Source organism: Prionailurus bengalensis, chromosome A3 (genome assembly GCF_016509475.1).
Source record: "Prionailurus bengalensis isolate Pbe53 chromosome A3, Fcat_Pben_1.1_paternal_pri, whole genome shotgun sequence".
Classification (NCBI taxonomy): domain Eukaryota; kingdom Metazoa; phylum Chordata; class Mammalia; order Carnivora; family Felidae; genus Prionailurus; species Prionailurus bengalensis.
In genome coordinates, this window is record NC_057354.1 from 61,584,759 (window position 1) to 61,858,153 (window position 273,395).

The window sequence follows — 273,395 nt, forward strand, 5'->3', positions numbered from 1 at the left end:
CAGCTCTAGAATTTTCCTTTTGCATTTTTAATACCTTCATTTTTCTATTGAGATTTTCTATTAATTTCTTCATATTTACTATATTTTCCTTTAATTCTTTAAATGTGTTTATAATAGCTGCTTTAAAGTCAGCTAAATACAACATCTGGACTCAATAAAAATTTCTAATGATGGTCTTTGATCCATCAAAATGGAACACATTTTCCTGTTTCTTTGTATGTCTACTCAGTTTTTTTTGGTTCAAAACTGGATACTTTAGGGAATATATTCTTGTTATATACTGGATTCTATTGCATTCTTCAAGGCTTTAAAATTAAAAAAAAATTTTTGGCTTGCTTGCTTTTTTTTTCTATTCTAATAAATTATCATGCCTGTACTCAAACTGCAAACTGTTCTTTCCTGTAGTATGAAACAGTTCAAATCTCGATTCTGTTCTATGGATTCTCACTGCTGCCTTTTACCCTGCTACCTTCAGTGTTTCCCCTATGGCCAATAATTTAGTGGTCAGCCAAAGATTTGGGCAGATTTTGGAGCACACTCTTTCAGCAATTTAGTTGCTTAAATTTTCAACTGCTCTGCCAGCCTGAGGCTCTTTCCCCTGACACTTTAATCCCTTAAGAGTAGATTACTGCTGCCTAAACTGTATGTGGTTTGGAAATGTATTTCAGTTCAAAAGTAACAAATACACAGACTTTGCTCCACATAGCTCTATCTCGCAAAAGTATATTCCTCTCTACTTTCCATTAAAAAAAAAAAGCAAAACAAAACAGGGTTTCCTGGGTCTGTTAGTGATCAGCCAGGAATTAGAACAGAGTTTTTGCTCAAGATTTCATGGCTCATTCTTACTGTGCTTTCTTGATGCCAGGATTTCTTCTTTAAAATTTCCACTTCAGCTTTGAACTCATCTCTGGCACCTTGAGCCAGTCAGGCTACATTTTTCTGTTGTCTTGGCCATGAAAGTTGGGGAGTGTCCTTAGGCTAGAGTGTCACAACCTCACAGTTCTTAACTTTTCCATTCATAGTTTTTGGAGAATAAACTCCTCATATTCTGCCTGCTTTTGAACATTTTATTGTACCTTTAAATACTTGATTTTTAAAAAATTTTATCCAGTTCTTAAAATTGTTATTTGTGAAATGATTTGCATTACCACTTCACATTGTCATATTACCAGAAGTTCTCTAAATGTAGTTTTAATCTCCGTTTTTCTTATCATTAGTGAAGTTATACATCTTTTCACATTTTAAGGTCTATTCTTTTTTTTTTTTTTTAATTTTTTTTTCAACGTTTATTTATTTTTTTTGGGACAGAGAGAGACAGAGCATGAACGGGGGAGGGGCAGAGAGAGAGGGAGACACAGAATCGGAAACAGGCTCCAGGCTCTGAGCCATCAGCCCACAGCCCGACGCGGGGCTCGAACTCACAGACCGCGAGATCGTGACCTGGCTGAAGTCAGACGCTCAACCGACTGCGCCACCCAGGCGCCCCTAAGGTCTATTCTTTAATCTTTGTGAATAGTTCATATCTTTTGCCTATTTTTTTATGCCAGGTTTTTTGGTCATTTCTTTTACCCGAATTTTTAAAAGTTCTCTGTATTTTAGTACATCAGCTCTTTGTGTGGTATACTGTACAAATAATGTCTCCCAGTGTATCATTTGTCTTTTGACTTTGCTTACGATCCTCTTTGGTAATGCATGTTTGAAAATCAACTTTTATGTAGCTGAGCAATCTTTTATTGCATCTGGATTTTGAATCATAGTCAAAAAACCTTTCTCTGCACCCATGTTATAGAGGAATTCAATCATGTTTTCTTCTAATACTTGAATGTTTTCATTTTTTACATTTAGGACTTGGATCTATTTGGAGTTTATTATTATATGTAGTATGAAACATGGATCTATTTTATTATTTTCCAATGGCCATTAGCCATCTCAGCATCAGTTACTAAAAAGTTCCAGTGATTTGAGATGCTATCGTCAGAATACACTAAATTTCCACATATATTTGTCTGTTTTTGGATTCTACTCTATTCCATTAGTCTGCTTTTCTTGTGCTAGCACCACACAGGCATAACGATGTTACAGTGTTTTATGTATTAGCATGAGTCCTTCTCCTTGTGGTTTTTCTTCTTTAGTATTTTCTAGCCTCTCTCATATGTTTATTTTTCCATATGAAGTTTACTGTCAACTTTTTAAACCCCATGAAATATTTGCAGTTATTTTTATTGGGATTGTGTTACTTTAATAAATGAACTCACAGAAAACTAACATCTTGATGACATTAAGCCATCCATTCTAAAACCAAAAGAGGTTTACATCTACTTTTGTGTCTTTCAGGAATGTTTTAAAGTTTTTTTCATTGTTTTTGCACATTTATTGTTAAGTTTATTTTAGGTATGGCTGATCCTCATTATTTATGGATTCTATTTGTGAATTTACCTACTCACTAAAATTTACTTGTAATTCTAAAATCAATAGTCAATACATTTTGTAGAAATACATATACTCAGAGTGGCAAAAAATGAGTCACCTGACTGCCTTGTTTCAGCTCTCCTGCTCTAAAAAGTGTCCTCTCAATAGTAAATTTAGTGTCACATTTTCCACATTTTTGTGTTGTTAGTGATCTCGCTGTTTAAAACTGTCCCCAAGTGTAATGTTGAAGTACTATCTAGTATTCCTAAGTGCAAGAAGAAAATATGTATTATACAATCTTCATTCAGGCATGAGTAATAGTGCTGTTGGCTGTGAGTTCTATGTTTATAGATATATATTAAGTAAGGATCTTTAAACAGAGAGACAAAAGAAGGTTATATATTTATAAGTGAAAATGATGTGATCAGAGGCTTGCAGGAACTTAACCTTGTATTTCTCTATGGGCAACGATTCAGTATTTGCTAAATTCAGTGTTACAGATGACTTTACAGAACATAAACACCACATATAATGAGAATCAGCTATATTTTTATAAATTTTTTTTACATTTATTTATTTTTGAGAGAGTAAGAGCAAGGAGGGGCAGAGAGAGAAGGAGACATGGAATCTGAAGCAGGCTCCAGGCTCCAAGCAAGCATTCAGCACAGAGCCCGATGTGGGGCTCAAACCCACGAATCATGAGATCATGACCTGAGCTGAAGTCGGGACACTTAACTGACTGAGCCACCCAGGCGCCCCAAGAATCAGCTATATTTTATTTTATTTCTTGCAACTGTATATGAGATTTTTCTCTATCAATATATCCTCTAACTGATCATTGTGCATACAAAGGCTACTGATTTCTGTATGTCAAATTTCTATTCTGCACCTCACTAAACTCTTACATTATTTAAATCATTGTTATCATTGATTCTCTCTGGTTTTTCAGGTATGCTCTTTTATCATGTGCAAATATAATTTTACTTCTTTTTCAATTCTATTCCCTTAATTAATTTCTCTTGTCTAAATGTGTTGGCTACAACATTTCCCCCCTTTTATGACTGTTTCTCATCTATGTGGAACTACTCTGAATTGGTAGTAGGCTAACTCATTGATCCATAGACTCCTGGAGTTGAAAAGGAACTCAGAGGTAATGTCTGTCACTTGATGCATGGATCTGTTTTACATCACTTAAGTGGTCATCCAGTCTCTTGAACATCCGTTCCATTTCTTCTAGTAAGAGCAGATCTCTTTCAGAGAGTCAAACTGTACCCATTCCATATAGTTCTTGTATTGCTGTCAATCACTCCATCCTGGCCCCACCCCTACTTATGATCCAAGCCAATTATATGGGGTGGCCATAAAATCTGGATACATAACTGTTATTATTTTTTGACAGACTGAACCCCATTTATTACTTCTGGCTGGCATATGCAAAAAGCATAGATTTATTCAGTGAAAATCAAACACACAATCACCTGAGGCAATGAATACAGATGTATGCGCATTGTATGGGGATGAAATGCATTAGTGTACTATTGAAATTACTACATACAGCCAACTATCTTTAAAAGAGATTTAAATAATAAAATATAAAATCTTTTATATATACCAACATAGTAACCGTTTCTGGTAGTCTTCAACATCTGTGCAATTTCTGAGTTAGTTTCAACTTATTATGGGTCTTATTTCCTTGTTTCTTTGTATGCCTGGTAATTTTTGATTGAATGCCAGACACTGTAAATTTTACTTTATTGGGTGGTCTTTTTTTAATCCCTACAAATATTCTTGAGCTTTGTGTTGAGACATAGGTTATTTGGAAACAATTTTATTCCTCTAGGGTTTGCTTTTAAGCCCTATTATATGGGACCAGAGAAGTGTTTAGTCTAAGGCCAATTTTGTTCCACTATTGAAGCAAACATTTTCTGAGTATTCTATCTGATGCTCCTTGAATAAAGATATCTGTTTTCTACACTGACTGGATGAAACAGGAGGTATTCCCAGCCTTATGTGAGCTGTAAGGATTGTTCCCTCTGACCTTTATGGAAAGTTCTTTCTCCAACCTTGAGTAGTTTCCTCACAGCCATGCACTAGTAAGTACAGAGTTGAAGACTCAAAGGAGCTTATGTACATATATCCAGAGTTGTTTCTGTGAGTAGCTGTCTCTTCTCCAGCCCTCTATCCTGTAGACTCCAGCTGCCTTGGTCTTTTCAGAATCCTAGTTTCATTCAAAGAAGGTACCGGGCTCTGCCTGGGTTCCTGATCCTTTTGTTGTAGCCTGGAAACTGACTCCAGGAAATAAGCAGCACACTCATGGGGCTTACCTCACTTGTTTCTCAGAGATCCTATACTTCATTGCCTATGTCCAATGTTTTGGAAACTGTGGTTACATAAATTTTATCTGGTGTTTTAATTGTTTCAGGCAGGGGCTAGGGAATGAAATCAGGTTCCTGTTATTCCACACTGGCTGGAAGTAGAAATACACTGTCTTTATTACAATTTCCCCCAGCACACTGGACATTATCTATAAAGTACAACACACTGTATATATCACTTAATGTCATTGAGAATATCATGCATTGTAATGTAATATCAACAAAGTTTTCTTATGTATATTTGTCTTGTAGTTCATTCCTTGTACGTGCCTTTAAACCAGACAACAGCGATTGGTCCAAAAATAGAGTAGAGATGCAGAAAGGTAAGATAGAGAAGGTAAGTACCTTCCAAATGCTGATAGTATCTCTCTGGAGCCTGGCATACTGTCAGCACTCAATTGCTTGTTGAATAATTGAATGAATGCATACAGCCTAAGATGAATGCTTGCATGTATGAAGGCATGAATGAATATGACTTGATGAATGGTTTCTTTTCTACCCCACTAGTTCTCCACTGGTCAAACCAAAACTGGATGATTATTCCAGAGCCTATGAGAAACCTCTGAGTTCTGTGGGGAGTCATACTGCTTCTCCACACACTGTCTCCTGTCTTGTTCTGGATCATTTCCTCATTTCTCAATTCCTTCCTCACTACATTACTACTTTACCCTGATGCTGAGCTGATGTTCCTTTTTCTTTCATATTTTTGGAAGGAGATTCCTTCTTTAATTTCTTTGCCATGACCGTGGTGACACCCTAGCTTTCAGGAATATGAACACAATTTTTAATTAGGTTGCAAATTAAAAAAAAAATTTTTTTTTAACATTCATTTTTGAAAGACAGAGAGAGACAGAGTGCGAATGGGGAAGGGGCAGAGAGAGAGGGAGACACAGAATTCGCAGCAGGCTCCAGGCTCCAAGCTGTCAGCATGGAGCCTGATGCGGGGCTCAAACTCACAGACTGCAAGATCATGACCCGAGCCGAAGTCAGCCACCCAACCGACTGAGCCACCCAGGCGCCCTGATTGCAAATTTTTAGAGTATTAGTGGTGATACTCTAAAATCCATCTTTTCCTAGCATCCAATATTTGTTTTATTAATAATCTGTACCCTGGGGTGCCTGGGTGACTCAGCTGGTTGAGCGACTGACTTAGGCTAAGGTCATGGTCTCGCAGATCATGAGTTCGAGCCCCACATCGGGCTCTGTGCTGATATCTCAGAGCTTGGAGCCCGCTTCAGATTCTGTGTCTCCCTCTCTCTTTGCCCCTCCCCTGCTCACACTCTCTCTTTCAAAAATAAATAAACATTAAAAAAATAATCATCTGTACCCTATTATTATGGGACTATTACTGACTAGAAAAAGAATTTGGGAGAGGTATTTCATTTTTGAAATTAGTGAAGCTAATTTCACTAAGGAATTAATGAAAAGAAGTGAATACTTTCATGTCATTGCTAAAATGTGTTCAAAGAAAACAGTAATAAACAAACAATACAATAGTTTTGAAATGTTTCCAATGTAAGAGTTTTTATTGTGGTTCCGCACTCAACTAGAGGTACCTACAACAGACTACAGACAAAAACAATTAGAGAGGGCTCAATAAAAATTGCCAGAAATTAATAATTTTGTTTTGCAGATCTCAGACACATTACTAGATCTTAATTTCAGTGTTAACATTAAGTGATAAAATCCCTAATTTAAATGAGATAATTAATTTAAAACAAGACTGCAGGCTTGGATTATAAGTACATTGCCTTCCAAAAAAAATAGCTGAAAATCCTATGATAGTAATCTGTCAGGTTAAACTTCTGGGCATGATGAATTTACCAAAAGACTGAGTATAATGTGGTGAGGACACAGAAAATAATACGATAAAGAATGGTTAGGAAAAGTCAGAAAACAGCACAAACAGATGGGAGATCTAGGTGGGAGATAACAGGGAAGTGTACCTGTTTTACAAACAGGGTAGGAATGGGTAGGATGAAAGGCAGTCTTACCTCAGCAGAGAGGCTAGTTCCACAGTGTTGACTGGTTGAGGTCTAGGCAGCCCTGGAGGAATGCTGGCTCTCTTAAACATAGTTGCCACTAGACTGCTTTAAGGTTTCTCAGCAGTGGTCCTCAGCCCTTTGCTGCTGTGGGTGGCTCTAGGAGGAAAGGCAGGGCTGCTTGAGGTGGAGGTATGGCAGCGATGGTGTGGCTGGCTGACTCCCAGATCCTGGGCCGAGGATCTTCTCTGGGGAAGTGGATGTCAGCTTTATTTAAGGGTGTTAGAGTTTTTGCCACTCTGGGACCTCAACTGGCCTGGAAACTGGGGAGTGACCTCACGTGCACTATTCTTGAGAGAGGTTTCAGGGTGTTCCGGAGATAGGCGATGTCGTCCCCCGCCTACCTTGGGCTTGGGGTGTTTCTTGGGGTAGGACTCTTGGGACCTGATGCCATAAGAGTCATCAGATTCTGAGGACACCGTTTCCTGGAGAGGCAACCTCTTGGAAGGTTTCTTTTTCTTCTTTCTAGGGTTCTCCGGTCTTAGCTCTTGTAAATCCCCAGTGTCAGTTTCTTTGAGTGGCCATATTAAGAAAGTAGAATTCTTTGTCTTCACATCCTCCCTAGAGAGAGAGAGAGAGAGAGAGAGAGAGAGAGAGAGAGAGAGAATATGCAGGATTACCCTGGTCTTGTTGGCTGCTGTGTCTACAGAGATGTCCAAGCCAGCCCTGCAGTGTTTCTCAGCTCTTGGTCCCTTGGCCTTCTTCCCATGGAATGGAGTTGCAGAGGTCCTGTGGCCCTGATAGTTTGGGCTGCATTTTATTCCATGCAGTTCATTTCCACAGGTCTTTGTGGGAGCCTCACGTGGCATGAAGAATCTAATGTCATTTGGACCTTGTCCTGACCAAGTCAGTGAATGAAGCAACAATTCCTGCCCAAGAAGTCCCTTGGCATGCCTCAGAATTGACCTCTGTCCACCCCAGGATTATAAGCTTGGCCACATCATAGTTCAGTTTATTCCTGACATACTGAACTGGAGCTTGTACAGTAGAAACATTCTTCTACACCCTTAGTTTTCCCTAATTACTGTATGGTGTACCATTAGAAAAATGTCTCCCAAATTCAAAAACAATATGCTTTTTAATTTAACTGACATTGGATTTGACTATGAAGTCATAAAGCTAGTCTTACCATTTAGAAAATATAGTGCACGTGATCAACTAATATTTGACAAGGGAACAAAGAATACTCAATAGGGAAAGACAGTATTTTCAATAAATGGTGTTGAGAAAACTGGAAATCCACATGATCCTATCCTATAACACTCACAAAAATGAACCTGAAATGGAAATAATAAGAACTCAAACCATAAAACTCCTAGAAGATAACATAGGGGAAAAACTCTTTTACACTGGATCTGGCAGTGATTTTTTTTAGATATAACACCAAAAATACAAGCAACAAAAGCAAAAATAAGTGGCACTACATCAAACTGAAAAACGTCTGCACAGCAAAAGAACCAAACAAACAAAGAGGCAACCTAAGAAATTTGCAAACCATACACCAGATAATGGATTAATATCCAAAATATATAAGGAACTCATACAACCTAATATTGAAAAGACTAATAATCCTGCACAATAAATTCTTACTAATTACTAAAAAAAAAAAAAAAAACCCAAACAAATAATCCAATCAAATAATGGGCAGAAGACTTGAACAGTTTTTCCACAAAAGACATACAAATAGCCAAAAGGTACATTAAAATGTGCTCAGTATCACTAATCACAAGAGAAATCAAAATCAAAACTACAATGAGATATTACCTCACACCTGTTAGGATGGCTATTATCAAAAAGACAAGAGATAACAAATGTTGCTGAGGCTGTAGAGAAAAGTGAGCCCTTCTATGCTGTTAATGGGAGTGTAAACTAGTACAGTCACTATGGAAAACAGTATGGAAGCTCCTCAAAAAATTAAAAATGGAACTACAATATGATCTATCAATCCCACTTCTGGGTATATATCCAAAGGCAACTAAATCACTGCCTCAAAGAAATATCTGTAGTCCCATGTTCCACTGCAGCATTATATACAATAGCCAAAATATGGAAACAACATAAGTGTCCATTGGTGGATGAATGGATCAAGAAAATGTTATATGTATTATATATATATATATATATGTATATATATTTTATATACAATGGAATATCATTTAGCTATTAAAAAAACGAAGGAAACCCTGCCATTTGTGACAAGGATAGACTTTGAGGGTGTTATATTAAGTGAAATAAGTCAGAGAAAGACAAATACTGTGTGATCTCACTTATATGTGACATAGAAACAGAGTAAAATGGTGGCTGGCTGCCAGGGACTGGGGGTGGTGAGGGTAGAGGAAATGGGAAGAACATGAAAAATATTTTTTTATCTTATAAAAAAATAAAAGAAAATATATTGGTCAGTTTATTTATCCAGCAATGTTGTATTTCAAAGAAGGTATCTTGGGAACATCATGACTTCATTCTAGCCATGCCCTCATGGCACACCATCTGGGGAACTTGCCTTTTTCAGGGCCTTCAGGGTAAGTTAAAAAACACCAGTTCCCTGGTGTTAAACCTTATTTTGTTCCCATAAGCAGTATCTACCACCTTGCAGCTTTTACTCTGAATAACTTTTGATCACTGCTACTTCAGATCCTCTTGGAAATTACCAAGGAAAAATTAAAAGTGGGAAAATATTTTTAGTTATTTCTAAAAAGAAAATTACATCAATCAAGTTCCTCTTCAAAAGATCAAGATTCACTACATGTGATACTTTTCAAGGATTGGCTCAAAGACTCAGGAGGTAATTCCCAAGAGAGATTTAAAAATGGCCTTTATACCTATTAGGATAGCTGTTGCCAAGAAAAGAAAAAGCAAAGCCAAAAAATAACAGATGTTGGCAAGGATATGGAGAATCTGGAACCTTGTACATTGTTGGTGGGAATATAAAAATGGTAAAGCTGCCATATAAATTGTATGTCAATTTCTCAAAATATTAAAAATAGAATTACCATACGATCCAGCAACTCCACTTCTGTGTATGTATGGACAAGAAGGAAAGCAGGGACTCAAACACCCATGTTCACTGCAGCGTTACTCACAATAGCCAAAAGGTGGAGACAACCCAAGTGTCCACCAACAGATGAATGGATAAACAAACTGTGGTATATAATACAATAAAATCTTATTTAGTCTTAAAAAGGGAGGAGATTCTGACACAGACTATAACATGGATGAACCTTGAATACATTATGCTAAATGAAATGTCAGTCACAAAGGAATGGGGAATTAGTGGTCAATGGGTACAGAGTTGTGGTTTGGGATGATGGAAAAATTTGGGGACTGGCTGACCGTGATGGCTGCACAGCAATGTGAATGTACTTAATGTCACTGAACTGTATGCTTAAAAATGGTTAAAATGATACATTTTATGATATGTGTATTTACCACAAAAAAAAAAATGGCCCAAGCAACAGCAGTAAAATGGGAGAAAGCCTTCTCAGGAGGCCACAAACAAAATTATCTTGAAATATGAGGCCAGCACCTATGCAGATGTGTAAGTTCTGTGAGCTGGGTTTTCAGATTCATCTTGAAATCACATGACAAGGCTGTGACACCACCCCTCCTCTGTGAAATCTAAAATCTTACCTACATTACCATCAACTATTCCTCACATTGCTGCTTCCCTCTGGAATGGACAAAATTGATACGTTCTATTTACTCTTTAGAAATGGTCTCTAAAATTTTCCCATGTACATCTCCCAAGTATCAGGATCGGTTGCAGTCCAGTCCACCTCCTAAAACCTCTCAGAAAGAAGAGCAACGAGGAAGGAGAGAGAGAAAGTAGGGAATAAGGCACCCAAAGAGAAAGGTGGAAGAGAGGCTGACCTACCTACCGGAAGGATACCAGGAAGATGATCATGCAAAGAAACCAGTAAGAAGGGCAGGAAAGACTGAGAAGCAACACATGTCTAGTCTTCAGTGGGAGACTGGTCATATAAGTCACAAACCACCCAGATAATTAAATTCCAGGGAGGCAATAACAAAACAAAACATGTCCCCATCATGCCAAAAGCAAGTAATATATTGTTAAGTGGGGGAAAAAGTCACAAACAACGTATGTGACTAGAAACCTTTCCATCAAATGGTTAACTGTTGCCTCAGGGAAAAGAATTCCAGTAAGATTGTCACTTCTTCCACATTAAAAATTTTTTTATAACTGTCATAAATGGTGAGGGGAAACATAAATTTTTATTTTAAGGAAAAATAATCAACACAGCAGAGAGAATACTCTAGAAGGATACGTGCCAAAATACAAATGGTGATTACTTTTGAAATGTGAAACTATTTTTATATTCTTTTTGCTTTTTTTCATATTCTTTTTGCTTTTAATTTCTAAATTAAAATTATATTAACAATGCATACTTTGGAATAAGAATAAAAATATGCAAGCTGTCATGATCAGAATAAAAAGCAGACCAGAATTTTGATCAAGGAAAGCCTTCATGTCATGTAAGCAGCTACCCCATTTTACTGATGTCAACTAAATTCAAAATATTCCACAGGAAATGTCCCTTTGCAGGAGAGGGGGGGCAGGGTATGTGTGAATCTGATATGAGAGTTCTTATCTGCGCCCCCCTCCCCAGCCCTCCCCATGCCCCTCCACTCTGATTGGCTCAAACCCACTCTGAGGAAGGGGGAAGGTGGCCATGCTCCAGACTGCTAGCCAGTGGACATTATGCATCAGCATGCCTGGAAAGGCGCTGCTAAATGGCTTTCTTTTGCCTCATCTCCTACCAAAACCAAGAAAAATTCAGTGTCCTATTAATTACTTTAGGCTCTAGGTTTGATTAAATAATGTGACAAACAGGTAAAAATTACGTATGTGTGTGTCAGGGGGTGGGGGTAAGGTGAGGGAAGCCAGGCATGGTGACTTCCACTGGCTCTTCAGAAGCAGTGGTTCCACTTTGGGGAGGAAAGTGCTGAGCACGCACTCCACACCTCTTTGGGTCAAAACCCACCTCATTCGCCTGACTAATGCCAGCTTGCCAGTTTGCCCTATCTCACTGGTTTCCTGAGGCCTTGTTTCTATTCTGCTCTAAGTGTCTGTCAGAAAGCCAATCTTAGAATGGGAGGACCTATGGGGTAGGCACCGAATAGATGTCTGGTGAGGACCATGAGATCCCTGAATTTTAACAATGGAAGGAGCAGAAAATGGAGAGACTGATAAGGCTGCTGCCATCCCAATTGTTACCACTGGCCCTCAGGGTTAGAAATCGCTATGATTCTCTATGCTTTCTTATATTAGGGCACTGCAGAATGCTTTCTGAAAATAGGCAATGGCATTTGTCCCTCCAGATAATATGGGACACTCACAGGCAGGGTTTGTTCTTGAACTGCTTTTTTATTAAGGGCTTTGCTCCAGCCTAGGAAATGGGGGTCCTAATCTGACCAGAAGAGACGAGGGAGCTAATGACATACTGAGGCTTAACGATTTTAGATGCACAGCTCCTTCTAAGGGAAAAATAGTCAGGAGTGATGAGGCAAGATTATAGGAAGTGATTCATCTCATGTAATGTCAGAGCCAGCACTGAATCTTGAGGCTTCAATCAAAGACTTAGTATCACTGCTGTCAGGAAGACAATGTGAGGCCACACTACATAGAGGAAAGGGAGGAATGTTAACCAGCACAGAATTATTATTTCCTTTGGGACACATTCTTAAATGGTTTGATGGAAAATGATTAAACTGTTCAAAGAAAGACAATGAGCACTAATACTCAGGAATCAGGAGCTGACCACAAACCTGGACAGCACACATCTGAACTCTAAGAGAGTGGTCTCCCCTCCCATAGACTTGTACACAGCCATGTACCCAAGACCACACAACTACAATCACACATCAAGAAAAGAACAGTCCTTGCCTTCAGGATCTCGCTGCCCAGCAATTTCCTTCAGATGTCCAGTGATTTTTTCGAAATAGAGAAAATGATTAGTTCTCTCTGGTTTTCCTGATCACATTAAAATTTTTTTTGTTTATTTTTGAGAGAGAGAGAGAGACAGAAAGACAGAGTGTGAGCAGGGGAGGGGCAGAGAGAGAGGGACACAGAAGCCTAAGCAGGGTCCAGGCCGGGGCTCGAACTCACAAACCATGAGATCATGACCCAAGCTGAAGTCAGACACTTAACCAACTGAGCCACCCAGGTGCCCTTTCCTGTTCACATTTAGAATGTTGCTAATTTTTTCAAGAAATCCAATTCCCTTAAAGTGAATCTCCTTAAGGAGGAACCTCAGAGGTAATGTGCCCAAACTCTGCTCTGTCAAGAATGGAGAGTGGATCCCAGCTATGCCTGGGAGGCATATTCAGCCAGTTACATGACACCAGGTATGCGATCCAGCTCAAGCCTGCTGGGGCACCTTGCCTGGAGGAACACACAGTCCCCAGCCTGTACTCAACCACCTCACAGCGGGAAGTTGAATAAGGCTTGGTAGAGTCACTTCCTTTCACTGGAGAAAACCAGAAGCCAGAGCACCAAACCCACCAGGCATGCTTCCCCTGTAGCACCCGAGACTGCGGCCTTCTGACAGGAACAGGATCCCAGGAGAGAAGTCCTGCCTGGCAAGGAGGGAGGACACCAAGAAAGGGGAAATTCCTCCTGGTCTGCTTGCATCTTGGAATTAGGAGAAATTACATGTGTATTCTCTAAATGGAGAAAGTTATAGCCAGGTTACGGACGATTTTAACCCAGAACAGACATCTCTATGCCATGAAATGTAGAAAAAACCTCAGGGACATTACTGAAGGTGGGTAAAGCAAGAGCAATCATGTCCCTCCAACAGACACACTCTCAGAAGGCACAGCTCTCTCTCAGCTGTGCTGTCAGAAAATGCATTCAACCATACAGCAAAGAAAAGAGAAAAACCAAACCAGTGCGAGCCACCCGTGATTTCACATTGCAAATATGGAGATACTAAACACTCTCTTCTTTAAGAACTAGTTGTTTGGAATTTAGCAATATGGGGAACATATTGGATGATGGAGGACAAAAGTCCTCAAGAGTCATTTTGGTGTCAAATTTTGAGCTGAAACTTAAACTCTGCATCAGTTTTGGCCATATTCAATCAGGTTTGAACCCTTCACCCTCCAAATACTTCCTTCTTTCACTGTCTGTCACCCTCAGTTAGGAACCAGAAGAGGGGCCTGGGGGAAATACTCTGTCACCCACAACTGGAGGTCTCAAAAAAGAAGAAAAAGAGGAGGTACAGAAGATGGAGAGCTGAATGTCTGGCATCCTGGTCCACCCAGCTGCCTGGGGCCATGTACCCCTTGTCTGACCAACCCCAAATGGACGGTTAGGGTGGATTCAATATTTTAAAGTTAAATTTAGTCAAGTGCTGTTCTGCTGGAGTTGCAAGCTATAGCACATTTCTTTAATCAGCCCATGAAGAAAGCACTGGGATTTTTTTTTTTTTAATGGTCTCATTTCGTATAATGATGTGAAGGCTTACTAAAGATAAATTGAAGGGAGGCGGTACGCTATAGAGTAAGTGAGGATGGGCTCCTGATGAGAAAGGACCTGCCAGAAGGAAATCCCAGAGGAGACAAAATAAGACCTGCACCTTCAGTCTGTGTGCTCACACCTGCTGGCCCTGATTGTACAAACAGAGAGAGATTAAACTCTGAACCTAGTCTGTTGGACATGACCTCTGCTTAAGAAAGTTAAATGTAGTCTCTTGCTAGTGGGGAGGCAGAGAAAAAAAAAACAGTGGAAGTTACCATGGGGAGACTAGAGAGTCAATGAATGCTTCTGCTGTGTAAAGAAAGCCCTAGAAATCTGGGTAGGTAATTAGCAGCTAAGAGCTTTAAATAAGGCCTGGAGCAGGACTAAGATAGAGAACAATTAAAGGCTTTTCTCAACATAGAAAGAATTGAATTTTAATTCTAAAATAGGATTGATAATGTTGAATTTAGTGAAAATGGTCAATACCTAGACATCTTTTCATATTCCTTTAAAATGTACTGTAATTTGGATATGATTTTGAGATTAATAAAACATGTGTTATAATTATAAATGAAACATTATACTCACCTGGAGGAGAATGAAAGATTGTAGTGTATATTTTCAATAATAATACCTAGGGAAAGATGCTCTATGAAACCATGCACCTCTCAAGGAACAATGCTGGGCATCCACTAATATTTGTTCACTGGGTCATTCTTCATTGGGCGTATCCTATGAGCTGGACCTTGGCAACTATGATCTAGAAGTGGATAGAACCTGACATCTGCTTTCAAGGACTCATGCATAATGGGAGTGAGAAATTAAGAAAGTACATGGCCAACACAAGGGAAAATTTCTGTAATGAAACCGCTACATGATGCAGTGAGATCACCTCACTGCATAGAAGGGCTAGAGTCTCAGATCATGACATAGTGATGGTGATGCTTGAGTTCAATGTTAGAGTGCCCTAGTGGCCAAGGACAAAGAATAACATTCCAGGGGGAGGGAATGCTTAGCTTATGCAAAGCACAAATCCCTGAAAAAGCATGGTGTGGGGGGGAAAGTTTTGCATGGTTAGTGTGCAGGGGGCTTGTGAGAAGTTGGTTGTGGGGTGGCTAGGGAGAAGTGAGGCTAGGGAGGCAGGCCTGAATCAGATCCACAAGAGGCTAAGCTACAATAATAAGATGGGCTAGATGGGTGATGGGTAGTAAGGAGGGCACTTGTGATGAGCACTGGCTGTCGTATGTAAGCGATAAATCACTGAATTCTACTCCTGAAACCAATATTGCACTGTAAGTTAACTAACTAAAATTAAAACAAAAGAAAACAAAAAGCAGAAGGGGCCTAGGAGGGGGACTCTGAAGGGTTTTTTAAGTAGGGGAGGGGCAGGAGCAGATTTCCACACAAGGAAGATTCCTCTGCTCAGCCTTTCTAGAAGCGGGCTGGGACTGTAGCAGGAGGAGGCCAAAGGCAGGGGCCTCAGGAAATGAGACACCTGACCTAAGGCAGTCCAGATCCAGTAGAGCTGAGCAGTATTTGCAAGTTAGATCAATACAACTTGGAGACCAATGGGGAGTAGTGGGTGAAGGGCAAGAAGAAGCCAAGGATGACTACCAGATGCTGCTTGGACAACTCCATGAACTGGTGGGTGGAAGAGAGAACTAAGTCAGGGAAGGCAGAGATGAGAGCGGGTCTGTGGAGAGTTTTAGATGTGCTGAATTTGAGATTCTGTACCCTCAGGTGAATGGCTGGAAGTAATAGGATTCCCGCCAGGGCCTGACCACCTACTTTACCCCAAGCATGCAACAGACCATCTCCAATCTTCACCTGTGAGCAAACAAGTTCCTAGATGATAAGCAACCTGCCCAAGGACACAAAATAAGTGAGGATGGGGCTGGGACAGGCACTCAGGTTTTAGTTTCCAAGGCCCTTCCCACTATAGTTATCAGCCATGTCTGCACATTACAACCAGCAGGGGAGCTTTTAGAAAAGCCCATCCTGGGTTCCACTCTCAGACACTACCATCCTGATGTCAGAGGATAGGAATGTTGTGGGGTGGAGAGGGAGATACGAGGTCCTTAGTGTAAATGGAGTCGTGGAAGCAAGGGATGTGGGTGAAATGAGTGAGGCAGGGAAGAAATCCAGAGGGAGGAGCCATGACAGGCCTCAAGAGATGGAGGGGTGGTTGACAGTGGTAAATAGACTGAAACAGCCCACACACTCAGTGTGAGCATGTGAGAGGTCTTGAGTGGCCGCTGTGGGAATAGCTTCACACAGGGGTAAGGGAGGGAGCCAATACCCAAGGCTAAGGAGGGGGAAGAGGAGGCAAGAGAGAGGAGACATCAGCCCATGAGACTGCCACATAGAGAGCAGCTGTGAAGGGAGGGAGCATGCCAGGTCACATGGCAGAACTAAGGGAGCTCTATGGATTTAGGACCGGGTGTGTGCATGCATGCATGTTAGGGGAGGCAAAGTTGGGTTTTTGCTGAGGTGAAGGAATCAGGAGAGGAGCTAGGGAGATAGGAGAGAATCCATGATAACTGATGGAGCAAGGACTGGGTAGTGGGGAAGGCCTTTGGAGTCTGGTGGGCAGGTCAGCCTTGGACAAGAGAAGGGATTTTGACATCAGGGAGAAAGAAGTTTCCACAAGCCTAGAGGTGGAGGAAAAGGAGTGGAGGAGAGACACCTGATGGTTTCTGCTTATGAAGTACAAGGTGATGCCATCAGGAGAATGAAGGTTGGCACCCATGACAACCCACAAACTCCAAGTGAAGTTGGAGGGTGTTTTCATGATCCCTTTCCCTAACCCTTGCTCCTTCCCTCACCCTTCATCTCCAAAGTCATGGCTCCGACTCCAACTGTGATGCCCCTCATCGGCCCCAAGGACTTGGGTTTTTGCCTGCTTTCAAGGCTTGCATTTCTTCTTACTGACTTTAACCTATCTTTCCAGCTTTTAACAATACTATTTCCTCAGACAAAAATGGATTCACCCCACTGTAGCCCCTGGAAACTGCCACTTACCCACTCACCCATGCTCACCTGGGCACAGGGCACCAGGGCCAACACCTTACTCTCACCCTCCAGCAAGGGGAGAGGCAGATGGTCCTAACTGAAACTTAATCTAACCTTTGCTTTAGAGTGAGACTTCGTTAGAAGGCTTTGAACCCTTACAAATAAAAGGGGAATAATTTCTTCATGCCCATGACAGGATTGAATACTTTTCTGAGGAGTCAGTAAAATAATGTTGCATTTGAGATTAGAAGCAGACAGACAAATAATCAGCAAGTAAGAGGTATGATGTTGAAGGAATAATAATCATAAAACCACATTTTAGGGGCACCTAGGTGCCTCAGTTGGTTAAGTGTCCGACTTTGGCTCAGGTCATGATCATGCGGTCTGTGAGTTCGAGCCCTGTGTGGGCTCTACGCTGGCAGCTCGGAGCCTGAAGCCTGTTTTGGATTCTGTGTCTCCCTCTCTCTGCCCCTCCCCTGCTCGCGCTCTGTCTCTCTCTCTCAAAAGTAAACAAACATTAAAACAAAAACAAAATAACCACATTTTAAGCAGGAGGTCCTCCACTTCTGCTTTTCTCCCCAAGTATTTATAGAGATCATGAATCCCAACCCAGAAACAGATTAAAGGTGCAAAGATAGAAATAAAATTCAGGGAGTATAAAAAGTTGGGTCTACTTACACTTTTGGATCCTCCTGAATTGGGGGTGATTTTATATGAGAGCAAGAGAGAGCATACTTGTTCTGGCTGATCTTAATAAGTGCACTCCGAGGGCAAAATTCCTGTAATAATACCAAAAGGGTTCACACAACTTAAGTCAGAAATGTCCACAATTTAGATGTAATTTTGTTTAGCTCAACCCATTATAAGAGCTGCTAGCCACTCTCCTATTCAGAGTGACATTTAAGAGGGCAGTCAAATTGCAAAACCTAGCTTGATAATCACATGCTGAATGAAAGTCATCGCTGAGTGCTCTCATTTCTCATTTCTCGTGTCTCCATATCCTGGATCACATGCCAAGGCCATCCACACAAGATGCACATGACTGCCCACGCACATGCCCATGCATGCCCACACATCCCTCAACAGAACCACCTTCCTTTCTACCTTTACTTCAGCCTTGGCCACCTCTTTCCTGGACTCAGAAACTATGACCACCACCCCGGGCTTAATGTGCCGCCATCAGCCCCATGAATCTCTATCAGAATGGTCTTCAATGTCTATCCCCCTGACCATGCTGCTTTAGTCTCTAGGGCCTTGCTGTCATGTGGGTAAATTCCAAGGTCCCTCCTGGACTTTGAAGCTCTTTCTCAGGGATCAACTCTCCCCACACCCTAGGGCATGCTCAGGGACATCTCTTCAAATGTCCCTTGATTTGCTTTCCCCTCTCTTGCCTAGGAGACATCCCCAGAGCTGGTGCTGCATATCAGAAAAGCTTCCTGCGATAGGGTGTCTGGGTGGCTCAATTGGCTAAGTGTCCAACTTTGGCTAAGGTCATGATCTAACGGTCTGTGAGTTCAAGCCCCACATCGGGTTCTGTGCTGACAGCTCGGAGCCTGGAGCCTACTTCGTATTCTGTCTCTCTCTCTCTCTGCCCCTCCCCTGCTCATGTTCTGTCTCTCTGTTGCTCTTTCTCTCAAAAAATAAATATTAAACATTAAAAAGAAAAAAGCTTCCAGCCTGCTGCCCTGCCAGATGTCTGTTTATTATCATCTAAATAGCTCTCAGAAAGTCTATTTTCTCAAAGTTTTTTTTTTTTTTTCTCCTCGGTTGATGAGAAGGTGCCCCTTTCTCTTTCTTGTTCTGTCAGATTGGATATAGTGCTTCTAGGGCCTCTGGCTCTCCTGGTCTTCACTTCTTGCCCTTAATTTTAAAATTTATTTACCACGACTCCTCCTCTGATGAATACACCTCATATTATAGTCAAGAATTGACTGGTTATTTATATTCTGTATACTAGACAGTTGGGCAAAGAGATTTATTCAGAATGTAGGCTGTGGAGCCAGATTGCCTGGGTTCAAATGCTCATTGTCCCACTTACCCTGTGTGTGACTTAATCTCTCTGCTTCAGTTTCTTTATCTCAAAACGGGGATAGTAAATGTACCTGCTCACAGTGTTTTGAGCATTCAATTGTTCATTACATATAAAGTACCTGGATTAGTATCTGTGGCACATAGTAGGTGCTTAATAAAGTTAGCCACTAGTATTTTGCTTCTTCCTTTTTGCTTGCTGGTCTAATTTCCAGGCATATTAAATGGTCCATCAAGACAATGTTATTTCCATTAGCAACGTTATTCATTTAAGAATTTAAAAAAGCAATTTTGAGAACCTTCATCAGGTGCTGTGCTGGGGCTACAAAGATGAATAGGTCACTGTCCCTGCCTTCCTGCCTTTAAGGAACTGGGAGGTTGGTGAGGAAGCCAGTGTGGGAAGAGGGACCCCTGAGGGCCTCAGCAGGAAGTTTGGCAGAGTCTTTCTGGTGACAGGAGTTTCTGTGGAAAGAAGATAGGGAGGGTGGTCCAGGAAGAGGGAAAGACTAGGGGCTTAGAGAAGCCAACAGTGTTCAGGAAGCAGTGAGTCTTCCACGGGGCTGGGGCCATGATGGGATCAGGCTGGGCTTTTTCTTGAGGTTGATGAGAAGCATGTGTGCGTTGCGGGAAGGGGGGGGGGACATCAGGCAGACAAGTGACATCATCAGATCTGTAAACTAATGAAGGGCTTTCTAAAGCATTTAGGGAAATTCATAAGGAGGACAGGGAGGGGAATGTAAGGTCAGAACAGGCTAGTAGCAGCAGGCAAGGAAGAGAGAGAGAAAGGTGCTGTAGGAACCTGGGGAGGACAGTAAAGAACCGGCATGAGCCTCCCCAGCTGTCAAATGCGGAATGACAGCCAAAAAGGCCATTTGATGAAGGAGACAGGAGCCATGGTGACCTTACTAAGGGTAGATTTTGTGTTGAAGACTGGATGTGCAAAGGGAACATGTACAGCCAAGGAAATCATTCCTTCAGTATGTCTGGCAGAGCCAGGAAAGAGAGGCATTGCCCTGGAGAGTGGGGGTAAAAGAAGCTACCTTCTGCCTAGTGAGAAAGCCCTTTCCTCCCTGAAAGCCTACTTACTCTCCGGTTGTTACACTTCAAAACTGTGTAGAATTTATCTTCGGCCATATCCTGATTCGGAAGTGCTATGACAATGGCAGGGACATAGAAGTCAAATCCGTTGGGTATCACAATTTTGGCAAAGACATAATCTCCAACCTGTAGATGAGAACATTATGCCATAGCAAATATTTTAAAACACCCCAAGATGATGAGCAAGTACTGATGCTACAATTCAAACACATATTTTTTTCTCTACTAAGAAAGAATCAATGGTTTCAAACTTCTCCAGGCTCACTGGGCCACACCCAGAATTCTGTGATCAGTTTGGGGGAGCCCCATTTTAGCAGGACTTCTTCACCTGACAAGGATCCTGGGGATGGCCAGCAAGATGCAAGATGGCCAGAGGTCTGGAAACCATATCCTACAAAGACTGGTTAAAGTAACCTATTTCACATAAAGACAAGGAGGGATACAAACAGTGTCCTCATTGATCTGAAGGGCCGTCACCAAAAGGAAAGGAGGTTTGTTTAATGTTGCCCCCAAGCACACGCCTGGAATCCATGGGCAAAAGTTACAAAGAGACAGCTTCTGGAAGAAGGGAAGTCTTGTGAAGGGGCATGCAGAGGCTGCTGGGCACTTGTCAGATGGACAGGACCATCTGTCAGGGACAGAGTGCACCGACAGGCGCTCTGGGTCAGCTCAGGGAGGTGGCAGCAGACAACCAACATGGAATCCTGGGAGTGCTCACGGCGCTTTTCCTCCCAGCTCCCCATCCAAGGAATGGCAGTGGTGGAAGTCTGGGAGGCTGTCGGTCTACTCTCTGGCCTGGGCACTGAGATGCAGGTAGTGGCAGGAGGATGGGACAGAGGCTGCACAGCTTTTATGAATTCATATGCAGAGGAGAGCACATCAGCCCAGCTCACCTGTGGAATGCATGTTCAGGTGTAACTGCATTATGGTATCAAGGTCTGGCATTAACTGACTACAATGTCAAGGAAAGTGCTACTTCTGCCCTTGTTATTAAATCTGTTTTAATATAATCTTTTGCAGTTAAAAGTTTCAAGGGCAGTTGTTGGGGCACCTGGGTGGCTCAGTCAGTTAAGCGTCTGACTCTTGATTTCGGCTCAGGTTGTGATCTTGCAGTTCATGAGTTTGAGCCCCGCATCGGGCTCTGCGCTGAGGCAGAGCCTGCTTGGGATTCTCTCCATCTCTCTCTGCCCCTTCACCACTTGCACGTGCACTTTCTCTCTCAAAATAAATAAACTAAAAAATAATAAAGTTTTAAGGGAGTTAGCAGTTATAGCAACTCCCTTCCACGACCATCTTCTGTAAAGTGACAAGGGCCACAGGTGCTAATGCAAGCCAGTCTGTGCAGTCATGAGACTACCCAATAGAGGGTTAGCAGATGAAAGTGGAGCAAGAAAGTCACCAGGCAAGAGGCCAGAGGAACAGGGGCCACTGCTTCTCCTGCTCAAACACAAGCTCCCAAGAGGAGCCCAACCAGATGTTTAGCAAAGGCCCAACAGTGGCCTCACCATCCCATTATCCACAACTGTGGGGATGGTGGAAAGTGCCCCTGGAGAAGATCGCTGTAGCAGGTACCTGGAGCAGCGGGCAAGGCATGGCACCCCCGACAGGCGTGATGAATGAGGTGGGCACAACCTTGGTGTCTCCATACCTGAAGCCCACCAGTGCATGGGTGGGGCTCACACACTTCTTCACAACCCCTGAAAGGAATCAGATTAAAATATAAAGACAAATCATGCCTATTTCCTTAGGCTCGCCCCATCTTGGCAATCCCAGTCATCTTCCTTGGATACAAGCCGCACCCGCACCCCCACCTCAGCCAGAGGGCTCTCCTGTACTTAGGCTGGAGAAAAGGGAACGTGCCCCTGTTGAGGCCCTCAGCAAAAATGTGGCCCATTCTCAGTGGTCAGGAGACTGCAGAAATACCCCAAGTAGGTAGGTCAGTTCATGGGGTGAAAGACACAGGAGTAGTTCTCAATCTTTACTCCAAACAGGAATTGCTCTAGCTGGAGACTGGATCTTTTTACCTTTGGCTGTAAGAACTTTCTCATATTCACAGCCCAGCTTAAATTCCATCTCCTGAAAAAAGGCTTTAGCTTTGCTTCACCAAAAGCAGCCCCTCTACCTGCCCCACTCCCCTGAAAGTCATCTTGCACACCTATTCATCATATTCTCTCCTTCCTTCAGCCTCAGGTTTCTTTCTTGTCCCCTGTGCTAATTCTTGCCCTTATGAATTTCTGCTAAGGTTTCTAAATGGCTGTTAAAGTTTTAAAATTGCAAGCAGCTCCCTTGATGCCCAGGAGAAGACAGGAGTTGTTTCTATCTCCTAAGAGAAGCTTTCACATGGGATGACACAAAAACTCCTTACATGCACTTGACACTTCCCAATTCAGAAAATACTGTACATCACCATATGTAAAAAAATTTTTAAATGTTTATTTATTTTTGAGAGAGAGGGGGAGGGAGAGAGAGAGTGGGGGAGGAGCAGAGAGAGAGGGAGACACAGAACCCGAAGTAGGCTCCAGGCTCTGAGCCGTCAGCACAGAGCCCGATGTGGGGCTCAAACTCATGAACCATGAGATCATGAGCTGAAGTCAGACGCTTAATCAACTGAGCCACCCAGGAACCCCTGTACATGACCATATTTAATCTATATAACAACCTTATAGGGATTCTAATTGTTTTAAATCTCATTCAGAAAGATAAAGATAAACTGAGGCTCAGAGAATTTCAGTGATTCCAGTCACATGGCTACTAGAGGAGAAAGGCAGACTTCAAATAAATAAAAACTTGGAATTTTCTGACCCTAAATCATTATACCCGAGAAGGTATTCAGGTCCCCCCTCCCACCTCTGCCACCTGCTTTTTTCTTCCATTATAACTTGTTTCTCTGGCACAGTGCAGAAGATTTTTGCAATTCAAGACTTTTCATCATCGTGAATTTCCTCAAGTAAATGCTTCTTGAAGGACAGGAAGGATGACCCAGTTCCTGCAAATAGGGACTTAAAATAAGGTATTGAAATGTGTCTTCCTCCTTGCCTTTCATCATGCTGATGAGCCAGGCTATCAGCTTGTCACTTCCATTCTGAACAATGCAGTCATTCCTTAACTAGATAATCCACGCTGACCCTGGGAGAGAGTCAGCCACACAGAAATCCCTGCCCTGATTGCCAAGGACGGCAGCTACAACCAGGCCAGCTTTCCTCCAGGCCAGCTCTGCTCCAGCTCCTGGTCTGAAGCAACAGATATTCTGATCCAGTCACTCCAAAGCCACCTACTACTGAGGTACATTTTAAAGCCAGATATTTTCCACTAGAAATGTTTAGCAGGCTTTGAATAGAAGTTCTCAGAAAAGGAGTCACTGATGAATATCATGCTTGTGCTCCACAAACCTCTATTTGGCCTTTTTTTCCAAGGGAGAAATAGTAATGCACGGTGACCAGGTGATCTCAATTAGTGTCATTAATGAGGGCAGACAGATCATGTGCCTCTGGATGGGATGCCCTAGCAATCCGTCCAGAAATACACACTCTGAGTCTAAGCTATGTGCGGAACATTCTATAAAGTAATTGACCTTACTCAACATCAGTATCATGAAAAATGATAGGAAAGACTGGAAAATAATTCCAGATTAAAGAAGACTAAGGAGACACATTAATTAAATGGAATACATGATTCTGTACTGGGCCATTCTAGAGACAAAAAATATAAAGCCAGAATTGGGACAGTTAACAAAATTGAAATATACAGATAAAAAGTACTATAATAATGTTAAATTTCCTGAATCTTGTAACTTTATTATGATTATGTTAAGAGAGTACCCTTGTTCTTGAGAAATACAGACTGATGCATTAAGGGATAATGGGGCACAACGATGTTGCCTAATCTCAAATAGTTCAGAAAAATAATGTGTATGTGTTGAGATAAGTAGAGAGAAAGAAAGGGAATAAAATAAAATAATAAATGTGGTAAAATAAACATGACAAAATTAAAAATTGGCAAATCTGGGTAAAGAGTATACAAAAGTTCTCTATTCTTGCAACTTTTCTTTAAGTCTGAAATTATTTTTTTAAGTCTATGATGGTAGGGATTAAGTCTATGATGGTAGGGTTGAAATTCCTGATTAAAGATTCATTGAGGGGAGAGGGAACAAAAGCTAAGTACATCCAGTAACACATGCATTAGCATTTAATTGTCTGAGTCAGTGTTTACTAACAAGCCACTAATAGAAATGACTGATTATACGAGTAATGTATTTCCTCCAAACTGTCTTACTTGAGTTTAAACACAGCTGCAAATGAAAAATTCTGGGATAGCCAGATCCCATGCAACTGTTAGGGGGTCTGTGCTCTCTGCCTCTAATTGCACATTTAAAACAAAACAAAACAAAACAAAACAAAACAAAACAAAACAAAACAAAACAAGGCAACAATCATTGCTGACATGATCTCAGGTATTGCATGTGGCCCTGGTTATACCTGTTTCCTCTACTTCCCCACCTTGGCAGCAGTAGGTCTCTGGCATTTCTTGTCACACAGGGATGGTGCCAAGTGAAAGTTTGAGCCATTCTACTTTTCTCCAGAACCCTGGCCAGCAAATTGATACCAAGCCCTAATGCAGCCATTTGGAATTTAGTCCTTTCCTGCATTTCCATTCAACTGCCAAATTAGTCTCTGACCCCTCTCCAGGGCTCCAATTCAGAAAACCAAGTAAGGGTAGCTCTGCGTAATCCTCACCTCGCAAATCTGGGTCCCAAGGAAACAGAAGGTTTTCAGACCTGCTCTTGCAAACAAGAGTTTCACGCCTTGGCTTATATGCTCATCTCAAATGCTCAGATCTGTATTTAATTACTCTCATCCAGTCAACTCCAAAGCACATTCAGCAAATTTCAAATAAAATGTCCTAGCTGTCAGTTCTCCACACATGCCTACCAAAAACTAAAACTCCTGCTAAAGTATTCTTCCCATTAAAAAGATTTAATTAAATTTCATTAATAAAGGATGATTCTTTTCACTGGTGATTGACAGATAATGCCTATGCAAGACTGGCTACGTTTCTGTGGTATCATCTTCTTGCCCCATGGATCTTCCTAGGGCTCTTTCCCTAAGCTCTCTTTTCCCTTATAGGCCCTTACATGATATCAATGACACTTATGTGTTGATGTCTCAAAAATCTCTATCTCCAGACAGATTTCCTCTTGAGACTCTAGGCCCTTATCTCTAATTGCTTTTCTGACAACTTCAGCATTGGAAGCATTTGGAGATAGGGGCCTAGAGTCTCAAGAAGGAAATCTGTCTGGAGACAGATATTTTTGAGACATCAACACATAAGTAGTGTACCTACAATTCATCATGTTCCAGGCACATCATTGTCTTCCAGTCCTTACCAACATCTCATGTAGGTACCACTATCTACCACATGGCCCAAACCAACCCACTCCATATCCACTCTTTACACAACAATGGGAGAGAGCTTTTGTGAACTTCAAGCGTGACTATGTTTTTCCTTGCTTTAAATGTGGCTCTCCAGTAAAATCCAAACTTCTTAACATAACCTTTTATGAATGGCCTCATACTTACTTCTCTGAAGACCTTTATTATTTCCTATCTTTCTTTGCATTCTAGGTTCCAGCCATACTCTGCTTTATTTCACCAGATATAAAATGTTTTTCTCCACCTCTAGATACATATTATTTTCACTGTCTACAAAGCTCTCACTTGAACGTCACCTGGCTGATTCCTTCAGGATCACATGTCCCAGGAAATTCTTGGGAAAAGCTCTCAGGTTCAGCCACACTGGCCTCTTCCACCAATATGCACTCCAGCCTCAGGACTTTGCAGTGCTATACCTTCTGCTCAGAACTCCCTCCCCCGAGATAATTTAATGACTTGCCTCTCCTTCTTTAAGTGTTACTCATACATCACTTTCCCCAGAAGCTCTTCATTGACCACCATATTTGAAATTGCAGCCTTTACCTTGACACTCTCAATTCCCTTTGTAGCTTGATTTTTCTCTACAGCACTATATCTGACACACTACACATTGCATTTATTTGCTTGCTTGTCTGTGTCTCTCAGTAGAATGTAAACTCCATGAAGACAAGAATTTTCGTCTGCTTGCTCACTATGCGAGACCAACACTTTAGGAATATTACATACATAGAACATAATAGATGTATAGTAAAATTTTTTACTAAACAAATGAAAGATGAAATATATTTTCTGGCTATTTCCCCCCCTACAAATATAAGTAGAAACCCATCATCATTTCATTTTAGAAATAGAATATCTTAGTACAGCTTATGAAATGTAGTATTCTAGGGAAAGCACAGTTTAAGAACCTCAGGTCCCTGATATCATATTAGTTAACAAAAAAATCTTACAAAATAGATTATCTACCTGGAAAATAAAAGCCATTTTCATCACATCTTGCAATAACTTTCTGGCCTTTGAGAGGATCCAATTTTTTTGATTTGATTTTATTTGTTGGATTTCCTGGAGATTTCTGTTGCTAAAAAATATAAAACATTAATAATTGATTTAAAAAGTCAACACAGACAGTGAAAATCATAGATACAGGGTAGTCTGGGATTCTCTACTGAGAATTGCACTATTAAAAATTAGAGAATATACATATACTTTGTATAATCATTCTGGAGTACTTCCTGTTCTATGTTATTGGGAATAAGCTTTTAAAATTGAACTGATGGGGTGCCTGGGTGGCTTAGTTAAGTGTCTGACTTCAGCTCAGGTTATGATCTCATGGCTTGTGAGTTTGAGCCCCATGTCGGGCTCTGTGCTGACAGCTGGGAGCCTGGAGCCTGCTTAGGATTCTGTATCTCCCTCTCTCTGTACCTCCCTTGCTCACACTCTGTCTCTCTCTCTCAAAAATAAATAAACATTAAAAAATTTTTTAAATAATAAAATAAAATTGAACTGATATATGGGAACCAGTGTCTATAAGAAGTGAGACAGAATTTGCAGCCTAAGACTAATCAAAATGTTAACACATAAAAAAGTCAACCTTTTCCAGAGAATTTAAACAGGATCCACGGTCTTAAAACATAATATTCAGTATATACAGATACAATCCAGAATACAACATTTATTTATTTATTTATTTATTTATTTATTTATTTATACTTATTTTAACATTTATTCATTTTTGAGAGATAGAGACAGAGCACAAGTGGGGAAGGGGCAGAGAGAGAGAGAGAGACAGAGAGACAGAGACAGAGAGACAGAATCTGAAGCAGGCTCCAGGCTCTGAGCTGTTGGCACAGAGCCTGATGTGGGGCTAAAACCCACAAACCGTGAGATCATGATCTGAGCTGAAGCTGGATGCTCAACTGACTAAAAGACCCAGGCGCCTCTGCAACATACTTTTAAAAAGCAAGCAGGGGCACCTGGGTGTCTCAGTCGGTTAAGAAGCCGATTTCGGCTCAGGTCATGATCTCATGGTCTGTGAGTTCGAGCCCACGTCAGGCTCTGTGCCGACAGCTCAGAGCTTGGAGCCTGCTTCAGATTCTGTGTCTCCCTCTCTTCCTGCCCCTCCCCCACTTGCTTGCTCACTTTCTCTCTCTCTCTCTCTCTCTCAAAACTAAGATAAAAGCATAAAAAAAGGTTTTAAAAAGCAAATATGACTGATTTTCAAGTTAAAAGGTGATCAATAGATCACAATCCTGAGATGACCCAGGTGTTAGAGTAATCAGATAAAGACTTTTTTTTTTTTTAATTTTTTTTCAACGTTTATTTATTTTTGGGACAGAGAGAGACAGAGCATGAACGGGGGAGGGGCAGAGAGAGAGGGAATCGGAAACAGGCTCCAGGCTCTGAGCCATCAGCCCAGAGCCTGACGCGGGGCTCGAACTCACGGACCGCGAGACCGCGACCTGGCTGAAGTCAGACGCTTAACCGACTGCGCCACCCAGGTGCCCCATCAGATAAAGACTTTAAATCTGCAGTTATAACCATGGTCCATGAGGTTGAATTCTTGAAATGAACGGGAAGGTAGTTGTTTTCAGCAGAGAAATAGAAACTATTTTTAAAAAATTAAAAATTTTAGGAGTAAAAAACCACAATATTTGGAAGGGCTCAATAGCAGAATTGATATGACAGAAAAAAGAAACTTGAAGATGAATCAACAGAAATGATCTAATCTGAAGAATACAGAAGAAAAAGACTTTTATTTTTTATTTATTAATTTTTTGAGAAAAAATATTTTTAAAAAATGAGCAATATCCTTCCTGTTCAGATAACTCATTCAAAGCCCAGCTCAATTATAATCTCTCTGGGAAAATTTTACCACAGGCAATTTCAGAAAAAGTAAAGGAAAGGACCGCTTTGTAATGTTCAAATGGTACCGTATGACTCAAGACTTGAAGTGAATGTCATGCTGTGTCCACTACACGAAGAAACTGGTAGCATCATTTTGATTTGTAGAGTCTAACTTTAAAATCCTGTTTTCTATATGCTTGTTGACTGATCACTAGTAGAAAGACCCAGTCCCTACTGTATCCTCCACTCCCCCAAACCCCAAAGCCCTCATTACATCAACCAGAACAGTCATTATGCTTTACTTCCAATGAATTTTAGAACCAGTGCTCCTGTAAAATAAATTTAAAATGAATTATTAGAAAACAAGATTTAAAAAACAGACATGCAGCATTTGAGTTTCTAGGTAAGATCTATTTTATCATTCTGGAAGGCAAATAACAAATGGCTTGGGAAAGAAGACTTAAATTCAAAGTACTAACAGACTGGTGAGAAGTTTACCATTTTCTTCCTCTGGTATTTCATGGCCTGATCACAAGGCCGCCCAAAACACAACAGTGGCACCAGGGTGCAGACAGAGGGCTCTAGGAGAAGCCCTGTAGTTCTGGCTTAATGGGAAAAGGAACTCCTAACACTCACAAAAATTATAGAAATCCCCTTCTCTTCTTCTCAGACCCCAGTCCACAAGCAGTCCTGTGGTAGGGGCATCAGTGTTGGCAGTGTGAGTCCAAAGGAGCTAAATCTCTGAAGGAGGGGAATCTTCTTGTCTGGTTAATGGTGCTAGGTTCCAAGAGGGTGAGTGAACCCCCAGTGTTCTCTCTCTCTTTCTCTTTCCCTGGCCCCTGTTTAGCTCCAGATGCAAGTAAGTGGAGGCATGCAGCTGAGCTGAGAACATAAAACCTTAGGTTCTGGCTGGAGGACTGGAAAGAGGAACCCCAGGAAATCAGAAATTACTGGGAAGATCATTTATATTACAAGAGGGAAGGCCAAGTATTACCCCAATCCCAAACCAAAGCTACCATAGAAAAGGAAACTATGAACCTACATACTCCTCTTGAATATAGATGTAAAAAATCTGTAAGAAACTATTCGCAAATAAATCCAGCAACATACAAAAAGGACTGTACATGATTACCAAGCATCCTAGGAATGTAAACCTGTTTTAACATCCACAAATCAATTAATGTGATACACCATACTAATAGAATAAAGGATAAAGCCATATTGTTAAATGTATGGAGAAAGAGTAGTTGACAAAACCCAACACCTTTCATGATGAAGACTCCCAACAAACTAGGAACAGAAGGGAACTTTCTCAACTCAGTGAAAATCATCTATGAAAAGCCTACAGCAAACATTATCCTTAATGATGAAAACCCTTAAGATCAGAAACAAGGCAAGGCACTCTGCCCCTCCTACACATTGTACTTGAGCTTCTGGTGAGTACAATCAGGGCAAGGAAAGAATAAAGGCATCCAGGTTGGAAAGGAATAAATAAAACTGTCTTTATTCATGAATGCTATGATCTTCTACATGGCAAACTCTAAGGAATCCACCCAGCTACTACCAGAATTAATTAACAAGCTCAGCAGGATGTCATGATACAAGATAAATCTACAAAAACAAACCAACTGTATTTCCATGTACCAGCTCTGAATATCTTAAAATAAAGCTAAGAAAAGAATTCCAAGGGGCCCTTGGGTGGCTCAGTTGGCTAAGTGTGTGACTTCTGCGCAGGTCATGATCATGTGATCTGTGAGTTGGAGCCCTGCATTGCGCTGTTATGCTGACAGCTCAGAGCCCGGAGCCTGCTTCTGATTCTGTGTCTCCCTCTCTCTCTGTCCCTCCCCCACTTGTGCCCTGTCTCTCTCAAGAAAAGAAAAGAAAAGAAAAGAAAAGAAAAGAAAAGAAAAGAAAAGAAAAGAAAAGAAAAGAAAAGAAAAGAAAAGAAAAGAAAAGAAAAGAAAACCAAGGGGCACCTGAGTGCCTCAGTTGGTCAAAGGTCCAAATTCAGCTCAGGTCATGATCTTGCAGTTCATGAATTTGAGCCCTTGTGACAGGCTCTTGTGCTGCCAGCTCAGAGCCTGGAGTCTGCTTTAGATTCTGTGTCTCCCTCTCTCTCTGCCCCTCCCCTACTCACACTGTCTCTCTCCAAAAATAAATAAACATTAAAAAATTTTTTTTAAAAAAGAGTTTCATTTATAACAGGTATCAAAAAGAACAGATATTTAGGAATAAACATCAAAATAAGTGAAAGAACTATACAATGAAAACTAGAAAAGGTTGCTGAGAGAAATGAAAGATCTAACAATTGGAGTGACATATCATGTTTATGGATTGGAAAATTTGATATAGTTAAGACAGCTATTTTTCTCAAACTTATCTCTAGATCCAATATAACTCACATCAAAATCTCAGTAAGTTTTTTGTTTTCTGGGTTTTCATGCAGAAATTGAGATACTGTAACTAAAAGTGCCAAAATGATTTGGAAAAAAGAACAAACCTGTAGGACGTACACTTCTTGATTTCCAAACTTATTATCAGAAAGCGTAATCAAGAAAGTGCAGTACTGACATGAAGATAGTCCTATGGCCAAGGGAACAGTATTGAGAGTCCAGAAACAAATCATTACATTCGTGGTCAATTGATTTTTAACACTTTGGGGAAAATTTTTGCAACTTCTTTAAAAATTAAACATAAATTTACTATATGCCCCAGATATACCACTATTAGATATCTAGCCGAGAGAAATGAAAACTTTTATCACACAAAGACTTTTATGTATTTGTATCAGCATTATGCACAATGAAAAAGTGTAAATAATGCAAATCTTGATTAACAGGGGAAATGGATAAACAAAATGTCACATATCCATACAATGAAATATTATTGAGCCACTTATATATAAAAAGTACAGAAAAGGCAAATATATAGAGACAGAAATTGATGCGTGGTTACCTGGGGCTGGGGGTGCAAACAGAGACTGAGTGCAAATGGGCATGAGGTATCTTTCTGGGGTGATGGATGTGTTCTGAAACTGGATTTTGGTGGTGGTAGTTGACAGCTGTCAGTTTTACTAAAAATCACTTAATTGAAATAGGTAAACTTTACAGTGTGAAAATCATATTTCCATAAACCTGTGGGTTTTTTTTTAAAGGTAAAAATAGATAGCTGTTTACTTTTGGTTTGCTCTATGTAACTATTCACGGTATTTTGCATGCAGTGGGGGTGAATGAGTGAATGAGCACAGAACCTTCTGAATCTACTCTTAAATCAAAACATAGACCAAATAGGTCTTTTTCTTCAAATCACCACATTGTGGAAACTGGGGACTTTTTTCCTTAGATTTTTTTTTTCATTTTTAAATTTCCTGACCATTAACTTATTAATTCTTGGGTCCTCCATCCTAATCAGAGTGCCCGTGACATCACTCTCCAGCTTCTCTTTGCAGGCCATCAAAATGCCCCTTTCCTTCATGATACAAAGCCAATATAAGGTGCTTCCACATGCTTTTTGGTGTCACTTTTTTACAATGCTATAGCTATATTATACATAAAGTATTCAACATTCATATACAGGTCTTCTGTTAAGGAAGACTCTAATTTATGAAACATTGACTGTAACAATTGAAATACACCTAGTGAACATAATTTGTCTTGGGTTGCAATTCATGTTCAGTATAATTTGGGCTCATTTCCCTGGTGCCCTATGTAACTGGGTTCTGCTGCAGCCGTCTATCATTTGGATCTGTTTGGAGATGCTTTTTGGGTTCATCAAAAGAAGTGGGAGTATGGTTTATTTCTGGGGAGATGAAAATGTAGGGCAGGGGCCTCAGAAGAGAAGAAATAATGAACTAAATAAAGGCTTAAGGTCTCTTGAAAGAACTGTGGGATGGATATATAAATATAAATATATGTATATGTAATTTTTAAATGTTTATTAATTAAATGTTTATTAAATTAATTAACTAATTAATGTTTATTTAATTTAAATATTTATTTATTTTTGAGAGAGAGAGAGAGAGAGAGAGAGAGAGAGCACAAGCGGGGATGGGGTAGAGAGAGAGAGGGAGACAGAATCTGAAGCAGGCTCCAGGCTCTGAGCTATCAGTACAGAGCCTGATGCAGGGCTCAAACCCACAAACATAAGATCCTGACCTGAGCCAAAGAAGGACACTTAACTGACTGAGCCACCCAGGTGCCCCAGAATTGTGGGATACGTAACAAGCCTTCACACCTGTGTTGCTTGTGGCCTTTGCAGCCATGGACAGAAATATAAGCTGAATACTACCCTTCTGTTTATGATGCTCCATTTTCACCAGATTTTGCTGGAGTCCCTTCATTCTCATGGAATTTCTATTTTTACAGATGCAGTTATTATTTCAAAGAGGTGAATGTTACCTGTTTGTTCCTGGGCTTTCACCCAGAGGAGAAACCTAAGCTGTCCTTCAGAATGACCTACTACAATCTGAAATGGCCTCAAAGGGCGGAGACTGGACCAGGAGACAGGAGAAATATGACCAATTGCTGCCCAGCTGGCTGTGTGACTTTGGGCAATCTTTTAATCTTTCTCGGCTTCAATTTCTGCATAAGCAAAGAGATGGTACAAACTAAATGATCTCTAACATCTTCTAATTCCATATTTCTTCCCAGAAGAACCTAGGTATTTTCTATACTAATAGAGAAACTGTCGGACTGTGTGTATACAAAGACAGGATACTAGCATGATATCTTTGTTTGCAGTTTTCACAATGTAAGGGAAACGCCACAACCAGAGCTGTGAACATGAGTAACTCAGTGTTCCATCATAACACTCCAAAGAGACACAAACACTACAGTTTCCTACAATCAGTTCCTCGACGGAATACTCCATGTAGAAGTATTCTCACCCCGAATAGAATTTAGAATCTCGGGAATCTTGAACATACCAAGTAAAATCACCTGTTGCTTAAAAACCTCACCCCCCATATAAAGTTTAACTTCCAAAGCCACCTTCCTTCATGCTGCCAGTGTCCACATCACAAACCAGGCAACTATGGAGGTCACCAGATAGCCTTTTCACCTCCAGATGGATATTACCTTGATTTCCAAAAAGATGTCATTGATCCCAGAAAGGCAATTCCCCCCTTCAGATTTCAACAATATAACAGATAAGCCACTTACTAGAATCTATGCCTAAATACATTTAAAGTTCCTTTAAAAAATTCTAAATGAGTATAATCGCATTTATTTAACTAGCCCCCTTCATCTCTAGATTCCAAATATCGATTCTCTCAACATCCTAGCCAGAAGCTAACCTATGAAAATGCTTTCTATATTTTCACAGGTACAAATCCGCGAAGTCAATGGCCTGAAATCATCAGAGAGATCTTTTTTCTCTATAGCTGTCACTCACTTCCCAATTCATCTGATATAGAACCACCGTTCACTCTGTGAAGACCTTCCCTGCACGAGCAACACTGAACAGTAGCAACACAGAGCACTATGATGTTCATTTTTTTACGAACAGAAAATGCCACCTAAGAAAATGCCTTTCTAAAGGACTGAAAAGTATTGCCTACCTTCAAATCACTCATACACATGTGGGTTCACCTGAAAGGACCATTCCAGTACCAAATAACTTTGTACACGCACGATGTTTACTCTTCTTTTGTTTCCAACTGTTCCTACTATTGGCAACAATTCATTTCTGGTTGTTTCCACAACATGGAGCTTTATGGAAGCTCACTCTACACTCAATGATTCACCCACACCACTGCACAATCAATTCAGCTACATCACAGATTAAGTAGAGTAGCCACAGGAAACAAATCTACAGGGCCAGCTTTAGTACAATGGTTCATTCCACAGAAATAGAGCATTGGTTTGCTGGGATGGAAGGGTAGCAGTAAGGACAGCTACACACAGCATTCCTTCAGCCACGATGTTGACAGCACCTTTCCAGAAAGGCCATGTGCCACAATTTTTGAATCTTGTCAAAGACTTTAGAAACACTGTACAGCCTATACCAAAGAACATGCCCAGTGCTGTTCTTTTTCTGGCATGCCTTCAGCTATCCACACACAAAATACAAACATGTCTGAGTTTTAAAAAGAAATCTATGGAGGATGAAAGTCAGAGGGGGTGGAGAATAGGAACAAAAATGGTAGCACTAAATAGATAAGGCAACATAGCTCTAGGCTTAGGTGCATGAGAATAGCTGCGTGTCAATCTCAGTGGGGAAGTCAGACAGGCAATGATCCTGGCAGTAAGGATGCTCTCCACTGGGTAATTTGATTTTGCCTTGTTTCCAAAATTCAGAGAATCCAATTCATTTTCCTACCAGATTTGATTACCAGGTGATGTAGAGCAGGATCCAAAATGGTGCCACCCTCCTTTCATTTATGACTTAATTTCAAGGTCATATGCTCAGGTTTTCATTGGTGGGGACAGTGAAGTTAGTAAATGTTTGATGCTTTAAAATTTCCCATTTAGCAATGTGCTTCCACACTACATATAGGATGCATTTCTACAACTTAACTAGAACTAATCTTTGGCTCCAAATCTTGTTATGAAACGACTACTAAATATTTTTTTCTGCCCTCAATCATTGAACTGCTGCCACCCAGCAGCTCCAACATGCTTCTCTGTCCATGTTTTGTCTTAAAAACCAACTAAAGTCTGTGACTGCTATAATCAAGACAATACTTGTAGTATAATGTATGTTTTGACCTTTCCTCTCACCAGGATACCCAAATCTAAGACCAGAACATTTGCAAACTGGTCTCTAAATCATTCAACTCTCTTTAAAACCTTGGTGAGAAGGATGGGGCCAGCCTGGAGCATCTGCTGACCTTCACTATCTCTCTCCTCATTTAGATTTAGAGGGGTTTCCTCCACCCTGAGAATATCTAGGGTCTGCCTCTCTTTTAAAAATGGGTTATGCAAAAAGAACGAAAAGACCTTATAGGAAAATGTAAATCAGGAGTGGGCCCACTCCTGCCCAGCCCCTCTCCGTCACCAAGTGACCACCCAAGTAAATGAGTCAGAAGTCTTTGTATGCTTCCCTTCCCAAGGCATTTGCATTTTTTTATTAAAATTTTTTTTAACCTTTATTTATTTTTGAGACAGAGAGAGACAGAGCATGAATGGGGGAGGGTCAGAGACAGGGAGACACAGAATCTGAAACAGGCTCTAGGCTCTGAGCTGTCAGCACAGAGCCCGACTTGGGGCTCGAACTCATGGACTTGGGGCTCGAACTCATGGACCACGAGATCACGACCTGAGCTGAAGTCGGATGCTTAACCGACTGAGCCACCCAGGCACCCCATGGCATTTGCATTTTAACAGGAGGCAAACTTATCTTGCCAAAGAGTAAAGCTCTAAGGGGAAAGTCTTGCCTCAGCCCTGGGCAAAGTCCTCTTGCAAGACCTCTCAGGAGCACAACAGGTCAGCACTGGGGCCCACAGGGACACTAAGGATATCACACCTGAATTCAAGGCTTAAGGGGAATGCTGTGGCCAGGTGGACATGAAGAGAGAATCATTATCTCCTGTGAGGAGTCTTGGACACCTAGCCTTGCTTTAAAATCCAAAGGAGGGGGCGGAGAGTGCTTTTCTGGAGGTGGTATTCCATTCTTCCTCAGGGAATGGTGTAACTTTAGAAAACACAGCATGTGAAACACACATCCCCAGAACTTCCCTGCAGTTTTCACTTCCCCCTCCTGGGGGCTGCTTCCTGAGCAGATGGCTGCTGAGTGGCTGAGCTGTCTGGCCTTACTCTCCTCCCAGTTTGTGGTTCTGGTGCAATGTGAGTGGCTCCTTAGGAAACACAGGAAACCAACCACAGGATGAAGCCCTGAACCACAAAACAGTCCTCTGCTCCCCAATACCGTGTGTGCAACGCTGGGCCATGGAGTCAACCACTCTGAAAGTAAAATCTCCAATTAACGTTAATCAATAGCAACTCAAAGGGCTTTTGTGGGGAAAAAAAAACAATTTTCTTTTTTTCTTCTCTTTCTCCTCCTCCTCTTCCCCCTCCCCCTTCTTTTTTTGGTAGTGGCAAAGGAACTGATATATATGCATTAGATGCTGCATAAAATTATTTTCCTAGCTTGAAGACCAAACTTGTAACATCTTCTCAGGGAATATTTCTTCACTACGCCTTTAGGAAAAAATCAAAGAGAAAAATTTGAAGTGTTTTATATAGTTAAATCTGAAAATCACCACAGCCTTCTAATCTGTAACTCAGATGTTACTGATTCAGTTATCCATATGTTGCTACCCCATGAACAAATGCCACACACTGGAGCTACTTTTGTGTCACTGCCTGGAGTGTGGACCACAACCAGCTATCTGCTGTATACAAATATATATCTCACACATGGCTACAGTATAAAAATAAATGCTGGGTCTTTAAGAAAACTTTTCAAGACCTCTGTTGTGGTTACTCCACCTACCTGCCCCCAAATCCATTCTGCCCTGCCCTGCTCCATACCTCAAGAGGGTGACCCCATGGATGACACCACCTTATGTATTTACCTTGCTGGCCAGCTTCTGGACAGGGGGAGCCAATGGCAGGCCAGAGGTCAGAGGGCAGCAGGAGGAGAAAAGACTGGGGTGTTGGTTCCATACTCCTTCCCTGCCCTGTCTCTCTAGAACTATCTCCCACTCCTGCTAGTGGATTTAGCTCTTACAGGGCTCCAGGAGTACCATTTCCTTCCACCCCTTCAGGTCTAGGGGTAACGACAACTTCCTGCTATTGCTGGTTGTTGGGGGCCCTGAATCCCTTTGGCCACCCTAGACCTACGTCCACCTCTACAAACGGTCCCTCCATTTCTTCACTTGAACTGACTGAATGGGATTCTGTTTCCTGCTTGGCCCCTATTGATAAGCCCTCCACACTCAGTTCTACTCCAGACAGGGAGGTCAATGACCATACTTAAACCTCCTGAGGGTAGGATTTGTGCTTATGAAAAAAACCTAGTACAGGACAATGCTGAGGTCTGCCCAGCTAAAAGCTCCAGCAAAGAGGGTTTTATTCAGCTTTAGGATGAAGAGACATTCTGGCTATGATTTTTGTCACCTCAGGGATCCCCAGATCCCTTCCCACTCCAAAACATCAGGATACTAGACAGGAAACTTTTTAGATAATATTTAGAGTTGGTGGGAGTTTTTCTTCCCTTCTTTCAATTCCTTCCAGTGACTGGTATTCCCGATCAGGATTCTCTCCTTAAGACCTCAGCTGACTGTGGGACGATCACGAGGCTGGCAGCACTCTCCCTTCGGCACCCCCACCTGTCCCATTGGAGTGCCTCTCTCTCTGAGACTTCAGCCCCACCTGGCCACATCTACCATCATCCCTCAAGGGCCCATATGGGGTCCCTTTCCCAGAAGTTAACTATCTCCAAGGTGCTGGCTTGAATGTGCAGGGGTCATTTTTCCTGTGATGACAACATCACTGATGCACAGCCCAGATTTGTTAATACTCCGCCCAGACACCAGGGAATCTTATGTGCTGCTGAAAAGCAATTAACAATCGCTAGAAAGTCTTCCTACCATACTCGAGTATCAGCAGAACAGACTCAAGTTTTTCTAGTGGAATGAGGAAGGTTGACTAGTTGTAAAGGGTTCTGGTGGGAGGTCTCCTTCCTCCCTTTATTTTTTATTTTATTTCTTTTAAAATTTATTTATTTTGAGAAAGAGAGAGAGAGAGCATGGGAGGGGCAGAGAGAGGAGAGAGAGAGAAAATCTGAAGTAGGCTCCACGCTGTCAGCACAGAGCCCGATATGGGCAAGAACTCACAAAATGTGAGATAATGACCTGAGTGGAAACCAAGAGTCAGATGCTTAACTGACTGAGCCACCCAGGGACCCTTTATTTTATTTTTTAAAAATGCTTATTTATTTATTTTGAGAGACAGAGCACGAGTAGAAGAGGGGCAGAGAGAGAGAGAGCGAGAGCGAGAGAGAGAGAGAGAGCGCTCTGACAGCTCATAGCCCGATTCAGGGCTAGATCTCACCATCCTTGAGATCATGATCTGAGCCAAAATCAGAGTCAGATGCACCTGACTGAGGCATCCAGGTGCCCCTATTCTGACTCCATTTTATACAACTCAAAGAAATGTCTAAGTCTTTCCAACCAACTTTCTCCTATACAGTGCCAAACTCACTGTTTTCCTGACAGTGTTTTCCAATCCAAATGGTCTCTCTCCTCTCACTTTCCAAGTTCCACCTCACCCAGTCTCACCTGTATCCTCCCTACACTCTTTCTCTTGGATGATTTCTCATGGAGTGGAGCACTCATTGCAACATTCCTAAAGGCCACAGACTCCAGATTCCTTTCTAGTCACAACTTGGAGAAATAAACATGGGTAGCTGGCTGTGTAGCTATGTTTCCATGACCTCTTTTAGGGTTGCTTACAGGTGCTTACAGCTTCACAAGATTTTCTGCCTCCAGATTTTCCAAGGCTTGGGTCAATGTTATGAGTATGGAGAGCCTGTTGGGTCTTTCTGGACCTGGGTTCTGCAGGATTTGCTCTGGAGAACAACCCTTAGGTAGTAAGGAAATGTAGGATACCATGGCTGGGCTGCCTAGACCAGGCTCCCAGGGAGAACTATGGAAGGTTAATTATAATTCAGATGCCCAGTGGTGATTTCTACCATAGCATAGCTCTGATTAGCCAATGATGGTGAAATCTGCAATCATGGCAATAAAAGAAGAGTGAGCAGAGGTAGTTTTCAAGGGGAATTTAAATTTTCAGCCTTCAGATTTCTTTTCATTATGTAGTCAGTGAGCCAAGCACCTGTCTCTAGGGACACCACAGAACTAGCAGATTATGGAAATAGGGGAAGCAATTCTTTAGTTATGTGCAGAATGTGACCATGGTGGGCAGAGCAGGTGGGATGATGGTTCTCCCCTCAGGTCTGATCCTGAGGCCAGCAAAAGACTACCAGGTAAAGCTTGAGTAGAAAAAGCAAGGTATAGGCTAGCCTAACACTAACATGTACAGCCACTTCTTCCCACATTTGATCTTGATCAACAAGAAAAGTCACGAAGCTGCCCCAAACTCAGGAACCAGTGGGGTGACTACAGATCAGAGAGTCACAGACATCCAGACTCCATAGCATGCTGTGGCATGGACCAAATCCACTGGCCACCCCGTTCTGACTGTGTGTGGGCTTTCCGATTAGATGCCCATTCCTAACAAACTTTAGTCACCTTTTGCTACATGTTATCAATAAACTCTAGGGGACCTTAATAAAAAAATAGATGCTTTCTTGCTCCCCAATTTACAATCATTCATCAAAATCTTTGGCCTTTGCTGAAGGAATTTATGATCAGACTATATTTATATATGAGTCAGTGAAAATGACTTTCATCTGTGGTGAATTTTCCCCCTAGGGGTCTCACAAGCCCTTGCCATCTTGAGCTTTGGTCCCAACCAATGTTTGTCACAAGAGGAGATTGAGACCTGTTAGTGGATTATGAAGTCAAACCAGTGGAGCATGGCAGACATGGAATAAAAACATCTCATAATACATCACACATCGTGAGGAGAAATATCATTATAAGAAAACACTACACAAACTATCCCATTGCCGAGGGCCATGCTAAGAGTGCAAAGAACTCTGAAGAGAAGATGCCAAGTATGATACCCCTTCCTCCCATTCATTACCAGTGGAAAACTGTCCTGAGCACATGGACCTCATTGGAACAGACAGTGGGGACTTTACACACCCTATGTGGGGGCAGGGTGGTGAAGGGAGAGCCTTAGCCCCTGACCAAGAAGGGGGCAGCAGTGGACCCACTGATACCATTACATGCACTGTCTTCTCTCACTCTAGCTCATGCCTCAAGTTCCTACCATCTCTTCTTCCTTTCCTTCTTTATGAAGATCTTGAAACAAAATCTTTACTTCCTGTACTTACTTTTCTTCACTTCGACCCACTACACACACTGCAAACTGGTTTCTGTTCCCACAATTCCACTGAAATTATTCTAAGATCACTAATAATCAAATGGCTTGGAGACATCATTCTGTATGACTTTTCAAAACTTCTCAGTAGGAACTTTAACAATGGATGTAGCAAGAGCAGGTTTTCAGGGACAGTTAATTATTTACTTTGTCTTCTTGACCCTTGGGTACCCACAGGGCATCCAGTGAGGAGGGCCAACAGACAGCCACATGTTTGAAGGCCTCATATGGTGCCTCCCAAGGGAATACTAAATAATTCTTTGGGGAAGTCACTTTGTTTGAATAACATTAATAGGCATAAGATGTTTTGTGATAAAATTTTTGCTTTTGCACAAAGACACTTTTCTACAATGGAGGGGGAAAGTGTGATTTGTAGGGGAAAAATAAAGTTAAAGAAAAACAAACAAAACCAAAAGAGAATCCAAGAATCCAGAGCAGCAAATGCAGAATTTAAAATCAAGGAAAGCCAGGGGAGCCTGTGTGGCTCAGTCGGTTGAGCATCTAACTTCTGAATTTGGCTCAGGTCATGATCCCAGGGTCACGGGATCAAGTCCTGCATTGATTATCTCTCTCCTTCTGCCCCTGCTTAAGATTCTCTCTCTCTCTCCTTCTGCCCCTCTCCCACACTCATGGTCTCTCTCTAATTAAAAAAAATTTTTTTTTTAAATTTTAAATCAAGCAAAGCCAATATCACTTAGCAAAGACTAAATCCAAAAAAGATGAATCTCAAGGGTTAGTTCTTTGAGGGTATATCTATTAGTGAATATATAGTGAATATAAAAAAAGTATATAGAATTCAGTAAGATTTAAGATGATCTATTCCAGGTCCACACACACCCATGCACAGTCAGAAAGGGGGTGTTATATTGGTAACAAGTATTTAGAGCCCCAAAATATTCATGTCCTTTGAACAAAAGATTCCACTCCTAAGAATCTGTCCTAACAAAAAAATACACCATGGAAGCCATTAAGATGTGTGAAAGAGAAAACTGAAAAATATCCCAAATGTCTGACATTCAGTGAAGAATTAAATAAATCATGGTATAATACACACCATGAAATATTATGTAATCACAAAAAATCAATCTGAGATTCACAAAACACAGAGAAAGTATATGAGAAAATGCTAACTTAAAAAGCAGAAAATGACATTTTTTCAAAGAAGACACACAGATGGCCAACAGACACATAAAAAGATTCTCAATATCACTCATCATCAGGGAAATGTAAACCAAAACCACAAGGAGATATCATCTCACACCAGTGAGAATTGCTAGTATCAAAAAGACAAGAAATAACAAGTGTTGGTGAGGAGGTGGAGAGAAAGGAACTCTTGTGCACTGTTGGTGGGAATGTAAATTGATGCAGCTACTGTGGAAAATAGTTTGGAGGCTCCTCAAAAATTAAAAAATAGAATTGCCATATGATCCAGTAATTCCATCACTGGGTGTTTACCCAAAGAAAATGAAAATCCTCATTCAAAAAGATACCTTACCCCTATGTTTATTGCAACATTATTTACAGTAGCAGAGATGTGGAAGCAACCCAAGGGTCCATTGATAGATGAATGGATAAAGAAGATGTGGCATACACACACATACACAATGGAATATTACTCAGCCATAAAAAGGATGAAATCTTGCCATCTGTGACAACATGGACGGACCTAGAGGGTATCATGCTAAGTGAAATAAGTCAGACAGAGAAAGGCAAATACCATATGATTTCATTTATATGCGGAATCTAAAAAACAAAACAAATGAACAAACAAAAAGAAGAAGAAACAGAGCCATAAATACAGAGAACAAACTGATGGTTGCCAGAGAGAAAGGGGTTGGGGATGGGCAAAAGGGGTAAAGGGGAGGAAGTGGTACAGGCCTGAATGAATAAGTCCTGGGGATGAAATGTACAGCATAGGGAATATAGTCAATGGTACCGTACTAGTGTTGTATGGTGACAGAGGGTATCTACGCTGTGATGAGCATAGCATAACATACTAAATTGTCAAAGCACTATATTGTACACTTGAAACTAATATAACGCTGTGTGTCACCTATAATTAAAGAGGAGAATACGAAATAATTATGGAGATTATGACTGCTTCTATATAAAAAATGTATTCAAGGAGGAAAAGAAAGTTAAAAGTAAGTGATCCAAAGTGGTAATAATAAGGTAGTTGGATTAGAAATCATTTTTTTCTTTTTGAAAAGTTTGTTTTATTAGTAATAATTACTAACACTTGGGGGGGGCTTTCAACATGAAGTACTTTAAGAAGTCATTTTACTCCCATAATAACCCTGTGAGACAAATACTAGTAATATTCCTATTTTACAGATTAAAAGACCTAAGATTCAGATGGAGTACCTGGCCAAGATAACATAGGGATTAGGTAGCATATCTGAGGCTGGACCCTGCTGTGGCTCAAATCAAAGTTCAGGCCTTTGATCACTACATTATACTTCTGTTTAGTTTCGTTTAAAAAAAAAAAGGGCCACAGTAAAATCGAATGGCATTTCCTTTCTGTTGAAAGGAAATCCTGTCACTTTAATGGGTTGGCTCTAACTCGTTTAGAAATCAGTGTGGAGGGGGGTGCGGGAGGGGGTAGGAAGGCCAATGCAGGGATGGCAATGACTTGGGACAGGAGGGAGGAAGGACATATCAACACCTCCATGGCACCTACCTCTCCTCTCTTGTTCACATAATTCTCCTTCTTGGCAGCCTCCTGGAGTTCCATGGCCTGTTGGATATACATTTTCCCAGCTAGGATTTCATTTTCCAGCATTGACAGCTCCTTCAGTGAAATGGGCCAATTCAACCGTTCTAATGCCCCATTTAAAGCTGCCTTGTTTTCCAAGTACCGCATTGGCTTGTATGCATCTAACCTAAAAAGAAAAAAAAAAAAAAAGAAAGTGATCATAATGGAAACAACATGGAAAGATACTTTTCAGTAAAACCTCTCCTGAGAACCATCTCTCAGACAGATGTTAGCTATCAGTTGACACAATGATGGGCACACCCTCTGGTCCATCAGAGGACCACTGTGGTGGCTTGTATGAGTTAAAAATGACCATCTCTGTGAATTACAATAGGCACTCTTCCCTACTACCTAATTTGATTATCTGACTTTAAAGAAGTTTTACACACATAGCTTTATTTTCAATTTTTTCGGCATATTTGGAACTCATTCCTTTCTCCCTAGGCCCAACATTTGGCAGGACCAAAAATGAGCTTCAAAGAGATTTCACATGCTATGCCCAGCAGTAACCCTGGGAACACAGCAAAGCAAAGGGAAGGGAAGCAAAACATAAGCCAAATATTTGCCTCAGTGCAGTAATTCTTGTACCAGCTCACTCTAGCTATTTTGATCTCCTCTCCTTTTATAAGCCTAAACAGGCCTAAACTTTCTGGCTTCATTGTTTTGGGACACAAAGAACAGAAGGCAAACATTCTATGAGCTGATGAATACAGGCTGTGGGACTCCAGGGGAAGCCAGTGTGGTGTGATGGAGTCTACTTCCAGTCCAGCTTCTGCTGCATCAGACACGCCTGGAGGGGGAGAGAAAGAAAGAGGAGGAGGGGGAGAGAGGCAGGGGAGCATGAGGAAGAAAGAGAGGGAGCAACAGAGAGAGTGGAAGGCATTTCATAATTATCATTTTCTTACTGCTGAAAGCATCACTTCCTTTAGATTTAGGGTATTGAAAGAGTACAGTTTAAACCCAGCACAGCCACAGGACTCAATCCACAAACAAACCTATCTCCAGATAACAGAAAAAATTCTTATTAAAAAATCTGAATGGAGTGATGTCATTAAGATGGTGGAATAAGAACCCCCAGGCTCCCATTCATACCCCCAGCCCCCAACCAGGAAATACTGACTAATCAATATATGGACCAAATTCCCTTTGTAAGGATTCCAGAAACCAGTTAAGAACTTACAGCACTCAAGATGAACTCGAAGCTAAAAAAGAATAGTGGATTTAAGTGGATAAAAAAGGTTGTTGCATTTTGCCTTCCTAGTCCCCCTGCTTCCCTGATATAGGGCAGCACAAGTGGGAGACAACTCGTAAATTGTGGCTTCCCTCTTGGGAGGGAAGGAGGATTGGAACGTGCATCCAATACTCTGGAGTTTTGGGAGGCTTCCCAAGGGACTGGTTTCCATCTTATCTGACTCAGAACACTGATGGGAATGGTGATATATTCTGGATACATGTTAGGGGTAGCTTGAGAAAAAAGAGGACTATCCATGGCTTATTGCACCAGAGACACTGCAATACCAAAAACAGACACCAGGGGGAGAAAGAGATTATGGGCTTCTGAGAAGGCAGGGGCAAACCTATTTGACAGAAATTTCATATACAAGGCTGGAGAAGACATATCCCAGAAAAGGTTTGAAAGATCCCCAGAATCTCTAACCCAGATGACTGGTGATGGTCATTTCCTATAAGAAGCTAGTCTAAAAAAAAAAAGAAGAAGAAGAAGAAGCTAGTCTATAAAGACCAGGAGAAGTGTCCTTTTTCAAATATTCAAATCTCCACTAAAGATTCTAAGGCATACAAAGAAACAGGGAAAGGTGGCCCAATCAAAGGAATAAAGTACGTCTTCAGAAATCTTCCCTAAAGAAATGGAGACCTGTGGAACATAAGGGAAGGGAAACAACAATAATATAAAAACAGGGAGGGGACAAAACATAAGAGACTCTTAAATATGGAGAACAAACAGAAGGTTACTGGAGGGGTTGTGGGAGGGTGAATGGGCTAAATGGGTAAGGGGCATTAAGGAATCTACTCCTGAAATTATTGTTGCACTATATGCTGACTAATTTGGATGTAAATTTAAAAAAATTAAATAAAAAAAAAAGAAATGGAGATCTATGAACAATGTGACAAAAAAATTCAAAATAACTGTCCTAAAGATTTCAATGAGCTCGAAGAGAACACAGACAACTACATAGGATCAGGAAAATGATGCATGAACAAAGTAAGAATATCAACAAAAATATAGAAACTATAAAAAAGAGAACTATAAAAAAGAGAAATTCTGGATCTGAAGAATATAATAACTGAAATGAAAAAATCTCTAGAGAAGTTTAAAAGCAGACTTGATCAAGCAGAAAAAAAATCAGCAAAGTATTACTACTTTAAGCCATAAATTGTTACAAGAGACAAAGAAGGATATTATATAATGATACAAGGGTCAATCCACCAGGAAGATATGACAATTATAGATATATATGCACCAGTGTCGGAGCTCTCAAATACATGAAGCAAATATTGACAGAATTGAAGAGAGAAATAGATAGCAACATAATAAAAGTAAGAGATTTCAATCCCCATTTTCCACTATTGATAGAACAACCAGACAGATGGTCAATAAGGAAACAGAGTACTTGAACAATACCATATACTGACTGAATCTAATAGGTGTGTACAGAATATACCACTAGCCAACAGTAGGATACATATTCTTCATATGTGCTCATGAAACATTCTCTGGGACAGACTACAGGTTAGGCCATGAAACAAGTGTTACAAGTTTTCAAAATCGATGGGGCACCTGGGTGGCTCAGTCAGTTAAGTGTCTGACTTCAGATCAGGTCATGATCTCGTGGTTCACGACTTTGAGCCCTGCATCAGGCTCAGAGCCTGGAGCCTGCTTCAGAGTCTGTGTATCCCCCTCTCTGTGCCCCTCCCCCACTTGCACCCTGTCTCTCTCTCTCAAAAATAGATAAACAGAAAAAAAAGTTTTCAAATGGAAATCATAAAAGACTATCTTCTCTAATCACAATGGCACAAAATTAGAAAATTAAAAGCAGATGCAAATTAAACACCACACTCTTAAACAGCCAGTGGGTCAAAGAAGAAATCACAAGGGAGATTAGAAAATATCTTGAGATACATGAAAATGAAAACACAAAATAACAAAATATACGAAATACCATAAAACCAGTACCGGGAGAAAAAATTTATTGTGCTAAATACTTACATTAAAAAAGAAGAAAGATCTCAAACCAATAGCCTAGAAAAAGAACAAACTAAATCCAAAGTTAGTAGAAGGAAGGAAAAAATATAGATTAGAGCAGAAATAGGTAAAATAGATTACAAAAAAAATAGAAAAAAACAATGAAAGTGTTGATTTTTAGAAAGAATAACATAACTGAAAAATGTTCAGCTAGATTAACTAAGAAAAAAAAGATGGAAGACTCAAATAACCATAATCAGAAAGGAGAAAGGAGACATTACAAGTAAAGCTACAGAAATAAAAGGGGTTATGAGAAACTGCTATAATCATTTATACACACAAACTGGATAACCTAGAAGAAAAGGATAGAATCCTAGAAACACACTATCAGCTAGACTGAATCATGAAGAAATAAAAAAATCTGAGGAGACCTATAACTAGAAAGGAGATTGATTCAGTAAACATATACCTTCCAACAAATATAAGCTCAGTACCAAATAGCTTTAGTGGAGAATTCTACCAAACATTTAAAGAATTAACACCAATCTTCTTTAAATACTTCCAAAACTGCAGAGGAAGGAGTATTTCCAGACTCATTCTATGAAGCCAGCATTTCCCCACACCAAAGCCAGACAAAAATACTACAAGGAAGCTACAGGCCAATAACCCTTATGAACACTGATGCAAAAATCTTCAACAAAACATCAGCAAACAAATGTAACAGCCTATTAAAAGGATTATATACCATTAAATGTGAGATTTGTTCCTGTAATGCAAGGATGATTCCATATAAAAATTGATGTGACACATCATATTAACAATGAAGGAAAAAAACCACTTGATCATCTCAAGTGATGCAGAAGAATCATTTGACAAAATTCACACCCTTTCATGGAAAAAAAAGAAAAGATACCCAATAAGCCAGAATAGAAGGAAGCTACCTCAACATAGTAAAGGCCTCATATGAAAAGCCCACAATTAACATCATCCTCAACAGTCAATAACTGGAAACTTTTCCTCTCAGAACAGAACAAAGCAAGAATGTCCACTCTTACTATTTTTATTAAGCAAAGTACTGAAAGTCCTATCCAGAGAAATTGGATAAGAAAAAGAAACTAAAAAAACATCCAAACTGGAAAGAAATAAAATCATATCTGTTCACAGATGACACGATTTTATATGTAGAAACCCCTAAAGATCCCATAAAAATATTATTAGAACTAATAAATAAATTCAACAAAGTAGCAGGATAAAATATCAACACAGAAAAATCAGTTTTGTTTCTATACCCTACGAATGCACAATCCAAAAAGGTAATTAAGACAATAATCCCACTTAAAATAGCACCAAAAAGAGTAAGATACTTAGGAATAAAATTAACCAAGGATGTAAAAGATTTGCACACTGTAAACTATAAAACATCATGGGAAAAAACATTAAAAAGATGCAAATAAACGGGAAAGACATGCTGTATTCATGAATTAGAAGATTTAATATTGTTAAAATATCCATACTACCCAAATTAATCTACAGATTCAATGCAGTCCCTATCAAAATCTCAATGGCATGTTTTGCAGAAGTAGAAAAAATCATCCTAATTCATGAAACCTCAAGGGGCTCCAAATAGCCAAACAATCTCGAGAAAGAACAAAGTTGAAGGCGTCACATTTCCTGATTTCAGGACATATTATACAAAGCTACCATAATCAAAATGCTGTGGTACTGACATAAAGACAAACATGATCAGTGGAACAGAATAAAGAGTCTAGAAATAAACTCCTATGTGTATGCATATATAGATGGTCAAATGATCATCAAAGGTGCCAAGACCTCACCATGGAGGAAAGGACCATCTCTGACAAATGGTTCTGGTAAAACTGGATATCCACATGCAAAAGAATGAAGCTGGAACCCTTAATATATACCATATATAAAAATTAACTCAAAACAAAATGGATTAAAGACCTGAACAGAAGGCCAAAAACTATAAAACTCCTAGAAAAAATATATAGGGGGAAAGCTTCATGATATTGGATTTGGCAATGATTTCTTGGATAGAACACCCGAAGCCCAGACACAAATGCAAACATAGACAAATGGGACTACATCAAACATAAAAACTACGCATCAGAGGAAAATATCAAGAGAGTATAAAGACAACCTTTGGAATGAAAGAAAGTATCTGAAAATCATCTACTGGAGGGGCGCCTGGATGGCTCAGTCAGTTGGGCATCCAACTCTTGGTTTCAGCTCAGGTCATGTTCTCACGATGGTGAGATAAATCCCGTGTCGGGCCCTGGGCTGGCAGTGCACAGCCTGCTTGGGAATCCCCTCTCTTCCTCTCTCTCTGCCCCTTCTCTTCTCTCTCTCTCTCTTTCAAAATAAATAAACTTAAAAAAAAAAGAAAAAGGAAAATCATCTATCTGATAAGTGGTTAAAATCCAGAATATATAAAGAACTCCTACACCTCAACAACAATGACAAGATAATCCAATTAAAAATGAGCAAAGACCTTGAATAACATTTCTCCAAAGAAGATATATTCATGGCCAACAAGCATGTGAAAGAATAGTTAACATTACTGATCATTAGGGGTGTCTGGGTGGCTTAGTCAGTTGAGCGTCTGACCTCGGCTCGGGTCATGATCTCACGGCTTGTGGGTTTGAGCCCTGCATTGGGATCTGTGCTGACAGTTCAGAGCCTGGAGCCTGCTTCGAATTCTGTGTCTCCCTCTCTCTCTCTCCCCCTCCCCCATTCATGCTCTGTCTCTCAAAAATAAATATTAAAAAAAATTTTTTTAATTACTGAGCGTTAAGAAAATGCAAATAAAAACCACAATGAGTTATCGCTTTACACCCACGAGGCCACCGGGATGGCTTTAGTTACACACACACACACACATACACATGTATGTAAAATATAAAAGTAAATATATAAAGGTAAAATAACAAATGTTGGCAAGGATGTGGAGAAACAGGAACCCTCATACATTGCTGGTAAGAATGTAAAATAGTGCAGTTGCCCTGAAGAAGTTTGGTGGCTCCTCAAAAAGTTAAACATAGATTACCCTGTGACCCAGAAAATCCACCCCTAGATATGTTCCCAAGAGAAATGCAAGCATATGTCCACAAAGCAACTTCTACATGAATGTATATGGTAGCCTTGTCCTTAGTAGCCCCAAAGTGGAAACAACCCGAATAGCCACCAATGGATAAATAGCTGATATATACATAATGGATCAATGCAGAAGCATAAAAAGAAATGAAATACTATGCATGATGCAACTGGGAAACATCGTTTTTGCAAAACTAAGTGAAAGAAGCCAGACATGAAATGTCACATGTTGTATGATCCCTTTCTTATGAACTACCCAGAACAGGCAAATGCACAGAGACAGAAAGCAGACTAGTGGTTACCAGAGGGGGAGAGAGGTTTGGGGAAGGATTACATAATAGGTAGAAGGTGTTTCTTCTGAGGTGATAAGGGAGGGGGGTGGTTGTACATTTTGAATAAATACCACTGACTGTACACTTTAAAACAGTTAATTGTAGGTTATATGACTTTCACCAAAATAAAAAAAGAAAGTAAAGAGGAACTGGCTTACTTTTCTTTTTCCTCTTGAGATAATGCTTGCCAAACAATTTTATTCAAGCGCCTGTTTAAAAAAATCAATGATTAGTTAGTAGCAGTACTTTCATTTCATGGCACAAGGTTGACCCCAGGCTCTGAAGGGCACAGCAGGAAGCTCCCAAGCCAAGTGACGCACCCATTGGACCATGCCACTGCCATTTGCTTAAAGATATTGGATGGGAGTATCTCCCTTCCTTGGCATCACTGCAGAAGCCTCACGGCTTTGTAGCAGTTGTGTTAAATACTAAAGGAGGGCATAGGTCTCCACTGAATCAGGTGAAACCCAGGCTAAGAAACGGCGGTAAACAAAAGAGCTGTGATTTTCTTGGCATGAAGGGGTCTCTAAACACTTGTTTTTCTTCCTATGGAAGAGTATAACTGTGCCCTTAGTTTACCTTCTATAGATATTCTTCTACCTGGATTTTCAGAGCAAAGGGGGCTAAAGGGGTCAGAAATAATAGGATCAGGACACATTTTAGAGATCAACCAGCCTGACCAACTTGTTTTCCAAACGAGGCCACTGGGAGGGGCAAGCAGATGAGGTATCCTGCTCATTCATCATGGCTGGTGGGCAGTGGCAGTGCTGAAACTTTCTGAAGCTCATCCCTGAATATGTTTGTGGAGAGGCAATGTCAACCCAACAGGAAAGGAGGAGGCTGACACCAGTGGTTTCTATGGGGTTGTCACAGCTTCTGTTCTTGTTATGAATCAGGGCTGCTTCTTTCAGAGGTTCTAGCCCCATCCTGTACACCTAATTCTGTACCACTACATCATCACTCAAGGTAAGCCTCCTGAAGTGCAGGGCAAAAAACACTGGCTCCACGGGCAGTGAGCTAGGGTTCCATGAAAAACAAAGCTTCAATAAAATGAGGTGGGAAAATCCTGCTCCTCTCTGGGAGGCATTCTCCAACCAATGGACCCAGTGTCAGAGACACAGGACTCTGAGACCACTCTGGGTGGTGTTACCCTGCCTGATTTCCCTCCATGAGCCTGGTGAGACCATGGGAAAGCGGGTCTGGCGTGTGGTGAATAGCACAGGCTCTGGAGCCAGACTGCCTGGTCCCAAAGCTCAGTTAGCTTTCTCCTCTTATTGGCTGTGAGACCTTGGGCCAGCAGCCAACTTCTCTGTAGAATGTGGATAATAATAGTACCTTGTTCCTAGAGTTGCTGTGAGGGCTCAATGAGCCAGCATGTGCACAGCACATAGAACCTGTCTGATGCGGCTAAATGCTCTGTTAAGTGATACAAACAGTCAGGAAACGGGAAATAAGCCAGCTCAGTGCTTCTGTCTCGCTTGGATGTTGTTGGTTCTTTGGGGCCTATTTGGAAATTAGGTTTCTTTAATTACATGGTCCGTATATTGGTAAGCGGGGCTTCTAAGATTTGTTCAAAGGACTCATAGGATGCCTTTTTGGTTTCTGTGTGTATGCTTCTCTGAAAACAAAAACAAAAACACAACTTCATTTAAAAATCTCCTTAAATCTAGACCTTGAAAGTAGAGGCGGTGTATTAAGGAGGCTGGGAGTGAAGACAAGGGCTTTGTAGCTACATGGGTCTAGGTTCAAATCTCGGTGCCTCTACTTTGCTGCTGTGTGATCCTGTGTTACATAACTTTTTGAAATTCTGTTTTCTTATTGCTGAAACAAGGATAACACCACCTACTTTGGTGCTGGGAGGATTGAGATGTACATATAAAGTGACCAGGAATAACTCTGTGATTATTCCCTCCAGGTTCTGAAGATGGGCAAGGCTTGGAAACTGAGAAACCCTTAGTGAATGGGGCCCAATTAGCTAGCACATCCCGCTAATTTTAAATCAATCCTTTAGAAAATACTTTTCTAAGAGCACACTTACATAACTTCTATTATTTCCCTATTTTCCATCTATACTGAAATACTTCAAAGCACACAGGGCAGAAAAAGTGTGTGGGCATGAACTGAGTGCAACTGAGAGTGTGTCAATCGAGGCTCCACTGACTGGCCAGGTGACAGTGGAAAAGCCACTGAGGGTGTGGGATGAGGGCTGTCCCTGCAAGATGCTGAGAGGGCACGGACATGAGGACCTCTCTGATGCTGGCCCAGCCCCTTCATTCAGGGATTTTACTAACCACAGTTTTCCTCTTGTTTTAGGAGGGTGAAACTTGGTCGACGGCTTGCATTCACTAGCTCTCTATATCTCTAGTTGACAAATCACCTTGTGCCAAGAATTGACTCATTTGCAAAGCAACTTGTAACTAACGACACTTCAGCAGTCTAACCAGCAGGCCGAGCATCTTGGAGGTCTTAGAAAGAGGTTACTAAGCATGTTCCCACAGCCAGGTTAGAACTGATGCTTCTTCTGTGGGTCTGAGGGCCACAACCTTGACCTTATACTCAAAATTGAAAAGCTGCAGAAAAATCACCCCAGAAGCCAGCCAATTCTGGCAATCTTCATTCCAAGTTTATATTCAGACACACAAAAATTGCTATCTCAATTCTTTAAAAAAAATTTTTTTTAATGTTTATTTATTTTTGAGAGAGACACAGAGTATGAGTGGAGGAGAGGCAGAGAGAAAGGGAGACACAGAATCTGAAGCAGGCTCCAGGCTCTGAGCTGTCAGCACAGAGCCTGATGCCGAGCTTGAACTCACAAACCGTGAGATCATGACCTTAGCTGAAGTTGGATGCTTAACCAATTGAGCCACCCAGGTGCCCCTCAATTTTTAAAATATTGAAACAGAAGGACTCCCACACATAGCCACTAAGTGTGACCAAAATAGCTAGTTTATGTCCCTATTTTGGCCAAAGGGCTGTGAGCTTCTCAATTGGTCATCGCTAATCAAACAAATTTAGGGTTATATTTGGCTTACTTGTGAAGGGAAATTCCTTAGAAATGTTATATTGGGATGGGGTGGGAGTAAACCAAGTTTCCTTAATTATGTGTCTCTTTAGAAAGGTCACACAAGATGGAAAAGGGAATTGACACTTATGCCAGTAAAATCCTTAAATACTATTGAATGTGAAAGATCAGGAAGTTTTGTTCTGTATCTGTGTAATATTAATGTTAGTATTAATTGATTATTAAATAATAATAAAAAATTCATTTAATGTAAATATTACATTAATGTCACGTTAATTCAATGATATTGAATTTTAAATAAAATTAACCATATTAAAATTAATGTTATTATTAATAATAACAATATAGTGTAACATTTCTCTGCGGGTTACTAAAAGGCTTTTCCAGATTCACTCATTGGAAGTAAGAGTGGGACAAATCACTATGTCTGCATTTTGGTTTTGCTATTAGGGAAGGAGGGATCCTTGTCTCCCAGAAAGGGAAAATGTCAGTGCACAGGGAGGAGCTATGTGACTATTACACTCAGTATATAAAAGGATTAACAGATTCAGGGAATTAAAGGAGGAAGTATTAACATCAATTGTTCTTTATATATAATTTACATAACCCTCACAGCCACCCTGTGAGGTAGATTTTATAAAGAAGGAACCTAAAGCCAGCAACTGTTACTTGACCTGCCAAGTAGATGTCTGAACCAAGAATGAAACCCAGAATTGGGACGTCAAAGCCCTAGCTTATGGCCCTGCACCAGGCTTTCACAGACCAGGGGATTCTAGAACTCAAATATTTGACTGAGTCAAGCAAATTCAATTATAATATGAATGACATTATTGTATTATATTTTTAATAACTGAATTTGATGAATTTTAATAACTAAATGTGAATTAGATAAAATTCAAATTAAATTCCAGCAGCCAAATACATTACCAAATACAATACATAGCAACACCTGCTAGGGAGATGGGACAAGGGGGGAGAGTAAGGCTGCTAAGCCCTTGCCCTTGGAAGCTGATGTCCTTGCAGCGGGGACACAGGCCTGTGGAGAAGCTGTGAGCCCTCTGAGGGCCACATGCAGGGTGGGTGGTGGAGTCATCTTGGAAAGGGCTCTCAGAGGAGGGCCACTAGAGCTTAGGCAAGACAGGAAGGAAAGAGACCAGCCGGGGGATGAGAAGAGGGGCAGCATTGCTGGGAGGCAAGGGAAGGACTGCCTGGCACAGGGGGAGAGGAGGAGAAGAAGGGCAGCCCCCCATGTACAACAGAGGTGGGGGGGATCTACAGAGCAGAGCCTCAGGCCCATGGAGAAGAATGAGCCTTGGCATAGTCCATGCTGTCTGCAAGAGACACGAAGGGTGGAAAAGAGAAGTCCTGAGGAGGCTGAAGGCAACTGAAGAACTCATGTAAGCCATCCTCCATTCTTAGGTGAGGGCAGAAGAAGTCTCCAGTGAAAGGAGATTCGCAGAGGCCTGTGATGGGCACAGTAGGGAAAGGCCAGCTTCTGGACTGGATTGTGTACCCCACATGGCAGGAGTTAGACTTTATGCTTCTTTTGAACACACACTTAGCACAGTGCAAAATGATAACAGACCAGCATATGCTGGCTAGGACATGTCATTAACTTTCATGTACTTTATTTCATTTCTCCCACTCACATGGCAGTAAGTGAAAACCCAGCTGCACAGCTTCTAGAACCATGAAAAGGCCTGCCTAGAGAAGCTGGGCATGCTCAAAGTTTATGTGCTATGCACAAAGGATCAATAAAGTGCTGGGAGTGGGATGGAAGGTGACCATGGAGTTAGGTAAGGGGTGAGACCAGGCTTCGGCCCTTGTGAAATAAGGCCCCATGTCAGCACTAACACAGGGACTATTTAAGAGTATAACTTTCACTCGAGCCAACTTGATCATCTTCCTGAGCTTGGTAAGAAATGGTTTATATAGTAGGAGACACACATTATCTCCATTATCTCATTATTGTGAAGTTTTATTATTCACTTTACAAAACATTAGGTGCAGAAAATGATCAAATGCACTTTGCTAACAGGAAAGCTTTAAAGATCTCATGGAAACATGAGATTTCTATAGCTTTTGGAGAGAGAGGATGGTTTCTTTAAAACTCTGTTGGATTTATTCAGGTAATGTACTTAATGCAGTGCTTGGCAAATAGGAAGCACCTATGTTTGTGGATGCTACTATTCATCTTCCTTATGGGCAATTATTAAATAGCTGCTCCAGATTTTTAAAAATCTAAGCTAGGAGCACCTGGGTGGCTCAGTCGGTTAAGCATCCGACTTAGGCTCAGGTCATGATCTCGTGTTTTCCTGAGTTCAAGCCTCGCATCAGGCTCTATGCTGACAGCTTGGAGCCTGGAGCCTGCTTCGGATTCCATGTCACCTTTTCTCTCTGCCCCTCCCCCTCTTGTGCTCTGTCTCTCTCTCAAAAATAAACAAACATTAAAAAAATAAATAAATAAAAAATTAAAAATTAAAAATCTAAGCTAAAACAAGAGAAAACAAGCCAAAACAAACAAATCCCACAGTCATTAAAGAGCAGCCAGGAATGATACTCACTTTTCATAGCTCTTAATTGCCTGTTCCACTTTTTGCTTGTAGATATTGAGCTTGACTCCTTGGGGGTTAATTAACATCATCTTATTTGTGTCATTGCACACATGTGCCAGAGGGAACACCTACACACCAAATACCAAAGGAAAGTGTCATTTGATAGGTTAACACCTTCAAAAATGATCTACACAGCCATAAAGTATGTTTTTCTGACTATAAAATCAATATAATTATAGAAAAATTAGAGAATACAGAAAATCATAAAGAAAAGAATCAGAGATATCATTGCTAACATTTTTATAATTTTAAAACTATAGATATACAGATACGGATTTTTTTTAAGTTTTTTTTTTAATTTTTTTTTTCAACGTTTATTTATTTTTGGGACAGAGAGAGACAGAGCATGAACGGGGGAGGGGCAGACAGAGAGGGAGACACAGAATCGGAAACAGGCTCCAGGCTCTGAGCCATCAGCCCAGAGCCCGATGCGGGGCTCGAACTCACAGACCGCGAGATCGTGACCTGGCTGAAGTCGGACGCTTAACCGACTGCGCCACCCAGGCGTCCCTAAAGTTTGTTTTTGAGAGACAGCGTGAGAGTGGGAGAAGGGAGAAAGAGAATCCCAAGCAGGCTCTACACTGTCACAGTGCAGAGTGTGACACAGGGCTGTAACTCAGAAACCATGAGATCATGATCTGAGCTGAAATCAAAAGTCAGATATTTAACTGGCTGAGCCACTAGGTGCCCCCAAACTATATATTTTTATTATTTATTTATTAAAAAAATTTTTTTCTTTAATCTGTATTTTTGAGAGAAAGAGAGACAGAATGTGAGTCAGGGAGGGGCACAGAGAGAGGGAGACACAGAATCCGAAGCAGGCTCCAGGCTCTGAGCTGTCAGCACAGAGCCTAAAGCGGGGTTCGAACTCACGAACCGTGAGCTCATGACCTGAGCTGAAGTCGGATGCCCAACCAACTGAGACACCCAGGCACCCCAAACCATGTATTTTTAAAATCACCACCACACACACAAAACAAATGTTTCATGAAACTCTAGCCAGAATCAAGCATTATCTTCATAAGCCCCTGTCAAATTGATGAGAGTGAGCAATTTTTAAGAAAAAGGTTCCCCTTGTTGCTACTTTGTAAATTACTACTTGGGCTAAACATCTTTTTCATATATTTATTTTACATTTGATTTTCTCTTGAAAACATATGATTATAGTTAGCATCTGTTGACCATATTCCTTGTCAATTTATAAGATATTCTTATAAATGTCAAATAGAGAAGCCTTAGTGATCATATTCTAGAAGAACAGCGGAATACCAAAAAGAGAAGTCTCCTTTCTAGTCTTTCTGTCTGCACTTGGTGCTTGCTTCTGAGTTTGCGGATGCCTATGATTCAATGCCATCTTAATAGTACCTATAATGGTATATATTTATCTATTTACCTGTTTGCATATTACTTATATCTCCTTAGTAGAATGTAAACTCCATCAGAGCAGAAATTTTGTTTTATTCACTACTGCATTCCTATTGCCCTAGAACATTGCCTGGCACATAGTGTGCCTTCAACAAATATTTGTTGATAAATGAATAAATATACGTTCATAAAAAGGTATATTTCATATCTTAATATTTAAACAAAAATAAAAGTCTAAATAACAGAATACCAAGCTATAATATTATTTCAGAATTATATATTATTCCAACCATATGCAGCATGTAGGCATTTTGAAAATGTGGGGAATTGCTTTTGAAAAGTAAATCTTTACTTTCAATCAAGATGGTATAGTTCATGCTTTTATGTTCCCTCTTGCATCCAAAATCACACAAAAATAGTATTGTTGTTATTAAGAAAAAATGCATACAACAGAAGGAAAGAAAAAAAAGGTCAGATGCATGGTTGATAAATTTCTAGATAGAAAAGTTGACCAGAACTGTGAACAAGTGAGCAGGGCTAAAGTTGTGGACTTGTTGACTCTGTGTCCAAAGATGGCATGGGAACACGGTTCCTGGAGAGCAAGCAGGACTATGTGTGTTCTGTAGGATGAGGGCCCAAGGCAGGCTCAGTGCCTGAAGCCAGTGCTGGCATGAGGGTCTCTGACCCCTGGAAGAAGGCTCTGCCAAGTGAGAGAGGGCAGTGATGTAGCCTCACCACCCAGAACCAAACCAAGCCACCCTCTGAATCTATCACATGCCAGTATCACTGTGGAACAAGAGCTCTAAATGCCAATTAAGGGAGTCAGGGGATGGATTTTAGGCAACTGCAAAACAGAAGGAGAGAGGAAAAAAAAGATAAAAAAAAAATCTTGTTAAAATGAGCCACTGTACTAAAATTTTAAAATATACAATGAAAATATGCAAAAATGATAGCTGAGAAAATCAATAATCAGAAAGTCAATTTAGAGAAGAAATTAATTCCATGAGCCATCTAGACTTTATATTAATTATAATTAAAATTAATACTTGTTAGGTTATTCAAAGAAGTAACAGTACAAAAACATATAAGAAGTGGATGGGAAAAAGAATATTTTAAGGAATAAAATTAATCTTGGAAAAAATGGACATTGAAACAGAAGACTATTAATTTTGTAATTTAAACATCAAGACCAAAACAAACAAGATAAAAGGCAAAGATGCAGAAAACGAAGGAGAAAGAAATGAAGTTAAGAGCTGCAAAGTCAAACCTCACTACTTGTCAGACACAGGAATTCAGCACAACCTTTGTCAAAGGAAAGGGGTCAGAACAGTGGGTTAAAAGGTGAGTCGACTAGACTTTGAACACTGACTGAAGCTTGCGGAAATGAAAAACACACACACACACACACACACACACACACACACACGCACACAAAAAAAAAAAAAACAAAACAAAAACAACCTCCCCCCACCCCCCAACCAAAACCACAACTCTCTAAACAGAGCTACATATCACAAGAATTTTCAGAGGAAAAAGAAATCGATCTCAACAAAATGAAAGACCTTTACATTTTTATCATCCCTGGAAAAAATACCCCTTTAGAAGTCTATAAATAGCTCTCCAAGAGTGCCAACATATGGCTCAACTGCAGACCAACACCACAAAATATTTAGCAACATGATAACTTATATTAATGTTCTACTTCCCTCTTTTGTGGTTTTGGATCTCATGCCTTGCATGGCCATCATGTACTTCAGTGTGGCGGTAGTTCAAATTTGGCTCGTGTGCACCCACTCTCATTCCTTTCTGCATGCAGATTTAGGGAAAGACAAAGTCATACTACACACCTTAAATCTGTGGTCTTAGTTTTTACAACATGGTGGTCACGTGGAGGTCCTATGGGATATTCTCTTTATGATGTCAAACTGCAGTGTGACAATGAGGTCATAAGGGGCATTCTCACAGGATTTGAGGGATCAGAACCATGCCCGCCCAGCTTCTGCAAGGAAGCATGTGGGGAGGACAGAGAAATTGACAGATCTGTTTGAAAGAGAATGAAACCTGACCACACCACCTTTGAAAATGGTTTACTTATTACCTCTCATAATGCAAGTCAAGAGAACCTCTTGGATAATATTTGATAACAAAAGAGAGCCTCATGGTATTACTTCAATTCTCCTGAGAGTAACCTAAAACAAGTCTTACCAAATTGGTATTAAAATAATCACACACTGTGAGAAAATTTTAACCATGAGAAAGGGAGGGAAAGGAAGAGAGAGAGAGAGAGAAGGACTGGGGGGCGGGCAGGGAGGGAGGCAGAGAGAGAGAGAGAAAGAGAGTGGGTCAATACATGGACAGTCAATTCTGGCCAATTCTGTTAGAATTTTTCCCACTGTTAGACCAGAGAAAACCCATAAGCAACCTAATTTTGTCAATGGCTCAGTTGGGTAAGTGCCTGACTTTTAGTTCAGCATGATCTCACAATCTGTGGGTTCGAGCCCCACGTCAGGCTCTGTGCTGACAGCCCAGAGCCTGGAGCCTGCATTGGATTCTGTGCCTCCCTCTCTCTCTGACTCCCCCCCACCCCACTCGCTCTTGCTCTCTCTCTCTCTCAAAAATAAATAAACATTAAAAAAAGAATAATGTTGTCAATAATGGTGATAGTGTTTATCCTTTACTCTCTGCCAAGCACTAAGTACTCTCTACATATTTTCTCATCCAATCCCTGTATAGATATATACATTGAACTGCAGGTTTTCCTATATGGCTTTCCTCTCCACTAAACTCTTCAGTTCTTTATTTCTTAAAAAAAACCCTAGTTTTCTCCATAATACATGTACAAAGTAACCATTTATTGAATATCTGAAAGACTAAAACTATAAATAATGGCCAAGGCTCAAAAAAAATTTTAAGTTTATCTATATTGTAAAACATAATGAAGTCTGGATTCCACCAAATTTGAATTCTTAGTAATTAAGGCACAGGATAAGTGTAACTTGCTATTTTTAAAGAGATATTTGCTAGAAACATGAATAATGTGAAGAAGATTTTAAGAGATTTAGCTTACATAAGAAAACTATTCTGAAACAAGAAAATAGAAAATTAAAATGAAATACTATTTTCAAAGAACAATTGGCAATTTTTTTAAGTGTATTGCTTTTAAGTGATAACAAAAATATAGGTAAATAGGCACTCTTAAAATTCCAAGTAGGGGTGCCTGGGTGGCTCAGTCGGTTGAATGTCCGACTTTAGCTCAGATCATGATCTCACTGTTTGTGAGTTTGAGCCCCACGTCAGGCTCTGTACTGACAGCTCAGAGGCTGGAGCCTGCTTCAGATTCTGTGTCTTCCTCTCTCTCTGCCCACCCCCACTGCTTGTGCTCTGTCTCTCTCTCAACAATAAATAAACATTAAAAAAAATTCCTCTTAAAAACTGAGAACAAACTGAGGGTTGATGGGGTGTGGGAGGGAGGGGAGGGTAGGTGATGGGCATTGAAGAGGGTATCTTTTGTGATGAGCACTGGGTGTTGTATGGAAACTAATTTGACAATAAATTTTATATATTAAAAAAAATTCCAAGTAAACTGTGCAATGTGGGGAATAATTAAACAAGTTGTAGTAATTCATATTATTGAATATTGGTACAACCATTAAAAATTAATCCAAATATGGTCATTACAAGAGAATATGTTCATAACATATGCTAAATGAGGAAAGCAGAATACAGAACTGTACGAACAGCTATTAGTTGTTAAAGTCATACTACAGGTAGAATTCCTCCTGACAACATTCTGTGTTTATCAGTAATCCCACATTTTGAAAATGAGAAAACAGTATGAAATTGTGTGTTTATATATTTATTGTTCAACCCTGACTGAATTCACTAATTTCATTTTTTTTCCAACTAAATCAGTTCTTCCAACAAATATCCCAGAGCTTGCTGCCAGATTGGCCAAGGAGAGGTCTGATGGGACATGTGTAATGAAAACCCAAAAGCCATGCAAATCCTGCATGGGTAACTCTGAACGCAGACGCAGTGGGTTTTTAGACAGTGCAGTTGCACAAAATGCTGAGTGTAGAAGCTTAAACGTCTGCTTTCAAACTGGAACATCTCCAGTCTCCAAAGAACAAAGGAAAGCAGGACCACAGAATTAACTGGCAAAGAAGCAGTGTGTCAACAAGATCACTCATAAACCCATGACAATATGTTACTTACTACAGGGTAGATTATGTCTCACATTTTTCATCTAAACTTTTAGAAAATAAAAGGTATTTTTTTTCAATGTAGTGAGCATTTTAATTGGCATAGATTAAAACTTGTTGACTTGGAATAATGTTCACTGTAGACTGCTGAGTAAAAATGAAGGCACAAATCTGTACATTGAGTTTGACTTCATTTTGGTAAAACAAACAGAGAATAAAGGATAAAGAGAATAAAGGATAAAGAGAATAAAGGTAGATAAAAAGGTCTGGTCTGACAACCACCAAGTGATTCATCAGTGGTAGAAATATGACTCTACTGTTTCCTTCTTTTTCACTTATCTGTATTTTCTAATTTTTAGACACAGTGAATATATTTAGCTTTTGCAATGACTGTCCTTTTACATTTTTAATTAAGATAAGCCTTTCTATCAATATATAATTGCATTATGTTCAATGTTACCACATTTGAAAGCAACAAAATGCCTGTCCTTCACAGCATCCCTAACCTCTTTGCACTTAGCTTCATCAGCTAAATGATGAGATGAACAGTAACTTCACTAAGTTGCTCTAATTTTTAGATAGATACTTTGTTGATATCAAATGCTTCACTCACTACCTAGTGTGAGGGCTCTTCATGTACTATATTAATGGGATTGTGCCATGACCTGTCAGGAGTAAATGACAGAGCTAGTGTGCAAGTCCAGGGTATCTGACCACAGAACTATGCACTTAATGAACCCAGATTAGGGCAAAGCAGGAAAGCCTTAATGGGAAGCTGTTAAAGACATCATGATGTTGATGATGATAATGTAAACTTTCCAATGATAGATTAATGTTCCCAAATTATTTGGTTTTTTTTTCCGAAGCAATTGGCAATAAAGAGCTTTCAATTCCAGATTTGTCAAATAACTAAAACAGTTTTATTTGGTATATGACTTGGTGAAGAACTAATCTTTTTGAAAGAGCTAAGGTAAAATTATCTGGTCCGTTGGAAACCATAAGTGCCAGTTAGTATCTTGTAATGAAGAGTTGCTAGGGCAACCTCTCTGCTCAATACTTCATTTCCAAGGTGACAGATTTGATGCTGGTCCAGGAAACATTGAAAACCAAAGCAGCATTGTGTTCCAGAAGAAGAAAGAGTCCATATATAAGTCATGAATGAAACAAAGAGCTGGGGACAAAGCCAAACTCTGCTTTACAATTCGGCCCAGACAGATGTGGCCATACACACAACGTAGGAGTAGGAGTCAATTAAAATTCTTAATGAAGTGGGTTAAGATTCATGTTTCCTTTTCAGCTCCATTCTACTTTTTTGTCTACTTTTTTTGTCCCACTAAGGGAGATATATTTTTAGATTATTGTTTTCCTATTCTTCCTATTTATAAGTGAGGGTCTCTTCCGGTCAGAGAAAATATTAAGGAATAAAAGTGTGCTTTGAGAGTGAAATTGCAATTTACTGCAGTATATTTCTATCATCATCATAATTCTTGCTCTTACCATTAAAAATGGAAGAAGGTGGGGCGCCTGGGTGGCTCAGTTGGTTGGGCGTCCGACTTCGGCTCAGGTCATGACCTCGCGGTCCGTGAGTTCGAGCCCCGCATCGGGCTCTGGGCTGACAGCTCAGAGCCTAGAGCCTGTTTCGGATTCTGTGTCTCCCTCTCTCTCTGACCCTCCCCTGCTCATGCTCTGTCTCTCTCTGTCTCAAAAATAAATAAATGTTAAAAAAAATAAATAAATAAAAAATGGAAGAAGGTAAGCATGCTGGGTAGTGTGCTACTTACTCACAGGTCTGTGATGAGAATTTACGTTGCTGCAAAAGGCACCAAGCACAAATGTCTACATTGCCACAAAAGGCACCAAGCACAAGTGTCCATGGTGGAAGGCAACTGAAAAATGTTGATCCTCATCCCTTGACTTTGCTTTCTAGAGTCAGAAGACTAGAATGCTCTCCTAAAGAACAGGGTCCTCACTACTCTTCCAGTTTTTCCTTCTTGGAAATCACTCCATATTTTTCTCTTTCTCAGCCCTACATGGTTTAATCCTACTTAGCTGACTTCAAAAATAGCCTTGGGAGTGCCGGGATGGTTCAGTATGTTGAGCATCCAACTGTTGACTTCGGCACCTGGGTAGCTCAGTCAGTTAAGCAACTGTTGATTTCAGCTCAGGTCATGATCCCAGGGTCATGGGATGCAGCCCTGTGTCAGGCTCTGCACTGGTCATGGAGCCTGCTTGAGATTCTCTCTCTCTCCTCTCCCCTGCTCACACTCTCTTTATCTCTCTATAAAAATTTTAAAAGTTTTTTTAAAAAAAATTTTAAAAAGAGAAAAAATAGCCTTGGATTCACTGCCATTGTTGCCACCTGGGTCACAATCACCCAGGCCTTGCCTCCTGACCAACCCTTACCTTCCCAGCCTCAAACCTCTCCAACTTTTCTGCATATTGCAGCTAAAGCCCAAACTTTATCTTCTCTCTCTTCTGCTAGAAACCCTTTGGTTGTCCTCAGGTTGATATTCCAAACTCTTAATCAAGGCCCTTCCTTTACGAGTGTTAACACCAAACTTTCTTTGGAATGACAAACTTTCTCTGACCCTGAGACTTTGCCACCTGCTCTCTGACTACTTAGGATATCCCTCCCCACTTCATCACCTCATAACTCCTTTTTGCTCCAGGCTCTGAACTCTCACAGCCAAGTGTGAAGCCTCTTTGACAATGGAAACTGGGTTAGGGACCCCTCTTGCATCTTGACTTCAGTACTTCCCACTTGTCACATTTAACTAGAACTTATTTTAACTACTATTTCCTCCATGAGATGGTAAGCTGTATTTGGGTAAGAATATTGGTTGTCTTGTTTAGCTATATTCTAGAGACCAGCTCAGGGTCTGCATATAGTAGGCATGTAATATTTGTGAAATATTTTTGTAATAAAAGCCAATGTTTATTGAGAGCCTGCTAAGTGGAGTCTATTATGTGCATTACTTCTAATCCCATGACAGTCTCAGAGTAGGTATATTATTTTTACATGAATTGCTATGTTTATTTCTTCAGAATATGAGCCAGTGAGAAGAGGATAGGTTGAATAAGATTTTATGTCTGTATACTATTTTCAGGGTTTTCAAAGCATTTCTATACTTGTAGAGCAAATGTTTATCAAGAGATATTATATAGAGTTCCTCTCAGAAAAAAGGCTGTCACTGTAACTACTAGAAATGTAACATTTATTTCAAGGGTGATTTGGTTTCATCTGTCAAAAATTTAAATGTATGCACCCTTTGGGTCCAGCAATACCACTTTACAGAAGCTATCCCAAAGAGAGATTTGTACATGTGCCCCAAAATCTATGTGCAAGGAAATCTGTCACAGGATTGTTTGTGATATGGAAAAGAAGGATACAGTGTAAATGCCCATTAATAATGGGAAAGAACTGGGGATGAAATATACAGCATAGGGAATATAGTCAATGGTACTATAATAGCATTGGATGGTGACAGATGGTGTTACACTTGGGCTGAGCACAGCATCACTTACAGAGCTGTCAAATCACTATGTTGTGCACATGAAATAAAAGTAACATTGGAGAATAACCTTGAAACTAGTAAGAATGAGACCCATATCTACACATGTGTAAAGGTCTCTAAGATCTTAATTTTTAGAAGATAATTTTTATAAAAGATAATTTATAAAAGATAAAAATGGCAAATCCATATGATATCACCTCATTTATGTTTACAAAAATTGTTATGCATATGTATATGTTAGGTATACATATGTACATATATGAGTTTGTGTGTAGAAAAAGAATTGGAAAGACATTCACCAAACTACTCAGAGGGTTTCCTTCCTAGATGAGAGGAGTTGAGAAAGAAGTTTCCATGTTTTCCTTTAAAGACTTCTATATGCTCATTCCCTACTGAGAATGTATTATGTTACTTAGCAAATAAAAATAAAAAAATAAGTTAGTAAAAAATTAAGTTCCCTTTATATTTCACCATTTTATCATTTGTTATAGGTCTGTTTTTCTTAACTTTTTTTTCAGTGTATCATTAATACATATTCAGAGTTAAAAGCACTACAACAATAATTAGAAAGTACATAAACAAGACCCCCAAGCCTCCAATAATCTCATGACTCAGATAAACACTATTAACATTTTGGTAAAAGAGAAAAGGAGGGAGAAAGAGTGCCACGTCTTACATCATACTTACATGTAACCAAATTTACATGCTATATGTGAAGATTTGTACCTGATTTTATCATTTAGCATTAACTATGTTGAGAGATTTTCCCCACGTCATTTCTTATTCTGGAGAAATATGATATTTAATGAAAGTATGACATTCCATGATATAGATGTTTAGATATTTAGGTTGCTTTTAGGGTCCTCAATGTTAGATATAAGGCAGTGCTAACTATTCTTTGAATATGTGTATTAGTATTTCTGATTATGAAATATCTAAATATGGATTTGCTGGAGGGAAGACTATATGCTTTTAACACCTCTGAGTGTACTGCCAAGGCTGAAACAATTTATACTCCTGTATAAATCTAGTATATCCAGTAGGATATAAAAGTTCCAATTTCGGGGCGCCTGGGTGGCGCAGTCGGTTAAGCGTCCGACTTCAGCCAGGTCACGATCTCGCGGTCCGTGAGTTCGAGCCCCGCGTAGGGCTCTGGGCTGATGGCTCGGAGCCTGGAGCCTGTTTCTGATTCTGTGTCTCCCTCTCTCTCTGCCCCTCGCCCGTTCATGCTCTGTATCTCTCTGTCCCAAAAATAAATAAACGTTGAAAAAAAAATTAAAAAAAAAAAGTTCCAATTTCATCCTATCTTTTCCATCACTGTTCATTAGTATTTTTGTTTATTAGTACTTTTTTAATCTTACAAATTTGATGGTGGTGGTAGGGGAGTTGTCTAATTGGTTTATCAATTTGTATTTTTTCTAAACACATATATTTGGTTCCAGTAAGAAATATTTTTCAACATGGTTTTGACTCCCTGCCCTCTCCAGACTCTCCACTGAGGTATTTACCATTTTTTTTATTCCTTTATGGTATGAATACATGTGCATGTGTATGTGTACACAGAGCAACAAAACACTGATTTATATGCACTCATGTGCTCACACATACACACACACACAGATTTATATGGATGCACACACAAAAATATATTTAAGACATTACTCCTATAACTTTTTGTTGTATATGTTACAAATATTATTCTGAGCTCTTTCATTTTATTTACATGTTTTTATGTAATACAACATTTTTCTGTATTCAATCTATAAATCTTTCCCTCATGGTTTCTTCCTTTGATTTTATGCTTATACTTCACTACTGTTATCATATTTGTTTTTTGAGAAATGTACTTTTCCAAGTTTCAGGTTATTGGGAGGCTTAGAAAGAGACATGATAAGCACAAGAAAATTCTACTTCTCAGGGCAGTTCACTAAATACATCTTATTCCAAATAAAACTCAAGAATATTAATAAAAAGGGGTGCCTGGGTGGCTCAGTTGGTTAAGCGTCTGACTTCAGCTCAGGTCACAATTTCACGATTTGTGGGTTTGAGCCCTGCATCTGGCTCTGAGCCCTGCATCTGTCAGCCCTGCGTGCTGACAGCTCAGAGCCTGGAGCCTGCTTCAGATTCTGTGTCTCCCTCTTTCTCTGCCCCTCCCTTGCTTGCTCTCTCTCTCTCTCTCTCTCTCCCTCTCTCAAAAAATAAACACTAAAAAAGAATATTAAGAAAATAAATGCACAAAATAGGGGAAGCTGCCACCAAACTTCCTAGAAGAAATAAATCAGTTTCGGTTTCTCTCTGTTGCTTCTGGAAGAAGTCAAGTTCAAGGGATATGTTGTTATCTAATCCGTTTAGAGTTCACTGGAGGTACAAATAGAACCTGCCAGTCACAAGGTCTCAGCCAGGGACAGAACCACTCACCGTGAGGTACAGTCATCAGGAATGTAGGATAAATCACACACAACCTCCAGAGCAAAAACCACTGGTTGTGTCAAACCAGGATGCATGTTGAACTCCATGGGCATAATGTCTTAAATGTGACTAATAGAAAAAATTCACCAATTTCTCTGCTTCTTCCAAATATATCAAGACCAGTTAGATAAAGCCTTTTTAAAAAAGTTTTCCTGCCTTTGCTTTTTTCAAATTTTTATGATGGAAAATTGAAACTATGTAAAAAAAAAAAAAGCAAGCAGACAGAATAGAATGAGCTTCCCCTAACTCAATATTCTTCTTATGAAAATTTAACAATTATCAACTCACAGACAATATTGTTTTATCTATTTTCTCTTCCCCCAACTATTCCCACTATCCCAATGATTTGGAAACAAATCCCAAACACCTTACATTTATTCTATAAATATTTCAACATGAGATAAGATCTTTTAAGGATACTATTCCCACTTAGTGCCCATAAAGCCTGATATTTTCCTGTTTAAGTCATTAGCTAACAGTGTATTTGTCCAGAAGCACTGGGGTTTGATCTTCATATCCTCGCTTTTTGTGTGTTCCTCATCCTTGAACAGTCTAGCTGTTCAGCTAGATCTGTTCTTGCCAAGGGCAAGAGCTTTCTGGTTGCCCAATTCAAGGGGAACTTTTCAGTATTTATTTGGCTGTCCTCCGCGTTTAACCCTTCCATGCCCTCCTACTGCTTTTTCCCCTTCCAAGACACGGCTGTCACTCTCTTATGGTTCTTTGCTCTGGCTCAGTCTCAGGCTCTCTCAGTCTCTCTCTCTCTCCCTCCTTCCCTCTTTCTCTCTCTTTTCTTTTGGACACTTTTATGATGGAAAAGATGCACTATATTTAGGAACAGAAGGTAAGCAAAGGACATAATCTCTCACAAATTCTCCCAGTCCTTTGATACTAGATGATGTTCACTCTTGACTCATGACTCTGAGATGCTTTTCAAACATTTCTGCAGCTCCACACTGCCACCCACCAGCAGCCAGTCATGAAAAAGGCCAATTTCTTCTCAGCTTAAAAACAAAAATGCTTAAGAGCTTTCCTCTCTCCTTTTTACTATCTTTACAAACACTTTTCTTTTCAATGGCTGAAATACATTTCTCTTACAACTGTACAAGACCGAAGTGGGCTACTTTTTATTTGAACTGGAAATGAAAAATACATCAGGCAGGGACATAGAGATAAACAGTCTTACCTCATCAAAGACCTTGGAAACAACATACTTGTCCAGAATGGGAACGTAGGTGGGGGTGTGAGGGACCGCTGTCAGTGACAAGGCATCCATGATGGTGAGTTTCTTGGCAACCAAGCCATGAGTTTTGAGCCAGTTTTCGGGAGACATACTTGAAGAAATAAGACCACAAAACTATGATGCCTAAAGCTTGTAATAAACAAAAACATAACACAACTGTCCTGGAAAATTAAAGTACTCACTCTTGGCCATGAACCTGGCTTTCTTCTTGACTCAGTCTTTCTAATGATATGCCATCTGGATACTCATTTATCAACAGGACACTCATTTCTGTGGAAACAGAAATGACAGTTGTATATTTTTTTTTTACCAAAATGCAAAAGGATTGCTCTTATCTCAGAGTTCAGTTGTGACTGAAGGCTAATAAATGAATCATATTTCAGAGAATACTGACCTGTCATAGTGGGTTCTCAGGCAAGATTCATTTACAATAACACAAAAGACCAATGCATAGATACAAATGGCCCTATTGTTTTGCTTACCTACTTCATCCCATACCCATTCAGATCTCTCTCCAGGAAGAATGAGACATTCATTTTCTCATTCCCCAGAAAATACATTTTTAAAATGTTGAATGAGAATGCCAGTAACCATTGATTGTTCAGTGTTGCCCTCATTAGACTCCCCCCAAATTATACAAAAGAAGGTTCATCAACATTTTAGTTTCTAATAGTTTGCTTTGTGGTTCCTCAACTCTGTATGGAAAACCAAAACTCCTATTAGATCCTGTTTAGTTGTAGGTACAAATTTTCAATTAATATTTGGGGTTGTTAATATATATCCTTATATAAACTTGGATTTATAAATGAAAACAAATATTAGCTAGTTGAGTCAGCAACATCTAGAAGAAGGAGTGTTTGGGAGTGTTAGTATAAGAAAGAAAGAAAGAAAAGAAAGAAAAGAAAGAAAAGAAAGAAAAGAAAGAAAGAAAGAAAGAAAGAAAGAAAGAAAGAAAGAAAGAAAGAAAATCAGGTCTCCAGCAGGTAGACCTGATTTACAAGGAGTCCCTGAATAGGAATCAATCCTAATCCACTTAAAAATGATTTGTCCCCACTGTCATCAAAATGTATCTACACCCAGCTCTTTAGGAACAGACACAATGGGCAAAGGAAGGCCACCCTGGGCTTCCTGACATAGAGACCCTCTCTGGCTTGCCTCTGTCACCTGGAGTGTTCCAGCTGCTGAAACTAGAAAGGTCATCCGTCCTCTCACTGCAAGCTGAGCTCTTGTGGGTGGACATCTGGCTTCTGAGCAGGCTGGTTTTGGTTGATTCTGTTGGTATCAAAGGGAAAGGGATTAAAGGAATTTGGGACAAAAGAAGATATTTTATTAGATGCAACCATTTCCTTGGATCCTCAAAAAATGAATGCAAGTTCAGTCTCCCAAACCTCAGAGAACAGTTCTGCCACCAACTCAATGCTGAGTGAGGTAAAGGCTTTTTCCACTTATCTGAGCTGAAGCTCTATCCCTCTTTGAGAGAGATCTGCATCCAAGCTCATTCAAGCTGTTGGCAGAGTTTATTTCTTTGCAGTTGTGGGACTGAGGTCCTTGTTTCCTTGCTGGCTGTTGGGGGGCCTCTCAGCTCCCTAAGCACCTGCATTACTATTCACGTGGCACCTCTGTTTTCAAGCCAGCAATGGCACATTGAATTCCCCTCATGCTTCAAGTCTCTCTTTCTTTTCTGTCACCAGCTGGAAAAAAGCTCATGCTTTTAAGAGCACCTGTGAGTATTACCGGGCTCTCCTAGACACCTTGGCTTAATTAAGGTCAACATAACATAATCTTGGGAGTGATACCTCACCCTATTCACATTTGCAGCCCTTTAACTAGCAAATAGATACTTATCAAATATAGACATTTAGTCAGTGTGTTATGTACAAGGTAATGAGCCTGTACTAAGACATCTTGATTATTTTTCATATGTGATTATAGAAACTGCATTAATTGTAAGTGTGGTCTGTATTTCACAATTTGGAGGTACAAGTACCAAGCCTTTATGAAGTATTCATGAGTGAAACATGCCCTTGTTTTTTTTTTTTAATTTTTTAATGTTTATTTATTTATTTTTGAGAGACAGAGACAGAGCGTGAGTGGGAGAGGGGCGGAGAGAGAAGGAGACAGAATCACTCATTTTGCCCAGCTCCTACCCTCCTCCTCTCTGGCAACCATCAGTTTGTTCTCTGTGTTTACAGGTCTGCTGCTGCTTTTTGTTATTGTTTTGATTTTTTAAAAAAGATTCCACATATGAGTGAAATCATGGTATTTGTCTTTCTCAGTCTGACTTACTTCATTTAGCATAATACCCTCTAGCTTCATCCATGTTGCCACAAATGACATGATCTCATCCTTTTTTATGTCTGTGCAATATTCCTCTGTGTGTGTGTGTGTGTGACATCTTCTTTATCCTTTTTCTATTGATGGACATTTAGGTTGCTTCCATATCTTGGCTGTTGTAAATAATGCTGACATAAACACAGAGTGCATTTATCTATGTTTTTGGATCAGTGTTTTCATTTTCTTTGAGTAAGTCCCCAGTGTAATTATTGGGTCATATGGTATTTCTATTTTTAATTTTTTTTGGGAAACCACTATACTGTTTTCTATAGTAGTTGTACAAATTTACATTCCTACCAACAGTGTATGAGGGCTCCCTTTTATCCACATTCTCACCAACACTGTTATTTCTTGTCATTTTGATTTTAGCTATTTTGACAAGTGTAAGGTGATATCTTACTGTGGTTTTGATTTACATATCCCTGATAATTAGTGATGCAGAGCATCTTTTCATGTGTCTGTTGTCTTTTCATGTGTATGTTTTCTTTTGGAAGTATGTTCAGGTCCTTTGCCCATTTTAAGATCAGATTGTGGATATAATTAGGGGAAGATGGTGGCGTAGGAGGATACTGGGCTCACCTTGTCCTGCTGATCAAATTAATTTGATCAAAACATATTGAATGAAATGAAACAAATTGATCAAAAATGATTTAAGCAATGTAATGGAACAAGAATTTAGAATAGTAGTCATAAAATTAATTGCTGGGCTTGAAAAAAGTATAGAGGACAGCAGAGAACCTATTGCTACAGAGATCAAGGGACTAAGAAACAGGAGGAGCTAAAAAATGCTACAAATGAGGTGCAAAATAAAATGGAGGCGACCACAGCTCAGATTAAAGAGGCAGAAGAGAGGATAGGTGAGTTAGAAGATAAAATTATGGAAAAAGAGGAAGCTGAGAAAAAGAGAGATAAAAATCCAGGAGTATGAGGGGAGAATTAGAGAACTAAGTGATGCAATGAAATGGAATAATACCCGTATAATATGAATTCCAGAAGAGGAAGAGAGAGAGAAAGGGGCTGAAGGTGTACTTGAACAAATCATAGCTGAGAACTTCCCTGATCTGGGGAAGTAAAAAGGGATTCAAATCTAAGAGGCACAGAGAACTCCCTTTAGCTGTAACTTGAATCGATCTTCTGCACGATATATCATAGTGAAACTGGTAAAATACAAGGATAAAGAGAAAATTCTGAAAGCAGCTAGGGATAAACACGCTTTAACATATAAAGGGAGCCCTATAAGACTAGTGGCAGATCTATCTACTAAAACTTGGCAGGCCAGAAAGGAATGGCAGGAAATCTTCAATGTGATGAACAGAAAAAAATATGCAGCCGAGAATCCTTTATCCAGCAAGTCTGTCATTCAGAATAGAAGGAGAGACAAAGGTCTTCCCAAACAAACAAAAACTGAAGGAATTCATCACCACTAAACCAGCTCTACAAGAGATCCTAAGGGGGATTCTGTGAGTGAAATGTTGCAAGGACCACAAAGCACCAGAGACATCACTATAAGCATGAAACCTACAGACATCACAAGGACTCTAAACCCATATCTTCCTATAATAACACTGAATGTAAATGGACTAAATACTCCAACCAAAAGACATAGGATATAAGAATGGATAAAAGAAACAAGACCTATCTATTTGCTGTCTACAAGAGACTCATTTTAGACCTGAGGACACCTTCAGATTGTAAGTGAGGGGATGGAGAACTATCCAGCATGCTACTGGAAGTCAAAAGAAAGCTGGAGCAGCCATACTTATATCAGACAAACTAGACTTTAAATTAAAGGCTGTAACAAGAGACGAAGAAGAGCATTATATAATAATTACAGGGTCTATCCATCAGGAAGAGCTAACAATTAATTATAAATGTCTATGCACAGAATACAGGAGCCCCCAAATATATAAAACAATTAATCACAAACATAAGCAACCTTATTGATAAGAATGTGGTAATTGCAGGAGACTTTAATACTCCACTTACAACAATGGATAGATCATCTAGACACAGGACCAATAAAGAAACAAGGGCCCTGAATGACACATTGGATCAGATGGACTTGACAGATATATTTAGAACTCTGCATCCCAAAGCAACAGAATATACTTTCTTCTAGAGTGCACATGGAACCTTCTCCAAGATAGATCACATACTGGGTCACAAAACAGCCCTTCATAAGTATAAAAGAATTGAGATCATACCATGCATAGTTTCAGACCACAATGCTATGAAGCTTGAAATCAACCATAGGAAAAAGTCTGGAAAATCTCCAAAAGAATGGAGGTTAATGACACCCTACTAAAGAATGAGTGGGTCAACCAGGCAATTAGAGAAGAAATTAAAAAATATATGGAAACAAGTGAAAATGAAAATACAACAGTCCAAATGCTTTGGGATGCAGCAAAGGCAGTCCTGAGAGGAAAATACATTGCAATCCAGGCCTATCTCAAGAAATAAGAAAAATCCCAAATACAAAATCTAACAGCACACCTAAAGGAAATAGAAGCAGAACAGCAAAGACACTCCAAACCCAGCAGAAGAGAAATAATAAAGATCAGAGCAGAAATAAACAATATAGAATCTAAAAAAACTGTAAAGCAGATCAATGAAACCAAGAGTTGGTTTTTTGAAAAAATAAACAAAATTGATAAACCTCTAGCCAGGTTTCTCAAAAAGAAAAGGGAGATGACCTAAATAGATAAAATCATGAATGAAAATGGAATTATTACAACCAATCCCTCAGAAATACAAGCAATTATCAGGGAATACTATGAAAAATTATATGGCAAAAAATTGGACAGCCTGGAAGAAATGGACAAATTCCTAAGCACCACCCACTTCCAAAACTCAAACAGGAAGAAATAGAAAGCTTGAACAGACCATAACCAGCGAAGAAATTGAATCGGTTATCAAAAATCTCCCAACAAATAAGAGTCCAGGACCAGATGGCTTCCCAGGGGAATTCTACCAGACATTTAAAGCAGAGATAATACCTATCCTTCTCAAGCTGTTCCATAAAATAGAAAGGGAAGGAAAACTTCCAGACTCATTCTATGAAGCCAGCATTACTTTGATTCCTAAACCAGACAGAGACCCAGCAAAAAAAGGGAACTACAGGCCAATATCCCTGATGAATATGGATGCAAAAATTCTCAATAAGATACTAGCAAATCAAATTCAACAGCATATAAAAACAATTCTTCACCATGATCAAGTGGGATTCATTCCTGGGCTGCAGGGCTGGTTCAATATTTGCAAATCAATCATTGTGATACATCACATTAATAAAAAAAAAAAAGATGAAAACCATATGATCCTGTCAATCGATGCAGAAAAAGCATTTGACAAAATTCAGCATCCTTTCTTAATAAAAACCCTCAAGAAAGTCGGGATAGAAGGAACATACTTAAACATCATAAAAGCCATTTATGAAAAGCCCACAGCTAATATCATCAATGGGGAAAAACTGAGAGCTTTCTCCTTGAAATCAGGAACATGACAGGGATGTCCACTCTCACCGCTGTTGTTTAACATAGTGTTGGAAGTGCTAGCATCAGCAATCAGACAACAAAAGGAAATCAAAGGCATCAAAATTGGCAATGATGAAGTCAAGCTTTCACTTTTTGCAGATGACATGATATTATACATGGAAAATCCAGTAGACTCCACCAAAAGTCTGCTAGAACTGATACATGAATTCAGCAAAGTTGCAGGATACAAAATCAATGTACAGAAATCAGTTGCATTCTTATACACTAATAATGAAGCAACAGAAAGGCAAATAAAGAAACTGATCCCATTCACAATTGCACCAAGAAGCATAAAATACCTAGGAATAAACCTAACCAAAGATGTAAAAGATCTGTATGCTGAAAACTATAGATAGCTTATGAAGGAAATTGAAGAAGATATAAAGAAATGGAAAAACATTCCATGCTCATGGATTGGAAGAATAAATATTGCTAAAATGTCAATACTATCCCAAAGCTATCTACACATTCAATGCAATCCCAATCAAAATTGCACCAGCATTCTTCTCAAAGATAGAACAAGCAATCCTAAAATTTGTATGGAACCACAACAGGCCCTGAATAGCCAAAGTAATTTTGAAGAAGAAGACCAAAGCAGGAGGCATCACAATCCCAGACTTTAGCCTCTACTACAAAGCTGTAATCATCAAGACAGCATGGTATTGGCAAAAAAACAGACACATAGACCAATGGAATAGAATAGAAACCCAGAATGAGACCCACAAAAGTATGGTCAACTAATCTTTGACAAAGCAGGAAAGAATATCCAATGGAAAAAAGACAGCCTCTTTAACAAATGGTGCTGGGAGAACTGGAAAGCAACATGCAGAAGGATGAAACTAGACCACTTTCTTACATCATTCACAAAAATAAACTCAAAATGGATGAAGGACCTGAATGTGAGACAGGAAACCATCAAAACCCTAGAGGAGAAAGCAGGCAAAAACCTCTCTGACCTCAGCCGTAGCAATTTCTTACTTGACACATCCCCAAAGGCAAGGGAATTAAAAGCAAAAATGAACTATTGGGACCTCATGAAGATAAAAAGCTTCTGCACTGTAAAGGAAACAATCAACAAAACTAAAAGGCAACCAACGGAATGGGAAAAGATATTTGCAAATGACATATTGGACAAAGGGCTAGTATCCAAAATCTATAAAGAGCTCACCAAACTCCACACCTGAAAAACAAATAATCCAGTGAAGAAATGGGCAGAAAACATGAATGGACACTTCTCTAAAGAAGACATCCAGATGGCCAACAGGCACATGAAAAGATGCTCAATGTCACTCCTCATCAGGGAAATACAAATCAAAACCACACTCAGATACCACCTCACGGCAGTCAGAGTGGCCAAAATGAACAAATCAGGAAACCATAGATGCTGGTGAGGATGTGGAGAAACACGAACCCTCTTGCACTGTTGGTGGGAATGCAAACTGGTGCAGCTGCTCTGGAAAACAGTGTGGAGGTTCCTCAAAAAATTAAAAATAGATCTACCCTATGACCCAGCAGTAGCACTGCTAGGAATTTACCCAAGGGATACAGGAGTACTGATGCATAGGGGCACTTGTACCCCAATGTTTATAGCAGCACTTTCAACAATAGCCAAATTATGGAAAGAGCCTAAATGTCCATCAACTGATGAATGGATAAAGAAATTGTGGTTTATATACACAATGGAATACTACGTGGCAATGAGAAAAAATGAAATACGGCGTTTTGTAGCAACATGGATGGAACTGGAGAGTGTTATGCTAAGGGAAATAAGTCATATAGAGAAAGACAGATAGCATATGCTTTCATTCTTATGTGGATCCTGAGAAACTTAACAGAAGACCATGGGGGAGGGGAAGGAAAAAAAAAAGGCTAGAGAGGGAGGGAGCCAAAACACAAGAGACTCTTAAAAACTGAGAACAGGGGTGCCTGGGTGGCGTAGTCGGTCAAGCGTCCGACTTCAGCCAGGTCACGATCTCGCGGTCCGGGAGTTCGAGCCCGGCGTCGGGCTCTGGGCTGATGGCTCGGAGCCTGGAGCCTGTTTCCGATTCTGTCTCTCCCTCTCTCTCTGCCCCTCCCCCGTTCATGCTCTGTCTCTCTCTGTCCCAAAAATAAATAAAAAGTTGAAAAAAAATTAAAAAAAAAAAAAAACCAAAAAACTGAGAACAAACTGAGGGTTGATGGGGGGTGGGTGATGGGTATTGAGGAGGGCACCTGTTGGGATGAGCACTGGGTGTTGTATGGAAACTAATTTGACAATAAATTTCATATTAAAAATAAATAAATAAATTTTTAAAAGTATACTTATCATGATGAGCACTGAAAAATGTATAGAATTGTTGAATTGTTATATTGTACACCCAAAACTAATATAACACTATGTTAATTATACTTGGATAATAAGAATAATAAAACCTCAAATGTATTATGGATTTAAATGTATAATATAAAGCTACATGTGTTTTAAAACTATGTAAATAAATGACAAAATTTCTAAGAAAAAACATAAAAGCAAATCTTCAGGAATTAGGGCTAAGGAAAAAGTTCCTAGATTTGACACCAGAAGCATGATCCATAAAAGGAAAGACTGGTAAACTGAATCTCAGCATTTTTAAAAGCTTTTGCTTGGTCAAAGACTCGAGAAGATGAAAAGACAAACTACATCCTGGGAGAAAATATATGCAAGCAACATATTTAAAACAAAATCCAAGAATCTAGAATGAAGAACTTTCAGTACCTGTCAATAAAAAACAAAACAAATGATCCATGTAGAAAATGGGTAAGGCACATGCACAGACATTTTTTCTAAGAGGATATACAGACTGCAAACAAGCACATGAACAGATATTCAAAATCATTAGCCATTACAGGGGCGTCTGGGTGTCTCGGTTGAGCGTTTGACTTCAGCTCAGGTCATGATTTCATGGTTCGTGAGTCTGAGTCCTGCATCAGGCTCTGTGCTGACAGCTCAGAGCCTGGAGCTTGCTTGGGATTCTGTGTCTCCCTCTATCTTTGCCCCTCCCCTACTGACGCTCTGTCTTTCTCTCAAAAATAAACAAACATTAACACAATTTAAAAAAATAAAACAAAAAACCCACAGGTTTACAATTCTAAAATTTGTATGCACCCACAAAAGACCCCAAAGAGCCAAAGCAATCTTGAGAAAGGAGAACAATGCCAGAGGTATCATGCTCCTTGATTTCAAACTGTTAATAAAGCCATAGTAATCAAAACAGTATTGTATTGGCATCAAAGCAGACACACAGATCAATAGGACAGCATAAGAGTCCAGAAATAAACCCATGTTTATATGGTTAGTTAATTTATGACAGAGGGATGCTGAGTGGTTCAGTTGGTTAAGTGTCTGACTTTGGCTCAGGTCATGATCTCACAGTTTGTAAGTTCAAGCCCTGTGCGGGCTCTGTGCTGAAAGCTCAGAGCCTGGAGCCTGCTTCAGATTCTGTGTGTGTGTCTCTCTCTGGCCTCCCCCGCTCACACTCTATCTCTCTCTCTCTCTCAAAAATAAACATTAAAAAAAGTTAAAAAAAAAAAAAAAGTAGACTGGTGGTTGCCAGAGGTGGGGGATGGGGAAGTCGGCAAAATGGGCGAAGGAGGTCTAAAGGTACAAACTTCCAGTTATAAAATAAAGTCATGGGAATGTAATGTACAGCATGGTGACTATAGTTAACACTTTATTGCATATTTGAAAATTGCTAAGAGTGTAGATCTTAATAGATCTTTTCTCTCATAAGAGAAAAATGTTTTTATAACTATATATGGTGATGGATGATAACTTACTGTGGTGATCAATCTTCAATATATACAACTATCAAATCATTATGTTGTACTCCTAAAACCAATATAATGTTATGTGTCAATTACATGTCACTAGAACAAAAACAAAACCAAAAACTCATAGGTTTAGGCTCCTTTTGAAATATTATGTGCATTGGGGCACCTGGGTGGCTCAGTCAGCTAAGCGTCTGACTCTTGATTTCTGCTCAGGTCATGATCCTACAGTTCCTGAGATTGGGCCACATAGGGCTCTATGCAGAGCCTGCCTGGGATTCTCTCTCTCCCCCACCTGCTTGTGCACTTTCTCTCTCTCTCCCCCCGGCTCTCTCTCTCACTAAGTAAATAAACATAAAAAAAAAAAAAAGAAGTGTTGGTGTCATTTAAAAAAAATAAATATTATGTGGATTTAGTTTTATTCTACCTTCTTGCATTGAAGGAAAACTAGTAATGAGATTCAAACCATTTTGTTCACTGATACCTGCGTGGAGGACTTTCCTTTTCGGAATCTTTTGATTTGAAAAGTCCTCTGGTAATTTCAACGTATCTAGGGATGACATTTGTGCTGATTCGACATCAGAGTGAGGTTTTGCACATTTTTCTGAAGTTGAAACCATAGAAGAGATTTCTTTTTGATGCCTGTTTTTATTTAGATAAAAAAAAAATAGATGAAAAAAAGGAGTGGAGAGAAACAGAATTTCCATCAAGAAGGCAGAATTAGATCAATACAATCATGTTGAATGCTACAAACTTAAAGAAATGGGCCTCGCCTCACTTGGTGAATATAAGAATTATCTTCCCTGATGCCAAAGAAAGGACAGGGGCCCAGATGTGGAGTCATTAGCTATGGCTCACACTGCAGCTCTGTTCTTTCCCTGCTGTGTGACTTGCCAAAGTCCCTGAATCCTCTCTGAACTTCCTAACTTTCCTCTTCTATAAACTGTGGGGTAATTCAGCTGTGCACTAACTCTGTGGGACTGATGTGAGAATGAACATGAGGAAAATATAGTTGTAAATGAGAAAGCCTTACACAAACCCATTTCTCTAACCATAGGGTTGACTAGATAGCTCTTATAAAAGCCAGAGAAGGGAAACCCTTGCCTTGGACCCCCTATGCCAGTACCAGATCACAGCAAACCATTCTGGTGAAGATCTGGAGCCAGGAGGGGCCCTAGAAATGCCAGAGAACTTTCCCAGACATACCTTTCCCGAGGCTCTAAACATAGCAGCCACAGAAAGGAAAGTTTCCAGAACAATCTCCTGCTCTAACACTGTAAAACATGCCCTCTCTCCTACACCCCCCCCCCCACCTGCATGCCTACTTCATCAACCACTCCACAGTGTTCCATAATCTTGTGTGTCTGTATCCCCCACCACACTGCATCTTGTGATGGAAGGGGCCAGGTTTATATTCATCTGTGCATCCCCTTCCATAAATGCTTTAAAAAAGAAGGAAGGGAGAGGAGATTTGGAGCTGAAACATTTTTTCACCTGGTAAAAAGCTAGAACAAGGTAATTTATTTTTGACTATAGTTATGTCAGCGAATTAACTTTTCCTAATGTTATGTTATAAGGAAGTATAGGAGGATGCTCTCTCTAGAATGAGGCTTTTATTACATGACAGACATATCCCCATTTAATCTCCCCAACAACCATATGACCACCATTATTCCCATGTTGTGGATAAGGAAACTGAGGCTCAGCAGGGTTAACTAACTTGCCCAAATTTACCCAACATGTAATGATGGGAAGCCTGGATTAAAATACTTTTCTGCATGACTCTAGAACATAGCCCCTAAAAAAGAACACAAAAACCAAAATTGCATCCACCACTCAATCAATAGCAGATACAGTCAACTGACTAAGCCAACTTCCAAGTAATAGCTAGTCATTTTGTCCCGAGATTTTTTAGTTTGATTAAATAAGGGAAAGAAGATAGTTAAGCTACAAAGGGTAATTTACATTGAGGTGCTGCCCATTTATTTGACTGTTAGTTTATTTGTTCCAATTATCTGAATTGAGAAGATGGACCTGAGCTTTTCCAAGTAAATACTTTAAAAATAATTCTGTAAAATTTCATTAGAAGATTTCCCAGTATAATATTTATCTCTTTTACTGATTCCATGCTCATGCCCTGCCTCCAGCCCATATGAATGCTTAATTTGCTAAGAGGAAGACAGTTAATATTGACGAAGATGAAATCCTGATTGATAAATGTATTTTCAACTTCTTTGTATTTGCTATCACTGTTTTTTAAAAAAAGACATCCCCCTGGGGCACCTGGGTGGCCCAGTTAAGCACCTGACTCTTGATTTGACTCAGGTCATGATCGCACAGTTCATGAGATCCAGCCCTGCAACAGGATCTGTGCTGACAGTGTGGAGCCTGCTTGGGATTCTCTCTCTCCCTCTGCCCCTCCCTCCCTCCCTCCCCCTCCCCCACCACCAGTCATGCGCACATGTGCACGCTTTCTCTCTCTCTCTCCAAATAAGTAAATAAACCTTAAAAAAAAAAGACATCTTCCTGATAGGGTATTTATATGAAGCTGAGATATTTGAATATCTGTATAATGTTAAATTATATTAATAAGATTTGACACCATTTCTGAATATTGGTGTGGTTTTGATTTTTGTTTAAAAAATTACTAATTACAGGCATATTAGATTATAGGCTAGAAAAAGACCTGAGAAATTATCTATCCCAAACCTACCACCACAGCTGCCATTTCCAAGATGAGGAAATGGAGACTCAGCAATGGACAGGTATGGAGAGAAGTTAGAGATTCGCCAAGATCACACAGAGACCCTTGGGGCTCCTGATCCCTGAGTCAAATCTGCTACAATACATAGCACTCCTGCTGTGCTCTGTCACTGCTGGGGGTGGGGGGGGGGCCTATCCACATGGGAGATGAGATGTTAACATTGCTCTCTTAAGTGCCACACAAGGATTTTAGAACTTACATATAAAGGTAAATATGTGGCCTCTTTAAGCCACATATTAGATTATAAAATTAGATTATGAATTCTCTTTCCTTAAAAAAAATTCCTACATAATCATGCTAAGTGATTCCTTTCACTAAAAGAAATCCCCAGAAGTACTACAGAAAAAAGAGGTAGCAAGGAGAGTGAGCAGAGCATCTGAGGGGAAAAACAGGGGCTCTGGCACACTCACCTACTGTCTCCTTCCTTTTCCCCATTGTACCACCAATCCATGATCAAGGACTCCGAATAAAGGTTTTGTACCTTCTCCAGGTCACTTCGTCCCTGCTCCATTTCCTTAATTAAAAGAGTCAGATCTTCATTCTGCCAAAATGAGAAGTAAACATATTGTGAAGAGTTCAAATTTCAAACATTTCTAACAGAAAACCAACTGTATCAAGAAAAGATCTAAAGAATTTCATGTAGTTCTCATATTATTCCATTCTAATAAACAGTTTTAGTGAAGTATAATTAATATAAAATTTATATGAATATAAAACTATATAAAATAGACCAAATGTATGTAAAGTGTACCATTTGAATAGTTTTGACATTCACACTTGTAAAATCTTCATAACAATCAAGATAATAGACATATCCATAACCCCCAAAAGTTTCCTCAGGTCCCCTTGTAAATTTGCCATCCTCCATACCCTAAAACCCTTCCCCCCCCCAATTCCTAGGCAACTATTCATCTTCTTTCTGTCACTATATAGAAACTATAGCTTCAATTTTGTAGAATTTTATATAAATGAAATCATGCAGTATGTATTCTTTGTCCAACTTCATTCATACACTTTGAGATTCACCAGGGTTGCAGCATGAATCAGGAATTCATTCACCGATGCTGAGTAGTATTATATTATGTATTGAATACCTAAATTTAGTCACTGGTTGAGGGACTTTATGAGCTTGGGTTATTATAAACAGGCTATGAACTTTTGTGTTCAAGTATTTTTTCAGACATCTGCTTTCATTTCTCTTGATAAAATATTTATTTTGGTGTGATTCACACTGCACATTTTATCTTGGTTGATTTCTGGTAGTTTTTGTTTCTTGTGGAAGTGGTCCTTTTTTTTTTTCTAAGTTGTCAAATTTATGACTGCAAAGTTGTCCACTCCAAATTTCTCTTTGGAGTTTACTCATTTTCTTGAATCTGTATGTTTGTATCTTTCACCAAATTTGGGCATCTTTCAGCTATTATTTTTCCATGTAGTCTTTCACCCTCCTTTCTTTCTCCTTTCTTTGGGAAACTCCGATTATACTAATGTCTCTCATTATTGTTCTATAGGTTCCCATGGTTCTGGCTTTCTCTCTATTGTTCAGATTGACAGAATTCTGTCATCTGACCTCAAGTTCACTGATAACATTAAGTCATCTGCATTCTCACCACTGAGCCTATCCAGTGAGTTTACTTTTTATTGCATCTTTCAGTTCTAGAATACCCACTTGGAAATTTTTATAACTTCTACATCTTCGCTGAGATTTTCTATTTGCTCATTTCTCTCTAGATAACTTGTAATTGATTGTTGAAGCATTTTTATAATAGGTTCTTTAAAATCCTTGTCATGTAATTCCAACATCTGATTCATCTATCTCAGTGTTGGGATCATATGATGGTCTTTTCTCATTCAAGTTGTGATTTTCTTGGTTCTTGGTATGATGAGTGACTTTTTACTGTATCCTGAACATTCTGGCTATATTGTGTTATGAAACTCTAGGTCCTATTTAAAAATTTTTATTTTCAGGGCACCTGGGTGGCTCAGTCAGTTAAGCATCTGACTCTTGACTTTGGCTCAGGTCACAATCTCACAGTTTGTGAATTCAAGCCCTACATGGAGCTCCATGTTGGCTGTGTGGAGCCTGCTGGGGATTCTCTCTTTCTCCCTCTCTCTGCCCCTCCCCCCACTTGCTCGCTCTCTCTCTCTCTCTCAAAATAAAGATAAACTTAAAAAAAATTCAAAATAAAACTTTTATTTTAGCTCACAGTAACTGTTTAAATTTAGCATGTGGGACTTTGTCCTACTTTTGTGGGCTGCTGCTCCAATGGCAGTTTAATTTTCAGAGCCTTTTTGATATTATTTTGGTCTCCTTTATTAATTTGGTGTCATTGGAGCTCCCGCTGGTCCCTGCTGGTGCTGTCTAAGCCGGCAGAAGGAGTTTCCTCTAGTCACATAGCCAGGTATTTTTTGGTGCCTCTACTCTCTCCCCAGGGTGTCCTGTGTCACTGGGTGGGGTAGGAGGGTCCCTGTCCCATAGGAAGAGTTTTCCTGGAATGGACCACTTGCTCTGGCTGGATCATTCTTGCCTGTTTTTCCCGCACACATTCTGGTGTCTCTGTGCAGAGAAGAATCTCAGGTCTCTGGGGAAAAAGGCTTCCCAAACCAGACCACTTGTGGCTGTGTCTCTTTGGCTAGTCCTACCCACTTATCCTAGGGAACCCGTTTTTCTAGTACACTTTTTATATGTTTGGGGCTCTCATGGCTAAATTTTACTTTCATTTGGGCACAACTGTGTATCTGGTAATTTTTTTTTCCCAGTTATTATCGTCAAAGCAAGCTGTCACAGTGTCAGGAGTTCAGCTCTCTTTGTGTGGGACGGCAATCTCTACTTTGTTCACAGAGAGAGCCCCTAAGAGTAGGGAGTCAGAGTACTGGGGAGCTCCACATAGCATTGCCTCCTTTGGTCTTGTTGATACTGGAATGGGTGGAGGATCAGTTCTCCACTCAGGGAGGACCACAGGAGGGCTACTCCTATTTCACATTTAATTTATGCTTATTCTTTTGAGTGTTATGGAGCCTCAGCCTCCTATCAACCCTCACTGGCACCAGGGATAGGGGGAAAGTGGAGTGCTGCCCATCTCCAAATCACAATTCCTTTTTCATTTTCACTGATGAGGAGTGTTTTTGGAGGCTCATCTCCTCACTGAGTCCCACTCAGATGAGGGCTGTGGTGAAGCACGGCAGTGACTAGAGTGTTCTCACACTACCTTGTTAAGTCTTAGAGCTGCATGGTGGGGTAGTCCAGCTTGCCACTGGACTCCATGATGGGAGAATCAGAGCACTGTTGACTGGACAATAAGCTTCTTCTCATTCCTCTGATACTACCCCAGCACAGGATTTAGAACACCACCTGCTTCTGTCTAGTAGGGTCTGGAGAATAAGCTTTCCATTCAGCCCTACTCACACTACCCTGGCAGAGAGATCAGAGCATTGCCACCTGCTTCCACCATGTGGGGGATGCAGGATTAGCTCTCTGGTCAGCTCTACAAATGCCACATGGCAGAGGGATCAGAGCACCATCACTTGCTTCCAGGGGTTTGCAGAAGATCAGCTCCCTGTTCAGCTCAAATCTCAGGGGAAGGGGTGAAGTTTTTCCATTGGTGTATGACTAGACTATGGCAGGTATTGCAAAAAAGGTTTTCTGTTTTAGGTCACCTTCTTCTCAGTCCTTTGGCTAGGAAGAATGAGGTTTTCTTGGGTCTTTTTTTTTTTTTTTTTTTTGACTGTGCCTGTTAGAGATTCCAGATTGGAGGGTTCAGTAGTGTCCTATCTGGGATATATGGAAGGCATTAACAAATCCCCCAAGACTTACTTCCATGTCATTCCTTAAGTTCTGAGGTCCCTAGGGATTTTATTTTCTTCTCTCCACCTTTCAGAATATTCCTATGCTTATTTGTTGTGTTATATCCAGGATTTTTTTTAGCTAGAAGATGTAGGATCTGGAAGGAATGGGGCAACACCGTTACTGCTGAAACTGGAAGTCCCTCTGGTAATTTATCTTATAATTAGATTTAAATAAGAAGTAAAAAAAAAAGTCTTAATTATCGACCCATGCAGTTATCCTTTGCCTTTCAGTCCTAAGTGTAGATCTGTATATCCATCTGGTATAGTTTTTCTTCTGCCTAAAGTACTGCCTATAATATTTCTTTTACTGCAGGTTTAATGGTGACAAATTCTTTCAGTTTTTGTATATCTTTGAAGTCTTTATTCTACTTTCCTTTTTGAGAGGTATTTTCAGTTTATAGATTCTACACTGAGCTTTTTTTTTCTTTCAGTACTTTAAAAATATCACTCCACTGTCTTTTCACATGCATTGTTTCTGATGAGAAATATGCTGTCATCCTTATCTGTGTTCCTCTGTAAATAATTCGGCTTCTTTTACCCTATTCTTTTAAGATTTTCTCTTTGTCACTGCTTCTAAGAAGTTTAAGTCTGATATGATTTGGTGTAGTTTCCTCCTGTTTCTTGTGCTTGGCATTCATTGTGTTTCATGGATCTGTGGGTTTATAGTTTTTAACCAATTTGGAAAACTTCTGGCACTATTGCTTCAACTACATATTTATTAGACTACTTGAATTTTCCCACAGCTCACTTATGCCCTATTTTCTAGGTTTTTGTTTATTGTTTTAATTCTCTTTCTTCTGTTACATTTTGGATAGTTTCTATTGCTGCCTTACAGTTTACTAATCTTTTGTTCTGCAATGTCTGACCTGCTGTTCTTCTCAGCCCATGTATTCTCCACCTCATACATTGTAGTTTACATCTCTAAAATTTTTAATTGTGTCTTAATTGTATCTTTCATCTCTCCCTTTTTGAATATATCAGATAGAGCTACAATAACTGTTTTTATGCTCTAACACTAATATCTGCATCAGTTATGCACATGTTTTAATTTTTGTGTTTGCTTTTTCTCCTCCTTATGGACTTGTATTTTCTTGCTTTTTTCACATACCTGGTACTATTTGAATTAATTTCAGAAACTGTTAATTTTACTTTCTTGGGTCATGGATATTTTTGCTTTCTTATAATTATTCTTGGGGTTTGTTCAGGGATGCAGTTAACTTCCTTGGAAATAGATCGATCCTTTCGGGTCTTGCATTTTGAAGATTTTCTAGGCAGACCTGGAGCAGCATTTGGTTTTTCACACTCCTGAGGCAAGATCCTTCTTTATACTCTACCCAATGTCCATTGGATTATGAAGTTTTCCAGTCTAGCTGATGGAGGGAGTCACTATTCCCTGCCCTGTGTGAGCTCAGAGAGCTCATTGTTCCCTCCGATCCTTCTCCTTTCAGATGATTCATTCCCCAGACTCTAGTAGTTTATTCAAATGTCAGCATTGCTCTGGCTTGTCCTGGATTTAAAGTGACTCTGCAGGAGAGACGATAAGATAAAAAACATTCTCTAGAAGGGCATTCTTGAAATGCATATCCTCAGGCCAAGACTGGAGTACTGGAGAATAGAATGTTATTTAGTTTCTCCCATCAGCCCATTAGAATGAATTGATTTATCAGATGGTCACATGCTTATACAGTCTGAGAAGTCAGGAGACTTCCTAGGATCTGAATTTTTCTTAAGTTTTCCACAAATGTCTATCAACAGCAGAGGTTAACAAAGTTCCAAGTAGGGACCCCTTGGGATGCTTGTTAAAAATACAGATTCCTGGGATGCCTGGGTGACTCAGTCGGTTAAGTGTCTGATTCTTGGTTTTGGCTCAGGTCATGATCTCATGGTTCACGGGTTCAAGCCCTGTGTCGGGCTCTGTACTGACAGTGCGGAGTGTCCTTGAGATTCTCAATCTCTCTCTCCCTCTCTCTCTCTCTTTCTCAAAAATAAACTTAAAAAAAGACAGATTCCTAACATTTGGCAAAATGTTGATAATTATTGAATCTGACTGATGGGTACATGAGGCAGGGGTCTATATACTTTTCTACTTTTCTGTATGTTTGAAACTTTCCATAATAAAAAGCCTAGAAGAAAAACAAAATTTATTAATTAAGATTTCTGGGCCTCTATGCCTAGAGTCTAATTTAGTAGCTCTGAAGTGTGACCCTGGAAATCTGCATTTTCACAAATGCCTTAGTTCAGATGGTCCTTGGACCACATCTTGGAGTACATGGTTAAGTGATTTCATTTGCTTGACTAAGTTGTCTTTGTGGTTGCAGTTTTCTCAACTAAGGTATTATCCATTGGCCTCCAGCCTGTACAGAGTGAACACTCTCTTCTCAGTTCATTAAGCTCTTACCTGAATAGGCTCTGGAGGATACAGATCTTTGCAGCCAAAATTATAAAGGTGGAACTCTCCTCCAGTCAAAGAAGCAAGCTCTTTCAAAAATCCATTTGCAATCTCATCATTGTAATTGAAGGAGATGGTGCAAATGGGAATTTTCTGAAAAACTTTGACTTGGTCTATAACCATTTCAGGTGGCTGAAATGATACATTTTGAGGGGAAAAAAGGGAGATGGAAAGAGAGGAAAAGAAAGAAAAAATTAGATGTGAAAGTCCTTAGTATTTGCTATAGACAGTGAGATTCTCAACTAGTAATTCCTTATACAGTGATGAGTGGCTTCTTGGAAAGGTGTCAATTCAATAAACAAAGCAAACAATGCCAGGTGGTGAGAGTATGAAGACCAATGACTCAGCCATTGCCTCTGAGGGCTCACAATTTGGTGGAGAAAAGAATCTGGAAGAAAGATGTGACTAACTAAATCACTCAATTTTAGGTGCACCTAAGCCTAAAACTCATGCTTTTAGAGTGTTGGGCAGGGGTGTCTGGGTGCTCAGTCGGTTGGGCGTCTGACTTCAGTTCAGGTCATGATCTCATAGTCCATGAGTTTGAGCCCCGTGTTGGGCTCTGTGCTGATAGCTCAGAGCCTGTAGCTGCTTCAAATTTGGTGTCTCCCTCTCTCTCTGTCCCTCCCCTGCTCATGCTCTCTCTCTCTCTCAAAAATAAATAATCATTAAAAAAATTTAAAAAAAGAAACAGCAAACTATAAATAAACTTAACATATTTAAAAATAATAATAATAAAGTGCTGGGTTATATTTTAGAGCACTGAAAGTATCAGGGCAAAACATCCTTGCTATTGGGATTCTAGAGAGTGAGGCCACTGGATCTCAAGGTGGCTTCCAAAGCACCTACTCCAAAAGAGCAATTTCCAGCCTCAGAAAGGCCATTGTCAATGAGTTTCCCACAGAGTGAAAGAAGAGACGGTTATTGAGGGTCCTTGTACGTGCTAGGCACGCTGCTGGGAGCATAACATGCCAGTTAGTCCTCACAATTATCCTGTGAGGCAGTGCTGGAAAGATGGATAGTTTTCTATTAATATCAGTTCCTCCCATCTTTTTTTTACTGGCAGAGCCCTGGTTTTCTTTTCATGACAGTAATGTGCCCAGTTAAAAAACAAACAAACAAACAACCATATACACATAAAAATTCATCTTCTGACATGTTTTTGCAGCTAGAATGGGCCATGTGACCCAGTTTTGTGCACTGAGATACAGGTGGAAGTCCCAGGGGAAAGATTCCTTTTCTCTGGTAAAAAGGCAAAGATTTAACAACAACAACAACAACAACAACAACAACATCAACAACAACAACAACATCAACAACAACAACAACAACAACAACAACAACAACAACATTAATGTCCTAATGTCCTTCCCCTTTCCATCTGCACCCCCTGGAAAATGGACACACCCTAGAGATGGAGCAGCCATCTTACAACCATGATGGTGGAAATCATAAACAAAGATGGTAGAGAATGAACATAAAAAGAAGTCTGTTTTCTTGGAGACATCCGTGAGTAGCTATAGAATCTAGACTACCTACCCCTGGGTTTCTTATCCATAGGAACATAAATCTCTCCATTGTTACAGTCATTTGTCTGCTCCTCTGCTTTTCTCCCCAGTAACATACAACCCTAAATGGCCCAATGGGTATGGGCTCCACAGACAAAGGAGAAACTGAGACTCAGAAAGATTGTTTCCTAGGGTCATCAAGCTCTTATGTGGTAGGACTGAAATTCAAAGCTAATTTTTGGTATTAGAAGCAATGCCAGACTGTTTGTTCCCCTCATTTGCAATAAAACTGTCTCTTAGTGGCTCGGTCAGTTAAGCGTCCGACTTTGGCTCAGGTCATGATCTCGCGGTTTGTGAGTTCAAGCCCCGTGTCGGGCTCTGTGCTGACAGCTCAGAACCTGGAGCCTGTTTCAGATTCTGTGTCTTCCTCTCTCTCTCTGACCCTCCCCTGTTCATGCTCTGTCTCTCTCTGTCTCAAAAATAAATAAAAAACGTTAAAAAGATATCTCTAAAAAAAAAACTGTCTCTTGGTAAGGATCGACTGTCAAGTAATGTTAACATTATCTGGCTTTCAGAAAAGATGAACTGATGGATTCCTCTGTCATCTCTCCACCACCACAACCACAGCCCAGCTAGGAACCCTCAGAAACTGCTTCTGATTGTCCTGTCCCCACTTCTTCTGAGTTTCCAAGTGCCAGGAGTCCCTCTTTGATTGACCCAACTTGCTGGCTCCTTCAGCCAGTTTCTATTCTCTGCTTCTAGTTCCTATCATTTGGTCTTTAACCCTTCCTATATTCATCTTATGAGCCCTGGAAAGGCAGAGTGATAAGGGAGAGAGGACTCGGGATGCACCAATGGCTGGCCTTGTGCAGCTCACACCCACCCAGGGAGGTGACTGGTTAAGTGGTCCCCCAGGGTCTGGCCTCATTCCAACCACCACTTACACACAGCCTCAGTCTCTGGATCTGGCTGCAGCAATTGAGCCTGCCCCTGGCCATGAGCCCACCTCCACCTCTCCTCCTTTTTTCTCTCCTCTCCCCTCTGGCCATCAGCTGGTTTCCTAACCAAACAGCAACCTAACTGAGCTGACCTCATCCCTCTTGTCAACTGCAAGCACAGAGCAAAGTCCTCTTTGCTGCCTCCCCTCCCTTCAGCCTACCTTCCATCTCTGAGTACATACTGTATACCAAGCACTAAGAGCTCTGCTTGTGCTCTCTGCCTGCATCCTCCCTACAACCCTCTGAGGTGGGGCTATCGTTATCCTTGTTTCTTACCAGGGACTCCTGGCCACTACCCCTGATACCAGACTGGATATGCTAGACCTAAATTCTGTTAATTTTGTAGAGTTTTAGCCAGGAACTATTCCTGTATTGACTTATAGCTGATATATTTGGGAAGGGAAAGCAATTAACATTGATTTAGTACTGATTGTGGGTGCCAGGTACTGTGGGTAGCATTTTCAGCTTTTCATATGCTACCTGACATTTTCATATATTTATTTGCTCATTGCCTATTTCCCTATAAAACATAAGTTTCACTGAAGACAGGTTCATCTTGCTTACCACTGTATTCTAGACTGATAGCAATGCCTGGCATATAAAAGGTACTCAGTAAATATCTGTGGAATGCATTCATGGGAACATCATCTCATTTACTCATGAATAGGGAGTATTAGTTCTAAGCCACAGATGAGGAAATTCACAGTAGAGGACTTGCCCAAGGTCATTCAGATGGGCAGTGCTGGGGATGAGCTTCGAACCCTGTTCTCTAGCTCCAAAGCTATTTCCGTCATTCCATACAGCTAAAGAGAGCGCAGGCATGAGAAAGTCTGTTAGTGTATTCTCGTGAACCCCCCACCTTCACCCAGCCTCAGGTAGTGTTTGCTGAACTGGACCCAATGTGGTGTTGGGAGAGCTAGGCAGAGGGTGCAGGCACACCTGGACTGCAGAAGGAGCTCCATCCCTGCAACGGAAACCGGCCATTCCTGACCTCCTGCCTGCACCCCACTCAAGGATTCCTTTCACTAGTTTATGTTCTCAGAGCTTTGAAGAGAAGACTCAGAACATGGAAGTAAACCTTTCACGCACACCAGCCTGACTGACCCTGACTCCTTCCACACACTTATTCTAGCAGCTCTGTATCTAAGAAAGTAGCAGGGCCTTTCCATGTGGAACCCCTGCATGACATTGAGGAAGCCTTTCACAGCCCAAGACTCCTTCATATGTTCCTCATGGAGGTCCCTTCAATCCCTAAATGAGGCCAAGCAGTGTGCCTGAGAGACTCTCCCCAGTTCTCTCTTCTCTGAGTCTACACAGTAGCCAGATGACCCTTTCACCACAAATGTCAACTGGGGTGGCAAGAAAGGCAAGGATCAGTTCTCCCAACTGCCTGAAGGAGGTTTGGCTGTGCAGGTGGCTCACTCTGTGCCTTCTCTATGTCCCCATCCCTGGTATACCTCATATTAGGCTTTACTCATTTCTCTTTGTTTGGAATGGTGCAAAAGCCTTCCTCACTCCCATTTTCTTGATTCCTACCAGGGTAAGTCCCTAACTTCAAAGAAGTCCCAAAATGACAATGGCCAAAGATGTGCTGGGCTGCTCCTGGCAGAGGCCCTGCAGTGTCCATTTGCACCTAGAGATGCCCATCAAAGGACACCTATAAATTCCATTTTAATGAAGATGAATATTACTAGAATTCTTTTCACTTGGTTAATTTAGGACTTGTCTTGCTGTATAATTCTTCCCCAGACATTTAACAAACAAGCAGTAAGTTGGTATCTATGGAATTAAATCCTGAATAGCATCTCTGTGTATGCTTTCAAGCAGAAAATTCTGCTGAGTATCGGGAATAATAGCATTGGCCTTACATATTCAGGTCCTACAAAGTCAGTGAAAATTCAGAAAGAAATGGAGATTGTGTGATACATCTTAATGTCCTCTACACAGAACATGAATATCAAATATTCGTTTGCTTTTTTGAGAGAATCTGAGGGGTAATGCAAGAGAAATAGACTGCATGTGAGGAAAATGCAGATATGAACATAAAATGCCTGACTAGGAGTTTATAAATTACTATTTGGGTCACCGGTATATTTCTAATTCCAATTATCATCCATATCCTTAGTCCTTCATCTTTAAGTGGTCCACAGACCCTCTGATGAAACCGAGAGATCTTCTCCCCAGAGAAATGTACAAGGACATTCTGCATATACTCTCGGAAGATTCCAGACTCTCAGAAGTAATGACAGACTGTAGGTCAAGAATCCTTCCCAACATGGTGGACCATAGGACAAGAATCCTTCCCAATATGCTGCTAGCAGGAGTGTTACTTGGTCCATCCTCTCTGGGGGATATTTGGAAGTATCTATCAAAACATATACCTTTGTGCTGAGTCTACTGTTCAGAATTTATGCTATAGCTATACATCTGCAAAACACATGTGAATAGTTACTTCTGCAGCATCGTGTATAACAGAAGCACTGAATAATATAATAATAAAATAGACTGAAAACAACTTCAATGTCCATCTCCAGGACACATGGCTAAATAACTTAGCCATGTGATGGAATACTAGGCACCTATAAAAAATGAGGAAGTTCTTTATGAAATGATAGTAAGCAATTTCCAAGGTATATTGTTTTACATAAAGGTGCAGAATACACTATCATTTATATATTTATGAAAGGGAGTATATATAAATACACTTCTGCTTGCATAACAATCTCTGAAAGAAGATACAAGAAATTGGTAACATACATTGCCTCTTAGCTACTGAACAGGAGGTAGGAAGGAGAATTTTCTCTGCATGCCCTTTATACCTTTGTAACTAGGTATATCTTTGTATACCTTTGTAATACCATGTGAATGGTATACTATTACACTACACTCATTACTATTCAAAATGAAATAAACAAAATTAATTTCCAAGGTAGAAGTTATATTAAATTTATTTATATAATGGAATATGATGGAGTCATTGTGAATGATGTTTTGGAAGAATTTCTCATGACTTGCCAAAAAATGCATATATTAGATGAAACAAAGCAAAACAAAATTGAATTATGACTGAGTTAAATTTTCTTTTTTATGCTTATATGCTTATCTATATTTTCTAAATTGCCTATAGTGCAAAGAGTAAAATCAGCAAGAGTTTATTAAAAAAGAAAAGACCCCTTGTCCAGATAACTTTCAAATCATAATCTCTAGCCCCCATATTCCTCAAACATCAGCCCCATATTTTTGGAGGCTTCTGGACATCCATGGACTACGGGTGCTCAAACTCAGCTTCCTCCATCAGCAACTCCCAAGCTTGCTTCTTCTTTAAATTTAAATTTAAATCTAAATCAGTTACTAACATAATCATTATAAACCAGATATCAGTAATCATGATGCCTTTCTCTCTTGGTCCTATCTTCTCACTCCATCCTCCTCTGCTCCCAAACTGGTCCCCACAACCTTTGATGCTACTTCTATTATCTCATCTCTGAGGAGAGTCCTCTCCTCCCCACTTCTGTTTCCTACCTGAGGTGGGCCCTCACCAGCTCCCATCTAGATTTAGTCTTTCCCTCCCACTGTTGAGGCACATTTCTGAAGTACAGGTGAATGGGACCACCTGCCCCACTACAGCCCCTACTGTGGTAAAACCCACTCACTCTTTCCAGGTGGTCGTCAAGGACCTTCATAATCTTCCTCAACCAAACTTTCCAGCCTCAGCCCTGACACTCTTCTGTCATTGCCCTTGCTCTCAGATTGTTTCTCTGGGTAGCCCACATACTTCCACACTTCTGTTCCTTCTGCCCAAGACACCAATAATCTCTGTTTAGAAAATTCCTTCTCCTGGGGTGTCTGGGTGGCTCAGTTGGTTAAGCATCTGACTTCTGCTTAGGTCATGATCTCGCAGTTTGTGAGTTTAAGTCCCACATCAGGCTCTATGCTGACGGCTCAGAACCTGGAGCCTGCTTCAGATTCTGTGTCTCCCTCTCTCTCTGTCCCTACCCAGCTCGCTCGCGCTCTCTCTCTCTCTCTCTCTCTCTCTCTCTCTCTCTCTCTCTCCCTCTTTCTCTCTCTCTCTCTCAAAAGTCAATAAACATAAAAAAATAATTTCAAAGGAAATTACTTCTCCTCTTTTCGGACAGAGCTCAAATGCCCCCTCCTCAGTGGACTCTCCCAGCCTTCTCTCCATCTTCATCACTCAGCTCCCAGACATCTCACAGCACAAACAACCCCACACCCTGTGTCATATCACAGTTAACCATACATGTCCAGCACATCCTCCAAAGTGTAAGTGCCCCTAAGGCAGGGGTAAGATGTTATTCATCTTTGTAGCCTCAAACCTTGGCACCACACATGGAGCATAAGCAAAGCACAATAAATTGCTTTTAAACAGAAAGCATAGTGAAGTTGATTGGAAAATCATTCAAAATAAAATTTCACTTTACATATAACTTCTCTGCCATAAATCTAATGCTGTGATAAAATCCAGTTGCTTTACTGTTTAAGCCCTGGACCATTTGACGTAGGATATTTTACAGTATTTGCCTAGCACTCTTCACATGCAAACACCTCACAATGAAGGATGCAAGTTGATACTAATTCACTTCAGCGGTTAATTTACATTGTACTGGCCTGCAAATCCGTATGTTTATTTAATGCCCAGAGCATTAGTCTTTCATTCACAAAGCTCAAAAGAAGATGAACAGACTCCACTAAAACTTTTCAAATATTTTCCAGTCAGGCTAAGCAAAACAAAGAACATTTCACTAGAAAGGCATGCTTTTGTTTAAGTGATTACTAAGTTAAAATTAGGGGTAAAACCAAGGACATTGTGCAGTGACATGTTTAGATTTGGAGTCCCCGAAGGAAAAAAAAATAAAAAAGAATCTCCTTACCTTAGTTTGTAATAAAACATAAACCAGTCCTCAGTGGAAGGTTGATATCTCCTTTCATGGGTTTGGTCTCCAGGCCTGTGGGTGTGTGGTGCATTAACCAGACAACATTTGCTGTCATATAAATTCTCCTCTGCATTTCAGCAGACAAAAGAATTCCTCAGTGTATTTTCTCACCTCAGTTCTGGGTCCCTAAGCCAAGGAACCATCTCTCAACAGCTTTTCACTGGCAGTTATAAAAGTCCCTCAAACTCATTCTCAGCATTGAAAGGGTACCGGTGAATCTGTCTGTGTCCCCAACTTTGGTAAGTACCTGATCAGGTCTCCCATCTGTCAAAAGGTAGATTACTTGTGTTTCTTCATCAGCGAAAGCAATTTGCAGAGCATTTAGGGTGTTTGTGGAACTTCCAATCTATAACAGAGAGAGAGAGAGAGAGAAAGATACCAAGCACATACTTGAGTCTCAAAACAGATCTCACAAACAAGTTATTTTCTGCTTCCAAAAAAAGATAAAAAAAGTATTTGCAAAATAAAAGATAAAATTATATCGAGATAATAATTCCAAGGAGCCAAATCCCTGGGTGTTCTATAAAAGCCTCTATCCAGACAATTCCAGGACAGCTAGAAGCCAGGACTATGGATTTCCTGTCCTGACGACAGAGTTCTTAATGCAACTTTATCTTTGTGTAACTAACTCAGTTACTGTTCATTCGGCTGTCAACACAGCTTAAACATACAGTCTGAATATAAGCCTGGCAGGGCAAACCAGGATTTATTCAAACATGAGCATGTTAACATCAGCAATCTGGGGTACAGCAAAGAAACTGTTAAGTTTTTGAAACCCCTGCAGTTTCTGCCCAAGGATGTAGAGCACTGGAAAGAATGCCACTGCCAGCCTTGTAACAAAAAGGAGCCAGACAAACAGCAAGTAAATGCCTTTTGTTAGGCTCATTAGAGTGCTTAGGTCACAGGGCAATCAACTTGCCCCAAACGTGAGGACAGACAGGCATGTGCAGAGACTGGCGAGATGCAAGCACTGGCTTCTGGGGTGAGATGCGGCAGACACTAGTAAGAAGAGGTTGGCTGGGGTGACTGGTGAACTGGTAGAGGTTAGCCAGGTATATACTGGTGAGAAGGTAAAGGTCCACAGGCCACAAATATAGGGGAATCTGCACTCTCTTGGAGGCTTTTTCACCACAAAGCCCACAGGGTGCTCAAGAAAGTCTCCCACATGGTGCAGAACTGGGGGAGAACAGTGACACAGGGACCCTTCTCCTCCATCTCACCCTCGGAACAAAAGCCCTAATGTGTGTGTGAATGTATCTGTGTGTGTGGTGGGGGGCGGGGAGGAAGGGCAACAAACAGAGTTACCCTTAGGGTACTGGTGAAAATCCAGGAGAGCTGGGGGAAGTTCTCCAAACCCTCCACTCCTGGAAAAGGAACAGGGCTAGGTTCTGGGCTCAGAACTACTGAGAAAAACACACTCTAGGGAGTGACTCTGGGGCACCAGCCTGCCTAAGAGTAAGGCTCATTCAGAGAACACCCACCCTACGTTCCCCTACCAACACTGACTGGCAAGGAACTGGTAAGAGAGTTACAGTGTGAGGCCCAGTATGAAGGGAAAATCAAAATCACAGGGTGGAGCAGACACTGACAAACAAGTCTCTAGCATATCATCCCCCACCCTAACCCCAAGTACTACAAAAATGTGAGGGGCCTGGTGCACATGGTAACGGTAACAAACCTCAAACCTAGACCAACTCCGGATTAATTTTACCCCTCTGCCCTCAAAAAGAAAGGTATGCTCATTTCCAGACATAAATAATATTTATCTCAGTCTCTATATACTACATGTGAAGTCCAGCTTTTAACAAAACAAAAAAAGCATACTAAAAAGAAATAAACAACATATTACCAAGAGACAAAAACACTCCTCAGAAACAAACTCAGATATGACACAGATGTTGAAACTATTTGAAAGAAAATTTAAAATAACTGGGATTAATACACTAAAACTTCTAATGGCAAAGGTGAACAACACTAAAGACCAGATGGGTAATTTCAGCACAGGAATGGAAACCTTAAGAAACAGCTGAATGGAAACACTAAAAATAAAAAATACAGTAATGCAGATGAATACAAAGAGTAAAATCAAAACAGAAATGAGCATCAAAGGGCTGTGGGATGGTATCAAACATTCTGACATGTGCATAATTGGAAACACAAGAAAGGAAACAGGATAGGAGAAATATTTGAAAAAAGGAATGGCTGAGGGTTTTCCTAAAACAATGACAGACATGAACCCATGGACCCAAGAAGGTCAAGTCAGATAAATGAATAAAGTTCCCCGATACTTCTACCAGGGTTGTGGCAGAGAAAGCCAAGTAGTGAGCCAAGACTCTCATCCTTACCAAGTGTAACAAGCCCTCCCCGCCCAACAGTGCTCACACCCACCCAGCAGTAATGAGATGCTGCACCCCTCCGAGTTCAAGTGGGGAAGCTGGACTCCAACCTCTACCTCCTCCCCATAGTATGTAGCCTCCTGGGGTGAGCCTCTTTCACTTCCCAAAATGTATTTAAGATTTACCCAAGTTATTTCATGAATCAAGAGTTTGTTCCTTTTTATTGATGACTAGTATATCAATGTATGGATGTAAAATTGTTTATCCATTGTTTTCCTATTGAAGGATATCTGCGTCATTTCCCATTTTGGGTGTTTATAAATAAAACTGTTACAAACGTTTGCTTACAGGTTTTTGAGTGAATATACATCAAGAACTGTGAAAGGTCTGCAATTTTCCCTTACTGGCAGACTTACATGGATGCTGGCAGAAGATTCAAGACTCTTGGGTCACTGACGAAGGACTTTACTACTCACAGCAATAGCAGTAGCCAGAATGTCAGTTTTTGGCACTAGTTTCCTGAGTTCCAATTCCCATAGAGTGATGTGAAGAAGGCTAAGTGACACTTGCACACACAGTAGATTGTGTTAAAGGAGAGGGACCCTGAACTTAGGAAACTGTATATTCTATAATGGACTGTAAGCATGCTTGTCCTTTGCTCTGGAGTTAGATATTATCTTTATACTGGATAATCAACACGTCACCTTCTGCCCTGAAAGGAGACACTATCTCTAATTTCTCAGGCAGTTTGCTATATAAACATCCTTGAAAAGACTGACCAGAGGTTCTTGATATAAGAAGATCATTGACTTGAAATCATTCCCTCTTTTGTAATGTAGGCTTTTAGTGCATTAACTTCCTTCCCAGCACTGTGTTAGCTTCATCCCCCCAAATTTTCACATTTTGCTTAATTTTCATTAAATTCTATGAGATTTTAAATTTTCTTTGTGGCATTCTTTCTGATCTGTGAATTATTTAAAGCCTGTTCTTTAATTCCCAAGTGCCCTGAGATTTTCATGTTGTCTTTCTGTTATTCATTTCTAGTTTGATACCACTATGGTCAGGAGACATCTGTGTGACTTCATACTCTGTGATATCAATTCTTTTAAATTTGCTAAGGGTTGTTTTATGACTCAAGATATGTCTCTTTACGTGAATGTCCGATGTTTGTTTGAAAAGAATATGTATTCTGTTGTTGGGTGGAGCATTCTATAAATGTTAATTAGATATGGTTAGTTGAAGGTATTGTTCAGTTCTTCCAAATCCTTGCTGACTCTTTAGTAGTACTATCAACTGCTAAGACTGGGGTACTGAAGGCCCCAGCTATAATTGCTGATTTGTCCATTATTCCTTTTGACTCCATCAGATTTTGTTCCATGTATTTTGAAGCTTTGTCGTTTGGTGCATACACATTTAGGATTCTTATCTTCTTTTTTTGTAAATTATAGGTGACGCACACTGTTACATTAGCTTCAGGTGTACAACATAATGATTGGACAAGTTTATATGTAATACTCACCACAAGTGTAGGCATAATTGTTATCTTCTCATTGGATTGATCTTTTTATTATCATGTTAAGCCTCTTGCAATTCTCTTTGCTTTAAAGTCTACTTTATGTGATATTAACATAGTTACTCCAGATTAAAAAAATTAGTGTTTATATATCTTTTCCATCCTTTTACTTTCAACCTATGTTGTTATTTTTGAAGTGAGTTTCTTACAGACCACATGGAGTTGGATCATGTTTTTGTCTACTCTCTAATATCTGTCATATAATTGGTATATTTAGACCATTTACATGTAATTGCTGATATTTAATTAAGCTTCCCATTTTTGTTTTTTTGTGTATTTCCTGTTTCTCATTTATCTTATTTTTCCTTGCCTTGCTGTGGATTATTTGAAAATTTTTAATGTTCTATTCTGATTATTTGTAATATTTTTGAGTGTATTGTCTTATGTAGTTTTCTTCATGGTTGCTCTAGGTATTTTCTAAGCATATGTGTAACTAATCACAGTCTAATGATACTGATAATTTACCACTTCAAATTAAGTGTAAAAATTATTCTTCCATTTAGGTCCCTTTACTGTAGCCATTTAAAAAATATAATTGTCTGAAGTATTTCCTCTATATTCATTATATATATAGATGGTGTTAAACTTTTGCTGGCACCATAAAACATGAGTAAAGAAACTCATGAGGTTACAGATTCTCTCCTATGTTTACTTCTATATTCACCCATTCCACTGTTCTTCCTTCATTTCTGAAGGTCCAAGCTTTCTTCCTATTTGGAGAGTTTCCAGTAGCCATTCTTTAAAGGTAGGTCTCCCAGCAATAAATTCTCTTCATTTTCCTTCTCCTTCAACCCTGGAGGATATTTTCACCAGATAGACGATTCATGGCTTACAGTTCTTTTCTTTCAGCACTTGAAAAATGTTGTGCCACCTCCCTCTGGTCCCATAGTTTCAGATGAGAAACTGCTGCCGTTTGAATTTGTATTCCTTTATAGCTTATGCATTATTTCTCTTAGGCTGTTTTTAGGATTTTTCTTTGTCTTTACTTTTCAGAAGATTAAATATAATGTATTGTGGTATGGATTTCTTTGGTTTTACTCTGTCTGGGGTTTGCTTAGATTCTTGAATTGTAGTTTTTATGTTTTTCACCAAATTTGGGGAGTTTTTAGCTATTGCTTTTTTTAAATACATTTTCAGTTCCACACTCACCTATCCTTTCTAGAATTATGATGGCATGAATAGTATATCTTTTTTACTGTCCCAGAGATCTCCGAGGCTCTGTTGGTATTGGCATCAGTGGTTTGCTCTTCTCACTGAAATGTGGATTTCTTGGATCATGGTATGACGAGTGGTTTTTATGTCCTGGACAATTTGGTCGCTATGTTAGGAGACTATTCCCATTTAAATGTTATTTAGCAGGCAGTCACCCTGTTCAGGTTTAGTATATTTATTTTAGTCTACTTTTTTGGGCTTTAGTTCCAATGACAATTTAATTTTCTACTCTATGCAACCCTACTCTGGTCTGCTTTGTTCCTCTTGTGCTGCTGGGTCTCCCACTCAGTTCCTATTTGGTGCTGTCTGTGGGAAGCCCAGAAAAGCCATGTTTTGGGGCTGCCTATTGGTGCTAGGTGACCTTCTAGGGTATAGGAGCAGAAGCTGCTGAACCTGGCTCTACTTATGCCACTGAGTTGAGAGCAGGAAGACACAAGGCTTTATTTACCTTTGCTGTTGTTGGAAGATTAGACATCTCATTGGTGCCCCAGTTGTGAAGCTGGGACAGTCAGGGACTCTGCTGTTGTTGGCTGGTCACACCATCTACAGGTGACCTGGTTTTAGAAATGCCCAGGACTTTGCTGCTGCCACTGCAGCAGTTGTAAGGGACCCCCTGCCAGTACCCCACATGTGGAGTGCACTCTAAGACAGTCTGGATATTGCCGCTGTCACTGCTGCCAAAGATCAGACTGCTCATACATGCCACAATGTTATGATATAGAAGCTGGGGTGGCTGAGGACTTTACTGCTGCCATTGTTTCTGGTGGATCAGACTGCCTACCAGACTTGGGTTGTGCAACTGGGCAGCTGGAGTTTTGCTGCTCTTGCTGCTGCTGGAAGACCAGACCACTTGACAGGATCTGAGTTGTAAGGCAGGGACTGAGACAGTCATGGCTTTACTCTTGCCACTGCTTCCAATGAACTAGACTATGTGTCAGGGTCTGGGTTGTGGAGTTTGGGGAGTCCCACTAGATCTTTGGTGGGCCTACCTTTCACCAGTCCTTCAGTCAGAGAGGTGTAAATACATGACTCTCTACATTTTTCAAAATCCATAGATCTATACACCAAAAAGAGTGCTTTTGCTGTGTGCAAATTAAAATATAATTCAATTAGGATGAGGGAGGAAGTCAACATATTAATAATGAATGATATAATCACACTGAGGTAGTTGAGTAAAAAAGTACCTGACTTTAAGAACTTTAGGAAACAGTTTTTTGACTGGATAGTAAGGCTAAAGAGAGAAAGAACTATGTGTAAACACTGTACCCCAGCTGATAAGTGTTTTTCTCAGAGTATGGGTTAGAAATTCTGAAACTATATGTATACCAGGGTTTAACAAATAACTAAATCATTACAGATAACGAAAACCAGGTTTTTCGTGGTCAAAGAAGTTAAAAATAAGCAAATACGTTCTTTACAAATAATTTCTGTGGCTCTGGATTGGAGTAAAGAGTTGTTAGTACGAACTCATGGTTTTATTTATCTTTTTACATTTATATATTTACTTTTGAGAGAAAGAGTACGTGTACAAGAATGTGTGTGAGCGGGGGAAGGACAGAGAAAAAGGGAGAGAGAGAATTCCAAGTAGGCTCCACACTCAGCACGGAGCCCAACACAGGGCTCAATCCCATGACCATTAGATCATGACCTTGGCTGATATCAAGAGTCAGATGCTTAACCAACTAAGCCACACAGGCATCCCTTATTTTCCTTTTTTAATGAAAATATAGATAAATAGATACAGGAATATAGATGTTTATGGATTGATGGGCTATTATACATATATTTTCCATCTCTGTCCACTGAGAGAGCCTAGAAGCAGTGAGTCCAGTAGCAGCAATAAGCATACCTAAGTGCCCAGATTTTGGTTTTCAAATACCACTTTCTAATAAAAGAAACAAGGGTTCCTTGGAGAAGTGGTAAACTCCAGGACTAAAGTGGGAAAATATAAGATGATCATGAAATATCTATAGTGCCAGAAAATAAACAAGTATTCAAGGAAAAAAAAAAGATAGATGCATGTGTGAAGAACACAGGGGGCAACCTGAAAGAGTTCCCAATGGCCAGAGTGGGAACAAGCTTGGTAACAAAATAAATAACAATAGTATTGAATTATTACTGAAACAGTAAATAAATATCCATGAGTCCATAATGAAATAAATATATGATTGAATGAATAAATAAGAGGGGGAAAGGGGAAGTTCTTCATTACAGAATTCCAACACATAAATGTAAAAGGAATAGCGGGAATAGAAAGTCACCATTAGAACAGCACATTAATAAGTGCTGTAGAGAAGATCCACCACTGAGTGCTAAAATTAGTGGGTAAAAGTTCAAGACACAAAGGATATGTGCATAGCCTCAAAGTTATCTCCTCCAAAACATGTATTATCTACAAAAAGAAAAAAAACGTAGTTTTACAGGGGAAAAACCTATCAGATGCCACCTTACCCAAGAGATCAAAGTTAACACCACTAGTAGTAAGGTGTATCACCACAATGTACTGCTCAACATGATGCACTGAGAAGGACACATCACCTCAGCAGTATTATAACCTCAATCTAACCATCAGAAAACATCAGATGAAACCAGATTGAAGGACATTCTGCAAAACACATGATCAAAAGGTCATGAAAGACAAGGCATCACTGAGGATGTGTTACAGACTGGAAGAGACTGAGAAGACACTGCAACTATAACCGTAATGTGGGGGCACAGGTAAAACAGGTGAACAGGATTAAGAAGTACAAACTACCAGGTATCAAATAATTAAGTCATGGGGATGAAAAACACAGCAGAGGGAATATAGTCAATAATACTGTAATGGTATTGTATGGTGACAGATGGTGACTATTCTTATTGTGTGGAGCACTGAGTAATGTAGAGAATTGTCAAATCACTATATTTTACACCTGAAACTAATATAAAACTGTATGTCAACTATATTTCAATAATAAATAAATAAATAAATAAATAAATAAATAAATAAATAAATAAATAAAACTTTTAAGAAATAAATGCAATATGGGACCCTGGATTGGATCTTGGAACAGAACAGGAATACCAGTAGAAAGACTAATGAACCCTGAATGAAGTCTGTAATATAGTTAATAATGGCATTGTCATTTTCTTAGTTTTTGGTTTTGTTTTGCTTTAAATAGATTTTCTTTCTTTCTTTCTTTCTTTCTTTCTTTCTTTCTTTCTTTCTTTCTTTCCTTTAAGTAGGCTCTAAGTCAGGACACCTGGGTGGTTCAGTTGGTTGAGGGTCTGACTTTGGCTCAGGTCATGATCTCGTGGTTCATGGGTTTGAGCCCCGTGTCAGGCTCTAAGTTGTCAGCATAGTTCACAACTTAGAGCCTGCAGCCTGCTTTGGATTCTGTGTCTACCTGTTTCTCTGCCCCTCCCTTGCTTGTGCGCTCGCTCTCTCTCTCTCTCTCTCTCTCTCTCTCTCAAAAATAAATAAATAAACATTAAAAAAATGGCTCTAAGCCTAACGGGGGCTCAAACTCAGGACCCCAAGGTCAAGAGTCACATACTCTACCAACTCAGCCAGCCAGGCACCCCTGCGATTTTCTTAGTTTTGACAATTAAACTATGTTTACGTCAGATGTTAACATTAGGGGAAACTAACTAAAGGGTATTACAGGCACCCTCTGTACTATCTGTGCAACTCTTTCATAAGTCCAAAATGATTTCAAATTAAAAAGTTAAAAAAAAACACCAAAAAACTGCTTCAACATTTGGGCAGCAGAAATATAGCTCAGATGGTAAACAGTACAACTCTTCTCTCTAGGCCCTATCTCAATAGTCTTGTTGACAATCCCACTGTTCAGGGATTGTTGCAAAGATGGTAGAAAAGCTAGGAGAAAGCCAGACTGGGAATCATGGGAAAGATGGTCAGAAGCTGGTGCCTCATCAGTTCTGGGGCCAATGCATGCAACACCCCTAATAAACACTGGAAATTAAAATAAAAATGCCAAAATAAAATAAAAATGCTCCCTCCTTGCTTCCCCCAGCCTTGGGCCAGACCCCCACCCCCAACTACTGGGCAGACTCAGCCCCAGCTTATGCTCCTCTGACCTCAGGACTGGTTAGGCCTGTTTGGGGAACTACTGCTCCAACACCAGCACAAGGCAGTTTCAGAAGCTCTAGTGGTATCCTGAATTTATTGGGTTGATTCCTGAGCCGACCAGTCAAAAGAATATAGAGAAATGTGGTTTTCCTGAAAATAAAATTTGCACATTCAGCAAGCAAGGGAGCCTCGATGAAGATTTTTGAAGATAACAGAATTATACTTTACAAATAATTATTTTAGTGATATTTTTAGCCATTCAGGTAGTTGGTTCTATTCATTAGTGATTTCTATAAAAAGCAGCACCTGTTAGTGTTTTAATCTAATGAGACTGCATATATGATATCTGTTATGACCAACTCTAAATAAATGGGCTCTGAGTTCACAATCACCTATAGTCCATAAAAGGAGGGAACATGTATCCCAAGTAACTTCACTGGCTAATCCTGGAAATTTATCAAGTTGGGTGTGAATTGAATATTCTTTCCCAGCATAAGATAGCCAGTTAGATCAAGATCTTAAGGCATCATAATTTCTTACAGAACATATTTCTTCCTTCTCCCATTTTTAAAGAATCAATCCTAACGGAACTCTGGTATATCCCAATGACAGCATATCTGGTATGTCCCGATATTCAGGGAGCTCTGCTAATGTCCATTTGTGGCTTCCTGTCAAATCTGGGACACTCAGGCACTGAACTATTTAAGGATGTTTATGATCTACATTTCACTTTTTGAGAAGAGCCCTTAGTTTCAATTTTAGTGTATCTCAACTATCTGGAATGCTTGTGGTTCTGGAAAAAGACCTTTTTTAAAAAGGAAGGTAAGTTCATGATAAGAGAAAATTCAAGGAAAGGAAATTCCTTCTCAGTAGTCTAAGTGCCAAGAGCAGTTCTCCAATGAAAGGCAGTCCTGAAGAAATGATTTCCCTTTCTCACTGTATCCTCCGCCACTCTCTCCCTCCTTGCTTTCAGTCTTAACCAGTCACACTGTACTGTGTGCTTCCACCTACCAGTTCATTACTTTTGAACAAAGTCAACTGTTAAAAATAGCTGCAATATATCATTTGAAACAATAATGAGGTTTCAGGAGGATCAAATTTGAATGTTTGAGTACAAAAAAAATTAAATTTTGACATTTGTCTTCATAAAGGGGTGAGATCAGAGCCAAGGGCATATCTGAAAATGGTGTGCTGTGAACAGAAGCTTATCTAAATGTTAAGACAGTGACTCATCAGCTTGGATTCATGTGACCATTGTACACAAAATGAGTGTCTGTGTGAAAACTCTGCTGTCTCAGGGCTCAGAACCCTTTTCTCAAGAATTTCCATGGCATGAATTAACTCAGCAGGTGATCAAGTCAGGCTTCTTCTCCCAGACACAGTCTCCATCTTTCTTACCTTGATGTTTCTAATCCAGGACTGAGCCCCTTTCAAACTATCTTCATTGATTTCAACAAGTTTTTCCCGCCAAGCAACTGCTTGAGCATCAAACTGTACAAAATTGAATTTCCTTTTATATTTCAGCTGCTCCTGTAAGAGAAAATTATTATTTAACCAAAACACCACTCAGATGTAAGCAAAGGTTAGGCTAGGTCACAGTTTGATAAATTTTAATCACTATGAAATCTCTTTTCAGATCTTGAAGCTAAAAATTACATTCAAAAGAGAAAATCTTTTCAGAAAATATTTAAACAAAATTTATACACAGTTTGGATATTATGCTTTTACAAATGTATATATGTCTGAATATATTATATATATATATATATATATATATACACACACACACACACACATATATATGTGTGTGTGTTTTTATATATAATATGACCTTAAATGTTGTCTTTAATACTGACATTAATGGTATACTGCATACACAAACTAAATGCAATCTGCTTAAAGAAAAGAAATCCCAAATGCCATCATCATTTTGGCCATCATCTTTTTGTTAAGGCTAGCATTTGGTTACATACCTTTTTATTTGCCTTCCACCAACCCACATTTCTCCAGTAGAGGTTTATCGAAATAAAACCTGTATTTTGTATTTGTGAACACTCCCCACAATTATTTTCTGTGGTAATACATCAATACTACTCATTTGTGACAGTACCGCTATATCCATTCTAGGAGTTAGGAAGTGGAAGCAGTCTACCTTGGGTCACACAACTCAGAGCAGTCTGCCTTGGTTCACAGCACAGGTAGAATAAGAATTGGAAGATCCTAACCATCAGCCTACACTCCTCCCATACATCAGTTCTGGGGCCAATGCATGCAACACCCCTAATAAACACTGGAAATTAAAATAAAAATGCCAAGCTGAAGAGCATCTGGAAAACGATGGAGATGTGGGCACACCACAGATTTCAGGATAGAGAAAACCTGGAGCGATAGACACTGAAACTCCCTTAGTATCCCACCTGTTACAGAAGACCCTGCCACGGGAAGGGTCTGCTTGCAAAGGAGAACTGATGAATCTCTAACTGGCAAAAGAGAGCTTTTATCTGAAGTGGCTTCCCTGTGGATGCCCGAGTGCAGACCTTACCTGTGCACCTTGCAGAACCAATGCAGATGAAGGCTGCTAAAGATGCATTCATGACACAAAGGCCCCCCAAATCCATGAACCTGACAGCTCCATCTAACCTGTATAAACTGGATGATCTTGTCCTTCACCAAGTCCAGTTTGCTCTTCATTGAGTGAGATGTATCAATGAGGACGTAGACAAAATCATTACGTACTTTTCCAAAGAGGATTTGACTTCCATCCTGCAGCCACTTAATCCTAGGCAGGAAATTGGTTGAAAGTGAATTTTTACAGCCTGTGGCAATGACAGGTCTTCCTAAGAACTTAATAATACATTTACAGAGGCCAAGCTGTACTATATTGTTTATGCACAATCTTCTGTGAGTGGATTACTCACTTGGAAGGTTTCCTGTGAAAAATCATACATTTGAGCCGGCTCCCTTGTTCACCCCCACCTCCACTATCCATCATCAATCCATGTAAAACCGAACTAGGAAAATCAATAGGACAGAAAAATAAATCCAATACTGGGTTCCAAAGCCAGAAGTAAATTACTTCCTGTCATCTGATAGTTTCAATCCCTCAGTGACTTCAGACCATTTGTTCTTTTAACCCTGCTGACTGCAGTCAAGCTAGTAATGCCAGCACATTCCTGAAGCTTCAGTGAAGCCTATAGACAATATCAAGCAACCCCAGATCCCTATAATAACTAAGCATCAGGCAGTTGGAGAAGGACTACTTCTGTGATGGGATCTCAGACTCCCATAACAGGATGTAAATTAAGTTCAAGGCGAGACCTGGGGTAAGGGGAAAGGCAGAGGGAAAAAATCCTTGAAACTGAGTTCAGAGTTCACCAAGGCCTAGGTAACTACAATTTGTAGGGCAAAATATTGATGAAGAGGTTGCTGCATAGAAGCAGAGGGGGTGGGGAGGGATGGACAGAGAGAGAAAACAGGAGAAAGAATGCATTCTGGCCATCTGCAGAGAGTGCCCTAAAGATTTTGGCTCAGTAGGGGCGCCTGGGTGGCTCAGTCAGTTAAGCATCCAGCTTTGGCTCAGGTCATGATCTCATGGTTTGTGAGATCAGCACAGACTCTGTGCTGACAGCTCGGAGCCTGGAGCCTGCTTTGGATTCTGGGTCTCCCTCTCTCTGTGCCCCTCCCTTGCTCTCTCTCTTTCCCTTTCTCTCTCTCAATAAAAGAAATATTAAAAAAAGATTTTGGCTAAGTAATAATCAGGGCATGCATGTGAAGAAACTACTAAAAACAAGGAATAAATCACCATAAAGGAGTAACTAGATCAGCACCTCAGAGCTTACCCAGGGCTAGTTCATCTTCCAAACAACCTGAGTGGGAAAGGCTCCATAATACATGGGACATCAAGTAGAGTCCTCATAAGGGTATTGCCTTAGTAGTAGGACCAAATTAGCCCCAGACTAAAGGCTGCCCTGGACCTGTTAACATAACTTACAAGCAAGCCCCAGAGGGATCCACGTGATTTCAAGGAACATAACTGCATCATGGAACGTGTATTTTAAAATACAGCAAAATCCAGCACCCAACAATGTAAAATTCAAAATGTCTGCATTTCAGTAAAAAATTATCAGGCATACAAAGAAGCAGGAAAATATGATCTACAACCAGAAGAAAAACAGATAAACAGAAACAGACCCTAAAATAATACAAATGATAGAATTAGCAGAAAAGGATGTTACATAGCCTATTATAAACATAATCCATATTTTCAACAAGGTAAAGTATAAGCAAAATGAGGACAGAAATAGAAAATATAAAAGGGAATTTATAGAGATGCACAATAACCAAAATGAAAAATATACTACATGGTATTAATAGACATCAGACACTAGCAGAAGAAAAGATCAGGGAACATTAAGAAAGACATTGCAATTTAAAATGAAAACAACTGGGGAGCCTGAGTGGCTCAGTCTATAAAGCATCCAACTTTGGCTCAGGTCATGATCTCATGGCTTGTAGATTTCAAGCCCTGCATCAGGCTCTGTGCTGACAACTCAGAGCCTGGAGCCTGCTGTGGATTCTCTCTCTCTCTCTCTCTCTCTCTCTCTCTCTCTCTCTCTCTCTCTGCCACTCCCCAGCTCACAAACTGTCTGTCTGTCTCTCTCTCAAAAATAAAAACATTTTAAAAAATAAATAAAAAATAATAAAATGAAAACAGAGAAAAAAACAAAGAGTAGAGAATAAACAACTCATGGAACAATGTCAAGGAGTCTAACATATATGCAGAAACTAAGAAAAAGGAGAAAGAGGGAAACAGGAAAAATATTTGGAGAAATACAGCCAAATGTTTCCAATTTTGATAAAACAATATATGAATATATACAAGAAGCTCAAAGAACCCAAAAAGAAGAAAAATGGAAAAAAAGAAAACCACCAATACACATCATAATATAATTTGAAATCCAATTATAAAGAAAAAAGTCTTAAAAGCATCCAGAGGTGACATAAAAATAACAGAAGACTTTTCACCATAAATCAAACACACCAAAAGATAATGAAGAAAGATTTTTAAAGTACTGAAATATAAAAGTGTAAACCTACAATTCTATATAAAGCAAAACAAAAAATATTCCAAAAACAAAAGGAAATTAAAGAGTTTTTCAGACTAAAACAGCTGAAATAATTCATTATCAACAGACCTGCACTGGGATAAATATAAAGAATAAAGAGGTACAGAAATATCAAATATGTGGATAAATACAAAATACACTAATTCTCATTTTAAATCTATTTATACAAAAATTGATTATTTATAATACATTATGGTTTATAGCATATGTGGAAATATGGTGTAGGACAATAATAGGGGTGCCCGAGTGGTTCAGTCAGTTGAGCATCTAACTCTTGATCTCAGCTCAGGTCTTGATCTCGGGATTTTGAGTTCAGGCCCTGTACTGAGCTCTGCACTAGGCATGAAACCTACTTAAAAAAGTATAGGACAACAATAGAAAAGACAGAAGAGAGGAATTGAAGTTATAAGATTTTTATGATATAGATGAAGTGAAATAGTATTTGAAGGTAGACTGTGGTAATTTAAAGATGTATACTGTAAATGCTAATGCTGTCACACATGAAACAAAACAAAATAAAGAGGTAGAATTTATAAGCCAAAGGTAGAAATAAAATGGAATCATAAACTCTCCAACAAAAGATGGTAGAAAAAGAGTAAAGAGAGAACAAAGAACAGCTAAGACAAAAAACAAATAGTAAGATCTAGATTTAAATCCAACCAAATAAATAATCACATTAAGGAAATGATCTTAATACTCCAATAAAAAGGTAGAGATTAGAAATGACTATTATTAAAATGACAAAAGATAACAAGTGTTGGAGAGGATGTGGAGAAAAGGGAGCCCTTGTACACTGTTGGTGGGAATGTAAATTAGTGCAGCCACCGTGGAAAACACGGAGATTCCTCAAAAATTAAAAATAGGACTACCATACATTGCAGCAATTCTGCTTCCAGGTATTTATCCATAAAAGAAAACACTAACTTGAAAAGATATATGCAGCCCCATGTTCACTACAGTATTATTTACAATAGCCAAGATACGGAAACAACCTAAGTGTCCATTGACAGATGAATGGATAAAGAAATTGTGGTATATATATACAGTGGAATATCATTCAGCCATAAAAAGAATTAAATCTTGCCATTTTCAATGACATGGATGGACCTTGAAGGCATTCCACTAAGTGAGGTAAGTCAGACAGAGAAAGACAAGTACCATATCATCTCTGTTATATGTGGAATCTAAAAGAAAAACAAAAAACAAGTTTATAGATTCAGAGAACAAAAAGACTGGTGACTCCAAGAGGCAGGGTGGGAAAAATGGGTGAAAGGAACCAACAGATAAAAAGAAAGAAACCAAAAAAAAAAAAACAAAAAAAAAACCCAACCAGAGGTTGGGGAGGGGATAAATGGAAGATTTTAGGATTTTTTTTCTTTATCTCTGGTATTTAAAATTTTGTGATGATGTATGCTGGATAGGTCTTTTTACTCATTTTCAAGACATTCCTTGCAACTTTCTTTCAGTTTGGAACTACATGTCTCTCAGTTCTGAAATTTTTTGTGAGATTTCCCCTTCATTTTATATATGTCTATAAGCTATCTATTTGTAGGTACACATGTATGTTAACCTCAACCACAGGATGCTTGTGTTGCTTTCTGAGAGACTGCCTTCATCTTCCAGCTCTCCCATTGAATCATTTATTTTGGCTATCATATTTTGAAGAGCTTTTGTAATTCTTAATATCTATATGTATGTATAACAGTATTTTCCAACTTTCTGAGGGCAATATTTTCTGTCTTTCTGAGAATATTAATACGTTGGTTTTCTCCAAAGTTTTATTTTTGTTTTTGTTTTTGTTTTTTACTCCCTGTATTATGTATTATCTTAGTTTCCTTGTCTATTTGTTTTGGAGAACAATATGGAGTTAAAAGGCCGAGATGGGTTGGATTTAAAAAACAATACCCATATATATTCTAAGAAACCTATTTCGATATAAGACACAAACAAGTAAAGGTAAAAAGATAGAAAAAAGAGAACCCGTGCAAAAAAATGATCAAAACACACTGGAGCTAAAAAAAAGAGGTTAGAGTGGGAGAGAGCCAAAGCATAAGAGACTCTTAAAAACTGAGAACTGAGGGTTGATGGGGGGTGGGAGGGAGGGAAGGGTGGGTGGTGGGTATTGAGGAGGGCACCTGTTGTGATGATCACTGGTGATGTATGGAAACCAATTTGACAATAAATTTCATATATTAAAAAAAAAACACACACTGGAGCATCTCTATTGATACTGGACAAAGCATATTTGTCCAGAAATCAAAAGGATTTCAGAAAAATCCTTTCAGAAAGGATTTCAGAAAAAGGAATACTGCCAGAGATAAAAAGGGACACTTAATAATATTAAAGGAATTCATTCATCAAGAGGACATAACAACCCTAACTGTACATACACCTACTAATAGTTTCAAAATACATGAAGGAAAAAATGACAGAATTAAAAAAAAAAAACAGACAAATCCATAACTATAGCTAGAGATTTCAGTGCTCTTCTCTCAACAATTTGTAGAACAATTTAAATAAAAAAGTCAGTAATGATATGGAAGACTGAAACAACTCTATCAATCAACTTGAACTGAGATATTTATAGTATATTCCACCCAACAAAAGCAGAATATGTAGTTTTTCTTCATATCCTGGGCAACAAAATAGGTCTCAATAAACTTATAAGAACTAAAGCCATACAGTATCCCTCTGTCCATAGTGCAATTAAAAGCTATCAGGAAAAGCCACAAATACTTGAGAAGAAAACAACATATTTCTAAATAACCTTTGTTCAAAGAAGAATTAAGGGAAATTTGCAAAATATTTTTAAGTGAACGTAATGAAATACAACATAATGTGAGAGGCAGCTAAAGCAATATCCCAAGAAAATTTAAATGCTTATATTAGAAAGAAAGTTCTCAAATCAGTGATCTAAGCATCCATCTTAAGAAACTTAAAAGTAAGGAGAAAGAAGGAAATAATAAAGAGTAGAAATCAATGGTACCAAAAGGAGAAAACCATACAGAGAAAAAAAACCCACTGATACCAAAACCTGGTTCTTTGAAAAGATCAATAAAATGGATAATCTCCAACCAGGCTTAAAATAAAGATAACATAAATTACTAACATCAGTTCTATGTGTATGTGAAGAAATGGAATACATAATTAAAAACCTTCCTACAAAGAAAAACTACAGGCCCAGATTGTTTCAGTAGTGAATTCTACATACATTTAAGGGAGAGATGATACCAACTCTCCACAAAGACTTCTGGGGAATAGAAAAGAGGAGAGAAGTTCCCAACAACCCCTAACACTTGGTGGGTGGAGAAGGACAAATAGATCTGGCAGGTACCAAGTGGAGTGTCTTAAACAGCATCCTTTTTCCCCAGACCTGAAGTCCAAACTACTGTCCCCAAAAGTCAACCCCAAAACAATAAACAGAAGACTCCAGACACAAGGATTACTTGCTGTAAGTTACCCACTGCCAGTTGGGTTTTAAGAAACTGGGGCTCTGAAAAGTTAATATGAGGCACACAGTTGTCTGCAGGTTGTGATTTTATAGCAGAAAACATAGAAGGATGGAAGGAACTCTCATTTTCAAGTGGTTACTGCCCACTGAGTACTAGTCTATACTCTATAATCCATAGGGCACATTTGTAAATGGCATTATCATTCCCACTTTATAAATGAAGAAACCAATGCACAAAGACATTAACTAACTTGCCCAGGGTCACACAGAAAGTGGCAGACCTGGTATTATAATCCAGCTCCATCTGACCTCAGAGGCCATGCACCTAAATGGATTTGGTCTTTGTGGTCTAAAGCTGTCCTCTGGCATCAGGGAGGTGAAAGCATTAAGGTAGATCATCCCCATGGGACTGATGCTGAGGTCACAGCATTAGTACCTCAGATGCATTAGCACTGGCAGATTTTAAGAACCAGCAAGGTTGACAAGGACCACATGAAGTTATTTTTAGCTGAATATACATTATTCCATTGTATTAAAATACTCCACAACATTGTTAACAGTTGCCTTGAAATGTAATATACAAGTACAGAGGACAGGTGTAATACAATTTGCAATATGTTTGTGGCCCACAAAAAATGCAAGACATGAGCAGAAGCATTCCTTAGTCTCCTATAGTGATGTACAACCAACATAATGACACATTTCTTTGCTGTCTTTTTTAAAAAGTCTGCTTGGAATCAAAGCAGCTTGGAATCTGGATCCAAACATTCCCCTTTATTACAAACAAAAAGCCACGAGCAAACCATCAGATGGCAACCCTGACATAACAATGTTAATTGGCTGTTTTTTGTGGTTAAGCATTTACAGAGAAGTCACAGATTTTAGTTTCAAGGGAAACTAGACCACTTGTACCCTCCTGCAAATTTACCAACCTCTTCTGAATCTGAGCAAGGACTGTGTGGATTCTCTCATTGTACCAGGTACACTTCTCTTTGGTAATGCAGACGTGGACCAAGCTCCCATCCTTCCAGGGTGCATGGACAAATCTGCTGCAGTATTTCGCATGGACTGTCTTCTTGTTGGTCTCCTAAATAAAGGACAAAGTACAGAAGCCATTCAGACCATTCAAAGAAGAAATCTCCAGATGGCACCCCATCTCTGCCTTATTTATACAGCTCCTAGCACTCACTCCCATGGTAAAATCATTCAACTGCTGGTTCAACCAACATGTACTGGGGCCTGCTCTATATGGAGCCCTGTGCCAGATGTCATGAATGATAGTCAGAAAAACATGTGCAATCTCATCTGTGCCCCAGAGAAGATAATGTTTCCAGCAGGGAGACACTGTATGCACATGCTCACACGCATGCACCCACACACAGAAAGTTAGGAAGGCAGAGCACTAGACATCCAGCACCTGGTGCTAGGTTGATACAATAATAACTGGGCAATCTGACAAAGAAGAAAGAGTTCTCAAGGACTAGAGGGTCAGTAGGACTCTCTGGAGGAGGTGGGACTTAAGATTCACACACACAAAATCTTTCCATTATTACTCCCAGCCCCAAATGAAGAAAAGTAGCCAAGAAACCCATTCTACACCTAGCATCCTCTACTGGTACATACAAAACTGGTCTGAGGACAATGGCTTCCCACACATAGAGCTCACTCAACTGATTTGTGAATTTATCAAGCACAACTCCATGTCACCAGCAATACAATCTTCTAGGCAGCAGCACTAGAAACCATAAACAAAGACCAAAATTCCTGCCTTCATGGAGCTCACATTACAGGGAAAGAGCTAGATAATAAACAATCATACAGCAGGTCAGATGGTGACAAATGCTATAGAGAAAAATAAGGAAGGAGAATAAAGAACAGGGGATGGGAGGGGATGGAGAAGTTTTTTTTTTTTTAAGTTTATTTATTTCAAGAGAGATGGAGAGAGTGTAACCAGAGGCAGGGAAGAGAGAGAAAGAGAGAGAGAAAGAGAGAGAGAAAGAGAGAGAGAGAGAGAGAGAGAGAGAGAGAGAGAGAGAGAGAGAAAGACAGAGAGAAAGACACAGAGAGATAAAGAAATCCCAAGCAGACCATGCATTGCCAGCAAAGAGACCGACATGGAACTCGAACCCGTGAAACTGTGAGATCATGACCTGAGTCAAAATCAAGAGTTGGACACTTAACTGACTAAGCCACCCAGGCGCTCCAAAGAAGTTAAAACCTAAAAAAAAGAAAGCCTTAAACAGAAGGTAAAATATGAGCAAAGACCAGCAGGAACAAAAAGTGTGGCCATATGGAGATCTGGGGGAAGCTTGAGGACTCAGCAAGTGCCAAACCCTGTGGTAAAAGTGTGTGCTTAGCATGTCTGTAGAATTTTAGGAAGGCTGGTGTAGTCCAAACAGAGTGAGCAAGGGTAAGGGGTGAGATGATGCTAGGGCAATATGAGGAAGAGAGCCAGATGCAGACTCCGTAAAGCCTACTGGCTAATGGAAGTGACTCTGGCTTCTCCTCTGAGTGAAAAAGGAACTATCCAAGAACTTTAACATGACAAGAGACAAATTTTTTAAATTAAGATATAATGGACATATAACATTATATTATGTATACAATACGATTTGATATATGGATATATTATAAAATGATTACCACAATAAATAAGTAATGCCCATCACCACACATACAGATTTTTTCTTGTGATCTATTTTAAGATCTACTCTCTTAGAGAAGTGACAGAATTCATAGTTTTAAGTTTTATTTACAATGTTAAAATTTAATTTATAAAAATATCATTTTGAAGGTTACTCTGGCTACTCTCTTGAGAACAGACCATAGAGGGTCAAGGACAGAAGCAGGTCCATACCAGGGTAGTATCAGAAGTGGTGAGAAGTGGTTGGATTCTGAGTTACAGACATATTATGAAGACAGAACTGACAGCATTTAATGAGAGGTCAGATGTGGGTGTGGGAGAAAAGAGAGGAGTTTGGGATGACCCTACGGTTTTCAGCCCACAGAACTACAAAAATGGAGTTGCAATGAATTTATGGGAGGAAGATTATGGGAAGAGTAGCCTTGAATGGGAAAATCTGAATCTGGTGTCTGATGTACTAGGTTCAAGGTGCCTATCAGACATCCTATTGACATGGCAAGTAGCCAGGTGGAGATAAGGGAAGGACTCAGGGCTGGAGATTTAAATGTGGAAGTCACCAGCATGCACACAGTATTAAAAGCCACAGGACTTAATGAGATCATGTAGAGAATGGGTACAGAGAGAGAAGAGGTCCAAGGACTGCACTTTGAGGCCCTCTGGCATTTAGAGGGTGGGAACATGGGAAAGAAGTAACAAAGAACACTAACAAAGAATAGCCAGTGAGGTAAGAGGAAAACAGGACAGTGTTTTCTGCAAGCAAATGAATTTCAAGGAAGTAACCAACTATATGAAATGTTGATAGTAGGTCAAGTAAGAATGGGACTGAGAACTGACCCCTGGATTTAGTAATACATGTATCCCTGGAAAGAGAGGGTTTTGGTGGAGAGGGGGCCTTGCTGAAGTGAAGTGCATTCAAGAGGGCATGGGAGAATTGCCAAGACTAGAGAAAGGGAACATATATAACTCTTGAGGAGTTGGATTCTACAAAGGAACAGAGAAATGAGGCAAATGAGGCAGAAGCAGAGGCAAGTATGGGGATCAAAATCCTATATTTTTAAGATGAGAGAAAGAACACCATATTTGTGTGCTGATAGGAAAGATGCAGAAATAAGGGTAATAATGATGATACAGAATAGAAAGGGGGCAAATGAGTAAATGGCAAATAGGGATCAGTGCACACATGGAAGGGTTGACCATAGACAGAAGTGAGGACAATTTAGCCATCCTGGAAGTTATATGGGTAGAACACACAGGCACAAATGCTGGGGATTTGTAGATAAGAAGTGGATGTTCATGAATATTCATTCCAATATTCAATGAAATGGGAAGCAAGGTCACTAGCTTAGAGTAAGCAAAGAGGAGATGGTGTTTGAAGTTTGAGGAAAAAAGAGTAGACATCTTGGAGAATGAGCATCTGAGTGGATTGGAAAACTACAGGAGGATTGGTGGACAGCACAAGAGATCCATGAGTTCTTCATGGAGAGATTCATGAAGTTAGAGGTCATGAATTTAAAGGGAAGCCAGGTACCGTGGCTATGTGCTTTTCTCTGGTTTTTTCTGCTGCAGTCAGATGCACAGCTATAATGCAGAAAAGGCAGAGAAGTGGATTTAACCAGGGTTGGGGTTTTGCCAGATGAGAATAATAATTTAAGAGAGGAAAAGTAGCTGAGCATGTACAAGAGGGACAAAAGGATAGAGAGAACAGACAACAGGGAGTAGAAATAACAAATTATATAATCCCAGTGAGTTGAAAGATTGGAATTAGGTAGTAGAGGAAATGACCTTAAAAAAAGAGGTCAAAAAGTGGGACCTTTGGAACTGATTTATGTGGGTTATGATGGAAGAGTTATTTGTAATGACAAGGTCAAGGGGATGCCTATGGCAGGATTGGTAGAGATGGGGTGGAGGAGAAAGTCACCAGAAAAGAGGAGGTCAGAGAAATGAAAGGCTAGGGTGTGAGAAGGGTCATTTTCATGGGATTAACATTAAAAAATGGTTGGATCCAGTGACAGCAAGTCACAAGCTACAATCTTCAATTAATGATGGGGGTAACCTGGGAGTCAGAAAATGTCAGCCATAGGAAGTGTCATGGGTGGTACATTCTGATGACATAGGAAGACAGAGGGAGAATGGTCAAGAAACAGCAACAAGGAATAAGGAAGGACAGCACCCACCTCTCCCACCCACAGGTCCAAGGAGAATGGGAGAGAAACCAGGGTCCTCGAGAAAAAACCCAAGCAAGCAGGCAAAGAGAACACTGCAGAGCACTTGACACTACAGTGGGTGTACTGATATCTTCTAGTTCTGTGGGGCACAGTGGAGGGAATTTAGGAGTCAGGGAGGAATGGAGGAAACTCAGAGATGGGAATGAGGATTGAGAAGTCTGGTGGTGAATGATATGAACATGGATGAAGGGCATGATGAGATCAGTCTTGATGTTCCCAAGACAGGCAGACAGGGGAACCACATGTCAACCACAACATAAGGATGGAAGGAGAAAGATGTCCTCTCTCTCATTCTCACCATGTTCTTATCCCTCAAGAGTTCTCCCTAGTCTCAATCCCAAAACATGACCTTCTAACTGTGCGTTATGCACTCCCAGATGGAAACACACCAGACCATATGTTACATGAATACGGGTGTCAGACAGCAGAGTGTCAGAATGGGAAAAGCACAGTGTAAGGTCCCAGCAGATAGTTCAAACCCTGCCATCTCATGATATAACCTCTCAGAGGCCTTGTGACTTTGTCTTCTCACGTGTGCTATGAGAGCACAAATACTCACCTTGCATATAAAGCCCCACAGGCATTCCATAAATGCTCATTTCTGATTCACAGTGTTTGTAATTAAAAAAAAAAAAAGAAAAAGAAAGAAGGTAACCTCTACTGGGCATCTCCTAAGTGCCAGGCACTGTACTCAGACATGCATTTTTTAGTTTGGACTTTACACCACTCATTTACAGATGTGGAGAGTAAGACAAAGTGTTAAATTATTTGCTCAACATCTCTAAATTAGTAACTGGAGAAGTAGCATTTACAGGCAGGTCTTCCTACCCCAAGTCCAGACCACATGGATCGGTACCTAGTGAAAGCTCAATGAATATCTGTTAGAGGAATAAATGGCAAGACTAGAGTGGGTCTGTGAACATCAAGGCTGGCTCTGTGCACAAACAGCATGAGCAGCCATGAATGCAATGTGATTTAAGGGGTGCCTGAAATCCTCTAATTGGAAATGCATTTTTAAATGTTTGTTTGTTTATTGAGAGAGAGAGAGAAAGGGAAAGCACGAGCAGGGGAGGGGCAGAGAGAGAGGGAGACAAAATCCCAAGCAGGCTCCACACTATCAACACAGAGTTGAACACAGAGCTCGAGTCCCTGAACCACAAGATCATGACCTGAACCAAAATCAAGTCGGTTGCTTAACCGACTGAGACACCCAAGTACCCATGGAAATGCATTTTGGTCTCCTCCTCCCACCTGTTCATCCATCTTAGAAATACTACATAGCAAGGCCTTTTTAGTCATTTATTTCTCAGTGTAAATGAGTTTCCTGGATCTGTCCCTACAAACCAGTTTTTATCATTAGAAGTTTAGGGGGTCCTTCCCAGTGGGGGTCTGGGAGAACCCTAAATAATCAACTTATTCATGGCTTCAGTTACTCCCTACCTCACACACAATTCAATTTTAGGTATAAATCCAGATAGCTTGTGGCCCCAAATACTGAAAATAAAATTGTCCCTTTTCCATCAATATTTGCGGAGATAACTGTACTTTACACTTCTCAACTTCTACTGTATTATTTTTAGCACAAGAAATTTGAGGTAAAATTCCCCATTTATAAGCCAGACTCTTCAACCTGTCCCCATAAGATTTTGTTTAAATTGTCAAGAAAAAATAAGGAGAAATCAGTTTTAGAGAGGACTTCAACATACCCCATTGTCACCAGCTCACAGTGAGCTATGTTCAAATTGACATGGATTGATATTTCTAAATATCCAGGGCCTAATGTATTTAAAAAATGAAAATCTACATATTATTAGATTACATACGATAACATATGATTTCCTGAACTAATAACATTACTGAATAATGACTACAAAATCAGAAAACTGTGCTGGGGGAGGAAACCCACAAATGAAATTTCCCTGCAATATGGCAATTACTCCATATCCCAGTGTAGGGGACACAACTCCTGGACACAAGTCTTCTGTCAATTCTGCATTTCTCTCAACCAATTTTTACATTTTCCTCCTTGTAGTTCACTGTAAACACATGGCACTAAGAAGGCTAAAACACCACATCGTGTGGTTAATGTAGCCCCCACGGAAAAAGCCCTTCCTCAGGAGGATGCACAGAACCCAGTGGCCAGCCAGCCCAAAGGAGTGGCAAAGACACTGGGGTTTTACCTCTATAGGATGGACAGACATCTCAGTGATCATGACATTGAATCAGAGCCTTAGAGAATACATAAAGTGACGGTACATTGGAGGACCTTGATTTCCTCTCCAGTGGTCTCTCCTGGGCTGCTGTTACTGGCACATCTGCTTTGTTGCTCACATTTTGATTTTCACTTCAGAGTATGGGCCTTTACTATCTTCTAAAAGAGTTTTCCTTCAGTTTTACAAATTTGGAATATTCATTTTATCCTGATTTTCTGTTTCCTATTGTGATACTTTTTAGTCTTTCTATAATTCTAAACTTCTGACCATCTTCTGGGTACTGTCTACACATCAGTGTTTTGCAGAGTGTGGACCCTGGACCAGTAGCTTCAGCATCATCTGGGCCCTCCCTCAAACTCACTGACTCAAGCATGCTGAAGTTTAGGAACCTAATTATCCTTTGATTGTGAACCAGAGTCAAGCATTTTGAGAAGCTATGTTCCTTCCAGAGCCATTGACACAATGGAACCACCTTTTGAAAGTTTTCAATATACACCTGTCCAGTGCCATAATCTCTTAAGAGAATTTCTTTTTATACTTATGGGGAATCCACTAAATACTGGCTGGTAGCCACTAGACTAATATATCTTTAAGAGAGTGACAATATAAGAGGACCATAGAAATCCCTGCTTTGGGCATTTTCACCATCCAATTCACCAATAAAAGGTGAATAACTGACAAGGTTGAATAATTCTGAGACTCATAATGCCAGCTCCTGGCTTATGTACCATTATTGTGTAATCTATTTATATTCAGAAACCATTCCCAGACATGGTCTCCACATCCCCAAGTGGTGTTCAGTGAAGTGTAACATGGAAAGCACAAAGCCATCTTCCTTCGTGGAAACCCAAGCTGGTTTCCCTCCATGCTGCCTTTCAACCTTGGTCTTGCCCTGGATTCTAGTCTGAGGGGGGCCTCACCCATCCAGGGCACCAAAGGAAGCCCATAGCCATGCCCAGGAGTTCACTTCACTTACCGCACTAGTCTGCACAGACTCATTTCCTGGTTTGGCTTTTACATCAACGACTCCATCAGCATGGCGGAAGGAGCAGTCAGCAAGGACGTCATAAAAGGACAGCCCCTGGGCTTTCAAGCCATATTTCTGTAGCCACTTCTTGGAGTCCCAGGTGTTCTCTGGATTTGATTCATTCTCTACAGAGGTTGCTCCTGATTCTATTTGTGGAATTACAGTTCATCAGTGCCATTCATATTTTGCAAGCCATTTATACTTCACCCCCAACTTAATATTTAGCAAGCGGGAACATATTTTGTTAGGTCACATTCATTTCAGGAAGCATGATTTCTAAACAGGACTGGCAAAGAATTAGTTCACCAGACTGGAAGGCAGGGATCTGCTACTTTTCATCTCATTTCTTCCTTTACCTAAGTTGCCTACCCCATGCATATGGGAGATGGCTGGCAGACCAAGGCCATGTGTCAGGAGAGCATTAAACTTGGGGTCAGAAGCTCTGGGTTCAAGTCATGGCTCCACCACTTACTAGCTCAGGCAAATTGCTCAGACTTGGATGAATCACTGCACTTAACCTCTCTGAGCTTCCACAGAATTGCTTACCTGCAGATCGAAGATAGCATCTGTTTGGCCTTCCTAAATGTGTTGAAGCGATTCAATGAGAAAAGTTACGCGAAAGTGCTTTTTGATGAGTGGGGGTGAGAATTAGGGGTATGTAACCTGTGTTGAGGTAGAAGTCAGTCAACCACAGAAGGCTGGAAGCCTGCTTCTCAGGAGCTCCCCTATTAACTTTGGCGAATGTATTCTGATTCAGAGCCTGGCCCTCAAATCAGCAGGCTCAGAAACCTCATATAGTCAGCTCAGGCACCTATAGCTGTCTCTATAACTCACCCTAGTCAGGCTCACAGGTTAAAGTATAATCCAGAAAGCTAATTGCCCAAATATCCCCAGCCTTAGCACATTCCTTTGCCATTTTCCAAAGATTATCTATACTCTTTAAGTGGGGGGTGGGGGGGTGCTCTGTTAGCTGGTCAGAACACCATACAACAGAAAAGTATTCATCCAGGTGGCTCAAACTACTAGTGCCACCTAAAGGAGACAGGAGTATCTGGGGGTGGGCAAATCTGAAGCTGAGAAGGAGGCACTCGTTTCTGGAGCAGGCTTGCACTAGCCGATGGAAGCTAACTGTACACCTCTCCTCCCAACTCCATGCTCCCTAGAAGCACACTGGTAGGAAAAAATTGACCATGCTGGGAGTATTTACAGAATCTGGAAATCAGAGCTTTTTTATTCCAGGGAGCGCACTGGCAAACATTTACCTGCCTGCCACTGGAAGGCAGGCAGAAAGGACTAGCTCTTAGCCCCATTGAGACCAGCAGAGCCCTAGGAGGTACCAGGAGGGGGTGCTGGGCAAAGAAGTAGTTTTTTTATAACATGTACCACTGCATATTGGGTCTATTAGCCCTAAAAGTTTACTTCCACTTAGATAAGTGGTTTTCAGCCCTGCAGAGTGGAATCCTCTGAGTTCTGTACTGATACCTGAGCCCTACCCATTAGATTCTGCTTTAATTGGTCTGGATATTGAGATTTTTCAAAGCTCCCATGGTGATTGTACTGTGCAACCAAGCTTTACAACTACTGTAAGGTAGAAAGAGCTTTCTAAATTATGATTTGGTGACTCCACCAGTTATGCTTCTATCAGACATAGATTCAAGGTCAAGGACACTTTTAATGAAAAAGAAGCACTCAATATTAGTGCAACAAAATATTACCCATACTTATCCATTATTATATTTAAGGGAATATAAAATTAGAATAGCATTTGATGAAATAAAACACTTTAGAGACAACTGTTTCTCAATAGTATGTAAAGGATCCGCCAAGTAATACTATATGTGAGCCATGTCCTCAGATTTTAATAGAACACCTTATAAATAATGTGCTTAAACCCTCTAGAACCAGACTTTCTCAAAGAAGTTTGATTTTGGCTTTTGAACTTTAAACCAATCTGGCACCAAAAGCCCTTTTGCACATTGTCCCCAGTTACCAGCAGTTGGTTTCTATGTGATTCACAAAGCATCTTCATACCCTGTCCAGGGAACTCAAATCAGAGGTTCCCCAGAGCTTCTCATCCCCAAGGCTCTCCTGTTTTCCTGCATCTCAGGGAAACAGCAAAGAGAACAGAGCCATTTTTGTCAGTGGGATCAGTCTCCTTGGAGAAACCTTTTGAGTGACTATTTTTCCGCAGTTATTGTTAATTACATTCTAAGCCTTTGTCTCCTCTTTCTTCCTACTTTATTCTCCTTCCTTCTTTCTGATTATCAGGTGTAGTAGGAAATAAAATTTTCATTCAGTTATGTCCATAGATAGCAACACACAAATTAGCACATGTTTCTGCTGTTTTGGGGTTGTCTTCTCTTTTTTAAAGTTTATTCAGAGAGAGAGAGAGAGAGAGAGAGAGAGAAATCCCAATCAGACTCTCAGCTGTCAGCACAGACCCTAATGCAGGGCTCAAACCCGAGAACTACAAGATCACGATCTGAGCTGAGATCATGATCTGAGCTGAAATCAAGAGTTGGACGCTTAACTGACTGAGCCACCCAGTTGCCCCAAGGGGTTGCCTTCTTTTAAAAAGACAAGAGCTTTTTCTCAATTATAAATTCAAGCTTACCATAAAAGGACTTCCTAAAAATACATCAAACCAGTAAGGGATTTTAAAGAGCCAGAGACTAACTTTTGACTCTAAGCTTCACCCAGGAACAGGCGGTACAGTCACTTTGATGGGGACTCAAGGAAAACTCCAAAGCAACTTGAACTTCATAAAGGAAAGAAGGGGCAGCCAGGCATGCAAAAACAAAGAGCCTAGGTGCTCCAATGATGAAGAAAGGAGAAAAAGGGGGTAAATCTTTCCACTTTCAGTGCTAATTACACTAATTAGTGGGTGAGCCTCATCTTCCCCAGGTGGGAAGGGGAAGGGCATTATCCATTCATTAGAGTCACTTACTAGAGAGTTCTTTCCATTCCCCTGCAGTTATCTTAATTAAAAGTGTTACATAAATTCTCACCCACAGAGCTTAGGATAATACTTTCATTTATTAGAGCTGTGAGCTCACAGCTCATCCTATTCCATGTGACAGATTGCTAAAGATTTTCTCTCAGTTACTTGCAGGAGAAGCAGCACATGACAGACCATATCTATGCCATCTATAATGTGCCTGGTCCTCTCCATCCTACTTGTCGATCTCAAAACATGTTTTAATGAGCAGGATCTACTGGCCAGTACTTTTGAAACATCACTAGCCAGGGTCACATCAAAAAGACAAAATGGGTACCATTTATCTGTGTCCCTTCCTCCCCACAAGGTGTAGTCCTGTAGTGGCTCATGGCCATCAAGGATTTATCACCATCATAACTGCTCTCCTTATGGTGATGGTTATCCTAATGTGTGAACTTGGCAGGGCCATGGTACCCAGATATTTGGTCAAAGATTACTCTAGATGTTTCAATGAAAGTATTTTTAGGTGAGATTAACATTTTAATGTTTATTTATTTTTGAGTGAGAGAGACACAGAGTGTGAGCAGGAGAGGGTCAGAGAGAGAGAGAGGGAGACACAGAAGCCAAAGCAGGCTCCAGCCTCTGAGCTATCAGCACAGTGCCTGATGCGGGGCTCGAACTCACAAATGGTGAGATCAGACCTGAGCCGAAGTGAGACACTTAACCAACTGAGCCACCCAGGTGCCCTGAGATTAACATTTTAATCAGTAGACTTTGGGTAAAACAGATTACCCTCCATATCATGAGAGGGCCATCTCCATTCAGTTGAAGGCCTTTAATAGGAAAGAGACTGAAGTCCCCTGAGGAAGGGGAATTCTGACAGCAGACTGCCTTGGGACCTGAAATGCAAAACCAGCTCATGAGGGCGGGTGGCCTGTCTGGTCTGTCCTGCAATTTGGACTTTCTAGCTTCCATACTCATTCAAGTCAATTCCTTGAATCTCCCTCAATCTCTATCTCAACCTCTTTTTGTATATACATGCACACATGCACACACAAATGCACACACACACTACATACACACACACATCCTATGGGTTCTGTTTCTGTGCAGATCCCTGACTGATATGCTCATCCTCCTCCACTGAAGAGGACTTGTCCAGCACCACATTCCTGCCATGCGAGGTTCATGTGCCTTTCAAGCAAACTATCAGCTAATGAATAAACTAGAGCTCTAGATCTGACACCGACCTCTGAGAGCATCAAGTTCAGTGTTTCTCGCACTATGGTCCACAAACACTATTTACCCTGCATGTCGGTGGCTATCACTCAGAAAGAGGTTTCTTAGCAAAAAGTTTAGGGAGTTTGAAAATAAAGTTCCAATCGGTTCTTCATCACAGGACTTGTATGAGCCTTTGTTACAGGAATCAGCAGTGGGCCTCACCATGGGTAGAGACATAAAAAGTATTTCCTACAGTTATTTGGTCCCAGAACCCTTTCTGCATAGAACATTTGGGAGGGCTTATATTTGATAGACCACAGTTTGGTACACACTTCCCAGCATCCCTATTATCATGAGTGTCATGAGACACTAAGCCAACACTTGGCTGCCCCATGGGAAGTGGCATTGGCAAAGGATGCTGTGAATTAGTTGAAAAGGAAAGGTTCAGAAGAAGCTGAAAGCGATGTTCAACAGAAACAAGGAAAGGAGGGGGACAGGCAGGGAATGAAGGAAGGAATTATGAACAGCTGGGAGGGAGGGAAGAAGAAAGGTGGCAACTGTTAAGGATAAGAAATCCAGCTGCCTGCCTGTCAGACCTGTGAGCCGGCTCAGCAGATGGCAGCTGCTGGACCAAGGACTATCTGCAGGTGAGAGACACGATGAAGCCTGCCTGGGTGGGCACCCAGGAGACGTCTTGAAAGCATGGCTCGAGAGACATATCTGTCTCTGGGCAGACATGTGCTCTGTTCACTGTACTTGCTGACTAACATGACATTTTCCATTCTACAGCTGTGATAGTACCATGTGCTGAGCATATTTGCCTGGCACTGCCAGGGAGCCAAAAAAGAGGAGAAGGGGATGCAGGGACAGAGAAGGGTAACCCAGAAATATTCTGCACCACCTGGCCTTGCAGGGCAGGTTTGGGTAATTGTTCTCTGGAGTGCCCCAGGGGTTATGCACATACCAAGGGTTAGGAAGGCCCGGGAACAATGAGATGCAGTGATGGGCCTTCGGTCACATCTCTAATATGGGACGGAGCCAGATGTACAGTTATAGAGTAGGCCCTGAGTGGACCGTGACTCCTAGGCCCTTTCTCCTCTGGAATATCCTGAAATGATTTTTACTTCCTCCTTTAATGCTTGTGAAAATCAAAGCAAAATCTCTGTGGAAAAGAAGGGTTCCATGGCTTACCCAACTTATTTGTAAACCAGCGGAAAAATGATTGTAACACTAAGTGTCTCTAATTCCTACAATCCTCAGTGGGGGGAAGTGGGAGGGAAAGGAAATTGAAAAAACAAAAAGGCAAGAAAGAAGCAGACATAAAAACAAAGACAAAAAAGCACCAACAGTGGACAGGAGGTGGGAGAGGAGCTAACGCCCTCTCCAAGACAGCAGTCCCCTTTTCCCTTACCTTCTCCTCTGCCTGATTCTGAAAGAAGGAAACTGAAAAATTTTTGCTTTATATGTGGGCTGTGAATGAGGCAGCTGCAGAAAGAATGTTTAAACCCCAAGCAAGACCTGCAACTGGCTACTGAGAAATAAGGAGCAGCAGTCAGACAGTGACAGACCAGCATGAAGGCTGAGAAGAAACCACTAGCAGACCACAGATTCCAAGACAAGAACTACAAAAGCCACATTGTTTAAGTTTATTTATTTATTTTGAGAGAGACAGAGAGAGAGAGTGCATGAGTGGAGGAGGGCAGAGAGAGATCGAGAGCCAGAGTGAGAAAGAATCCCAAGCTGATAGCTTGAAGCCCGATATGGATGGGGCTTGAACTCACAAACCAGAAGATCATGACCTGAGCCAAAATCAAGAGTTGGATGCTCAATTGACTGAGCCACCCAGGTGCGCCAACGAAAGCCACATTCCAATGTATCTACATCTACAGTGACATTTAAAATAAATTGAAGGATAATAGTTGAGTAGGCAACAAATTATACCTGTGGCAACAATTTCTTTAAAAGTAGTGTGATGTGGTAAGATAAGTCAATTCAAGATGCTTAGTATAAAGTGGAAAAATCAAGATCAAGAAATGAGAAAGGGATTGACAGAGTTTGGGAACTTTAGATTAGAACCTGAAGATCACATGGTAGTGAGAATGGGAACCATAAAGCAGAGTGGGGATGCTGGGATTAGACCAACAGAGAAATCTGAATCTGCTTCCCTTGGGAAATTAAAATACTGCCACTTTTTTGATCCTGCATCACCAATGCCAGGGCTTGATCTTTTTTTTTTTTTTTTTAATTTTAGTCAGTTTGTTTATTTCATGTATTCTTTAAAAATTTGTTTCTTGAGCTATAATTCATATGCTATAAAACTAACATTTTTAAATGTTTTTAGTTTGGTGGTTTTTAGTTTGTTTACCTGGTTGTATAATCATCATCACTATTTAATTCCAGTACATTTTCCTCACCCCACAAAGAAACCCTATATTTATTAGAAGTCATTTCTCATTTCCCTTCCCTTCTCCCCACTATGAGTTTACTCTATGGATTCATCTATTTTGGACATTTCATATAAATGGAATCATACAAACTGGCCTTTTATGACTGGCTTATTTCAATTAACGTAATGCTTTCAAAGTTAATTTGTGCTGTAGCATGTATCAGTACCACATTACATGTATTATGGCTACATGATATTCCACTGTAGGGCTGTATCACATTTGCTTATCTACTTATCAGTTACTGGACATTTGTTTCCACTTTTTGTTTTTATGGCTATTATGATCATGCTATGAACATTCATGTACAAGTTTTTGTGTGAACATATCTTTTTAAGGACTTTTAAAAAATTCAAGTATAATTAACATACAGTGTTACAGGAGTTTCAAATGTACAACAGGATTCCACAATTTTATATATTTGTCAGTGATCATAAAGATAAGTGTACTCTTGGAACACCTGGGTGGCTGAGTCGGTTAAGCGACCGACTTCGGCTCAGGTCATGATCTCATAGTTCGTGAGTTCAAGCCCCACATCGGGCTCTGTGCTGACAGCTCAGAGCCTAGAGCCTGCTTCAGATTCTGTCTCTGTCTGTCTGTCTCTCTCTGCTCCTCCTCCCACTCCTACTGTGTCTCTCTCTCTCCAAAATAAATAAACATTAAAAAAATTTTTTTTTTAATTTTTTTCAACATTTATTTATTTTGGGGACAGAGAGAGACAAAGCATGAACGGGCGAGGGGCAGAGAGAGAGGGAGACACAGAATCGGAAACAGGCTCCAGGCTCTGAGCCATCAGCCCAGAGCCCGACGCGGGGCTCAAACTCACAGACCGCGAGATCGTGACCTGGCTGAAGTCGGACGCTCAACCGACTGCACCACCCAGATGCCCCCAAAAAAATTTTTTTTAAAGAGAAGTGTACTCTTAATCCCCTTTATCTATTTTACCCATCCCCCCACCCACCTCCTCTCTGGAAAATACCAGTTTGCTATCTGTATATAAGAGTCAGATTTTTGTTTGTCTCTTTTTTTTCTTTGTTTTGTTGTGTTTAAGTTCCACATACAAGTGAAATCATATGATATTTATTTTTCTTTGAATGACTTATATCACTTAGTGTTAATCCCTCTAGGTTGATTCATGTTCTTGTAATTGGCAAGATTTCACCATTTTTTTTTATGGCTGAATAATACTCCATTGTGTATATATACCACATCTTCTTTATCCATTCATCCATCAGTGGACATGTAAGTTGCTTCCATAACTTGGGTATTGTAAATAATGCTGCAATAAACATAGGGGTGCATATATCTTTTTGAATTAGTGTTTTTGTTTTCTTTGGGTAAATACACATTAGTGCAATTATTGAATTATTGATTTATATCGTAATTTTATTTTCAATTCTTTGAGGAACCTTGATAATGTTTTCCACAGTAGCTACATCAGTTTGCATTCCTACCAACAGTGCACAAGTGTTCCTTTTTCTCCACATCCTTGCCAACACTTGTTATTTCTTATCTTTTTGATTCTAGCCATTCTGACAAGTGTAAAGTAGTATTTCATTGTTGTTTTATTTTGCATTTACCTGATGATTAGTGGTGTTGAGCATTTTTCATACGTCTGTGGCCCTCTGTATATCTTTGGGAAAATATCTATTCAGATCCTCTGTCCATTTTTAAATTGGATTTTAAATTGTTTTTTTGTGTGTGTGTTGAGTTGTATAAGTTCTTTATATATTTTTTATATTAACCTCTTATCAGATGTATCATTTACAAATATCTTCTCTCATTCAGTAGGTTGCCTTTTTGGTTTGTTGATGGTTTCCTTCACTGTGCAAAAACATTTTACTTTAGTGTAGTCCAATAGTTTAATTTTGCTTTTGTTTTTCTTGCCAGAGAAGACATATCTAGAAAAATGTTTCTACAGTTGATGTCAAAGAAACTACTCTCTATGATTTCTTCCAGGAGTTTTATGGCTTCAGGTCTCATATTTGGCCCTTAATCCATTTTGAGTTTTTTTGTATGGTGTAAGAAAGTAATGCTGTTTCATTCTTTTGCATGTAGCTGTCCAGTTTTCCCAACACCATTTGTTGAAGAGATTGTCTTTTTCCCATTGTATATTCTTACTTCCTTTCCTGTAAATTAACTGGCCATAAAAGCATGGTTTTATTTCTGAACTTTCTGTTCCATTGATCATTGTGTCTGTTTTTGTGCCATTATCACACTGGTATGATTAGTATAGTTTTTCAGTATGTCTTGAAATCTGGGATTGTGATACCTCCAGATTTGTTCTTCTTTTTTAAGATTGCTTTCACTATTTGGGATCTTTTGTGGTCCCATACTAATTTCAGGATTATTTGTGTTGTGAAAAGTGTTGGTATTTTGATAGGGATTGCATTGAATCTGTATATTCTTGTGGTAATAGGGACATTTTAACAATATTTGTTCTTCCAATCCATGAGCATGGACTACCTTTTGGTTTGTGTTGCCTTCAATTTCTTTTATCAATGTTTTATAGTTTTCAGAGTATAGATCTTTCACCTCCTTAGTTAAGTTTATTCCAAAGTATTTCATTCTTTTTGGTGCAACTGTAAATGTCATTGCTTTCTTAAGTTCTCTTCTACTACTTCATTACTAGTGTATAGAAATGTAACAGATTTCTGTATGTTAATTTTGCATCCTGTGACTTTACTGAAATCATTTACCAGTTCTAGCAGTTTTTTGGTGGGATCTTTAGGATTTTCTCCATATAGTATCATGTCATCTGCAAATAGTAAAAGTTTTACTTCTTCCTCACCAATTTGAATGCCTTTTTTTTTCTTTTTCTTGTCTGATTGCTGTCACTAGGACTTCCAGTATTATGTTAAATGTTGAATAAGTGGTGAGAGTGGACATCTTTGTCTTGTTCCAGCTCGCAATTTTTCACCATTGAGTATATTAGCTGTTTTTCATATATGGCCTTATGTTATGTTCAGGTATATTCCCTCTATACCTATTTTGTTGAAAGTTTTTTATTATAAATGGATGTTATATTGTGTCAAATGCTTTTCCCTCACCTTTTGAGATGATCATATGGTTTTTATCCTTTCTTTTGTTAATATATTACATTGATCAATGTGTGAATATTGAACCACTGTCTGGAATGAATCCCACTTGAACATGGTGAATGATTTTTTTCATATGTTGTTGGATTTAGTTCGCTAATATTTGATTGAGAATTTTTGCATCTATGTTGATCAGAGTTATTGGCCTATAGTTTCCTTTTTTTGTGATGTCTTTATCTGGTTTTGGTATCAGGGTAATGCTGGCCTTGAATTTGGAAACTTGCCTTCCCCTTCTATTTTTTGGAAGAGTTTGAGAAGAAAAGATATTAACTTTTATTTAAATGTTTGGTATAATTCACCTGTGAAACCGTCTGGTTCTGGACTTATGTTTGTTCAGAGTTTTGGATTTTTCCAAAAAAATTTTAATATTTATTTACCTTTGAGCTGAGGGAGGAGGGGAAGGAGGAGCAGAAAGAGGGAGACAGAGGATCTGAAGCAGGTTCTGCACTGTGAGCACACAGCTGGATACAGAGCCTGAACTCATGAATGGTTGAGATCATGACCTGAGCCGAAATCAACAGTCAGCTGTTCAACCACCTGAGCCACCCAGGCATCCCTGTTAGGAGTTTTTTGATTACTGGTTCAATTTCATTGTTGGCAATTGGACGGTTCAAATTTTCTATTTTCCCTGCTTCAGTTTTGGGGAGATTATATGTTTCTAGGAATTTATCCATTTCTTCTAGGTTGCCCAATTTGTTGGCATATAATTTTTCATAATATTCTCTTATAATCATTTACATTTCTGTGGTGTTGGTTATAATTTCTCCTCTCTTTCATTCCTGATTTTATTTATTTGAATCCTCTTCGTTTTTTGATGAGTTTGGATAAAGGCTTATCAATTTTATTGATTTTTTTTTGAGAGAGAGAGAGAATGTACATGCACATGAGTAGAACATGGGGCCAACGTGGGGCTCCATCTCACAATCATGAGATCATGACCTGAGCTGAAATTAAGAGTTGGATGCTTAACGAACTGAGCCACCCAGGGACCCCTTGATTTTTTCAAAAAGCCAACTTTGGGTTTCTTTGGTCTATTCTATTAAGTCTTTATTTCAATTATTTCTGCTCTAATCTCTATTATGTCCTTCTCTTGGCCTTGGGCTTTGTTCTTCTTTTTCTAGCTTCTTTAAGTGTATGGTTAGCTTGTTTATTTGAGATTTTTTTCTTGCTTCTTGAGGTATGCATGTATTCCTACAATCTTCCCTCTTTCATTGCATCCCAAAGACTTTGGATCACTGTGTTTTCATTTCCATTTGTCTCCGTTTATTTTTTTATTTCACCTTTGATTTCTTGGTTGACCCATTCATTGTTTAGTAGCATGTTGTTTAGCCTCCATGTATTTGTGTTTTTTGCAGATTTATCTCTTGAGATTGATTTCTAGTTTCATACCATTGTGGTTGGAAAAGATACATGATATGATTTCAACATTTTTGAATTTAATAATCGTTTTGTGGCCTAACATGTAATCTAATCTGGAGAATGTTGTGAACATATGTTCTCAGTTCCCTCGAGCATATACCTAGGACTGGAATTGCTGGGGTGTATGCTAACTCTATGTTTAACATTTGAATAAATGCCAGACTTTTCAAAGTGGGTGTACCATTTTACATTCCCACAGCAATGTATAAGGGTTCCATTTTCTCCATATCTTGCCAACTTGCTATTATCTTTCTCTTTTATTATAGCTATCCTTGTGGGTGTGAAGTGTTATCTTACTGCGGTTTTTGTTTACATTTCTCTCATAACATATTTTCATGTGCTTCCTGGTCATTTGTATATCTTCTCTGGGGATATGTCTATTCAAATCCTTTGTCTATCTTTCATCTGGGTTATTGGTCTTTTTTCTTGTTGAATTGGAAGAGTTCTTTATGTCTCCTGAATACTAGGTCCTTATCAGATAAATGATTTGCAAATATTTTCTTCCATTCTGTGGGTTGTCTTTTCATATTTTTCCAGTCTTATTGAGAAATAATTAACATACATCACTGTGTAAGTTTAAGGAATACAGCATAATGGTTTGATTTACATATATTGTGGAATGATTACCACAATAGCTTCAATTAATACAACTAATAGCTTCTCATATAAATACAATAAAAAGAAAGATAAAAAAGGAAAATCTTTCTTCTTGTGACCAGAACTCTCATGATTTACTGTCTTAACAACTTTTCTTTTCTTGTTTATTTATTTTTGAGAGGGGGAAGGGGCAGAGTGAGAAGGAAGCAGAGGATCTAAAGCAGGCTCTGTGCTGACAGCATAGAGTTCAACGTGGGGGCTCAAACTCACAAACTGTGAGATCATGACCTGAGCCAAAGTCAGACGTTTAACTGACTGAGCCACCCAGGTGCCCCTTAACAACTTTTTTATACAGCATACAGCAGCATTAGCTGTAGTCATCATGTTGTACACTACATCCCTGCTACAGGAATACCTCATTTTATCACACTTTGCAAATACTGTGTTTTTTATAACTTGAAGGTATGTGGCTATCTTGCATCAAGCAAATCTATCAGTATCATTCTTCCAACAGCATTTGCTCATTTCATGTCTCTGTGTCACATTTTGGTAATTCTTGTAGTATTTTAAACTTTTTCATTATCACTACAGTTGGTATGGTGATCTGTGATCAGTGAGTATGACTTACTGAAAGCTCAGATGATGATTAGCATTTTTTAGCAATAAAGTAATTTTTAAATAAGGTATGTACACTGTTTTTTAAGACATAATGTTATTGCACACCTAACAGACTATAGTATAAACATCATTTTTTTATGCCCTGGGAAACCAAATGATGCATTTAACTCAATTTGTTGTGATATTCACTTTATTACAGTGGTCAGGAACCAAAGTGACAAGGTCTCCAAGGCATTCCTGTATTGATATATGCAGTTGTCTTTTAAATCAGATAGGAAGGAAAAAAAGAGTTATAATAAAAACTACATTTATACTTGTATATTAACCCATATAGTTAGTTTTATTTGTGCTCTTTATTTCTTCATGTGGATTCAAGTTATTCTCTAATATCCTTTAATTTCATCCTGAAAGACTTCCTTTAATATTTTTCTCATAGGGCAAGTTTACTAACAATGACACCTATTTTTGTTAATCTTGAATGTCTTACTTTCTCCTCCTTTTTTGATGGGTAGTTTTGCCAGATATACTATTCTTGGTTGACAGTCTTTTTTCTTTCACCACTCTATTTATTTATTTAAAAAAATTTTTTTAATGTTTTTATTTATTTTTGAGACAGAGAGAGACAGAGCATGAGCAGGGGAGGGGAAGAAAGAGAGGGAGACACAGAATCTGAAGCAGGCTTCAGGCTCTGAGCTGTCAGCACAGAGCCTGACACGGGGCTTGAATTCACAGACCGTGAGATCATGATCTGAGCTGAAGTCGGACGCCCAAGTGACTGAGCCACCCAGGCGCCCCTCTTCACCACTTTAAATATTTCATCTCACTACCTCTGACCTTCATGGTGTCTGATGAGAAATCAGCTGTTCATTTTATTGAGGGTTGCTTGCATATAGGGAGTCATTTCTGTCTAGCTGCTTTCAAGATTCCTTTTCTGAGACTGGCACTTTCTGTTGTGGAAGGTTATTAACTATTTATTTAATTTCTTTGATAGATATAGGCCTACTCAGATTGTCTGTTTCTTCTTGTGGAAGTTCTGACAGATCGTGTCTTTCATGAAATTGACCCATTTTATCAATTGATACATTCAAATTTGTAGGCACAGAATTTTCATAATATTCCTTTATTATCCTTTTAATACCTATGGGATCTCTAGTGATCTCATATTTCATTTTTTATATTAGTAATTTGTATTTTCTTTTTTTCTTGGTTAGCCTGGCTAGAGGCTTATTGATTTTATTGTCTTCTCAAAGAACCAGTATTTGATTTTGTTGATTTTCTCTATTGATTTCTCATTTTCAACTTCATTGATTTCTGCTCTAATTTTTATTATTATTTTCTTCTGGGTACTTTGGATTCAATTTGTCCCTCTTTTTCTAGTTTCCTAAGGTGGAAGCTTATAGATTTTAGATCTATCTTCTTTTCTAATTTATGCAATGTTATAAATTTCCCTCCAAGCACTGCTTTCACTGCATCCTACAAATATTGGTAAGTTGAACTTTCATTTTCATTTACCCTAGTCACTTTTTAATAACATGATTCTAGCTCTGACATTTCATCATACTTTGTATTACATTCCAATATCCTTCCTAAATTTAATGCATCACATCTACAGGATTCTAATGAACTAATTCTTTTCCCACATTTTGGGAGAAATTTTTCAGTAACAGCTTTAACTCTAACTTGTGGAGGCATTACATGATACTCTTACACAGAAATTTTTGTTTCTTTTTTTAATCTGGAAAAGACAGGGATTACTACCTATTAAAAAATGCATGTTTGAGTTCAACAAAATCCTGGCCCTTTTAGCAGTATCACTTACTGCTTATAATCAGCCCTGTTAACATTGATTTGACTATAAAGAGCTTTAAAGGTATAAAAGCATACTGGAAAAAAATTCAGTTCTGGGAAGAAATATTATTTTCTCTTTTGCCTTGCTGGAAGTGTGAGCACTTTGACAAGTGTTAGATTTGCTTTTGGTTACATAAGAAACCAGCTGTGCTCTGCCCCAGATCTCATCCTGCCAGTTCTATTTGAACAAAAGGGAAATGTATTCTTGAGAAAGTAAATATGTACAAGGGCTCTGTAAATTAGCCTGTTTTGCTTCAGATCTCAAGTCATCATGTTGGTAAAACAGTCTTCATCTATTACATTGATTGTATATCACTGGTACAGAACAGAGAACTCACATTTGTTCTTCTCTGTATATATCAGAATCCAAAGATCTTGGGATCAAAGATTCAGAAACATGGCATTCTCACTTGATGGGTCCATGTGTTTATACCAAGAATGTTTGCTCATCCATCCATTATCATATATCACTTCACTCACAGCTATATGAATCCAGACTTACAGAGTCAATTGCCTCTCCTCCTTCTCTGTTTGGTCTCTCCAGAGGGCTTCAGTCTTAATAATCCAAACAAGCCTCACCATGTTTACCCCCAAACCTGGTTCTCCTCCAGCATGGTGTCCATCTAGGAGCTTAGCTTTGACACGTATAATTTCCTCACTCCCAAGTTCTTCCAAGTTCAGTATATGAATTCTCCCTCAGATCTGCCAACTTATCATCTCTCACTTATACATCTTAACTCTTTTCCCTCATCCTCACTTGCCCTCTCTCTTCTAATCTGTTTCCCACCCAGTAGCCCAAGTGAATTTTTTTTCTAAATGCAAATCTTATTTTATCATTCCTTTGCTTAAAATCTTCCAGTGGCTTCCCCCTGGTATTAAATTAAGGACTGACATCTCATACAATGGCCTATAGACCCAGCATGATCTGATCCTTGCCTATCTTTCCAGACTCATTGAGGGTCAACTGCTAACTTGATCTCTACCCCACTCATCTTTCTAACTCAAAATCTGTGTATGTCACCATGACTTATGACAAGAAAGACATCTGGCTGGTGGTTTAATACAATGTCAATAAAAACAAGCATCACCCCCCCCCCACCATGTGTTAAAAAAAAAAAAAAAGTGTTCAAAACTCCTGTAGAGCTCCCGGTTGGGTTGGAATTGCCTACAAGGGATTCAATGAGCCTCTCTCCTCTTCCATGTCTTTTGACATCAAGTTTGATATTTTGAACCAACCAAATATTGGGAGTCCAACCTTGGTATGATTATACAACACAATTAGACTTATTATCTCCGGTGAGTCATAAAATGGCTGTGAAGGTTATTACAAATGAGGAGTTCCTGAAATGTTTTGAGCTGCAGCATCATCCAAAGAAGGGTAAAGTTTCCCTAACTGGGACAAATCCTTGAATGTTTTGTGAGAAAAGCCATCTTCTTGTTTGAGAGTCATACCTGGCACGCGCACGCGCGCGCGCACACACACACACACACACACACACACACACACAGTGCTCAGATGCATTAACACCAACATTCTGAACAGCTCAGCACCTCATGAGTGATCCACATCATCCTCTTTTACTTTATTAACAGCTGTGTTAAGGTATAACTGACATAAGATAAACCATACAGATTTAAAGTGTACAAATGGGTACATTTTGACATATGCATGATAGTTTATGTCTATCATCTTGCCATTGGTTTTCTATTGGCCCTATCTATCCTTTTCTCTCTTTCTTTTTCTCCTGACAGATTTTAGATTATTTTTTAATTCCATTTTATCTCCTTTGTTGGCTTGTTTTTAAATAGTAGTTACTTTAGGTATATAGCAAACATCTTCAATGTCTTGTGCCCTAACTTCAGCTGGTATTCATGCACAGTATAAGAACCTTACAATAGCATACTTCCATTTCTCCCCTCCTGGATTTTTGTTCGTTTGTTTTGCAATGCATTGGTTTGTTGTTGTTGTTGTTGTTGTTGTTGTTTAATTGTAGTAAAATATACATAACATAAAATTTATCATTTTAGGCATCTTCAGGAATGCAATTAAGTGGCATTAAATATTCACACTGTTGTGCAACCACTGCCACCATCCATACCCACAGCTTTTTCAATATCCCGAACAGAAACTCTATACCCATTAAATAATAACTCTCCATTCCCCATTCCCCTCAACCCTTGGTAATCACTCTATAAATCTGACTATTCTAGGCACATCATATAGGTGGACTCATATCATATTTGTCATTTTGTTTCTGCTTTAACCTATATCAGAATTTCCTTTCTTTTAAAGGCTGAATAATATTCCACTGTATGTACATAGCACTGTTTACTCATCCAGTCATCTGTTGGTGGACATTTGGGTTTTTCATCTTTAGAACTTAATGAATAGTGCTGCTATTCCCCTCCTGGCTTTTATGCCATTGTTGTCATACATTTTACTTATACATACGCGACAGGCCTCACTGATATTGTTTCTGTTTAAACAGCGAATTGTCTTTTGGACATTTAAATAGAAAAATATCATATATTTACCCATGCAGTTATTTCCTCTGTTCTTTATTCCTTTGTGTAGCTCCATTATTTTCATTCATTTTTCCATTTTAAAGTATCATAATCCTCCTGCTTGAAGGATTCCCTCTAACATTTCCTGAAGTGCAGATCACTGCTAATACTTCTTTCATTTCCATATGTCTAAGAACATCTGTATTTTGCTTTTTGTTTTTTTGAAAGTTATTGTCACAAAATATAGAATTCTGGATTCAAAATTTAAAGTACTTAAAGGAAAAAAAGACGTTGCTCTACTCTTTTCACTTGCAAAAAGAATTCTGCTGTCATGGTTATCTTTGTTCCTTTGTATGTAACGTTTCTTCTTTTTCCTCTAGTTGCTTTTAAGATTTCCTCTGTCTTACTGGTTTTGAGCAAATTGATTATGATGTCTTTTGGCATACTTTCTCTCATTTTCCTGTACTTGACATCCATTGAACTCCTTGGATCTTGGTGTTATAGTTTTCATCAAACTTGGGAAATTTTTAATCTTTATTTTTTCCAATATTTTTCTGTTCCCTTTTCTCTTCTCTCCTTGGAAATTCTATCTACGTGTTCCCTGAGATACAGGGAATATCCAAGGTGAGCTCTCTTAGAAAGAAAAGACTGGTCTCCTGTGTGAGCTCCAAGACTATTCTAGAATTCCTCCCACTGGATCTTTCCCAGCCTCAGGTGATTTCTCCACATGAAAGAATTCATCCACAAATTCTCAAGGGGGGCTCTGCAGATTTCCAGAGTTCTCTCTCTGTACCTCTCTCCTCTCTGGTAATTTGTCTTATGAAATCTAGATTTCTTGGTCTTCCTGGACTTTTAGCTCTGTCTCCCAGACTCAGAAGTTTGCTGTGCTCCACCCAGGATCCTTCTCCCTACACCATGGCCCTGAAACTTTCTCAAAGCATTAAGCTGGGATAACAACAGAGTTCACCTTGGATGTTCCCTGTATCTCAGGGGTCACTGGCCTTCATTGCTTGGTGCCCAGTATCTCTAAAAACAATTACTTCATATATTTTTGTCAGGTTTTCCCTACCAGAGATTTCTCATGCCCTACTCTTGGTAAGTAAAAGAGGTCAAAATTACCAGTGGCCAGAGTGTCTGACCTCACCATCTTCTTATCCAAAGCCTCAAGCTTATGAATCATCCCTGCCAGATATTGCCCTCCTGCCCTATGGTTGTAGGTTCCAGCTGGTTCCTGAACCAGTACATCCAGCCCAGGGAGCATGTGGACGCTGCTAAGCCCAGGAAGGTAGATTTTGTTTAATGCACATGAAGGTTTCACATGCAACGGTAGTCCATCTGGCCTCCTCCATCCTAACGTTTCCCCCTCCAGATGGCTATGCTAACTCCTTCGGCCTTGCAGGCTCTGGGCAGCCAAACTTAGGGATTGGCTGTGCCTTCACATGAAGCACACCCTCCTTTGCCTCAATAACACTGTGTTGTGGGTAGTAACAGGAACAGATCAGACACTCCACATGTAGTCTCTGGGGCCAAAACAAAGTTATAAAAGCCTCAGTGGGTATCCAACAGTGGCCAAATTTTGCTTTTTAACTAGAAATGGGACACCTGAAGCATCTTTGAAAATGTATGCTTGGAGTGATTTCAGTTTTCAGTTTTGTGTGTGTGTGTGTGTGTATGTGTGTATTCGACTGAAATAAAGGGATGAAAATCTATCCTTTATCAATTACTAAGGCCACTATCTCTTTTGTTTCCTTTAGGAATAATACCTAAAAATCTTCTGTTAATCCTCAAGACTAACTACCCCAAGCTTAAATACTCCCTACATTAGTCTGTGCTACCACAACAAAATACCATAGTCTGGGTGGCTTAAACAACATAAATTCATTTTCTCACAGTTCTGGAGCCTGAAAGTCAAAGATCAGGGTGCCCTCAGGATTGGTTTATGATGAAGCATCTCTTTCTGGCTTGTAGATGGCCATCTTCCTACTGTGCTCTTCCTCTGTGCATGCATGGAAAGAGAGAAGTCTCTGGCATCTCCTCCTCTTCTTAGAAGGACATCAGTCAGACTGGATTTGGGTCCTACCCTCATGATCTCATTTAAACTTAATTACCTCTCTTAAAGACCCTATCTCCTCATACAGCTACACTGGGGGTTAGGGTTTCAACACACAAACTTTGGGGGAAACAATTCAGTCCACTGTACTCCCCGAAACCTGAGCAGAGAATCTTTGCCTGGCGTGGATGTTGACTTTAGCTCAGGTCCCCCTGCTTCATTTTCATTCTCTTGGGATGACAGAGGACTCTTTGGGTTGATACTGAGTATGGTGTCACTACAAATGAGCAGCCCCTCTGGATAAGCTTGGGGACCTGGAGAGCTGGCCCTGGCAAAACATTGCAGCTGTGCTGCCCCAGACCCATAGCTGGACACCCAGTCACAGTAAAAAGTCACTGTCACCTGGAATTTATCAGGTTACACAAGGTATGCTCTCCCATGCCTTTAACCTCTTTCTCCCTCTACACGTATCGCTTCCCCACTTTTCTTCAACTGTATCCCTGCCCAGCTGCTCTGGCCTCCTTGCCCTGCTTCCACATTGACACCTCTGTAATATAGGCAGGGTACCAGGAGGCAATACGGCCTGGCAAGGGTTCCCAAACTTTGCTGTGGTGATTAGGATCACCTGGGAAGCTTTCAAAACCCCCCCTCAATGTCCAGATCACATACTTTATGGATTCAGTCAGAATGTACAGGGTGAAAGCCAGACATCAGTACGTTCCTGAGGAACTGGGTTTTGAATCCTAGTTTTACTGCTTCTAGCTGTGTGACCTTGGGCTAAATGGAGAAAATAGTAGCACCTATCTTATAAGATTGTAGGTAGGGTTAAATGAGTTAATACTGTGAAGACCCTAGAACGGTGCTTGCCACGTAAGGTATGTGTTATAAGTGTTAACGACCATTGTTACCAGAAGTGTCTAAATGAAACCAGTTCCCTACAGAGGAAAATCCTTTACTAACTTAAGAGAATCAGTACACAAAGTCCCCAACCGTGAAAGGGAAAAGAGTGAGCTAACATTTACCAAATACCTGCTTGGTGCAAAGCATCCATTACTTTACCTAATCTTTACAATAATCCTTCAAGACCAATATTATAATTATTTAACAGAAGAATAAACTAAAGCTTAAATAGATTAATTTGGGTTAATTCCAAATGATGGAGTTGGGATTTTCCACCAGGACTTTCTTACTCCAAACTCAGGTTCCTCTGAATCCTCTTCTCAACTAAGCCACCACCTTCGGACTTTTGTGTTCGTCTCTGCATCACCCAATTTTAGCAACAATCCTGTTAAGTCAGTTCAGCCAGAATTCCCCACCCTTCACATATGATCAAATTCCTCATAGCCTACCACACCCAGGTGGTAGCTGGTCACCCTGGCCTGCCTTCAAGAAGAATCCTGTCAGGTAGGTTTGGCCAGAATTCCCCTTTACCCCTGATGTCTCCTCTTAGTAATTTTCCATCCATTAACCACCACTGCCCCCTCAACCCCTGTTCCTTGGCTACAAATCCCCACTTGTCCATGTTGTATTCATCACTAAGACCAGCTCTATACTGGTAACTGCAAGTTACCACTTTCCTGTCCAGCTGGTGTTTTTTTTGACAATCTCACTAACACACGCACATTCACATACACTCACATACACATACACACAAACCACAGCACAACTCTGGAAGCAATCCTCAGGAAACAGTCCTTCATCCCCAACTAGTAACAGTTATGACTCTTACACTATAAACATAAACAGCACCCACCACTGTCTAGTGTGGCCACGTCAGACTTGGGCGGCTCAGCAACCAGCCTCTGGATCTGAGTCAGAATGCTGCATGCTTCCTCCATCTCCTTCCAGATGAGAAACACGTCCTCTCTGACCCCAGCTCCTGGGAAGGGAAACACAGAGTGAGTGGGTGGCTATGGCAGGCCCAAGAACCCTCTAGTAGTCCTAGAGGCCTCGCATACCCCAGTCAAGTATCTAGAACATTTCTGAACATCAAATTCCACCGTCTCCCCTAATGTGAGAATCAGAACTGAAATCCCTAAGGAAGTGCTGTCAGCTAAGGAAACATAAATGCAGACTTTGGGATGCAGTAAATCTTTGTAAATATCTGCACCAGCCAGAATATTTTAAGATGAATTACTGATAATACTCAAATAAGGTAAAGAATAAAAATATTCAAAATCACCTAATAAAGGCCAAGGTGAGGAAGGGAAATTCAATGGTTTAGGAAAGTAATACTTCCTAACCTTTCTTGATTAAGCTGAGATTTCCTGCTTCTTTGAAAACCACCTTCACAGTCTTTATTTTCCCCTAATGTAAGAGTGATTCTTTGACCTCCTTTTCTGGATCTCTGCTGTTTCAATTAAGGGTTAGGTTTGGCCATAAGGCATATTTTTTCAAAATGATTTGGCTTCTAAATATAGATACTAATATCATTCTCACAATCAATTAATCAATAAAAGTTTATCCCGTAGGTAACAGGTCCAAAGCTGGGATAGAGGCTCTGCCTTCACCAAGATCTAGGCCCTCACAGATTAGTCATTTCCATACATTAAGGAGGGTATAGGAGTGGGAGGGAAATGGATATGACCACAGAAGTGCAATATAAGGGATCTGACATCATCAGATCTGTGGTGGTATCTTGACAACATCAATATCAATGTGATGGTTGTGGTAATGTCCTATAGTTTTGCAAGATGTTACCATAAATGGAAACTGGATAGAGAGGACCTGGCTATCTCTATTATTTCCTTCAACTGTGTATAAAGCTATGATTATCCCCACACACCTCCTGACTAGAGCCTGCTATGCACACAAGGCCAGTAGTGACTCCAAGAGGCCATGAAAGAACCACCCATTTTCCATGGCATCCACGGGCCCAGCCACTGCCTTGGTACTACCCAAGGCATTGCAGGATTACCAGGGAGTTGCCATTCTGGGGTTGTTCCTAATTCGGCTGTACAGACAACTATTTAATAGCTATGTTTTCTAGTTTTAAAAATTCCACTCCAATAAAAACCTTAAAAACAACAACAACAACCAACTCAATTTCAGACAGTATACAGTCAGCTCAGAGAACACTGACTCTGTTATCATTAAAGTAAGCTACATCCAAATTCTCTAATGATAAATACCTCTGAGGGTACCTGCATTGTGCTCAGTATTGTGCTCAGGCCTTTCTAAACATTGTCTCTTTCTCTTTTTACCCCAACTCTGCAGGCAAATTCTATTCTTGTCCTCCTTCTACAGTATATATAAACCGAGACAGAATGAACTGTCCAAGGTCACACTGTCAACAAGCGGCAGAGCAGGGAAGGAGTCAAACCCAAGTTGGTGTGACTATACCAATTCAGCCACCCTGAATAGTTGCCCTAGAAAAGGATTGGATGGTTATAGAGGGTCCCTGCAGCCCCCTCCCTGAGCTGCTATTAAGATTCCAAGTCTGTCTACCTAATAGTCCACAGACGCCTGAGATCCCATAACCACGGAAAATGAGAGACCACCATCGGGTCTAGGGGCTGCCCCCACCCAGGGTAAAAGGATGGACCTTAAGCTACCAGGATAGACCAGAGTCAATGTTTCTGACTTTTAAAATGTCGTCAGGAAGGGCAGGGCAGAAGTGAAGGGATACCAGGGATCTGGCCCTCCCGAAGTGAGAGAGTATTAAAAGCTATATTCATAAAGAAGCAAGTGACAAGCCCTGACAGAGATGGATAGCCACCATGCCTCTGCAGCCATCAACAGCCCAAGGAATGGCACGTGATGTACACCCAGCTCCATGGTAGAACTCCAAAAATATCGTAAACTGCTGCCAAATGCAAACCTTAAGCCCAAAGCACTTTCTGACTGTTGTAAAAGCAAAACTGGCTTCCGGTTGCTTGCTGCAGCACAGAGGGGTTAAACAGCAGAATCCTCCAAGAAGTTCAAATGAGTCAAGGCTTTCCATTTTCCCCAGATTTGCCAATAATGTCTTAAGAGGTAGTGGACCACGGGTCAGCAACAAAGGAAAAATTCAAAGAAACGGAGTTGGCTCTTGATGATGCAGGAACAGGACATGTGTTTAAGGGGCAGCAACTGACAGCACGCTCCCAGTGCAGGCAGTAACAAGATGATCACTACACAGGTTTAGTCATTATAATTAGGCAGTTACAGATTCCTATACTGGTGATCAGAAAACAAAATAAAACTGTCCATTTAACCAGATTTGCTTTGAAAACAAAACAAGAAAAGCTGCAGGGCAATACAAAGTAGACCTTAGAATGTAGAGGTTTTATTTCATTATTCCACAGGCAATGAGGAAGGGCTGCCATTTTTATGAGGGTCACTTCTAAGGGATGTAGCTGGGACATCAGACAGCTGCAGCCAAGGGAGACAGCCCTCTTCTTAAAACAGAAGAGGGTGGAAGACAAGGCACAGGAAATCCCAGTATTCAGAGAGCTCTGTGAATTTGAGATGCCACAGAGGCGACAAAACCACGATGAAGCTGTACGGATTTTGATCATCAAGGTATAAGCTAGCCACAGTCTGCTGTGCACAGAAGCAGGATATGGTTTCTCATAGAGGCATCCAGACGACCTACAAAATCTTCCAACCCAAGTGTCCCCTCTCGTGCACCAATCCCTGATATCTCCCATGTGTCGTGAGGTAGCAATTTGAAGGCTCACAAAATTCTGACACCAGCTGGGAGAGATGTCACATTAAGCTGCTGTTTTTCATTAGGACCTGGTATTGATTTCTCAGACTGGCTGGTTTAACAAATGAAATGAGACCCAGATTAGATATGTTTTGATATGTCAGGGGAACACCACCTCCCTGTCAAATCTTCCATGTCTCACCTACAGAAGTCCAATTCCTTAATTATTCATTTGGCAAATATTTGTCAAGCACTTACCTAATGTGGCGGATGAGCACTGCCAGTGCTGAGGGCCCTGCTCCCTGCATTGCAATCAGGTCCAGGGTTCAAGGCCCCGATAACACTCCCTCTAACACTCTGCCACCTGGTCAGGGCACTGTCCTCCAGCCCCCCTGGGCCCCCGGACGCCGCTATCTTCACCACCAGGAAACTCACAGCCCTCCACTCCACCCACCCCACCCTTCATTCAAGGCACTGTTCAGCCTCCACCATCAAGCTTGGTCCATGCATCCCAGCAAACAGTGATCTGCCTCCTGCTCCTTCTCAACCCTGTGGAAGGAATCAGCCACACCACTGTTCTCAGTCCTTTTGCTGCCAGGGCACACTTGCAGCACTACCACCACCACTACCACCCCCATTAGATAGGCTGACAGTATATGCAATTCCTGGCCACCTGTCCCCCAACCTCCAATTCCAAAGAGCACAAAGAAGCATCAGCCAGTGATGGTGAACTAGAATATGCATAGCCTTGAATAGTCTAATTTAAGTCAATCCTTCACAAACATGATGCCTTATTTTTGGTACGCAGCTGCTTATAACACAGCTCACCACCCAGCAGCATGTGCCCCGTCATCCTGCTACCCAGACGTGTGGTCTACAGCTCTCCTATGGTGTTAGCACACAGGCTTGGATTACTGTTTATGCTTGTGCAGACTGACTTTGCTCACTAGATTATAAACATCTTGAGCATCGGGACAATATCTTTTCTTTCGTTGTATCCTCCATAGCACTTAGCACAGAAGCTAGTGTTTTCAGCAAGAATTCTTATTCTTCTTTGTTTTTATTTTCCTTATTAAAAAGAAACAATGACTGAGCACCTAATATGGTCTTTCCTCGGGGAATTGCCCTGCCTCATGACTGACAGGCCCAATATTGCAAGAAACTCTCCAGAGTGGTATGTAACAGACTCATATCCTTAGAGCATATAGCTATGCCCTAGGTATTCTAGACATTAGCAATGACTTGCCCTCAAGCAGTAAGTCCCTTCCTTTCAGATGCTCCTGCCACAGCTACACAAGGCTCCCCCCATTATCTGAAATACTAGCAATCCAAGGGCAGGAGAGGAAAGGTGATTCCAAAAGCAGCCAGGGATGGCACTGGCCCCAGGACAGTTTAATGTAGGGAGAGGGCAATCCAGAAACTAAAACCACCCTCAGCAACCTTGAATCACAGACCACCCCCTAATCCCAGTGCAGGCTCACCTGTCTGTGGCTCTTCTCCACTGCCCAGGACTCCTGGGTGAAGAACTGACTCAGATGAAAGGAGATTGCTGTCTGCCTGAGCCCTAAACTTCTACTTAGCTGTGAGGATCTGAAAGAGCTGAACAGAACTATCAAAAGGCAGTATTTTCAGGAAAAAGCAGCACATGCTTCTATTTACAGAAGGCAATACAACATTTTTTTAAATATAATAAACCAAGAGGTGACTAAAATGTCCAGAAAAATAAAATTATAATATGGGATAATATAGGTGTGATGAAAGGGGACAATTACATCCATAAAGATATTGCAAGTGGTGAAATCAGTAGTTTCTGTTGCAATGGAAAATCCCCAGTTATTCCTGTTACATTATATATTAAGATGTTTTGGTGTTGAGAAGTCATTGAACACCTTGTGGCTTGATCCGGCCCCATCCCCCCAACCACCGAGGTGCGTGTGCAGCTGTACTCAGTCGCCCTATGGAAATTAGCCACTAATTAATTTAAAGAAAATAGAGGCATTTCACCATCTGGATAAACATCTAGCATTTCCCTGGAGCAATGAATGTATATGCTTCACAAGGGCCATGATGTCTTAAAAGTAATTTCAAATACCAAGTATGGGCAACTTTTAATAAGTGTGATACTATCTCCTGGGGCCTCTCTCTTCTAAGTGGAACACCGCAAAATGCAAATGTGTTGCAGTCTAATCGTCCAATATTCACATAGCAAACCTGAATATAAGCCATCACTATTCACCCCAGGGTAAAGAACAAGTGCTCCACCAAACTCAGCAAGAAGCATGACCCCAGGCTCTGGGTGCTGCCGGGCAAGAAGTTGATGAAGACACGGGCACAGGGAAAGAGAAGCAATATCCAAAGAAAAAATGCCCACAAATAAAGTTTAGCTGAGTAAATCTATTCTTTTTAGAACAGGCAATACCCTCTAAAAGGCACCAAATCAAAAGGTGTTTTAATGAAATGGTCAATTCAGGGGAACTTTATGGGTTTCCTTCAGAGAAAATTTGTTAAAATTGTTGTTTTTCAGCTTTTCCATCACAAAAAGACCTGGCCTTCTTTTGGTTCTAAGGGCCCCACAGTGCACAAAATGAACACAAGATGGTCACAGAGCTGCTCCCTGATATCTGTCAACCAATTCTGAATCAACAGAGAAACAGTAAGGCTAGGGCTTGTCTTGGGGATCAACCCCACATTAGCATCTACTCAGCCTCCTGTCCTCAACAAAAGCCCATTTTTGTGAAAATTGATCATGTGGGTTACTGAGGACTGGGTCTCATTCACAAGTTTTAGCGCATTAATGATTTTCTTTAAACTCATAAGACACTGACCTAGGACCCAGGAAGACAATTATTTTAAAATATCCTCTTCTCAATAGGACATCCTCTTACAGCAATCATCATTCACTCATTTATTCAACAAAACTCAATCAATATCTATTATATTTGGGCACTGGAAATACAGGATGAACAGAAACAGTCCAAGCTTTTAAGAGACTCTCACTCCAGTGTGGTCTTCCCAAAGTGTGGTCCTCAGAACCCGTGTCAGAACCCCCCCCCCCACCCATCTGCTTTTTCAAAGTGCAAACTTCTAGGCCACACCCCAGACTCATTCTCCAGGAAACTGTACTCTTAAAAGCATCCCAATCAAAACAACCATGAGATACCACCTTACACCTGTCAGAATGGCTCACATTAACAACTCAGGTAACAACAGATGTTGGCAAGGATGTGGAAAAAGAGGATCTCTTTTGCACTGTTGGTGGGAATGCAAGCTGGTGCAGCCACTCTGGAAAACTGGATGGAGGTCCCTCAAAAAACTAAAAATAGAATACCCTATGACCCAGAAATTGCACTACTAGGTATTTATCCATGGGATACAGGTGTGCTGTTTCGAACGGACACATGCACCCCCATATTTATAGCAGCACTATCAACAATAGCCAAAGTATGTCTGAAAGCAGCAAGGGATAAACGTGCCCTCACATATAAAGGGAGACCTATAAGACTCGTGACTGATCTCTCTTTTGAAACTTGGCAGGCCAGAAAGAATTGGCACGAGATCTTCAGTGTGCTAAACAGAAAAAATATGCAGCCGAGAATCCTTTATCCAGCAAGTCTGTCATTTAGAATAGAAGGAGAGACAAAGGTCTTCCCAAACAAACAAAAACTGAAGGAATTTGTCACCACTAAACCAGCCCTACAAGAGATCCTAAGGGGGACCCTGTGAGACAAAGTATCAGAGACATCACTACAAGCATAAAACATACAGACATCACAATGACTCTAAACCCGTATCTTTCTACAATAACACTGAATGTAAATGGATTAAATGCGCCAACCAAAAGACATAGGGTATCAGAATGGATAAAAAAACAAGACCCATCTATTTGCTGTCTACAAGAGACTCATTTTAGACCTGAGGACACCTTTAGATTGAGAGTGAGGGGATGGAGAACTATTTATCATGCTACTGGAAGCCAAAAGAAAGCTGGAGTAGCCATACTTATATCAGACAAACTAGACTTTAAATTAAAGGCTGTAACAAGAGATGAAGAAGGGCATTATATAATAATTACAGGGTCTATCCATCAGGAAGAGCTAACAATTATAAATGTCTATGCGCCGAATACTGGAGCCCCCAAATATATAAAACAGTTACTTATAAACATAAGCAACCTTATTGATAAGAATGTGGTGATTGCAGGGGACTTTAACACCCCACTTACAGAAATGGATAGATCATCTAGACACACGGTCAATAAAGAAACAAGGGCCCTGAATGAGACATTGGATCAGATGGACTTGACAGATATATTTAGAACTCTGCATCCCAAAGCAACAGAATATACTTTCTTCTCGAGTGCACATGGAACATTCTCCAAGATAGATCATATACTGGGTCACAAAACAGCCCTTCATAAGTTTACAAGAATTGAAATTATACCATGCATACTTTCAGACCACAATGCTATGAAGCTTGAAATCAACCACAGGAAAAAGTCTGGAAAACCTCCAAAAGCATGGATGGAGGTTAAAGAACAATAGCCAAAGTATGGAAAGAGCTCAAATGTCCATTGGTGGATGAATGGATAAAGAAGATGTGGTATATATATATACAATGGAGTATTACTTGGCAATCAAAAAGAATGAAATCTTGCCATTTGCAACTACGTGGATGGAACTGGAGGGTATTATGCTAAGTGAAATTAGTCAGAGGAAGACAAAAACCATATGATTTTACTCATATGAGGACTTTAAGAGACAAAACAGATGAACATAAGGGAAGGGAAACAAAAATAATATAAAAACAGGGAGGGGGACAAAACAGAAGAGACTTATAAATATGGAGAACAAACTGAGGGTTACGGGAGGGGTTGTGGGAGGAGGGATGGGATGAATGGGTAAGAGGCATTAAGGAGTCTACTCCTGAAATCATTGTTGCACTATATGCTAACTGATTTGAATGTAAATTTAAAAAAATAAAAAATAAAATTAAAAAACAAAAAAGCATCCCAGTGATTCTTTTGCAACAAAACCTTGCAAAGCTTTAGTCTGATAGGCAAGGCAGGCATGTAAACAAGTTATTTCTACACAAAATAGTCTTGGAGAAAAAAAGTTGAGTGATTTCTGGAACAATATTCTAATACCCTGATGCCTCGATTTCTGCCCTAAAGAAGTGCTCCTCAAAGGAATCAGAGTTCTTTTTCCCTTTCAAAGTACTGGAGAGTCCCTGACATACCATCTTCTCTATATACCTATCCCAGGCCATGAACCTCACTGATGTGGTTCATAACATTCCACTATTTCTAATAGCGTCATCTCTTTAAGATTACATGTCTTTTATAAAGCCTGCTTCCTGCTGATGCATAAAGGAGGAGAAAGTGGGAAAAACTAAAATTTACTATGTGCCTACTATGTGCCAGCCCTTGTGTTGGGCACTTAAACCTATTGCCTTATTTACTCTCACAATGATCCTATAAGTAGGGATCATTACCCCCATTTCACAGATGAGCCAACTGTGGCTCAGAGAAATTAAGAAACTTATCCAAGGCCACACAACTAATAAGTAGTGCAGTCACGATTCTATTCAGGTCTGTCTCCAAAGTTCCCCATTCTCTTTCCACACTAGAATATCATCCCTGTGTATCTTCATAAACACTAGATCTAAAAGCAAATATCTGTGATGTACTGGTTGTTTTTAGCTTCCTTCAAGGGGCTTATAGACTCATCTCTTCCTGGGATGGAACACACCCAGTCTGTAATTGTGATATGTAGGTGATGATGGTTGCTGAGCTACATCCCCAAGGCCAGGGCCTAATGCGACATTCTGATGAGCAACAGCACACCCTTGGTGGCTTAGCTGTAATCTGCCTGTGCTGGGATTGGCAGTCACCCACAGGACAGCCTCATGGGGTTCTTAACTCCCAGAGCTCTCAAGTGTTAGTCTTCTGTTATCTGCATGTTTGTCTCCCTTATCCAACTGTGATTTCTTTGAAGACATTTATCATTTCTATAACCGGCCCCCCTGGTACATCCCTGACAGCTGAAAGACACTTCCAAATAGACTGTTCCAGAGCATAAACTTGCTGAGGAGAGGCACTTCCTTTTTCATCATTGTATCCCCAGAGCTCAGCACAGTGCTTGACTTTCAAAAGCAAATGTGGAGAATCTCTCACCCTCAAATCAGAGTGAGTATATTCAAAGGTAATCAGAAATCAACACCGGCTCTTTTACCTAGTGATTCGATTTAATTTTTAAGAGATTCTTGAGGGATTATGTTTTGTTAGGTGATGCAAGATGTCTGGACCCACTCAATTATTTCAGTGGGATCCTAAAAGATTGATTATGTTGGTGACCAAAGAAATGGGCTAAGCCCACCAGTGCCCAGTGAGAAAGGGCTGTGGTGAGCAATGGAGGCATCCTGGTGACAGGCTATACTACAGCCAGGAGCCAAGAATAACAAGGAACCCAGGATGTAAACCCACTGCGGGGGAAGGAATAGAGGAGTTCCCTGCCCTGAAAGAGTCTTAGTCTCTGGTTAAGAAAACCAGACCTTCACACATACCAAGATGTAGGGAAGAAGTGGGTGGAGGTGGAGGTGGGAAATTCTGAAATCCTAAACTGGGATCCTGGAGTCATGGAGGGAAGGAGCAACTTACAACTCATCAAGCAGAATGGGGTGCCTGGATGTCTCAGTCAGTTAAGCATCCAACTTTGGCTCAGGTCATGATCTTGCAGCTCACAAGTTCAAGCCCTGCGTCAGGCTCTGGCTTCAGATTCTGTGTCACCCTCTCTCTCCTCCCCTCCTCTGCTCATGCTCGCTCAATCTCTCTCTCTCTCTCTCTCTCTCTCTCTCTCTCTCTCTCTCTCTGTCTGTCAAAAATAAATAAAAATAGGGGCGCCTGGGTGGCGCAGTCGGTTAAGCATCCGACTTCAGCCAGGTCACGATCTCGCGGTCGGTGAGTTCGAGCCCCGCGTCGGGCTCTGGGCTGATGGCTCAGAGCCTGGAGCCTGTTTCCGATTCTGTGTCTCCCTCTCTGTCTGCCCCTCCCCCGTTCATGCTCTGTCTCTCTCTGTCCCAAAAAAATAAATAAAACATTGAAAAAATTTTTTTTTCTTTAAAATAAATAAAAATATTTAAATCATCAAGCAGAGGCATAATTGATACTCTAAGAGTTTGGGGTTCCCTAAATAGGAACCTTGTCCTTTGTTCCTTTGGAATCTCCTCCTCAGCCCTACTGAGCCTCTAAAAACAAAAAAGGTGTTGAACAAATGCTTGTTAACTAACCAGAGCAACTGTCTCACAGAAATTCAAGGCGAACCATTTATTGGGAGGAGCAGGACTTGGGAGATAATTAAAGTCTCTCAGCCTTGAAAGCCGTACTGTGGCAACAATTTTGGAAGTGCAGCTGCTCTAGCTCCATGGGTTGAATTAAACTGAGTTCTAGGAAGAAGGAAGAAGACCTCAGAGAGCCTCCTGCTGTCAGTGAGTTACAATCAGTGCTTCTAAATTAAATCAGAGATTAGAAACAAAGAGGCAATGCCAAGCCCGAGTGATGGGCCAGTAAACTTTACATACCTAATTAAAGATCGGAAGTGCCTTCCAAGAACACAACTTGGTTATTTTTTCTCTGCAAGCCTAACAGCCTGAATATATCTTAAAGTAAATAAAAGTTTGGTTTCATGATATTTAGTTTTAATTCGCGCATTTATCTCCACCACCACAACAAAAAAAGTGCAGTTTCCAAAGGCAGAATCAGACAAATTTTTACAGCTACACCATTTTTGGACTTCAGAATAAAACTAGCTGATCTGAGAAGCTTTTCTAACACCATTTTGCCAGGAGTACTAAACATAAAAATATTCTCAGAAAAACAGTGCCCTTTTCTATTACTGGATATCCCTTTTTACTAATTCATTGAGAACTCTTTCTCTTGGGGGCAGGAGCCAATATGGTGGTGAGCTCTATGAAGGCTGTTTGTAGTTTCATTCAATTAGGGGTGGCCAGCGTGCAAATGCTGAGGGCCTGGGGCAGTAATGCTCAGTGGTAAGGATGATGATGGATCCACTAGGGATGCCTGACATGGATGCAGGTGTAAGTGAAAGGTCCTGGGCTGCCCAAACCTGACCTCCAAGAACCATGACAGGGTCCTGAGCCGGTAGCCCTTTTGGTTATAGATATGAAACCAGACTTAAGGTATAACTGTGCCCCAACTGTCTGCACTTTGCCTCCTCCTTCCTCTTCCTCCTCCACTTCCCCACCCTCCCTCTACCTCCCCCTCAGGTATAAAGTGTGATGCTCTGGCTTGAAGTAGGAGCTCAGAGCTCTGATCATGGATGTCAGCCTGGGTGCTCATTCTACCATTGGACCGCCTTGAATTTCCAATTCTGAAGAGCCTGGTGGACCATCTAAAATAAATGCACTGTCTGCTTCACCAATCAGTCCAGGTCCCATGATAGCTACATCAATGCCAAAATTGTTTTCTTTGTTTTATTTGTTTTTTGTTTCGGGTTTTTTGTTTTTGTTTTTTTTTTTTTTGCCAGATGCCAGACCCTTAAGTGAAAATTTTTGCTCTAACATGATTTTACTACTCATATTTACTATTTAAGTTTAGTTAAATTTTTTGAGGATAAAATAAGAAGTGAGAACCAATATAGAAGATGAGGTTTGCTCCAAACCCAAGAGATCATCAGAAGCCTTTTTCCCTCCTATAAGGGAGTCCCCAAACCACCAAAATAGACCCCTCATTCTAGGCCCACAAGACTTTCACAACCTAAGGAGTAGCCAGCTCCCCACATTATTAGGATTGTACCCCCTTAAAGATACAGTCCCTGGAAAGCTCTAGCACCTAAAGTTCCATCCCCAAAGAGCAATAACCCAGACCCCATCCTGAACAACCTGTCCCTACATGAAAACTTCTGAGAGCTGAAAACTACCACATCCAATTTACAATTATTCTTGCACCATTCAAGCTCCTCCCTGAGCCCGGTCTGACAATAGGAAAGTAGGAGAAGGTCATGCCCAGAAAAGGCCTCAGTATAATCCTACTTACTACTTATAGTGGAAGAATGGGTGCTCCTGAAGGAGTCCACCACTAGTATCAACCTTGGAAATGGACCTTCCTTCTATCGGAACATAGTTGAACAGTATTCATTTCCTGGATCTAAATTCCAATTCTCATCCATCATTATGAATGAAAATAAACTGGTTAGTATCATTCTTTTTGTTCAGTATTTATTTTGAGAGAGTGAGCATGCACATATATGCACACTCACACACTCACAACTATGGGAGAGGCAGAGAAAGAGGGAGAGAGAGAATCCCAAGCAGGTTCTTCATTGTCAGCCCAGAGTTTGATGCAGGGCTCAATCTCATGAACCATGAAATCATGACCCGAGCTGAAATCAAGAGTCAGATGTTTAACCGACTGAGCCACCAAGGCACCCAGTATCATGACTATTCTAAAAATATTCTTCATGACAGAAGCTTTTGTATCGTGTCAGATTGTATTACTTTCTAGAACCAATGTCTAAAATAAAACCCCACCTGGAACCCCAAAAGGAAACTAACATTAATTGAATGCTAATTTTGTAATAAACATTTCCAGGTGTGCTATATGCTTTAATTTTCCCAACAACCATATGTGGTAAATGTTGTTGTTCCAATTTTTACAACTGTGGGAACATAGTTTAGAAAATTTAGGTAACTTGCTAAGGTCACATAAGTAGGTAGTGGCAAAACTAGGGTTTGAAATCAGGTCTGATTACAAAGTTGATTCACTTTCCAGCAAACACTGTTTTCCAGAGCCAAAAAAGAATCACACAAGACCAAAAATTTTTGATAGCTTACATTACTGTTCAGCAAAAATACTTACCTCTCCATCCTACTAATGTTAGACTCAGTCATGTGATTAGCTTTGGCCAATGAAATGTTAGTGGATGTGACATAAGCAGAGGCCTTCAATATGGCTGCATGGTTTGGCATGGCTCATGCTATTCACCACAATAAGAATATACTCTGGAAAGCACTAGTTAAAAAAGGGCAAGTCCATCTTAGATTAATCAAACTGAAGTTGACTTATAGACCTGTGATCAAGAAACAATGGCTGAAATCTTTCTAAATTTGGTGAAAACTATAAACCAACAGATCTAAGAAGCCCAACAAACCCCAAGTACAAGATACATGTCTGGAGGCCTGGAAGGGAGATTCTGTGGCATGTTTTGCACTTAAAAAGAAATGCTAAGCGGCTTCAGGAGGCAAAAAGAGAAATAAAGGAGCAGCCAGGGAGGATATGTCTTTTCTCAACCTACAGAGGGTCAGTAGCACTAAAAATCACACCTAATGGGGGCATGTGGGTGGCCCAGTTGGTTAGGCATCTGACTCTTGATCTCAGCTCAGGTCTTGATCTCAGAGTCTTAATCTCAGGGTCATGAGTTTAAGCCCTGCATTGGGCTCCACATTGGGCATGGAGCCTACTTAAGATTAAAAAAAATCACACCTGATGAAGAGTGTGAGTGAAGGGTAGTAGATGGGAATTATGAGAGGAGCTGAATTTTCATCCAGACCAATGTGGGGAAAACCAGACACAGTGCAGGCAGTCAGAGAATTCTAGAGGGCAAAGGGAACAAAAGGATATGATTCCTCCCCTAAAAGTTGTCCCATAAAAGAAATCCAGGGGAAAGGTCTCCAGAGAGCAGCTGGCCACAGAATCAGGGTTAAAGGCAACTTTCTGTTAATTCCTGAGGTGGGCAGACACCCCATCTGCACAAGTGCTCAGGGGGACTGATGCAGTAGGTGCCATGAACCTTAGTCCCTTTCCTGTCCTCTCTCTAAATGTTCTTGACAGTCAAAGGAGATTGACCTTAAACTCTTGGGAGGTAATACAGGAACAACTTAAAGCATCATGTGCTATTTAATGTGCCACCCTAAGCAGCCTCTGTCAAAACAATGGAAAAGCTTTCCATCACCTGAAAAGAACAGTCCTAGAAAAATAAACAGGAAAAACTTCAATGCGGAGGGAAATTCTTCCAAGGAACTAATGTACATATGATAATCCAAAGCAAGCACATGATAAATAAATGACTATATATGATATTTCAACTGTTGTCTTTGCAGTGAAGGAAGAAACAAGACCAAATTTCTCTCAGTCTACAACTAGTTTTTACTTTCTTAGGGGAAGAGGCTGATGTAAGAAATCACCCCAAAATATAAGGCCTAAAAATTGGTAATATTTCATATATAAGTAACTTATTCATATATAAGATACTATAACAATTTACTTATCAAACACATTAGGAGAAATGCAGATTCCTACAAATGTCGACTTACCAACAAATATCAAATGTCAAAATTAAATGAAATCAGATTTTGTAGCAATGTATCTAGTTTATCCAGTTTCTACTAGTTTATGTTAGAGCACTCTAAAGGACTTTGGAAACCTCAGAGAATTAATATAGCCTTTTAAATCTCTACTTGATAATGGGTAAAAATGCAACATTATTGGGGCGCTGGGTGGCTCAGTCGGTTAAGAACTGGACTTCGGCTCAGGTCATGATCTCACAGTTCGTGAGTTCGAGCCCTGCATAGGACTTTATGCTGAAGTTCAGAGCCTGGAATCCGCTTCAGATTCTGTGTCTTCCTCTCTCCTTGCCCCTCCCTCACTTGCTCTCTCTCTCTCTCAAAAATAAAATAAACATTAATTTTTAATTTAAAAAAATGCAACATTATTGTTCTAAGTTTTTTTAAGGCTTTAATACAGCTTTTAATACAAGCTATAGTAAGCAAACTACTGATACAGCTCAATCTTTTGTTTTGCTTTCAAATTTTACCACTGGACCTACTAAAACTATACAAATAAACAATGTGGGGGAGGAGTGGAGAAAAGAAAAAAGGAAGAGGAAAGAAACAAAATATATTTGGGGCAAAACATAAAAACCTTGAAATGTCAATGGATATTATGGGAAAACAAGTGTTCACTGACTAAGACAGCACAGAAACCAAACATACATGTGCTCTCCCCTCAGAAGATTCAGTCCAGGAGCACACAAAATGAAGGGTTATTTGGATAACATCAAATCCATCTTTCACATCTATAATAAATACACAGGGAAGATAGAAAAACAAATTAATGTCAAAAGGTCATCACCAGAAAGGGAAAACTAGAACAGGAAAGGGCAATGAAGCAGAGAAGATGGCCCAGAAGCAAGTCCTACATACAGGAATGCAGTATATTACAAAAGAAGTCACATACAGCAAAGAAGAAAGAAAGGTAAAGGTTCATAAGTCAATGAGGTGAATAGAGCTGCTAGCTATTTAAGGAAAACTCCGTTTATATCCTGACATCACACCACACCTCAAAAATAAATCTATTTTTGCTTTGAGAGGCCAAAATTTGAGAGGCCAAAAAGATCCTTATTTTTGTTTTAAACTCAGGCTATAAAGGAAAAACTCAGGCCACACCTGAAAAAGAGATGGAATCACAAAGGAGTTACAGGATTTACAGACTGGGCTTGCAATGCAAATTTTGAGGCTAATCTAAATTATTGCCAAAATGAAAAAGAAAACGAATAACTAGGATAAGTTATCAATAAGTAAGAATACCAATGAGTTAATGTCATTAATACACAAAGAGTTAGTAATTAAGTTTTAGGAGAGTCAAAATTTACATGTGGATTTTTCACTGCTCAGGGGGTGGGTGCTCCTAACCCCTTTGTCATTCAAGGGTCAACTGCATTATGTATCTTTTAATGTAACTTACAGAAGTTTTATAAGAACATGGGAAAATACTTGCTATAATATTAAGGAAAAAATTCAGAATTCAAAGTGGTACATAATATGACATTTATGCTTTAATTTTTTTTAAGTGGGCAATAAAGAAGACTTCAAAGAAATACACCAATATGTTCAAGAGTGAAAATCTTTGGGTGGCAACAATGTTTCTTTTCCTTTCTTTGTATTTTCCAAATTGTCTACAAGGTATCTGCAGAGGGCAGGACAGGTTTATGACAGCCTAGGCTCAGACCTCCTGCTCTGTCTCTTCCCAGGTATGTAACCTCAAAAAATAACTCTCAGGCTGTCTCTTCTGAAAAACTGGAATAATAATACCAGTCCCTTCACATAATTGTTATGGGGATTAAATGAGGCAATGTATATAACGCACTTAGCAATGCACACACACACATACACACACACACACACACCTGCTTTAATCATTTGGGGGAAAAATCCTTTGAAGTGACATGAATTAAACATTTTGCAGGATAGTACGCTTCAGCACCCTCATCCAATAATTAGAAGTGATATCATGTTTTCTGGGAAATAACTGATGTAATAGTGGGAGGGAAAAATGACAAAAGTTATTTTTTAATATTTACAAATAATATTCTCTTTAAAACATCTGACTTTAAAAAAAAAAATTTTAATGTTTATTCTTGAGAGACAGAGAGACAGAGCATGAGTGGGTGAGGGGCAGAGAAAAAGGGAGACACAGAATCTGAAGCAGGCTCCAGGTTCTGAGCTGTCAGCACAGAGCCCGACACAAGGCTCAAAGCCACAAACTGTGAGATCACGACCTGAGCCAAAGTTGGATGCTCAACTGACTAAGCCATGCAGGCACCCCTAAAACACCAGAATTTTATCCGAACCTGTTGAAAGATATTTTGTAATTTGAGAACTTGATAATAGATGGGCTAAGTGTTCAATGATACTTTGATTTTATGTAAATACAGTGAATGGCAACATAATACATGACATATAAATGTGTGACAAGAAAAAGTGAAAGATACCATCCATCCCACACAGATGAAGACATCAGGTTTCACACTGGTTTTAGAATTCTCTTTAACACATCTTTGAGCATTCAAGATTAAGCCTTCACTTCCAGGATAAACACAACTATATAACTCAACATCTTTTCTTTTTCCTAGAAATTACATGGGGGGTGGGAAATAAGAATGAAAAAGAAAACACATATGCCTTCTTTGCCAAATTAGGAGACAAAAATAACATCCAGATAACGGTTGTCAAGAACAGCTGAGAATGGGCAGAAGCTATGCAGAAGAAAGCACAGAGAACATGCACCGGGCAGTGGTCCAGAGAGTTGGGGCAGGTATTAGAAAGTGGGGGGGCCCACTCAATGTCAAGGGTGAGCCTGGTCAGCAACACTGGATACTGGAACCTTAATGACAAGGACTAGTAGCAAAAGTCTACTTATTTGGTTTACAAAGGCAAAAGAGGTAGGGCTTCACAAAGCATCACCCAGGACAAACCTATTTGTAGGAACCTCTCTCTCTCTCTCTAGAGCAGTAGAGAAGAAAGCCTTGAGTTGTGAAACAGACCCCTCCCTAGTCTAACTCCCATATAACCTGCCTACAGATATAGAACTTATCTCCTTCCTGTGCTGAATAATAAAAAGGAGATTAGCACACAGCATCTAAATAAGGGCACTATAAGGAAAAAAAAAGAGCAGCAAAACTAGCAAGAGATGAGTAATGCTTCATAAAAAATGTTATCAAGGAACACATGAACATGATTAACATTTCACCATGAATAAAAATGCATATGAAGCGATCATGTCCGTGAAGGAAGAAAACAAAGCAGAAATTTAAAAACTCCAGAGAAAGATGGCAAGAAACAAGAAGAGATGAAATATAAAAACTCTGGAAACAAGAAAAAAATCACAGAAGCTAGGATAAAATTGGTGGGAATTCAATGAAGAAAATATACTATGGAACTCATTATAAGAAGCCAGATAAGGTGAGCAGAAATAAAGTATTTTAAGATATTAGAGATAAAATGATAGATATGACAGTCAATGAAAATCAATCATGCTTGGGGCGCCTGGGTGGTGCAGTCGGTTAAGCGTCGACTTCAGCCAGGTCACGATCTCGCGGTCCGTGAGTTCGAGCCCCGCGTCGGGCTCTGGGCTGATGGCTCAGAGCCTGGAGCCTGTTTCCAATTCTGTGTCTCCCTCTCTCTCTGCCCCTCCCCCGTTCATGCTCTCTCTCTGTCCCAAAAATAAATAAACGTTGAAAAAAAAAATTTTTTTTAAATCAATCATGCTTTACACATAAAATGAGTCTCTGAAGAAGAAAAAAGGCATGGTGCAATGGTTAAGAGAATAAACGGAGTCTGAATCCTGGCTCTGTCACAATATGAACTTGGAGAAGCTTCTTAACCACATTGTCTAGTCTCCCAATCACTAAAATGAAAACAATAATAGTACCTACCTCAAAGGGTTGTTATAAAGATTAAGTCACTTAAAATTTGATAAGAGGCTTAGGGTGCCTGGGTGGCTCAGTCAGTTAAGCTTCCGACTTCAGCTCAGGGCATGATCTCACAATTCATGAGTTTGAGGCCCACATTGGGCTCTGTGCTGACAGCTCAGAGCCTGGAGCCTGCTTTGGAGTCTCCTGGAGTCTCCCTCTCTCTCTTCCCCTCCTCTTATTCTGTCTCTGTCTCTCAAAAACGAAAAAACATTAAAAAAAATTTTTTTAATTTGATAAGAGGCTGGCACAGTACCCAGCACATGTACTAAACAATGTCTAAGTTTTTTCTTAAATCTGAAAATAATAAATAATTTAAATTTTAAAATAATAATAAATAAAACAATGGAACAGAGCAAATATTTAAAGATATAATTCAAGGAAACTTGCCTCAAATAGAAGTTTTAGATCTCCATATGTAAAGGGCACACTGCACAGCAGGGAGTATCAACCACAGCAGTCAACACTGAGACATATTAGGGGACTTAATGGACTTTAAAGATAAAGAAAGAATCCTTTGGAGCAAAATGGCTGAATCCCTCAATCACACCCCCTCCCATAACAATGCCATTTTGAGAAGGCAAGTTGGCATCAATGCTACAGAAACAGAAACAGCTCTGTATCCCTGTTATGGCTACATGGATCATGAAGAGTTGGGCAAACATGACACCACCAAATAAAACTAAAAATGTTCCAGTAACCAAGCACCCAAAAATGGAGATCTATGAATTACCTGACAAAGATTCAAAATAATCATCTTAAAGACATTCAATGTAACACAAAAGAGCATAGACAACCATATGAAATCAGCAAAATAATGCATAAACAAAATAAAAGTTTTAATAAAGAAATAGAACCCATAAAAAAGAGCCAAAAGGGAATTCCCAAAACTGAATACAATGATAGAACTGAAAAATTCAAGAGAGCTATAACATACTTGATCATGCAGAAGAATCATCAAACTCAAAAACAGATCATTTGATATTAACCAGTTAGAAGAACAAAAAGAAAAAAGAAAAAAAAAGAGTAAAGAAAATCTATATGAATTATGGGACACCGTCAAGCAAATAAACATTCACATCATGGGAAGCCCAGTAGGAAAAGAGAAAGGGGCAGAAAAATGATTTAAAGAAATAATAGCTGAAAACTTCCCAAATCTAGGGAGACACATGGACATCAGGTACAGGAACCTCAAAGAACCCCAAGCAAGATCAACCCAAAGATTACTCTGAGACATGTTACAATAAAAATGTAGAAATTCAAAGACCAAGAGAGAATTTTGAAAGCACCAAGAGGAAAATGATTTGTCATATTCAAGGAAACCCCATAAAGCTATTAGTAGATTTCTTCTGCAGAAACCTTGCAGTCCAGGAGGAATTGGGATAATATATTCAAAGTGCTGAAAGAAAAAACTGCCAACCAAGCATATTATATCCAGGAAAACTGTCCTTCAGAAATGAAGGAGAGATAAAGACATTCCTAGACAAACAAAAACTAAGGAAATTCATCACTATTAGACCTGCTTTGCAGAAATGCTAAAGGGAATTCTTCAAGTTGTGATGAAAGGACACTAAGTAACAATACAAAAACATACAAAAGTCTGATACTCACTGGTAAAGGTAAATATTTAAGTAAATTCAGAATACTCTAATACTGTAATGATGGTATGTAAATGACTTCTATCTCTAGTATAAAAGTTAAACACTATTAAAAATAACTACAATAATTTGTTAATAGACGCACAATATAAAAAGATGTTAAGTGTGACATCAGTAGTATAGTATGTGGGGAGAGGAAAAGTAAAAGTGTAGAGTTTTTATATACAATTGAAGATAACTTGTTATCAGCTTAAAATAGACTGTGATATCTACAAAATGTTTTATTTTATGTAAACCTCATGGTAACCACCAAAAATATTTATAGCAGTTATACAAAAGATAAAGGAATTAAAGCACTCCACTACAAAAAAAAAAAAAAAAAAAAAAAAAAGCAAAGGAAGACTGTAGGAGAAGAACAAAGTAACAAAGGAAATTAAAACATAGGAAACAACAAATAGGAAAATACTTACAATAGTAAGTCCTTATCTATCCATAATTATGCTAAACTTTAATAAGAGGCTAAATTATCCAATCAAAAGACACAGTGGCTGAATATATTTAAAACACACACCCACACACACACAAAATCTAACAACATGCTGCCTACAAGAGATTCACTTTAGCTTTAAGGACATAGGTTGAAAGTGAAGGGATAGGAAAAGACATTCATTCATTGCAAATGGTAACCAAAAGATAGAGTGGTTATACTTATATCAGATAAAATAGACTTTTTTTTAATGTTTATTTTTGAGAGAAAGAGAGTGGGTGCATGTGCGGGGGCGGGGGGTGCAGAGAGCAGAAAGAGAAAGAGTCAGAGGATCTGAAGCAGGCTCCACACCATCAGGGCAGAGATGGATGTGGGACTTGAACTCACAAACCCATGAAATCAAAACCTGAGCCAAAGTCAGATGCTTAACTGACTGAGCCACCCAGGTGCCCCAGCCAAACTTTTAATCAAAATCAGTCATAAGAGACAAAGAAAGTCACTATATAATGACAAAGGGATCAATTCATCAAAAGGCTATTACAATTATAAATATATATGTATCCAACATTGGAGTACCTAAATATTTAAAGCAAATATTCACAGAAGTGAAGGAAGAAACAGGCAATAGTGCAGTAACAGGACTTCAATATTCCACATTCGGCAATGGACAGATAACCCAAACAGAACATCAAGAAGGAAACATTGGACTTGACCTATATCTTAGACTAAACACACCAAATGTAATTATTGATACATAAGGACTTACTAACAGAGAAAACAGGAAAATTAACAAATGTGTGGAAATTAAACAACACATTCCTGAACAAAATGAGTCAAAGGAAAAGTGAAAGGGAAATAAAAAAATATCTTGAAAGAAATGAAAATGAAAATAACATCAAAATTTATGGATTGCAGCAAAAGCCAGTCTAAGAAAAATTAACAGCAATAACACCTACATTAAAAGGGGGAAAAAAAAGAAAGACCACAGATGAGCTGAAATTTATACCTCAAGGAACTAGAAAAAGAAGAACTAAGCCCAAAGCTAGCAGAAGTAACAAAGATCAGAGCAGAAATAAATACAATGGAGACCACACAAACAATAGAAAAGATCAACAAAATTTCAGAGCTGTTTTTTTAAAATGATAAACAAAATTGACAAACTTTTAGCTAGACTTGGATAAAAAGAATCAAACAAATAAAGTCAAAAATGAAAGAAAAGTTACAACTGACACAACAGAAATACAAAGGATTATAAGAGACTAATATGAACACCAACAAACTAGATAATGGAACATATAACCTACCAAAACTGAATCACAAAGAAACAGAAAATCCAAAGAGACCAATAACAAGTAAGAAGATTGAATCAGTAATCAAAAATCTAATATAGAAAATACCAAGACCAGATGGTTTCACTGATGAATTTTACCAAACATTAAAGAATTAATACCAATCCTTCTCAAACTCTTCCAAAAAAGTTGAAGAGAAGGGAACACACCAAAATTCATTTTACAAGGCCAGCATTACCCTGATACCAAAGCCAGATTTATCTCTGATAAATATATATGCAAAAATTCTCAACAAAATACTACCAAACCGAATTTAACAGCACATTGAAAGGATCGTATATATATCATGACCCCAAAAGATTTATCCCCAGGATTCAAGGATGGTTCAACACATGCAAACAGTGTGATACACCACGTTAATAGAACAATGGATTAAAAATTATATACCCTTTCACAGATGCAGAAAAAGCATTTGACAAAATTCAAAATCCTTTCATAAAAAATGACCAGGAAATGAACTCTTGACAAATTGGGTATATCAGGAACACAGCTTAACATAATAAAGCCCATATACAACAAATCCACAGCTAACATACAGAACAATGAAAAGTTGAAAGCTTTCCCACCAAGGTCAGGAAGAAGACAAGAATTCCCACCCTCACCACTCATATTCAACAAAGTATTGGAAATCTTAGTGACAGCAATCAGGCAAAAAAAGAAAAAAAGAAAAAAAAAAAGAAAAGGAAAGAAAATAAGAAATAAAATACATCCAAATAAGAAAGGAAGAAGTAAAACTGCCTCTGTGTGCAGATGATATAATTTTATATACAGAAAACCCTAAAGATCCCACCAAAAAAACTGTTAGAATAAACAAATTCAGTAAACTTTGCAGGATACAAAATCAACACACAAAAATAAGTTACATTTCTATACCCTAACAACAAACCATTAGAGAAATTAAAAAACAATCCCATCATCAAAAATAATAAAATACTGGGGCGCGTGGGTGGCGCAGTCAGTTAAGCGTCCGACTTCAGCCAGGTCACAATCTCGCGGTCCGGGAGTTCGAGCCCCGCGTCAGGCTCTGGGCTGATGGCTCAGAGCCTGGAGCCTGTTTCTGATTCTGTGTCTCCCTCTCTCTCTCTGCCCCTCCCCCGTTCATGCTCTGTCTCTCTCTGTCCCAAAAATAAATAAACGTTGAAAAAAAAATTAAAAAAAAATAATAAAATACTTAGGAATAAATTTAACCAAGGAGGTGAAATCCCCATCTTGAAGAGGCATCTGCACCCCCATGTTCACTGCAGCATTATTCACAACAGCCAAGACATGGAAACAACCAAAGTGTCCATCAATGGATGAATGGATAAAGAAGATGTGAGGTGTAGATATAGACACAGATGAAACAGATATCTTAATGAAATATTATTCAGTCCTAAGAAAGAAGGAAATCCTATCATTTGCAACAACACTGATGGACCTTACACTAAGGGCATTACACTAAGTGAAATAAGATAAAATATGATCTCACATGTGGAATCTTAAAACACACCCACATGCGCACGCACACACACACTCCTAGAAACAGTAGAAAGGTAGTTGCCAGGGGCTTACTGGGGGAAATGCAGAGATGCCGGTCCAAAAGCACAAATGTCCAATTACTATGTGAGTAAGTTCTGGGGATGTAATGTGCAGATGATGATTATAGTTAACACTGTAGTATATACCTGAAAGTCACTAAGAGAGAAAATCTTAAATATTCTCACCAGAAAAAAGAAATGGTAATTATACAAGGTGATAGATGCATTTATTAACCGTACTATGGTAATCATTTTGCAATATATGTGTGTATCAAATCATTGTATTGTAGATCTTAAACTTACACAATATCATATGTCAATTATATCTCAATAAAGCTGGGAATAAAAACAATCCTTGTGTAACCAGGCAAAAAGACAAAGTCACTCAAAAGAAAAAAAAATCAAGCTGGCTTCAGTTTCTCCTTGGCAACAGAAGACACTGGAACACAAGCCATACCACACTCAAAGGGAAAAGAATGAGCCAAGAGTTTTCTACCCAGCCGAGCTGCCCTTTAAGTATGAAGATACAGAAAAGAACATTCGAAAACCCTGGGAATATTGCTCTTGTGATTCTCCCTTGAGGAAACTACTAGGACTTCAGCCAATCAAGAGATGGCTTGGGAAACCAAAGCAAATGGACTACAAGACAGAACTGAATCTATTTAATGACAGAAATAAAACTGAAACAAACAAGAGAATCAGCATAACAGAAGAAAATAAAAATTTAGTCTTTAAGTTGCTTACCTATAGCAAGGTAACCTGCTGGATGATGACAGGCATAAAAGCACCCATAATTTATTGACTGGTCGACTATGTGCCAGGTGCTATATAAAATACTGTTGTATACACACACACACACACACACACACACACACACACACACACACAAAACCCATAAAGTAAACACCATTATCCTCATTCATAAATAAGAAAGCTAAAGCTCAGATTAGTTAAGTACCTTAACTAAGATCATGCAGCTAAGTGATAAATCCAATCTCAGGTCTGACTCCAAAGTCAGGACTCTTGATTCTACTGCATTTGAGTTCCTAGAACCCAGGACAGTGCCTTATTCCTCTCTGCTTCTTCTTCATTTAACACAGATAATATATCACAATAATAACAACTTATTATTGCCATTTTATAGATAAGGAACAGGAAGCAGAAAGGTTAAATACCTTGCCAAAAGTTACATAGCTATTTAAGTGACAGGGCCAGCTAGTGTGGCTGTAGAGCAGTGCTAGGCAATAGACATATGATGTGAGCCACATGTATAATTGCAAATTTTCTAGTAGCCACATTTTAGAAAGAAAAAAGCAACAAGTAAATTTAATTTTATTACTATATTTGCTATAACCCGACATATCCTTGGTATCATTTTGACATATAATCTATATTAAAAATCATTTTCCATACTAAGTCTTTGAAATCCAGTGTGCATTTTACACTTGCAGCACATATCAAATGGGACTCAATGCATTTCAAGTGTTCAGTTGTCACATGTGGCCAGTGGCTTCTGCAATTGGACAGAGAAGCCTTAGATCTGCATGTGCCACCAACTTTAACGACATACAAACCCTCCGTTTTCCATTCTCCAGCATCTATTCCTGAAGTGTTATTTTACCAAAAAAAAAAAAAAAAGGAACGAGTTACATGATCTCAGTGATCTCTACCTCCACAGAAAAGCTATCCTAGGGTTAGGTTAGGGCTTCACCTGTACAGAAGGTCACATTTACACATGTCATTGGATCATATTTCGTGATGGTGATCTGTTCTCCCTGTTTTTCCTGTTCCCCACCCTCCCTCCATATTCAAGCAGATATCAGGCACATCGCAAATCTGCCCTAAAGGAAGCAGGGCAGAAAGACAAACAAGCCAGCAAGACATTCTGGCTTTTTCTTTTGAAGTCTAACCCCCTAGAGAGGGTTTACAGAGCAGATAGTTTTGAAAAAGCAGGAGGGAGAGAGGAGTTGTCCCAGATTAGGAAATTCCCCTCAGTGTGGGGGTAGAAGAGGAAAGGGTCCCAGGAGAAGATGGGGACTGTCCCCACATCTCTGCAGCCTCTTGGAAGGTGCATGTGTGGTACGGCAGGGTCTGTAAAAGACTCCCACATCCACAGCCCAGCATGGGAGCAGTAGAGAACTGGTCGACCTAGAATGGCCATAAGCCAGAGAAAATGGGTATTTATAGGATGATGTGCGGGAACAGATGTCCAATAACTACAGCCCTCTTCTGAAGGGTTTCTTAGCACAGCCTAAGATCTCTAAACCTTGGGAAAAGCTCAGGAGGGGGACCCTGAAGATAACTGAGTTTAATTTCCTACCACTGTGCTAGGATAGAAGGGCCCTGGAATCAAAAATTAAACTGAATTCTAGAAATCAAAGAATATTACCAACATTGCTTTGTGACCACACATTCATATGTGACATTAGGGGCTTCTCTTGAGTGGGCAGTGTCTCTCACACAAGCATCACACTGGAGCCAATTCATCTCTAGTGGATGGCTGTAACCATTGGAAACCGATGTGCAAAAAAGGTGTGGTCTCTTGGAAGTCACTGCAGACTTGGGGAACACCACTGGCTTGAGATGAGACTGAGTTTGAAAGAATAGTACACAATACTTTTAAGTCCTGGTCAGATACAAAGTAGTTGGATAAAAGGCCACTTGGAGTTTGCTTAGACAATTAGTTTCCCTAGAATGCCCAGACACAGGGACATGGACGATGATTTTTCAGGCCTCTATTTCAGATTCTGAAGAAAGAAGAACTATTTCAGCAGCACCAGCTGAAGCCCTACCAGCCAGGGCAGATGAAGCCTGTCACTGCTGTCAAGCCCTGGCTGTCATGTTTAGGAGGTTAGGAAGCTAAATTCCACAGATTTCATAAAAGCCAACCACCAAGACAAGGAGACTCTGCTACCTGCAATCCAACCCACACCTTGACCTGCTGTCAAAGAGATGGCCTGGTGCGCATGCCAGGAGAATGTTGGGGAGGGGGAAGCCTGGCCCAGGCAAGAACAATGAAAGTATTGCCCAGTCGTGGAGAGGAATCTTTTCTTCAAAAAATGCCTAGAGTTCAGGGAAGCTCAAATACCTGTTTTATTTTGCTTATGGATGAAATGAATATTTCATGATATACAAAGACCATGAAGAGAATCCATACTCATTAACTGGGAGGGAAGTCAAGTTGCAGGGGGCTGGGTGGCTCAGAAGAGCTCTAGAAGGTAGCATCACTCTGGTCCCACAGTAATTAGGCTCTGTTAGTACCCCTCTTCCTCTCCAGCAGACTGTCAAGCCCAGAACAAAGAGAGAAAGAGGCAAGGACACCACATGAAGAGAAACACAGGAGAGGAGAGTGCTGGCTGTTCTATGCCCCATAACTGTAAACATAAGCAGGCACCCAGCCAACTCTGGGCAGAAAGCCAAGGAGGAAGATTGCTGTGACAATGCACAGACCTAAAGCTTTAGGTCGGCATCATCTGCCAGATTAAATCTCCCATAATTCCTAAATCTAAACCAAAAATCCTGTTCTCCCCAATGAGGAGAGCTCATTCAAAGGTCATGGAGCATTCCTATATAGGATAGAGCCTGGACTGGGAGGAAGCAGACTTTCTAAGACAGGAAGTCATCGCTGGAAGTGAAAGGTAAGAAGTCCACGCAGCGCCCAAGTTTCCACACCCAACTCATGGGAGCCTGAGATTATAATCCACCCAGCCAAATACTACCAATGTCCTGAGAGTCCAATGCTGGCCAGTGACCTAGCCCCACCCTTTTGCAGGTGACAAACCATTCCTTTCTTAAAACATGGAGATTTGCTTCAGGAAATGTGGATAGCCAAGGTCATGTCATGACCTTTGCAATATGACTACTGTACTCTACACACACACACACACACACACACACACACACACACACACACACTCTTTCCCTTTGTCATTACTCTGTGCTTGTGGTTTCCAGAGATGCCCACAGCGAGGGGAAAGCACATTTTCCCCTAATGTGTGAAAAAATGAGAGTGAGGTGGTAATAAAAAATCATTATGAAATTTTTAACTGATCTATCTTGCACATCAGAGTTTGTGAAGAGAGATTCTTGTCTGCCCTGGTTTCTGGACCCTTCCCAGATGCTGTCCTGTCAGTGACTCTTAGGCCACAAGCAGATAGATGCCTTATAAGCAATCTGAGAGAAGAGAGTGGAGAGGATCATCAGGAAAGAGTCCTCAGAAAGGTAACATATACAGAGGGGACAGAGAAACCCAAGAAAAGGCAGGGGAGAGGTATCTTTGAGGGCTCAACTGAGAGCAAATATGTGTTGCTCTAAAAAGGCAACAAACATTGAGACAGGGGCCTCAGACAGAAAGCAGGGGTCCTGTGCAAAAGTGAGGTTACAAGGTGGGGCAGAACCAAGTGAACAGTACCAAGCTTGATGAATATAAAACTTCAGCAAAAGCTATGAAAGAACTCCCAAAACACTTAAATTTAAAATAATGTCATTTCGGGGCACCTGGGTGGCTTGGTCGGTTAAGTGTCCGACCGGCTCAGGTCATGATCTCATGGCCCATAAGTTCGAGCCCCACGTCGGGCTCTGTGCTGACCGCTCAGAGCCTGCAGCCTGTTTCAGATTCTGTGTCTCCCTCTCTCTCTGCCCCTCCTCTGTTCATGCTCTGTCTCTCTCTGTCTCAAAAATAAATAAACGTTAGGGGCGCCTGGGTGGCGCAGTCGGTTAAGCGTCCGACTTCAGCCAGGTCACGATCTCGCGGTCCGTGAGTTCGAGCCCTGCGTCAGGCTCTGGGCTGATGGCTCGGAGCCTGGAGCCTGTTTCCGATTCTGTGTCTCCCTCTCTCTCTGCCCCTCCCCCGTTCATGCTCTGTCTCTCTCTGTCCCAAAAATAAATAAAACGTTGAAAAAAAAAATTAAAAAAAAATAAATAAATAAACGTTAAAAAAAAATTTTTTTAAATAATGTCATTTCAATACACCTATGTTTCAATTCTTCAATATTTTTCAACTACTTTAATAACCAAGAAACAATCATTAAAAATAATAAATTAAAACATGTACACGGGGCACCTGAGTGGCTCAGTAGGTTAACCATCCGACTTCAGCTCAGGTCATGGTCTCATGGTTCATGAGTTAAAGCCCTGCATCAGGCTCTGTGTTGACAGCTCAGAGCCTAGGGCCTGCTTTGGATTCTGTGCCTCCCTCTCTGCCCCTCCCCCACTCACACTCTATCTTTCTCTCAAAAATAAACATTTAAATAAATAAACAAACAAATAAATAAAATGTGTATAGAGGCATACATTTTTTCTCTTTACCTTAGGCTACCGTATGACCTAACACATCATTGCTGGAGCCTGTCTTTATTTAAAATTGTGACGCTCCGATCACGATGGATTTTTTGCACTAACTTTGAATTTTTAAAACACTGCACTATTGTATTAAACAAACACATGAAAAGATGCTCAATATCACTAATCAATAGGAAAATGCAAATCAAAACCACAAGATACCACTTCGCACCTAGGATAGCTATTAACCAAAACCAAAAAGTAAACAAGCCAAAAACCATAAAATAACACATATTAGTGAGGAAGTGGAAAACCTATGCACTGTTGGTGGGAGTGTAAAACAGAGCAGCCACTATAGTGAACAAGGTGGAGGTTCCACAAAAGTTAAAAATAGAATTACCATACATGATGAGTGGGGTATATACCCCAAATAATTGAAAGCAGAGTCTCAAAGGGATAGTTGTATATGTGTGTTCACAGCAGCATCATGCACAGTAGCCGAAAGGCGGAAACAGCCTGAGTGTCCATCAATGGATAAATGGATTAAAAAAATGTGGTCTATACATGCAAGAGAAGATTATTCAGCTTTCAAAAGGGAAGAAATTCTGGCGCATGCTACAACATGGATGAACCTTAAGGACATAGGTTAAAGTAAAATAAGCCAGACACAAAATGATACTGTATGATCCCACTTACATGAGGTATCTAAAGTAGCCAAATTCAGAGACAGAAAGTAGAATGGCAGATGCCAGGGGCTGGAGGAGGGTAAATGGGGATTTGCTGTTTTAATGGGTACAGCTTTGCAGATGAGAAGAGCCTTGGAGATTGGCTGCCCAGCAATGTGAGTGCACGTAGCACTCCTGAACGGTACACTTAAAAAAAAGTTAAGATGACAAATTTTATGTTACATATATGTTACTACAATTTTTAAAATGATTCTTTATCTTGACTACAGTTTTTCTGCATTGGTATAGTGCACGGGGTAATGGTAAGTCATGCCAATTATCTGGAACCCAGAGAGTTGGTAATAGCAGGAAATCTCTTCCAGGTCAGTTCTCTGAGCAGTGTCCCTCTAACCCTTCAATTGACAGTCTCTTCTTTCTATACAACAGGTAGCAAAATGAACTCCTGAGGAGGCATCCTCTCTCCCCAGCCTGGAGAGGGGCCCAGGCAAACTCATACTGATAAATGCTTGACCTCCATGGTGGGAAATAGGGAAAGGGAACTGAGCAGGAAGGCCTGAACATCTGCCTCTGAGGCCTTGGGTCAGATTGGAAACCACTTATTTTCCAAACCGAAAGACTGTGTCAAAGGATTTCTGGGCAGTTTTTGAGTAGGAGAAATGCAATGTTGGCATTTCTGGGACACTGTGACGGATAGAGGAGACAAGATTGCATATTTAGGATTCGGGCTCTCTCCTCAGATTCAGAATGTGGGATCGCTGAAATGGCATCAGAATGGCAGGCCACAGTCTGAGCACTTCATTCCAAGAAAATGTTTTAATCTATAATTTAATTTGCATGATTCACAGGTTTGGGAAGATGGTAGTTGCTGCAAATGTAAGCTATGCAGCCAGATAGGTTTCCCTTTATAACTAAGTTGCCAAGGAACACATAAGCCAAAATTAAACCCCTTTACAGAAATTGGCATGCCTTGGGGAACTGGGACATCTCACATTCTTTACCCTGATTGAAATATTGCCCACTAGGCTTAATCTTGTAAAATACTTTCAGTAGGCATGGCATACATCCTGAATTAACTGTTTTTGTTAGATTAGCATTAATCTTCCTTGACAATTGACATTTTCTCAAACTCTCTGAAGAAACCCACTTCACCAACAGAACAAGGGCGTAAGTTACCTAAATCAGGGCCGCCAATGAGACCTAGTGGAAACGCTTCCCTGCTCCTGTGGGACACTGAGAATCTGAATCCACAAAGTATGTGTCAGGGACAGGCTTTGTGATTTGACCCCTCTCCTTCGCCTCCACCTGACCACCCGTCCCTTTATGCAACTGCGTCCTCCTCAGGTGCAGTATTGTTATATAAACAAAGAAACCTGTCATGCAGATGTGTCCTGCAGCTTCTTCTCTTCTCCCAGAGAGTAGTTCTTGCCTTATACTGAAGCTAGAAATCTCTGCCAATAACTTCAAATGTAGGAGGGTGGAGGTGGCGATGGGCCTTTTTCAGACCTCCAACGGCACCATGCCGCATCACCTCTCAATCCCTTCCTTCCTTGCTTTTCTCAGCAGAGCTCACTCGGTGTCTTTGGCACTTTGCAATGTCAGCAGCTCCAAAGAAAGTCCCATCCCTTGGCTTTCTGAGTAACCTTCTAGTACCATTTTTTCTGAACCAATTTCTCACTGATTTTGTGACCTCCTTCCCTATGCCTGTTAAATCTCTGATGATACTCTTTGAATGAAGGGGGAGGTTCACTCTGCCTCCACAAAGGTTCCTGTGCATGCCTGGCCCTCATAAGAGGCAGGTCAATCCTGCACATGAATCTACAAGCCCTGCTGTCACTGACAGGCTGGGCAGCAGAAAATTCCCAAGAACTGCAGGGATCCTCACCACAGCATCCAGCTAACCTGGGCACAGCACAGGAGCTCTGCCTTACCAGGAACTAAGTCCAGCACTGACACACCAGGACTACATCTCCAGAAGGTTCTCATATTAGTTCCTCACATACTACTTAGGCCACTTCCCTGGGTAACAAACTTATGCCTGGTTGCTGAGCTGACAAATTCATCATTACCATCATGAACTTCCCCTGGACCATATAAATAATAAAAAGGATACCATTGGTCCCTACGTGGTGCTTTATTTCCCAAGCATACAGAAAATCTGAAGTTAAGATATAAACCACACTGTGTTGTTGTTGTTTATTGTTGTTGCTGTTTTTTCTATCCCAGGTACCTGGAGGGGGTTTTCCTTTCAGTTTCCTTGAATTCCAAGTATTTACACTGTCACCATCCTTTAAGGCAGATGCAGGAAATTCCACACACTCTGTTCTCTCTGCAAAGGCATGGAATCTGAAACATGAAGAGATTTGCAACATTAGGCTAATCGTGGTATTTGTGTATGTCTATTCATTCTCCCAGGACTGTGAACTTGCTCTGCTGTGGTACTGAGCATCTTAAATGTTTCACTGCTTTTCCATGTACCTGATCAATTCCCCCAAACAAAAGACAGGGAGGCAAAAGAGAAGAGAGAGCTGCAAATGTATTGAGATTTTAACAGATGACTCTTCTCCTCATTAGAGGGTAATTAGGCCAACCAAATTGTATTTATTGACCCTGGAAAAATGATACCCTCTGCTTTATTTATCTTCTGTTCCCAGGTTCAATCATGTCAACACAGTGTTGACAAGCCAACAGTCTAATGAGGCCCCAACAGTGCCTGTGGCCCTGTGGGTTCAGTGTTGAAAGCTGGCGACAACAAGCACCATTGGCTCAACTGTCAATTGCCAAAGGGCTTCAGTCAACTTTAACTTGGAAAACACAAACTTCCCTTGAGTGTAAGCAGAAGCACTAATGAAAAAATTCTTGTGTGGACTAGTTTTTAAGGCCTGACTCCTCAAAATGTGGTCCCAGGAGCAGCAACAGCACTGGCAACTAGTTAGAGATGCACATTCCTGGGCCCTACCTGGATCTGCTGAGTCGGAATAAGCACTTTAATAAGATCCCTAGGGGATTCGTGTGCATGATAAAGCTCAAGAAGCACTGGGGTAATCTACAAAAGGATAGGCTAAGCACACCCATGACACCAATTATCTGGAATCCAAAAAGCCAGTGATAGCAGGTATTTTCTTTCAGATTATCAGAAGATTTCTGGGTAATGCTCCTCCAGCCCCTTAAAGTTCCACCTCGGCCTGTTATTCAGCACGAAGAGAATCCTGAAGGACGAGTTGAGATGGACAGACAGATGCATGGATAGAAGAGATGTGGGGGCTTCTCCTGGGCCACGGGAAGCCTCAGCCCTATTTATTTCTAAAGGCTTTCAGGTAAGACTAGAACAATGACTTGATGGCACTAAACAAGCCAGCCTTGTTCCAATAGCCCCTCATGAGGACAATGGACCCTTAACCTGGCCACTCCTGCCTCCCGCAGGTGCTTCCACCAGAGCGGAAATGGCCAGCTGCTTTTGTCCTGTGACCTCCTTACCCAGTGGAGTGGGGAGGGCTGAGGTTTGTCCTACCAGGTCCCACACTCTGAGTGCCCAGGACTTCAGTGCCCAGGACCTGTTCTCCAGATTAGAAAAGAGAACAGGGCAGACATTTCCTCTGGCTAATACAACCTCATTTGTGCAAGAAAGCAAAACATGCTTTGCAGCTGGGTGGCTCTGTTTAGACACAGACTCGGGCACAAGGGAACCAAGAGTCCAGCCTCCTTGCAAGCCTGAGCAGCTCAGGGCATGCCCTTTATAGTCCATACAAACCGCACCACAGCTAGAACTCAAAAACCAAAGGTGTGCAGAGGCCAAGCAAGAGACACAGCAGTCTGGCTGGGGGCAGAGCAGGCAGGAGCACTGCTGGCTGTGGGTCAGGCTCATCCACGAGGGCCAAAACAGAGACAGAAAAGCATGTCTATGTGTCATCCTCTTCTGCAAAACTCACTTGATGGTGCTTGGCCTAAACTGCAGCTTCTCCCATGTTAAATTACACCCTAACCCCTCACTTGCCCACAGAAAGTGCCCCACATGAATTAAGCAGAGGACTAGCAAGACAGATGGTCCTGCCAATTGACTTTTACTCTATTAGCAAAAGTAGGACAGTGAGCCCCCTTTTTATTGGGGGGAGGTGGTTAGGAACCCCAAATTGAAGCACCTAATGTTAAAAGATTTTCAAAGGGCCTTAAGAGAAGCCAGAGCAGTGGTCCTCAGAGTCACCAGGGGTCTGGTTAAGAATGAATATTCTTGGCCCTCCCTAGAGCTCACAAATCAGGATCTCTGGGGCTGTGGCCAAGATATTTGCATTTTAATCAAACTCCCTAGGCAGCTCTTATTCAAAGTGAATGATTAAATGCATATCCCCAGGATCTCCTCTATTATGCAGAAGTATCAGCCTGTAAGGTGAAGCCCTTGACCTCTGAATTATTATTTTATTTTTTTAAATTTACATCCAAATTAGTTAGCATATAGTGCAACAATGATTTCAGGAGTAGATTCCTTAGTGCCCCTTACCCATTTAGCCCACCCCCCCTCCCACAATCCCCCCAGTAACCCTCAGTTTGTTCTCCATATTAAAGAGTCTCTTCTGTTTTGTTCCCCTCCCTATTTTTGTATTATTTTTGCTTCCCTTCCCTTATGTTCATCTGCTTTGTATCTTAAAGTCCTCATGTGAGTGAAGTCATATATTTGTCTTTCTCTAATTTCACTTAGCATAATACCATCTAGTTCCATCCATGTAGTTGCAAATGGCAAGATTTCATTCTTTTTGATTGCCGAGTTATACTCCATTGTATATATATACCACATCTTCTCTATCCATTTGTCCATCAATGGACATTTGGGCTCTTTCCATACTTTGGCTATTGTTAATAGTGCTGCTATAAACATGGGGGTGCATGTGTCCCTTCGGAACAGCATCCTTGTATCCCTTGGATAAATACCTAGTAGTGCAATTGCTGGGTCATAGGGTAGTTCTATTTTTAATTTTTTGAGGAAACTCCATCCTGTTTTCCAGAGTGGCTGCACCAGCTTGCATTCGCACCAGCAGTGCAAAAGAGATCCTCTTTCTCCACATTCTTGCCAACATCTGTTGTTGCCTGAGTTGTTAATGCTAGCCATTCTGACAGGTGTAAGGTGGTATCTCATTGTGGTGGCTTTGATTTGTATTTCCCTGATGATGAGTGATGTTGAGCATTTTTTTCATGTGTCAGTTGGCCATCTGGATGTCTTCTTTGGAGAAGTGTCTATTCATGTCTTTTGCCCATTTCTTCACCGGATTATTTGTTTTTTGGGGTGTGGAGTTTGAGAAGTTCTTTACAGATTTTGGATACTAACCCTTTATCTGATATGTTGTTTGCAAATATCTTTTCCTATTCCATCGGTTGCCTTTTAGTTTTGCTGATTGTTTCCTTCACCGTGCAGCAGCTTTTTATTTTGATGAGGTCCCAGTAGTTCATTTTTGCTTTTGTTTCCCTTGTCTCTGGAGACGTGTTGAGTAAGAAGTTGCTGTGGCCAAGATCAAAGAGGTTTTTGCCTGCTTTCTCCTCGAGGATTTTTATGGCTTCTTGTCTTACATTTAGGTCTTTCATCCATTTTGAGTTTATTTTTGTGTATGGTGTAAGAAGGTGGTCCAGGTTCATTCTTCTGCATGTTGTTGTCCAGTTTTCCCAGCACCACTTTATTCCATTGGATATTCTGTCCTGCTTTGTCAAAGATTGGTTGGCCATACGTTTGTGTGTCCATTTCTGGGTTCTTTATTCTGTTCCATTGATCTGATTGTCTGTTCTTGTGCCAATACCATACTGTCTTGATGATTACAACTTTGAAGTATAGCTTGAAGTCCGGGATTGTGATGCCTCCTGCTTTGGTTTTCTTTTTCAGGATTGCTTTGGCTATTTGGGGTCTTTTCTGGTTCCATACAAATTTTAGGATTATTTGTTCTAGCTCTGTGAAGAATGCTGGTGTTATTTTGATAGGGATTGCATTGAATATATAGATTGCTTTGGGTAGTATCAACATTTTAACAATATTTATTCTTCCTATCCAGGAGCATGGAATCTTTTTCCATTTCTTTGTGTCTTCTTCAATTTCTTTCATGAGCTTTCTATAGTTTTCAGTGTATAGATTTTTTACCTCTTTGGTTACATTTACTCCTAGGTATTTTATGGCTTTTGGTGGAATTGTAAATGGGATTGATTCCTTGATTTCTCTTTCTGTTGCTTCATTGTTGATGTATAGGAATGCAACTGATTTCTGTGTATTGATTTTATATCCTGCAACTTTCCTGAATTCATGAATCAGTTCTAGCAGTGTTTTGGTGGAATATTTTGGGTTTTCCATATAGAGTATCTTGTCATCTGTGAAGAGTGAAAGTTTGACCTCCTCCTAACCTATTTGGATGCCTTTTATTTCTTTGTGTTGTCTGATTGCAGAGGCTAAGACTTCCAATACTATGTTGAATAACAGTGGCAAGAGTGGACATCCCTGTCTTGTTCCTGACCTTAGGGGGAAAGCTCTCAGTTTTTCCCCATTGAGGATGATATTAGCATTGGGTCTTTTGTATATGGCTTTTATTACCTCAAGGTATGATCCTTCTATCCCTACTTTCTTGAGGGTTTTTATCAAGAAAGGATGCTGTATTTTGTCAAATGCGTTCTCTGCATCTACTGAGAGGATCATATAGTTCTTGTCCTTTCTTTTATTGATGTGATGAATCACACTGATTGTTTTGTGGATATTGAACCAGCCCTGCATCCCAGGTATAAATCCTACTTGGTCATGGTGAACAATTTTTTTTATGTATTGTTGGATACAGTTGGCAAATATCTTGTTGAGAATTTTTGCATCCATGTTCATCAGGGAAATTGGTCTATAGTTCTCCTTTTTAGTGGGGTCTCCATCTGGTTTTAGAATCAAGGTAATGCTGGCTTCATAGAAAGAGTTTGGAAGTTTTCCTTCCATTTCTATTTTTTGGAACAGCTTCAAGAGAATAGGCATTAACTCTTCCTTAAATGTTTGGTAGAATTCCCCTGGAAAGCCATCTGACCCTGGACTCTTGTTTTTTTGGGAGATTTTTTATTACTAATTTGATTTCTTTACTGGTTATGGCTTGGCCTCTGAATTATTAACAAGCTCCTCAGTCAAATATGATGAGCAATTAAATTTGGGAACAAATGCTCAAGGGCAGGAATTGTACCCATTTCAGACAGGCTAACTTAGGAAAGGACTCAGTCATTCTCCTTATAACCACATAGGTAGCTGCTCTCCCTCCACAAGGGACCTAAACCTATGCACACAGACAAGGTGGTGGGTATGTTTTAGAATGTAGGCCCTTTTATTATTCAGGTATGATGAGGCCATTAGACCAGTTTAGCTGCCACTGAAAATACAGTTTGCTTTTCACAGTCCCTGCTATAGACTGAATTGCTTCCTCCGCCCCCTAAATTCATATGTTGAAGCCTTAACCCCCGATGTAACTGTATTTGACCATATTTGGAAATAGAGCCTTAGGAGGTAATTAAAGTTAAATGAGGTCAGAAGGTCCTGATCCAGTGAGATTAATCTCCTTTTAAGAAGATACACCAGAGAGCTTACAGGCATGCTCCTGCTTTCTTTCTCCCTGTCTGTCTGTCTGTCTCTCTCTCTCTCCCCCCCCCCTTTTTCCCTTCATCCTTCCTACCCTCATTCCCCCCCATGAGAGGATATAGTTAAGAAAGCAGCTGTCTACAAGCCAGGAAGAGAGCTCTCACCAGAAACTGAATCAGCCAGCACCTTGATCTTGAACTTTCCAGCCTCCACAAGTGTGAGAAACAAATTTCTGTTGTTTAAGCCACCCAGTCTGTGGTATTTATTATGGCAACCAAAACTGACTACTCAGTTCCCAAGATGAGGGGACACAGCACACCACACCACACAGGGCCACACAGGGCAGCACCAGGGACAGTCAGGAGGCTTGAGAGAACAAGAAGAAAACATGAGCAAGAGTCTTTATTGTGGATTTTGCAGGAGGATGGAATGGGTGAGGGAGAGGAAGCAGGTTTAGGATTGGCTGGCTGAATAATTTCAGTGGGTTCTGGGGTATAGGAGCTACCCCAAGTTGTCTGCTACCTGGCCTGGCTTGCAGTATTGAGTGTGAGTGCCCATAGGCATCACAGCAGGCTCTGGATCAGTTAACCTGCATACAAAAGTGCACTCCTGGGTCATTTATGCTCTCTAGGAATTAGCTAGCCTTGGAAGGAGCAGTCTTTCCAGGGGCAGCAAGGACCCCTGATGTCAAAGCAATAACAAGGCAAGATATTAATATAGGGTAGAAAAGAAAAGGCCACGAAGACTAAAGACCACTGGAAAGAGGAGAACATAGGAACAAACCAGTTAGGAAAACCACTGCTGACCTTGCAGAAGTAGGCAGCTCACCCACTGTCACTCAAGAGCATGTTTTCTGCCTACCTGCTGTGGGTCTTGGCACTCAGATCCTTTAAGAACGCTATAGTGCCTTCTCCTCTGGCATTGAAGGACACTGTGCAGACAGGACATGGGATCTCCAAAGCCTTCTGAAGGAGAAGCTCCTTGGTTTGCTCAGGAATGTCTCCCACCACAAAGTAGTAAATGGATTCCATCTGCAAGACAGTAGTACTGACAATTTATCTCCCTGACATGCCCCAGCCTTGTACTGAACTCACTGGCAATATACTTTCTACAAAATTGCCTTGGGACAGTGGGGGACAGCAGGAATAACAGCACTATTCCATGTTTTGTGAGGACATTTAGAGGCTGAAGTCAGGAAGTGAACTATTCAAGGCCTGGTGCCAAGAAGGTCTATTGGCAGTGCTCACGGTCTCAGATATTGCATGGGAAGGATATGATTGGCCAATGTGGAAAATAGCTTCCACTAAGCCCCCGGATACAGTCGACAGGTCAGGAGTGGCTGTTTTCAACATGAAGGAAGTGTTGGCACAGCCGCTGTGGGCAGGAAGCTTATTAACCATCTCCCATGGTGGTGCCAGAATTCTACAGACTCATCTATCCTCAGTCTGAGGCAGGATGGGGGAAGGAGGGCATATTCCCACTGAGTTCATGCTCTGTTCTCATCTCACAAGGAAACACATGCCTGGGAGGTGAGACTGTCCTGACTTCATGCAGCACTGGGCCTTGACTCTCACCACCATGCCAGGCCATGACGAGAATGAGAGAATGAACAAACCCATGTCAGGAGCCCCACCACACACACACCCCAACTTTCAGCTAGGGATATGGGAGATGTATACCTCATCTAGGTAGGAGACAATCCCAAAGTGCTCCCTGCTTAATTTAGAGACACATGAAATCCACCCAAGGGGGCCGCGTGACAAGGTTCCACCCCGACCTCAACCACACTGCTCTTGCTCTTCCTGCAGATTCTGCCTCTCACAGTGTTTGCCCTCCCTGCTAATGAGGGAGGGCAATGAGAACTAATGAGTTCTATGAAATTGGGCAAGTGATAGAACTTCAGTTTCTTCACTTATACAAAGGGAGGTAATACAGTGTCCCTTGTGACTAAATTTAAACGAGATGACTTCCACTTATGCATGTATAGATTTCAGAAAGTTAAAACCCAGCAGCACATATCATCTGAATCTGTCCCTAAAAGCACCCTCATGGATTGTCCCCATGGCTAACTGGGGGAGAACCCCCAGAAAATGAAATGGGTTTGAAGGAAAAAATAGGTGTCACCATCCCCTTAGGACTCCTGAGCCTATCTCTAATCATAAAGCCCTGTGAACTGAAGGTAAATAGTCAGGTGCCTCAGTTCGACTTCAAACTGGGACTCAAACCCACCTGGCACTTATGAAGAGGACTTATGGTCAGCTCTCCAGCTGGCTGGGCCACCCTGTTTGCAGCAGCTGGGGCCAACTGTGCCCAGGGAGATGGTGAGAGCAGGGTGGCAGAGGGCCCCGGCTGGGAGGGAGGCCACGGCCAGAGTGGAAGCTGACAGCAGCCTACTCCAGCAACAGCCTTTCTTCCATGGGGCTCCCACACTCATGACTCTTTCTCTCAAGGCTTTCAAACCACGATTTTAAAAAGGACCTAACTGGGGGCACCTGGGTGGCTCAGTCGGTTAAGCATCTGACTTCAGCTCAGGTCATGATTTCGTGGTTCATGGGTTCAAGCCCTGAGTTGGGTTCTGTGCTGACAGCTCAGAGCCTGGAGCCTGCTTCAGATTCTGTGTCTCCCTCTCTCTCTGCCCCTCCCCCACTCACACTCTGTTTCTCTCTCTCCCTAAAGAATAAATAAACATTAACAAAATTTTTTAGGGGTGCCTGGGTGGCTCAGTTGGTTAAGTGTCCAACTTCAGCTCAGGTCATGATCTCGTGGTTTATGAGTTCCAGCCCCACGTTGGGCTCAGAGTCTGGAGCCTGCTTTGGATTCTGTGTCTCCCTCTCTCTCTGCCCCTCCCCTGCTCATGCTCTCTCTCCCTGTCTCAAAAATAAATAAAACATTAAAAAAAATTTTTTTTTAATTTTTTTTTTCAACGTTTATTTATTTTTGGGACAGAGAGAGACAGAGCATGAACAGGGGAGGGGCAGAGAGAGAGGGAGACACAGAATTGGAAACAGGCTCCAGGCTCTGAGCCATCAGCCCAGAGACCGACGCGGGGCTCGAACTCACGGACCGCGAGATCGTGACCTGGCTGAAGTCAGACGCCTAACCGACTGCGCCACCCAGGTGCCCCAAAAAAAATTTTTTTAAAGACCTAACGGGGGGTAAAGACTGAGCAATACTACACATTTCTTTCAGCCACTCACCAAGAGACAGAAAACAAAACAAAACAAAACAACATTAAAGGAAGGAAAAAACTGTTCTTCACATTCCTTGTCAGGCAGCTAGTATTATTCTCCCAGCAAATGCATTCTCTTTCCCTTTTTCCCCCATGTTACGCGTTACCTTGTGTGAGACAGGTTAAGTAGGCTCCCTTCAGTTGCACTGTTAGCAGTGTTCCAGCTGGGTCAGGGCTCAAGTTTAGCACGAGGACAGGTTCAACCTCACATAAAGATCTGAAGTCACACATGGCCCAAGAGAGGAGGCTTGGGATTCTTTTCTAGGATTTGTTAGTTCAACAAGGGAAGTGGTGGGGGCAAACATCTCTAGGAGGGAGGTCTGTCAGCATCTTCTGACACCATACATCTCTGTTGCACATTGTGCAAACTCAGCTTCTCTGCTCTGGCAATAACCCAAGAGTCTGAAATCCTTGTGCAGAAATGTTTTTCCCTTGAGATTTCATCAAGCTAAAAATTGATGTAGCCAGCAGTGAGTCAGGATTTCCTTTCCTTTACTCAGGTTATGGGGTTATTCACTATTCATCAAGTTCATTGCTCAGTTTCTTAATTGCCTAGGTTTTCAGTTATCCATGCAGGGTCCATATTTCCTGGGACATGCTCTACAACGAGACCACCTGTCCCACTCTCAGTCACCTCCTACACACTGCCTTCCTGCCTCTCCTTTCCACTCACATAATGACACTGAGAAAAAAAGAAAATAAATATGCTGCTACCTAGCCCATTCCCCCACAAACTGGCAAAACACCTTTTAAAGTGAAATGGCTTTGGGGTCATCTGCTCTTTGGGATGATAAGCCAACACAGATTGTTTTATTCAACACTCACAATAGTCCTGTGGAAAATGAATTCTTATTATTGCATCCCGTTTACAGATGAAGAAACTGAGGTCTGGACAGGTAAATTGACCTGGTCTTACAGCTAGTAAATCAAGCTCCCTGACCCCCATAGGAGCTTCTGCCTTTGCTTTCAACCACTTTATTCTGTTGGCTCATCATGACAAGGCTGGTTACCTCTTAGAGATGGACGTGAATTCCAGAACTGTGTACGCGAGATCATGGGACAGGAAAGTGACCAGAAACAGGCACTGTTTTCACTTCCTTGGCGCCCACACCATTCAAGGCTCCTAGCCCATGAAATCAATGTCACTGACCAGAAATTGGGTGAGGTTGTCTGGCTCAAGGAAACTGTCTTCATTGGAATCCTCTCCCCTTTCCCCAGTACCTCTGAGCTTCTTAGGACAAGGGCCAGTCTTAAGGGTGAGCAACAGCGGTGAGGACCAGGAGCAGCCTTCTCACTGACCAGCATTTCCCTAAATGCTAATCTGCACTGAATTTGATAACACAAGACATAGAAAATATTTTGGGTTCCATTCAGCTATTTTACTGTGAGCTGAAAACTTTACACCACCGAAAATAGGGTGGAACGTTTCTGTTTTCACTTGAAATATCTTATTCTGCCTGTGCCATTTGTTCTGCGGCTTCCCACGGCAACCTGCATTCCGCCTAGCCAAGGAAGCCTTGACATCTTCTCAAACACAGGTTTGGGGAAAAAGAAGAACCAGACTGGCAGTGGCTGCTTCTTCCCTGACTGCCCTCTGCCACAGCTTGTCGGAAACCTCTGAGTGTAAAAATCTCCACTCTGCGAGAAGTCAGATGAAAGTCAACCAGAATGGCAACCAGAGGTCTAACAAAATTCTCCTATCCTTCATAAAATTTTAACCATTTCAACAGTTTTGACCAACTCCAGACCTTGGATCTGACCTCCAGATCTTCCCAGTACCTGTGGGGACTCTTTTCTGATTCAGCCTATTTTGATTTTTCTGATCCCTCCATGGTGGTGACTGTCCTCTTGATATTAACCCAGCTCAGTTCTCCAATCCCTGATAACACCCTTGACCACCACCAACTTTCTGGCCTCCCAGGCTTCCAAGTCCCTGTCTCCACCTACTATCCCCACCAGCCCTGTCACACAAGGCTCAGCAAATTCACCAGCCTGGTCCCACACAGACCACTCACTTCAATTCAAAATAATCAAATCTGTACCACGGCATAGTCAATGGGAATTTCTTGGATGCACATCTCACCCCAACCTCAAAATTATCAACATTACTTCTTTCCCATTCCTTCAATGTACAACAAACACCTATCAAGACGTTGCCAGGCACTGCCATCTCTAGGGACAAAGGTGAAAAGATTTGATGCCTGTCTGACCCACTGCCAAGCTCATGATTGGTGTGGCCAGCCCTTCAGTTTACTGTCCAGTGCTGAAGGCTCCTTATGGAATCATGTGGGTCTGTCTCTAATTCACCCCCTTAGCCTCCCAGTGAATGGGATTTTTTTTTAAGTAAACAAATGTGTGCCTATCACCTGGATGGAAGAGAGGCTGAGAGAACACAAAGAGAAACGTAGGTGCCCTTTGGGCAGGTAGCCTTCTGCTGAAAGCAGAAGCAAAGCCCCCTCAGTTATCTTTCTTAGGCAGCTGGGAATCAGGGCTTTGGATAATCAGGCTCTCTTTCCTAACGACCCCTCACATCCTGGATCAGTAGGCATTCCAGGGCCTCCTGGCACAACACTCCTCTTCATTAAGGTCAAGGAAGCTACCAACTTCCCAAAGACCTATCCTGGGACCACGGGATGCTGCAGAACAGAAACCCTGGGCTGGATGGCACACCTGGGCTCTGAGGACAATGCCAGCCCCTCTAAACTGCCAGACATTTCCTCAGTACCCCACAGGCTGCCTTCCCATGAGCCAGGCCTTTTGGCACAGGATACAAGAGTACTTCATCAACAGTGCTCTCTAAGTGCTGCCATCAGAGCTAGGATTAAACAGACCCCACACTGCCTGGCTCCTGGATTCAAAGGCTCACCCTCAGTCATCCCTGCCTGTTCAGTCTTCTGGTCCAATCATGGGTACAAAGCCCAGTTCTGGAGGAGGCCAGTAGCCTCCGATTATCCTCCTTCACACTCACCAAGTGCATCAGTCAGCCCTTCCTCCTCAAGTGGAACCTGATACCAACTCCCGTGTTAATCTTTTTTTTTTTTTAATTTTTTTTTTCAACGTTTATTTATTTTTGGGACAGAGAGAGACAGAGCATGAACGGGGGAGGGGCAGAGAGAGAGGGAGACACAGAATCGGAAACAGGCTCCAGGCTCCGAGCCATCAGCCCAGAGCCTGACGCGGGGCTCGAACTCACGGATCGCGAGATCGTGACCTGGCTGAAGTCGGACGCTTAACCGACTGCGCCACCCAGGCGCCCCTCCCGTGTTAATCTTTGAACAAAAGACAATCCCCACTCTCTTGGTTCTTCTCAGAACTCACTCATAGGAGATGCTAACCCAAAGCAAGTTATCATCAGCAGGATTTACCGTTCAAAAGGTTTCTTAAGCCTTACATATTTTCTATTCAGAGAAAACTACAGCTACATGGGCAAATTTGGAACTCACTGGGGTGGGCATGAGGGGCACAGGTCAGAGAAGCAACCAGTAAGGGAAATCTATTCCTCTCCCTACCCTACATACCTCACAAAACATAGAGAATGGCATTTTTATATATGAGGCAGTTACAGTTACTAGAAATTTCCTGTGGACCACAACCAGGTAGAAGCTCTAGGAGGACAGATGCAGTGGTCTGAATCTGTTTTGTATTTGCCATACTCCACAGTCTCTTCTCAAGAGTTTTCAAGTGGCATTTGATAATCAGTGCCTGTTAACCTCTTTCTGGGTTCTTAATCCTCTACAGAACTTTCCTGGCACTCACTAAATTGTTCCATGTTTCCTGGGCTGGGGATGAACCCGAGAAAGGAGAAGCACAAACCAGGGGGAAGTAAAACAGAAAATCAAGGTCACTGGGAAATCTTCAAGTCATGGCAGGTCGCCAGAGTCTGCTATGACTGAGGAAGCCAGGTGAACAAAGAAACAGAACACCCATGTGTGCATCCTAGATCCTGTGAAATGTTCCATTTCTTGAATCTTTATTATAGTGTCCAGACAACTGAAACTTTACAGATGTTTAAACAAACTTGAAAGGCCAAAGAACAAAGTAGCTTGTATTTTGTTCTTTAATGGGAACATTTGTTCCTCTGGCTTCGAAAGGATAAACAATGCATTTCCAATATCAAACCATCATCCCCAGTATCAATGAAAACAATCTGGTGACCACTGGGGGCTATCCTTTCAAGGTGCCAAACATGGCCTCCTTGCCCAAAAGAAAAAGCTCTTTAACATAGCAGAGAAAAGCTTGAATCTACAGAATCACTGGGTGCCCAGAGCAGAGGAAGCAATTAAGTTTTAATACCAATCAAAAATTAATTGAGTATCTGTATCCCAAAGGAAAGCAGATCTACCCCCACCTGGGGAGCTGAGACTGTCCAAAGGACCCCACCTGTCCAGAGTCCTTGCTCACTAACTTGCCACTGCCCTTCAGGTCCCATCCTTAGAATCACTCACAAAAGCTCATACCCTTGTGGCTAAAAGAACATAAACCACCACTATTTCAGCACTTCTTCTAGGTAAGGCTTTGTGTCCAAAGGGTCCTATCAAAAAGCATGTCCAAATGCATTAACATTCAAAAGTCGATGACTCATCTGCATGGATATACTTCACCTTAGAAGGCACGTAACAGACACATTTGTGAAGAAGAGGGACTGGGACAGACTCAGAACACAGATGTGGGGAAACTATTTCCTCAATCTTAGGGTTCTATGAAGAGTCTTCCAGCCTCTCTTCCCCATTAGAGATGGATTGATTTATCTAACTGTCAGGAGAGCAAGAGCAGAATTAAAATATTAAAGATGCACAACTATGCCTAATTCCCTGTCCTTTCTCAATGCTCAGTGGATGTGAGCAGCATGTGGCTCTGCTGGCACTGGTTAAATAAGGGTCTACCCTGTGCCCTGATCACCCAGAGGGAGCCCTGCCAGGCTCAGGGGGCAGCATTATGGAGCCTCTTTGTGGTTGGTCCAGCTCAGCCATCACCAAAGTTGCTATTTTGATCCCCACCTGGGGCCCGTCACTGATTTCTCAGTTGGTTCCAAATTCAGAGGTGAACAGGATTTATAGGACTCCTCAATGCCAGTGATGTAGCCTCTGTGGGATGCTGCTGGGAGGAGTAAGGGCTAAGGTCAGTTGAAAGGCAGTATGAGGATACTGGGTGTAGAGAGATAAACTTAAGCCACCTACGTGACCTGGGGCCCACCATGGATGCACACTTACCGTTTTGTCTTGCCCAGCTTCCAGCAGTGCGTCCAGGCAGCTAGCATGGCTCACAGCCAGCTCAAAAGGCAGTTTTTCAACCCAACTGATGGCAGCAGCTATGGACTGTCCTGTCACAGGAGCAGCTTTTTCCTGCCATTTCACAGGCTCCTGAGAAACCCTGAAAGGAATCACATGGGGCTGTCATGGGGCAGTGGGCAACATAGCTATCAGCCTTCAGGCCCACACCTGCGAGCAACAAACACTTAACATCACCAGAGCTGAAGGAAAGAACACGCAGCTCCCAGCCCTTGTTGAAAGTTACCAACAAAATAGGCAAGCTGCTTAAGATGGGTTTGCAAAGCACCATTCTCTTTCATAAGTGTACTGACTAGGAAGAACAATGTGTACGGGAGGGTTAAAAAAATCTCAAAAATGGGGGCACCTGGGTGGCTCAGTCAGTTAAGTGTCTGACTTCTGCTCAGGTCATGATCTTGTGGTTCGTGGGTTTGAGCCCCATGTTAGGCTCTGTGCTGACAGCTCAGAGCTTGGAACCTGCTTCAGATTCTGTCTCCCTCTCTCTCTGCCCTCCCCTGCTTACGCTCTGTCTCTCTCTCTCTCTCTCAAAAATAAACATTAAAAATCTCAAAAATGCAAACATTAACAGCTGTATTAAAACTATTGAGAGAGTTATTTTCATAAACAGGCAGTTTTATATACAACTATCTTCAATTAATAGTAAATTTATAAGGACTCACAGCATTAATATTTACAAATCAGCAATGATTTCATTATGCTAGAATTTTATTTCTAATTCTTTTAAGACGTTGTTTTCATTGTTCTGAATTCACATCAGTTACCTCTTCTGGATCAAAAATAATATTGAGTTTAGCAGAGCATTCGTTTTTAAATCCTGGGAACATGTGATTAAACAATTTAGTTTGGACTTAGAAAAAAGTGATAGAATCCCCCCAAGAAAGAACAGCCATTTGAATTTATTTATCTCTGGGGTACATGAGTGGCTCAGTCAGTTAAGCATCCGACTCTTGATTTGGGCTCCGGTCATGATCTCACGGTTCATGGGTTCAAGCCCCGCATCAGGCTCTGTGCTGATAGCATGGAGCCTGCCTGGGATTCTCTCTCTCTCCTCCCCTGCTCTCTCTCTCTCTCTCTCTCTCTCTCTCTCTCTTAAAAAAAAAATAAACAAACTTTGAATTTATGTATCTCTGTGTTTATAATTGAACAAATTATATGAATCATACATGCATTCATAATTATAAGAATTATATGAATCTTGGATTAATGAGCCAACCCGAGCTGTCCCTGATAGCCCACCTTCAGAGACAAAGGCTGCCTCATACCTGTGTCACCTCTGTGTGGCTCCTCTGGGTAGAAATCTGGCTGAGTGGCCTATATGCTACAGAATGTTTCCAAGTTAAAGCATTGCAAACTTAAGGCTCAATTCCCTCAGTAATATATCTGTCACAGAAATAGGAATCTAGGATAGAACACAATTAAGCAGCATCCCCAAAGATGTTATCTGTTTAGCTGAAACTGTTTTATTTTAAAGAAAAACTCAGTTAGGTAGATGGCCTTCATCCAGATTTTTCCCGTCAGAGAGGTACAGCCAATGTTCCACATGAAAAGTTGGCCTTAGAGCCCAAATTCTCTCGAATCCAAAAATCCGTAAATAATTGGTTGTAAAAACTCTGAAATATGGGAAATTCTATAAAGCCAATCACCTGTTGTTCTGATTTAAGAGGGTCAATTTACAGGGGAGTCATAAGCTCAGTCTGAAAAAAGTGATACTTGTGACAAGGTTGAATTCATTATATAAGATAAAATCACCTAAAGGATTTTTATGGCCTTAAATATATATTCAATAAAATTCCTATTCTTCTATTTTGACCTTGCTATGCATTGAAGAAAAGTAGGTTTCTAAATCTCTTCTCATCTGAAAACTAAGATGCCACATGCAAAGCAGATCAAAGTTTTACTGTGGGTCTTCTGCTGGAATTACATATTCTAGGAAATAACAAGACCTCCTTACTCCCCATAGAACTATGTTAGTTATGTTACTTAACTCCGAATAAATGGAAGCTACTTATGAAGTTTCCCAGAAATATCCTCTTCCTATGGGAACTCACCATATGATATTAAACTTGGCTATGTGAGCCACCTGCTCCTGGAGGACCATTATTAGAGCATCTTGGCACAGATTAAGCTCCTCCTCCCGCATGCTGCCAAAATCCAGCACTATGGTGATGCACTGTTCCAAGATGACACCAAAAATCTGGCGGCTTCTGCTGGTGAGCCAGTCCATCCGCTGCTTGTAGCTCTCCACAGCTTGTGTTAAATATTCCACAAACTGATAGATCAGTTCTGACTTCGCTGTCAACTTAATGGAAATCAAGGCAAAGAACAAAAAACAGAACAAAAACACACCATAATACATCATCTGAACTACCATGCAGCCAAGAACCACAGGGCCCACTGAGTCATGACCTCTGCCATCAAGAATTGGACACTAATAACAATTCTGTAGATGATCCTCTAAACCCCACATAATCCAGAAGGAAGTGCTTCAGTCTTTCAAGTGAAAACCTTTGGATGATTCCTCACAGAAGAAATGATGATGATGTGATCTATCCAACATATAACACTTTTTTAAAAAAATGTGTTTCTAAATTATATTTTATCTTCATAGTTACAGAATTATCTTTACCAGAAAATGTTCAGGGGGGCATTTTAAGGAATTAGGTAGAAGGAAAGAACTTTCAAGGAATTCAGTAGAAGAAAAGAGAGATCAGCAAAGGCAGATGGAAAAAAATAAGTCTCTCTAAAAAGTTTTCCTAACACCAAGATGCCAAAAATATTTGTGAGAATGCTTCTAGATTTGCCAGCACACCTGCCTGGCTTCCTCTAAGAGATGTGCCCCAGTGACGCATCCTCCTGCTCACAACCTACACCCTGTATCCTCTGTCTCCCAGGCCACACTGCCCCATGCCTGGATCAGTGGATCACGAACACCTGCAGAGGCTGTGCCTGAAAGGTAGGTGACAGAGACTTGCAGGCAATTTCTTGTAGACACAAAAAAACGATCATTCACACAGACCAGGCACAACTGTGCAAGGCCTCTTAGGGTGTAGGGAGGTAGGAGACATAGAAAAGGAATAAGAAAAAAATGTGCCCTATTCTGTGAAGAATCAAATTTTGAAAGATCTGGTACTTATTTTTAACTTTAACAACCCTCAGAATACCCCTTAAATACCTAAATTGTTAAGGAAAATGTGTTTTCTGAACACACCATGTAATTCCACATTTTCATGCCTTGGCTCGCGCTGTTCCCTCTGCCTCAAACTGTTTTCCTTCTCTATCTTCTGTGTCTCTCCAGCTTACTCCTCAAGCTCCAGCACCACTTCCTGTTGCTTTCCATGGTTCCTTAGGGCAAAATTCCTAAATCTCTCACCAGCATTCACAGAACTTATTAAAGTTTCTACCACGATACAGAAACCAGGGTAGGACCATGTCATAGGGGCTGTGGAGGTGGTCAGATGGCAAAGACAAATGTTTTCAATAGTTCTGTACTGATTTTCATGTGGTTAAGATAAAAAATATATTTAGCACACCAAACTCAAGATTCTATGGATATTATTGCTAAGTTCAAAAAGTAATGTAAACTTTTTAAAATATTTAGAAATAACAGGGGTGCCTGGGTGGCTCATTTGGTTGAGCATCTGACTCTTGATTTCAGCTCAGGTCCTGATCCCAGGGTCATGGGATGGAGCCCTGTATCTAGCTCCACACTGAGCATGAAGCCTGCTTGGGATTCCCATTGGCTCTCTCTATCTCTCTCTCTGTCTCTGTCTCTCCCTCTATCCCTCTCCTCCACTCACATGCTTTCTCTAAAAGGAAAAAAAAGGAGGGGGGGCACCTGGGTGTCTCAGTCGGTTGAGCGACCGACTTTGGCTCAGGTCATGATCTCACCGTTTGTGAGGGCGAGCCCCGTGTCGGGCTCTGTGCTGACAGCTCAGAGCCTGAAGCCTACTTCGGATTCTGTGTCTCCCTCTCTCTCTGCCCCTCCCCCATTCATACTCTGTCTCTCTCTGTCTCAGAAATAAATAAACATTAAAAAAAAATTTTAAGAAAAAAAAAGATATAGCAGTCCAGGTGGTACATAGATGTACAGTGACATGAACAAATATCTGTAAAGTGACATGATGGGATATGAGTTTTTGTGAGTTCCCTGTGGTGTGCCAGGGTATGCACAGGGGCAGACACGTTATGAGACTACACGAGTCACGAGTTGAATTGCCGGAATTAAGGACTCCAGTAAGAGGTGCCGCTTGCTATAAAACCACTAGCTATAAAAGTAGCCCCCTGTTCCCTGTGCATTTGTCAGGTAACAGCAGCAGCTCTTGCCTGTCTGCTAACTTCTGTCATACTACACCTTCTTTATTTTCAAGGCAAAACAAAGTACTACTGATATGTGAAGGTTTTCACTTTCTGGTCAACGATTTCATGCACTGATCTCTAACAGGTCAAGTGCTTCCCTTCCCAGCCCCTAAGCCATAACTTTCATCACTCTCCACATGGCCAGAAGAAAGCCTCCATTCCTGGTAAGGCCTGGGCTCCACTGCATCAATAGGAAGCAGTGTGAGCCTCTCCACATAGGCCACTCCCAGACACCAGAAGCATGTCACTGGGCCTATCCATCAAGGGAACTCCGACTTACATTGTATACTCTGCCATCTTCGGGTCTGTAGAACTGTGGAAACAGGCCATCTGCATACCGGGAAGCCACGAGTCTCCCCAGAGAAGTCACGTAATCTGTATTTTTATAAAGAAAAGCAGTCAAAATGGTGCATTATCAATGTTTCTTATTTTTATTTCAAAATGGTTTTCTCTGACACCATTCAAATTATATCCCCAGTGACACCAAAAATATGTGATGCTTGGTATTCTGTCCTAAATAATGAAGTGTTTCTAGGTGCTATGGTATATGTTAACTATTTATGACATGCATAACCCTTTAAAGCACAAATGAATGAATCTTGGTTTCCAGATTCTTCTGTCCAGAATGACTAAGGTAGAGGTCAAAAGGCACAGTCTAAAACACAGCTGTAACAAATTAATAATTACATTAACTGTAAATAGCCTGAGTACAACAATTAAAAGATAGTGATTAGCTGTCTCTGACTGACTTATTTCACTTAACATTATACTCTCTAGCTCCATCCATGCCTTTGCAAATGGCAAGATTTATTCTTTAGGGCTGAATATACATGATTTCACTCATATGTGTAATTTAAGAAACAACCCAAATGAGCAAAGAAAAACAGAGAGAGAGAGGGAAAGAAACCAAGAAACAGACTCTTAACTATACTCAACAAACTGGTGATTATCAGAGGGTAGGTGGGTAGGGGGAATGGATAAAATAGGTGATTGGGATTAAGGGGGCATTGTCATGATGAGCACTGAGTAATGTATGGAATTTTTAAATCACTAGATTGTAGGCCTGAAACTAATATAACACTGTATGTATGCTAACTATATTAGAATTAAAATAAAAATTTAATAAATTTAAAAAGAGAGATAAAAAAAGATAGGCAAAGAGGATTTAAAAAATGACCCAACAATAAGGCATCTATAATATAATTATATTATATTAATAATTATATATAATATAATATATATCATATATATTATATTAATTATTAATTATATATAATTATTAATTATATATATTATATTAATAATTATATTATATATATGCTTCAAATATAATGACATATATAAGCTAGAAGTATAAAAAGGAAAAAAGATGTCATTTAAGTATTAATAAAATATATATATATATTTATTAAATATATATATTTATTAAAGAGGATTTAAAAAATGACCCAACAATAAGGCGTCTATAATATAATTATATTATATTAATAATTATATATATATTATACATTATATTAATTATTAATTATATATAATTATTAATTATATATATTATATTAATAATTATATTATATATATGCTTCAAATATAATGACATATATAAGCTAGAAGTATAAAAAGGAAAAAAGATGTCATTTAAGTATTAATAAAAAGAAAGTAGATTGACTATATTAATATCACAAAAGTAAACTACAGGGCAAAGAATATTATTAGGGATATAGCAGAACATTATATAATTATAAAAGTGTCAACCCACCAGGAAGACAGGAAGACATAGCAATCCTAAATGTGTATTCCCTGAACAACAGACTGCAAGTACCTTAAGCAAAAATTGATGGAACTGAAAAGAGAAAGAGACAAATTCACAATTATAATTGGAGATTTCAATACTATTCTCTCAACAACTGATGGAATAACTAGACACAAAATCATCAAGGATACTCAACACCATCAACAAACAAGATCTAATTGATATTTACAGAAAATCTGCATAACAAAAGAATACACGTTCTTTTTTAAGCACAGAATATATACCGAGACAAAGCATAGCCATGGCTATAAAAAAAAATCCAAAAAATGCAAAAAAAACTAAAAGCAAATAGAGTATGTTCTCTCTCCACAATTGAAACAAACTAGAAATCAGTAACAGAAAGATAAGAAAATCTCCAAACTCTTGGAAACTAAATAACATGCTAAAATAACATAACAAACTAAATAAATCCATGAGTCAAAGAAGTACAACAGAAATAAAAAATATTTTAAACTGAATGAAAATACACATATAAAAATGTGAGGAACACAGCTTAAGCACTGCCAAGAGGGAACTTTATAGCATAAAGAGGAGATGAAAAGTCTGAAATCAATAATCTAAGTTCCCATTTGAAGAAACTAAGAAAGAATAGCAAAACAAATCCAAAGCAAGTAGAAGGAAATGCATAATAAAGATGAAAGCAGAAATCAAGAAAATTGAACACAGAAAAACAATAGAGAAAATCAATTAAATAAAAACCTGGTATTTTAATAAGTTTAATAAAATTGACAAAGGTAAAAGGAGAGAAGACATGAATTACTGATATTGGGAATGAAACAGAGAATATTGCAGAAGACCCTTCAGACATCAAAAGAATGGAATACTACCACCAATTCCACACACATATATTAGACAACTTAGATGAAGTGAATTCCACAAGAAGCGCAAACTACCACAACTTTCTTAATCTGAAATAGATCATTTGACTAGCCCTATACCTAATAAGAAAATGAATTTGTAATCAAAAACTTCTACACCAGAAATCCACAGGCCTGGATAGGTTCTCTGGAGAACTCTACCAAACACACAAGAAGTAATTAAAATTCTACAGAATATTTTCCAGAAAATAGAAGACAAGGGAACATTTTCCAACTCATTCTATTAAGCCCATATTACCCTGATACCAAAAAGAGATAAAGGCAGTGATAAAAAAAGAGATAACTATAGACCAATATCCTTCATTATTACATATGCAAAAATGTATTAGCTATATTGGTTCAATATTCAAAAACCAATCAATAGAATCAACCAAATTAACAGGCTAGCGAAGAAAAAAACCCACATGATCCTTTTAATATAGACACAGAAAAAGCATCTGACAAAATTCGATATCCATTCATGATAAAAATTCTCAACACATTAGGAATATAACGAATCTTTCTCAACTTGTTTTTTTTTTTAATTCTACAAAAAACTTAAAGCTAACTTTGTGCTTAATGGTCAAAGATTGAAAGCTTTCCTTTAAGACCTGACGCTAGGTGAGGATGTCCACTCTCACTGCTACTGTTCAACATAGTACTGAAAGTTCTATCCAGCACATGGTAAGACAAGGAAATATAAGGTATATAGATCACAAAGGAAGAATGAAAACTTTCCCTATTTGGAGAGGACATGATGGTCTACCTAGAAATCCCAAGGAATCAAGAGCAACAAAAAAAAATTCTTAGAATTAGTGATTTCAGTGAGGTCACAGGATAGAAAATCAACATTAAAAAATTAGCCATATTTCTTTATACTAGCAATGAACATGTGGAAACCAAAATAAAAAACACAACAGTGTTTACAATTGCTTAGAAAAATAAAATACAAAACATGTGCAAGACATATATTGAAAAGTACAACAGCTGATGAAATAAATAAAAGATGTAAATAGACGGAGAGATATTCCACATTCATGGACTGGAAGACCCACTATAATAAAGATGTCAATTCTACTTAAATTGATATACAGGTCTGGGGTGCCTGGGTGGCTCAGTCAGTTGAGAGTCTGACTTCAGGTTAGGTCATGATCTCAAGGTTTGTGAGTTCAACCCCTGCATTGGGCTCTGTGCTGACAACTCAGAGCCTGGAGCCTGCTTCAGATTCTGTGTCTCCCTCTCTCTCTGCCCCTCCCCTGCTCGCACTCTTTGTCTCTGTCTCTCTCTCAAAAATAAATAAACATTAAAAAATTTTTAAATTGGTATAATGCAATTCCTATCAAAATCCCATCAATATTTAGACATAGACATAGTTATTCTAAACTTTTATGAAAAGGCAAATAAACTAGAGTAGCTAAAACAATTTTGAAAAAGAATAAAGTGGAGGAATCAGTCTGGCCAATTTCAAGACATTACATGGTTACAGTAATCTAGACTGTGTGGTAGGGGTAGAGAGACACATAGACAAATAAAACAAAATAGAGAACCCAGAAACAGCCCCACACAAGTACAATCACCTAATTTTTAACAAAGATGTGAAAGCAATTCTTAAGATGGACAGTCTTTTATTATTTTAGTATAGTTGACACACAATGTTACATTGGTTTCAGGTATACAACACAGTAATTCAACCTCTCAATATGCAATATGCTCACTACAGGGGTAGCTAAAATATGTCACTATACAACACTATTACAGTATCATTGACTATATTCCCTTTGTTGTGTCTTTTATTCCCATGACTTATTCATTCTCTAACTGGTCTGTTGTGTTCCCCACCCCATCCCAACTCTGGCAACCATCAGTTTATTCTCTGCATAGACCTGATTCTGCTTTTTGTTAATTCATTTGTTTTCCTTCTCAGATTCCACATTAGTGAAATCATATGGTATTCATCTTCCTCAGTGTCATTTATTTTACTTATCAGAATACCTCTAGGTCTATCCGTGTTGTTACAAATGGTAAGATCTCATCCTTTTTATGGTGGCATAATAATCCATTGTATACATATACCACATCTTCCTTATCCATTTGTCTACTGATCAACACTTAGGTTGCTCCCATATCTTGGCTGTTGTAAATAATGTTCCAATAAACACAGGGGTGCCAATACCTTTTCAAATTAATATTTTCCTTTTCTTTGGGTAAATACACAGTAGTAGAATTACTGGGTCATATAGTATTTCTATTTTTAATTTCTACAGGAACCTCCACACTGTTTGCCACAGTGGCTGTACCAATTTACATTCCCACCACCAGTGTATGAGGGTTCCCTTTTCTCCACATCCTCACCAACACTTGTTATTTCTTGCATTTTTTTTTAGTCATCCAGGCAGGTGTGGGGTGATATCTTATTTGGTTTTGACTTGCATTTCCCTAATGATGAGTGATGTTGAGCATGTGTCTGTTGGCCATCTGTATGTCTTCTTTGGAAAAATGTCTATTCAAGTCCTCTTTTTTTAAAGCCCATTTTTAAATCAGGTTGTTTGGGGCATTTTGGGTGTTGAGTTGTATAAGTTCTTTATATATTTTGGATATTAACCCTTTATTGGATATACTATTTGCAAATATCTTCTCTCATTCAGTAGGTTGTCTTTTTACTGAAAATCTTTTTATTGTCCTTCACTGTGCAAAAGCCTTTTATTTAATTTTAAATAAAGTTGCTGGAGCGATTAGATATCCATAGTCCAAAAGTGAAACTTCTACAGAAAGTAACTCAAATTGATCATGGGCTAAATGTAAGATAGAAAACTATAAAACTTTTAGTAAAACAAAAATAGGAGAAAACTTTGAGCATCAGCAAGATTTACATGAGGAAAATATCATCAAATAAAAAAAAATCACCAAAATTAACTTCTTTTCTGAGAAACTCTGTTAAGAGAATGAAAAGATGAGCTATAGATTAGGAAAATATATCTGTAAGCCACATATGTGAAAAAGGACTCACATCTAAATATATAATGAACTCTCAACACTCAACATTTAAAAAACTTAATTAGAAAATGACCAAAAGACATAAAAAAACATTTTGCCAGAGATGATATACAGCAAATAAGCACATGAAAATGTGTTCAACAAAACTAGACATTAGGCAAATATAGACTAAAACCACAATGAAATATCACTACACAAATATTAGAAAACATTAGAACAGCTAAAACTTTTATTTTTTTTAAGTTTTTATTTAAATAACAGTTAGTTAACATATAGTGTAATATTAAGTTTCAGGTGTACAATATAGTGACTGAACACTTCCATCCCTGTGCTCATCGGGATAAGTGCACTCCTTAATCGCCATGAACAGCTAAAACTTTTCAATTGTGACAATATCAAATGCTGATGATGACGTGGAGAAACTGTCTCTCTCGTATATTACTGAAGTTAATAGCATAGCCACCCTGTAAAAGTTTGGCAGTTTCTGAACAAAACAAAATAAAACTAAACTAAACAAAAAATTAAACACACACTTAACATACCATGTAGCATTTGCATTCCTGGGCACTTATCCCAGAGAAATGAGAACTTATGGTCACACAAAAACATGTAAACAATTGTTCGTAGCAGACTTATTTGTAATAGCCCAAAATTGGAAACTCCGCAGATGTCTTTTAATGGTGACTGGCTAAACAAACAGCGGTACATCCATACCCTGGAATACAACTACAATAAAAAGAAACAAACCATTGCTACATGCAATAACTTGGATGAATCTCAAAGAAATAATACTAAGTGAAAAAATGCCAATTTCAAAAGGTCAAATACTACATGATCCCATTTATATAAACATTCTCTACATGAGAAAATTAGAGATAGAAAACAGATTGGTAGTTGCTAGGAGTTAAGGATGTTGGGGGTTACGGTGTCTGTACGACTATCACAGGGTAGCACAATGGAGATCTTTGTGGTAATAAACAGTTCTGTATCTTGATTGTGGTGATGGTTACACACATCTACACAAGTGGTAAAATTACATAGAATTATTCACACACAGTGCATCCATGTCAAACTCCTTGATATGATATTATACCCAAATTTTATAAGATGTAACCATTAGGAGAAACTAGGTGAAGGGTTCTTGGGTTCTGTCTATATCATCTTTGCAACCTCCTGTAAAGCTATCATTATTTCAGAATAACAAGTACCAATCAATCAACCAAACAACTAATCATTCTAAAAAAGAGAGAAGGTGAAATAAAAGCAGTATCAGATGAACAAAAACTAAGAAAATCTGTCACCAGCAGACCTGCACTACAAGAAATGATTCAAAGAAATTCTTTAGGAACAAATACCAGATGGAACATCTAGGAAGCAAGAATATTATAAATAGTAAATATGTGGATGTAAAATGCCATTTTCTCCCACTCAGTTTCTTTAAATGACAAGTGACTTTTTAAAGCAATAACCAGGGGCACCTGGGTGGCTCAGTCGGTTAAGCGGCCGACTTCGGCTCAGGTCATGATCTCACGGTCCGTGAGTTTGACCCCCGCGTCATTCTCTGTGCTGACAGCTCGGAGCCTGAGGCCTGTTTCAGATTCTGCGTCTCCCTCTCTCTGACCCTCCCCCATTGTTCATGCTCTGTCTCTCTCTGTCTCAAAAATAAATAAACGTTAAAAAAAAAAAAGCAATAACCATAACACCGGCTTGTGAGGTTTATGATGTATATAAAAATAAAATACATTAAGCAATAATACCAAGGACAGGAGTGGGGGGTAAGTGGAGTTATACTGTTGCAAGGTTCTTACACCTTACATGATGTAGTACAAAGCTAACTTTTGACAGACTATAACAAGTTAAGGATATAATCACTAAAGCAACCACTGAAAACAAAACACAAAAAGGGCATACATAAAAAGCCTATTGAAATGTAAATGGAAAAATTTAGAGACTACAGATAGCTTGAAAGTTAAAGACTGTAAACATATATGCCATGTACAAATGAAGCCTAAGAAAGCTGCAGTGGTTGTATCAATATTAAAGTAAATGTCAAAACCAGGACTATCATCTGAGATAAAGAGGACATTTAAAAATTATTAAGGGAGGAGGGGCCAACATGGCAGAGAAGTAGGGAGATCCGAAGTTCCCTCATCTCTCAAACACAGCAGTGTTGAGGCCAAAGGACTCTGAACTCCAAGAGTCCAGGCTGCAAAGTGATAGAGACGCCTTCAGGGACCCATAGGGACAACATGACAGGCCATACCGGCGTGACTGTGAACTGGGAGAGATAAAACAGGAGGCAGAGGAAAGGAGGGGAGGGATCCCCTTCTGTGGAGAGACAAAGGGAAGAGAAAAAGAGGCTGGGGAAGTGTAATACGGTATCTGGACAAGAGAAAAACCATGGACCAGGATGGAGAAAGATCCAATCTAACTGTGGGGCTTTCTCCAGACTGGGGCCAGCTGTCCTGTTTGAGTACCTGGGGAGGAAGGGAGCCAGCCCGGTTCAGTAACTAGTTCAGAGGCATAGTGCGCAATGGGAGAAAGCAATCCCCTCCCTGGAGTGCTGTGGGAAGAAGGTATGTAGCCATTCAAAGGGCAAAGGTTGCCTGTGCCCACCAGCCAGAGGCCATAAATGAGGCAGTGCAAAGCAGCACTTACCTGAAACCAGGGTGGATGGAGTGGGAACCTTAAAGACATCAGGGTTTAAATCCCAGCCCAATGCCAGGAAGGCACAGGAGTCAGCAGAGTGGGACAAACCGCCTCGTTTGCACCCGCAACACAGTGAGGATGGCTTGAACAGACTTGTTGGGGACACACGGTCCATGGAGGAGACACTGGGGGGTCGCCATTTTTCTCCCCACCACCACCAAGGTAGGGCTTCAGGGAACCGACAGTGGACAGTGGGCCCACAGTGGAGGTGGGACCCACCTACACCAAACCACGCCCCACTGTGCCTGGTAAGTGCATGTCTACTGGAGGAGAAAACAGGCAACCACCTCTTTGACATCGGCCTCAGCAATTTCTTGCTTGACACATCTCCAAAAGCAAGGGAATTAAAAGCAAAAATGAACTATTGGGACCTCATCAAGATAAAAACCTTCTGCACTGCAAAGGAAACAATCAACAAAACTAAAAGGCAACCAACAGATTGGGAAAACATATTTGCAAATGACATATCAGATAAAGGGTTAGTCTCCAAAATCTATGAAGAACTTACCAAACTCAACACCCAAAAAACAAATAATCCACTGAAGAAATGGGCAGAAGACATGAATAGACACTTTTCCAAAGAAGATATCCAGATGGCCAACAGACACATGAAAAGATGCTCCATGTCACTCACCATTAGAGAACTACAAATTAAAACCACACTGAGATACTATCTCACACCAGTCAGAGTAGCTAAAATTAACAACTCAGGAAACTATAGATGCTGGCAAGGATGTAGAGAAATGGGAACCTTCTTGCTTTGTTAGTGGGAATGTAAACGGGTGCAGCCACTCTGGAAAACTATGGAGGTTCCTCAAAGAATTAAAAATAGAGCTATCCTACGACCCAGCAGTAGCACTATTAAATTTATCCAAGGGATACAGGAATGCTGATTCATAGGGGCACAGGTATCCCAATGTTTATAGCAGTGCTTTAAACAATAGCCAAATTATGGAGAGAGCCTAAATATCCATCACCTGAAGAATGGATAAAGAAGGTATGGTTTATATATACAATGGAATACTACCTGGCAATGAGAAAGAATGAAATCATGCCATTTGCAGCAACATGGATAAAACTGAAAGGTATTATGCTGAGTGAAATAAGTCAGAGAAGGACAGATATCATATGTTTCACTCATATGTGGATCTGAAGAAACTTAACAGAAGACCATAGAGGAAGGGAAGGGGAACAAAATAGTTACACACAGAGAGGGAAGTAGGCAAACCATAAGAGACTCTTAAATACAAACTGAGGGTGGATGAGGGAGTTGTGGAGAGGGAAAAATGGGTGATAGGCATTAAGGAGGGCACTTGTTGGGATGAGTACTGGGTGTTGTATGTAAGCGATGAACCACGGGAATCTACCCCGAAAACCAAGAGCACACTTTACACACTGTATGTTAGCCAATTTGATAATAAATTATATTAAAAATAAAAATAAAAATTTTTAAAATTTTTAAATTCATCAGAAAGATATGACAATCCTAAATGTGTGTGTGTACTTATTACAGCTTCAAATTACATGAAAAAAATTTACAGAACTAAGAAAAGGACAAAGCCACTATGCAAAAATATCTCTGAAGACACAGAACATCTCTGATACAATAAAACCAACTACCTTGAACAAATTAACATTTATAAATATTACCTCACAACTGCAGAATACACATTCTTTTCAGATGTGTTATGAAATGTGTGCAATAAAACAAATCTCAGTACATTTTAAAAGACAAAAATCTTACTGTGTTTTCTAACATAAACAGAAGTAAATAACAAGACAGCTTTAAAAATCCAAAAATATTTGAAAATTAAACATTTCTTTTAAAAATGAATCCAAGAAAAAAGTCACAAGAGAAAAAATATTCTGAACTCAATAATGATGAAAATAATGATGAAAATCTATCAAGATTTGGATTCAGCTAAAGCAATCCTTAGAGGAATTTTAAATGACTATGTGAAAGGAGAAGAAAGGCTTAAAATCAATTACCTAAGTTTCCACATTAAGCTGGAAAAAGGAATGCAAATTAAACTCAAAGTAAGTGGCTAGAAATAATAAAGATCAAAGCAGATATCAATGAAATAAAAAACAAAGAATAGGGAAAAAGAAACAACAAAACCAAAATTTGGTTCTTTGGAAAGAGTTGTGATATACTGCTAAAAAGACTCATCAAGAAAGAAGTGAGAAAAAACACAAATTATATCTGAAATGAAAGAGGGAACATCACTATAGATTCTGCAGGCATTAAAAAAAGTGTTAAGGGAATATTATGAAACATGTTTTGTCAATATATTGGAAAACACTGATGAAGTGAACAAAGTCCTTGAAAAACAAAACTTTCTGGGGCGCCTGGGTGGCGCAGTCGGTTAAGCGTCCGACTTCAGCCAGGTGTGAGTTCGAGCCCCGCGTCAGGCTCTGGGCTGATGGCTCGGAGCCTGGAGCCTGTTTCCGATTCTGTGTCTCCCTCTCTCTCTGCCCCTCCCCCGTTCATGCTCTGTCTCTCTCTGTCCCAAAAATAAATAAACGTTGAAAAAAAAATTAAAAAAATAAAGAAAGAAAGAAAGAAAGAAAAAAAAAATTTCTAAAATTGGCATGATGAAACAGAAAATCTGAGTAGCCCTATGTCTATTACAGAAATGGAATTCTTGTCCAAATTTTCCTATAAACAAAACTTCAGGTTCAGGTAAGTTTCACTGGTGAGTTCCATCAAACATTTACAGAAGAAATTATACCACTCATATAAAAGCACCATCAGAACATACAGGAGGAAGGAATACTTTCAAATCATTTTATGAGGCCAGCATAATCCTGATGCCATAGTCTAACAAGGGCATTAAAAGAAAATCACAGAGCAGTATTTTCCATGACCTTAGATTGAAAAATCCTTGACAAAATATACGGAACTGCTATTTTTGCAAATATTAATAACTGAATTATAGTTATTTGAAATACAAGATAAAACTTCCAGTTTGTTTCCTTATGTAGGAATCCCATAGACCCTGACTCTGGCAGCCCCACCCCCAGCCCTCGCTGAAAGGTATTTAGAAGGTATAGGGCTGGTTGTACCACCCCTTACAGAAGGATAAATAACGCACAGCCTGAACCCTGAAGAGCAAAGTCCTTGCCATTAGAATGGGCCTCCAGATCAGTCTGTAACAACCACATCCCCTACACCTTCCTTATCACCAGTGTAGAACAAAGCTGCCAAGAGAACTGGTGAAAAATCTCAAAACCACAGTATTATTGGCCACTCAATAAATACATGCTGAATTAATTAATTAATTGGCTAATTCAAAATTACTGAGTAAAATCCAAGTAATAGAAATTGCCCTGATTGAAGGAATGCTCCTCAAATAGGGTGTTACTCATACATTGAACAGGACACTCCTGCTGGGTGGGCTATCTCACATGCTGTAAGACATTCTGTATCCCTGGTCCCCTGGGCCCTATATTTCAGTAGCAACCCAAATCAATATGTCATCAGAAAATAAACAAAAGCAGGGTGCCTGGGTGGCTCCGTTGGTTGAGCGTCTGACTCTTGATTTCAGCTCAGGTCATAACCCCAGGGTCGTGGGATCCAACCCCACATGGGGCTCCAAGCTAAGTGTGGAGTCTACTTAAGATTGTCACTCTCTCCCTCTGTCCCTCTCACCTGCTCATACTCTCACTCTTTCTAAAATAAAATTAAAAATTAAAAATTAAAAAACAAAAGCAAAACCAAAATACACCCTCATCCATTTCTATACTCCCTGTTGGAAAGCTATACTGGGAGTTCAGGACCAAATTTCTAACCAATGTATTTAAAAACACTGGACCATGATATCACATAAAGAGAGGCTATGACAGGAAAACAGCATGTTCTCCCTGAAACCATACACAGCTATTGTCTTAATCAACAGCCTCCTGAAGGGGTCTGCACATCCCAAGGGATGAAGAAGACATCTTCTGTGGTGTGCACAACTTCTATTTACTTTTATTTCATCTTTAAAAGGGCAAAGAATGAAACGCAGCATTACTAATACTTAATAAGTGGACTGATAATCATACACCTATATAACAAACATATATTGGAGATCCATGCACAAACATTTTTTACCAATAAAGATGCGAGATCAGAACAAGCTCAGAGGCGTGTGGTTTTGAGGGGCCTTCAGAGCTGATGCAGTGTCCCCTCCAAGGCTACGGGACGGGATGCTGGTTGGGTTCTCCAACCAATACTACTTTGTGAGTACTATACCTTCACAATGTGGGAATCCGATCTGTGACAAAATCTGTTTCAAGGTCAATTTTTTGCTCTTAAGCCCATGTAGTTGAAGCCATTCCTCAGATGAGATGAGACTCTGCCCGGCCAAATCTGTCTTGGTGTTGCTTAGTCTCTCTTGCCCCTGCAGCTGCTGCTCAGAGATGGTGGAAGATGAATCTGCTAGCTCCATCTCAGAATTAGGATCTAAATCACAGAGACCTCCTATAAGGGCAAGTGTGAAAATCAGACTTCCTGAAGACTTGGAACCAATCTAACATCAACAGGGGATTGGTTTAATATAAATTACAGTGCAACCATTAAGTGGAATTCTATCTACCAGTTAAAATTTTTAATATAGATGTATATTTGCCAACAAAGATGCCCACATATATTGCTAAAATTTATCCATAAAATTCAATCTGCATCCATCCATACTCCTATACACACAGAAGAACACCTAGAAAGGTAAATACCAACAGGTTACAGTAGTTTTATCTGTGTGGTGGGAATATGTGTAGTTTTTGCCTTTTCCATACTGTTTAAATTTTTACACTGAATATTTAGACATTTCTGAAAGAGGATTTACTTTCATAATCAGAAAAAAATGCAAAGTTCTTCCATTTTGGAAAATACACATTCGCTCCCGAACCTTCATTACACATCAGTATTCCAATTATAATTGCACCTGACCTTTCACTTCCAAAGGATAAAGAGGGTAAAACCCTGAGAGGAAACACACCTGTTCTGTAAGTGGAGTGTCTAATTGGGAGCTAGTGATAGCGTGGGAACTGGATTGCAGCTCAGCCCAGCTAGAATACATGGATTCACTTGCCAAATGTTTTATTTTAAAGTTGGACTTAAACATTCTGAATCATGTAGCCAGCTGTTCTGGGACCAGCTGGACTCAAGGCAATATGCTACATATTAAACTTATCTAGACCCGCCTAAATATAGCTAGTGTGCACAAGAGGAAAGGAGTGGCCAGACGGTAATGCAATCTTAACCCACTCATCACAACTTCAAGGGAAGGCCTGATTAACTTGGAGAAAGACAAAGGTCTGCTCTTCTCTGTACCCAGAGTGTGAAACACATATAAATTTGTTCCCTGGACTATAAAACTTCAACAAGAGTAGTTTCCCATTTCTAAAACTCCAAACATATTCCCTGCACGACTCTGTTACAGTATGAACAATCAAATACAGAAATCAGTTGAACAGGGGCGCCTGGGTGGCTCAGTCGGTTAAGCATCCTACTTTAACTCAGGTCATGATCTCAAGGTTCGTGAATTCAACCCCCACATCAGGCTGTGCGCTGACAGCTCAGAGCCTGGAGCCTGTTTCAGGTTCTGTGTTTCCCTCTCTCTCTCTGCCACTCCCCTGCTTGTGCATTCTCTCTCTCTCTCTCTCTCTCTCTCTCTCTCTCAAAAAAATAAATCACCTTTAAAAAACATTTTTTAATAAATAAAAAAAAGAAATCAGTTGGACATAGGCTAGGGAGTTTTCATAAAAAAGATATTAGAAATATTATTATTAGCAATGAATGAGTGTTTCGTGGGTAAGCACTTGATTGCAAAGAGCTATGTCCAAATAAATTATTTAGAAATCATTATCCTTTAGTAATTGTGCCTTGTTTATATACCCTCTTTTATTCCAAGTACCTTTTACCCTCAAGTTCCCAGTTGTCTGAGCTACTAAGTTTGGGCTTCTCCTCTGACTTTAGACTCACAGAATGTGAAAACAAGAACAGACTTTAACTTTCTTTTTGAGATCTGTCCAACAAAGACTGCCAGCTGAAGAACTTTTAAATTTGGTTAACAGTTCCTATAGAAACAAGAAAAGTAATCTCAGAATAAAGATTTTTTACTATCTCATCATTTCCAGTTAATCTTTCTTTTCCCTGACAGACTCACCCACCTCCTATGTTTTTCTTACTAGAGGGAGCTACATGTCAGAGGTTCAAAAGGGGGCACAGCTATACAAATTGTCTTATAAGTCTCTTAAACTGGATTTTGGACATTTAAAGAAGGTTTCAGAAGATTCATACTTTTTTTTATATAAGATTTTCTTTTTTTTTAATGTTTATTTTTGAGAGAGAGACAGAGCATGAGCAGGGGAGGGGCAGAGAGAGAGGGAGACAGACTCTGAAGCAGGCTCCAGGCTCCCAACTGTCAGCGCAGAGCCCAATGTGGGGCTTGAATTCATGAACCACGAGATCATGACCTGAGCAGAAGTCAGATGCTTAACCAACTGAGCCACCCAGGCCCGAACATGTTCTTGATCCCAAACAAAATACAACTGAATCCTCCAGCTAAGGTGCATGCCCCAGTGCCTCCTGCACTCACGTGGCTTAAAAAAATTTTTAAATAAATATTTTTAAAAAGGTCTGGTTGGCTCTATTGAATTTGAGAAACTGTATGAGTCATTCTGATTCAGATCTTGACTAAGGATTTTTAAGCCTAAGACTACCCACATTGTCAGAAATGAAAGAACCTGGAAAATGGAAATAATCCGAGAAAACAGGAAGAAAGGGGTGCCTGGGTGGCTCGGGTGATTAAACGTCCAAACAGAGGGGATCATTCTACTCAGGCTGTATAAGAGATACTCTGTCAGGGGGCGTCTGGGTGGCTCAGTTGGTTGAACGTCCAACTTCGGCTCAGGTCATGATCTCACGGTTCATGAGTTCAAGCCCCACATTGGGCTCTGCACTAACAGCTAGGAACCTGGAGCCTGCTTCAGATTCTGTCTCTCTCTCTCTCTCTCTCTCTCTCTCTCTCTCTCTCTCTGGGAAAAATAAATAAACATTTAAAAAATTTTTTTTAATTAAAAAAAAAAAAGATACTCTGTCAGAGCACGGGAGCCTGCCAGAGCAATGATGCCAAATGACCCAACAAAGCAACCCCTCCACACACTGCCCACCTGCTTTCCCATACCTAAGGTGGTCTCAGGCAGTTCTCCTATGTGAAATCTTAGAGTTCAAGGCCCATTTCAAACTCTATCCCCTCTATTAAGCCTCTCCAGACCGCCTCCCCAACCTTCCACAGCATGTTTCCAGCAAAGTTCCAACTGTCACTTTGACACTTCACCAATATGACCTTGGGCACTTCAGGTTTGCCTTGTCTAAACTAAAAGGTTCAATGATTGCAGGGACAAACTATATGAATGTCCTCAGTACAGTGCCTTAAATACAGCAGGCACTTTGTAAGGGTGTTGAATTAAATTGATCACTCAGAATTACTAAGAATCCTGATTTTTTAAAAAAAAATTTTAACGTTTGTTTTTGAGAGAGAGAGAGAGAGAGAATGGGGGGGGCAGAAAGAGGGGGACAGAGGATCCGAAACAGGCTCTGTGCTGACAGCAGAGAGCCCAATGCAGGGCTCAGACTCAGGAACCATGAGATCATGATCTGAGCCAAAGTCGGACGTTTAATCAACTGAGCCACCCAGGCACCCTGAGAATCGTAATTTTTCAATAAGGCAGCAATTTTTTTATGTCAAACAAGGCTAAAATCGGGAAATAGCGTCTCTTTAACAGAGACATTTTATCTTCCAGATATTACTATGTTGTTATTATTATTACTATGACTTTTCAGAATCTCTTCATCTGAGGTTATTACAAATTGGGGAACAGAGGAATCCAGAAGTAAGAAACAACAAGTCCAGTTGAACACTGCCCTAAGTTTCAAAAGCTATCTCAAGAGCTAAAGTTTGGGGAAATAGGAAGGGATTTCCAAAAAAGAATGTGGAAATATAAACAAAAAAAAAAAAATAGAAGAGAAAGAAAAGAAGTGAAAGTCTGAGCTGAAGGTAAGAGCAGGGAGGCAGAGCTTGGGGGAACTCAGAAAGGTAAAGTCGGCAGAAGTCAAAAGCCCCAACCAAGGGAACAAGGGGCTCCAAGTGCAGCCAGTCTGTACTGCTGAAGTCTGCCCATAGGGGGCAGCCAAGAGATGCCCCAAGGTTGTTCTGAGGTGAGCACCTTGGGGAAATTCTCATGGCTTAAGAGATTGGGTCCTACATAGTCAGAGGTTGAGGCACAATGCACTTCAAGTCCATTAATTCAGATTACACATTCGGTATACTCCTGTTTTGTTATCAACACCCAAAACTTCTATATCATTGTTAATTCTTACTGAAAATGAAGCATAGGTTAGGTGGATATATCTTGTGATTTATGTGAGTTTTGAATTATAATTATTCCAGGGAGAAAGGAAGCTGGGTCAAGCTGCTTGGGTATCCTCCTGCAACTCTCCCCCAGAAACCCTTAATCTACTTCTCCCTCCATTTTCTTGCCCTTAAAGAGCAAGGCTAGCCTGTGATCATCTGCTCAAATAATGTGGGTAGAGGCAAGGACAGTGAAATGGACTGGCCCACGGCTGAGAAAATGTAGCCAAGAAAAGAAGATCTAAGAATAACTAACTGGGCTGCTTTAGGAAGGTCATTGCTGAGAAGAAAGAAACCAAGAGCTCCCAAGAAGATAAAAGGAAAACTCTACCAAGTGGAAACTAAGCCTAATTAAGTTTTATGTCCATATGAAAAGAGCAAAAGACAATGGAGTTTGTCCTAGTGAGGTGATTGTTAAAACCATGTAAGTGTAGAAGGGAGAGAGAGGGGATATCCCAGAAGGGTAAGTTGTAGAAATCTGGACACAAGCAAATCCCTTTGTTTTGGACTATTCATGTTCTCACTATTTCTTAAAAATAAATTTCTCCTGGGGGGTGCCTAAGTGGCTCAGTTGGCTAAACGTCCAACTCTTTATTTTGGCTCAGGTCATGATCTCAGGGTTGGTGAGATGGAGCCGGCCAGTTGGGCTCTGCGCTGACAGTGCGGAGCCTACATGGGAATCTCTTTCAAAAATGAACATAAAATAATAAATAAATAAATAAATAAATAAATAAATAAATAAATAAATAAATAAATAAATATCTCTTGGTTCTTGTATTAATTCCAAGCCTAACGAACTTCACCTTACTACTGTTGGCCTATGATAAGACAGAAAGCAGGAAAACTGGTTCCCCACCAGAGGGGCTGAGCTCCGCTGTGAGTGGGGTATGGTGGTTAGAGCTGTGCAGTAGGAGGGGTCGGTACCTTGTGTCTCAGCCCGACCACAGAACCAAATAGTTAAGTGAACCTGGGAAAATCGTTGAGCTTTTGTGGAGGGCAGTGCAAGTCGGAAACTGCATAATTCCAAGCTTTCCCTCCACACCCTGCTGGAAACCTTGGCACCTGGAAGGTTCTGGCGTGGAAGGGATCGCATCCCACTTACTAGGCAATCTGTCGGATGAAAGACAAGACGGTTCCTGTTCAGCAGCCGCCCTCCCATTTTCTGGGGGCCTTCTGACCCCCGAGGGCGGGTGAGACGCGCATCCCCCTGGTTGATAAAGCACCAACTCCCTCGGGCAAAGGGTCGGCGCTTGGTTCGAAGGACTCCAGACGTTCTATTTCTCTGTGACCCGAGAGCTAAACTCAGAGCATGTTGACCACGGCGTAGCCCGGGTTGCTCGGACGCGGCCAACCACAGCAGGGCTCCCTGAGCCGGCCCCGCCCACGGAGCGTGCGCCCAGTGGAGGCGGGGCCAGCGGGACGAAGGGGCGGGGCTCTAAGGCAGGGTCCGGGGCGAGGTTGCGAAGGTGGGTGTGCTGGATTCCTGAGGCACCCAAGGTCATCACCTCAGACCCAAAGCAAGGGCCCCCACGCTAGGGGACAGGGTGGATGGCACTGCCCTCTATGCCTGCTGTTACAGGGAAAATTAACAACGACGGTGAATATTTATTAACTAAGTTAACAAGCAGATAAACATACTGACGAGCCTGGGTAAGGGGCGAGAAAGGCGCCCAAGGCGGGAGGTAGGCCAGTGCATTGTAGCAAACATTGCAATTAACTTCTGTACGTGCTTTGCAGCGTGTAGAGCACTTACACCTGTGTAATTTTGTTTAATTTTCACCTGAACGCTGTGAAGAGCTATTTTCTTCATTTTACGGTTGAGGGAAAGAAGCTTAAAGAGGTGGGGCAGTTACAGATCGCTCAGGGGTGGAGCGAATGTGAAGCTTAGACAGGTGAGACAGTGAGCTGCAGTTTTGGAGGAGGGGCTGCAATTACCGAAATACCCTTATCTATCAGATATGAGTATTCCTATAGTATTATTTTCTCCATTCGGCTTTGTTTTTAACCTTATTTTTACTGTATCAAGTAAGCAAAGAGCTCAAAATACATGCCTGTGATTTTTCAGTCACTCAAATAAAATTGTGCTTACGAAATACATCTTTAAATCCTTAATAAAAGATCCCACAGGCAAGTATTGTTTTACTATGTTGGGATATTAAAGTGTGTTTCAGATTACAAAACTCAAAAAGTGACCAGATCATTTGTAGGTTTTTGAATCAAAGATCAAATAAAACATAGTTAATAATCAAACTGAACAATTCTGTCCCCAACAAAAAAAAAATTCTACTTCACCCACAAGAGTTATTTTCCTACATTCTTTTAATGCCTTCATAACTTTAAAAGTACCAAAATGTTTGATCTCAGATCAAAAATCATTCCATAACATTATTAGATTGTATACCGCTGACCTTGCAAAGACGCCTGCAACCACACCACTAAAGAACAAACACAAATTCAACAGTACAAAAAAAGGTTGTGTGCAGAAGGAGAGTAGTATAGCAGCCACGCCCACATTTGTCAATGCCACAGTGATCCTGGCTGTCCCCACCCTGCCAGACTAATATTGGGTCTCAGGGGTTAGATAGAGCACAAAACATTCACACAGCCAAAACCCTGCCTTACATAGTCACACCAGACACTCCTGTCCTCACCTTCACCCCGTGCATTTTCCTTTTCCTGGGACACTTGCCACTTATATGCAAGTAACTGCAGATGATTCTATGCTTTAGTCAATTATATATATGTGCCTGCATGAGTAAGTTCATATGAAAATGTGAAACATGAATTACTTTAATTGCAGATAGACAAATGAGCAGATTAGGTCCTTTTGCAGTACTGCATAGTTGATTCTGACTTGAATTCAGCTAGCCACAGGATGATTCACCTCCTTTTTGTTTGTTGGGTGGTCTGGAATAAGAATACCTTTTGCACTGAACTTTATATACCATTGTACTGAACTTTAACAAATTTGTTTTGAATTTACACTTCACAGATCATTTGTATCCTACTCTCAACCTCAGTAATTGGCACTTACCATCTGACTCCCATCCTTACCTTCAGATTCTTTGCCACTGCCCACAACATAAACGCTCCAGCAGAGACTCTATTGTCCCTGCCTCTGACTACAGATGCCTTTACTCAGATCACTCCCCTCACCTGGATCACACTACTTGGGAGCCACAGACCCCCAGGTCATTCACAGTCAGCTCAAGCTCTTCTCTCTTCACAAAACCTTTCGTGGACACTCCAGTCCCAGTAATTTTTCTCCACGTGTCCAGACTCAGAGCAGCCATTGTCAGTTAGCACTCTTGGCAGTGGTATACTGCCTTGTGACAGCTTTTCCATTGTTATTTGACCTTTGTGCTGTTTTTTCAGGTTGAATCATTTTTCTTTTTCTTTAAACAAGTCTATCATGGGCACTACTTGTGTTTATGATCATGATTAGAATCTTTGGGGGTGGGGGAGGTCAATAAAGAGAAGAAAAGCAGTTTTCCTAAGCCCACTGCAAGAACTGGAATCAGAGGAGCAGTAGAATATTGATCAAGGGAATCATATATGTGTGTGAAAAAGAGTTGGAGGTGGACTTAACCCAGAAGCATTCCTCAGAAGAGGAAGGAAGGGGGAGAGGAACAAGAGGAGGATGGAGTTGAGCAAGTAAGTCAGACTGCAGTTGAGGCTGAGTGTTGGTTGGCACTCTTGGTCTAGGGTGTTTGGGCCGTCAGAGGCTGCCTTGAGAGAGGCGGATAGAAGCAGGGGAAGGCAAAGTACAAATGAACATTTGTATGTATTATGTTCTGCACTTCACTGTTCACTATTTGGGGAGTGGCTGCAAACCTGTGGCTCTCAATTTAACATCTTTTGGAAAGAACAGAGCTTTTAGGCATAACTGTTCTACTCTTGATAATTACTATGTTCAGGGTTAACCAACATTTAAAATAATAGCTAGAATTTATTAAAAGGACTTAAAGTGCTTTGTTCTCAGCACTTTAAATATATCGCTTCTTTTAATCCTTACAAAGCTCCAGAAGGAAAATGCTATGATTATCCCCATTTTACGGATAAGTAAACTGAGATATAAGATTAGGCAACTAGGTGAGCCAAGGCCACTCAGCTAGTGAATGGTGAATCCAGAATTTGAACCCAGGCAGCTTTTATCAACACCCTGCCCTCTTAATTATATGCTGTGTTGATCAATTGTTGGCCCTAAATTTCTCCAAAAGAAATTTTCTGTCATCCCAGTTGTATAGTTTTCATTTAGAACTCCTCCCTGGCCCTGAATGGGTTTTTACCACCACACATCTCAATGTTAAGTGGAATAAAGTAGGTATGTTGTGGGTTTTTTTTGTTTTTGTTTTGTTTTGTTTTGTTTTGTTTTTTATTTTGGGAAAGAGAGTACAAGCAGGAGAGGGGCAGAGAGAGAGGGAGAGAGAGAATCCCCAGGACGCTCTGTGCTGTCAACACAGAGCTTGATACAGAGCTCCACCTCATGAACCATGAGATCATGACCTGAGCAGAAATCAAGTGTTGGCTGCTTAACAGACTGAGTCACCCAGACACCCCAAACAGATCTGTTTTCTAATTACCTCTCCCTCCTACACTTCCTGTTAATTTTGCAAATGTGCCATTGTTTTAAAATGAACTGGATGTCTTTTAGTCTGTTACTATATCCTAATAACTAAATTAAGAAGAATTGAACAATATTTTAACTAAAAAATAAAGTTCCACTTGGAAATTTAAAATCACTCTTCAAAATAGATACTTATACTAAAAGCTGGCAAAGAGAATACTCCTGGATGAGATTTTGATCATATGGAAATGATATTCAGGAATGGGCCTGGATCTTGCCTTGGTTGGGTCATCCTCTTCCTATGGTTCCTGAAAAGAGAAGGACACACACACAGGCCACTGGCAATGGGCAATAAGACATTTCCTTATTTTAGGAAATAACCCTAGGACAGGTTGACCTGGCAACCCTGTGTGGGTACAGGACTTGGGCACAAAGCTAGGGCCTCTCTCCTTCTAAGCTCAGGTCTTTCTACCAGCTCCTTACCACACCTGGAGGGGCAAACGTGATGCTGCTTATGTGGGAGGAAGAAAGAAAAGAGGGTCTGCCCACCAGAAGAGGTCAGCTGTGGTTTGGTTTCCCTCTTTTCCCCTTGAGGAAAGAGCAAAGTGCCAGAGAGAGAAACACACCGTAAACTTGGCACCATCAACATCCTGGAAACTGATCCAATTAGATCCCACTTCTTAAGGAGTGAAGAGAGAGGAAAGAGAGGAGGAGGATGACATTAGAAGAATTAGAACATTCTCACTGATGAATTTAATTGTAAAAATCCTGGGTAAAATACTAGTAAATTGAATTTAATAGAGTATTTTTTTAATCATTGTCTGAAAATTGTGGAAGTACATAGCTTTCTGCCAAGCAACTGTACTGCTGGATTTCCTTGAGAACACACAAAAGTATTTTTATAATGCAAAATAGCAAAATAATGGAAATCATCTTTATGTCCATCAATAAGGGAGTACTTGAAATTATGGTATATTCACATTGTGATATGATAGCAATTTAAAAGAATCAGTTGTTTTTTCTGTTACAATATAGAAAAAGTTCCAAGATATACCTTTGAGATTTTTTAAATCAAATTGCAGAACAAATGCATGCAGTATAGTGCATTTTGTGTTAAAACAAGCACACATACAATTGCATTCGTGTTTGCTTCCCCTCACAACCTACTGACCAGAGCAAGTCACATGACCCATCTCATTGCTAGGAGATGGGGAATTATGGGAAGCACAGCATAATCCCTGGACAGTGGGAGTTTCTCTTTGCTGTATCAGCCAAGGCTTAGGCTTTGGAGGACAACAACCAAAAAGAGTTGTAGGCTTTCTGCTTTCCATCACCTGAGGAAATGAAGTAGAGAACAGGTTGCCTGGTGGAATGTGGAGCAAGGGCATGTGGAATATACAGACAGCTGGAAAAGAATACACACACACATACTGGCCTACCTTCATCTGAAACTGTATATAGGGCGGCGCCTGGGTGGCTGTCAGTTAAGCATCTGACTTTGGCTCAGGTCATGATCTCACAGACCCTGAGTTCAAGTCCCACATGGGATGAGCTCAGTCCCCACCTCTGGTGAGCCCCACTTCTGTCTCTCTGTCCCTCACTCACTTGTGCCCCCTTTCTCTCAGAAAGAAAGAAAGAAAGAAAGAAAGAAAGAAAGAAAGAAAGAAAGAAAGAAAAAAGAAAACTGTGTATAAATCATTCTTCACAACACTGGTTTGAACTGTGTGGGTCCACTTATACATGATTTTTTTTTCAGTAACCACAGTACAGTAGCCTAAATGTATTTTCTCTTCCTTATGGTTTTCTTAATAACATTTTCTTTTCTCTAGCTTGTTTTATTGTGAGAATAGAATATATAATACGTATAGCATACAAAATATGTGTTAATCGACTGTTTATGTCAGACCTCTAGCCCTAGTTTCAAGGCCCAACTGTACTGAGATTTTCTTTTTCAGATAGAAATGTTGTCATAGAGATAGAGTTTATAATATTATATGCCAAGAGCTTTTGTAAAATATCAAAAATGATCAGGTGAAGATTATATATTCCTAGAGTATCTATTAAAGATACCATTACGTTAATTGTAAGTCAGCTTTCAAATGCCCTATGCTTCTCTGGGAGTTTAGTGCTATGGAAATGTGTGCCTTTGATTGAGGGGCAAACTTTTTTGTTTTTGTCTTTTATTATGTCTTAAACTCACCCAGAGTATCTTTCTGATATCCTTGGCCTCCCTCCCCTCTTTCAGTTCTCAATCAGAATTATTCTACTCTGGTCCTAAGATTTTTACGGGTGCATATGGAATGGGCCTTTAAGTGTAGCTCAGTGCCTTTCAAGAAGAGAATAATATGCCCTTTCAAGAAGGGCATAAATAAAACTTCAAACAGAGAAATGGAGGCATCTTTGTGTCCTCCAAAGCCGGTGTGATTTGGGGGAACCGCTAGAAAAGGTGGGGGCACAGAGACCATTCCACCTCTGGGAATGGGCCAATGGTTACACGTATTTCAGAGCTCAGAAATTTGGGGTAGAGGGGGACTGCCTGCTTCTTCACTTAGGCTCCCTCCTCCAGCTCTTCACCTTGCAGGAGGTGGAGGATCACTCTGGCCAAGGCTTCCGAAGGGCAAGCTGAGCCCCCCACCCCTCACTCAGCTGGAGCCTCTGATGCCACCTCCTCTCTCAAATGGGCAGGATTTTGCCTTCCACCCTCCAAGCTCCAGAGCTCAGTCTTTCGGATCAGCATCACACATGTCCTTCCTCCTAACCAATGAACTGGCCCTTCCTGGAATCATTAACAGATCGTTGAAGGAGATTGTTGATTTTTAACTACAGTAAAGGTTGAAACAAAATTCCTAGAAAGTCATTATACAAATGTCACTTTTTGTCTTTTGAAGTCCTTTTGAATTGAAAGAGTGGTTTTAAAAGAGTTCTTATTTAGTAGGCTTCTTCCCTCCATGGAAAACTTTTCCAACATTGTGATGAATGCCAAGCTCTAATCCCTTGCACAGCTGCAAGCCTCAGTCTTTAGGATCCAAACTGCATTTCCTGAAAGAACAGGACAAGCAGTAAATTATGACTAATGTGAAAAAGAAATCCCACAGAGCCATTCTGTGAAAGAGTAAATTCATTTAAATAAGAGAAGCAAAAAGTAACCTCTCTCCCTTTACTGAAATATACCCATTAATTGGCTGTATAAAATTAAGTGTCAGGTATATGGGGCATAATCTGTCTTTATTCCTTTGTCTAGATAGATACACATGAGTATTTCAGTGACTGAACAATTGATTATTGTAATAAGATGGCCTTTTGTTTTAAATAGAACTTACAGTTTGGGGCTTGTATGCCAAACATCATAAAATTGGTAAATGTAAAATAATTCTGTCCCTGGACCACACCTTTTCTACCCAAAGAGTAGAAAGAGGGAATAAAAAGGGTGTAGGAATCCAAGACAATGCGCTGATGGGCCTATGCACTGCATAAAGATGCTTACTAGCTCTGTGACCTTGGTCATGTTAATTACACTCTTGGATCAAGCTGCCAGGACAGACATGAAGCAGAGACGGAAGGAGCCTGGCTTTGAATCAGAGGGAGGAATGTAAACAAACTAAAGGGTCTATGCCTACAGAAGGCCCCATGCCATGGGAAGAGGAGTGACGACAGCCACATCGATGCGTGATGGTGGCAGTGCGGGCTGAACAAAGACACCTGTGCATAGTATACTCCCAGCAGCTCAGAATCCCCTTGTGCTGGTGCCAGGTATTTGTGCCCTTGGACCTACCCAGAATGCTAGTCTAGAGGGCAAGACAAGAAGCAAGCATCATGAGCAGCCATGCTTAGGGGTCTTCCCCCACCCCAACCCAGACTTGACTTTTCAAACTGGGCAATGGAAGTAGAATTTTAACCTGTGTTCTTATTCCAGATACCATGCGATCTGCTTTCTCGCTACCTACAATTTCAAATCTTTGCTCAAATGTTACCTTCTCACTGAGGCCTTCCTTGACTGGGGTGCTAAAAACCACAGACAGCTCCTTCTTTCTCCCCTCTCTGTCCACCTTCCCCGTTTGACTTTCCTTCATAGCATACATCACTGTCCAACTCCTCTAACATTATTAATTTTGCATATTTGCAAAATTTGCTCTCCCCTGAGCTCTTGGAGAACAGAGCTCTTCATCTATTTTTTTCACTGCATATTTGCAGACTAGAGTGGTTCCTGACATGCAATGGGTCCTCCATGCATCTTTGTGGAATGAGTAAAGATGTGGGGAACCTAAATCAGGTGCTTTAAAAAAAAATTTTTTTTCAACGTTTATTTATTTTTGGGACAGAGAGAGACAGAGCATGAACGGGGGAGGGGCAAAGAGAGAGGGAGACACAGAATCAGAAGCAGGCTCCAGGCTCCGAGCCATCAGCCCAGAGCCTGACGCGGGGCTCGAACTCACAGACCGCAAGATAGTGACCTGGCTGAAGTCGGACGCTTAACCGACTGCGCCACCCAGGCGCCCCATCAGTTGCTTTTTTTTTTTTAAAAAAAAAAAGGATATTTCAATGGAATACTACTCAGTGATGAAAAAGAATGAAATCTTGCCATTTGCAACAACATGTATGGAACTAGAGGGTGTTATGCTAAGTGAAATAAGTGAGTCAGAGAAAGATATCATATTTCACTCATATGTGGAATATGAGAAACTCAACAGATGAACATAAGGGAAGGGAAGGAAAAATAAGAAAAACAGAGAGGGAGGCAAACCATAAGAGACTCTTAAATATAGAGAACAAATCGAGGGTTACTGGAGGTGAGGTTGGTAGGGGGATGGGTTAAATGGGTGATGGACATTAAGGAGGGCACTATTTGGGATGAGCACTGGGTGTCATATGTAAGAGATGACTCACTAGGTTCTATGCCTGAAGCCAAGACTACACTGTATGTTAGTTAACTTGAATTTGAATAAATTTTTTAAAAAGGTATTTCAGTTGTGTAATGACTTCATCTGACTAATAAAGCTAATTAATTACCTTTACTAGATAATCCAAATTGAAAGACTCATCTTCCTCTGCGGCCATCAGGTAGAAGCTCTAGATCGGTTACAGTGATGCTAGTTATTGTAACAAGCAAGCCCAGAAATACACACTGCTTCAAACACTACAGAAGTTGATATCTTTCTCACATAAATTCCAGACGTGGTATTCCCAATCAGCAGGTCCTCCAAACAGTGATCTAAGAACTCAGGCTCCTGATGTCTTCTGACTGCACTGTCTTTATCCCTGACTTCCAAAGTGTGGTCTCAAGTCAGCAGAAAGGGAAGGAAAGCTGGAGAGTGGTGCAAGGGAGGTTTCTGTGGGCCAGACCTAGAAGAGACATTCATCTCTTTCATCTCAATTCCACTGACTAGAATTCAGTCCCGTGGCCATGCTCACTATAAGGGAGGCTAGAATATGAGGTCTAGCTGTGTGTCCAGGAGGAAGAAAAGAAATTTGGAGAAAAACCAGCCTGTCTCTGCCACATACTCTCTTAACTGGTCTTCCCCTAGCATTTTCACAAAGCTAACTGACCTGCAGCACTGATTGACCATAGCACGGAAGCTCTCAGGATTGGTTCTCAAATCCACTTATGCTGGTTAGACTCCTCTATCACATAATTTAATTAAATGTTATAAATTAGTGACATCCAAGTGTTAAAGGAGAAGTTCTTATTTCTGTGAAATTTAGGGCAAATGCTTTGAAAATTGTTTGTGTAGATGGAGGGGAATCACTAAATAATAATGTTGTTGAATTAGGGGTGGGTAAAACCCCAGTAAATGACTGAGGGTAGGGGAGGGACAAACAAGAAGTTCTACAAATCTGGAAGCATTCAGCTCTCCAATGCATCTACCTTTATGCTCTGCCTCTACAGAGAGTGAAACTGGAACTGTGTTATGAATGCAATTTTTCAAAGAAAAAGAAACAACTCTCAACAGTGGACATATATGCAAAGAAGGAACCTTAATCCTGATGTGTTTCAGGAAAAGATAAAATCATGACTCGCATTCAGATATAACAATGAACATATGTTAAAATTCTATTAAATTCATCAAATGAGGGAACCAGGCAGATGTTGTAACTGCTTCAAAGGAAATGTTTTTTTTTTTAATTATATGGAGTAAAATAATGTTGAATTAAATGTGCAAATGGACACAGACTGGCTTTTCCACAGGGGAGAGGGAAGTCCATCTCTACCAGACAGGACATAATTTACAGGTGTATCAGTAACCCACACTGTGAAGATTTACAAAATAGCTCCTGTAAAATCTATCTGATAAGGCAGAAGGGTAGACTATAGACAATACATTGTTTTCCACTAAGGCATGAAGCACAAATTTCCTTTTCTACAATCCTACGTCAAAATAATGGAGAACAAACACCTTTGCATGAGCCAAACTAAAATGAGTGTCATTTTTTAAAAATATTTTCTACATTTTCAATTAATTGGTTAACAATTAGCCCCAATCCCTTGAATAAGACAGTCTCAGGCTATAATAAATTTTCTTTCACTGGACAAAAGGCATGAAGAAAAGGTTTGGTATTTCCTACATTAACAAAAAAACAAAATAAAACAAAAAAAAAAAACAGGACTTGGTTATCTTCCCCAAATATAGTAAACGGACATATGAGCCTTAAATAACCAGTGGGAGAAATTGAGTGAAGTGTACCCAAGACTTCGCTGTACTATTTTTGCAACTTCCTGTGAATATATAATGATTTCAAAATAAAAAGTTAAAAAATAAACAAAGAGCACTTAAGGACAACAGCAGGAGAGACCCTCAGAGATTTCACCTTCCCCTTCTGGTAGAACAATGGAAGGTTGTCTGCTGGGCACAGGGATTGAGGGACAAGGGGACCTGCTCTGTGTATTCAAGAGAGATTAGCAAGTCTTATAGGAGACAGCATTTCTCTGCCCAAAGAAGCCTTGGGTGTTACAAAACCAAAATAGGCTGAGCAGGGTAGAGTGTGGAGAACTTAAACCTGGTCGTAGTAGATCTTAGCAGGGGATGGGACTCATTCTTTTTCTTAGTTTTTAGTACTTTACGTTTTTATTTTTAGACTGTCAAATAGTCAAAATGAGTAATAGCAATAATACCAATGTCCATGCTCCTGGTTTTGATAATGTGCTACGGTTGTGCAGTATGTTACTATTGGAAGCTGAAGAAGAGTAAAGGGAACTCTCTGTACAATTTTTACAACTTCCTCTGAGTCTGTGATTATTTTAAAATGCAAGTTTTGGGTTTTTTTTAAAAATACATTATTTATTTTGAGAGAGTGAGAGAGTGCATACATGTGGGGGAGGGAAAGGGGTAGAGACTGAAGGAGAGAGAGAATCCCAAGCAGGTTCTGTGCTCTCAGCAGAGCCTGACAAGGGGCTTGAGCCCACAAACATTGAGATCAGGATGTGAGCCAAAACTGAGTTAGATGCTTAACCAACTGGGTCACCGAGGTGCCCTGTTTTACAATGAAAGGGTTTTTTTTAAGGTGGCATGTTTAAATTTTTTTAACATGTATTTATTTTTGAGAGACAGAAAGAGACAGAGCATGAGCAGGGGAGGGGCAAAGAGAGAGACAGAATCTGAAGCAGGCCCCAGGCTCACACATGACCTGAGCCAAAATTGGCCACTTAACCAACTGAGCCACCCAGGTGCCCCAAGGTGGCACATGTTTAAAATTTTATATAGATGACTCTACGAACTTGTGTTGATCATATCTTGTTCTTGACAGAGGCAGAACTGTAATTTCTGAGATGCTGGGTCCATTGTAAAGCCAATGCATTTGGGAGTAAATGTGGACCAAGTTAATGTTGAGTACCTTTGTGAAGGTATTGGAAATTTTTCCATCAGCATCGTAAGGATCATCTTAAAAAAAAAAGAAGAAGAAGAAGTTGAAGTGCTTTCTTTACCATTAGAGAAGCACAGACCGAAGAAAGAGCTTCCTTCTGCATGTAATAATAAAAAAATCTAGTTTCTGGAGAAGAAAAAGTCTTGATTGTTTCTCTTCTCTCTGCAAATGTTTCCAACATCAAAACTTTGCAGGAGACTTCTTTTCACGTACACAAATCCAAACCTAGACCTGGACCCACCGTGTAAGTTTCCCTAGTCAGGAACAATGGCATGGGGTGCCCAAATGCACAATTGCCCTGATACAGTTGTTACAACCATGCACTCAGCGTTCCTGGTCTTCTTGGGCACCTTGATGCCAGGCATGGGGCTTTGTCAATGCAGGGCCATCTCCAGATATTCTTTGTGACTTGAAATGTTAACCTTCAGCTGAGTCATGAGTGGAAATCCCAAAAACCCCTGCCCTATCTGTCCTCTTTCTTTGCTAGTCTGTCCTTTGCCCTGGTATCATCTTTCTTTGTTTCCACTGTGGAGACTCACAGTTAGGGATGGAGAAAGATTTCTTTGCAGACTGAACAAGCTGAAGGGGTTCTGTTGCCTCATTTAGAAGAAAAATAATACCGCATTTGTCTGGTGACCATCATCTTTTAAAATAGACCTTCCCTAAGGAACAGGGGATTGTTTCGAGAAAGAAGCTTTCTGTTGTGTCAAGTGGCATTGTCTTACAGTCACTTGTGAAGGGAGAGTTTTATCTGATGTGTTTCAGCTGGGAAGGGTGCCCTACTGTTTGTTAATTCCAGCAGTGTAAAAAGTCCTTTTGTCCTCCTACGGTAGGAACCTTAGGGGTGTGCTTACTAAAACTGGGGGCCCTTTTGGTGACCTCATTCTTGTATTTAAGATTCCTCAAAAGACAAATATCATATGACTTCACTCATATGTGGAATTTAAAATACAAAACAGGGACACCAGTCAGTTAAGCGTCCAACTTCACCTCAGGTCATGATCTCGTGGTCCATGAGTTTGAGCTCCACGTCAGGCTCTGTTCCGACAGCTCAGAGCCTGAAGCCTGTTCAGATTCTGTGTGTGTCTCTCTCTGCCCCATTCCTGCTCAAAGCTCTGTCTCTGTCTCTCAAAAATAAACAAACATTAAAAATTTTTTGAAAAATAAAAAAATAGGGGCGCCTGGGTGGCGCAGTCGGTTAAGCGTCCGACTTCAGCCAGGTCACGATCTCGCGGTCCGTGAGTTCGAGCCCCGCGTCGGGCTCTGGGCTGATTGCTCAGAGCCTGGAGCCTGTTTCCGATTCTGTGACTCCCTCTCTCTCTGCCCCTCCCCCGTTCATGCTCTGTCTCTCTCTGTCCCAAAAATAAATAAACGTTGAAAAAAAAAATTTTTTTTTAAATAAAAAAATTTTTTAAAAAAATAAAAAAATAAAACAGATGAACATAAGGGAAGGGAAACAAAAATAATATAAAAACAAGGAGGGGGACAAAACATAAGAGAATCCTAAATATAGAGAACAAATTGGGGGTTGCTGGAGGGGTTGTGGGTAGAAGGATGGGCTAAATGGGCAAGGGGCATTAAGGACATTTGTTGGGATGAGCACTGGGTGTTATATGTAGGGAATGAATCACTGGATTCTACTCCTGAAATCATTATTGTACTATATGCTAACTGACTTGGATGTAAATTAAAAAAATAAATTAATTAAAAAAAGACTCTTCCAGTTCTTGCTTTTATGAAGGAAAATAAATAAACCCGTTTTATATCCTCCACAGGATTTGTAGCTATAGGTGAAAGGATGTTGTCCCATCTTCCAAAAAGCAACTTACACGAAAAATCAGAAATCCAACCCTTTCTCAGATTTAATTTCACTTAAGTAAATCTTTGAGGTTTAATTTCACTTAAAATTTGCATTTTTTTCTTGCACATACGGTCTTCTAATAGTTAAATCCATATAACCAAGCACTGTGCTGTAGGGCTATAAGTAATCAAGACAAGCATAGTCTTTTCCCTTAGGAAATTTGCACCTAAATTACAAAGTAATCAATAAAAAAAGACTAAATATATATCAAATGAAGGTCTATAATGGCACAAAATTGTAATCAACTTGAGTTTCAAACAAGAGGCCTTGGTTAAATAAATTATGGTATATACAAACAAGCCATTAAAAAGGATGTATAGCAGACCCAGTTAATGAGTTGGAAAGGTTGAAACACTATAGTAAGTAAAAACAAAAAGAATCCAATAAAATATTGTGTACCTAGTGTACCCATACTAAAAGGAAGTGTAAATAATTGTAGGTCCCCAGAGGTTATCTCCAAATGGTAATGATAACAAGGAGTTTTCTTTTTCTTCCTTTTCCTTTTTGTAGTTGCTAGGTTTTTTTTTTATAATAAATGTGCATTATTGCATAATTTGAGAAACTAATAACCATTCCCCCTCAAGTGAAGAAAAAATACATCCTTAATGTTATTTATGATATGAAAAGCCTGACACTAATCAATTCTTTTCTTTAAGAATGCATATCTGCGATTGCTTGCCTGTGCATAAGGTATCTCTGGAAGGAGACTCAAGATTGCAGTATTGGTTGCCCCCCAGGGAGGGGAAATGAGTGGTTTGGAACACAGGCAGAAGGATTTTTCACTGAACATTGTTTTCTATCTTCCAAATTATATGCCATGAAAATGTGTAGCCTATTAAAAAAATTAATTTAAAGCTTGAAGTTTAAAAAGTCATTCAGTATTGGGGCGCCTGGGTGGCGCAGTCGGTTAAGCGTCCGACTTCAGCCAGGTCACGATCTAGCGGCCCGTGAGTTCGAGCCCCGCGTCAGGCTCTGGGCTGATGGCTCAGAGCCTGGAGCCTGTTTCCGATTCTGTGTCTCCCTCTCTCTCTGCCCCTCCCCCGTTCATGCTCTGTCTCTCTCTGTCCCAAAAATAAATAAACGTTGAAAAAAAAAAAAATTTAAAAAAAAAAGTCATTCAGTATTAACTGAAAGTCATCTTTAGCAGGCTTCATCAAGTCCTTGCCTTAATGTCATTGGCAAGCCTTTGGTGCCTGAGACCTGAACCAGCATATCTGGTCAAGGCTTTTCCTAGCTAACTCATTACACAGAGAGCCTAAGGAAACTGCACATTCCTAAAGCACAGTCATGGCTACTCTTTCCAGGAACCTGATTGCTGTGGGCAGAATATTAATTGAATGTGGTCTGTGAGCTACAGTTGACCAAACAACCTGTCAGTTATCCGCCTGCTACACAGTTTTTGATTCACTGGGGGTAGAGAGAAGGGATGAAGGAAGGTCATTGATTTACTTGACTGGGTAAAACATGTTGACCTCAATAACCAAAATTGAGCACAACCTTGGCACCATTACTCTAATAGCCATACCGGGTCTTCCCATGTGAGGTTTCTCTATCAGTTTTGGGATGTCCTCAGCTCACCTGACCCTTCACTGATGGGCTCTTTGGGAGGCTTGTCACGGCAGGGTTTGCTTCTGTTCTATTCCTTTCTCCTATACCTCTTTCAGCTGCTCCTCCCATGAAGCTGACTCTCACCACCCCACTAGGGCCACTCAGGCTGCTCGGCACCCCTGTAGCATCTAGACTCTGAGTCACACTCTTTAGCAATAATATACTGTCTCGTAGGTTCACTGTGTAGTCAGAATTTCCAACTATATTCTCAGCTTCCCGAAGGCAGGAACATGAACTTTATTGCCTCTCCTACTGAAATAAACATAGGTATTCATTATTGCTTACTGGACTTACTATGACATTGAATTGCAAACTCACACAAACACTCATTCCAGGGATACTGACCCCTCTGCCTGCATTTTCCTCTCTTTTTCTCCACCTTGGAAATTGTCCCTCATTTATGAAGGCTCAGTACTGATATCACCTACTTGATAAACCTTCCCTCTGGTCTCCAGAGCATCATGCCTTTAGTGTTGCAGGCACACATTGAACCGACTGCTCTGGTGCTCTCCCCCAGCCCCGCTCATCTTCCTCTTTGAATGCCTAACCCTCAGTGTCTAAACATAAAACAGAACCACCACTTTTTAGTGCATCAAAGAATAACCAATATTGCTCACACTAGACTCAAATTTATTTTTGGATGTCTGTGAGTGCTCTATGAAAATTTGTTAACTTTGTGTTTTCACTTCCATTATTAATTCTTCTTTAAAAACAAATAACTGTATTATTGATTAATTCATGACTGTTTGAATGATGCCCTGTTAACCAATGGGATCTGAGTGACCTTGTCTATATGTCTTTACGGATGTGGTGATGCCAGAAATTAAATGTCTCCAATAATTAAACAAGAACTGGGAAGATATCGTGAATATGAAATGATGCCTTCTGCCACATCAAAGCCAAATGACTATCAAAGCTACCTCTATTAGCAAAGTTTTCAGAGTAGTTTGATAAAGACCAGTGGTGGGAAAATGGAGTCATCATGTCACAGACAGTAACAGAGACTGCAGTAGCGATAGAGCAAATCCTTACTGCAAGTTTCAGTGTGGGCTCAGCAGAACAGCAGCATATCCCATATGTCAACTTGAATTTTATTAGGTTTCTTGGCCTTTTTGTGTTTATTTTATAAATCTTCCTCTAGCTTTAAATTTTTATAAGTATTAAAAGAGTGAGGGTTTTATGACTAGCTTTATGTCAGTGAATTTACAAAATATTGTGGGGGCGCCTGGGTGGCTCAGTTGGTTAAGCATCCGACTTCAGCTCAGGTCACAATCTCACAGTCCATGAGTTTGAGCCCTGCATTCGGGCTCTGTGCTGACAGCTCAGAGCCTGGAGCCTGCTTTGGATTCTCTGTCTCCATCTCTATCTGTTCCTCCCCTGCTTGCACTCTGTCTCTCTCTCTCTCTCTCTCTCTCAAAAATAAAGATTAAAAGATTTTTTAAAAATACTGTGATAAAAATAATGTAAGACAATAGTGTCTGTCTTCTTTTCCTTCAAGAGGTTCCACATATTCCTCCAAATTAGGAAATGCTGGCTTTCAAAAGTCTGTCTTTGGATTTATCTACCATATGCACTCAGGCTTTAAAAGTTAGCAGCTCTATCTCACTACCTGTATTACCTACTGTAGAACTTACCTATGTCTATAATTATTATCACCATAATTATGATAACAGATAAGTGCTATGTTAATATTGCCCTTTTCCAACATTTTGGACACAACTACAAGTTTCATATTGATGTTTTCCAATAAACCCACCTTTTAGTCTCACCTCCTTAAAACTATTTCAAAGTCACATAATTCTTTGTAAAATTTATTGTATTGGTTTTTCTCTCATAGAAAAAATTTTGTGATATGTGGCCCACTGACAGGTATGCCTATAGGCAGATGGGCCCCCTCACCTCCTGTTCTCAACATATATATTATTTCAGTAAAGGTATCAAGTCATCCATTGCCTGGTGCCAGCCAGCACATGGTTTTGAGGCAGGTTGAGCCAGCAGACAAAACCAAAGAAAAACCAAGTGATGGTTTAGGGAAAGAAGAATAACCCAAGAAACTTCCAAATTTCTTTCTAATTTTCTTATAATTAATAGGTTAATTATATTCCTCATCTTACCAGCTAAAGAAAGAATGTTCTTGATTTTGGTAAGAATTTGATGAATTTGATTACATGCAATAGTTAAGAACACATCTTCTTAGATGTTCTACTGCTCAAAGAGGTGTGGTCAAGGTGGAATTCTTTTGCACATAGCAATTTGCAGCTCCTTCTTAGACTTATCGTTATCATTCTTGATGATATCATCATCACCAGTACACAGGTATGCACTACATGCTCATATGTTCTAAGCTCTAGCCAGAACAGGAAGAATGTAACTCTTCACAATTTTTCTCAAAGCAAGAAAGAGTCTGCAGTTTAAATCTCCTGAATCTTAGATCAGTACCATTTGGGATAGACCCAAGGAAAGGAAGATTAAAATGAACACTCCTCATGGCCAAAAGGACTTATGTACATTTGCTGTCATCACTAAAGTCTTAGAAAAGATAAGTGAGCTCCAACAATTTCAATATTTAGGCAGTCTGGCCTACTTCTCTGTGTTTGTGTCTCTTCATCCAAAAAACTGTTATACTCAAGAAAGCTAAAATTTAAGTAAAGCACTGAATTTAAGTAAAGCACTGAAAATTAAAACCAGCTTGACAGCATGTATGGTCAGGAGAGTTGTGTGAAAACATGTTAGGATTAGATTTTCAGGATTAGGATAAAACTTTAGAAATTATTGATTCTCCCAATCGAACTTGTACTTCCAACTGGTATGGATTATTAAGGTGGAGCAGTGACAGCTGAACAATTTTAGGAGAAGGAAATGGTTGATACTATTGAGGTCATTTACAACATTTACCTACAACTCCCCTAGGGAGACCCTTCTTGGGAGTCCACAACTTCAAAATTATTTTTGTAATAATACTAAGATATTATTTGTCTTTTTCACTGTGTTAACACTTGATTAACATTGATGTCATAAAGCAATGGTGAATGGTGGGTAAAACTGCTGGACTGTTAGCATGGAACCTTCTGTTGGCACCACATTGTACTGGCAATCATTGTATTCTTCACTACATATGGAGGGAAAAAAGGCAATTTCACTGAAGAATGTCCTTGATGAATCAGCAAATTTACTCATTGTAATAAATATCAATGCTTGAGTTATTTTAAAATTAAAATTATTAATTTTACTAAATCTCAATACTTTTTAAACATTTGCTGTGATAAAAGGGAAGTACACATTGTATACCAAGGCATAATGGTTGTCTCAAGGGTAACTAGTTGTGAGATTATTTGTGTTGCGAACTGGACTGGCCATTTTTTTCATATAATATCATTTTTACTTGAAAGAATAGCCAACAGACAAATTATGATTGTTCAGAAAAGAATTCAAAGACATGATGGTTGTAAATGTCCCAAATTTGATTTTAAAAACACAGTAATCAACATATTCAGGACGCTTGATGAACTCCAAATAAATTCACATACACACAAAATCCACACCCAGACACACCATAGTAAAAATGCTAAAAGCCAAATAAAAAAGAAAACCTTGAAAGCAGCAAGAGAAAAATGATTTATCATACACAAAAGACCTCCAGTAAGATAAACAGCTGACTTTTCATCAGAAAAAATGAAGGCCAGAGGCAGTGCAATGACATATTCAAAGTATTAAAGGAAAAGAACTATCAACAAAGAATCTTATATCCAGCAAAATAACTTTCCAAAATTAAGGCAAAATAAAGTCATTTCCAGACAGATAAACAATGAGGGAATCCACAGCTAGCAGTTCCACCTTGCAAGAAATATTAAAGGAAATTCTTTGAGCTAAATGCAGGTAACTTCAGGTGGAAATTCAAAAATACACATGCGCGTGTGTGCATGCACATACACACAGCTCCAGTGGTGTGATTAGGTGGTGATTAGGTATTTTTGAAATATAGTGCAAATGTTGAAAGTATGGTATAAATTAGTAACAAAGAAATTTGGGAAATTCACAATATGTGGAAAATAAACAACACACTTTTAAAAAACCAGTCATCGCCACTACATGGATGGAACTGGAGGGTATTATGCTAAGTGAAATTAGTCAGTCAGAGAAAGACAAAAATTATATGACCTCACTCATATAGGACTTTAAGAGACAAAACAGATGAACGTAAGGGAAGGGAAACAAAAATAATATAAAAACAGGGAGGGGGACAAAACAGAAGAGACTCATAAATATGGAGAACAAACTGAGGGTTGCTGGAGGGGTTGTGGGAGGGGGGATGGGCTAAATGGGTAAGGGACACTAAGGAATCTACTCCTGAAATCATTGTTGCACCATATGCTAACTAATTTGGATGTAAATTTAAAAAAATTAAAAATAAAACAAGTTAAAAAAAACCTAATCAGTCAAAGAAGAAATTACAGGGAAATTATAAAATGTCTTGAAGTTAATAAAAATGAAAACACCACATAACAATATTTCTGGGATTCAGTGACTTAGAGGAAAATGTATAGCTCTAAACACCTATATGAAAAGAAAAGAAACATCTCAAATCAATAACTGACCTTTCTATCTTACTACACTGGGGGAAAAAAGAACAAACTAATCACCAAAGCAAGTGGAAGAAAGAAAATTATAGATATAGTAGACTGGAAATTAAAGATATAAATAATAGAAAAATAATCAATGAAACCAAACTTAATTCTTGGAAGAGGTCAATAAAATTGACAAACCTTTGCGTAGATTAAACAAAGAAAGAGAAGACTAAAATAAAGAATGAAAGAAGGGACATTACTACCAATCTTACAGAAATAAGAATTATAAGCGTAAATCCTGACAGTTTTTTTTTTTTCTTGTTTGTAATGCAAGTGCCTGACTTAAGCTTTGATTGCGAAGGCATCCACTTCAAAGACGGCTGTCTTGAATAAACACATTACCAGCCACACAAATCGATAAAGAGCCAGGACACTTCCCCCACCTGAGGTTTCCTTGTTTTAGAGATCCTGGTTGATTTCAATAGCTGACCCTTTGAAGGGCACATGGGTGGCTCAGGTCATGATCTTGTGGTCCATGAGCTCAAGCCCCTTGTTCAGCTCTGTGCTGACAGCTCAAAGCTTGGAGCCTGCTTCAGAGTCTGTCTTCTTCTCTCCCTGCCCCTCCCCCACTCATGCTCTGTCTCTCAAAAATAAATAAATGTTAAAAAAAATTAAAAAATAAAGACTGGCTGCTTTCCCCCCAATATCAGGAACAAGACAAAAATATCTACTTTGAAATTTATATTCAACATTGTACTGGTAGTTCTAGCCAGCTCAATTAGGCAAGAAAGTGAAATAAAGGGCATTCAGATTGCAAAGCAAGAAGTAAAACTCAATTTTCAGATGACATGATCTTGTATATAGAAAATCTATTTTCTAAAAAACTATTAGAACTAAAAAAACAAGTTTAGCTATGTTGCAGGGTACAAGATCAGTACACAAAACTCAACTTTATTTCTATATACTAGCAATGAACAATCCAAAAATGAAATTAAGAAAACAACTCCATTTATAATAACTTTCAAAAGAATAAAATATTTAGGAATGAAATTAAGAGATGCAAAACTTATACTTTTAAAATTACATAACATTGTTGAAAGAAAGAAGAGACCTAGTTAAGTACAAAGACACCCCATTCAAGGATTGGGAGACTTAAAATTGTTAAGATGGCAATAGTCCCCAGATTGAGCTACACGTTCAGTGCAATCCCTATCAAAATTCTAGCTGGTTTTTACAGGTATTAAAAGGTTGATCTCAACATTTCTATGGAAATGCAAGGGATTGGGAATAGCCAAACAGTGTTGAAAAAGAACAAAGTTGAAGGAATCACACTTTCTGATTTCAAAAGTTGATACAAAACTACAATGGTCTACACAGTATGATGCTGCCATTAGGATAGAAATATAGACCAATAAAATAGAATTGAGAGTACAGAAATAAGTCCTCATATTCATTGTCAATGGATTCTCAAAAAGGGTGCCAAGACCACCTGATGGGGATAGAAAATTATTTCAACACATAGTGTTGGGACAATTGAATATCATCATGCAAAAGAATGAAGTTAGATTCCTTCCTCACATTATGCACAGAAATTAATTCAAAATGAATCAAAGACCTAAATGCAAGTGCTATAAGTATAAAAATATCAGAAGAAAATACAGGTTTAAACTTCATGACCTTGGATTAAACAATAGCTTTTTAGATTTGACACCAAATGTACAAGCAAAAGAAAAATACATAAATAGGTCATCATCAAAATTAAAAACTTCTGTGCTGAAAACATGCAATCAGAAAAGTAAAATGACAATTCACAGAATGAGAGAACATATTGCAGATCATATATCTGAGAAAGGACTTGTATCTAGAAGATAAAGACTCTTACAATTCAACAATAGGGGTGGTTCAGTTAGTTGAATATCCAACTCTTTATTTCAGCTCAGGTCATGATCCCAGGATGGTGGGATCAAACTCCGCATCAGGCTCTACACTGAGCATGGAGCCTGCGTGAGATTCTCTCTCTCTCTCTCTCTCTCTCTCTCTCTCTCTCTCTCTCTCTTTCTCTCTCTCTCACTCTCTCTCTCTCTTTCTCTCTCTCTCTCTCTCTCTCTCCCCCTCCCCCTCTTCCTGACTTACGCACTCTCTCTGTAAAAGCAAACAAAGCCAATTCAACAATAAAAACAAATAACACAATTAAAAGTTGGACAAAGGATCTGAATAGATATTCCTCCAAAGAAGATATACAAGACCATGAAATGATGTTCAACATCATTAATCATTAGGGAAATACAAATAAAAACCATAATCAGATAGTCCTTCACACTCACTAAGATAGCAAAAATAAAAGAATGTTTATATAAAAACTTGTACACACTTCTAAATAAACCTTTAACCATATACAAACTCATTGCAGCATTACTCATAATAGTCAAAAAATGGAAATATGGTCAAATGTTTATCAACTGATAAATGGATAAACAAAATGTGGTATATACATATAATGAGATATCATTCAGCAATAAAAATAAATGATTACAAAACAAGCTACAATGTAAATGAACCTTGAAAACACTATGCTGAGTGAAAGAAATCAGTCATAAAGGACAACATATTGTTTAATTCTATTTATATGAGATGTCCAGAATAAGCAAATCCATAGAGACAGAAAATAGATTGGTGGTTGCTAGAGCAAGGCCATGGTGGCGAGGGTGGGGGTGGGCAGGTTTGTGTATGCATAAGAAAAAATAAGAAGTAACTGATAATGAATGCAAGGTTTCTTTTGGGAGTGATAAAAATGCTCTAAAATTATTTGTGGTGATGGCTTCACAGCTCTGAATATTTTAAAAACCATTGAATGGTATACTTTAATGGATGAATGGTATGGGGTATGTAAATTATATCTCAATAAAGCTGCTATTTTTGAAAGTAGGTAACATAATCTAACTGTTTCCTATGGAGACAGTCATTAAAGAGATTTGAAAAGATGTAAAACAATGCCACTCTTTCCCACTGAATTTTTTAGAATATATACTTATTTTTATTTAAAATATGTTATGTTAATGCATAATGGGTTGGTTATTAGTTTTTAATGAATTAAATAGTTCTTAAAGTTTTTAGTTTTAACTTCTAATATGGTAAATTTTGATAAATAGAAATGCATAAATTGTTATAAGAGATTATTATGAGGACATGATATGAAAATGTATAAAGGAAATGAAATGAATTTAATTAAAAAATACCAAGGTAAAAACATACCATTCACATACAAGTAGTAAGTACTACCAATAGAAAAAAGCACTGCTAAAAAGTGTTTGGAACTTTATTTAAAAACAACAAATGCCCTTTTATATTATTTGAAGATGCATGATACTATACTTTGAAAATTAAAAGTAAGGTTAGAATTATTATAGATCATTCAGAAAAAAATCCTAGCAAAATGGATATGCTTATTTTTATATATTTTAAGGCTAAGTTGTATTCTCCAAAGGTATCCTTAAAATTATTCTCATCTTGTAGAACTTTAGTTAGCTGGTGATGTAATAATAGCCTTGACATGGAGAAGGGCACAGATGATGTCAGTTGGGCAATACCAGTTCCAACAAATGGTTGCTGTGAGGACAAACGGGCCCAAGTGGACTGCGTCCAAGAGAATCAAGTTTCTAGTCATTCAATGGACATTTCATTTTGTTTCTATTTGCTCTGAAAGCTAGCAACCACCTACAGCAACACTCCAGGGAATCATAAACAAAGATGCCTGAACTTGTTATACATTTTCCATGGTTATCAAAGCCTTTATGTTAATGAAGCATGTGTGGCTGAAGTTTACAAAGTCAGAGTGCTGGGTGTTCTTCACATTTGCTACTACCACACCTACTTAACCCCTGACTCCCAGTGTCTCCTGGGGATCCATACAGCCACCTGCCTCTCTTTCTTTGAGTTATGCATAAAGAGAATTTGATAGAAAGGATAATGAGAAGTGACTGCTAATGGATACAAGGTTTCTTTTTGGTGTGATGAAAACATTCTGGAATTAGTGATGATGGTTGTACAATTCTGTGACTATAATAAAAACCACTTGATTGTACACTTTATTTTTTTTATTAATTTTCTTTTCATTTTGAGAGAGATGGATAGAGAGTGAGCATGGGAGGGGCAGAGAAAGAGGGAGAGAGAGAATCCCAAGCAGGCTCTGCACTGTCAGCATGGAGCCCGATGCAGGGCTTGAACCCAAAAACCATGAGATCATGACCTGAGCTGAAACCAAGAGTCAGACATTCAACCAACTGAGCCACCCAGGTGCCCCAATTGTATACTTTAAATGAATGGATTTTATGGTATGTAAATTATATCTCAATCAATAAATGAGAGCTAGCTCATGGGCTAAAATTAGCCGGGTAGTTTAGTTACTTGAAAGGCTTGTTCACAGACATTTTGAACAACAGCTTTTTCTTTAATGGAAAACTTAATTGGGGGCACAGGACTAGAAGGTGTTGTGTTTGAAGGTGTTTAGTGAGAACAAAGGAGCTGTAGAGTTTCTCTCTCTGGAATGGAGAAGGTTGAAGACTTTTTCTGACACTTGAAGATTAGATTACATGAGTGTAAATTATGCAGATCAATATTTGACTTTGCATATTGGTCTGGGGGAAACTATTGAAAGACTGGTTGACTCTTACAAATGCTCTGGTGTAGCTAAGGGGAAATATATATATATATATATATATATATATACACACACACACATATATACATATACATATATGTATATATGTGTGTGTGTGTATATATATACATATATATGTATATATACATATATATGTATATATGTATATATATACATATACATATATATATACACACACATACATATACATATACATATACACATACATATACATATACATATATATATACACATACATACATACATACATACATATTGGGAGCAGGAACAGACTTTAGGGTACATTTCTAGACAAGAGAAGGCAGAGGTCTCAATAGAAAAATTAGCTTGGACATAGGGAGATTTGGAGCCAAGCATGGGGACTTAAGAGGGAAGGAGTGGTAGCTATAAGCAATGAGATGTCCCTACCTAACTGATTCTCAATCTTCCACCATCCCTTCAAGCGTCCAAACCAGGGAGGTAAGAAGTTCAAGGCCCAGAACGCTTCTGCCTGAGAGCTCAAAGTGTCTTCTAAAATGAGGGTCTGAACTGGTACCCTAATATAGTTTGACCTCTAGGGTAAACAAGACTATTGCATTGATAGAGAGGAAGGTACTGATGCAGGTAAAACCCTGCCTGGGGAAGTAGGCAAAGTGGAACTCTAGCAAACCCACTGGATAGACTTGCATATGTCTGTGTGTAAGGGACTGAACTCTTCCTGGGAGGGAACTCATCCGAAGGAAGAAGGTGACAGAATTATGTAGAACCAGCATATATTTTGCCTGTGAGTTTGGTTTCCACCCAGCCTTCCCTGGACTTGTGTGTGAATCCCAAAGAAGGGGCAATGAGTAAAAATGTAAGGAGACAGTTTCACTGGAAACATCTATGAGATGGGGGAAAATTGAGTTGAGTGTAACACAAAAAGGGAGAGAGGCATTCTGTTTTCAACTAAGCGAAGCTAATCCCTAGGTCCAACAATTGTGCTACTATTTTGGGTATCTCTAGGCTCTGCCAGTTGGAAATGGGTGGCTGCTATATATTTCCTTTCCCACAATCTAACAACCAGATGGCATGTAACAATCAGTGTTAGGCTCAGACCAGATTCTGCCACATGGACAAGCCTTATTGTCAACAAGGTCCTGAAAGTCACACAACCAGTTTTGTGACCTCAGTGAGGTTCCCACTCTTACTTCATTAGGCATTCTGATGCACATTGGATTCATTTCTCAGGGCTGCACTAACAAAGCACCACAATATTGGTATTTTAAAACAAAGAAATCTATTCTTGCCTGGTTCTAGAGGCTACAAGTCTAAAAGCAGGGTGTCAGCAAGGCCATGCTCACTCTGAGACACTGAGTAGAATCATTCCTTCTCTCTCCCTAACTTCTGGTGGTGGCCAGCAATTCCTGTTGTTCCTCGGGTTGCAGCTGCCTCATTCCAATTTCTGCCTCTGCGGTCACATGGCATTTTCCCTGTGTGTCTCTCCTTATATGGACACCAGTCAAACTGGATTAGATTCCAGTACATTCTGTTAAAAACAAGATAACAGGCCCAAAATGGAGTCACTTATGCTAAGTACTACCTTGCCAAACTGAGTCTTAATCCTTGACTTAATTACAATCTCAGACTTTCCAGGAATAAAATGTTAAACGGGTCAATCTGGAATTACTTGGTTATCACTAGTGAGGTAATCTGCCCGATAGGCTCCTGCTGTCCCTTAAAGGAAGGTGATCTTCCCATAGCCAATCCACTTTTTGCTAGTATAACTTCTTTGTCCTGCTCCATTCTGCCTATCAAAGTCTTTAATTCTGTACGGCTCCTCAGAGCTCCTTTTTGTCTGCTAGATGGAATGTTGCCTGATTCCTGGATCATTGAATAAAGTCAAGAAAATCTTTAAAATTTGGTCAGTTGAATTTTGTCTTTCAATGGATCTCATCTTAACTTGGTTATATCCACAAAGACCCTATTTCCAAAAAGGTTATATTCATAGGTACCAGGGGTTAGGACCTCAACATATCATTCTGGACGACACAGTTCAACCTATGGCACATACCTGGCCAGAAAGAGTCATTCTAAAGCCAACACAGCAATGTCCTGACCACAGGACCAGACAAGTTTCTAGTTGAGCCTGGTGATAAGGCCCTTTGTAAAGGGAAGACCAAGTAGGGTCCAAGGTCTTGGTCCAACCGGTAAATGGTAAGCTCATAGGTCTTCTGATTCTTGTGGACCATGGTGCATTCCCATGGACCCCTTCTCAGGGTGATAGGAGGTGAGTAGCTTTTAAATCAATAAAATAAAATACATAGGATTGTAAAGGAAACCAATTATATTAAAATACAATTCCCAAAATATTTTTAAAAATTTTTGCTATAATAATTTGTGTTTCTTTATTTTTTTAATTTTTTTTTTATTTGAGAGAGTACACACAAGCAGGGGAGGGGCAGAGAAAAGGAGAGACAGAATCCCAAGCAGGCTCCACACCATCAGCACAGAAGCCTGACACAGGGCTCAAACTCACAAACCTGAGCTGGGACCGAGTCCGACGCTTAACCCACTGCACCACCCAGGCGCCCTTTGTGTTTCTTTATTAACACTTCGAATAACAAAATCTAGTGGCAAGTCTAATAATTATTATGATTTCAAAGTAATAATGAGTCTGAACAACATTTGGAGATGTCTGCAACTGTAACTTCCATGAAAATACCTGAGATTTCTTCTGTGGCAGAATCATTGGTACTCCCCTTCTACTGTAGTTTTCTGCCTACTTTCATAATGGAGGGAAATACAGTTTTTCAGTTTGAGAATAATGAAAACAAAGATGTAATTTTTTTGCCATCCAAATGGATAGATTTTCTGAATTCTACTTTTAGCCGCCTGGGCGATCAATGGACTCCAGATGAAGAAGTCCTGCCACTAGTGGATATAGACAGTGTATTCCTGATTAGGTAATTTCAAAAGGTAACTAGCAGTCCTGGAGGGAACAAAAAGTTCATGCCATTACATTGTCTGTATGGGCAGCATAGAGGAGGCTGCAAATGCAGGGTTTCTAGCCAAGATGGGAGGAATGAGGGTCTTAGAGAAACAATAACACTATCAGCAGGAAGCAGGGCTGGAGTAGTCCTAAAAAACAGTTAGGAAAAGGGGATGATGGAGCTGTCCAATAGACAGGACGAGCACAGGGGAAATTAAACTGTAGAAATGGCCAACACCATTTGGTAATTACCATGTTGGTAAGTACTTGGAAGCTACCCCTGGGGGCCCCTAGAAATTATCTGAAGACATTCCTGTATCATTTGCTGGGTAGCTAGACCCAATGAAACATACATTATGCTAGTATATTTCAGATGGTTGTCATCCACAAACAGCACAAGCTTGAGAATCTATCATTTCATTATCTATTCAAGGTTAAAAAACCTCAACTTAAATTTCAGAATTTATCATTCTGCTTTAGTGATGATGCCCTCAAAGAGGTGAGTCTTTTTTTTTTTTAAAGCAGAAGAGAACCTTCCATAAGTGAATTGTTGGGTAGGCCATTGTCTAATGCATACAATCTGTGACACCTATTTGGAAACGTTTAAATTTTTTTAAAAATTTTTAACGTTTATTTTATTTTTGAGAGAGAGAGACAGAGCAGGGACAGGCAGAAAGAGAGAGAGACACACAGAATCTGAAGGAGGCACCAGGCTCTGAGCTGTCAGCACAGAGCCTGCCAGGAGGCTCAAACTCATGAACTGTGATATCACGACCTGAGCCAAAGTCAGATCTTAACCAACTGAGCCACCCAGGTGCCCCCTATTTAGAAATGTTTAACTTTTTTTTTTTTTTTTTTTTTGTGAGAGAGAGCCTGAGTCAGGGAGAGAGAGAATCTCAGGCAGACTCCATGCTCAATGAGGAGCCTGACACAATGCTTGATCCCATAACCTTGGGATCATGACGTGAGCTGAAATCAACAGTCGGACTCTCAACCAACTAAGCCATCCAGGCGCCCCTAGATGTGTTCAAAATAGCACTTCAGCACATCATGTGTCATCTTCTACTCAGTCAAATATGATAGAGGTGTAGTTGATGGGGTTGCTGGGGGTCGGTGGGGAAGGATATCAGTCTTGTCTCTAAACCTCTCCTCTTGTTTTTCTATTGTGTCTGGCCCACCATTGATATATCCCGTGAGTTAGCAGCCTGCAAAAGAAAAAGTAAAGCTCTCAACCTCTGTTTTAGAGAAGATATCTTGATCCAATCATTCAAGACTAATAATCCACCTTCCTGGATCACTCTCTTGAACAGCCGTGCCTTGGAAGGGGGCCTAGGATGGACACCAGGACCTGGTGCTGTCATAACCCTGCTGAGGATTAGTTGTCTGACCTTGCAAAGTCCTTTAATCTCTTGAGGCTTCAGTTTCTCCTCTACTAAATCGCTGAGGAACTTTCCAGTTCAAAAATTATTCTGTGACAGCATAATGCTTAAAGGAAAAGCATTCTTGTGGACATCCAGTACTGTTTTTGATGATTATAATCAAAATATTCTTTAAATAGGTAAACTTAGAATGACATATAAATTTTTGTGCAAATAATGTTAGAGATTTGAAACAACAAAATGATGAATCCAATAAAAATTTTAATCTGATATTATCATTAAATTTCAATTACTTTTATTCATTAATACTTGACATTATTAATCCAATGGGATGGATAATACTAGTTTGCATTACCTAGGTTTCTGCTTACAGATGGAATACAATTTTCCAGAGCTCTCCCTCTACTACTGTGAGTTTTTTGTTTGTTTGTGTGTGTGTGTGTGTGTGTGTTTAACTTCAAAACATGTTTTTTTTTTTTTTAAACCACCTTATTGGCAAATGATTGACATACAAAAAGCTATACATATTTAATGTGCACAACTTGGTGAGTTTAGGATGCGGCTGTTTTTGTTTGTTTGTTTTTTAATTTACATTCAAGTTAGTTAGCATATGTGTGCAACAATGATATCAGGAGTACATTCCTTAATACCCCTTACCCATTTAGCCCATCCTCCCCCCACAACCCCTCCAGCAACCCTCTGTTTGTTCTCCATATTTAAGAGTCTCTTATGTTTTGTCCCCCTCCCTGTTTTTATATTATTTTTGCTTCCCTTCCCTTATGCTCATCTGTTTTGTATCTTAAAATCTTCATATGAGTGAAGTCATATGATATTTGCCTTTCTCTGACTAATTTTGCTTAGCATAATACCCTCTAGCTCCATCCATGTAGTTGCAAATTCTACCACTGTGTTCTATTTGTTGACAGTTCTCCCATCATTCTCTCCCCTTGAACTATTGTGAAAATTTTGTCAAGCCACGACATCATTTGGCCTTTACTTGGAAGAATTCCCTGATTACACATTATGTCCTCCTTTGCTTGTTTTCTGCCACATCTGCAATTATTAACGTGAAACTACATAGCACCAAATTACACTGTAATCAATGGCCATATCTTCATAAGGAGTATCCAGATGATCCCCAAAGTTTCCATTAGTGTTTTTATTAGGTTGTCATTATAATAAAAACACAAGAAATTTAAATTTCTTATAAATTCACAATTCCCTGGGATCTCAGCTTGAAAAATGCTGTTTTATGACTCCACTGTGACCTTGGCAGAGACTTAGTCTAGTGCCTGTATATTACACATACATTAGACCCTCACTTCTTCTAGAGTTTTTTGGAGATCAGGATGTAGAACACAAGATCCAATATTTTTCAAAATGTCATAAAACACAAGGTGATGCCCAGAAAAGAAAGATTGTGATCTATCTTACAGAAATCCTGCTATCCAAGAGTTACTTAAATAAGGAAAGAGGCGTAAGGTCTGTAAGGTCCAAAGACCAAAAGGAATAGTACTACAGTGAGAAAAGCACAGCCTGAGATTTACGTCCTGGCTCAGATGTGTGGTCTATTTGATTTTGTGCAGTCTACTGTCATAGAAAAAGCTCATGAGAAACATGAAGAAGAAGCTTACAGTACACAAGAAAGATATGGCTGACCTTCATACAGTAGCCCAAACCCTGACATCTCATGGTCAGAACAATGTGAAGGTAGTACTCTCATCATGAAGCACAGCAAAGTGAACTTGGCTTAGTAATTAATCATGACACAGAAGCAAACCATCGCACAGAAAGCCCAGAGTCTACTGGTGGCCTGGCATGTTTTGGTGGATCCAGAATGAAACTGTCAGTCTCTGTGGGAGTTTGGTCACTGTCACACAGAAGCAAAGAATGTTTTTCACACTGAACTGATGGAGGATAACTGAGTGACAGCCCACTCAGTGGCAAAGCAGGTGTCAGCATTAGGGATAATACAGACACTGACAAGGTCTTGCAAACTCTCAAATTTTCTGAGGGAGATGAATACTTGGGAAGCATGCATTTTTATAAATATTGTTTGTTTTGTTTTTGTCTTTTTTTCTTATTGAGAATAGACTTATTTCTTTAAGGTCTCCTTCTTACCTCTTTCCTATTAAAATCCCTGTCCAGAAAGACATGAATCAATTATAGTAATTGCTGCAAAGGTGAAAAAAAGAAAAAAATCAAGAATAGTTAAAATAAACCCTGGAATGGAATATTATTAGAAAGCCTTTAGTACATCTTTTTTTTTTGTTAAACTTTTTCATTTTGAAACCATTGTAGATTAACATTCAGCTGTAAGAAATAAAATAGTCAGATCCCATGTACCCATTAGCCAGTTTCCCTCAAAAAGACACCTTGCAAAACTAGAATATAATATAAAAACTAGGATATTGACATGGATATGGTCAAGTTGTAGAACATATCCAATACCACAAGGATGCTTCGTGTTGTGCTTTTACAGCCACACCTGCTTCCCTCCCACACCTACTTAATCTTTAAACCTTGATCAACCACTACTCTGTTCTCCATTTCTAAATTTTGTCATTTCAAGAATGTTGTATAAATGGAATCATGCAGTTGGTAACCTTTCAGAATTGGCTTTTTTTCACACAGCATGCCTCCCTGGAGATTTATTCAAGTTGTTGAATGTATCCATAGTTTGTTCTTTTTATTGTGGAGTAGAATTCCATGACATGGACATATCACAGTTTACTTAATTTTTCCTCTGTTGGAAGACATCTGGGTTGTTTCCAGTTTGGGGCTATTATAAAGTTGCTATAAACATGCCTGTATATATTTTTGTGTGAATGTAAGTTTTCAGTCCCCTAGGAAAAATACCTATGATACAATTGCGAGGTTGCATGGTGGTTACACGTTTAGCTTTTTATGAAACTGCCACACTGTTTTTCTGCTATACTATTTTACATCCCCAACAACGATGTGTGAGTGTGTATTCTAAAAGGAATATGAAAGGAAAAGGAACTGAGTACCTAAGACAATTTTAAAAAAGAATAAACTAGGAGCATTTTATAATTTTCAGTATACGAGTCCCTCAACCTGCCATGTTAGATTTACAACTATTTCTTTTTCAAAATAATCTTCTTTTTTTTTTCTATTTTAATTTCACTAATTTCTGCCCTGACCTATTTCCTTCCTTCTACTTGCTTCAGGTTTATTTTGTTCTTCTTCTTCTAGGTTCTTGAGGTAGGAGTTTAGTTAGATTATTGATTTGAGGCATTTCATCTTTCCTAATATTTGCATTTAGCGCTATAAATTTCCCTCTCAGCATGGCTTTAGCTGTTTCCCACAAATTTTGAGTTGTATTTTCATTCAATCCAGCGTATTTTTTTAAAAATAGGTTCTACATTGGGCATGGAGCCCAACGCAGGGCTTGAACTCACAACCCTCAGATCGAGACCAGAGCTGAGATCAAGAGTTGAATGTTTAATGGACAGAGCCACCCAGGTGCCCCTCAACCCAATAGTTAAGTTTTAAATTTATCTTAAGAGTTCCTTCTTAACCTATGGATTATTCAGAAATGGGTTGTTAAGTTTCCAAGTGTTTGGAAATTTTCCTATTATCTATTATTAATTCCCAGTTCGATTCTATTGTCTTTGAAGAATATATTCTCTATTGTTTTAATTCCCTAAAGTTTGTGGCGATTTGTTTCAAAGTCAAGGCTGTGGTCTATTTTGGTATATGTATTGTGAGCATTTAAAAAGAATGTGTATTTTGCTGTTGTGCTGTGACATTTTCTACAAATGTCAATTAGATCTTTGTAGTTGATGGTGCTGACTGCTTCTAAATTTTTGCTGATTTTCTATCTAATTGCTCTATCAATTGTTGACTAAAAGTTATTAAGGTTCCCAACTATAATTATAGATTTGTTTATTTTTTACTTTCATTGCTATCAGTTTTCGTTCATGTATTTTGCAGCTCTGTTGTTTGGTACAAACATACTTAGGATTATTATGTTTTTTGGTAGATTGACTCTTTTATGGTAAAATTACTCTCTCTGATACCACTAATTCTCTTTGCTCTCAAATCCCTTGGATTTTATTTTAGATCTTTCCTCTTTTCTAATATACATACTCATTGTTATAAATTCCCTTCTAAACACTGCTTTTGCTACATCACACAAGTTTTGATGAGTTGTATTTCATTTTTATTTAGTTCAAGATATTTTTAAATTTCTCTTGAGACTTCCCTGATCCATGTGTTATGTAGAAGTGTGATGTTTATCTTCAAACATCTGGGGATTTTTCCAGCCATCTTTCTGTTGTTGACTTCTAATCTAATTCCATTGTGATCTAAGACCATACTTCGCATTATTTCTATTCTTTTATATTTGTTAAGGCATGTTTTATGACCCAAAATGTGGTATATCTCAGTGAATGTTCTAACTGAGCTTAAGACAAATGTGTATTCTGTTGTTGTCAGATGAAGTATTCTATAAATGTCAAATAGATCCAGTTGATTGATGGTGCTGTTTGGTTCAACTTTATCTTTACTGATTTTCTGCCTGCTGGATCTGTCAATTACTGATAGAATGTTGAAATCTCCAACTATGATAACAGATATATCTATTTTTCCTTGCTGTTCTACCAATTTTTGCCTCGCATATTTTGTTATTTTAATTCCAGTATAGTTAACATACAGTGTTATATTCATTTCAGATGTACAATATAGCAGTTCAACAATTCTATACATCACCCTGTGCTCATCACAACAAGTGCACTCCTTAAACTCCATAACTTATTTAACCCATCCTCCCACACACTACCTCATATATCTTTATGCTCTGTTGTTAGGTACATACCCATCAAGGATTGTCTTCTTGGACAATGGATCCTTTTATTATTATGTAATGCTCCTTTTTATCCGTGATAATTTTCCTTGCTCTGCAGTCTGCTTTATCTGAAATTAATACACCTAGTCCAATAATATCGGTTGAATTGTGTCCCTGCTAAAATGATGTTGAAGTCCTAATCCTCAGTACCTCAGAATGCGACCTTATTTGGACACGGGGCTATTACAGATGTAATTAGTTAAGATGAAGTCATGCTGGAGTAGAATGGGACTCTAACCCAATATGACTGATGTCTATGTAGAAAGGAGGAATTTGGAGACAGATACATGCACAGGGAGAACACCATGTGAAGATTGGAATTCTGCTGCCAAGGACATATCTGAAGTTAGGAGAGAGTCCTAGAAACAGACCCTTCCCTTCAACTTCAAATTGGGGATAGCCCTGCTGACACCTTAATCTTGGACTTTTGGTCTTCAGAACTGTAAGACAATAAATTCCTGTGTTTAAGCCACCTACCTTATGGCATTTTGTTTCAGCAGCCCTAGCTAACTAACTCATCCAGGTTTCTTTCGATAGGGTTAGCATGGTATGTCTTAGGGCTTAAGTCTGTTACTTCTTCTTTGTTTGCAGGTTTTTTTTCCTCTCTGTTTTTCATTTCTGTGTCTTCTTTTTTCCTGTCCTCTTTTGAATTACTTATACATTTTGTTAGAATTCTGTTTTATCCATAGTGTTCTTGAGTATATCTCTTTGTATAGCTTTTAAGTGGTTGCTCTAGGTATCACATTATATACACATGAATTAGCACAATGTCCTGTCCTCATTTTATCAGTTGAGTGAAGTACAGAAATTTATTTTCCTTAATGGGCCTTTACCTTCTCCCACTAATACTATAAATATTTCCTCTACATACATTTAGAACCACATCAGTGGTTACAATTTTTGTTTCCATCATCAAACACAGTTCAAGAAAATCAAGAGGCAAAGGAGAATATATGTTCTTTCTTTCTTCCTCCTTTTCCAAAGTTCCTTTTTTTATTATTTCCTTTCTGTTTAGAGGATGTTTTTTATTCATCTTTTTAGGTCAGGTCTACTGGCAATGAATTCTTTAGTTTTCCTTTATCTGAAAATGTCTTGATTTCTTCCTCATTTCTTAAGAATATTTTCCTGAATATAGGATTCTGGGTAAACAGGCCTTTTCTTTCAGTATTTGAAAAATATTGTACACTTTCTTCTGGTCTCCACGGTTTCTGATGAGAAATCTGTTGTCATTCAGATTGTTTCTCCCCCGAAAGATAAGATGTTGTTTCTTTCTGGATGCTTTCACATTTTTTTTTTTTGGTTTTTTTTTTTTTTTTTTTTTGCTTTTTGTTTTCTTTTTATCTTTCTCTTTAGTTTTCGGGCTTTGACTATAATGTATCTTAGTGTGGATTTCTTTGTGTTAATTCTATTTGGGGCTTACTAAGCTTCTTTAATCCATGGTTTTATATCTCTTGCCAAATGTGGGAAGTTTTTCAGCCATTATTTCTTCCAGGACTTTTTAAGCCCTACCTCCTTTCTTTTTTTCTCCTCATTCTGGGCATACAATAGATAAGTATTAAATATTTTGTTATAGTCCCACAGTTTCCAGAGGCTCTGCTGATTTTTTCAGCCTATTTTATCTCTGATGTTCAAATTAAGTAATTTCTATTATTTTATCTTCAAGTTCACATATTCTTTCCTCTATATCATCCAATTTTCTGTTGAGCCATTTTGGGTTATTATAATTTTCAATCATAAAATTTCCATTGGTTCTTCCTTATATCTTCTATTTATTTGCTGAAACTATTTCTTCACTGAGAATTTCTAGTTTTCCACTAGTTTCAAGCATGTTCATAATTGCTCATTGAAGCATTTTTATCATGGCTGCTTTAAAATGTTGATCAGATAAATCTAATGTCTTTGTCATCTTAGTATTGGAATATATTGTATCTTTTCATTTGTTTGAGATCTGATTCTTGATATGATGAGTGATTTTTTAGTAAAGCCTGGACATTTGGGGTATTATGTTATTACACTGGCTTTTATTTATACCTTCTGTTTTGTTTGACTTCTTTTGACACTACTTCAACAGTGGTGAGGTTGCCACCTTGTTACTGCCAGGTGAGGGTACAGCCCAGGTTTCCCAGGTGGTCACCTTTAACACTCAGGGGTGATGTACCTCCTCATTACTACCAGGTGGGGGGTGGAAGTTCTGGCTCCCCACTAGCCTATACCTCCCTGTCTGGGAGGAGCAGGAGTTTGTCATTTATTCATCCCCTCATGGCCTCCACTGATATCACCTGGGGTAGCCTTGTTATTGCTGGGCAATAATGAGCCCCCTGACTCTCCACTAGTCTTCTCTAACATAGTCTGAAAAAAGGGATTGGGGCAACTGGTGAGGGTGAGAGTCTAGGTTTCTTGCTCAGCCTTTGCTGGAATTGGTGGGAGTGGGGACATACGGGCTTTGTTTTGTAGTATTTAGCTGAAGTACAGTAGTTATTATCTAAAATTTTCTGTCAAATATGCTTTCACTTTTTTGGTCATTTGGTTAGAAAGAACAAGCTTTGTGGAGGTTTTTTTCTTTTCTTTCTTTTTTTTTTTTTTTTGTCTGTGCCATTGGCGTTTCCAGCTTCTTCTGCTCTAAGTCTAGAAAGAAAGAAAGAACCCAAAGAACACACCACCAGGTCATTCCTTGAATCCTAAATCCCAAGTTAGTCTGCCTTCTCCTCTCCATCTTTCAGTCTTCTTATGTTTGTTTTGTGTACAGTGTCAATGGTTTTTAGTTATACTTAGTATGAAGAATAAGTAAAGTGCATACATGCTATCTTCCCAGAAGTCCCCCACTGCATTTAAAGATTTACTTTGGAAGTTTATCCTTTAGATAAAGAAATGGAGACCTAGGCTTTCCCACATTAAGATCATGATGACTCAGCAATGGTCTTTTCAAACGTCATCCAATTAGAATAGAACAATCTCTGCCTGTCTGTCGTTCCTTCCCAGAAGTAGACCTGAGATGGAGATTTGGATGAAAAAGGTTTATTAAGAAGTGAATAATCAATAGGCAAGTGAAGAGGTGAGACTGGGAAGTGAGGGAAGCCAAACAAGGGCACATTATCAAAGAAAGTAACTTTGGCTTCAGCCCTCAGGGGACAATGGTCCAAGTGTCCCTTCTGAGTTGCCCTGATCAGAGGCAAGGGCAGGACCAGATTCATGGGAGTGTGCAGTCATACAAGACCCCTCACTCAGAAGTTGCTGAACTTGATTTAATGCTCTGCTCTATCTTGAAATTGTTAATATTGTTTAACAAGGGCACTACATTTTTCATTTTGTGCTGGGCCCTACAAATTGTGTAGCCAGGGGATACTTCCCTGCCTGAAAAGGAGTTGGAGGGACATAAATTCCTAGGGATTCTGGGTTCTTCTTTAGCTCAGAGGTACTGGGTTGCACAGTATCCTACCAAAATTCATATCCACTAGAACTTTGGAACCTCCTTATTTGGAAATAAAGTCATTGCAGACAGATATAATGAGTTAAGATGAGGGTACTGGATTAGGGTGGGCCCTAATCCAATGACAGGTATCTTTATACAAAAGAAAACACACACACACCTACACACACAGGGGAGAATGTCATATGAAGAGGCAAAAGTTGGAGTGAAACATGTACAAGCCAAGGAACACCAAGAATTGCAAGCCATCCACCAGAAGCTAGGAGAAGCATAGAACAATTTCTTCCTCAGAGCCTCCTAAAGACACCAACCATACTGACTCTTTGATTTTGGACTTCCAGCCTCCTTAACTGTAAGATAATAAAATTCTGTTGTTTTAAGCCACCCAGTTTATAACAGCCTTTAGGAAACTAATGCACCAGGCCAGGTAGACTCTGAATACTGGCTAGTGGGAATGATACCTGGGCCAGCATGCAAAAGATTGACAAAGGATCTCAAAAGAAAAGGCAGAGCCCTGTTGGGGCCAGCCCCTCTAGTCTTGGCCTGTCACTTAACCAAACCAATTTCTCATCCTCAATGAGGATGTGGACTAATGACCTAAATAAGAGGGAGGTGTTCAGACAACAGGAAGGGTGGGGCTTCCAGTAAACCAGAGAGGCTGACCCCACTTAATAGCATTTGCATTCACAAAAACAAAAACAAAAACAAAAGAAACACCCACAACCAACAAAACAACCTGTCAGAAGGCCAAATTCAGCTTCTGGGCCTGAATTTGTACTTTTGGCCCAGAAGCTCTCCAAGTACTCAGCCCACTCATGCTGATCCTCATATTATAACTGTTCTCTGGGATAAAGCTTCTTCTACCCCAATGTCAGGCCAGCTTTGTTCACAGATCTGTGATTCAGTAGTATCAACTATTCATAAATCTCCACCATTGTCCATAAGGGTTCTGAAATTCCTTCCTGATTTACTTCCTGGATTAAGACATTAAAGATATTTAGTTAAATTCAAATATCATCAATGTCCTCAGTCTACTAAAGCAGTGGAAATTAAACTTAAATTACATTATCACATGGCCTCTCTGAAGAACTTGTAGAGTCTAAAGCAGAAGGACTAAGCAGGTGCATTTTGGTGAGAATCAGGAGAATATGAACCATAGGATACCACCTGGGTGACTGCACTCCAGTCCAAGTAAAATAACACTGAATGAGATAGCAGGCAACAGGAAAAGAGTGTGCTATGAGTTGGAAAAAAAGCTATATAAAAAAGGAGTCCTGGAAGATAAACATCATTGAATCAAAATATTGCACCTGGCTGGCACTGCCCACAAAAATGGCTTAAAGAATGTGGGCACAAAGAATTTTTCTCCTAGGGCACCTGGAGTTGGTTGAGCATCAGACTTTGGCTCAGGTCATGCTCTCACAGTTTGTGAGTTCGAGCCCCACATCAAGATGGCTGCTGTCAGCCTATCAGCAGAGAGCCTGCTTCCGATCCTCTGTCCCCCTCTCTCTGCCCTTCCCCCACTCGGGCTTTCCCCAAAATAAATAAATATTTTTTTAGCTAAAAAAATAAGGGGCACCTGGGCAGCTCAGTTGGTTAAGCATGAGTTCATGAGTTCGAGTCCCACATCAGGCTGTGTCCTGACAGCTCACAGCCTGGAGCCTGCTTCAGATTCTTTATCTCCCTCTCTCTGCCCCTCCCCGACTCATGCTCCCTCGCTCGCTCGCTCTCTCTCTCTCTCATAGGTAAGTAAACATTTTTTAAAGTACATTTAAAAATAAATAAATATTAAATAAATAAATAAATAAACAAATAAATAAAATTTTCTCCCAATTTTAGACATTTTGCTTGATGCCAGAGACTTAAAAATTTAAAAAAAAACATAAATTTAAATATACGTGTTTTCTTCTTCTTTTTTTTTTTTTTTTGGCCCTCACAACATCTCTGAGAAAAAAGCTATTTACATGTCTATTGTATGGATAAAGATAATGAGAATAATAAATATTAAGTGAGTTTTCCAAGGAGCAAAGAGGAAAGCCATTATCAGCCTATATCCTTTCTAGAATATTATGTTTGTCATTCATCACAGGGGATCCTGGCACATATGGGTGCAAATTCTGCCAGTAAGAGATTGGACAGAAGTGATAAATGATGAATGGCAATCAAGGCCATCTGCATAGACCCACAATCAGTGTGTGACCACACAGGGTTACATGTTCAGAAGGAGGGTACTTGGGGCTTAGTGCTCTGTGGTTGCCATTTTGAAATCCTTAATAATTTGATCTTTGAATTTGTGTTTTGTAAGTAACGTCTAATGGAAATATGGAGCACGCACCAGGTTCTCGGAGCTTCAGCTCATGTGCAGTCCCACCTCCTGCTGCCTCCCAGCCACCCCAGCTCTGTTTTCCATTCCCCTACCCTGTCCAACAGCCACTACTGCCTTCTACTCCTTCTGAGGGCTGGGCATTGGCTCAGGGAGTGTCAAGGTTGAGCATACTTGCCTTATGCACCTAATTGTGCGTTAGGACCCTGGGCATTGGTGAGGGTCTGCACTTGCTCTATGAGAATCACTATTGTTAAAGGAGCACCACATTAAATATAAAATAAAAAACAGCTTATCAGGTCAAGAAAGATAAAGACCACAAAAGGAATAAAAAGCCCTTTTCCCCCTTTATAAACAAAGGGACCCATATTTTCATCTACGACTGGGCCCTGCCAATGATGTAGCCAGCCTTGAAAATCCAACATACAGTGTATATATAAATAACTTGTTAAGCCAAGGTGTCCCTGTGCAACTTAACACTTAACACAGCCCCAACACAGACATATCTGTTGGCACACTTAACACAGCCCCAACACAGACATATCTGTGGTGGTCCAAGGATGATAGGCTGTCACACTGCTCTCAAACACACTCCAGTCCTATGGCCTAATGAGCAGCTCAGAACAATGCAAATCAGCTACAAACAACCTCAGCTTACCCTTTCCTGGGAAGAAGCTGTAACACATACTCTTAGATTTGTGATAGTCTGTGTATGAATGAATTATGGTTTTTTTTTGTTGTTGTTGTTCATTGCTACATGCCATCAGTAGAGTCCTGGGGAGGCACAAAAAAAGTAAATCCTAAGCTCTTCCCTTAACTTCGGCTTTCATCGGAAGTATGGAGGACAAGCTCAAGTTGTCTTCCACCTTTGTTTTTACTTTTTACCCTTGATTTCCACAGAGTATGGTTGCAGTGTTACTACATATTTCTGAACATGTGTCATCATTCAGACAAAACACAATTGTTGTCCAAAGTGGGGCTAATTTTTATTCTAAGTCTACCATGATCATTCCTGTGAACTCTCCACTTATTTGTGTTGCTCTGAGGATATTTAGTCCTGCTCTTGTCACTTTTTTTTAGCAATAGCTGACTAGAAGGACATGCTCCTCCTGGTTCTGCTCTTGGACAGCTGGTAAGAGCAGAGGCTATGCACTTGAGCCCTAACATCAGTCTGGGCACAGAAGAGAAGCAGATGAACCAGGCAGGGGCACCTGGGGTAAGCAGAGCTCAGGGCTCAGAGGGCAGCAAGATGAACCTGAAAATAGCCTTCCTTATGCCCACACACTTGAGGTCCACAAAGGAACATAGAGAACATGAGCATGGGACTGCATTTGCAAAAAGAATTAAAGCATACACAGGGGAAGATGGCAGTGGAATAGGAAGATGCTAGACTTGCCTCATCCCTCGAATGCAACTAGATAACTGTCATATCATCCTAAGTACCCCAGAAATTGATCTGAAGACTTGCAGAACAAACCCCAGAAGCAAAGGTAGAGAAGAAGTCACATTGAAGAAGGTAGGAAAGGTGGAGACATAGCTGAGGAGAGAAAGAGATCTTGGCCATGCAGTGAGGAGGGAGCCACAACTGCAGAGAAGGGTGAGAGACAGACTAGCACACAGAGGAGCCCACATAGGGTAAACAAATCCCCAAAGCAATTGGCTTAGGAAGCAAGACTGGCTGAATTCATGAGTTCTTGCAACCAGTGGGGCTTAAAGCCTGGAGTTTTAAAGGTCAGTGTGCTTGGCTCTGGGAAAACTCGGAGGACATTGGGGCTGCTCTTGGACAGAGGCAGGCAAATGAGCCCAGGAACACACAGCATGGAAACAGCAATCTGAAGAGCACCTGTAGCACACAGTGGGGAGGTTAATTGCTCATCTTGGAGTATGTCTCAGAAAAGCAGTGTTCACAGAGAGACCCCTCAGGAAACAAAGGAATTGACCAGCACCATTTCCTTCCCCTGCACCTCAGCATAAACATGGAGCCACCTGTGGGAACAGCACAGCATGGACTCTCACTAATTTGCACCCACCCCCCCCACCCACCCTGGGCTCTAGTGGAACCACCTCTCCCAGTCATGCTTGCTTCAGTCTCAGTGCTGCAGGCCCCCTTCTCCAGAAGACCTGCCCAAACCCCTGTAACACTTCATCTCCTGACCCAAGAGTTTTGTGCAGCCTCAGTTCCAGCAGCAGTGGTGACAGGTCTCATTTCACAAGAGACCAAATGCTCCCCACAACAGGGAAAGAGAGCCTCTGCAGATGACAGGACTGAAGGATAGAGTGGCCAGGACAAAACAGCAGAGTGCATGCAGTACACATTATAGACACTTCCAGAAGCATCAGGCCCTGGGGAACAGAGGACACCACATAGCAGGGCACTATAAGACCTCTCCTTCATAGGCCATTACCCTCAAGAACAGGAGACACAGCTGACTCTCCTAACACAGATAAACAGTCACAGAGACTTAGACAAAATTAGAAGAGAAATTTACCCCAAATGAAAGAACAGGACGAGGCCACCACCAGAGATCTAAGTAAGCAAAACAGAAATAAGCAAAATGCCCAATAGAGAATTTAAAGTAATGATCCTAAGGATACCTACTGGACTTGAGGAAAAAAATGGAAAACGTGAGTGAGACCCTTAACACAGAGATAAAGAATAACATAGCAGAGATAAAGGGCTTAATAAACAAAATGAGAAATACATTTGATGGAATAAAGAACAGGATGGAAAAGCAGAGGAATGAATTAGTGGTCTAAATGACAGAGTAATGGAAATTAATCAAGCTGGACAAAAGAGAGAAAAAAGAATTTTGCAAAATGAGAATAGACTTAGGGAACTCAGTGACTCCATCAAATGTAATAACTTGCATTTTATAGGAGTCCCTATAAGACTTCCTATAGGAGAAGACAAGAGAAAAGGAGGCAGATAATTTATTTGAAGAAATAATAGCTGAAAACCTCCCTAATCTGAGAAAGGAAACAGATATCCAGATCCAAGAGGCACAGAGATTTCCTATCAAAATCAACAAAAGCAGATAGACACCAAGACATATTGTAATTAAATTGGCAAAATATAGTGACAAAAAAAAATTTTTTTAAGCAGCAAGACAAAAGAACAGAGTAACTTACAAGGGAAAACCCATAAGGCTAGCAGGGGATACTTTAGAAGAAACTTTCCAGACCAGAAGGGAGTGGCATGATGTATTCAAAGTGTTAAATGGGAAAAATATTCAGCCAGGAATACTCTAGCCAGTAAGGCTATCATTCAGAAGAGTAGGAGACATAAAGACTTTATCAGACAAACAAAAACTAAAGGAGTTCATGACCACTAAACCAGCCCTGCAAGAAATAATAAAGGGGATTCAGGGGCGCCTGGGTGGCTCAGTCAGCTGAGCGTCCGACTTTGGCTCAGGTCAGATCTCACCGTTTGTGAGTTCAAGCCCCACGTTGGGCTCTGTACTGACAGCTCAGAGCCTAAAGCCTGCTTCAAATTCTGTCTCCCTCTCTCTCTGCCCCTCCCCTGTTCACACTCTGTCTCTCCCTCTCTCTCAAAAATAAATAAACATTTTTAAAAATTTAAAGGGGATTCTGAGTGGAAAGGAGGGACCAAAAATGACTGTATAAAGGTAGGAAACACAGAAGCAATAAAAATGAATGTTTCTGTAAAAAAAAAAATCAGTCAAGGAGTTCATCAAATAAAAGGATGTAAAATATAAAACATATACATAAAATGCAAGAAGGAGAGGAGTAAAGAATGGGTTCAAACTTAAGTGACCATCAACTTAATATAGACTGCTATATGCAGAAGAGGTTATATACAAACCTAATGGTAACCATACATTTTTAAAAAACACTAATAAATATGCAAAGAATAAAGAGAAATAAATCCAAATATGTCACTAAAGAAAATCAGCAAACCATGAGAGACAAGAAAAGATGAGAGAAAATCTACAGAAAAAAAACCCGCAAAACATATAATAAAATAACAATAAATATATATCTATCAACAATTACTTTGAGTGTAAATGGACTAAATGCTCCAATCAAAAGACATAAGTGACAGAATTTGGCACAAAAACAGACACTCAGATCAATGGAACATAATAGAGAACCCAGAAATGGACCCACAAACATATGGCCAACTAATCTTTGACAAAGCAGGGAAGAATAGCCAATGGAATAAAGACAGTCTCTTCAGCAAATGGTACTGGGAAAAACTGGACAGAGACATGCAGAAAAATGAACCTGGACCACTTTCTTACACCATACACAAAAATAAACTCAAAATGGATAGAGGCCTAAATATAAGACAGGAAGCCATCAAAATCCTCGAGGAGAAAGCAGGAAAAAACCTCTTTGATCTCGGCCACAGCAACTTCTTACTCAACACACCTCCGGAGGCAAGGGAAACAAAAGCAAAAATGAACTATTGGGACCTCATCAAAATAAAATCCTTCTGCACAGCGAAGCAAACAATCAACAAAACTAAAAGGCAATCAACCAAATGGGAGAAGATATTTGCAACAACATATCAGATTAAGGGTTAGTATCCAAAATCTATAAAGAACTTGTCAAACTCCACACCCAAAAAACAAAAAATCCAGTGAAGAAATGGGCAGAAGACATGAATAGACACTTCTTCAAAGAAGACATCCAGATGGCCAACTGACACATGAAAACATGCTCAACATTACTCATCATCAGGGAAATACAAATCAAAACCACAATGAGATATCACATCACACCTGTCAGAATGGCTAACATTAACAACTCAGGCAACAACAGATGTTGGCAAGGATGTGGAGAAAGAAGATCTCTTTTGCACTGCTGGTGGGAATGCAAACTGGTGCAGCCACTCAGAAAACAGTATGGAGGTTTTTCAAAAAAAATTAAAAATGGAACTACCCTATGACCCAGCAATTGGACTACTAGGTATTTATCCAAGGGATACAGGGATGCTGTTTCAAAGGGACACATGCACGCCAATGTTTATAGTAGCACTATCAACAATAGCCAAAGTATGGAAAGAGCCCAAATGTCCATCGAATGGATGAATGGATAAAGAAGATGTGGTATAGATAGACAATGGAGTATTACTCGGTAATCAAAAATAATGAAATCTTGCCATTTGCAACTACATGGATGGAACTGGACGGTATTATGCTAAGCGAAATTAGTCAGTCAGAGAAAGACAAATATCATATGACTTCACTCATATGAAGACTTTAAGATACAAAACAGTTGAACATAAGGGAAGGAAAGCAAAAAGAGTATAAAAACAGTGAGGGGGACAAAACATAAGAGACTCTTAAATATGGAGAATAAACAGAGAGTTGCTGGAGGGTTGTGGGAGGGGGGATGGGTAAGGGGAATTAAGGAATCTACTCCTGAAATCATTGTTGCACTATATGCTAACTTGAATGTAAATTAAAAAAATAAATTAAAAAAAACTCAATAGATATGTAAAAAAAAAAATTATAGAGAACAAACTGATGGTTACCAGAAGGGAGATGGGTGGGGAAATGGGTTAGACAGGAGTGCAGCTGTGATGAGCACCAGGTGTTGAATCATTATATTGTACCTCTGAAACTACTATAACACTGTATATCAACTAAGAGGAATTAAAATAAAAACTTTAAAAAAGAAAAAAAAAGAAGAAAACTACAGACCAGTATCTCTCATGAACATGAGATATAAAAATTCTCAACAAATGCTTAATATATTGAGTCCAAGAACATATAAGAAGAATTATCACTACAATCAAGGGAACTTGCCTCTGATAGGTAAGTCTGGTTCGATATCTGAAACTCAATTAATGGAAGCCATTGAATCAACATACTAAAGAAGATAATTCCTATGATTATATCAACAGAAAAAAGAGTTTTGATAAATCTAACATCCATTCATGATACAAAATCTCAAAAGCTAAAAATAGAGAGGAACTTTATTAACTTGAGAAATATAATTTACCAAAAACCTGCAGGGAACATTATATTAATGGTGAAAAACTAAAAGCATTCCCACTATGATTGGGAACAAGCAAGGATGCCCACTCTCACCATACCTAAAGTCCTAAGCAGGTATCTTACCAAAAAAATATACACATGTCAAGTAAACATATGAAAATATGTTTAGCATCATATATCCCTAGGGAACTACAAATTAAGACAAAATGAGAATTCACTACATATCTATTAGAATGACTGAAATACAAAACATTTATGACACCAAATACTGGCAAGGGTATGTGGATAAAAAAGGAACTTTAATTCATTACTGTGGGGATTACAAAATGTAATCACTTTAGAAGAAAGTTTTACAATTTCTTAAAAATTAAAGACACTCTCACCATACTATCCAGCAATTTAACCTCTTTGGTATTTGAATTAAATGAATTAAAAACTTATGTCTACACAAAAACCTGCACACAGATGTTTATAGCAGCTTTATTCATAATTACCCAAACTTGGAAGCAATCAAAATGTCCTTCAGTAAATGAATGGACAAATAAACTATGGTACATCCAGATGATGGAATATTATCAAGTGTTAAAAAGAAATAAGCTATCAAGACATGAAGAGACATAGAGGAAACTTAAGTTAATATTGCCAAGTGAAAGAAACCAATCTGAAAAAGCTATATACTATGTGATCCCAATTATATGACATTATGGAAAAGACAAAACTATGAAAACAGTGGAAAGATCAGTGGTTGCCAGGGATTGGGGAGGGAGTGAGAAATGAATAGGTGGAACACAGAGGGTTTTTAAGGAGTGAAATTATTCTGTATAATACTTGACCTAAATCTGAGACCTGAAACCATAAAAATCCTAAAGGAGAACACATGCAGTAACCTCTTTGACATTGGCTGTAGCAACATTTTTCTGGATGTCTCTTCAGGCAACGGAAATAAAAGCAAAAATAAACTATTGGGGCTACATCAAAATAAAAAACTTCTGCACAGCAAACAACCAACAAAACTAAAAGGCAACCTATGGAATGGGAGAAGATGTTTGCAAATGACATATCTAATAAAGGGTTAGTATCAAAATATATAAAGAACTTATCAAACTCAACACCACAAAAACAAATAATCTAATTAAGAATGGGAAGAAAACAGGAATAGACCTTTTTTCAAAGACATCCATATGGCCAACAGACATGTGAAAAGATGCTCAACATCATCATGGAAATGCAAATCAAACTACAGTGAGATATCACCTCACACCTGTCATAATGGCTAAAATCAACAACATAAGAAACAAAGATGTTCGTGAGGATGTGGAGAGAAAGGAACCCTCATGCACTGTTGGTAGGAATGCAAACTGGTGCAGCCACTGTGGAAAACAGTATGGAAGTTCCTCAAAAAGTTAAAAATAGATCTACCCTGTGGTCCAGCAATCACACTACTTGAAATTTACCTGAAAAATACAAAAAAATCTAATTTGAAGGGATACGTGCACCCTGATATTTAGAACAGCATTATCTGCAATAGCCAAGATGGGGAAGCAGCCCAAGTGTCCATCAACAGATAAATCAATAAAGAAGATGTGGTATATACATGCAACAGAATATTACTCAGCCACAAAAAAGAATGAAATCTTGCCATTTGCAATGACACGGATGTAGCTAGAGAGTATCATGCTAAGTGACATAAGTCAGAGAAAGACAATACCATATGATTTCACTCATATGTGGAATTTAATAACAAAATAAATGAGACAAGGGTAAAAGAGAGTAAAAGACAAAGTAAGAAACAGAATTACAGAGTACAAACTGATGGTTACCAGAGGGGAGGAGGATGGGAGGATGGGACAAATAGGTGATGGAGATTAAAGCATATACTTGTGGGGCACCTGGGAGGCTCAGTAGGTTAAGTGTCCGCCTTCAACTCAGGTCACAATCTCGCCATTGGTGAGTTAGAGCCCCATATCAGGCTCTGTGCTGACAGCTCAGAGCGTGGATCCTGTTTTGGTTTCTGTATCTCCCTCTCTCTCTGCCCTTCTCCTGCTCATGCTCTGTCTCTTTCTCTGTCTCAAAATTAAATAAACATTTTTTAAAATTAAAAAAAAAAAGGAGCGCACTTGTGATGAGCATCAGGTGATGTATAGAAGTGTTGAATCACTACATTGTACACCTGAAACTAATATAACACTGTATGTTAACTAACTGGAATCAAATTAAAAACTTAAAAGAAAAAAAGTTTTAAAGCACAAATGAAGAGCCTTCCTCCAGGAGGCCCCTAAGAGACCATGAGTGAGACCACTCCCAAAGCCAAGCCAAGCCAACTAAGGCTAAAGTTTTCTATGGGGTCTCTGGCAAATGCGTTCAGCCAACTTAAGGTACTCCCTTAGCCCACTTACCCAACATTAACAACAAAATATATGTTCCAAGGGGGACTGATGGCAAATGGGTATGAGGACTTTTACTGGGGTGCTAGAAATGTTCTAAAATTAGATTCTGGTGGTGATTGCACAACTCCGTACACTTACTAAAAGTTATTGAATTACACCATTCCCTTGAGAATTTCTATGCCTTCTGATCCTAGTTCCATTATTGCATTTATGTTCTTGCTTTTAAATCAATTTTACTGAGGTATAATTTACATACAAATAAATGTATAGTTTGATGAGTTTTGACAAATGTATATATCTATATAACCACTGCCAGTCATGATACAGAACATTTCCATTCTCACAAAAAGCTCCCCCCTCACTTCTCTGTACTCAATTCTTCCCCAACCCTGCCCTAGGCCACCGCTGATCTGCCTTTTGTCACTGTAGATTAGTTTTGAGTCTTCTAGAATTTCATATAAATGTACCCTTTTCTGTCTGGCTTCTTTTGCTCAACATGTTTCTGAGAATCATCTTATGCCTTTCTTTAAAAATAAAACAAAGCAAACTTGCATTTGTGGTTTCTCCAAAGTGAGAAAGGCATCTCTATGACAAGAACAAGTTCTCTGAGCCAGGACACAGACTTTCTACATTAGTCTAAGGCCCCGTCTGATAATATATCTCTCAGCAGTGAGTCTGGAAGAGGAAATTTCACTTTTTAAAAAATTTTCACTTCTAATGTAGAATGAATCTTTTTATTATCTGTTACATTTTTTAAAAAGAGGAGAAAAGGGTTTAGGTTGGAGGTAAAGAAACACACTAAGACAAAAATATTTTAAATGAAAACACTTAAAGATGTCACATATTTAAAGTTTAAGCCAGGTGACTAATTCCTTAGGAAAGGCAGAATGTTTGATCTTATGACATGTAGTAGACACTCAAGTAATTATTGAAAGATTGAATGAATTTGAAAATACCTACAATACTCATGGGAACAGATAATATCTCTCCAACCTTGCCTAAATTGCTATATGAAGCAGTCAGTGTTAAATGTGCCTTTAGCCATGGGTAAATTTTTCTCACAAAAAAGCAAAGAGTCACTTGGAAGGTATGGAGTGACTTTTTTTTTAAGTTTATTTATTTTTGAGAGAGGGGGAGAGAGAGAGCGAGCACAAGCAGGGGAGGGGCAGAGAGAGAGGGAGAGAATCCCAATCAGTCTCCTCCAGCATGAAGCCAGATGTGGGGTTCAACATGGGGCAAAAACCCACAAACCGTAAAATCATCACCTGAGCTGAAACCAGGAGTCACACACTCAACTGACTAAGCACCCAGGTGCCCCATATGGAGTGACTTTTTTTTTTACATTTATTTATTTTTGATACAGACAGAGCATAAGTGGGGGAGGGGCAGAGAGAGAAGGAGACACAGAATCCGAAGCAGGCTTCAGGCTCTGAGCTGTCAGCGCAGAGCCTGACGCGGGGCTCAAACTCACAAACTGTGAGATCATGACCTGAGATGAAGTCAGATGCTCAACCGACTGAGCCACCCAGGAGTGCCTTTTTAAAATAGCTAAGCAAGGAGGGCCTGCGTGCCTCAGGTCATGATCTTGCAGTTTGTGAGTTTGGGCCCATCAGGCTCTGCACTGACAGTTCAGAGCATGCTTGGGATTCTCTCTCTCCCTCTCTCTATGCTGCTCCCCAGCTCGCTCTCTCTGTCTCTCTCAAAATAAATAAATAAGCCACGAGGCATCTGGGTGGTTCAGTCGTTTAAACGTCTGACTTCAGCTCAGGTCCTTTCTCTCTGCTCCTCCTCTGCTCATGCTCTGTCTCTCTCTGCCTCTGAAAAATGAATAAACATTTAAAAAATTTGAAAAAAATAGCTAAGCCAAATGGAGCTAAATGTGGGTGTAGGCTAACATAGAAGTATGATAGTCAAAAGTAAGGCCTGGGAGCCATTATTAAAGCCAAACAGTAGACCTCAAATGGTTTAACCCACTTGAGCAAGGAGATGAGACTATAAGAATTAGCAGAGGAGGCCTCCATGCAGAGCACATAGGTACCAATCTTTGCCTTCCACCATAGAAAAATACTGTTCCATAAAAACTTTCCAAAAAGATTAGATGTTTCTCTGCACTGTTCCCTGACAACATACCCTATCTCCAGAAGTTCCCAAGAACATACTCCAGGAAATCTGTTTCCATAACTAGCACATACACAAACAATGCAAAGTGTCTGATTGGGGTTCCCTTTTCCTGCTATCCTAATTATATCACTTTTCAAATATTTCCATTTAGAAGAGTACCTGGGAATCCAAGCACACTAATTTCTTTGCATTCTTTGTTCCCTGCTTATCTCAGCTTCTATTAGGGATTATTTTCCTTTTCATAGTCTAACCTTTGTCTTTGATTCACTTTGTGTCATCCAGATCCCACAGCCTCCTATCCCTTTACCCATGACACCTTAGGACCATCCACCCCACTGGCTCATCCCACACCATCCTTAGGCAAATCCCTGTTGGCATCAATGGGAGAAACGTTTTATAACTACATGAGTTTATCCATGTGCTTTCTACCCAAGGAGAGCCCTTACCCCATCCAGGGCCTGCCCCTGTCCCTCCCCAGTATTATGGGTTGAATTGTGTCCTCCCAAAAAAGATGTGTTGAAGTCTTAACCCCCAGCACTTCAGAATGTGACTTCATTTGGAAATAGGGTCATTGCAGATGTAATTAATTAAGGTGAGGTCATACTAGAGCAGAATGGGCTCCTAATCCAATATGACTGGTATCCTTATAAGAAAACAGTTATGTAAAGACACAGGCACACAGGCAGAATGCCCATTATGATGAAGTCAGAGATCAGAGGTATGCGGCTACAAGCCAAGGAACACCAAAAATTTCCAGCAAATTACCAGAAGCTAGGAAGATCAAGGACTGACTCCTCTACAGGCTTCAGAGGGAGTATGGTCCTGCTGACACCTTCATTTTGGACTCCTAGCCTCTAGTACACTAAGACAATCAATTTCTGTTTTCGTAAACCACTCAATCTGTGGGAGTTTGTTAGGGGAACCCTATGAAATGCCCTAACAAACTGCCAAAGTGAAACCAGAGGATAGCCTTCTTTTCAAATTGACTATCATCTGCTCTCAGAAGCTAGTCACGGTTAGGAGCCACTCCTCCCAAATCCCATTTAAACTCCCTGGTAAAGTAAAATTTCTTAAATAGTGTTTTTGTTTGTTTGTTTGTTTGTTTGTCTTATTTTCCTGGCATTTCTGCCAAGCAAATAATCAGAAACATGATAGGGTAGGGGAGAGAAAAAATGTCAAAAATACTCTTCCTGAATTTTGGATTTTCAAGCTTGGTACCCCGAGGTATGTGGAGTACTGAAATATAAGTACTATGTCTAGGAGAAGCGAGGTTTGAAGAATGAGGCCAGGTTAGAAAATCCAGCCTCTGTTGGTGTAGAGGAACGAGGATGGAGAGATGAGGTGAGAGCAGAGGACAGAAGGGTTTCAGAGAGAGAGGCTACAATCAGCTTACCTGGAAGAGTCCTGGATAAGGGTGGAGGTGAGGGGAGGTAGATCCTGGAACAGTTCAAACTATTTTATAAGCATTTAATCCTCACAGATAGCTGTGAGGTAAGTATTAGTTTTTTCATGTGAGGGAACAGAGGCTTAGAGAGATTAGGTAATTTATACAAAGACATACCCAAGGAAATAGGTGTGCTAGGCTAGCCTCCAAGATAGCTTCCAATGAGCCTTCTTCTTGTTATTCATGTCCTTCTGAATCAGGATTGGTTGTGGGACCAAGAGAATATGACAGAAATGCTAGCATATCACCTCCAACACTAAGTCTTAAAAAGATGTGTGGCTTCTGCCTTTTCTTTCTTCGATCACTTGCTCTTGGAGAAATTCGTTGCCATGTCATGAGGACATCCAAGCAGTCTATGAAGGATGTCATATGGCAATCTCACATGCCAATAGGCACATGGGTGAAGCATCTTAGAAGTGAACCCTTCAGTCCCAGTCAAGCCTTCAGATGACTGAAGCCTTAGCTGACATCCTGACTGCAGGTATATAAGAGATTCTAAGCTGGAACCACCCATCTAGGTCGTTCCCAAATTCCCACTTCACTGAAAATGCAGAATAAGAAATATTTGTTGCTTTTGGTCACTCTGGGGTAACTGGTTCTGTAGTAATAGATAACTAACACAGCAGAATATAAACAGAAAATTGTCTGACCACTAACCATGACATTAATCCCTTCACAGGCCCTTCTGTCTTCTACCCTTTCTATAATCAACAATAAAAGAAAAACCCATTAACAATTAATATTAAAAATGCCAATGTCATTAAATATTCAGGCAGAAGTTTAAAGAAGGGAGAGGAAAGATTCTGATAGCCACAGAAGGCAAACATAGCAGGAATGGAAGGTACAGTGAGGGCATAAAAGCAGTTAACCCACAACTTTAATGAGTGCTAACTCTAGGTCAGCCATGGGCTCAGGACTTGGTGAGATACAGAATACAAAAAGGGCCAGTTCCTGGCCCCAGTGAGCCTACAGACTAGCTTGGGGAATCTGGTGTGAGGGATAGTTAAGTATAAATTGGAAGAGGCAGGAGGGGAGACTGGGGGATCCTAGAGGCACAGCTGGGAGGCATATCCAGGAAATGTACATTCACTGTTCCGATGGGATACTTTTGGTTCTTTTCATTCCGAAATCAAACTGTCAACAGTTTGGGGACTTGAACCTGGATACATGTGGACAGCAGTGGGGACTTGAACCTGGATACATGTGGACAGCATCCCAAGATGTGTCCAGTACTGGGGCACAATGGTACTCAAGTCACCTTAAAGTGCCTTATTCAAACAGCACTAAGTAAATGCCTTTTGAGCTCTTCTGCATGCAAGGCACTGTGCTTGGCATTGCAAGATCTACTCTCAAGGAGTAGAGTGTGAAAGAAGCACTCAGAGTTAGAATCCAAGAAAAATATTCAGTGTCCATGAAGTTGATGACAAAACTCAAAGGCTAAATAAATCCTAGCTAGTGATGTTCAGTAGCAGCTGGAGGATTGTGGTCTGGGCAGCAGGGATGGCCACTGAAATGAAAGGCTCTAGAAATTGGGAGCTTATTGATAGGTTTGTCAATGCTGTAGTATTGATGAGGGAGCATAAGGCAAGCTGACACCCTGCAAACCAACCCTCCCACCCAGGTGGGATATGTGTGACATTCCTCAGGCACTCCTGGCTGCCCAAGAACAAAGGAAAGGGGAAAACAAATGGTTAACTGATAAAGGTCACAGTCATGCAAGACCTGAGTCTCCATCAGTTTACAAATATCTTTGTAAATTACATGAAAAAGGCAATCTTATCAATAGCCTAACCTCCAGAAACCTATAGCCACCAAATCACCCTCCCCTCCATAGCGATATGGGGAACAAAGGCAAGAAGGAAATGGCAGGTGAAATTAAATTTCCTTATAACCTGCAGCCCATTGACAAATACTTGAGGCAAATAAAGTATAACATTTCTCCAGAAACTCCTTACTGTCTTAATGTCAATGTTTTGCTATAGGGAAAAACAATGTTAGCTTGACAATAGGTAGGCCTCCAGTAATCTGTGAGTCTTCTTTAACTTATGAAAATCCCGTTAAGAAAATTCCTCTTGATTTTTATCTTCCCCAACTCCATAGAATATAACCAGTCACTCTTCACAACCCTAGTGCAGCTCTTTCTGCCCACAAGTCCTGTCCCTGTGCTTTAATAAAATCACCTTTTTGCACCAAAGAGGTCTCAAGAATTCTTTCTTGACCTTTGGCTCCGGACCCTACCATCACTCTGACACTCCATCAGTATCAAGGGAATTTAAATTTTTTTCAGCCAGGAGCTAGAAAAAGCAAGACATAGTTGGGGACAGAATCTGAAAGTTCCAGTAAGAAACATTTCTTATATAAGAACAAAGTTGAGAATCCCATTGAGAATGGAAGTTTTGATTAGACAGAGGGAACCAGGAGAACAAGAGTTTGAAGGTCGGTTTTAGAGGCAAGTTCTCAAAGGCAGAGGGATGAGTAGAGGTGACAGAGTAAATAACCCTTGCCTCCCTGGGGAGTAGTATCTGGTCTGAAAAGATTGTGAAAAATGCAGTCTAAGAGGTAGAAAGCAAGTTCATATCTGGTTGGGGAATCAGGAGAGGTCTGTGGAGCTTTGAAGGATAAGCAGGACTATTATCAGCAGAGTTGATTATCTAAGAAAAGAAGAATTACAAATGGAAGAATCATAATGAGAAATGGCACAGATATGGGAAAGTGCAACGCATGCCTGATGAAGAGCACACACTGGTTATACACAGAAGGGAAGAAATGGAGAGAATGCTATCAAATAATAGAATTAAAGGGAACTATTTTCCTTCACAACTGGACTATTTGCACTTTGATTCTTCTTCTTTTTTTTAACATTTATTTATTTTTGAGAGACAGAGAGAGACAGAGCATGAGCAGGGAAGGGAGAGAGAGGGGGTTGGGGAGACACAGAATCTGAAGCAGGCTCAAGGCTCTGAGCTGTCAGCACAGAGCCCGACACAGGGCCCAAACTCATGAACTGTGAGACCATGACCTGAGCTGAAGTTTAACACTTAACTAACTGAGCTACCTAGTGCACTTTGATTCTTAAATCCATTCTAACATTTCAACCTTTTCAAAAGTTGATGCTACTCCATGGAAGGAACTTACCTTCCTCATCAAGCTGTTGGATACTAACCATTATTCATGCCCACCTGAAATGACATAAGCCATTTTCCCATATTTTCACATTTTTACCGGCTGTCACTGGTAAATCACCCCATTGTGATGGAGTTGTCATTGACTGCACATATGCATGTTTAGCCATGTGTGACTGTTTGTGATTATTTGATTGTCATTTCAATTGAGTTATTTTCATTTGGGAGCACCAGGCAAGAATGAATTTAAACTTGAATTCAATTCTTTAATCACCACTTAATATAACTGTTGAAAGGTTATATGTGATGCAGAACTGAGACTAAAAATAATGTTGTATGCAAAAGACTCCCTTGGGGTGAAATTTCTGGTTTTAAAATGCACTCTTAGGGACACCTGGGTGGCTCCGTCAGTTAAGCGTCTGATTTTTTAAAATTATTTTTTAAATTTACATCCAAATTAGTTAGCATATAGTGCAACAATGATTTCAGGAGTAGATTCCTTATTGCCCCTTACCCAATTAGCCCATCCCTCCTCCCACAACCCTTCCAGTAACCCTCTGTTTGTTCTCCATATTTAAGAGTCTCTTATGTTTTGTCCCCCTCCCTGTTTTTATATTATTTTTGCTTCCCTTCCCTTATGTTCATCTGTTCTCTGTCTTAAAGTCCTCATATGAGTGAAGTCATATTATATTTGTCTTTCTCTGACTGACTAATTTCACTTAGAATACCCTCTAGTTCCAGCATCTGACTTTTGATTTCAACTCAGGTCATGATCTCACAGTTTCATGAGTTTAAGCTCCAGGTCAGGCTCTGTCCTATAGCACAGAGTCTGCTTGGGATTCTCTCTCTCCCTCTATCACTCTGCACCCACTGCCCCAACTTGTGCTGTCTGTTTCTCAAAGTAAATAAAATAAAGAAGGCAATTTCCCAAAAAGGCTCCAAAAAGTAAGAAGGAGAATAAGAAACAGGAACAAAGCTCTACCTTAAAAGAAATTAGGGGACACTTATAACCCTGAACTGAAATAGATGAGAAAGGGCTTTCAAATGCAATGAAGGTCAAGTAGTCACATGGGAAGACAACGAGAGAGGATATCCACAGTTGGAAACATCAGTCAAATTCAAGAAAGCCTAGTTCCTCAAAGTAAATGACACAGCCTAAGGTACAAAACCCACAATTTCTTTTTGGAACAATGGGAACAGTGTACAGGTTTGTAGCTCGAGATTCTGTAGAGTGGTTGAATCCAAAGTCTTGACAAATAAGAAAGATGGAACTGAATGAGGAAGGACACAGGCCATTTTGCATTCTGTTGGTGAGGCAGGGTAATGTGAGCAGTCCTGTCTTGCTTAGCTCTTCTGACTAGTGAGAAATAAAGGTTAAAGAACTCTCACACATGCAAACATCTTTAGCATGGGAAATGACACTAGCCCCTCTTCACTTTAAACCTCCAGGAAGATTTCATCTATTTATAAAAGATTATTAATTTTTTAAAATCACAGAATCTAAACAAAGAGCATAAAAAAGATGAACGTAATAGTGGGGAAGTGGAAGATGAACACTTACCAAAAAGGCTATTGCCATAGAACAAATAAAAAGTTGATTAAACATAGTACCAGAAATCTTAGAAAGAAATGAATGAAGTATTTGCTTATGAAAAAGAAGAGCACAAATCACAGATTTAAGAGCCCAGGAAAGATAAGGTTAGGCACAGAGAAAGATAGAATATGAGTTACTAGAGCATAGGAAAGCAGTGGGGGAAAAAAGCAAAACATTTACAGAAACAAAGACTAAATAAAATAAAGCACACATAAGAAGAGACTTAGCTGAAAACACAGCAAAAAAATAAACCAGAAGAGAGAATTGAGAAAAGGAAGCAAATGAAATTAAAATGACAAAAGAATTTTCAGTGATTTAGAGATATTTCCAGTTATGATGCAGTAGTTTATATCAGATCAATCTTCCTATGAGAAAAACAGCAGATTAGACACAGAAGAGGCAGTTAGGAAATTGGAAAATAGGTTAATTGGAAATATCCAAGTTGAAATTCTGAAACAAAAAACAAAGGAGAGCAAATACAGAAAAGGGCATAAGAGACATCTGGGTGAAAAAGTCTGATGTACACAGAATTCAAGTCCCACAAATAGAGAAGAAAGAGAATGTGACAGCAGAGAATATGGCTTATAATTTTCTAAACATAATGGTAAATATCAAGTCACAGATTGAAGAATCCTAGCAGGATACAAAGTAAACCATACCTAGGCATATCATCAAAGGCTGAAAAACAGAGATAAAGGGAACATCTTTAAAAAATTTCTTAGTTAGAAAAAGAGAATAAAACACCTTACATTCAAAGATACAATAACACTTCTAGATGACTTGCAACAGAAATTAGGAAAGCCCAAAGAAATGCATTGTCATCTTTCAAGTACTGCAAGAATATAACTGCCAATCTAGAATTTTCTCTCCAGGGGAAATAGCATTCAAAAATGAAGATGAGATAAAGTCATTTTCAAATAAAAAAATAAAAAACAACAAAATCCAAAATCCTTAGAGTCTGTATTTACCAGGAGAGTACCTAATTGAGAACTAAGAGGTCTTCCTTCTACTTTTTAAAAGCCAGATGGAAATTGATCTCAGCTGGAGGTGCAGGAAGGGGTGAGGAAAACCAGAAAAGTAAAAATGAGGATAAATATAATCAATATTGAGTTTAAAAGAGTTTTCTTTTTTTCCCTTGAGGAGTTTAAAATATATGTTTAATTAAAATACATGACAACAATAATACAAAAGTTAAATAGAAGATAATAGAATGGAAGTATGCTAAGGTCTTTGCACTGTCTGAAAAGTGGTGAAAATATTAAGGGAGACTCAAAAAAGTCAAAGAAGAATACTGCAATCTCTAAGGTAAACAAATAATAAAAGATAGTGTAACAATAAAAGAAGGAGCATGGAATGATATAACAAAAACACACCCCAAAAAGTTAATCTTAGCTAAAAGAAGCCAAGAAAGGAGAAACATAAACAAGGAAAATACAGAAAAATGGGAAAAATTAATAATAATTTAGTTGATTTAAACCCAAGTATATCAGTAATTACATTAAATGTAAAGGAACTGAATATTTTAATTAAAAGATAAAAAGACTCCCAGTCTTGATTAAAATGAATCAAATTCTACACTGCTTTAAAGAGATGTTTAAAATGTAGAGACCCAGAAAGATTAAATCAAAAAGGACAGAAAAATATATGATATAAATAATAACCAAAAGTAAGCTGTAGTAGCTATACCAATATCAATAAAGTAGAGTTTAAGAGAAGAACTATTGTTATAGATAAAGAAGACCATTTCATAATAGTAAAAGGATCAATTTAACAGGAAAACATGATTATTCTGAATAACCTAGAGGTCAAAGTAGAAATTACAATGGAAAATATGAAATATTTAAAATTAGATAACAATGAAAATAAACAATGTGACACTCAGCTAAAGCCATACTTAGAGGGAAACTTATAGCTTAAATCCATCTATTATAAGAGAAAAAAGGCTGAGTCAATTATGTAAGCATCCATTTTGTTTAATTAGATAAACAAGGAGGTCTTTAGACTAAGGCACTTCTAATTCCTCAGCAGCCTACCAAAGCAAAATAAAACCTAAGTCTGGAAATGCCTCAACTTAAGAAATCAAAGCCTGCAAACAACCAATCACAAATAGCCACCAGGCTTTTCCAAATAAGGCAAATGCTTAAGCTATAGCCAATCAAATAATTTCCTTGCTTGGCTTCTGACTCTGTTCTCCGAAAGTCTTCCCTAGCTCCTGTAAGTGGAACACTCCTAAACACTTTGAATTTGGCACCAACTTATCTCAATCAATTTTTACTCAAACTCCTAAGATTTTAATATGCCCCAGTTTATCTTTTAACAATTTCCAAAAAATCTAGGACAAGATCATTAAAACAAAAAGGACAGAAAGAAAAAACTGATCAATGTAATAATATACAACACAGGGGAAAAAAATAAAGTCCAAAATTAGTTTTTGGACTAATAAAATTGGTAATCTTTAAGGACCAATGAAAACAAATAGGATAAAAACACATAAAAACACCAATATAAAGATTTTGTAAACATTAAAAAGATAATGAAAATATATATAAAATAGCTTTACAACATACTTAACCATGTAGATGAAATGGAAAAATTCCTTGAAAAACACAATTTTTCAAAACACAATTGTCTTAAGAATAGAAAATACAAATAGTCCTATATTAAATAAACTTGAATTATAATTAAAATTCTTTTCACAAAGAAAATTCCGAGATCTGATGGCTTCAGTGGGAAATGTCTTCAAACATCAATGCACAAACTTTTCCGGAGGAAAAATGTTAAGAGGCCAGCATAAACTTGATCATGACATGACACCTCAATAAAAAGGTTTACTTTAAAAAGAATCCACCAGGGGCGCCTGGGTGGCTCAGTCGGTTGAGCATTCGACTTCAGCTCAGGTCATGATCTCATGGCTCGTGAGTTCCAGCCCCACGTTGGGCTCTGTGCCAACAGCTCGGAGCCTGGAGCGTGCTTTGGATTCGGTGTCTTCCTCTCTCTTCCCCTTCCCTGCTCTGTCTGTCTCTCAAAAATGAATAAACATTTAAAAAATAAAATAAAAAAATAAAAAGAATCCACCAGAACAAAATATGTGTCTTCTAAGTATTTGAAACACACACACACAGGAACACAAAATGTCAGAAAACGTAGTGTAAGATTTTTAAAAAGGTATCAAAACAAAAAGCATAGCATTAAATGATAGAATTTAGACTGAAGATATTAGTTAAATTAAAAAATAAATAGGTCTCCTATTAACAAGAAAACAATATTAGGGGCACCTGGGTGACTCAGTCGGTTAAGCGTCCAGCTTCGGCTCAGGTCATGATCTCACAGTTTGTGAGTTCCAGCCTTGCATTGGGCTCTGTGCTGACAGCTTGGAGCCTGGAGCCTGCTTCGGATTCTGTGTCTCCTCTCTCTGTCCCTCCCCGACATGTCTCTCAAAAATAAATAAATGTAAAAAAAAAATTTTTTTAAAGAAAACATCAGATTACAAAAAATCCATGGTTCTAATATACACAAATACACCCACATATAAGCAATATACCTCTCAAACAAAGCACTCAGGAATATTAAAAATTGGAAAAAAATGGGGCGCCTGGGTGGCGCAGTCGGTTGGGCGTCCGACTTCAGCCAGGTCACGATCTCGCGGTCCGTGAGTTCGAGCCCCGCGTCGGGCTCTGGGCTGATGGCTCGGAGCCTGGAGCCTGTTTCTGATTCTGTGTCTCCCTCTCTCTCTGCCCCTCCCCCGTTCATGCTCTGTCTCTCTCTGTCCCAAAAATAAATAAACGTTGAAAAAAAAAAAAATTGGAAAAAAATGTTCAAAGACCAACTCGGCAAACAAAGGGTAACAAATAAAGGTAAACAAACAAAACAAAAAGCAAAAACAAACAAAGGGATAACAATCTTTATTGGAAACAAGTTAAAAATTCAGGATAAAAAGCATTTACAAGCTAGAGAAATGTACCTCATGATAGCAAAATTGTGCAATTTCACAAACTGTTGTAAATATCTGTGCCTCAAATAATGTAATATAGCCAACACTTCAAAGTGACTCACTCAGGGGCACCTGGGGGGGCTCAGTTATGCTCTCACAGTTTGTGAGTTTGAGCCCCAAGTTAGGCTCTGCGCTGTCAGCAGATTCTCTCTCCCTTCCTCTCTCTCTGCCCCTCCCCACTCATGTTTTCTCTCTCAAAAATAAATTAATTAATTTAAAAAATTGACTCACTCAGCACAATTTCAATCAACTGCCAGCACAAAAAGCTGCAAAGCATGTGACTTAAGTTTTTTTTTTTTAATTAGACACATCAATAGAAGAACGAAAACATAGGGCACCTGGGTGGCTCAGTCAATTAAGCTTCTGACTCTCGATCTCAGCTCAGGCCTTGAACTCAGGGCCAGAAGTTCAAGCCCTGAGTTGGACTACATGCTGGGCATGAAGCCTACTTAAAAAAAAAAGAAGAAGAAGAAGAACTAGAACACAAAAGTGAACAGGATGAAGTGATCCTCCTCAGGGATGGAATAAACCGGAAAGCAGTAGTGAAAGCAGTAGTGTCTTCTGGGACAGCTCTGGTGGAGGTGTGGTCCTGGGCATCTTATATACTGAGTGTCAAGGGGCAGCAGCTGTGGAGGTTAGGGCAGTGGTATATTGGGCATGCTCCTGCCTGTCCTCCGCCTATTCCATTATTGTACTTGGGAAGTAGACTACTTGTTTTCTAGTTTTCACAGATCCACAGAGAGAGGGGAATTTTGCCCAGGATGGATCATACCTAGAGTCTCACTCATACTTGATTGAGATATTTTAGAAGATAAGATTTGGGACTTTTTAATGATAATTGGGACTTAAAGTTAATGCTGGAATGGAGGAAGGCTTTGAGAGTCTTAGGATGGGGTGAGTGTACTTTGCATGTGGGACAGACTTGAATTTTTGGGTGCCAGAGGGCAGACTATACTCAAATAGTGTCTCCAAAATTCACGTTCATCTGGAACCTCAGAATGTGACCTTATTTGGAAATAGAGTGTTTGCAGATGTGCTTGGTTAACTTCAGATGAAGTCATACTGGATGGGCCCTAATCCAATAACTGATGTCCTTATAAGAAGAGAAAACATAGACACAGAAACAGACACACAGGGGAGAGGTTACATGAAGGTGGAGGCAGAGACTGAAGTGATGCATCTACAAGCCAAGAGTACCCAGGATTGCTGTCAACCACCAGAAGCTATAAGAGAAGGAAATTTCCTCCCTAGAGCCTTCAGAGAGAGCATGGCTCTGCCAACACCTTGATTTCAGCCTTCTTGCCTCCAGAAAACTGTGAGAGAGTAAGTCTCCGTTGTTATGAGCCCCTGAATTTGTGATCATCTAATATATCAGCTCTCTGAAATGATTACAGTGACCTTCCAGTCTTTTTTCTATACATACATTATTCTTCCATAATGTGTGTGTGTGTGTGTGTGTGTGTGTGTGTGTGTGAAAGTAGGGTATATACACACTGTTTTTAGATCCAAAGCACCTTCTTATTGGACAAAGTAAATCCTGTGGCAGCATCCTTAACAGCCATGTAGTATGCCATTCTATGGATCCCACAGAATTCATTTAGCCTTTTCCCCATGGCTGGACATTAGTATGCTCCCTATGTTCCCTACAGGACATCCCTTTTTTTCTAAAATAAAAAAAAAATTTATGTTTATTTCTGAGAGAGAGAGATAGAGTGTGAGCAGGGGAGGGGCAGAGGGAGAGGCAGGCACAGAATCTGGGGGCGCCTGGGTGGCGCAGTCGGTTAAGGGTCCGACTTCAACCAGGTCACGATCTCGCGGTCCGTGGGTTCGAGCCCCGCGTCAGGCTCTGGGCTGATGGCTCAGAGCCTGGAGACTGTTTCCGATTCTGTGTCTCCCTCTCTCTCTGCCCCTCCCCCATTCATGCTCTGTCTCTCTCTGTCCCAAAAAAATAAATAAACGTTGAAAAAAAAAATTAAAAAAAAATTTTTATGTTTATTTCTGAGAGAGAGAGATAGAGTGTGAGCAGGGGAGGGGCAGAGAGAGAGGCAGGCACAGAATCTGAAGCAGGCTCCAGGCTCTGAGCTGTCAGCACACGGCCTGACCCAGGGCTCAAATCCACAAACCGTGAGATCATCACCTTAGCCAAAGTTGGATGCTTAACTGACTGAGCCACTCGGGTGCCGCTGGACATCCCTTTTTAAAGTTCACTTAGCTCTGTATGAGAGGAAGTAGATGATAGTCTTTAGATCTCAGAAACTGGAGCCAGACTGGGTTCAAATCTCAACTCTACCTCCTACTAGCCAGTTGTGAGTGAGTTATGTAACCCCTCTCTGCTTGCATTTTTCCTGTGTGAGTTGGGAATGATGTCCATGTTGCCCTCATAGGGTTGTTGTGAGGACTGCTTAGTTACATGGAAAGCCCTTAGAACAAACAGTGCTAGCAACACAGCACAAGCTCCGCCAGTAGTCCTGCCCCTCCTCTCCCACAGTAATGACCTCACCTGCCTCCTTGCAGCGCTTTTGATTGTGAGAATGAGTGAGAAAGCCCCTGCAGGCAGAAAATGTGCTGTGTATCTTCCATGCCCTTAGGTTCTCAGGAGACTTTAAAACCGAACCCCTCTCCTACTTGCTCTGAGAGGAGACCAGTATCTGAAGGAGTAGGAATGACATTGTTCAGTGGAAACATCATCTGAGATGGGCAGCAGGCAGGTAGCCAACATCTTCTCCAGCACCTCAAAGAGTCACAGTTAAAGAAAACAGCGCTCAGATTGTAGTGCTGTTAGATTACAATCCAGCAAAAATGTATGAAGTGCCCACAACATGCTAGGCCCTTAGTTGTGGTTCACAGCTTAGAGCCTGGCATGTTTCATCCTTACTGTAACATCATCCTCACATAGCAAACAAATTCATCAATCTGTACTAAGCTACAGAGACTGCGTGTTAGTGCCAGAGGAGTGAACCAGTGGTAATCAAATTTAACTCACAGCAGAATCACCTGGAGAGTTTGTTGGTCAGAGTTTCCGATCAAGTAGGTCTGGGTGGGGTCCCCAAACTTGCATTTCTAACAAGTCCCCAGGTGATGCTGATGCTGCTGGCCCCACATAGCATACCTGAAGAACCACTAGAGAAAATAATTCTCCATCAGGGGCAATGTAGAATGCCCCTCCCCTGCCAGGGATGTTGTGGCTGTCTTAAAGGGCAGATGGTTTGTATGTCTGAGTATCTGCTTATGGACCTTCCTCCTACTGCTTCCTTCTTAGTCTGTCTCAGTTGTATTTATGATTCAGTGTCCCTAAAAAGTTCTGTATGGAACTGTATAAATGAAACCAAGAATGCATGTTCTATGGCAGATTTAAGAGAATTTCAAGGGCAGTTTTGGTTCTACTTGATTTTTGCCCTCTGTGCTAATTATAGAACATAATCTGCTCATAGATTCTCATGCCACTACATAATAATATATAGGATGTAATGTGAGAAGGAAGATTTCACACACACACACACACACACACACACACACACACTACTGAGGACAGGGGAAGAAAGCATTTATGCAGGCAAAGGCATATACACTTACATTACAGCTGAAGAATAGGTAAGACATAAGAAATTCTTGTTAGAGTAGACATTCTAGACAGAGGAACAGCATATGCAAAAACACAGACAGAAATGTCCAGGCTTGTTTAGGGATTGGTGGGGAAATATGTCATGCCACTCATGTTGCTCTCTTTGGTGAGGGGCCATTAGCTCATGGTCCTAACAGAGGGATATACTGCTTGCATTTTCTCTTTTGTTCCCAAGGCTAACACTAGTAGGTGTAATTCTGATAGGCTAGGATTGCAATTGACAAACACCAAGAGTTTCCTCAGGGGGCACTGGTTATGGGTTCCTCTGAGACCAGCTCTGTCCAGTAGAACTTTCTGTGATGTTGGAAATGCTCTACAGCCGTGTTGTCCCATGTGGTAGTTGCTAGCCATATGTAGCTTATTAAGCACTTGAAATGAGGCTAGTGGGACTGAGTTTTGCTTTTAATTAACTTCAGTAAACTTAAATTCAATTTTAATTTTAAATTTAATAGGTACATCTGGCAACATGTGATGGTAGCTCCAGAACTAAGCCTTCAGGAGCCCTAAGTGCTGGTGTTCCGTCTACTGCTCTGGTGACTCCCTGAAGGCAAAGTTCTGAATTAGGTGTTTGTAGAAATAAATGATTAAGTGATCCCTGTCCTTGAGAAGCCTACTGTCCAGAGAGAGGGAGAGACAGACAGACAGACAGAATTAAACAGGCAACTGGGACTTCCACAAGGTGAGTATAGCAACAGAAGGAGACCAGGATTTGGGGTGGGGGGGGGATGGCACATGGAGAACCCTGTAGTTCTATCTGTTGCTCAGAGAAGGCCTCTTAGAAGGGTGGAGGCCAGGCTGAGGCATGTGGATGAGCTAGACTTAGTAATGGGGGTTGGGGAAGGGCCAAGTGGAGGAGGCAGCGCCTTGTGGTTGTCATGACAACACAGTCCTTAGAAATCACAGACTGCCCTTGTGCTGCTATTTAATTAAGCAGAGAATTGCCATTCATTTAATTTACTTTTATACTTTATTTCATCCCAAAAAGAATTAAGGAGGATTGTAAGAACAATAGGATTAAAATAAAAATCCTATTGTAAGAACAATAGGATTAAAATAAAAAGACTGAAGGGAAAGTAAGGACAACTAATAAGATGAGCCCAGAGGTCTTCTGGGTTGTCCCTCCACCCATGGTGAGCCATCAGATGCATTAGTTACATGGAGGAACCCCTGCCTGCTGTGACATCTGGGATCCAAGGCACTTGATATCATAGCAGCAGAGTGCCGGGCAGGCTTCCCCAGGCAGCACCCAACCAAACTGCCCAAAGATGGAGATGATTTTGAGGAAGGCAGTACTATGGAACCCTCTCAGTTCCATAAGTGTAGGAAGCAAGAACATAACATGTAACAGAAACCTTGGACCTAACAGCTTGTTATGGATTGAATTGTTTTCCCCACAAGAAAGCTATGTTGAAGTTCTAACCCCCAGTATGGCAGAATGTGATCTTATTTGGAAATAGGGGCTTTGCAAATGTAATCAAGTTAAAATGTGGTCACTAGGGTGGGCCCTAATCCAACATGACTGGTGTTCTAATAAAAGGGGAAAAATTGGACACAGAGACCAACAGAGGAAAGGGGTAATGTGAAGACAGAATATTAGAGAAATGCACCTACAAGTCAAGGAAATAGATTGTCAGCAAACCACCAGAAGCTAGCAAGAAGCAAGGAAAGATCTCTCCCTACAGGTTCCAGAGGAAACATGCCCCTGTCAGCACCTTGATTTTGGACTTTCAGACTCAAGAACTATGCAACAATGCGTTTCTGTTGTTC

General features: G+C 39.9%; 1 protein-coding gene across 7 annotated transcripts; it reads right to left on the reverse strand.

The window, feature by feature from the left end:
* Positions 1 to 6,281: 6,281 nt before the first annotated feature.
* On the reverse strand, positions 6,282 to 208,621 carry VWA3B (von Willebrand factor A domain containing 3B). Of its 7 annotated transcripts, none has more exons than XM_043603224.1 (29): positions 208,399 to 208,618; positions 203,135 to 203,362; positions 190,808 to 190,902; positions 188,220 to 188,470; positions 186,094 to 186,253; positions 178,516 to 178,685; positions 172,318 to 172,433; positions 141,037 to 141,162; positions 120,495 to 120,691; positions 113,369 to 113,523; positions 106,500 to 106,638; positions 105,258 to 105,389; positions 94,914 to 95,012; positions 87,161 to 87,343; positions 81,330 to 81,460; positions 78,640 to 78,797; positions 69,667 to 69,774; positions 68,685 to 68,772; positions 68,446 to 68,593; positions 55,661 to 55,779; positions 50,233 to 50,283; positions 43,352 to 43,553; positions 26,843 to 26,954; positions 22,020 to 22,144; positions 20,436 to 20,573; positions 18,000 to 18,100; positions 7,171 to 7,387; positions 6,779 to 7,014; positions 6,282 to 6,350 (listed from the first exon to the last, which is right to left on the reverse strand). In XM_043603224.1, exons 2-28 carry the CDS (start codon positions 203,328 to 203,330, stop codon positions 6,877 to 6,879), a joined length of 3,855 nt encoding a protein of 1,284 aa, XP_043459159.1. In that variant the 5' UTR covers positions 203,331 to 203,362; positions 208,399 to 208,618; the 3' UTR covers positions 6,282 to 6,350; positions 6,779 to 6,876. The 7 variants fall into 7 exon arrangements, with proteins under 7 accessions (XP_043459159.1, XP_043459157.1, XP_043459160.1 ...); XM_043603222.1 differs by having other exon boundaries at positions 69,658 to 69,774; XM_043603225.1 differs by having other exon boundaries at positions 6,282 to 6,925; positions 69,658 to 69,774.
* Positions 208,622 to 273,395: the final 64,774 nt, after the last annotated feature.

Bases quoted from the DNA above. Each gene is read 5' to 3' on its own strand.
- VWA3B (XM_043603222.1), bottom strand. From the start codon at position 203,330: ATGGAGCTAGCAGATTCATCTTCCACCATCTCTGAGCAGCAGCTGCAG. The intron at 68,773-69,657 runs GCAAGCCAGAGA...CTGTTTCCACAG, and splicing joins GAACACTCCAGGTGACAGAG to AAATGAGTGTCCTGTTGATA. The intron at 22,145-26,842 runs GTAGATAATCTA...GATTCCTTTCAG, and splicing joins AAATGGCTTTTATTTTCCAG to GGGTTGTGAAGAAGTGTGTG.